Consider the following 232,099-nt stretch of genomic DNA (forward strand, 5'->3'; position numbering starts at 1 on the left):
ACGGCCCTGTAATACCCCAGAGGTATGAACAGGGATGAGGACCGGCCATAGGGACGCTTCTGGCTCACTGGTCCGGATGAGGTTCCTGCTGGAGATGGGGTGAAGGCAGCATTGCAAGGTACCGCGGGAGTCACTGGGCAGAGGGGCCGCATGCCCAGCCCCGGCCGCTGCAGGCACAGCCCCCTCCTCCCTGGCCGAGCACCAGCGCGGTGCCACAGCCCCGGCAACGCGGGCACCGCAGCGCTGGAGAGCCGGGAGCCAGCGCTGCCTGCTGCGGGACGGGGTCCGGCAAGAGGGGACGGGCATTCGGGGCCCGGGGGGCAGCGGGACGGAGGAGCAGGGCTGGGGTGCAGCAGGAAGAGGTTTCGGGCTGGAGCTGCGGGCACAGCCCGGAGCCTCCTGGCGATCGGGGCACCGGCCAGTGCCGGGGGAGGGCAGCAGCCCAGCCCCGACACGGCTCCTGCCCGCAGCGCAGGAAGCACGGAGCCCCCGAAGCCCCTCCTCGCAGCAGAGCTACTCCAAAACCTCTAGGGCCAAGATTTGTCTCCTTGAGGACGCTCCTGCAGTGGCACGGGCTCCATCCTGGGAGATGTGCAGCCCACTCCAACTGCACGGGTGACCTTGCTTTGGGCAAGAACTGGAATTAAGCACCTCCTGAGCTTCAGAGAACCTCATCACCCCATCACCCCATAATCCTGACTCCCTGAGGCCCTCTGAGTGCCACTGAAGCCTGGCACCTGCCCTGGAGGCCCAGCAGCTGCCAAAGTCAGCACCAGTGCTGGTCTGTGATCCGTGTGACAGTGGGAGAAACCAGTGGTGACAATGCCCCTGGCAGTTACTCAGCCCCCTGCCCAGCATTTCTGGGGACAGATGTCCCCAAGCAAGAGGGAGATGTTGGCAGATCCAGCACCAGCTGCCTCCTGGGAAGCCCCACGGTGCATCCAGCAAGTGCCAAGCCCAGTGGGCACAAGGCACTGCAGCCCCTGCTGCCCCTGCCACAGCTCCAGCCCCTGCTCTCACCCACCACTCCCTTTGTTTCCATGCACAGCCTGAAAACTGTCCTGTTGGAACGTCCCATGGGCTTCAGGAACCTCTTTCTGGGCAGAGCTCCCATGAGTTCCATCCTCTGCCTCCTGCAGCCAGCAGAGACCTGCTCTGGCTGCCTGCATTCTGTGGCACTGCCTGGGACAGCCAAAATGGTATCTCTAAGCCCCTGTTCACCATGGACATGTTTAAGAAACCCCTGGCAGCTCCATACCAAGGAAAGCTCCTCATTTTGTAGTGGCAGCATCTGGGCAGGGAGGAGGAGAGTGGCTGGGATGAGCATTGGGCACTTCTCCAGCTCTGTAGAAGCCTGGACAGTGGAGTTCATGCATTGTTATGCCTCAAACACTGATGACTGGCAAGTTAGAACAGGACATGCCTGGAAAGGAGGGCCCTACAGAAGTAGGGAAGAACCTTTCTGGAGCCAATTTTCCTGTTCCACTCTGTGGTGACCAGACAGCACAGCGCAAGTGCAGATGTGGGGTCAAGGAGTGGGCAAGACAAATACAGGGGGATTGATACCACCAAGGATCCCAAAGTAGACCCTGACTCTTTTCTCTCCAGCAGAAAGCAGTGTGCCCCATACTGTTACATCAGACATAAAGAATCCCCTCCCTGGAGAAGGATAGGGGCATTCCCATGCCAACTTGGACGTATATAACCTGACTTTTTGTTTCACAGCTCCCACTCCCAGTGGATCTGTGACCATTATCCTGACCACAGACACTGGAATTGCAATGATCAAGTCTCATCACTGGATTCACAGGTGGAGATATTTGTCCTCTCCACTATCTACTCTTGTCCTTTCCTTCTCATTCTTTCTTTTGCTCACATATTTTCTTCATGTTATTTTTATACTTTTATAGAAAAACCAAAACCACACATCTACCTCCTTTCTGCTACAATGAAATTGTTTTAAAATACATCTGGCTCATATATACAGTGGTCTTTCAGTGTTCTTTTGCTCCGAGGGATTTATTAACAATAACTTACCCTGCCTCAGAGATGGGTCATAACAACCTCCTGGCCTGCCCTAGACCCAGAATTTCCTCACTGGGGCTGAGCGTGTCCAAGCAGGGTCAGCCCAGTCCTACAGCCCCTCACATGTCCCACCAGCTTGCCCAGGTCCCCCTGGTGACTGTGTTGCCCTTATGGAGATGGACCCTGCCTGGTTGCCTGCAAGGGGAACCTCCCTAGGTCAAAGAGCAAAAGGAATAAGCTGGAATAATGACAAGGGAGGTTTAACAAAAAAACCACAGGGGAAAGCTAAGTGCCATGCTGGGAGTGGAAATCAAGGATGTGGAGCTGTTTTCTCATCACAGTTTGAAAGTGGCTGTCAGGAACACAGGGATGCAGGTCCCAGGCTGGACAGGTTGGGTTTCAGCCTTTGGCTTCATGTTTCACAAGGGACAGGAAGGACACAGCCCAGCCCTGCACAGCCCTGTTCAGCCCTACCTACAGACAGTGCTTATGGAAACATGGAATCACAGGCTGGTTTTGGTGGGAAGGGACCTTTAAAGGTTATTTAGTACAGGCCCCCTGCCCTGGGCAGGGACATCTTCCATTAGACTAGGGTACTCCAAGCCCTGTCCAACCTGTCTTGGACACTTCCATGGATGGGGCAGCCACAGTTTCTCTGGGCAACCTGTGCCAGGGGTTCCCCACCCTCATAGGGATGAATTTCTTCTCAGTATCCCATCTAACCCTGCCCTCCTTGTCCTGTTCCTCCGTGCCTTGTGCCCAGTCCCTCTCCAGCTCTTTTGGAGCCCCTTTAGGCCCAGGAAGGGGCTCTGAGCTCTCCCTGGAGCCTTCTCTTCTCCAGGTGAGCACCTCCAGCTCTCCCAGCCTGGCTCCAGAGCAGAGGGGCTCCAGCCCTTGGAAGATCTCTGTGTTCTCATTTGGTTTGTCTTGGTTTGAAGGACAGGTGTCTGCCAAGGAAGGCAGGAGCCTCCCTTGGAATGGAAAATGTGACCCCCTTCCCTCCAAATTATGATCGCTTTGAAATTAAGGGGCTTTCAGGCAGAGCTACGGGAGAAGGAGTAGCAGCTCTTTGCTGGTGTGTGTGTGGGTGCCAAGGCACACAAACAGCAGCGCCGGCAGCACCAACGAGCAGCAGCAGAGCCCAGGGCCGGCCTCTCCCGGCCGCAGGCCCTTTCCCCTCGGTGCAGCTCCGCTCGCGGCCGCCAGGGGCGCTGGTGGCTCCCGGCCGGGCAGGGCGGCTGCGGGGATTCCCCCGCGCCTGCAGGGGGCGCTGTGGCGCCAGCTCGGCCGCCTCTGCACGCGGTGATGGCGGCCGGGCCGGCGGGAGGGATGGAAAAGGGGCTTCCTTGGCAAAGCCCCAGGGGCAGCCGGGCCCCTCGGGTGCCGCTCGGGAGCCGGAATGGAGCGCAGCAGGAACCTCGGAGCGGCGGCTGCCGCAGCGGAGCCGGGCGCACCCGGCTGGCAGACAAAGTGTAGCAGAAAATTCCACAGCCGTAGCAGGAGCCGCGGGGTGTCCCGGCGGGCACGGGGGGTCGGGTTAACGTGCACTGAAAGAGCCGGAGCAGCGGCAGAAAGCAGCGGGGCCCGGCAGCGGCAGCAGCCGGGAGCTGCTCCCTCCGGGAACGGGGACGGGGTCGGGGTCCCGGGTTTTTCCCCTGAGGCACCCGAGTAGATGGTGAGGGTCCTTTCCAGTCAGATTGGGTGTTAATAAGGTCCCAGTTCACCGGCTGCAGCAACTCGACCGTTCCCCTCCAATCCCGAGAGAGAGCCAGGAGCTGAGCCCAGCCCTCACCCCCCAGCCAAAACTCTCGAGGTCTCTCTGCCCTTCCCAAGAGAAAAGCTCCCGGCTAAGAAGCTGCAGCCAGCTGCACCCCTTCGTCCCATCTTGGCCACTTCTTTTGTCTTTTAAGTACTGGTTGTTATCATTTCTTAGGCAACAGATGGGAGAAAATTCCCTGAGAGAAAGAAAAAAAAGGAAAAATCCTAATCTCCAACCGGACTCACTCCAGCAGCTCCATGTCCTCCCTGTGTTGGGGACTCCAAAGCTGGAGGCAGCTTTGCAGGTGGGGTCTCGCCTGAGTGGGGCAGAGAGGAAAATCTCCCCCTCACCTGCTGGGGATGCAGTGCAGAACATGGTTGGTTTTCTGGGAGGTCAGCACACACTACCAGGAGCCATTTTCCCATAAAAATACCAAAGTTCTTCTGCCTTAAATCTCACATCCACCACAAGTAGGGCTGGTGCTGCTGTTCCTGATAATTCCAGAATAATTCCAGGCTGGGTTGCCTTGGGGGTGGGATTTGTTATTTGGTCCAGAGCCATCATGCACATCCATCTTCTGCAGGTTTCTTGCAAGGTTGGGAACACTGGGGACACATGGACCACCCAGAGTGGCTGTTTGCAACCCACAGGCCCACCTTCATGCTGCAAAACTTGTTGCAGCAGAACTCTGCTGAGCTGTGTCCTGGTGCCAGCACAAACCCAGCACAGAGCAGCTCCCTTTTCCAGGGAGAATAATACCCCAGTGATGAGGAATTCACGTCAGACCGGACCTGCTATCACTCTGAAAATAAATTTCTTTGTAATTTTGGGTAATTAAATAGTAATTCCCTCCCTGAGCAGTTGTTGGCCATTGGGATACAAAGCAACATTTATGGTTGATGACTGCCATGAGAGGGGAGCAAGAGCAGAGCCAGTGTGGTGGGGATGGGGAGGGGACAGCAGGGCTGTTGGGGGGTGGCTGGTGCCAGGCTGCCCCGGGACACTGGGGATGGCACTGTGGGCGTCCCAAGGAGCTGCTCCTTGCTGACATCCCACTGCAGGCAGGGAAACCCCACTGACTCTGCAGGCAGATTTGGGGATGCAATGTTGCCAGCCCAGTCCTGAGAGGGTACCAGTGCCAAGGCCAAGGCACAGGCTGTGCCAGCTGGCCTGTGCTGGTCCTGCAGACCAGCAGAGGAATAACTTGCTGGGTTTTTATTCGACTGTGACCTTTCAACTGGAGCCGAATCTCCAGCGCAGGGGCCAGGCACCAGTGGCAGTGGGGTGGGCAGCGGGGTGGGCAGCCCAGGCAGCTTAGCCAGGAGCTGTGCCACACTAGGCACTGCTGGCAGCACCACGGCCCATCCTTTTCCTGCCATGCCACTAGAATGCCTGGGATGGAGGAGGGAAATGGGGAGGCAACACAGGAGGCCACGAGCTGCATCCCTGCTCCAGTCTCCCACACCATAAGGTGGCAAGAAGCACCCTAATTACTGCCTCTAATTAGGAGATCAATTGACTCTACAAGGACTATGCAGCCACCTCTGCCATGGAGCAGGGACTTCCTGGCATGGCCCTGGGCAGAATGAGGTCCCATGGTGGGCGATCACTGCTGCTGTTGGGCAACCCTGGACACAGATTCACTTTTGCTGAAGCATTTTTAGGATGTTCAGCTTCAAGTTTCCATCTGTGACCCCCAAATTATGGTTTTATTAATGTGAGGAGGCAGCACTGACCCAAGTGACGTTTAGTGGCAGTAGGAATGAGGGCACCCTTCCAGTGTTGGAGCAGAGGTCACCTTGGAGAAGTCAATCAGGCTGAACTCTGGGCAGCTGAATGTCTCCCTGGAGAGCCCACAGAGAGGCCAAAAGTCACCCCAGGCTTAGCAGAGATCAACTGACCACCCGATGCAGGCACCTCTGCTCCCAACTCTAGTCTCTCTCTCCAGGAATATCTCCACTCCAGGGACACAGGCAGGGAACATGGGTGGCAAGGGAACCATCCTGCTGCTGTGTTCCAAACCAAGGGCTTCCCAGAGCCCTGGAGAGGGAGAGCAAAGGTGCTGCCAGTCCCCGTGTGCCTCCTCTGGCACAGGGCTCCTCATGGCAGCTCCAATGGCAGTAACATGGCCAGGGAACAAGGTCACCTCGGACCTGGCACACAAGGACAGTGGACACAGGGATGGTGCTGACAGGGGTGGAACCTATGGGGTGGAGCACATGGGGATGGTGCAGTGCTTGCCGATGTGTCCCAGCACACAGACTCCCACGGCCACAAGAATCCCAGCCTGTAGCCAGGCAGTGGCTGTAGAAGCCACCAGTGTTTGGGGGCAGGGGAGCAGCAGCTGACAAGCTGATATTGATTCTCAGGGTGCCACTCCCTCCTGCACAGCCACAGGAGTCTGGGATCAGGGGGACGAGGAACATGGGGCACCTTTGGCAAGTGGTGGGGCAGGGGGACAGCTGGGGACAGTGCTGAGAGGCACTTCCCTCACAGCGTTGCGTGGTGCTCTCCTGCATGTGCTGCAACCCTGGCCTGAGGTTGGGGTCATCCTTCAGAGTCTCTCAGCCTGAAAGGGTACTGGAGGCTCCCCAAAGCATACTCACACCCCCAGACCCTCCCTCCTGCTCCCCTGAAGTTTGTTCTTGCTGAAACTTGCTGGAAATGGCTGCTCCTCATGCCCCTATTCCTTCCCACCTGCCTGACCGGTCCTGTGGGAAACCCGCATTTTTGCCCCAAAAATATGTGCCTGAAGTTTTTCTTGTTTGCTTCTGCCTTGCCCTGTCCCCTTTTTCTTCCTCCCCCACAACTTACCTGCTTTTGGCCTGAATAAATCTTGTCCTCCTCCTGGCACAGAATCACTGTCCCCTGTAAGAAGTCCCCCAAAGGGGACAAATCCCCATGAGTGGGGCCCTTCCTCCACACCAGCACCAGGTTCAGTAATGAACGACACCCTGGTGGCTCTTGGGTTTGGGCTGTTTTATTGTCAGTGTTTCAGGAACAGCAGCACCAGCCCTTGACGTGGTGGATGCGAAATTTAGTGGCACCTGGCTGCTGCCTGACTCAGTTTCCCCATCAGTGACACACAGCTGATGCCCCAGGGCCACACCACACATCTGCCAGGGCTGCACAGTGCCAGGGAATCTCGGGGTGTCAAAGGAGTTTTGGGGTGCTGTTCCAGGGCACTGTCTGTGGTGGGACCCACCCCTCTGCCCACACAGGGAACTGCAAATAGTTGGTACCATTAATTCACACAAAATAATTGTGCTGGCTCAGCAGGGTTTGTAACAAAATGATAAGGAATGGAATTTTTTTAAGGAATAAAATTATTTCATGGAGTTAAGGAAAATGAAACTGAGTTTTGCCTTCAAAAAGGAAACTTCCCTATTGCACAGCATTCAGCTCCAGCACACACCTTAAAAAATACCCTTGTTTCCTTCCCTGTTCATCTGCAGTGGAGATCCTAGCTCGGAGGATGGCAGGATGACTCATGGCATGCAGGAAGCCACCAGCCCTAGCCTGAGCTTTGCTTGTCCCAGTGTCTGCCCCTTGTCCCTTGTCCCCTCACTGCAAAGAACCTTTTTCTGCCTCTGTTCCTGCAGCCCTGGGTGCTCCTGGCCCTCTGTAGCCAGGCCACCCCTCCCCCCAGCTCCCTCCTCCCACCCCCATCAGCTCATGTCCGCTGGGAAAAAACCAGCTCCCCGGAAGGCTGTGGAAACAGCCTGGCTGGGGTGATGCTCGGGTAAACGGTGTTCCTCTCCTGGAGGGCCAGTGTGTCCCAACAGCTTTGTGCTTCTCTGCAAGGTGCTGGTCAAAGAAGGGCATTGGCAGCCGGTGGGAAGGTGCTGCTTGTGCCTGGGTGTCTGGCAGAGCCAGTGGCAAATCTTGTGCCTGGTGCCCAGCCCTGACCTTGCCCTGGGCTGCTCCAGATGAACAGCTCCCAAAAGCTGCCCCACTCAGCCCCGCCAGGCCAGGGAAGTCCAGCGCCCACACGGGAGATGGGAATACTGGGCAGCCCAGCAAGTGCATCTCTTCCTGCTGCTAGCCTGGCAGCTGGGCTTGGCTCTGGGCAGATCCAGGCAACAGCTGTACGGATGCAGCAGGAGGACAGGAGGCTCCTCGCATTGAGCTGATGGCTGTTTAATGAGCTCATTTTCCTTTGCACTATTGATTTCCCTGGGCTCTGCTGTGAGTTGGTTTGCCTCTGGGAAACAAGGACTTGGCACCTCTGAGCAGGGCCCTGCCTTAAATCCACAGGATACACTGGAGTGGTGTGGGCAGGGAGCATCCTGCTGGTTGAGGCTGCTCCAGGCAGTGCTGAGCAGGCTTGTTTTTCCATCCAGTGTTGATGACAAAGCACAAAGCTCCAGGAGAGGGTTCACACCCCTGGGAAGTATGCCCAGAGCTTGGATTTACACCAGATACTGACAATGTCTAAGTGTGGCCTTGCAGCTGGAATAACTCAAACATGGCTTTTCCTGGCTCCGGTGCTCTGCTGCTGGCTGAAAAGAACTCCCATGCACGAGGACACATGGACCCCTTTGCACCATCACGGACTCTGCAGCCAGCACAGAGGGGCCTGGGAGCCCCGTCCCTCCCGCCAGCCCCTTGCCCTGATGCCTGTAGCACAGATCATCCCCAGCCACTGGCACCCCTGCCCACAGCTGCCTCCAGCAGCTCTGGGGCTGCTGCATGGAGACGGATGCTGTTCAGAGCCCAGCTTGGATACTCACTGCTCCCCCTTGCCCTCTTTCCTCCCTGGCCACCCTCACTCACCTCCTGGCACTAGGGTGGAAGTGGGTTCCAGGCTGGAAAGGGGTCCAGCCTGGCCAGCCCCAGCACTGCCAGCTGCCCTAGCACATGGATAGGTGTGAAGCTGCACACCTGCAACCTGCAGAAGCCACAGGAGACCCGGGAGGGATGTGGCATTCCTGGCAGAGCCCTTGGGCACAGAGGAGAACAGGGGTCAGCCCACTGCATGCCCTGTTGGGGCACTCCAGGAGGATAAACAAAAGGAGCTGGAAGTCTAAATGTGCAATCAAGATTATGATTTAATTGGCATAACAAAGGCTTGGTGGGCTCAGGGTCATGACTGGAATATTAATATGGAAGGATGAAGCTTGTCCTGGAAAGACAGGCAGCGGATTAAAGGGAAATGTACTGTTTTGTATAGGAAGGCTGGATACATTTGGCTTGCAATCCAGTGAGAACCTGGATGCCATCCTGCCAAGCTGAGGGACTTTCCATGAGCAATTGCCAGGCTAACCCAAAATCCGGGACATCAGGGTGATGGAGAATGTCTCTACCCAAGCAGCTGGTGTGGTACCAGGACAGCAGGGAGAGTCTGTCCAGAAAATACTCCCAAGGCTTTAAAAGTGATTTTTTTCTTTGGGAAGAGGCAAGTAGAAGAGAAAGGCTATGGCTTTGCTTCTAACCTTAGGGTGTGGATGTGGAGTATGGGGGGAAATCAGTGGGATGAATGCCACCCAGACATGAAAGAGCTCCTTGTCTTGCAGAGGGAAAGAGCTAGAGCTTGAGACTGGGAATAGGAACCTCTGGGGCATGGGAGCAAGATGCTCGGGGCTTTGTTCAGGTGTGGTTCAAATAGCTCCACAAATGGACAGCCCAAAGCTCTGTGAGTCCAGGACCAGGGTCTGGCCACCCTCATGGGGAAAACCTCGTCCTTAGAGCAACTTCCCCAATCCTGCTGGGTGCTGGCCTGCCCCTCTGTACACCTCAGGTGTCTCCAACTCCCCTGATATTGGCCATGGCTGCTGTTCATGGCTCACAGCCCAGCTGGAGAGAGGCTGAAGGACACCACAGCAATGGCCACACCAAAGGCCATGTCAGGATGGGAAATAGCCCATGCTGTCTCCAAACTGCCAGAGCAAACAGGAAGCAGGCAGACAGGTTTGAGTGTAAATGCATCCACTCAGAATGCAAAATCAAGAGGGCCAAAAGGAACAGAAAAAGGATTCAGCAGGCAAAGCAGTGAGAGCACATGGAGAGGAAGGGGAGAGGCAAAGCCAGGGCTGATACTCTGGGGTGGAAAGGGGAATGATGGATGCTGTGGTGCCAAGAACATTCACTGCCTCAGTGCCTCAGCCTGAACCAGCCAGGGTGTGCAGTCAGCACCAGTGAGAGGCAACAACGCTGCCAGGAACAGGACTGGGGAGCCTGGAGACACAGAGCAGCGCAGGCAGGCCAGGTCTGGATGGTCTGGCCCTATGTGGATACAGGCAGAGCAGGCAGCAGGAAAGCCAGGAGCAGAAGGGCAAAATCAGGGAGCTGGGACAGCAGACAGGCAACGCTGTGTGGCTTTTTTAAAAAAAGGAGAAACCTGAGTTCTTAGTGCTACTTTGGACTTCTGGAAAACACAAGGATAAGCAGCAAAGCAGCCCACAAACCTGCAGGGCGGCACAGTGGGGAGCAGTTGCCACCTCTGGCTTCTCAGGGCAAATTGTGGCAAGCCTGTTCTCGTTCTCTCCTCTGACAGAAGAACAGGAAACACAGTGTGTACACTTGATGTTCAAAGGACTTGGACACAGGTCCATAAACACATCTCAGCAGCAAGCTGAAAATCATATCCAGCCTAACCCTGGTGTGAAATGAGTGCTGGTCCCAGCTCAGCATCCAGGCTGTGGCTGTCAGCAGGTGAGATCATGAGATACACAACTGCAGGCACAGTAGGAAGTAGGAAGATAGGAAGTGTGGGGGTTATGTTGGAAGGCAGATTCCTAACCCCAAACTCTCCCTACACAACACCTCACTGAGAAATTAGATAAACAGGCTTGGGGAGCAGGACATCATGGAGCACAGCCCCATACCAGCAGCATCCCAGCACATCCAGCACATTGTATAGACAAGGAACTGTATAAACAAAGAAATTACTCACTTGCAAGAAGCAATTTTGGGGGGAGGGACTGACATGCTAATTAATAACTGCAGAGCAGGGGGCTAACAGCAAAAAAAAAGGGCAAACAATGCTGGGATGTGTGAGAGGGCTGTGGAGTTGCTGGAGGCAGCTCTGCCTTTTCCACAGCAGCTGGGAGCAGTGGCTGGAGAAGGCAGCTATGTGTGGACATTGCCCTTTGTGCTGGTTGGAGAGGATCCAGATAAAGATGTCAGAGACATGGAAAGCATGACGGCAAGAAAACACAGCAAAAGTGGGACTGTTTAATTGGTAGGAGGGAGTGAAGGGGGCTGCAGCAGCAGTCTGCTGGAATGTAAATGATTCCTGCAACAAGGAATCTGCCCATGCCAGATAACACAAATAGAATCAAGCTTAGATTATGACAGGGAAAATCAAGGTAGGCAGTGGGAATAATCTTCCCAGTCATAAGAAGGAGGGGCTGGAGTCTCCATTGCTGAGGTTTCTGAGAGTGCCAGGTCCACAACAGCATGGTATTACATGGTATTAGCATTAGCTGGTCCCAAAGGTTCCCTTGTTTTCAGGATTTAACCATTTCTGGGCAAAAACATATGGAAAACCCTTTTAGCTGGGGCCTGGCTGTCCTTATGGCCTGTGAAGAAGCAAAGGTAGAACTGGACAAGAGACATAAAGGGATAAACGGGTCTGTATGGGCCATGGGAGCACCATTGTCACAATCTCACAGAGATGTTGCAGCTGGGGATATCAAACCAGCTTCCCTCAGGAACAGACAGATGGAGAAGTCATAGGAATAAAATGTTGGGGTAAAACAAAGCAGATGAAGCTCATGTGGGCAGCAGACCCCCATACTGAGTGCTCAGTGAGAGCCTGGGGAAAGTGGAGCCTGGTGGGGAAACCTGTCTGGAAACAAAATCAGCTGGGGACAGGGAGAGGAAAATGTGCCAGGCGAGAAACAGTGTGTATAGAGACAAGGGCAGTGTAATTTGAATTTGTGAAATAATTTCTGTTGTCTCAGTCCGGGGCAGTGATGGTCGATGGCTCTGCTTTAGTTGCATGCACTGGATGAGCAGAGCTCACGCTGAGACGGGTGATGGATAATCAGGGACCTGGCTAATGATAAGCAGCATGTTAAGCACCCTTCACTCTCACTAATTGGAGGAGTGCTCAGAAGCAGCTCTGAGGTGGCAGCTCCAGAGTAATAAGAGCCACAAAACTTGAACAAAAAGTTAAGTCCAGGGGATGTCACTGGGAAACTGCTGGTGGTGGATCTTTCTCCCCCCAGGTAAAACTGCTGTGCACAGTGCCCCTGGGATTAAGTCTGACCAGATGAAGGTGACAGCTTCTGCCACCACAGCTGACCTTGGCAGCACCACATGGGGTCCACAGGGCTCATACAGCACAGGGCAGGAGGACGCAGAATACCACAGCTGCCTGCTCAGTCCTCTTCCTCAGTCCAGGACTGCAGCTGCAGAAAAGCATCAGTAAAAGAAGATTAGGTATAAATTCTTCATAGATTTAAAGTTTTATGTGTAATTTTTGCTCCATACTTGCCTGCAGGATAAGCTGGGCTGTGATACTGTGCCTTGTGGGACAGCCTCCCATGGGGTATGTGGAGTCCTGTGGGGAAGGAGGCTCCCAAATCCTCCCTGTGTGATCCATCACAATCTTATACCCATGCCATGAGCAGGATGCAGTGTTGGACAGACTGCAGGTTTACAGCACTGACAAAGCACAGAGCTCATGCAGGGACAGGGTGAGTGACAGCCCTGTGCACAGCACCCCACCTTCCCTGATATCAATTATCTGCAGCAGCAAGGCCCAGGAAACCATTTAATAATCCCAAATAATCCCACAGGAAAATTTACAACAGTGATCAGGTAATTTATCTGATAGAAGCTCTAGAGGACAAGGGAATTTCCTCAAATAACCACATCCACAGAAACCTCTGTCCTTGAATGAGGAATTTCCACTGCAGCCTACCTTGCCAACTCCCTAGACCAAGGCCAAGGGAACATTGGGGTCTCCTGCTTAGCCTGGAGGTTGACTGCTCCTGACACAGCTGGGCAGAGGGAACACAGGCAGGATAATCCCACAAGCAACAAGCAAAACCAGGGCCAAGAGGCATGTGGGTTGGAGCACCTCCAATCCCATGCGCAGTTCGGGCCACCCCTTCAGCGGCTCATGGAGGAGCCTCCCAGCTCCTCGCTGTTGGCTCCACTGAAGGGCACCTGACACATGGAAGTTTTCACAAGGATCAGGCCATGGTGACCCCTGGAGCTGGAGAGTCCTGTGGTGCCCCAGATGTGTCCAAGCATCTCACCTGGGTTTCAAGTGCTCTTCAGATCTCACACTGCACCCCACTCTGCCCTAATTCACTCTGCCACACCAGTCTGGAAGATGTCGAATTCTGCCTTGATGACATGGTTAATTACTCATGGCTGCTCACAGGCTTCACAGGGCTTTAAAATCTGATCCCTCCCCTCCAGCTGCCTGCAGGCTCTGTGTTTCACAGGGGCAGAGGTGTGCTCCAACAGCAGGGAAGGGAAGGAGGTGTGCTGCAGCATGAGAGCAACTCCCTCTCCTTCCTGCTGTGTTGGATCTGGCTGGAACCATGGCTGAAGATGGTAGAAAAGGGCCGCAAGGGCAGTTCCATTGTCTAGTTTGCCTCACCACAGGCATTTAGCTGTTGAGCTCTGCTTCTTACCTGCTTTGCAGTGTGGCACCCAGCAGGACCTGGTGGCTGGACCTGCATGTCCCCCTTGACCAGGCAGCCTGGGGATCACTGCCCACCATTGAGTGCTCCCAAGCAAATCCTCCCAAAAGCCCCTTGCAAATGTAACTGATGCTTTTGCTGCTGGTGTGATTACAGCCTCCATCTCCAGTTTCCTGGCTTCAGTCTCTGGAATGGCCCTGACTTCTCCACTGCTGAAGGGGACCCATGACAGCAGCCAGGAGGGCCACCAGCACAAGCAGCAGGGATACATCTGCTCTTGGGAAGCAACAGCATGAGCAGCAAGGGCTGGTAAACTTCTGTGCAGCCTGTCTGCAGAACCATGGCCAAACCTTGCTGGGTGCTGGGTCCCAGGTAGTTCTCCCTGTGTCTGGCAGTGGGCCATGGGCCCATGGACACCCAGCTTTAGAAAATATCCCCTTCAAGGGTGTGAGATGGTTGATGCAGACAGGGATGGGTTTAGCCAAAGCATTTCCCAAACGAATTGACCTTCACTTCAAGCAGAGCAAATCTTTCCCAAATCAAATTACTTTTGTGACAGTCCTGAATCAGCTTAAGGGGGTTTGTTCTAGCAGAGAGCCAGATACATTAGGTTTTGGTCTAAAGGACATGATTTTATGTGATCTCATCCTCCCTTTGAACCCCAGGCCAGAGACCATGAGTGTCTCCAGCCCCTCAGATGGTCCTGCACTATGTCTGGTTCCCAGACACAGGACTCCTGTAGTGGGTACGTGCACAAACCCCCTGGCCCAAACTGAGCCTCTGTCAGCATCTGCACCATGGAGGTAGCAGATGAGTTACCCAACACCCCTGTCACACACAAACTCCAGTCTGAAGTGAAAGATTGGCACTTTCTGATTGTGCCTGTGCTGTGTATGGGGAAGAGTATGCTTGAGGATGCTTGAGCTGACCTAACTGCCAGGTGCAGCATACCCAGGCTGACTGTGACCCGGTGCTATGGCCAAGACATAGTCTGTTCATGCTGATGACTCCAGCACAATAACTCCAGTGGTTTTGCCCAGGTTTTTATCAGCATAAGCAATCTGTATTGAAATCTGCATATAGAGAAGAAGCATTCAGTAAAACCAGCACTGTCTGCTGGTGTACATCTTAACATACCTCATTTATGGTCCATTCAGAAACTATCTTGTGTGTCTACTGTCAAGTCTGCAGGACAGTTTCTGGACAAATGTACCCTTCTGCCTCGCTTTACAAATGGATCATCAAAGAGGGATGGGAGAACTGAAGCTCTGTCCTCAGTTCTGACTTTCATCTGGAAAGCCAGGATGGAGGTCAGACAGAGCACCTTGGTAGCAATGAGAGCCAAGCTTCCCCTCCAGCTGGACCTGGCCAGTGTGGCCATTCATTGGCATGGGAAGATGCCCAGCAGAAAGGAGCTGAGGAATCCCTATGCTGGGACAAGCGGGACAGACTGGCAAGACTATTCTTCGTGTAAAAGCTCCAGAGCCCCAACAAAGCCTCCAGCTTGTAAGGAGACCCCAGGTAACCATCGGAGACACACCAGCCTCCCCAGAACTGGGCAAGTGAAGGATGCTCTGAAATGTGCAAACATTCAGAAGGCCACAAGCCAGGGGTTGCTACAACAGCAGCAGCTGAAACTAATTTACTGAGTTGGAAAAAGCCCTGCATCCCTCTACCACAAGATGCCTATGGCTAACAGCAGTTATCTGCTTCTTTAATGGTCTCTTCAGCCAGCTTCCAAAACCTGCCCTGATCCCAGGTGAGGGCTGCCACCACAGAGAAACCTTTATCTCCCTTGTCTTGTGTCATGGGGTGGGAGATCACCCAGAGGGGACACCAGTCATTCTGCCTGCCCCTGCAGAAGCCCAGCCTGCCCTGAAGGCATCTCTGGAGCATCCCTCTCTGTAATGGAATGAGATCAGCCTGGGAACACTTGGCATTTCTTCAGCCTTGAGGGACTCTGTCCTTTCTGCTGCCAAAGCTGTCCCTGCAGCTGCCAGGGCCTGTCCCTGTGGTGGCAGCATACCCAGCACTGTGCCTGTGGATGCCCGAGGGTTGCCCAGACCCGTGTGTGCCAGCTGGGCACGTGCATCCGCCTGGCCAAAGTGCTGCAGCCCCAAGGTTTGCCCGGGCAATCAGTACTGCCGCTGCATCTTAAGCAGGGATTGGAAGTCTCTGGGGCTCCTGGCCAGGACATGCAGCGCCTTTGGCACTGTCTGCAGGCACGGCACAGAGCTGCGGTGCCTCTCAGCCCAGCACTCTTGGGGGGAGGCTGCACCTTCTGCTGCAAAATCTGCTCTTGAAAAAATCAGCAACATTTGTGAGTGGCATGTGACGTTGGAGGTCCTCTGTCCCTGGTGGCAGCTCGGCCTCTTGCTGCTCCTCACAGAGCTGCACACAGGGGCTGCCAGAGCAGAGTCACTGCACACAGGGAACGCGATACAGGTCACAACCACCCACCTGGGGATGGCTGATGCTGTGAGTAACCACCTTTGTTTGCATTTTGCTTTTCCTGATTCCACGTAACATTGGTTTCAAGGGAAGTACATAACGGTAATGAGTTTCTCTTTCAGGGTGGGGGACACCTGTAAATCAGGGCCACAGTGGATGTTTGTGCATGTGGTGGGCAGTAGCGTCCACACAGCACATTGCAGGTAAGGATGCAGGTAAGGATGTGTGCTGGTGCCAGGCTGGCCGAGCTCCCTGGGAGGCAGGCTCCTTCTGGGCAGTGAAGTATGGGAGTATCCTGAGCCCAGAGCAATTTTCCCAGGGAAGACTGCCACAATCCCTATTTGTAAATGCTAGAATGTCAGATTATTATTACTGCTACTATTATTATTATTATTACTTCTTAGATCAGAAGAGAATTATCCCAAAGACTGTCTACAGTGATGGGTGCTGGCAGCAACACTGTGTTCCAGGTGATGCCTGACCCCAGCTCTGCTCAGCTGCACTCACAGGGGTTACAGCCTGAGCCCAGGGGGATTTGGAAACAGTCAAACTCAGGATTTAACCCTGTTTTCCAGAGAGGCTGAGGGAGGTTCTAGTACTGGCAGGACGCTGAGGTCACTCAAAAACAAAGCTCATGCTGGCCTTGTGAGGGGACCAGGTGGGAAAGGTCACAGTTTGGGCACGCTCCTCAGTCCTGTGTGGGGGTTGCAAGCACAATGAATTACTGACTCTGGAACAGTTCTCTAAATCACCTCGTCCAAAACACAGCAATCCCACTCTGTAAATAATAAACAGACGTGGCCTGGATTAAGACTGAACTGGCAGATGAGTTTCTGTTATAAAATCATACATTCTTTTTTTTGTCCAGTATTGGAACCCACAAAATTGAGAAGCCAAGAGAGACATCAGTGCTGGACAACCAAGGTGGGGACACGGCCCTTGAATACAGGTGGAGGAGCGGGGCTGCTTTCTCCTGGTGAAGAGTTAGCAGGGCCTGACCCACCAGCAGTCTGCAAGTACTGATAAAGCAGTTTCAAAGATAATGGACTCAAAACCTTCTTGGCAGTGCCTGGTGATACATTAAGGAGCAGTAACCACAAAGTCCTGAAAGGTTAAGGTGGAATGTTGGGATGGTGCAGCCTTCACAGAGGTCACCAGAAGGGTGGGGGAACATCTGGCCACGGAAGGTGCTATGGCTCAGGTAGGCAGAGCCACGGCTGATCTCATCCTGTGCTGATCATCAGCGTGGTGCTGGGAAGGGACCTCTGGAAACCCCTTACATAACCTCTTGTGGTCCTTTTCCATCAAAACTTCTGCAATTCTGTAACAAAGGTGTTAAAATGTCTTTCCAAATTACACTTGCCAGGTGAATCTGGCAAGGGAATTTGTGCTTTGCTTTATCCATCCCTAACCCCTGGGCAGCCCATTTTACATGTACAGCAATGAGCCACTCCTTTAGAGACCAACTGAGCAAAAAGTGGTTGATCTGCAAATAAGGTGCTTTGGTTTCCTGGTTATAAAATACCAATTAATTCCATGTTAACAGGCATTCTTCGCTCTGAGGCTGAAGTGCTGCTCTAGAGACGGAGCGAAGATACAGCACAGGATGATGTTGGTTTGCCAAAGGTTGCCTGGTGCAGGATGAACACATCAGGTACAGGCAAGGCTGGTGGATAGAGAAGGAGCAGGCAGGACTAGGGAATGGGGAAGGCACTGGAGAGGAATACTGCATGTGTGCTGGCCTTCTGTAAGCAGAAAGAATCTGAACCTGGGGACAGGAAAGACAAAACATACACATGAGATCTCAGCAGTGTCCACCAGTGCCATCCGTAGGCAAGGAGCCAGACTGAGGGAGGAGAAAGGATGGAGGGTGGAGATGTGGGTTGGAGCAAGCAAGAAAGGATAAAGGAGAATGCTGTGGAGAAGGAAGACTTGCTTCACTGGGAAGAGCACAGTATACTGGTCTGTGTGGGGGACTTGGAGGAGCTGTGGAATGGGGTGGATGTAGCTCCGTGATGGATCCATGTCCCTTGGCTGTGTTTAATCTACAAGTGTGCAGTGATACTGCGTGCAGAGGACACCAGCACTGCCCAGTGGTGCTGCCCAGCAGACCTCCATGACCAGTGGAAGAGCTGTATAGCTCTGAGGAGAGCATCTGGGGAAAGCCAGGAGGCATAAAGGGAACATGCCAGCCAGACAGCACAGGACATCAGCGCCAGCTGGTGCTGAACATGCCAAGACTTCAGCACAGGACTGTGCCAGCTTCCCAAGGGGCCTGGCAGGCAGTATGGCTGCATGAGGACTGCCCTGTACTCAGTTCATCAATCCGAGTCGCAGCAGTGCTAATTATCTCCAGCAGTGTGTCTTTTGGTGCCAGAGCATCTCTGCATCAGCAGGGAGGATGGAGTGACTGCACACTGCCAGCTCTGTTCCTCTTCCCCAGCATTCCCACCTTCCCAGGCAGAACAGCAGGCATGGCACTGCGGGCCACCAAAGCGAGGGTGCTGTTGGTCCAGCTGCGGGGTGCTGAGGTGGAGGAGGGACTGAGGGAGCCCTCAACACTGTGTGACCAGGAATAGGCGTCCCAAGGAGGTCTGGTTGTGAGGAATTCCAGTGGAAAACCCACCTCGGCAGGCTTGGCTCACCGTTTTAACTGGTGCTGGACCCGAACCCTGCCGGACCCAAACCTTGCCGGTTGCTCCACGCCAGCTTTCTCCCTGCAGAGGTGGGTCACCCAGCCCGTGCCCTGAGCCTGCTCCCAGCCCGTCTCCTGGAGCACCCCTCTGGGCAGCGGCATTCCCTGGAGCATCCCTCTAGGGGCATTCCCTCCTCCCGGGCCTGTGGCCTCCGAGGCCGCTCCCGCGCTTCGCTTCCACGCGGGGCCGCCCGCGGGCGCCTTCGCACCTCGAGGAGCTCGGCGGGGCTGGGCGGCAGCGCCTGCGGGGAGCGCGGCGCGGGAACGGGGCAGACACAGCCCCTCAGCAGGGCCGAGCGGTGTGGTGCGGTGCGGTGCGGGCAGGTCCCGGGGCGCTGCGGGCGGGCCCCGGGCGGGCGGGTCACGGGGCGGGGCTCGGGCCCGGTTCACATCCGGGCAACGCGCGGCGAGCGCGGACGTGGAGGGCGCGGGCGGGGCGGCGGCGCGCGGGGGCGGCGGCGCGGCCAATCAGCGCCGCGCTCTCATCGGTGCAAACAGGAGCACAATGGAGCGAGCGGCGGGCGCGCTGCAGCCAAGCTTGGCGCGAGCGCCGCGCGGCTGACGGGCCGGCCCGCCAATGGGCGGCGGCGCGCGGCTCTGGGCAGCCAATGGGCGCACCGCGGGGGCGGGCCCGGGCGAGGTTAGGGTGTCCTTGCAGGGTGCTGGGCTAAACTTCACCAAATAAAAGCTGTTTGTGTTGGGGCGGCTGCGGAGCCATTTTGGGTAAGTTCTGCCCCGAACTTTGGGTTCGCCCGCCCGGCGGGGCCGGGGCGGCAGCGGGGCCGCGCCGGGGCGGTGCTATGAATGAAGGCGGCGGCGGCGGCGCGGGCCGCGGCGCGGGCGGGCGGGGGCCAGGGCGGCCGCCGGCCCTGTCATGGCTCCGGCCTCGGGGAGGGGCGGCGGCGCCCCCGGGTCCCTCCGCGCCGCCCTCCCCCGCCCCCCGGGCCGCGGCAGCGCGGGGGGGCCGCGGCCCCTCTCACCGGCCCTGCCGTCCGCCCTCGACCGGGCCTCGCCAGCTCCGGGCCGGCAGCGCGGGGCTGGGCGCCCCAGCAGCGGCGGCGGGTCCCGGGGCGTGCGGGGCCGGGGGCGGAGGCGGGGCGGGCTCCCCACGGCGCTGCGTGGAGGCTCCTCCCGGCCGGGGAGGGGGGAGCGAGCCCCCCCCGGGTGCGGGGTGCCGGAGCCCGCCCGCGGGGCGCAGTTACCCCCTGGCATCTCGGCTGCGGTGCTCAAGAATATCAATATTTAAGTCTTTAAACTTGGCGGTCGGGGGGAAGCGGGTTCCTTTGCTTGCTGGAGGCCCCCGGGGCGCGGGCTGTCCGGCCCCGCCGAGCCGCGGCGCGGAGGGGGATGCGGTGGAAGGGCCGCTCCCGCCGCGCCGGGCCGCGGGCTCGTCCCTCTCACCGCGGTTCCGTCCCGCTGCGCGCGGAGCAGACGCGGATCCGTTGTGACACCGCAGCCATGTCACAACAGAGGCATCGCAGGCACGGCGGAGCCGCGTCTCGCCGCAGTCGTCGCGCCCGCTGCGTGTCTGTGGCAGCGCCGTGGGGCTCCCGTGTGCTCGCCAGTGGCGTTCACTGGCGATGGAGGTGGATATTAGCCTTGATCAATGAGGTTTGTAGGATGAAGGTTGTGAGAGACACGCACGCAAAAAATACGGGAGGAGGAAGCGAAATCGTCAGCTCGGGTTGCTGCTGCAAGGGTGCACCCGCCTGAGAGCGGGTCCCCCTCTGGTTATCAATTTTCCTGCTGACAACTACACTGAACTCGCAGCGAAGTCGGGGACCGCGGGGCCCAGGCAGGCTGCCTCAGCATACACAGAGTTGGTTCTGCCTGGTCTGCTGCTGGCCTTTGATGTGGTAGAGTTTTTTTGGTAGTTTTGCTGTGAAAAATGCTTGTTTTGTTTCTTCAGGGAGTTGGGATGCTTTTAACCAAAAGCCCAGTCTTTTTTCTTGTTTACGTCCTGCTCAGGAAATGCAGCAAATGCTGTTGGGGTTGGAGAATGAGGAGAGACAGATGGAGATGGTTGACTGTGCCTGTGCAGTGTCCGATGGGACTGGGCAGAAGCCTCCAGCTTGAACTGGCCTCCCTGGCAGGGGCTCCTGGGGGGCAGAGAGATGCTGTTGTGTTGCTAGATGTTTGTCCCTGACCCCTTCATTTGCAGAGTATCTTTTTAACTGCTGTAGAGTCAATTGGATTAGGGTGTTGCCGGAGGAGAGGAAACACCGAGCTCTCAGGGAGTGTTTTCTCTGCCGTGAAGTGTTGCTGTTGCTTTTGGGCCCTGTTCAGGTGATGGTATGGGAAGAGGTGCTGTCTTGCCTCTCCTCGCCCTTTGTTTACCTTGTTCATGCAGGAGCTCTGCTGTGCTCCTTTGCAGAGAAATTGTAGTTTTGGTCAAACTGTTGAAGTATGATGCAATAACATCATATTTTGCTCTGGGAGTAAATTCTTCCTGGAGTAAATAAGTTGTTTCTCTTGCAAGGCTTTTGGCCTTGAGCTGGGTTGGTTTTGGTTTAGGGCTGCCCCCGGGTTCCTTTCCTGAAAATTGATTCGTCTTCCACTACAAAGTGTAACGTTGTCTGTCTTTGGGAACTCTAATTCAGCCCATGTCTCTGAATTGGTACAGCTGCCTGTTCTTGCAGGTCCTTCAGGAGTGCTGGACATACTGCTGCACTGCCTTCACCGCACAGATAAGCAGCGTGACAGCAGTGGGGTGAAGCTCATTGAATGTTGCCCCTCAGGTGCTTCAAGCTGAAAAACACGTTAACTAGGAGAGCTGGATCCTGTGAAAATGTACATGTGTGCCTTGTGCAGCAGAACTGAAAGTACATGTTTTTATTCTTCAAACAAAAGCTGAAGTCAAGGAGAGGACTTTGACTGATCGTGGTTCATTTGCCCTTCGATGAAGTTTGAAGCCCACCCTACAGCCAAGGCTGTTTATTCCTGCCTGTTGTCTCATTCTTCCCAGCAGAAATATGGGCTGCCTTGTCCCTGAGGAGGCAGTTGTAGCCCCTTGCTGCATGCCAATATGGGTACCCTGTGTGAATCTGACACTAAGGCAGCTCTTGCAGTGTTTATCCATGCTGCTGCTGTGAATAATTCACAGCTCTCATGGAAGATGCTGTCAGGGGCCTCGTTACTGTGTTCTGAGTGCTGCTGTCTAGTTTGCTAGTATATGCCTTTTTAATGGCTTGAGTTTACCTTTTCTCCATTGTCCTCCATGGTGGCCTTAGGGGACCATGCTGCTTGTCTTCGAGCAGCTGGCCCTAGGTGTTCCAATGTTAGACCCAGGGGTCAGTGCTGTGGGTCTTCTTGGGGTCTGTTGATTTCTAATGGCTTGGTGGAGGAGGCTCTCAGAGGAGTGTCTTGTTTTCCTGACTGCTTTTTACTGTATTTCTTCAGCAGGAAGTAAATCTCTGCTTCCCTGTACCCCCCAAAAGTGTAGTCTCAATAATTTTTAAGATTTAATCTTCCTTGAGTGATTTTTAATATTTTATCAAGAGTTTCTCCAAACACATAAACTTCTACAGGTGGATAACATAAAGAGTTTCACTGTAGTGGTTTGTGTTATTTCAAGAGAGCTTTGTACAAGCACGTGAACTTGTTTTTGTGAGCTGGGCAACTTTGTGAGACTTGTTTTTTGAGAGGCTGCCAGAGCAGGCCTTTGTGTTTTGCTGTGGTGTCCAGGCCTGTCTGGGCTTTGCGCAGATAAGAGCTGATATCGTCCTCATCAGTGCGCAGGAGAAGCTTGCTCTCAGTAAGGGGGAAGAGCTGATGGGCCTTGTGCTGAGAGTGAGCCTTTGGTGCAGGAATGCAGACTTCTGTGTTGGGTCTGGAAAGCAGGCATGCACAGGGAGGCTGCTCTATGATTGTCTTAAAGAGACATTGTCAAGCTCAGTGGTTGGATGTCTCACTGGGCCTTGGAGTACTTGAGAGGGCTTGTTTCATTGCTCCTGCAAGTAGCAGTGAATGCATTTCTCCTCACTCATCCCCAATTTCCTGCTTGGGACAATGGAGTCAGCCTCTGGTGTTGGTGGTCCTGCCCTGGTCTGTGAAAACAGAGGCAGAGTGGTTGTTGGAGGCCAACAAGCGCTGTCAAGGGGAGAGAAGATGGTCAGGGTGAAGGGTCTGTATGCAGTGAAGCAGCAGTGTTTGCTGCGGGCAGAGTGTAAGTGACAGCATGCAGGGTTTGTGTTCTTAGCACCCTAAAAACCTATGAAAACAGAATTACCCTTGACTGTGGCAGAGGTGTCAGTGTCAGTGCCTGTGTTGCCATGCGTAGTGGTAGCGGGACCAAAATCCTCTAAGGAAGTGCTGGGCCCTGCACAGCACCAGTGCTGTGAGTGCCACACTGGGCAATGCCTGTCCCAGGCTCCAGTGATCATCCAGCACCAGTCCCTGGTGGAATAATAGAGCTGGGGAAAGCTGACCAACCTGGCAGCAAAAGGGGACAAACATGGTTCTCTGGGTGTCAGCTTGTGACATGAGACAAATCTGAGTTTGTTCCTAGTATCTCAGGCTGGTGCAATATGTTTTCTGTGTGATAGGACAATGCATTCAACTTTCCCTTATATGGGAAAATCTGGGATGCAGCCTAGCAATCCGCCAATATGTAGCTAATAATTTTTAGCATTGTTATGTTGGACGTGTCCAGTCAGCCTAAGAATTAGGGTATACCTGGGACACTGTAGCTGGGCTTTAATATTTGAGGCCGGTCTCTGGCAGCTGTCTGGGGAAAGGTTATGACTGTGCTCTAGGGAATGCCTGAGTGCAGTTGGCTCTTTTGGAAGTCAGCTAAAAGCTGGGACAGTTTGTGCCTGAGTGTAGAGCTCCTGCTCTGTGCTGCCCGTGGGCTCAGTCCTTAGAGAGATGCTGGGTTGTGTTAGCACCAGGTGGGGGTCAGGGGAGCTTTTGACCCATCCTTTGTGTGAGGACCTTCTCTCTGTGGAGGAAATATGCCTTGAGGTGAAGGGGTGCATGCTGCTTCCGTACCGCAGCCTGTTGTCTCCAAGGCATTCGCAGCCTGTAGTGAGTATAAATCTTGCTCTAACAGGAGCAAAACACTCTTTTTCAGTCCAGAAAAGAAAATAGAAGCGTGGGAACCAAGTCCCAGTCCCTCTTAGTTTTCTGTGTGGGCACTGGAAATGTGCTTGCAGAGGCGCGTTGGGTATGGTTCAAAGAGTGCGGGTGTTACTGTGATGGTGAGGTACTGGCTTGGCCGTGGGGTGCCCATCATATTTTCCAGCCCTGGTTTCCCCTTGAGGGATGCTGCTTCATGTTATTATGAATGTCTGTCCTCTGAGGTACAGCATGCCTTCTGCAGGCTTGCCTTTTCCCAAACTTTATGCTGGTTATTTTGGGGTGGTTTGTTTTACCGTGGTGGTTGGGAATTTTTTGGTTTGTGTTTTTCCTGGTGAGATTAAGTTTAGCTCTCTTCTGGTGAAACTTTCTGACACTTGTCTGGTTCTCTCTGCTATTTGGCGCAGTTGTGATGGGAAGTCTGTATTGAAGTGCAGGTAATTCATTCCTTCCTTTTGGGGTGACTGTGCTGAAAGCAGGAAAAAGTTATGCTTGTCAGGGTCACGTTTCAGAGTATTTCCTAAATCTTTCTATAAAAGTTTGGGAACTGTGGAGCCCTGCTTCACATCAGAGTAGGAGACAGTATCAGGGGTCAGGCTGGTGTTACTCTAGGCCCATGAGCTCGCTGCATGTCCTGCTAATGTGCCTGTTACTGCAAGGGAGGGACAGGTAGGCAGTAGATGGGCAAGGTTGTTTCATTCACTATCTGATGTACAGCCTGGGAGCTCTGGCGCAGGAAAATAGGTGGGAAGGGCATGGGCATGTGTGGGTGACCCCAGCAAAAAGCCTGTGCGAAGGCCTGGTGGGCAAGGCTGGGGGGGGCTGTGCCTCTGTGTCCCTGTGGCTGGCAGCAGACTGGTGTGGAGAAAGAACTTAGTGCCCTTAGTGTTAATACCCCCTGGGATGTAAGTTCCCCACCTCTTCCCCCAGGAGGTATCTCATTTGCATTTCTTTGAAGGCAGAAGCAGGACTTTAGCTAATTGAGGGACTTTAGCTACCAGGCCCTCCCCGTTAGCAACCGCTGCTGGGAGTTGTGCTCCAGAGAGGTTGCACTGAAAATAGATATGTTTTGTGGACATAGTTTCATTTTGCACTTCAACTTCCTTACACTGTATGGCTGCCTTGGAAGGTGAATTCCAACATTAGCAATTAGCTACATGCAGGAACAAGGGTGCTACAAACTTACGGGGGACTTCCACTTCTTTGACATATAGGTAGGTTAAGTATTGGTTCTTTAAGAAACATTAATCCCTTGTTATATATGTGCATCGAGGCAGAATTAAAGTTAGTCCTAGGTACAAGAATAAACATTAGTGCTTTGCTATAGATGTGCTGTGAAAGCTGCTATTTTTGTGTGAGCCACTGCCTTGAGTTCTCTAGGTCTTGTGCACAGAGTACTTTTAACTCTCAATCTTTCATCTGCTTTGGTTGAACTTAGAATATACTTTAGATAAAATGAAGTTTAAGTGTTCAATGTCTGTTAATTGAGGATCTGAAAAGAGCCATTTTTGATGACTTCTTTAAGTGCCTGGTGCATCCTTGCTGTACCCTGTGCTTGCTTAGCTTCGGAAGGAGCGCAGTGGGGTGTACGAATGCACAGCCCTTTGCTCCTATTTGTATGCCTCTCTGCTTGTTGCTTTAGGGCAAGCAAAGCCCTGTTTTTCAGTGATCTTTCTCAGTCCCTGCAGGGTGCCCCTCACCAGAGTATCTGAGCCTTTCCCGGCATGCACTTTGGTGCATACATAAAAGCAGGTTTCTCTCCTCCACCGCAGACAGCAGAGACTGTGCTGTTCGCTGCGCAGTGATGTTGCGGGGAGGCTGGCTGAAGCAAGGCTTGTGCTTTCTGTGAAGGTGCTGAGGTTTGTGGTTGCAGATTTGTGGGCCAGTCACAGTGACTGCTCCACCTCCTTGCTCTGGAGGCTGAGAGTTTCTGTCAGAGAATAAAGTCACTGGTTTGGAGTTAGGCTAGTTCCACATTGTGCTTTGAGTGTGAGGACCAGGGTCCTAAATCCCAAAGGCAAAGGAAGGAGTGTGTCCCTGTAGGCACAGGCTCTTTGAAGCTTTCGTAGTTGTAATTTCAAGGAGAGTGCCTTCTGCAAGGGCCATGTATTGAGGTGTGACTCTGCAGCTTGCAGGACCTCTGTGTTTGAATAGGTACAGCTGTGCCCACATCTGACAGGGGATACTGTGTGTGGAAATGTGTTTATCAGCAGATACTGCTCTCTGGTTTCTGGACAGGCTCTCCATTGGCTGCTCTGCTGAGTGGAGCATGGCATTAGGGCTGAGGACAGTGTTCTTAAACCTTTTCCTGGATCCAGCTCTATTTCCTGCTCTTCCTGTCACCCTTAGTTGGATGAGGGAGACAGACACAGAGCAGAAGTGGATTTCTGGTCCTTGTTGCATGATTGTTCCTTCAGAGATGCCTGCTGAAGGAAGGGTTCAGAATATGAGTGGCTTATCCAAGTACAGAGGGAAGAGGACATGTGGAAATCATGTTGGTTTGGACTTCTGACAGGTACGTGCAGTAAGAGTGGGCTAGGACATGGGTCTGTGGGAACCATGCTCTCCTGCTCTGTCCAGAGCTTGCTTACCTGGCTTCCATGTTGCTACATGTCAGAGGAGACTGATGTCTACAGACCTGCCAGGCAAACAGGGACAAGAGTTTCTTGGTAGCTTGATGCAACTGATACCATGTGCTTGCTCACTGGCTGGCTGACCCCATGGTGATGGCGCTGGTTGGCCAGGAGTGTCCGGGGCATCTTCTGTATCTGTGCCCTGAATGAATGCAGCCTGAGTCCAGGAGAGATCTGCAGCTCTGCCTGTGTGCTGTTGGAAGAGGCTTGGTGTGCTCTGGGGTTCCAGTTCTGTTTGGAAAAAGGGACTCTGCAAAGATGGGGCTCTGCAGCCAGCATTAGTGACAGTGGCTTGGCATCCTCTGGCGGGAACCTCTCCTGCCTGTGCCTTCCCTGCCTGTGCAGCTGTGGCTCTCCAGTCTGGCAAGGCTGATGCTCTTGTAACTGTTCCCTGAGCTGGTCTCTGACTAAAGGGGTTTATGAGCTGAGGCAAGAAGGGGCTACCTCTCCTTATGCGCTTTCAGCAGCATTTTACTTGCAGTGTGTCTGGGCAGGCCTTTGTGTGCTCACCATTTCAAAGGGCTACCCAAGTGTATTAAAGCACTGCCTATAGCTGAGGAGCTGGCATCATTGAACCTCAAGCATCTGCACATGAGGAGTTGATGAATTTCTCTTTGGCACTGTTCTCAGCCTCCCATACTTTAGTCTTTCTTGGGATAGTGTAAAAGACAAATGCAAGGACACATGATTGAGAAGAATGTCTCATTACAGGTGGCATCGGAACTCTGGAGACTGTTCTCTCAAAGTAACTTCTCAGGCCTGGAGAACAGCAGATTTTGTCTGTCGCTATTCTGGAGCGAGGTTTGCTAGATTTTGTTAGGATGTACAGGCAGAGCAGTTGCCATGAGCTGTGGGACCTCCCCACAGTAAACTCTCAGACTGTGGTTATTTGGAATGTTACCTTCCTGGGTGTTGAGGAACAGCTTGGCTCCCCCAGTACCTGGCCCTGCTGCAGGCAGGGGTCTGCCAGCCAGCCTTTCTGCCCTGCCCTGGAGTGGGTGGCCTGGTTTTGCAGCGCTGGCAGGGCAGGTAAAGCCTGTATGGGTGCAGGAGCCCTTCTCCAACAGGGCAGCATCAATCAAGTGGCCTCTGTAAGGTGGTGTTGGAGCTGTCCTGTGCTTGGAGAGTGAGCAGTGTAGCAAAATGTCCTTCTGCTTGTGGAGATTCCTTCTGTGCCCCCCCCCCCCAGCCTTTACTGTGTGTGAGAGCACAGACCCTTCTATGCCCCCCCCAGCCTTCATTGTGTGTGAGAGTACAGACCAAGCTGAGCTTCCTTTATTACCTGTTTTTTGAGATCCCTACGACCAGGATGCAGTGCTTCCTGGCCCAAAGAAGAGCTGCTCACTTATCACGCACTAAGATGTACCTCAGGATCAGCCTTCAATGCCCATGCTCACAAGCTATGGTCTGAGATGTGGCCATGGTAGGCAAAGCAAGGCTGGCCCTGAGCTCCCTTCAGGCACCGTACCCCTCTTGCCACTCTGCCACCCGTGCATGGACGAGGCATTTGGCAAAGCAGTGGTGTCCATCCTGTTGTGAGGCCCTGGAAATGTTTAAAATGCTAACTCTGTTCCTGTGGCCCAGCTGCTGGTGACTTGGCCATGTTTCATTCAGCTCCGTGGATGTGTTTCCTCGGGCACATTCCCATGGGCTACTCATTAGATGAAGCAGGAGGCTGGCAGGAGGGCACCAACTTTTTCTTTCACCCTTTTTCTTTACTGTGGTTATAGCAGGAGAACAATGGGGAATACCTTAGTCAACAGATAACAGGAGCAAACAGGAATGTGGGGACATCAGGTGAATGACTGGCAGGGGTAAGAGTGATCGACTGTGGAGGCGTGTGGCAGGGAGCTTCAGCTGGAGCAGACTGACCGAAATTCTTGAAGGAATGATTTTCAGCATGACTGGACTCCACAGTGGGGTCTCCATCAGTATATGGAGTTGTGGCCAGTGTTGCCGTGCCTTCCCAGCAGGAAATCTGCTCAGGGTGTCAGATGTGTCCTTCATATGTGTCTACAGCCAAGTCTTGAGGTGCATTGCATTTGTTCACCTTCTCAGTAGCCCTGATGTCAGTGTTGATTTTTTTTGTCTCTATTTTACCATTAGAAACGGGAGGCACAAAGGGTTATAATTGCCTCTGAGGAGCTGTTTGCAGTATGGCAAAGCTGTTTTCTGGCAGCTTGAGTTTGCTGTGCAGGATATTAACAACAGCAAGAGGAGAAGATCTGTGCTTTCAGGAGTGCCATCTCATTTTTTGGCCATCTGCCTTGGGATAGTATGAGTTTGGTGTAGTTTGGGGTATAGCTCTCAAACAGTAACCTTGTAAAAAGTTCTTTGAATTGGCCAGCTGTCAAGGCCTACTGGTTGAGCTGGCTTTTGTCGACCTTTCTTACTAATAAAGGTTAAATTGTGTGCCTGGTGGCTTCTTTCTAGGGACAATGACCTTGAGGATGGACTTGGACAGCTAAGCGAAGCTCTGAGCTCTTGTGTGTGAGACATAAAAGGCAGCAAGAAAATGTGCAGAGTGCACAGGGTGCTGGTTTTTGCTGAAACCACTATATCCCTCCTGGTAGCTGGAGAGCAGCTGGATGTTTTGCCCTGATGCAAGAAACCTCTGAAGCAGCTGACAGTAACCCCTGTGCTCCCTTGAGCCCAGTAATTCATCAGAGCGTTTTTTCTTACACTACTGGGAAGTCTGGCTCCTCATGACTGCTGGTCCAGGAAGCCAGCAGGAGCTAAGCCCACAATTCTTTCTCTGCCCAGGGGTAACAGCCAGGCACTTCAGGGAAGAGAGCCTGCTTCCAGCACTGAGACTGTGTCCTCAGAGCTTCCTTGCCCATTTCCATTTAAAACGTAGCTAGGGTTGTGTTCTCACTCTGACCTGAGGCTTTCCACAGCCTCCTTGGCAGCTGAAGCACACCTGCCTTGGCATGCAAGGCTCCCTGCCTTGTGGAGGAGCAGATTGGGTGGACTATCCCAGGCTAAGAGGAGTTGCCCACCAGGCATCTTGTTGGTTGCCAGCTGCATTGTGCTGCCATGAGCAGTGAGCTTCTGGCTCCCACAGGCCAGGAGAGGGGCTGTGAGCTGGCTGCCTGTGGCCTGCAGCAGGGTGCCAGAGGGGTGGGGGAGCTCTGCAAGATGCTGTGGGAGTGACACTTGGCCATAGGCTTTAGTGGCTTCAGCAGCTTGGGACTCTCCTGTAGCAAGTAGATACAGATATTGCATTTTTCTTATTTTAAAGTAGGAAATTAGGTGCTGGGAGTGTGATGGGAGAGGTGGGAAGGCTTTATGGCCACTGTAACTGTTCCCTGGACACTCCATTCATGTCCTTCCTTGTTGGCTTGCTGGTCAGCATGCTGGGGCTGGTGAATAAAATGGAAGGAAAATCTGCCACTGGTGATGGAGAAATGGCTTGTTAAAATTTGGCAGACAGGGCAGTTAATTTGGGCTGTGTGGTGGCCTGGATTGGATGCCACACTGGAGTGTGTTTGTGTTTAATGGGTAGCAGAGGTCTGGAAAGTGCCACATCAGAGATTTGCGATGGGCTTTGCTGATGTTGCAGGAGCTTGAGCTGGTGATACTCTTGACAGGGCATGTGAATTGTGCTTGTGGGACACCCCTCTGTAGGGAGCCACTGGGGACCCCGGCATGTGCAGGAGTGCTGCACATGTTCTTGCACACTAATGCACCCTTACCCATGGAATCATGCCTCTTGGCACTGAGGGTGGTCAAATGCCCGTCCCTGTGGGAGCCCAGACTGCTGGGTGCCAGCTATGAGCCTGGGCAAGCTTGGCTTGTCTCCTTTCTCTCTTGACTGCGTAGGTACTGAATTGTAGAGATCTGATTTGTTTTTCCTCTGGTTTTTGCCTTGCTGATGTTGAGGATTAAAATCCACTGCCTGGGGCTTATGAGTAACTGTTTGGAGTCAGACTCTTGGCCAGCAGATCAGAAGGCAATAGACATAGTAGGTTTGAGAAACCCATCTGGCTCCTGGTAGCTCCTGCATATCAGGGTAGCAGGTGATGGTGTAGGAAAGGGCACACAGCTGCCGCTGGATGCATCCCCATGATGGGAAAGGGGGTACAGCTGACACTGGGTGCATCCCCACTGCAGACAACCACCTTGCAACTCCTGGTGCCACTTGGGAGTAGTGTGTCCCCTCATTTTGGGCTGTTTATGAAGGTGATGAGGGAAATACATTCTATGATGAGCTCAGGTCTGGTTTCCCTCTCTTTAGCAGCAAGCTGGAGTGCATCTCTTTGTGTGCACGTTGAGTGGCCAGGCACAGCTTTGTGTTCATGATGTGCCTCCACTGAACAAACTGAAGGGGTTTTAGCCATTCTCTGCTTTCTCTTCCCTTGTGCTGTTGGTCCCTGCTCACTGCTGTGCTCACTGGATTCTGCGTGAGCCCTTGGCTCTCAGCCCTCTGGCTCTGTTCAGCTGCTGAAGGTCATTATGGTTATGGTCTTGGGTTAGGAGCTGCATTTGAAAACCCTCCAAAAAGGAGCTATTGCTGGTTCTGCCACGTGAGCTTGTCATGAGAGTCATGAAGTGCAGCTGACTGAAGCTGCATTACCGGGGGCTGTATCCAGCCTGCGTGTACTCTCTTGCTTGTTGGGTGCCAACAGAGCATCCTCTGTGCACAGGCAATGGCACAAGCCCAAGTGTCTCCCCAGGGTCTCTGACGTGGCTGTCGCTGTACGGCTGAGAGCTTGGGAGCAGAGTGTTGGCTTTTTGGAGGGGAATGCTGTGCAGCATCACCATATTGCTTTTCCAAGGGAGCAAATGGCAAGGAGGTTGTGGTGATATATTGCCTGCCTGTCAAAGTCTTGTTGCCTGTTCTCTTGTGAGGTGGTGGAGTTGGCTGTGGGAAGGTGCTGCAGGTTTGCCATGTACATTTGGTATCCTTATCAGCAGATCTCTTGGCTCCCCTGGCCCCACAGAGAACACAGTTCATTCCCCCCCCCGCCTTCTTTCTTTAAAGGTATTGTGAGAACAGAAAATTGCTTGCAGCATGGCAGTGTTCCTTGGGGCTTGCTGTTGGTGTGATGCTCTGCCTGTCCTGGACATGTGCACCTGCCTGATGCCTGTTTTCTCCCTTACTTTGGGTTATTTGGACCTCTGTGTATTCTCCTTTTTCCTCTTGCTTCCTTCATCCTGCTGTCCTGCTCAGGAGTGTGGGGCCTGTGCTCTCTTCCCACTGGTGTCAGGGAGCAGTGAGGGAGTGTTAATGGCAGCTGAGAAATGAAGACCACTTGGCTGCTCAGTGAAGACTGTCCTGATGGGATGCTGAGGGAGTCTTGTTTTCTGTAGTTGTGTGAGCAGAGCTGGGAAGCTGCTTCTCCACAGCCTCTGTTTGGGAAGGAGAATATATGCTGTGCTGCCTCGCAGTGAGCTTGCAGACTCCCCAGCCCCCTGCATCACTGCTGCTGCTCCTCTCTTGCTAAACTACTGGGTTATTTTTAACTTGGAAAAATTACAACCCGAGATTGGCATTCTCTACCCCCAGCGGAGAGCTGGAGGCAGGATGTGGGGGAGGCACTGCGGAGGGCTGGGAATGCGGCTCGCCGCTCCAGCAGGCCCGTTTCCAGGGGCTCGTGCCCCCCGCAGCACTGTGCCTGCCGGGCTGCGCGGCAAGGCCGCTTCTTGCTCGGCACGGATGGAGCTTCAGCCTGGATTCCCATGGCGAAGGCACAGAGCAGCTGCAGACACATAAACAAATCCTGCTGCAGCAGGCTGTGGGGAGAGAGCCGTGCTCTGCCTGCCAGGCTGCTTGCGTGACAGCTTGCAGACAGGTAGCTGCTGACGGGGACTGGGTACCTCCTTCAAAGAGTATCCTACAGAGATGCTCTAGGGTGATGGAGTGTGGCTGTGGAGGAGCAGCCAGGTGGCTTGCTGTTTTGCCCTCTGGAGGAGGCTTTGCTGGACCACACAGCCCTCCCTAATTCAACTTGCAGAGAGCTGTCGGGGTGGAGCCAGGGAGAGAAGTGTCACTCTTGCGCCGTGGTTCTCTTTCACCCCTCCCCTAGCCCTGCCTCTACAGTGTTTTGCAGGCAGTTGTGTTGTCAGTGCGTGTCTCCCCTGCCTGGAGCTCCCCGAGTGATGGGAACACCTTTCTAAATCCGCTGGCAGTGAGATGTTTCTGCAGAGCCTCTTCTCCATGCAGCCCTCAGGAATGTAGTTCCCTGAGTCCCTCTGGATTGCAGCAGACACTCAAGTTTCAAGCTCCGGCAGCTCTGCCGGCTGAGACGTGCCTGTGCAGTCCTGCTTAGGAACAGGGATTGATAAGGTAGCAAGGCTCAAACAGCACCAGAGGACTGCAGATGTGTCTCTTTGCTGTTTGGTCACAGAGAACACTGTTGGTCAAGCCAAGCAGAAGAACAGTGCAGGTTCTGCTCTTGGTCTGTCCCAGCCAGACCTGTCAGTCTTTTACTGCTGCTCACCTTCAATGTGGATGCATCAGGTGCAGAGGGTGGCTGATACATGGGCCCTGCTTGGTTGTCCTTGGGCTTGCTGTCTGCCTTGCCAGCTGCAAAGCTATTGAGGAGGTTCCTCTGACGGGGAGGTGCTGCCAGGGACTGGGGCCTTCTGCTCAAGGTTGCCTGGGAAGGCCTGCCAGATCCTATCAGTTCTGATCTGTAGTCTACTACTCCATAGCTCTCTTAGTGATTGGGCAGGAGTAGCAGGGGAGCACAGCAAAGCTCTTGGTAAGCAATGGCCAGTCCTTATTTCCCTCAGCTGACTTCAGGCAGATGCAGGCACCCTTCCTGGCTCCTTTGGGAATGATTCTCATTTACTTGTTGAGGCTGGTCCCGTACACCCAGCACTCTGATCCCATTTGGCCTGACATGCTCTGGGCAGTGAGCTGGTGTGAGGCTCTCCAAGCTGTAGGATGTGGTACACAGGCTGTTCCTGTGCCTCTGACCTCAAGTCAGGACTCTGGGAGTTCCTGCCAGAGCAGCAGTACTGATGTCTCAGCTCTACAAAGACCTGATGTGATGCCTGACTCTGACAGAGAAATGACACAGCTCATGTCTTGTTGACACCCAACAAGCAAGAGAGCACGCGCATGCTGTATGGTAGGGAATGGCTACTGGCTACTTCTTTTCCTCAAGGCTGCAGGGTTTGTTGTCAGGCACGAGACACTGCTCTGTGTTTGAGCCAAGGGCTGCTCCCACAATGGCAGCAGGTGGTGGACAGCAGAGCAGCTCTTGGGCAGCCAGGGCTGTAGTAGCACCCCTTCCCCCAGAGAGCTACTCTGCAGTTTATGTGAGGCAGTGGGGTGTCCCCACCACCCCTGAATGGTGTGTACACACACACAAGGACAGCTGCTGACACTGGCACAGGCATTGGTGTGTGGAGCAAAGACAGAGCAGGACCCTTTACTTGGAAGACAGGCTTCTGAAAGCTCTCAGTTGCACCATTGCCTGGTGCCCTTTGTTGCTGCCTTGCGTCTGGCAGGCCTGAGCAGGGCCCTGGTGCTGTGTCTGTGGGAGCTGCCTGCAGCTCTTATTTCTAAGACTTCTCATCAGTGTGTACTGTGACCTCTGCCGGTGTTAGGGCAGGTTAGCCCTGACATCCTCAGGTACCAGAGTAGCAAGGCAGTGCTGAGCCCCCCAACTTCCCCTGGGCTAGCTGCCATCCATGAGCCTGGCTTGCTGCTGGCCTGCAGGCCTGGGCAGCAGGTTTGGACTTGGCACCCCTGACTAATCTCTTTTCCTTCAGACTGTGCCCAAGCACTGGGGAGATGCAGCACTTCTTGAGGCATATCAGCAGAGCAGACCTGCTTGTCTGAAAATCAGTAATTTCATGTCCTCCAGGGCTGCATACAAAGTGCTGTGCCTGTTTGAGATGTGTATTTTCAAGGGATCCTTCTTGTCATCAAAACTACAGGAGGGAGGAGAGAGAAGGGCTACATCATGTTGAGGAGGTGAGCAAGGCTTGCACCCCTCACCTTGAAGGAAGTGTCACCAGAAGTCCGCTGATAGATGGAGGTTGGACACTTCTTGATGCATTTATCTCAAAGGAGCTGCTTGCAGTGAGACCTTGTCCGTGGCACCTCCCCTCCCTGAGCCTACTGTGTGTGCCAGGTGCTGCTCCTGCACCTGGGAAGGGGAACCCTCTGGCTGCAGGGAGCTGGCAGACGAGGTCATTCTGGAAAGTCTGCATCTCCAGTGGGTCAGTGCCAGGGAGTTTGGGGGATGAGTGAGGATGTGTGGAGCTAGGTGTACTGTATTAAAGCACTCCTCTGGTTTGTAATAAGCAGAGGGGTCTCCAGCCTGAAGTGTGGGGCTCCTGTTCCTCTTGAATGTCACTGATGAGGCACCAAGGGGTGCTTCCATTCTGCCACATAGGAAAAGCAGCTGGGAAAGCTGCTGATGTCTAAATTAAACAATCATAGAATAGAATGGGTTGGAATGAATCTTAGATTATCTAGTTCCAACCCCTCTGCCATGGGCAGGGACACCTTCCACTACATGCACTTTTAGCTCAGGGTGGACAGCTGAGACATGGACCCCAATTTGCGTTTGTGGAGAGTTGTGAGTCTGTAGTGTCATTGTGTGGTCCTGGCTGGCAATGTGCCTTTACTTTCCAGGAAAAGTATCTGGTGGAGGACCTTGTCACCTCAGCAGTAGTGCAAGGCAGACTGTCATCCCACTGGACCCAGCTTGCTGTGCTTAAGGAGTTCAGGGGCTCTCACTTCTGGCCTGGGACCTGAGTATTCAAGACACCTCCTGAGAAGCAAACGTGATCCCTTTGCTGGATTTTTATCACTTCATTGAGATGTGGGGTGTGCGTGTGCAGGGTGCTGAGTGGCTTGGTTGTGTCATTGAATGTCTGCCACAGGTATGGCTGAAAATCAGAGTTGAAGTGTATTGAGTAGAGTCTCCTCTGGAGATACTCAAAACCTGCCTGTGAGACCTGCTCAAGGTGAACCTGCTTTATCAGGGGACTTGGACAAGATGATCTCAAGAGATCCCTTTGAATTCTAACTGCTCTGGGATTTTGTGTAGTGGTGCATGTCAACTTACAAGTTTGCAGTGTCCAAGGCTGTTTCCTGGTTCTGCTCTTTGCTGCAGCAGCTTTGGACGGACTTGAGTGCAAAATTCCTATTTAGCAAGGGAAAAGAATGAGTGCAGGTTTTCCAAATGGATTATCACCAGTGGTTGTGGCACATAGGTGGACATGCCCACAAAGGCCTGTGGGTGCCCCTTGTCCTTCCAGAGGTGGCTTGTGAGCATTGCTTCTTTTTGAATCCCAGGTACTGTTGTGCTTGGAGAAAGTCACGTGCCCCTTTTTTTTGTCCTTCTGAAGGGGATCATTAAGGACCTGGGGTGTTGATTTTTGTTTTAACTGCACTTGTTTCCTAGCTGCAGCTTATTTCCACAGATAAAATCGGTGCTTTTTCCCCTTTGAAGAAGGCTGTCACCTGCCTCTTGCAGGCAACTGAACATGGCACTGTGCTGCAGGAATGTGGTCTAATAAAGTAAAAACATTTGCTGCTGTACTGAATAAGGCATGTTCTCGGGTAAATGCCATTAGTTTCTGCAGATGCTGAGGCCTCTGCTTTGTCTGGGTTTGTGGTCCTTTTGCCTGTTGGTGACAAGCCTATGGACGTTATCCGGAGGGACAGACAGGGCTGTGTTCATGTTGCCCCGGGGCAGCTCTGGGGCTGAGCTGGCCTGGGGAAGCTTCTGAGCTGCAGCCAAGGCATGTGGGCATGTACACCTGTGCCATGGGTTGGGGGACCTGGGGACACCTGAACTGTCGGAGAAGAGAGGGGAGGACAGGGCTTGAAGATAATATGGACCCTTGGAAGTAAAGGCAAAACAAAATTAGGACTGCGTTCAGAGCTGCTGACTCCCACCTTCCTCACCGTGCTGCAGATGAGATTTCCCTTCAGGAAATGAAAGTTGCTCTTTGGATAAAAGCTATGAATAAAACTTCCTTTCTGAAGTGCCTTGATGTGTCCATGACTGAGGGGCTGTGGGAACATCTTGAGATGAAGAATGCTTGAAGGGATATTGGTAGAAGTCTGCAATGGGAGAATGCCAGAGATTGTGCTCAGAGATTGAACTTTGTGTGTCTGAAGTCATCTGTGGGCCCAGTCCTTGGCAGTGGTTGTGTGGGTATCTTGGGAGCACATGCAGGTTTTGGAGAGAGGAAAGGCTGAGACAAGTCTGGATGTGTCCCCAGGGGAAAGATGGGGTTGTGTGCCTTACTGGTTTTGAGGGCTGTGTGAACCATAGAATCAAAGTAGTTTGGAAAAGGCCCTTTAGATCATTGAGTCCAGCTGTGAACATAACACTGCCAAAGCCACCACTCAACCATGTCCCCAGGTGCTAAAGCCACATGTCTTTAAAATCCCTGCAGGGATGATGACTCCATCACTGTTGTAGGCAGCCTGTGCTAGTGCTTAACAACCCTTTTGGTGAAGAAATTTTCCTTAATCTCCAACCTAAACTTCTCCTGGTGCAACTTGGGGCTATTTGTCCATATCCTGTTACTTGGTAGAAGAGTCCACCTGGCTCCACACTCATGTCGGGGAGTTGTAGAGAGCGAGAAGGTTCCCCCCTGAGCCTCCATTTTTCCAGGCTGATCTCCCCCGGCTTCTTAGCCACTCCTCCTCAGACTTGTACTCCACATCCTTCCCCGGCTCTGTTGCCTTTCTCTGGACATGTTTCCTGAAGGTTCTTCTTGTCACAAGGGGTCAAACCACTGAATCGAAGCTCCATGCCCCTACATCATTCCTCTCCCCAAAGTGTTTATCCTGTTGGGACCCTGAGGACTGATCCTGTTTGACTGATCCTCGCCTGTGTGTATGTGTTATATTACAAGGAGGAGCACCTTTTTGTCAGGTATTTTGGTGATCAGTGGATTTATATTGGGGATGTAGCCTTTTTTGGCGATGCACTACAAAAACCAGATGAGTTTGAGATGTGAGAGCCCACCAGCAGAGTCTCCTAAAAGGCAAGTAGGACATAAACTGAGAACAGCTTGGATGGTGCAGATGCATCCCCTTTCCTGCTCTTATACATAACCTGTGGGTACAGTCCTCTTTGCTTGTTAACACATGCCATGTTTTCAGCTTGCTGGCTGTGGAGACTGTTGGATTTGTGGGCCAGTCTAATCACATCTCCTTTCCGCAAGATATGTTTTAATGTAATTCAATCTTAGGTGGTGGTGGTGCTCTTTGTGATGAAGCTCCTCTGTGCAGCTGGAGTAATCCTTGTCTAGCTCTGTTTTGCACTGCAAATCTGTGCAGTGCCTCAGGCTGGCTCTGTTTAAGGTTTCAACAAGAATGGGTGTTGTTTTTGAGAAGGAGGTTACAGAGAAAGGCAAAGTTTGATCTCTTGCCCGTCCTTGTAAAAATTCAGCTAGCCTCAGCACAGCATCAGCCTCTGAAAACAAACATTTGATTTTTAAAAGTTCTGTTTGTTGCTCTACTCTATTCCCTTTGCACCTGAGTGAAGGAGGGCAGGAGCCTGACACCCTATTGGAGGTTAGGATTTTTCCTTTTTTTTTTTTTTTTTTTTCCTCTTAGGGAATTTTCTCCCATTTGCTGCCTAAGAGATGGTAACAGGGATACTTAAGAGAAAACAAAAGGAGTGGCCAAGATGGGGGAGGGATGCAGCTGGCTGAAGGGCTTTCTCTTGGGAAGGGCAGAGATACCGCAAGATTTTGGGTGAGGGGCTGAGCTCGGCTCCTCCCTCTCGCTCTCTCGCCCTTGGGACCAGAGGTGCGATGGCCGGGCTGCTGCTGTGAGGAGAATTTGCTGCCACCGCGGAGTTCTGTCCTGCGCTGCTTTCTCCTTACTGGGGGTGAGCTTCTGCTCTCAAGTGCAGCTGTTGAACTGGGACCTTTCCAACGCCCGACCTCACTGGGAGGAGGACCCCGACCCCGACCCCGTCCCCGTTCCCGGAGGGAGCAGCTCCCGGCTGCTGCCGCTGCCGGGCCCCGCTGCTTTCTGCCGCTGCTCCGGCTCTTTCAGTGCACGTTAACCCGACCCCCCGTGCCCGCCGGGACACCCCGCGGCTCCTGCTACGGCTGTGGAATTTTCTGCTACACTTTGTCTGCCAGCCGGGTGCGCCCGGCTCCGCTGCGGCAGCCGCCGCTCCGAGGTTCCTGCTGCGCTCCATTCCGGCTCCCGAGCGGCACCCGAGGGGCCCGGCTGCCCCTGGGGCTTTGCCAAGGAAGCCCCTTTTCCATCCCTCCCGCCGGCCCGGCCGCCATCACCGCGTGCAGAGGCGGCCGAGCTGGCGCCACAGCGCCCCCTGCAGGCGCGGGGGAATCCCCGCAGCCGCCCTGCCCGGCCGGAGCCACCAGCGCCCCTGGCGGCCGCGAGCGGAGCTGCACCGAGGGGAAAGGGCCTGCGGCCGGGAGAGGCCGGCCCTGGGCTCTGCTGCTGCTCGTTGGTGCTGCCGGCGCTGCTGTTTGTGTGCCTTGGCACCCACACACACACCAGCAAAGAGCTGCTACTCCTTCTCCCGTAGCTCTGCCTGAAAGCCCCTTAATTTCAAAGTGATCGTAATTTGGAGGGAAGGGGGTCACATTTTCCATTTCAATGGAGGCTCCCACCTTCCTTGGTGGACACTTCAAACCAAGACCCACCACCACAGGCTTTGTGTTGCCTTCAATAGGGAAATGTCTTTCTCTGAAACCTCGTCCTCATTCTCTTCCTGAACCTGAGACACGGTCCCCCAGGCACTGCACAGACATTGCATGGATAGAAATTTCTCCCATCCCAAGTGTTTGGCAGCCACCTTCCAGCTCTACTCCAATGGCAGCTCTCAGCCTTCAGTCCTGTCTCTAGCCTTCCTTTTCTTGGGAACAGGTGGGCATGGCCCTGAAGCCAAGTAGGCAGACCTGAGACTTTCCTAGCATGGGTCTCCTACCATTTCCTTCTGGTAGCCCCTTCCCTGCTCTGCCTGCAGCTCCAGGCTTTCTCTCAACCCTAGCTCTCCCTTTCTGGGGAAGCTCTAGAGAAGGCTGCTGAGCCATTTTCCAGACCAAAGGCTTCTCTAAGCCCCAGTCTCTTTGCAGGCCCCCACTTTGCTTTGGCAGCCTATTGCCATCCCTATTTCAGTTGTATGTCAAGGCTCCTTCTGTCCATCAGTGTTACTCTGAACCTAATTTTATAGCTGAACCTTTTGACAAGAGCTGCTGTACAAGAGGTGATTCCCAGACAAGGGCTCTTGACAAACTAAAAACATCTTTGGCATACCATTTCTAACCCTGTTCCAAATGCAACCCTAAGCTTTCACTTTCTGTTAGCCTTAACTGTAGTTCTTGCTTTCCAGTTGAGTCTTAGAGCTGGAAATCCAGACAGAGTTCTTCCAGCCCATGTATCTTGGCAGCCCCCACTTGGCTTTGGCAGCCCTTTTCCTGCCACAGTCCAAGTGTAGCTTAGGCTTTGTCCCTCTTGCAGCCCTAACCCTACTCCTGGCACTGGCTCTTATTTTTCCACCAAACAATTGAAAAGGCCCCATAGCCATTGCCTGGATGAAAACTGACCCAGCGCAGCTGTCCTGCCAGCCCCTGCTTGCCTGGTGAGGCCCCGGCTCAGCTGTAAACTCTGGCTTTCACTCAAGCCTCTTATTTTTTGTGAAGAACTGCAGTGAAGACCCCTAACCCATGGCTCACTCCAAAGCCTTCACTCATCCTGGGACTCCAGGCTGCTCCCACTTATCTTTGGCAGCTCCTTTCCAGCTTCGCTCCAGCAATAACACCAGGCATTCTGCTTCTGAGCCCGACCCCGTGTTTGCCTGTGCACTGTGAGGAAGGGATATAAGGAAGGGCCTGCAGCCATTTCCTGGCACAAGGTGTCCCACATGGGTCTCTTGGCAGCCCCTCTCCCCAGGTGCAGTGTAACCTTTCCTTTCTGTCCAGACCCTGACCTGAGCTGTTTTCCAGCTGAATTGTAGGGAACCTTCTAAACCATTTCCCAGGCCAGCCCCTTTAGCTTTTGCCATCCCTTTCCAGCTCCACATGAGTGCTAGACTCTGGACCCTGATGCTGGTTTTCCAGCAGAGCCTTAGCTAAGCTCCCCAGCCTTTTTCCTAATGAAGGCTTTTTCCCAGGTGAGGCCTCGTGCAGTTCTTGCTTTGCTCGGCTGAGCTCTGCCTCCTCTGCACCTCTGGGTTTTCTTTTTCTTAGCCATAGCCCTGATTTTCGTGAGAAGCCATAGAGAAGTTTTCTACCAATTATCTAGACCAGTGTTTTCTCCCGGCCCAGCATTCTTGGAAGCTGCCGTGTACTTTTGCAGCCCCACTCAGCGTTATCCCAACCCTAATCTTATTAGGGTCAAGGTCATTCTTCAGGAAGGTGTCTGCAAACTCAGGTCTTTGGCATCCCCTACTTTCTTCTAGTGGGCCCTTTCTGGCCCCTCTCAAGCTATGAATTTTGGCTTTTCTTCAGCCCTAATCTTAATTTCATATCTGAAGCCCAGCCAAGAGCTGCCAGGGGAGGCTTCTCCCAGGCCGGGTGTTCTGTGCTCCAGCAGTGCTGTTACAGCCCCAGTCCCACACCTGTCCTGTGCACATGGAGGACCTGTTCCCCAGGCTTGCCAGTGATGCAGAACAGGATTGAGCTCGGCTTCCTTAAAATTTTATATGCATATTTCTGGACTTTTTTTAAGTCAGAAAACTGCTGTTTAAAAGTCAGACAGGATTGGGCAACATTGACTCACTTGCCTTTTCCCCTTCATTCTCGTTTGCTCGAGAGGGGTGCCGGGCAGCCGTGCCTTTGTCAGCAGGGCTGTTGAAGGATGTGGATGCTAGCACAGACTGGCTGCTCCTTCCCAGTTTTGCATCCAAGCTTCAGATTTGGATTCTGGCATTGTTGCTAGCATACAGCATTGGTGGGCAGGATTTTCAGTTCAGTTAGGAGTGCTTGTTCAGACCTTCACTAGGGCATTTTCATTTTGAATGTTGCCATCAGTGTCCTTTAAATACCCTTCTGAGATGTGCAGTGGTGTGGTTGAAATACAGCAAAGGCCGTGGGCACCCCAGACATCAGGCTGGAGAGAGGGACAGGTGCTGCTTTGAGAGGTGGGCAGCAGATGCTTCTGCTGCTGCCCTGGCATGGAGGCAGTACTGTCTGGAGCAGGCATCTCCTGCTGCCATAAGGAACTTTACGGACACAAATAGTTTTTAGCCTGTGAAACAGTTTTAGGGATCTCATGTGGCTTTTTAAAGGTAAGCTGCAAAGATTTGATGGAAAAGGAGCCAAGAGCAGGTTGCTGAGTGCCTGTGATGAGGGGTATGAGCTCCAATCCAGGCTGCCCTGTGGAGCTTGACCAGCAGTTCTGTATGCCCCTCGCACCGGGGCTGCACCCGCTCCCTGCTGCTCTGCAAGTAGGAGTGGGAGATGTCAGGATTGAGCCTCGGGTGGAAAATCTGCGTATTTTATATTTTCCTAGTGTGAAACTGCAGTCTGGAAAACGGTTTCAAAAAAGCAAGTGTGAGGTTTAAACTCACTTGGAAACCTTTTCCTTTTCTTGGGATAAGCAACAATGAAAGCGTGTAACAAGCTGTCAGGCCCTCCTCCCCCCAGGCTGGGTGGCCTGCACCCTGCCTTTCCTGGCCCAACAGCGCTCCCAGAAAACTGAAAATAGTTGGTATTTCCTATCCCCAGGGCAATTATTTGATCCTCTGCAGCTGATCTGAGCTATTCTCAGAGCTAACAGCTGGCCTGGGCAGGGTCCTGGGTTGGGGGACCCAGGCTGGATTCTGGGAGGAGCCCTGTAAGCAGCCCCCAGTGCAGGGCTGGCTGTGGTGGGTCCTCTCCTGCAGTCCACATCCCCACCTGTGCAGGCTCACTTGTGCTGCCATTCCCAAAATGAGCTGGATCTGGGCAACCTTCACACAGAGCTCGCTGTCATTGTCACAGAAGGTGATAAGTATTAGGAATTATTTATTCTTCTATGGTAATTTAAACACTGACAGTTTTGAATGCAGCGTTGTTGGGCTGACACGTTAGTGTTTGTCTGGGAGCTTTGTGCAGCTGGAGCTGATCCATCAGGATTTCCTTCTGATTGCTCTCAGCCTGCGGGCGAGGAGGTGTGTGTTGCAGCATCTTCCCAGCCAGATTGAAGTAGCAAAACAATGAATGCTACTTATGCTTACAGACTGCTATGCTGAATGTAAATTTAATTCATATTAGAGAGTATTGTTTGAGATTTTGTTGTCTTTAAAGTCTCAAAACCTGGCCAAAAATATGCATATCCCGTTAAACCAGGAGATTTCTTTGAGTTGTGGATTTGAGACTGCTGTGTGATGTGTCTGAGGTTCTCTGAGATCTGTTTGGTGGGCCAAGGGGGACCCTGAAGAGCTGTGGTTGTGACAAGTTACAGGCACATTAGCATTGTAACTATTTTTGCAAACCACATTCTAGGAATTCCTTGGTGTCCTGTGGCGGTTTGTCTTAGATTTCCTGCTTGCAGCACTGTGACTTAGAATGCTTCTCACAGGCTCATGGTCACAGTGGCATTGGGGGTTTCTCTGTGGACCTCACATACCATGACAGTGGCCGTGTGGGACACGCTGGGGCCTGCTCGGAGGGCGCTGCCACAGGTGCCTCTCACCCAGCCTACTGTGGCCCAAGGACTTCTCAGATCAGATGGTAACAGTGGTATTTTGGATGTGTTCAGCTCTTGAGACAATTGTGGGCCTGAGAACAAAGTGTGCTGGGTCAGCCTAACACTGTGGTACCTCTGCCGGGTAGTCAGACTCAACAGAGGGACTGCAAAGTGTTCTCCTGGGCTGGTCCTTGCTCTGGGCAGGCAGTGTGGCCAGGGATGTGCTTCCAGAGGCTTGTTAAAAAGCCAGGGTTACTTTCCCATTGGGGGACAGCTCAGCACAATTGGAGAAAAGAGGCTTGAAGCTGTTCTTGGTAGGGCTGGGGACCTCCTCTGGGCAATGTGCTCTGAAGTGAGGTGCAGTGGGTCCCAGTATCCCTCATGCTGGGCAAACTGCTCAGGCAAAGAGCTCTTCCTTAGGGTACAGATTACTCTGAGCCTTCCCCAGCCTCCTGAATTTGCCCCATTTGCTCAGTCATGCCAGCCCTTGCAAGCACTGGATGTGCTGTGTAGTTGCTGATCACTCCAAGCAGAGTTTTGTCTTGGATTTTCCTGGGGATTGAAAGGGTGAATGCTGTGTTTTTTCCACCTTCAGTCCTCTCTGACCTCAGGCTGGCCTTCCCGAAAGCACACCCCCCGGTATGCAGAGCAGCAGGAGAGCTGGGGTCCATCACGTGCAGCATTCTTCCTGCTTTTGCACTGTGGGGCTGCCTGTCTGCTCTTTTTAGCCCCCTACACAGGATAGAAATAAAAATACAATCTAAAATAATATAAAGACAGAAGCAAGGTAGGTGCAGAAAGTCGGGCTTCCTTTTCCAGCACTGTCCCTCACAGGAGCTCAGGACAGAGCTGGGAGAGGAGGCTCTCTGAAGCACAGAGGAGCAGGGCCATGCTGTGTGACACATGGACAGCCCCAGTAGGAGCTTTGGTGTTGAATGGTGCCATGGGCTGTTGGAAGATGTCTGAGTAGAAGGATTATGAACTGACGCTGGGGTGTCAGCTGGACGGTGAATTTCAAGGAAACGTAGTGGTTTAGATCAATGGAGGGAAGGAACAATGGAAGAACAATGCGAGGAGAACTGCAGCCTATGTGAGCTGGCCTCTTTGAGGAGGCTTGATGCTGTCAAGGTATTGTCTGAGCACCGCTTGCTTCATTTCCATGCTTTAGAGCCTTATAGGAGCCAGGAATGTTGCCTTTGTAGCTGTAACATCCTTGCCTGGCAAGGCTGTGTTTGCAGAAGTGTACGCTGCTGTGGGTTGCTGAAGGGACCTGTGGGACACCCAGGACAGTGGTAGCAAGGTGCTGCAGGTAGCAGGGCAGAGCGGGACCCTGTAGAAGCAAATCCTACCAGCCATGAGTCCTGCTTGCCAGGATCCTGCAGTTGGGGTGTGCATTAGTACCTGTTTGTCGTGCTCAGAATTGAATCCAGCTACTCCTTGGGTGCCATATGCTTGATACCTGCTCCCACCATGTGCAGAAGGCTGTACCTGCTGCTCAGAACATCTCCTGGCTTGGCTTCGTCCGAGTGCTCTCATTCTGCTGGGTGGCTGTTGGAGCACAAGTTCCCTGGTGTGATAGTGGTGTAGCTGCTGCATGTACAAATGGAGTCCTTGGTGCTGTGCTTATGTTGCCCAGCACATGCATCAGTCGGGTTGAGGGTAAGTGCACAAGTGTGCATTTTGTTTCCTCAGAGCTAGATCTTCAGCAGGTGGTGTTGAGCAAGCAGGAAATTGGATACTTAGGTGTAGAGACATGTTGTATGGTGGAAAGTCTGGAAAGGCACTTTGGCTTACATGCCAGCATCCACCTCTCCTTCTGGCATGGAACAGGATATAGGCAATGGCAGTCTGTCTTTCCATCAGGTATGATCTTGAAAAGCATCCTCAATGGTGGCCCGTCTGTGATGGCTTTGTCCTGGAAAGTCCTTGGGGCTGCTCACAGCTGTCTGTGACAGTTCCACAGCATCTCCCAAGTGCTGTGGCTTCCAAATGTTGTATTCCTTTGTCTCTGCTCATGTGGATGAGTTAATGTGGTACAGGGGTGCTGGGCAGCACAGCCCAGCCGAGGCTCTGCACTCCCTAGGCTCCAGCTCGGATGCCCTGCAAGCACTGTGGCTAAGCCAGGCTGAGGAGTAGTTCGCACATGCCTTTGGGTATATATCCTTGTTACCACTCTAGGACTTTATTCCTTTTTCTTCATATGTTGACCTCTTCTCCCAGACTTGGCAAGTGTGTTTCTGCAATGCCTGTTAAAAGTTCTCCTCAAGCCCTGGAGATCTTGTCCCTTTACAGGCTGTCTAGTCAGAGCCACTGTGGCTTCTCTGTGCCTTTGCTCTCAGCTGCTTTTCTCTGAAGATCATATTGAGAAGATCTTCTCCCATTTCTGAGGGAAAACCGAGGTGAACCACTCTACAGGACATGCACTGGATGGAGCTGTGTGTACAAATGAGATAGAAGATCGCTCCTCGCAGGGACCTGTGGTTGCTTTCACAGAGTGCTCATGGTACTGGTGTTGGGGCTGCATGGCTGGAGTATTCTGTATGTTCACAGTACATGAACAGCCTCTGAGCTGGGAAAATCAGTCCTCCCGCTGCAGAGGAGACCTTGGCCACTCATGTGGGAAGGCTGGTAGAAGAGGGAGAACACATGCTTGGTCTTGGGTTGGTGCTGGCTCAGTTGTGGAATTTCTGATAATGTTCTTGGAATCTGCATGGATGCTGCAACTCCTGGAGGAGCTCAGGGAAGAGCAAAAGGAAATATTGGCATGATGTGGACTTGGTCTGGTGTAGGGATAGCTTGTGCGTTCAGAACAAAAAAAACAAGGGAGGAGGATAGTAACCTGATGTGCCTGAAACTGTGTGACTGAAAACGTCATTGCTAGCAGCAGATGCTGTGTAGAGGCCATGCTACAGCGAGTTGGGCTGCTCATGAAGAGGGACAAAGCACAGCTTTCGGCACTGCTCTGCTCATCTCTGGAAATGCAACAAGACAGTTCCTAGTGTGTGGTCAGCCTGCCAGCGTGTGCCATGTTGGTGTGCTCACCACATGTGCGTGGTGCTTGGCACTAGGGGCTTGCTGAGGAGGTTGTACCGTGACCTCATGGAAGACCTGTCCTTGGCTGCTGAAAGTGCTTGATGCCTGCCTGATGCAGGGGTGTTGCAGGCTGGCAGCACGGGGTGGGGCATGCATCAGTTAAAAGGTGTAAAAAAGCATAAAAACTTGAACATGGAAAATGAAAACTTCCCACTTGTGGCCGTGGCGATAAACCTGCAGTGCTTGCATGATCTGCTAGTGAGAACATGTTGATCTCCATATGAAAACCATAAGCTTATTTAGAAAATTGGGCTGTCTCATTTGAGATTAGAGTTTCTCTTTAATCTGCAAATTCTTAATTAGTATGGAAATAGCTTGTTAAGTGGGGTTCTCTGTGCATATATATCTGCATACCAGTGCGGTGGTGCTCCCTAGCAGGTGGTGTGCTTCCCTTTAGGATGCTGGACAAATTCCTGGCTCTGAGACCAGGCAGCAGGCAAAAGCAGACCACAGCACCAGGCAGACATGATTGTGTCCTTTTCCTCCTGTCCAGCTTGTCCCCTAGGAGATGATGGCAAGAGATGCTTGCTCCACAGGATGATCACAGAATCACAGACTATTCTGAGTTGGAGGGAACCCACAAGGATCATTGAGTCTAGCCCTTAAATGAATGGCCGTATGGGGATTGGACCCACAACCTTGGCATTATTAACGCCATGTTTCAACCAGCTGAGCATTATGAATAATACAGTGTGTTAAATGCTGCAGGTTCCCTGGTGTCTGGAGTCACAGCTGGCCACAGAGACTCTGGCCCCTGCCAGCACAGTTTAAAGGAGCCTTCCACACACTGGAATGGCCTGTCATCCCAGGAGCTGGAGCAGGGCCCTGTGAGGACCTGGGGTGCTGTCATCCTCTCAGGGTGCCCTCTCTGTGGCCAGCTCTGTGTGCAGACAGGTGTCTCGGTTTGAGGCAAGTTTAGGAGGAAATGTCCTGTAATGAACATCTCCTTGTAAGAAGGCAGGTTTCAGCACTCCCTCTCCCACCAATACAAAAGGAATTTCTTGGATGAAAGTGAAAAAAAAAATTTTATTTAACAAGCGGAGTGCCAACAGGGCAAAGAAAAAATGAGTAATATTGGATAATAAACCTCCTTGATGCGGAGAAAGCTGGTGGTTTTAGAGTTCCCTCTATAGCTGGCTCGGCCCCTCCCGAGGCCCAAGGCCGGGATGTGGCCTCGCCACAGCCTCCCTGCTGGTCCACGGGGTCCGATGATCTGGTTCTCGGATCCCAGCTAAGCTGAACAGTTCCAGAAGAAGAAGAAGTTGTTACTGGAGGATTTTGGTATGCAGTCCTGGGAAAATTTTCTTGCCTCAGCTAAGAGGCTGGCTAAAAGCAGGAAGGTGCTCCCTCGGCTCTGCAGCGGTGAGAATGCGGGGGAGCGTGTGAGCCCTTGAACACAAACCATGCTGAGGAAGTCGTCTGGCTTCTCTCCCCCCTCTCCTGGACCCAGATTAAAGCTATGGGACCCATTTCTGGGCATAAAGCAGATGATAGGGAAATACAGTATTATCATAAAATCACCCCAAGACAACAGGAGACCAAGGGCTCTCTCCTGACACCCGTACGGGCTTCACAGGGCCTCTTCTTGCATTTGGAGGACTTGGCACGTGGTCAGGGTGGGTATCCTGGTTAGAATCATTGAATCATCAAAGTTGGAAGAGATCTTTAAGATCATCAAGTTCAATGGCCTACCCAGCACTACCACTTTAACCCCTAAACCACATCACCCAGTGCCCAATCCAGTTCCTTAAATACTTCTGGGGATGGTGACTCCACCTTTGTGGCAACTTATTCTGGTTCCTGACCACCCTAACAGTGAAAAGTTTCCTTCTAATATCTAATCTGAATCTCCCCAGACTCAACTTAAGGCCATTTACTCTTGTTCTCTCACTGCAGGTACAGCAAAAGAGACCGGCCCCCACCTCACTACAACCTCCTGTCAGGGAGCTGGAGAGAACAATGTGTTCCCCCTATGAGCCTTCTCTTCTCAAGACTAAACAAACCCAGCTCCCTCAGCTGTTCTTGATAAGACATTTTTTGTAGACCCTTCACAAGCCATGTTGCCCTTTCCTGGACATGCTTCAGGACCAAACTGTCCTTTTGTCCCCTTTTTGAAGTGAGGGACCCAAAACTGAACATAGTATCTGAGGTGCCTCACCAGTGCCAAGTACAGGGGATTGGTCACTTCCCTAGTCCTGCTGGCCACACTGTTCTTGATATAGGCCATGTTGCCGTTGATCTCTTTGGCTACCTGGGCACACTGCTGGCACCCCCCAGTCCCTTTCTGCCAAACAGTTCTTGAGCCACTCCTCCCCAAGCCTGGAGCTGCAGGGGGTTGCTGCGACCCAAGTGTAGGACCTGATGCTTCACCTTATTGAACTTCACACAGTTGTCCTCAGCCCACTGATCGAGTCTGTCCAGGTGTCTCTGTAGAGCCTTCCTACCCTTGAGCAGTTTAAGTGGATCTTGAGGTTAAACTGTCTCCTCTGGATCTAACTGATATCCCAGCCTTATTTTATCAAGGCAGATGGCTCCATTTCTATGGAAATACATGGGTGTACGGTGGGTGTGATACTGTTGTGTGCCTGTCACTAGCTGGAACGAGAGGACAGAGCCTACAGAAGACCTGTCCGCTGGTTTGGGCCCACTGCTGAATATGGGAGTACCCTGCTCTGGGGCTGGTCTGGCCCTTTCTGTGCTTGTTGTGCCAAGCAGCTGGACTCTACAGCAATAGGACATGAATGCCTGTAATGCCTATGTAGAGATTGATATGCTCAAGCTGGGCACAGACAGAAGAAGAAAGACCTATAGATTTTTCCTCTTGGCTCTTTAAGAGAGAGGAGGGTCTGCCCATTCTGTTCCTGGCTGTCCAATGCTGGCTGTGGCCTGAGCCGAGTGCTTTCAGGGCACAGTCTGTCCTGAGCTATGGCCAGTGATGAGGACTCCTTGGTGCTTCCCTTCCAAGGGCAAGTGGCTGTGTTTGTGGCTCTGGGTGGGCCTTGCTGCTGAGAGGAAGAGGCACATGGCCTGGTAGCTGCCTCCTGCCGGTATCAGGGTGGGTGCTGTGCAGGGGTCCCCTCTGGGTTTGGCTGTGTCTCCCACAGCTATCCATAGATGTGAGTCTGAGTAGAAACAAAGGTCTGTGCCAAGAAGTGACTGCTCTGCTTTGGTCAGGGAGAAACCCCCTCCCGTGCCCTGCTGTCTCATGTCCTTTCTTGAACCCGTGCCCTTGTCTCCTCTGGTCCAGATCCTCATTCAGAGCATGCCAGTGGGCTGGCCAAGAGCTCCTCCTGCACTGCTGTGTGCCGGTGCTGCCAGCCCTGCTTTGCTCACCCACTGACTGGGCTTCTGTGCTGCCTCTTGTAAACCCCCAAAGCTGGGGCTTGTCTGCAGCCTACCACACTCAGGGAACTGAGAAAGGCCTTCCTTGATACTGACTTTAACCTGGGAAAAGTTATTCCTGAGTCATGCTGCTCATCCTGAAGAAAACAGATATTAGGAATGGGCAGATTACCTTGCCCCACAACCTCGTCCAAAGGTGCTGTGGGAAGAAGAATGACAGGCTACAGGCTTTGGCAGTGAGGGTCCAGCTCTCCTTTCTGCTGGAGAGCTCAGGAACATTCCTGCCCTTCACATCCACTCTTGGGACCACTAGACATGTGGCAGAGTCCAGCTGCCTGCTCCCTATCCTGGTGAAGAAGCTGTGCTTGGCCTCCTGCTGCTGGTGATGAGGCTCATGATGCAAAGCTAAAGCTCGTTCCTCTGGGCGGCTGTCTCCCGGCGCTGGCTGCCCTCCCCTGTCCGCAGCCTTTGCCCTCCCAGCCCAGTGCTGCCTGCTTGGGATCCTGCCCTGCCTGAATGCTGGTGCCTGGGGAGGAACAGGCAGGGTGGTGCTGGAGCAGCAGCCCATGGGGGCAGGGGCCAGGGGTGTGGGACAGCACCAGGGCTGAGGGCAGCAGGGCCCTGCAGCCCTTTGCTGGGCTCTGGAGGCAGCAGAGCTGGGCTGCTCACTGCAGCATCAAGTGTCCAGGCATCCTCCACCCTCATTCAGCTGCTGCAGCTGCCTGAGCTAACACTGTACAAAAGGCAGTGAGCTGGGGCTTAGGCCACTCGATGTGTATGATGCACAGTATATGATTTTTTTATTTGACTTTTTGTTTAAAAAAAAACCAAGCACCCTGAAAACCTAGAGTTGAGTGATAGGCCTCTTGTGGGCCACACAATGAGAGGGGTCCAGCCTGGACTAGCCCCATGACAAGGAACTTGTAGCAAGGTATTTATCTTGACTTTAGCTTGCCAGAAGTTTTGCTGCTGTGCAGACAATGTCTGATCCTTTCTCCTTCCCTGGCATCACTTGGGTCTCAGTGAAACCTCCTGTGTGCTCCATGTGGGACCCTAGCTCTGCTGGATAGGAGCAGAGGGCTACAGATGCCCCCAGTCTCACTGGGCTGGCAGTGGCCTTTCCCCAGGCTTTGGAGGTGGACCAAGCTGCACTGGTGAGATGCAGTGGTTCCCAGAGGGGTGCAGATGGATGCTACCAGTGTCCTGCTTTCCTGCTGTGGGAGAGTCCTGTGCTGCTGGATTCTGTCCTGGTGCTGTCCCCACAGCTATATCAGCTGGAGACATGCACAGGCACCTTAGAGTTGTAATGTCAGGTGCCAGGGCTCAGCCTACAGCCTGAAGGTTGTTTGGGTGGTGTAGGTTCTGCTCTGGCTCTGGGAGCAGCAAGCTGGCTGGCCTGCAAAATCCCTTGGTGTGTGCCAGGTACTTAGTTAAGTGTCAAGTGATTCTTTGTGGCAAGGCAGTAGTGGGAAGAGCTCCTTGAGAACAGAAGGGATCCCATGCCTTGCCAGGGATGGGAGGGACTTCACAGCCTTTTGATGATGGAAAGAAGACAGCAGGAAGAGAGTGCTAGTTCCCTCAAGAGCTGGAGTGCCCCAGATCCATCTTCTGGGTTACTCCAGCAGAAAATTGATTGAGCACTGGAACAGGCTCCCCAGGGAAGTCACAGCACGAAGCCTGTCCAATTTCAAGAAGTGTTTGAACAATGCTTTCAGGCACATGATGGGATTCTTGGGGCATTCTGTGCAGGGCCAGGAGTTGGACTTGATGATCCTGATGGGTCCGATCCAACTCAGCATATTCTATGATGTGGTGTTTCTAAAATCTGTGAGGGCAGGACTGGGAAGTAGAGCCAGGGTAGGAGCAGCTCGGCCGGGTGGATGCTGGCTGGCCCTGCTGGGGGCCAAGCTGAGGCAGGTGGGGCAAGAGCAGTGCACTCGTGCTGCTGGCAAGGAGGGCTAAGCTGAGCACCTTGGAGCCTCCTGCAGCACAGAGACCACTGTGAAAGATGAACCAAACCCAGGTCTCCTACACATCTGGCTCCAAGCACACCTTTGGGATGGGACTGCTCTCTGTTGGAGCCCAGCAGGGTTGTTCTGAGCTGCTGCTCCCACTTGGTCTGAAATCTCTGCATGGTCCTTCCTGGAGAGCACCTCTCCTGCAGCTGCATGTGTCTTCTAGCTTGACTTAGCCCTGTGTTCTCTGGGCCCTCCTGGGACACATTTGCAGCAGTACAGGAGGGTCTGTATGGGACAGGCTTAGTCATGAGAAAGAGTCCTGTGTCATCTTGTCCACAGATGCCGTGAAACTCCTCCCTGCTCAGGTCGTGGCACTGGGTGCCTTTCCTTGCTCTCACCTAGCTTGACTTAGATGTGGGCCATGCTGGCCTGTGTCATGTAGCCAGGATCAGAGTTAGAAGCCTTCGCCTCTTCAGTATGATGGCATGAGCCATGGACCAGCATCAGCATGCAGAATTGGTCACCTCATGCTGGCCTGAGAAGTGCCCACCTGTAGGACCTGTTGGCTTTTGGTGTTCCTGCCAAGGAGGGAGACACGATGGGGGTACGGGGTGTCACTGGGGCTGGCCTGTGGGCTGGCAGCAGTGCAAGCTGCTCCCTTGTGCCAGCAAGTCTGATGGCTCATGGCTCATGGAGTGGGGTTTGCATGGTACTGGAGGGAAAGGAGAGGCAGGTGTTTGTGGGACTTCTGTCTTAAAACACTTGTCAAATACTTCTGCGCTCTTTGGCACCTGTTGCTGGCACTGTGCAGCAGACAACTGCTGAGGGTTGGCTGCCCAAAAAGCATCTACTGCCGATGGCTGTGTTGAGTGTGCCGTGGCTGGAGCTGCTGTGGGGAGGGCGTGGACTGTGACCTCACGCTGTCCGCTTGACTGTCACAGCGTGTTTATCCTGGGGAGCTGCAGCAGCGCCCCATCCACCCAGGACCGGCGCTGCATGTGGCAGGGCTGCTCCTGGCCTTCCTGCCACCACAGCACTGGTGGGAAGGAGGCGTTGAGGCCAGCTTTCTCCTGCATCTGGCAGTGTCCAACCTATGCCCAGTCCCCAGAGAAATCAGGCCTAGGCAGGTTGGCCTGGTCCTGAGGGTGTGTGAAGCCCAGGAGGGGGTTCTGGGTTCCTCTGTGTTTGGGTGTATCTGCTCTGGCAGTGCCTGGGAGCTGTGGCCATTGCAGAGACCAGCTAAAAAGTGCTGCTGGCCGAGCTGGGCCACAGCCACTGTTGCAGGGATCCTGGGGGAACACTCTGTTTGCCCCAGAGAGCTCTCATGGTGCTGCATTGCCACAGACCCCTCATTGGTCCGCCGGAGGGGTACAGTGTGGGGACCTCATTGCCTCTGGCACTAAGGTGCTGCTAAGAGCTGGACTTGCAACTGCAGCCCCTCTGATCAGGCCTGGTGTAGGGGAGTTGCTTGGAAATCATCCCTCCCTCAGCCCATCCTGCCCTGTGGGCTGCAAGGTGGGTGCTACTCATGCAGCATCCTCCCCGGCATGGGGGCACAGGCCTGGGGACACAGCCAGCCTGGCCCCAGCACTGCATCTGGGGCTGCTTCTGGGAAGACATGGCTCTTCTCCTCCTTGCTTGCCCCATCTTCGTCCCCCTAGCAGCTCTTCTGTGGTCACAGTCATGGGGCTTGCAGCCTGCCTCAAGTTCCTGCATCCTCTCCAGTCTCTTTCTGCTGTCATTGCTGCTTGGCAGAGGCTGGTTTGTTTACTTCCCTCTGCTGCTGCAGGGCTGGCAGTGTCCGACACGTCTCTCAGCAGGGCCTGGGCTATACCCGAGGCTCTGAGGAGTTGGAGTGTGTTCTGTGCTTGCCCCAGGAGTGCTGCTTCTTGCTGAGACTGCGGCTGCCATGTTAGTCTTGGCCAGTGGGTTTCAGGCAGCACTGAGCTGTGGGGGATATCTGTGGTTGGGCTCTTTCCATGGCTCAGCAGAGCAGATGTCCCCAAGCTTGTCCCTGAGAGTTTCATTCCAGCAGTTTTATTGCTCTCAGCAGCCCCGGGGTTGGCTTGGCCGCCGGGAGGGGTGAGTTGGAAGGATGAAGTGCCTCAGGTTCAGCAGTCTCATCATTGTGAATTTTTTTTTGTGTTGTGTCTTGCAGAAATAACATTCATCCCAGATTTGATGATAATGAAAATACAGAAAAAAGAAAAGCAGGTTTGTGACCCTCTCTCCTTCTCCCAATTCAGCTGTCAAGGCCTGAAGACCATGTCCCATGTGGAAATGGTTTCAATTGATGTATGGTGGGAAGGAGGCTGGGGGAGTGTTGTCTTGAATTGCCAGACAGGGGTGCAGCTCAGCTCCTTGAAGTTTGACCTGAGCTGCACCCCAGAGTGGGCGAGCCTGATGGGGCCATTGAACAAGGTGGAGTTTATCTTCAGTAGTGGAAATGCTCTTGACTTGGTGCTGTCCCCAGTGGAGGAACAGCCCTTCTTTTTGTCTTGAAGTCCATAGTACTGGTTCTTGCTGTAATCTCATTACAAAACCACATGTTTGCTGTGATTACTGTTACTGACATGATACACCAGGACTAATGCCAGCTGGGAGGTTTGGGAAGATCATGTCTGGGAGCTGTGAGAGCTTGGACAGGGAATTTTCTTCCCTTACTCAGAAAAAATCCCATCTCACAAAGCTGCCATTTCTGCATTGCTGCATTGGATAATAACAGCCTGCTGCTCCCAGAGATTTATGAGCCAGTGGTCTCCATATTAACTGTGTGCAGGGGAAGGGCCTGACCGCTGGCACTCTGCTGAGGGGAAAGGACCTGTTACATGCATGGAGTCTTACTCTGCCTGTGGGGCTGAAATATGGCTGGAGGTATAGAACAAACTGGTCTGCCTGGAGCTAATTTGTGTCCCTGCTGCTTTTAATGGAAAACCATTAAAGTGAGCACTGAGCTAAGGGATAAATCTGTTTGAGAGCACAAGCCAGTGCCATTTCTAACCAGCTCTGAAGCAGCACGTGCTGCTCAGGGTACCCCAGATCACACTGCCATGGCAGGTTGATGGGAGGAGGAAGGGAGGGAAGTGTTTTGAAGAGGTCAGTGTGCTGTTCTGGGCTTGCAGCAAGGCAGATGCTGCAGATATTAGGTGTGTGTTCAGAGCACCAGTACTGTAGGAAGTAGTGAGTTTAGAACTGTGTTCTAAAGATGCTGTGAAGAAGCAGAGCCAGCCTCAAGGTGAGGAGGAGGAAGGAAGCATGGAAGGTCTTGTGTACCAGCATGGCTGGATTGCTCCTGATGGGGCAGGGCAAAGGCCTGGAGGAGAGCAGGGTGCTTTGGGGTGTGGGTCTGTGATCACCCTCCTCTGATAGCAAAGCCCAGGTAAGAAATTCATGCTACTCATTGGGCTAATATAGCAGGTTTGGGTGCTCTTGAGATGGGATGACTGAAATGACATGGGGTTTAAGCACAGCAGAACCATCCTCCCCCACCAACTGGAAATTTTAGAGGGCTCAACTGACAAATCGTTTTCTGTGCTGCTGCTGCAGATAAAATCTGGGAGGAAGATAAAGGCATGTGGTGTGAGCAAGGAGGGGTAGTGTTCCAGCTGCTCATCTCCTGAGCTCTCTAAGCCAGCAGCAGTACACAACAATGCTTGCAGCATGTCATGGGGTAGAGTGCAGCATTCCCAAATTCAGTGTTTGGAAGAAAGCCTGGCCAAGCAGGGCTCCTGCGGGCATTCTGGGTGCCTGGTTGAAGGGGTGGGTGGCTCCCTGTAATGCTCAGATGAGCAGCATTGGGGGCAAAACTCACAAGGGGTCAACATTGCTCTGGACACCTGAGCCCAGGAGTGCCCACACCTTGTAAACAGACTTCTCATGGCACCAAGGGGGGCTGTTGCCTTCCATTGGAAAGTCTCTCTGGAGAAGATGAGATGCTTATGTGGTTCCAAGGCTTTCAAAAGTCTTGTGTTTCCCTGCCAGCCTCTCACCTGCAGAAACTCCCTGTTGGGCATCATGTAGCTGTAGGTTCAGGCCCAAGCGTGAAAAGGCTGGCAAAATGCTGGTACCCTTCATATTGGTGAGGGATGGCAGGAGAGCTGTCAACTGCCTTTGGGAAAAAGTATTGGATGTGCTCCCTCCGTTCCCAAGCCCTTGGCTGTCCTAGGTCAGTGCTTTGTCCTGCCTATATCCACTGCCAGTGGATTAGGAAACCTGGGCTGGAGAGATGGGGTCTCGAAGTGGGCTGTCTGGGGAGGAGCTCCTCTCTGTGCCCCCTTGGTGCCCCCCACAGCAGTACCTCTCTTCCTGTGCAAATTATGATGGCAATGCCAACTGGTGCGCTGTCTGAGGGGCTGTAGTTAGCAAAGGCAGGGGCTGTGTTTCCACAACTCTTCTTCCTTAGTAATGCACAAAAATCTGGTACATTTGTCACCAAGCTGTGACTAACTCGTGAAACCTGTCACTTGTCTCATGACTTACAAGTTTTCATGCCAGGGTGCCTTGTCTGCTGGTGGAGGTGGGACAGGAGTGCCTGGTTACCCCCGAGAGCAATGACAAGTGATGGATTTCCTTTGAGGGCTCAGCACCATCATTCCCTGGACTGCCTGTCCTGTCTGTGTCCTGCTTGTCCCTCGGCACCGAAGGGTCTTCTACTCCTTATTTCTGCCAAACTCTGAATTGTTAAATAACCAGAGAAATAATGAACTAAAATAAATGCAGTTATCCCACAGTGCCTGTAAATCTCCTTATTCTAGAGCCATGGAAATGCTCCCATCCTGCGTGGACTGTGGTAGCAGAGCAGAATTATGTTGGAGACAGAGAGATGGAAAGCCTTGTGATCCCTTAGCCTTCTTCTGGAGGGCTCTTCAGACTTTCCAGCCTTGGCTTGGAAGTGGTGGGAATGGCTGTATCCCCTGCAGTGTGCGGACAGCAGTGGGAGGCAGCCCAGGGCTGCAGGCACCATGTGGCTGCTGGGCAGCCCTTGCAAGAGGGAGGCCCCTGGGAGCATCTGGTGGGAGCTCTGCTTGTTTTTGCTTCAAGCACTCACTGATTAAATGAAGGATTTTCCTGAGTTTTATGGGTCTGTTTATGTGAAAGTGAGCTTTGCTGTCTCACGTACTGGAAATGCTGTTGGGGGTTTTTACCAGAGTTCCCCGTGGCTGGAGTGGGATCCAGAGCAGTGGGAGCCGGCACAGGGGGCAGGGCTGTCCAAGCCGGGGGGCACTTGTGTTTCTGTCCCAGGCTGTGTCTGTGGGCTTTTTTTTGTCATGATGAGACTGTCAGGTGTGATGACCCCGGGCGCTGGGTGCGTGGAGGAGTTTTGGGCACTCACTCTGTCAGGGTGAAGGGTGGGGAGAGCAGTGAGCTGCCAGGGTGCCCTTCTCCTGCACACACAGCCAGGAGTGCTGGGTCTCCCCCAGCGTCCAAGGGCTGCACAGGCTTTCCTCCCTGCCAGAGAGAACTGAGTGGGGAGGACAGCCTGGACAGCACAGGGCAGCAGCATTGCTCTCTGCCCCACCCATTCCCTGTGCCAGGGCGCTGGGACCGGGCTGGCCCAGTCACCCGATGGAGCTTCCTAGCTGTAGTTGTTGAGGGCTGCATTGTGGTGGAGCATCTTGGGAACAGAGCCAGGCCCCACCTCCATCATGCACATCCCATGGTGACTGCAGAGCCTGCTCGGAGACATGATGGAAGGTGGCACTTGTATATTTTTAGCTTCTTGCTGCATTGGATTAAGAGCTGGAAACAAGGGGTGCGGACACCGGGCAAACAGAACCCAACAGCCCATGCTGTGCACGCTGCTGGTGGGAATGGGGCTGGTTTGGCTCACCAGCCTGCCAAAACCCTCTGTGTGAAAGAAGCTGCCTGTTCTGCTCCTGTTGGGCTCTGTGGCCAGCTGTGTGGATAGACTGGGCTGGTGACAGCCAGCCTGAGCCTCTCAGGGAGGCAGAGCTGTGTCATGATGCCCTGCTGGTGGAGCAGCAGGTTGGCTGGTGACTTTGGTGGGGGGAGATGGGTAGTGAGGGTGCTGGGCAGCCCCCAGGCATCAGTCTGTGCCTAAAGAGCATGGAGATGGCCCCTGCAGTCAGGGTCCCTGTGGACACTCCACATACAGAACAGATCTCTGGGGGGTTTGATGCATGCCCTAGACCCAAATGCGGGCTTCTGCAGAACTCTTCTGGCAGGCTGCAGGAAAGCTTGGCCAAGCCTGCAGCAAACAGGGCTTGAATTGTCCTTGCAATTGGGTGCAAGGTGGCATGTGGCACGGCCACTGCTGCTGGCTGTGGTCACACTGCCTGGCAAGACTGTGTTGTGTGGATGTCGTCTGAGCCTGGTTGCCAGGGGAGGTGGATCTGCTCTTGGTGGTGTGACCATTAGAAGGGCTCATCTGTTGCCTCCTTGCTGGACAGAGCTGCCATTCAGATCCTGAGGCATGGCAGAGCTTTGTCCTGCTGGGAACACTGTGCTTTTGGAGAAAAAAGCCTGCAGGATGGATTATGGGGTGGGCATGAAGCTTTTGGTCTTTTCTCCTTCCCACACCCAAACTTGTGGGTCAGTGCAGGGTTTGGATATGGATCAAGCTCCAACACCCAGCAGTGCAGATGCAGCATCTCCTTGATCCCCATCACATCTCCTGGCAGTGCTGGCATGGGACTTTTGCCATGTGGGTCCAGGGGAGCTTCTCTGCTCCTGCCTCTCACAGATATTATTATTACTATTATTATTACTATTATTATTATTATTATTATTACTACTGCTGCTGCTGCAAGTGCATAAGCTGTGTAAATCCGTGCTACCTTTATGGGGCAGCAGATGTTGCTTCTTCCCCTCCCCACTTCTCTTTGCAGTTTCCTCTTCTTCACTGTTGTTCCCTTTGCAGGTACCTGGCGCAGGCAGGTGAGGCTGAGGGTTTTGTCCCTGCTCACCACAGGCCTGGCTCACCCACTGGCCTGAGCTCGTCCTTGCCCTGAGCAGGTGTGGGGAAAACACTGCTGAATTTTACTGCTCCTGAGCTCCCGTGCAGGTACCAAGGGGAGTTTGTAAACTGTCCCTTCACATCCCTGTGAACCCAGCTTTGCTGGAGGGCTCGCAGAGGGTCGGGGGTGCTGTGTGAGCCTCGTGGGTCGGAGCAGCCACTGTATCCCACAGGCTCAGCATTTTGAGAGAGGGAGGGACCCCTTAGAGGAACAGGGGCAGGAGCCGCTTTGCCTCCCACCTCCTGGTGGTGTTTTCCCCCAAATCCTGAATAAAAATTCAGGATTCAAATTGAGACTATAAGTGAAACAAAGCAATTTTAAATTAAGGAAACACACCACACCATTAAGGCCCACCCTGACCTTGGCTTCGCCATAGAATGGGGTCATGCAATTGTAAGTGTGCTCTGTTAGCCTCCACAGCTCTCTGGGGAGGTTTTAAACATTTTTTTCTCCTGACCTTCTATTTGACAGTAGTTAGACACATGGAACAAGACTTCGTGCTCCAGGGATGCTGAGGGACTCTATGAAATGTAATTTATAGAAGATTACTCTGTGAATAAAAAAACCATTACATAAAAGTGTATTCTGGAAGTGTGAAATCATTACAATCATCACCAAAAAAAATGCCAGTTCAGAGACAGTGCAAAGGCATGGTTCTAGGGATAAAAAGTGCTCTGGGGAAGCAGAGGCTGCTTGGATTGGGTTACCAGAGGTTCAGAGATGGGCATCATCTACGAAAACCTGGAAGTCATCATCTTTACTTCTTCCCCACTCCAAAATACCCAGAAGCAACAAGCTTGCTTAGGTGGACATGTAAAAAGACGTGTAGAATGGGCAGTTGAATGGAAAATTATGTTTCTATTTAGTTTTAAAAAGCGATAGTAAGAAAAAGGACATGTACTCTGAATTTCAAAGTAACCCTGTAGCAAGGCAGGGCATCACAGATTTTTAGGAACCACTAAAGACATGGAGTCTAATAAAAAATCTTTTTCCAACTCTCTCAGGATTAAAAAGCCTTTAAGAGGAGTCACGGGGTAAATATGGTGCCAAGTGAGGGCTTGTGGAAACTGAGCATTGGCAGAACAGCTCAATCAAACAGGCTCCCTACCCAGAGTCATCTCTGAGGGTTAGAGGGTTGCCCTTAAAGGGAGTGGTAAAGACATTTCTGAGCAAAGTAACATAAGCCACCTGTTTTTCCCTGTTACTCGGGAATTGTAAAGGAACACAATGAGATTTGGGAAAATAAAATTTAAAAAAATAAATTAAAAAAAAAATAGTATTGGGGCCATCACCCATTAGGGCCATGGAAGGGGAGAGGGGAGTAAATGTGAAACTAAAGGCCAGTAAGTTCATTTAGGTATTGAGTAATAGTAGTAATAAACACTTTGTTTCTGAAAATACTATGCTGGTGAATAGTCAGCATGACTTTTTCAAAGCAGAGTTAGTCCTTACAATCTCTTGGGGATTTTAAAGATAACTGGGTCACAGGGCTGAAGTTGGGCTGGGGTGGTGCAAGGCTTATGGGCTCCCAACCAGCAGCTGAGGAAGTTTCTCACTGAATGCTTGTAAACACGTGAAGCATTGTCCTGATAAAAGGCCTTTCTGTAAATTAGTGACTGGTTAAAGGCAAGGAAGCCAAATACAGGGAAGATATTGCTGCTTTCACAGCATGGGTCGGGAAAGAAAGCTGCTGGCTGATTCCTGCAGTCATCTGAGATGCTGAAGTGGAAATGGAGGCAGAAAAGTTGAGGAAAGTCTCAAGATGTACCCAGTAAAGCATGGGAGAACCAGCCACGTGCATGTTGTCACTGGGGGCTGTCCCTGCTCCTGGAGGAGACTGTAAAGCACTGGCAGAGTTTGGTGTCTGCCTACAGGTTGTCCCAGGGTGCATTCAGTGGTTTGTAAAGGGAAAAGGAACAGAGCAGAAACCCTCCTACTACCCTGTGGTACCTCTGATGCTACGTGCTGCCTACTGCCATAGCCAGTGAGGTTGGAAGAATGAACTGAAGGCTGAACAGGATAAGGCAGGTGGCCTGAGAGCTGGCCTAGCCCACCTGTGAGAAGAGGGTGACTGTAGCTGGGCCAAGAGAGCTCTGCAGGGGGAGGATGGCAAAACTGAATTGTACAGAGCATGTGACAAGGACACCCCCCTCACACCTTGAGAAGTAGAAGCCGCTTAGGAGGGCAGCAGGATTTAACCAAAATTCGTGTTTTTCCCCAACACCTTATGAGTTTGTAGCACTGAATGTCCCCAGGTGCTTTGGCACCCAGGGTGACAGGTGGGTTCATCGTGGTGTGGGTGCAGCCTGTCTCTGGACCAGCCTGGGCAGACGGGGTACAGAGATGCTGCCTGCCCTGCCCCACTTCTGCCCCCTCAGGGTCAGAGCATTGCTTAGAGCAGCCCCCGGCTGGTCCGGACCAGCCCAGAGCAGCCTGCCTTGCCCAGCTGCAGCATGTCCCAGGGCTACAATTTGCCAGCTTTAGGCTCCTGCAGCTACGCATGTTCCTCCCCTGGGAAGCGGGTCTGAGTGTGGTGGTATGTCAGTGCTGGCCATTGCTGCACAGTGGCCAGTAGCCCAGTCACAGCTGTGGGCAGCCTGTTGGCTCATGGATACCTGTGTCTCAGGCCACTCAGGCCGAGGTTGCTGCTGCAGCAGAGCTCCCTGCAGTGAGTGCTGTGTCCCCAGCAGTGTGAGACCGGCCCTTCAGCCTCTCACCCTTTGGAAGCAGAGGCGATTTCTGTTGTGTGCAGGGGCAGTGGCCGATGTTCCGGCAGCAGCTGCACGGGGACAGCGAGCTCCTGCCTGCCACGAGGAACCAGCCGGGCTGCTGCAGGCAAGGCAGCGAGGGTGCTCTGGAGCCATGCAGGAGCACAAGCTGGCACTGCTTTCTTAGGCTTTTCCTGTTGATAAGAAGCCAGGATAAACTGAACCTCATCAAGGGGTAGTAGAAAAAACCCATTCCCTGGCTCATGGCAGTGCGCCAGGCTCTCGCTGCAGACTGTACTTGGCAGCACAGTCCTACATGCATGGTCAGAGCTTGCTGTGGGCTTCAGGAGCATAACATGAAACATTTTCCCCTCAAGACAAACCAAGCAGCTTTGGGAGTATAGTTTCTGGGCTGGCAGCATTTGGTGGGAAGCAGCCTGGTCTCCTTGCCTCTCTGTCCCTGTGCTGCCTGTGCGAGCCCTGGCTGTGTGCCTCGGTCCCACAGGCCGGCATTTGTTGGCCCTTTCATGGCAGGGCCTGCACCAGAGGCTTCTGGTTGCTCCAGTTGGAGGCAATCGCTGCTGACTGGGACCAGCACTGCTCCTGGGACATGCCAGGCTGTGACACCTGATGCTCCCAGGGATCGCAGGCCGCGGTGCTGACACTGAGTGTTCGGAAAGCAGACTTCCAGCCTTTCAGGGAGATAGTCAGTGGGATTCCTTGGGAGACTGCCCTCTGGGACAAGGGAGTGGAACAGAGCTGATCTTTAAGGAAGTGTGGATCAGGTTATCAATCCTTGTATCGATCCCCACTGGGGCAGGAACAGATCGAGAGCAGCCCTGCTGAGAAGGATTTTGGGGGTGCTGGTGGATGAGAGGCTGCACACACCCGGCCGTGTGCGCTGGCACCCAGAAACCAACCATGTCCTGGCTGCATCAAAAGAAGTGTGGGCAGCAGGTCAAGGGAGGGGATTCTGCCCCTCTACTCCCCTCAGGTGAGGCCCCACCTGCAGTGCTGCATCCAGCTCTGGAGTCCTCAGCACCAGACAGACATGGACCTGTTGGAGCCAGTCCAGAGGAGGCCACCAAGTTGATCAGGGGGATGGAGCACCTCTCTTATGAGGAAAGGCTGAGAGAATCGGGTTTGTTCAGCCTGGAAAAGAGGAGGCTTAGGGGTGACATAACTGCAGCCTTCCAGTTCCTAAAGGGGGCTTACCTAAAGAAATGCTACTGAAATCGGCCGGATAGAAACTTTGTAACACAGTTTTGAGTATCAGAAGCAGGCATTCTTTACTGTAGCAGGCTGGTCACTCGGGGGGATCCTTCTTCCATTCAAGTGTGAAGAGTGTTGGGTGAACAGGGATTTTATCACAACCACTGATTACATATTCATTAGCTATCCCCACTTCCTTGGCTTTATTTGACATCGTTGTACCCCTTATCACAAGTCCTATCTATTTCTCCAAGGCTGTGCTGTTCTGTCCTACTGTCCTTGATAAGAGTAAATGTTTTTCTGTTCTACTATCCTTATCAAGTGAGTAAAATGCTGTTCTGTTCTACTGTCCTTATCAGGGGTACTATCTAAAGGGGACTTACAAGAAAGATGGAGAGGGACTTTTTACAAGAGCGTATGGTGACAGGACAAGGAGGAATTGATTCAAACTGAAAGAGAGTAGGTTTAGATTAGGTATTAGGAGCAAATACAGATATATATACATATATATAAGATTAGATATTAAGAGGAAATTCTTTGCTGTGAGGGTGGTGAGGCACTGGAAGGGGTTTTCCAGAGAAACTGTGACTACCCCATCCCTGGGGATGTTCAAGTCAAGGTTGGACAGGGCTCTGAGCAACCTGGTCTAGTGAAAGTTGTCCCTGTACACGGTAGGGGGTTGGAAGTAGATAATCTGTAAGGTCCCTTCCAACCCAGGCCATTCTATAATCCTAAATTGTTACAGCTGATCCCCATCTTGTGACAGCTGAGGAATGCAAAGGCTGGGACTGATGCTGTTGCACAGCCAGTGGTCTCAGAAGCAGCATCAACAGTGCGGATTTTCTCCTTGTCCTGAATAGGTTCCCTTTAATTCCTTAGGTGCCTTGTGATGGCTGGTCCATGTGGCAGGATGGCTGCTCCCCCATCCCAGGCTGCTGGTGCAGATGGCAGCAGGGGCCAGGGCTGGAAGCGGCCGCTGGTGGGCAGGGGTGCTGGTGCAGCCTGCTTGACCGATGCCAGCCAAGCCTGCAGCCCCACTCATGGGTGGCTGCAGGGTCATCAGGGGCCTTTCCCCTTGCAGTCCGTTTCATTTAATGCTTCCATATAATCCAAATCAGAAGTCCGAGTGTTATGGAGCACCCTGTGCCTAGACAACCCTGGATGGGCTCCAGCCCTCAGCCTGTAAGATGCAAAGATTTGCATTCGCTCCCACAGCTCTGAGGTGTCTTGAGGAAGTGGATGGTGCCGAGGCTCTGCAGGGCCAGGGTGTTGCTGCCAGAGGCACTGGCACCTCCGCCTCAGTACCAGGGAAGGGGCTTGTGAAGGAAGCAGCACCCCTGGCCTGGGGCAACTGTGGGTGTGGGGTGGCGAGGCAAACACTGCCCCTGTCCCCACAGGCACAGGAGGTGCTGCCCAGCACTTCTGGGCCACTCACCAGCTGCCCCACAGATTCCCTACGAGAAGGTGACACCTCCAGGCTCGTGGGATGGGCCCATATCTTGTTTCATGGCATAGCCACCAGTGCCCAGTTTCCAGCCCCAGTCATGCTGCTGGGCTTGGTCTGGTGCTGCCCTACCAGCCCCACAGTGATGAGCGAGGCCAGCGATGGCCACTGCTTCCCTCTGGTCATGGCTGAGCCATGCGTGAGGAGGAGCTGGGGTGCTGGGGATGGGCACTGACTGGTAGAGAGCTGAAATGGAACCCGACATGTTCCTTTCCCCATCCTTGCTGCACACAACTGTGCTTCTGCCTGCTCCTTTGTGCATCCCTTGCTCTCTCTCGCTCTGGCAGCTGTTTCAAGGGATGTTTCTGGTTCCCATTGAGAGTTGTCACCCACAGCTCCCTTCCTTGGGCTGTCCCCTGCCAGCCCTGTCAGCCTGGGCTGCTCTTCCAGAGCCAAGGTTGCTGCACATTGAGCCTGGGCCCTCACCACATGCACTCTGGCTGCTGCTTGAGGAGAGCTGGGCCCTTGAGTGCTGCTGTCTGGTCATGCCTGCTGCAGCCAAGCATGCTCAGGAGGCAGCTCAATTCCTTTCAATGTTCAGTGCTGGAAAGTTCACAGGAAACAAAGGAAGTACTGAGCTCTTCTCTCCTGGCCTGGAGGGAGCCCTTGCACCCAGCAGTTCCTGTGGGCAGTGCTGGTCTAACCCTTTTCTTCTGCCTCGAGCTCTGCCCCAGATGGACCTGGGAGCGCACTTTTTGTTTCTGTAGGCTGCAAGGCATCTCTAATTCCCTCTCCTTACCCTACTGGGACAATCGCTGGCTCTGGACAACTGGCAAGAAGGGTCTGGATGCACAGGTTGCTTTTGTCTTAGCCAAGTGGAGTCTGGAGTGTTGGATCAAAGGCAGAACAGTGTTTGGGGCACACTGGGGCCAGCCACCCCTGCTTGGGACCTGCATGGGCTAGGGGGGAGCTGAAAGGCCTCTGTCAGTCAGCCTCTGTTGGGCAGAAGAAGGGGGGGTCCTCCCTGTTGAGCTGCATCTGCTTGTGGTGGCCATTAGCCATAGCCCCTGAATGCTGAGGGATGCTGCCATGCTGCACTGGGTGATTGGAGCCTCGTGGGGCTGTGGTTCCCCCGGGGCACCTGCTGTTTACAACTGTGGCATTTGCTTCACCTGTCACCTTGCATTCTCTCCACAGCTGCCAAGCTTAAAAGCACTGAGCCTCTCCTCAATGTCGTCTGCCTGGGAGTGCAAGACACAGGACACCTTTGCCAGCAGTGAAGAGCAGGACAAGGTGCCCCACCAGGTGACAGTGACAGCCACAAACACAGGTGGCCAGTGCCAGTGCCCAAAGGAAGAGCCCAACGGGGCTCCCCAGAAGCGGACAAGCACCCAGAACGGGATGCAGGACAGTGGGGGCACGGGGGTGAAGAAGAAACGGAAGAAAAAGGATCTGGCAGAGCAGGAAGAGGGAGATAAAGCAGCTGTGGAGGTGAAACCAAAGAGGAGGAGAGAGCCTAAAGAACCAAAAGAGCCTAAAAAGGTGAAGGAGTCCAAGAAGCCGAAGGAGCCCAAGCAGAGGGAGGTGGCTAAGAAGCCCCGGAAACCTCGGGAACCCAAAGCCCCAAAGGAGCCTAAAGACAAGAAGAGTGGCTCTGAGCCAGCCCCCAGATCAAGACCCAAGAAGAGCAGGTGGGTGGTGGTGTGGCCCTGTCTCTGTGCTTGCTGTGGACAGGGCTGTGGGCTTGCAGGAGCTGCAGCTGGAAGAGAGCAGCACTGGGTGTGCAGGACACTTGGTCTGAAGGCTGGATGTGCTGCTTGGGATGCCAGGATGAGCTCTCTGGCCATGCAGAGACGGGACAGGTGGGTGCCCTTTTGGGTATGAGGCTCTGCAAGACTCCAGATCCATAAGAGGACTGGAGAGTCTTGGCCTCTTCTTGGTCTGGCCTTTGTGCCAAGTGTCCTGGGGCAAAAGGGACTTTAGGGGGGTGTCCCACCAGGACAGTGAGGTGCTCTGTGGCAGAGGTGCTCTGTCATATCTGATTTGGGGCCCAGGCAGAGGGTACGTGAGTGAGAAGAACCTGCCCTGGACTGTGTGGACATGAGGGGCTGTGCACACCCAGGGGCCAGCAGCCTGCCTCCCCTTGGCTCGGGTTTGGGAGCATGGCGAAGCGCATCCCATCCCCTCTCCCTCTCCAGGGAGACTTGTCCCTCCTGGCAGCTGTGAGCTGTGCTGGCAGTCAAGGCCAGCAGTGGGGGGAGGCCTGAGGACTCCCTTGCACTGCACAGGCCAGTGCCGCCACCTCTGGTAATTCCTGAGCCTTTTAATTAACAGGCTGTTTGGCCAGAAGCTCTGATTTCTTTTTAATGGAGAATGTGTCCAGAGAGCAGAGCAGGTCTCAAGAGCACCAATGCCATTTGGTCTTCCACAGCCTGACTCCTTCAGAGCTCGCTGCCAGCTGGATCCTGGAGAGGCCACGGCTGTGGAGCCGCTACTGGGGTGGCCTTTAGTGCCATTGGTGTGGGCTGGTTGTGGACAAGAGGAGGTGTGGGTTGCTCAGCAGGAGCCGTGTCCCCAGCAGATCCCTGAGCCATGCAGTGCTGTCACTTGTGCTCTTCCTTGAGCCTGGGGCTCTGCAGATGTCTGTCATGGGCTGGTGAGCCAGAGAGATGGGCATGGGTGGATCAAGCGGACAGTGCTGGGAGGGTGAGGGAAGGGCTCCTCCAGGCCCCAAGGAGGGCTGCAGAGGGATGGAGGTGGAGAGGGAAGGAGAGGGGCTGCAGGCAAGGAAGGGAAGGATGAAGCCCATGTGAATGCAGCATTGGGCCCCCAGGAGGGCCCTGGGATGAGGGATGCAGCTCTCAGATTTTCCTAATGACACTTCTCCACCAGTAAGGACCTGCCATACAGGCAGTTCACAGATCTGCCCCTGCAGGGGAACCCAGGGGAAGGGCAGGCCGTGGAGGCTTGTGCTCCTGGAGCCATTCATGGCTCTTGTAGGTCCTTTGGCTGCCAGCAGTGCCTTCACAGGATGCTGTCTATTCCATACAGGGCAGCCCATGACTGTGCAACCGGTTGTGAGTAGCTGGTGGGCAGGTCACCCTGCCAGAGATGGGGCTTGTGGCAGGGTGACCCCAGCTGCAGATCTGGAAACACTGGCTCTCCTACTTGGGCACAGCAGGATCTGGGCATACCGGCGGGGCTGAAGGGCAACCAGCTTGCTGTGCTGGGTGCCACCAGAGCCCTGGTGAGGAGGCCACTTCATGCAAACCAAACAATGTAATATAACTCTGTAACACATCATGCAACCAGAAGAAACTGTGTGTGGGAGTCCGGGAGTTCCACAAAGCTCTGTGCACTCCTGATGCTCTGTCCCAGTATAGCCTGAGCCTGTGGTGCTTCCTCCCATTCATCTGCACCTTCCAGGAGGACCTAGTTCCAGTTCCACTGCTTGGAAAGTCCAGCCCATGAGTCCTCCTTACAATTTCCCTGCCTCTGCAGCCCCTCTTTGAGCCTTTTCTTAGACTTGATTTGGGCTCTGGGTCAGCCACCAGCAAACCCTGCTGTGTGAGGGACAGCCATGGGTGTCAGGGTGGAAGCTCTGCAGGGAGCAGGGCTGTGTGTCCCCCTGTGCCCTCTGGCCACGTGGAGCTGGGGAGGTGCCTGGGGGCCCCTGGCAGCACAGGGAGGGGAGAAGCAAGCAGCAGGCTTTAGTTAGTTTATACTCTGTGTGGATGGAATGATTGCTGGGAGTCCTCTAAGTGGCAGATAATGGTGGCATAATTTCTTCTAAATTATTTCTAATCATAGTCAACGACTGACTCATGAATGAAGCAGTTAATTGTGACTTACCAATCAATGTCTTGGGAGTTACTGCTCGGTGGAAGCACTGCTTGCAGAGCATTTTCAGGGCCTCTTAATTGAGGCATATATGCATGGCCAGGGCATTTCTGACCTGAACAACAGATTTTTACCTTTATTTTTTGCTAGTCACAGGCAAGCAGAGATTTTTCTCAATAAATGGAGCTAAAACCTTGACGTGGCTTTGAAACTATTGGTTCCTCTGCCACTGTACAGATCTGGGATGTGGAGGGGATGGATGGTGGGGCTGGAAGTGAGGAAGGCGGCATTGCTCAGCGCTGGGACAAGCACCAGCTCTTTGGAGCCATTCCCTTAACAGTGTTCTTTGCAGAGGATAAGGATGGACTGGCATGCTGGGAGCAGTTGTTTTTTTACCGTGGTGCTTCCCGGTCCCGTTTCCTTGTGCAGGCAGGTTGTGGTGGTGCCACAGGGGTGCAGGTAGCCCTTACCCTGAGAATATGCCGTGGGACTGGGCTTGTCTTTCCATGTTTTTCAGGAAGGTGGTGGGATTCAAGGGAGTAGAGCCCAAGTCCCCTCTGTGACCTGAGCATGGAGGACGGTTTCCCGGTGGGACAGAGCTTCCCAGTGGGCCCTTGGAACTGGCAGTGGCTGCTGTGATGGGCCTGGGGAGTTGGATCTCTATCCTCCTGTGTCCATGGCAATCACAGGGCTTAACTCCCTCCAGCTGGAGGCTCGCTCCAGTCTGCTCAGCTGCCTTGGGAGGGGGCTCACTGCTGTGGCTCAGGAACCATGAATCATGAGCTGGAGCAGCTTGTGCTTGGTGTAAAGGTTTACTGGCAGGGCTCTGTGGCACATGCAGGAGGTGGCCAGCATGTGTGGCCAGTGCTCCTCAGACTGGGCTAGAAGGTTTGTTTCCAGGGTGCCAGGACACGGGTTGCCTCTGGAGCTGCTGAACTTTATTTCTGACTTTGATCAGCACAGGATGCATTTGGGAGTGCTGTGATCAGAGCAGGCACCTTGCTGCCCTGGCCTACTGGGTTTGGCGGTGGGGAGATCCTCTTTGTGCCTGTACTAGACCCCGTGAGCTGAACCCCAGCTCCTAATGCCCCTGTGGGGCTGTTCCCCTGGCTGGTGATAGCCCCCAGCCTCCACACCAGGCAGGGCAGGTGGATCCTTTCATCCCAGTGTTCTGGAACTGGATGGAGAAACACTTGGTGTGCTTAATGAGCGTCACTGACTGGGGATCCCCAGTGCTGGGGGAGGTCCCAGGAGCCTTGAGCTGCCTCTGGGTGATCTAGTGGGAGCAGTGCTCTGTGTGGGTGCCTGCTGCCTCTCCCCTGACAGGACATGATCTAACTGTCAGTCTGCCTTGGCAGCAAAGACACCCCCGTGGAGAAGAAGAAGAAAGGGAAGAGGAAAAATGAGATACCAGTGAACAGTTTGGATTTGGATCAGGATCTCCTGAGCCCATCTGTACAGAGCCCAGAGGAGTCTGCAGAGTCAGCTGACAGCCAGGTATGTCCAAAGCCCTCAGCTGCCTGCCGGTGGGTGAAATCCTGGCTGCTTCTCAGTGGGACCACAACAGGGCCCCTGGGCACAGGAATCAGAGAGCATGTTCAGCAGTATGGCCAGCTTCTATCAGCCTGAAGTCAGCTGTTGGCCCAGGGTTGGGTGCACACTGCTGCCCTGGGCCCTGCGTATCTCACAGCCTTGAGTCTCCCTCTCCACCACAGCTTTGGGCAGCTCCTTTTCCTGGCACAGCGCAGGGGGGCACGTTGGCCCCACAGCCTGGGGGGCTTCATTCCCTGCATCTCTACAGGGCTCCTCTGCCTCACATTTTGGGGACTGACAGGTCTCTGTGGGTCAGGATGGAGACCTCAGCACCTCAAGGAGTGCTTGGTCTTCCCACCACTCCCAACCTGCTGGGGCAGGGTGTGGCCTGGAAGGAATCCTGGCAGCTCTGGGGCTTTCTCTCTGCCACTCAAGCAAGGATGAGGTAGTTGGTCTGCCCGTGCCTCCCGGCGCTGCCTTTTCTCATCCTGTATACAGAAACGACGCTCTGGACGGCAGGTGAAGAGGAGGAAGTACAACGAGGACTTGGATTTCAAGGTTGTGGATGATGACGGCGAGACAATTGCCGTGCTGGGAGCTGGGCGAACCTCCGCGCTCTCCGCCTCTACTCTGGCGTGGCAGGCAGAGGTAGTGCTGGGTGTGGGACTGGGGGGTGCGGGGGATCTGCCTCTTGCAGGGTGTCCCAAAATGTCAGTGCTGAGGCTTGAGGAAGTGGTGGGTCCCAGCTCAAGGATGGGGTGAGAGAGTGCCTGTCTGGGAGGGTTCAGGCTGGATTTTCAGGAACTGTGAGATGGACAAGAGGTGTGCTGGTCCAACTGTCCCCCTCCTGCTTGGAGACTAAGGCCTTTGGAATGTGTCACGCAGCTGGACGTGTCTTAACCACTGCCATGCCCACCTTTGGCTTTGGTCTCTGTATCTCCTGTTCATGATTACGCTATCATTTTGTCCCTGCCAGCTGAGGGCTTTGTAGGTGCCAGGTCATCATTTTCTGCCCACATTGCTGCTCTCTGTCAATGCCTCAGAGCGTAGCGATGCCAGCCTGACCCTTGCCAGCTGAGTTGGTCTGCTGGGCAGCATGGCAGGGATCTGGGCAGCATGGCAAGGACCAGCCGATGCCACTGTGGTTTGGGCCTTGCTGTCCTGCTGCCTCTGCCCACTGGTTCAGTGCTGGCTCCTGGTGGGTGCTGGCTGCTCCTTCCTGCCTGCCTATGACTGTGTGTTGGATCCTGCAACTCATTCCATCTCTCTGGTCACTGACAAAGCTGCCACATATTAATAATGGTCACTAGTTGTTTTCATGGTGTTTCTGTAACCCTCTAGTCCCCTCTTCCCAAGGCTTTGGTGGGTATTAGTCAGCTCTGTTGATAAGTCCTGACCTGATGATCCATGCCTGGCCTGGGGCTGCCACACACCCTCAGGACATGCTGCTAGTGCTGCTTCAGCTCTGCCTGAGGCCGTGTCCCAGCTGGGCTCCTGGCAGTCATCTCTCCAAGTGAGATTTTCAAAGCAGCAGGTATGAGCTGCCATTGGCATGTGTCCATGCTGCCAGCCTGTTCTCCTCTCAGTCCTAAACTTCCATCTCAGTTTGTCCTGCTCCAGATGGGTCATTAAGTGTGATGTCCAACAGCAGCCAGGCTGGGTGGCTGCTCTGAGGCCTGGCCAGCCTGCCCAGCTGGGCCTGCCCGTGGCTGCTTCCAGGACCAGAACTGATAGGCAGGGCAGGATGTGAGTGCTGCGACCTCAGGGATGCTCTCCCTACGACCTGGACTTGCCGCTTTCCCCCTGCCTCCTGGCCACGGTTCTAAACAGCTCTTTGGGGCAGTGCAGGGCTCCTCCAGCAACCTTCAGGCAGCCAGCAATGAGCCCCAGGTCAGTGGAAGCCTGTGTAAGGGCTGTGGATCAGCGTGGGAGCTCCCAGCGCCAGGGCACTGGACTGTCGCGATGGCCATGTTCACACAAACCCTCTGTGGGAGGGTCAGGCAGAGCCCAGCAGTGCCAGGGTGGATGCCTGGGCATGGGGGAGCAGGTGCTGTACAGTGGCTGTGGCAGGAGCACTTCTGCATGCTCCCTTCAGCTGTCTTAACCTGGTGTTGGGCAGAGTTCCCCAAATAGGGCAGGAATCCTTGGCTTTCCCAGACACTTTCAGAAGAGTGGTGTGGGATGCCCTGTCTGTCTGTCCTTCCCCCGCCTGCTCCATGCCTTTCTCTGAGAGACTTTCTAGTCTGCAAAGCAACTCCTCAGGGCTGCTTTGCCTTGGTCCAGACTCTGCCTCCATCTCAAGGGAATGAACAGTCCTTCTCCTTTCTGCTCTGCACTTTGCTCCTCCTTCTGCTGTACTATCTCCCAGCTCAAGCAGGCTCCACATTTTCGGTGTCCATCATCTCCCCTGAATCTTCGTGTGTGTGTCTCCTCTGTAGCACAGACAGGCACAAGCCTGTCTCTCTTGTCCCTTGGCATTTGGTGGGGCTGGTCCTGGCACAGCTGCAGCCAGGAGATCCTTCACCTTCCCTGAGCTGGCAGCAGGGCAGCGTTAGGGCCACCTCCAGCAAAGCCTGTGCTCAGCAGGAGGGGCTGTGCTGGGAGCCCCTGGGTGCCAGCAGAGGGTATCTATGGGTGATTCTCTGGGGACCGAGTGGAAGCCTGCAGAGGGAAGGAGGCAGCACTTCGAGCCTGCCAGGAAGAGCTGCATGGAGAATGGTGGGGTGAGGTGCTGTTGCCTGTGGCCATGGGCAGATGACAGTGTGGGGGTGGCATCCTGCCTGCTCTCCTGAGGCCCTTGGGGCCATACAGCACTATGGGGCTGTATAAATGCCAAGGCATGACCAGGATGTGGCATGGAGAGTGCCTGGGAGCAGGAATGTGCACATTTTGGCATATTTCCTTCCTTGAGTCCATGGGCAGAAGTGCCCAAGTTCCCTGCTCTTTACTGGGAGACTTTCTACTCTCTCTGGCTGCCCTGGTGTAGCTGGAAGGACCCACACAACAAACCCCACAGTGCTGTGGCCTGGCTGACATGAAGAGGACAGGCAAAGGGTGAGTGTAGCTGGGCTGGCAACACCTACACCCTCTCACCCAGCAAGAGCTCCCCAAGCACAGCTCTCCCAGCTCCCAGTGCTGACTCTGTCTGCCCAGCTGGGGGACTGGGAGAGGAGCAAGCAGCCATTCTGTGATGGGAGAGTGCCAGGGACACGTGATGAGCCGGAAAAACAAAGCTCTCTTTTCCTGTCCCCAGGAGCCTCCCGAGGATGATGCCAATATCATTGAGAAGATCCTTGCCTCCAGGATGGTGCAGAAGGAGGTGAGTGGCAAAGATGTCAGTGGGGCTGGAAGTCCCTGAGCAGAGAAGAGGTGGGACCTGGCTGCCCTGTACAGCAGGGACATGAGATGTAGCACCATTTGGTGCTCTTGCTCCTGTGGTGGGATGCTGGGGTATGCCCAGACTAGCACCTTGCTGAGCTGTGGATCAGCGTGGTGCCTCTCCTGTCCTGGGCGCCAGAAAGCCTCTGGAGAGGAGTCAGGCCTGGGCTGATGCCCACTAGAAGGTGTTGGAGTTCCCCGTGCTCAAGTGGTCTCACATCATGTTCCCCAGGGCTACTGCATCTCCGGGGCAGCAGCACAACAAGTGCCTGGCTGTCCTCACCATCCCTGGGGCTTAGTCCCTGGAGCCTGTGGTCAGGCAGGGGATGGCTGAGCATGCCCCCCCCAGCTTCTGCACAGCCTCTGACTCTCACTAACTCTCCTTCCTTTGCTTTCAGGCTCATCCTGGAGGCCTGGCATTTGAGACAGAGGAGTTCTACGTCAAGTACAGGAACTTGTACGTGCAGTGTTATGCTTTTTTCTGTGGGCCCTGTGCATGCAGGAGCAAGGACTGTGTGCTCCCACCTCCATCCCATTTCTAGCTGCAGCCCCAGCATCCCTGTTTTCCTGCCCCTGTCCTCCTGAGCCAGCTGTGGTGGTGGGAAGCAGGGCAGCTGCTGCAGCTTCAGTGCTTGGTCTTGGCCTGGTCCTGGGCCATGGCTTTTCCCAGTTTGGGGTGGCGTAGTCATGGGCTGGGTGTTCTCTGGATCGTTGGGAGATCCATGCTGCTCCGTGTGGCAGATGGGTTTGGGACCAAAGTCCTCTTGGTCACATGTTGTTGATTTTTTTTCCTCCTGCAGCTCTTACCTCCACTGTAAATGGGCAACGCTGGAGGAGCTGGAGAAGGACCCCAGGATCTCGCAGAAGATAAAGCGCTTCCGGAACAAGCAGGCTCAGATGAAACATATTTTTACAGAGGTGAGAGTGGAGCAGAGTGAGCAGTGGTGCCTCACCCTGAGCCCAGTGCCATGGCTAAGCAGGCCAGGAGCCGCCCCTGAAACCTTGCTGCCGAGGCCAGTCCATTTCCAGAGCCAAAGACACCAGGGCTGGAGCTGAGGGTCCATGACTGTGCCCTGGACACCTGTAGTGTCACTGGTGGAATTATGAGCAGGGTGACAAATGTGACTTGCTGGGCACTGCCAGCTCTGGAGGAGTTGCTTGGTGGGAGGGAGGGCAGCATACAGGGCTGGAAGTGCTTCTGTGGTGGAGCAGAGATACTATGGGAGAGAGGGAACTATAAATATCTGGGCTTAGGGCAGCTCCTGCCTGCTCTGCTCTATAAGCAGATTAATCTTGCTTAGTATGAAAGGTGTTCTATAATTTGTCTTGCTGCTCCAGAGATAGTTGTTGGATTTCCTCAAACTGCCCCTTACAAGTGCAAATCAGGTCAGTAGGCTATGAAAATTTCTCCATTGTAGCTGGAAAGCTGGGGGTGTGTGTCAAATTTCTCACTCACAAGTCTGTTTGGGGTCTTTCTCAGGATGCAAAAAAAAAGCATGTGTTGGAACACTCTGTACCACTGACAGTTCAGCAAGGAGCACATGCTCTTTTCCTGTAGCTAACTAGGGCTTGGGGAGTTGTGAGCATAGAAGCCTGGTTTTTCTCCTTACCAAGCCCTAGGCCATGTCTCTCCAAGGACTATGCTAGGTGAGGCAAGAAGGAAGCAGAAACAGAGACCAAGGTGTCACCCCTTGCAGCTGTGGGGTTCATTGGGTGCTGTGCACTGTGGTGGTCACAGCTCTGGATGCTGCACATCAGCTGGAGCAGACAACTTAGGACTTGTACTTTGGGGCCGGATAGGCTGGAGAGGTCATTGCTGCCTCCCAGCAAGGGCAGCACGGAGCATGTGACTGCTCTAAAGAAAGAGCTTTGCCTTCTGCGGGGCTCCTGCATCCTCCCTGCCCAGAGACAGATGTCTGTACCTGTGTCCAGGGCACTTGGTGTGTTGCACACAGCTAGCAGCATCCTGGGGACAGATGCCCGGCAGCTGTTTACTTTGGCCATCTGTTTAACCATGGAATCACCTTGAACTTACCTCCTGCTTTACTGTTTGCCATCACAGCCTGATGAAGATTTGTTCAACCCGGACTATGTGGAGGTAGATCGAATTCTGGAGGTGGCTCACACAAAGGACCCTGACACTGGGGAGGTGAGAGGCTGCATCTCTCCCTTGCCCCATGGAGGGAAGGAGGGAGACTTGGCAGGAGGCCTGGCCCCATGGTGTACATTGTGGGTGATCTCTGAGCACCCTGAGCCTTCCCAGCCTTCCCTTGCACAGCTTTCCTTGTCCCCGAGGACCCTTGGCACAGGGTGGGTGAAGGGCTGCTGACCCTCCCTGTCTCTGAGCCTGTCTCTCTCTGTGCTGCAGGAGGTGACTCACTACCTGGTGAAGTGGTGCTCACTGCCCTATGAGGAGAGCACCTGGGAGCTGGAGGAGGATGTTGACCCAGGGAAGATTAAAGAGTTTGAAGCCCTCCAAATCCCTCCAGAAATCAAGCACATGGTAACGTACCCTGAGGTAACGTACCCGGCTGGCAGCTTGCTGCCCTGGGCACAGGGACTGGCTGCGTCTTGCCACAGTCCAGTGGTGCTGACCTTGTCCCTGGTGCTGCAGTGTATCCTCCCCTCTTGGGTGGGTCATTTGTCAAGGTCTGAGGGTGGGTTGCAGAGGCCAAGACCTTGTTATGACTCAGCTGTCAGTGGCTGCTTTGAAGTGTTGTCCTGTTGTGCAGCCCTAGCAGCACTGGGATCTGGCCTCACTGGGCATTAGCATCTCCCATGGACCTTGCTCCTGCTGTCCCCTCCTAGGAGCGCCCAGCATCCGAGTCCTGGCAGAAACTGGAGAAGTCCCGGGAGTACAAGAACAGCAACCAACTGCGGGAGTATCAGCTGGAGGGAATGAACTGGCTGCTCTTTAACTGGTATAACAGGTGAGGAGGGGCTGGAGCAGTCCTTCTGGCAGCAGGCCTTGTGTGTGACGTCATGGGAACAGCAAAGCTGGGGAGCAGAGCAGACATACAGGGGTCTGACAGAGCAGCCACTGAGTCCTTCAAGTGCTAGAGCTGGCAGGCAGCTGCCAGAAACAATGCGTTTGCTTTAGCTTTGCAACTGAGTCTTTAGGAATGTTTCTCTCTGGTAAAGGCTGATGAGTCTTGGAGATAGTAGGGCTTAGCTATGGTTCTAAGATACACCTATCTTTTTGGTATTGGCCAGGCTGTTGGTTACCCATTGTGTGGCAGGCAGGTGGGAATATGCATGTTCTCAGCTGCAGCAGGCCATCACATGCATCTTTTCCTGGCTCACGTGTACCTGAAGAACAGCACCTTTCATGCTGATTTTGAATCCATGGTCTTACAAGAAGTTGGCTGGCTTACCCAGTGTCCTGGTTTCAAAGACGTCTGCTAAGGAAGGCAGGAGCCTCCCTTGGAATGGAAAATGTAACCCCCTTCCCTTCAAATTATGATCACTTTGAAATTAAGGGGCTTTCAGGCAGAGCTACGGGAGAAGGAGTAGCAGCTCTTTGCTGGTGTGTGTGTGGGTGCCAAGGCACACAAACAGCAGCGCCGGCAGCACCAACGAGCAGCAGCAGAGCCCAGGGCCGGCCTCTCCCGGCCGCAGGCCCTTTCCCCTCGGTGCAGCTCCGCTCGCGGCCGCCAGGGGCGCTGGTGGCTCCCGGCCGGGCAGGGCGGCTGCGGGGATTCCCCCGCGCCTGCAGGGGGCGCTGTGGCGCCAGCTCGGCCGCCTCTGCACGCGGTGATGGCGGCCGGGCCGGCGGGAGGGATGGAAAAGGGGCTTCCTTGGCAAAGCCCCAGGGGCAGCCGGGCCCCTCGGGTGCCGCTCGGGAGCCGGACCCGTCGGGAGCAGCAGGCTGGAATGGCAGCAATGAGCAAAAACCCTGGGTGGTCGACAAGATGTATCAAATCCACGGCTGTAACAGGAACCTCAGGATGTCTTGGCAGGCAGGATGTGCAGAGCTACAGTGTAGGGAAGACTCAGAGCAGTGGCAAAGAAGTGGGGGGGTGGCGCAGCAGCGGCCCGGCTCTGAGCGGGGCAGGGAAAGGCAGGCTCGGGATCCCGGGGTTTCTCACCTGAGGCACCCGAGCAGATGCTGAAGAGTCCCTCTTTTAGTGAAGGTAGACTGTTAATAAGGTTCCAATGCAACGGCCGCTCTTACGAACAGAGCTGCACTCACGGTAGAAGAAAGGCAGCAGGAGACGGAATCCTGCAGTGGTGACCAATTCTCCCCACAGCCACTGCAGCCTCTCTCCCCTCCGAATGCCGAGAGCACAAGAGCTGGGGGCTGCATGCCACCTCGTTTTCCCAGTCCAAAGCTCTCGGTATCTCTGCCCTCCATGAGAAACCTCAGGTAAAGAGAGACTAGCCAGCTGCACCCCTCCCCTGAGCGGTGACAACTTCTTTTGTCTCTCTTAAGTAGCCAGTCTTTATTGTCTCCTAGCAACACATATGGGGGAAAGCTCCTTAAGAGAAAGAAAAACAAAAGGAGAACTCCTAAAACCCCAACACCCAGACAGATTTGGGCCACTATAGGAAAGTCCCCCCATGCTCCATGCTTCAGGGTCAGAGAAGTGTGGGCAGAGGTGCTGTGCTTGACATCCCATCAAAGAGTTGGTGACAGTGATTTCTGCCCCAAAGAGCCACATTGACCCGACCCTGTCCATCTCTGCAGGAAGAACTGCATCCTGGCTGACGAGATGGGGTTGGGGAAGACAATCCAGTCAATCACCTTCCTCTCAGAGATATTCCTGATGGGCATCCATGGCCCCTTCCTCATCATCGCACCTCTCTCCACCATCACGAACTGGGAGAGGGAGTTCCGTACCTGGACGGAGATGAACGCCATCGTGTACCACGGCAGCCAGATCAGCCGGCAGATGATCCAGCAGTACGAGATGGTGTACAGGGACACACAGGTGATTGATGCACACAACACTCCCAGGATGTGTCCCCCAGCCCTGGCTTCCTTTACTTGGGAAGCACTGAGCCGCCTGTGGAGCTGGTTCATTTGGAGAGGGAAAGATGATCTTTTCAGCCCCTTTTGCTGGCATGGGCTCAGGTTGCACTGTGTATGAGTGAACAGGCACAACTCATGCAGAATGGGGAGGGTGCAGCATAGCCCTGGTTCTTGTCCAGGCCTACGTGCCTGCCCTGGGGCAGTGTCTGGTTTGGAGGTACACAGCCTGTGGCCATCAAGGAGGCTCGCAGGACCTGCCCAGTGCTTGAGAGAGATTATTCTGGGTAAATTCCAGCTCAGAGTCCGATGCTCACACTGATACTGTCAGATAGGAGATCCGACAGTGTGCTGCCACTCTGCAGGACTCAAACTCTGGTTTCTGTTTCCCTAGGGTAACCCTCTCCCTGGGATCTTCAAGTTCCAGGTGGTTATCACCACCTTTGAGATGATCCTTGCTGACTGCCCGGAGCTGAAGAAGATCCAGTGGCGCTGTGTGGTCATTGACGAGGCACATCGCCTGAAGAACAGGAACTGCAAGCTCTTGGAGGGGCTGAAGCTCATGGCCCTGGTGAGCATGTCCTGCCTGGGTTCACCTGGTAGAGCAGGGCAGGCTGGAGATGGCCATGCTGAGCAGTCAGATGCCACTGTCAGCGGCTCAGGCCCTGTGCCAGGCTGGAGGAAAACCATACAGGGGGCCCCCAGATGGACAGGGCTGGTGCCCTGCAGCCCTCACAAACTTCTTTTTGCCAAAGTGGAGTATTAACTCCCCCTGTGCCTTCCCACCTGGGAGCGCTCCCTTCCAGAGCCCTGCCCAGCCTTGCAGCACAGTGTAAGCTGCTGCAGCACATGGGGACAGTTGCTGGCCAGCCCTGCACAGCACCCCTGGCCATGGTGTGCCTTGTGCCCTACATTGAGCAGGGCTGTGGTGTTCGAGCTGGTTTCTTACTGCTGTGCAAACATGGGACCAGTCCATGCCAGGGATGGGGGTGCAGGACTGTGCATGTTAACAAAGGGATCAGTGAGCTGCTCTGAGAAATTATTTGGATGTCCAGCTCTTTTCCAGCCCTGGGAAAAGCAGTGCTGCTGTTAGCTGGACCAAGGGCCATCAGGCCTTTTGAATATTGCAGCTGTACCCAGCTTCCATCACACTCACCTGTAGCTGGGCGAAGCCTCCAAAAATAGTTAGTCTTCTGACTCCCACAAGTTCCAAAAGACCCTGCTGTTTCCGCTGATTTTGTGTCTGGTACGGGTCCCTGCTGGATTGTGAGCTTGAGTCAAAGCAGGATTGCTACTCGTCCGTCTTCTAGACTGTCACCTTTCTTTGTACAGTCCTGTGGGGCTCTTCCACCTTAAAATTGCCCTTCTTTCCTAGCTGTCCTTTCCTGAGGACATTTCCTGCACTAGGCTGGGCAGGAGGATTACCCTGAGTAGTGAGCCCAAGGCTCTGGCAGTGCTGGGACAGAGCACCTGGTACACTGAGGACCAGCACCTCATGGTGCCTGAAGCTCGAGCCCATGTTGTCAGGCATGGGAGGGAGGGCATTCTCCTTGAGGGATCATCTGGTCCTCACATCCCCTAGTCTTGGGGGTTGTCTGGACCCCATCTCCTTTCACTGCACATGTACCTACATGGTGGACCTCTAAGAAAAGCTCCCCCTTGTTCCCAGTGCACAGCCATACCTGCCCCTGATGATTTTGGAGCACCCTGCTGAGACTGGCCCTAGCAGCAGGTCACTGGTGCCCCTCGGTGTACCATGGCTGTGGGCCATGTTCCCTCTTGTTCTCCCTGAGCCCTGAAGACAGACATCCTGTCCCCAGCTGCACGGAAGCTTGGGCTCTGTCAGTGTCCCCATCCAGCACCAGCACAGCCCTTCCCGAAGGTCTTGTGCCAGGGCAGGACTGAAGCCTGGGGGCATTGTGAAATCTTGGATTTGGCTGTTGTTGCACAGAGCTGGACTGGAGCATGTGCACAGGAGCATCCTGGGAGCCACAAGATGGTGTTGTATGGCAGTGGCTCAGTCTGGGCTGTCACCAGGGAAGTCTCTCAGGGAGTATGTTTGTTCCCAGGCCACCCAGAGTTCTTCTGAGGCTGGAAGATAAGAAACATTGTGCTCTTGGGACCCCTTCAACCCAGCTAATGGGGTTGAGCCCTCAACTTGTTTATTGTGTGTTCCCAGGAACACAAGGTGCTGCTGACAGGGACCCCTCTGCAGAACTCGGTGGAGGAGCTCTTCAGCCTCCTAAATTTTCTGGAGCCACAGCAGTTCCCCTCAGAGACAGCTTTCCTGGAAGAGTTTGGAGACCTGAAGACAGAGGAGCAGGTACCTGGCAGAGTGATGCTGGTGGCTTAGCACAGGCCACTGGGACACCTGGGGACCAAACCAGGCATGCTGTCAGACATGTGCTTCATGGAAGTAGATAGGATTTCTCATGCCAGGAGAAGCAAAGTTGTGACAGAGCCCCCAGTGCTGCTCTGGGGAGAGGAGACCTGCCCCTGCCAAGGCAGTGGTCTGTTCCCAACTGACTCCCTGCTGCCCTTGCATGCCTGGGTAGAACAGCTCGCCTGCCTCTCCCACCTGCTCTGTCCCTGAGAGCAACAAGAGTGCAGGGGGAAAGGGGAGGTCAGTAAGTCCATGTGTCAGTCACCCTTGTCAGGTTCCCCTGGAGAGCCTTCCTCCAAAGCTCTCCTTGAGTGTGGGTCATGGGAAGCTGCTTAGTTGCCTAGGCTATCCCACTGCCTTTTGAATGTGGGAATTGCACAAAGATTGTCATTCTGTGGGAGCAGGCGCAAGCACATGAAGCAACCACCATCTCAGCTACCATCCAAACTCTAAGCTCTCCTCCTGCATCAGACACCTAAGGCTGCTGGCAGCAGAGGCATGTGGAGTTCACAGCCCAGGACTGGTCACTGACATGCCTGCCCCAAGGACCCCAGCCCCTGAAGTTGTCCTGGCTGGCTGCTGAGCAGCTGCTCCAGAGTCACCTGTAGTGGGTTTGCAGTGTGGGGAGGCTCTAGTCTTGCAGACCCATCTGCTGAGCCCATGTGCTTGCCATGCCGGGAGGGCAGTGAACATCTGCGCTTGCTCTGCAGGTGAAGAAGCTGCAGTCCATCCTGAAGCCCATGATGCTGCGACGGCTGAAGGACGATGTAGAGAAGAATCTGGCACCCAAACAGGAGACCATCATTGAGGTGGAGCTGACCAATATCCAAAAGAAATACTACCGGGCCATCCTGGAGAAGAATTTCTCCTTCCTCTCCAAGGGTGCCAACCAGCACAATATGCCCAACCTCATCAATACCATGATGGAGCTGCGCAAGTGCTGCAATCACCCGTACCTCATCAATGGTGAGGGCTGTGCACAGGAGTGGTGTGGGGGGACATACAGGTATCACTGCAATACTTACTCTGTTCACTCTCAACAGAACTTGCCCAGCTGGGGAGCCAGCTCAGGCCTCATGCCATCTGCTGATGGTGTGGCAGTGATCTGCCCTGTTGCCTTCCTAGGCAGCCCAGCCCCCTGCAGAGGCTGCTTGCTGATAGGCACCTCAGGGTCTCCTGGGGCTCACTGTGTTTGGGGGTGTTCTGACACAGGCCCAACGTGCCAACCTGACTTGTTCTGCCAAGAGCTGATGTGAACCCTGAAGAAGTTTAGTGACAGGAGTGGAGGGTCTGCAGGAGGTCTCTAGCCAGCCTCCCTAGCTCTGACTGCTTGGGTTCTGTTGCTCGTGTGATCCCTTGCTGCTGCCCTGGGCAGCTGCACTGCCAGGCTCACCAAGAGCTCACATCCCTTTTCACCTGGCAGGGGCAGAGGAGAAGATCCTGGAAGACTTCCGTAAAACACACTGCCCAGAGGCACCAGACTTCCAGCTGCAGGCGATGATCCAGGCAGCTGGGAAGCTGGTGCTCATTGATAAGCTGCTTCCCAAGCTGATCGCTGGTGGGCACAAGGTGCTCATCTTCTCACAGATGGTGCGCTGCCTTGACATCCTGGAAGACTATCTCATCCAAAGACGGTTAGTACAGCTCCAGCATTCACCATGGCTCCTCCACAGCACCTCCATGCACTGTACATAGAGTGGCAACAACACAGGGTGGGAATTTGGCCATTCCATGCCCGCATACTGATGGATCCAAGTTACCATCTATTGCTGGTGGGTGTGGAGACCCCAGAACTAAGCAGCTCAGACCCTTCATTCTGTGTAGTCCAGGGCTAGTCCTCAGAATGACCAGGTGGAAGTAGGTCCCTCCCTTGGTCCTGGTTCCCATGAGCCCCATATCCATGCACCATGTGTGGGGTTATGATGATCTTGTCATCGTAAGAGGCACAACTTTTGCGAACAATCACAGTGCACACAGGCTGATGGGGCCTGGGCCTCCACCTGGGCACAGGTCCTGCCAGTAAATGCTGGCTGCCAGTGTGCCCACACAGCCTGGGGGAAGGAGCAGAAAGTGATTTGAAAGCCACAGCCTCTTTAGGCCCTGCTGTGATGCTGCTCTGACCTCTTCCCCTCTTGAGCAGGTACACCTATGAGCGCATCGATGGGCGGGTGCGTGGCAACCTGCGCCAGGCTGCCATTGACCGCTTCTGCAAGCCCGACTCGGATCGCTTTGTGTTTCTCTTGTGCACGCGGGCGGGCGGGCTGGGCATCAACCTGACCGCTGCCGACACCTGCATCATCTTCGATTCCGACTGGAACCCACAGAATGACCTGCAGGTAATGGGTTGGGCAGGGCCAGGCTGTCAGGAGGTCCTGAGGCACAGCTCCTATCACCGGTGTCAGGCAGGGAGAACAGGGCAGCAGCACCAGCTGTATTGGGCACGAGGTGCTGTGCCAGGAGAGCTGGTGGGCATGTGGGCAGAGGGAACAAGACATGGGGGAGATGACAGTGTGTCTCTGAAAGCACAGATGGGTCACAGAGCAGGCACCACTGTGTCCATACCTGGTGTTGGAGTGGGTGCAGTGTTGTGTGCCACATCTGCAGAGAGCCAAGGCTCCAGCCTGAGCCCTGTGTCCTTGCCTGAGGGTGCTGGGATCTCCCATTCCTGCTCCACAGCTGTGCAGGCTGTGCCAGAGCCCTGCCAGGTCAGCCACAGGCAGGGAGTGAGGGTGCTGCGGTGGGTAGGAGCTGACTGTGGGTGAGGTGGGTGAGTGTAGATGCTGGTGCAGGGTGCCACAAGCCACACAGTCCCCATCTTGCTGGGCTCCAGTGTTGACACTGTGCCCTCTGCACTCACAGGCTCAGGCTCGTTGCCACCGGATTGGGCAAAGCAAGGCAGTGAAGGTCTATCGCCTCATCACCAGGAACTCCTACGAGCGGGAGATGTTCGACAAGGCCAGCCTGAAGCTGGGCCTGGATAAAGCCGTGCTGCAGGACATTAACCGCAAGGGCAGCACCAATGGGGTAGGTTGGCTGCTGGAGGGGGCCAGGTGGGAGCCACTGCAGGAAAGCTCTCCTCCTCCGCCTGCAAGTCACTGCCAGGTCAGAGCAGGGACTGGGCAGGCTTTGGGGAGGGAGAGCCCAGTTCCACACATTCGCTCTGCTGCTCTTTGGACTGCCAGGCTGTTCCTGCACTGCCATGGGGATAGGGGACACATGATGCTGTGTCTGGGGTGGCATGGACTGAAATTCCTGACAGTCCCTCAGGAGGAGTTTTGAAGTGACCTCTTTGCTTTAGCAGAAGCAAGTCTGGGTTGGCTTGGGGCCCTTTCTCTTGGAGCAGAGGGAGGAGCCTTCTGTTGTGCAGTGGTCATGGTTGCTGGCCAGGTTGGTGATGCCCCCGTGCTTCGGGCAGGTTCAGCAGCTCTCCAAGATGGAGGTGGAGGACCTGCTGCGGAAGGGTGCCTATGGCGCGCTCATGGATGAGGAGGACGAGGGGTCGAAGTTCTGTGAGGAAGACATTGATCAGATCCTCCAGCGCAGGACACAGACCATCACGATCCAGTCTGAAGGGAAGGGCTCCACATTTGCAAAGGTGTGCTGTGCTCCACTGGGAGGGAAGGGAGATTTCTCTTGGCGGGTGGAGGAATGGGAGCATGCAGGGCAGTAGTGGTTGGCCAACCTCCTGCCTGTGTGTGGAGACATGTCCACATGGAGGCCAAGCTCTGCTGTCCCACTGTGCCCAGGAGTGAGACCTTGCTGGGGCACCAGAGCTGGTGTGGTCTCCTGTCTCTCTGGTGGTCAGCAGAGCGTTGAAGAGGGGCCACCAGCCTGGTGGGTGATGGAAGGCTGCCTAGGAGGGTTCAGCTCTCCCTCTGAAGCTGGCTCGGGCTGGTGAGAAGGCAGAGCAGGGCCTGTGCTCCAGGTGCTGGGCAGTGTCCAGACTTGCTCTGTCCCCAGGCTGGAGGTGTGGATGGATGCAGAGCTGCTGTTGTGTCCCCGTCAGGGCGCTGCAGGGTGGAGGCCTTGCTGGAGGCTCCTGGCCATGGCAGCAGACCATGCCCCAGAGCTGTACTCTGCCCAGGACTGTTGTGAGCAGGGTGAGGCATCTCCTCAGGGAGGATGGATGAGTTCAAAGCCTGGGTGAGATACAGTCCTGAGCTGGGCTGATCTTCGTATTCATGGGCTGAGCTTATTTGATCTGGAGTCTGTCACCCTCCCTGCCCTTCCAGTCACTGATGCTGCCTCAGTGTGGTGCTTTGCTGAGCAGAAATGCAGGTGAGCTGCCAGTGATGTGGGAAGGAGCTGTGGTACCTTCAGCACAGCCCTTCTGCAGCACAGCCGGTCTCTGTCTCCAGCCTCACTCTTCTGCAGCCATGAGGTCTGGCTCTGCATAGGGACCCCAGGATGATGGCAGGATCCAGCTGCTGGGCTGCACGATGCACAAAGCCAGGTGCTGCTGTGCCATGGAAGCTGAGTGCTGTGGGGCCTGACAAAACCGCCAGAGAGAGCCTGAGGAGCCAGCTCTGTGCTATGCTCTGGCTGGTGCCTGCTGGGGCCACTAAGGGCCATCTGTCCCTCCTCCTCTTGCACAACCCGGGCTCCATTTACAGTGGGTTGGGCAGGACTGCAGAACAGAGGAGTTCAGCTCCCTTAGACAAACAAAGAGCCCTCTGGCACGTGTCAGCTTGGGGTGTAACATCCCGCAGCAGCAAGAGTGTGCGCTCAGACAGGTGTGGGCGGGATCTCTGTATGGGAGAAAGAACACCTGGACGGTGGTTGCACCCTGTTCACTGCTCTTCTTTCCCTCCTAGGCCAGCTTCGTAGCATCAGGAAACAGAACTGACATTTCCTTAGACGACCCCAACTTCTGGCAGAAGTGGGCCAAGATAGCAGAGCTCGATACAGATGCCAAGAACGAAAAGGTAGGATGAAGTTTGTGGCCCACGTGCCCTACAACTGATCTGATACCATGTGGCCTGGCGTCCAAGTGGGAGCTGCATGCTTCCTCTGGGCTCCTGAAGGGGTTTGTGTTGAGCATCAAGAATTACTGCAATGGAAGACTGAATGCTGGATAAAGCCCTGATTTATTTAGCCACGTGTTGGTCTGTCTCTCTCTGATATTTCAGGGTGCTCAGTCTGTACTCCCAGCTACTCCCAGCAATCCCGCCCTCTGCTTGAGAGTGTTGACCAAATGCTCCTTGAGTTCTGTCAGCCTTGGGGCTGTGCCCATTCTCTGAGGAGCCTGTTCAGTGCCTGACCACCCTCTGGGGGAGGAACGTTTTCCTGACACAGCTCCAGTCGTTCCTGTGGGTCCTGTCCCTGGTCACAGAGAGCAGAGATTGGAGCTGTCTCTCTGCTGCCTCTGCCTCAGGAGGCAGGAGGGGACAGACGGGGTTCCACCTCTCTGCTGGCCCTGCTGAGGTGATGGGCTCAGCTGCAGCTCAGGTCTCTCTCCCCAGCATCTCCATCAGGCACAGGGCGCAGCCACTGGCTCCAGTGCGGCCCCAGGGAATTACACGTTATTACTGACTTGTGTGTCTTGCTCTCATGCTGTAGAGACAGTTTTAGACAGCAGCAGGAGGGAGGCCCTGCAGCTCTGCAGAGCTCACTGCTCAAGCAGGAGCAATGGGAGAGAGCGTGTGCATGTGTGCGTGTGTGTGTGTGTCCTATGTGCCTGAAGTCCAGGCAGATTTACATGGCATTAATTCATTCAACAGGATGGGGTAAGGAGAGGGGACAGGTACATGATATTTAATGTCATATTGCTCCCTCCTGCACCTTGTTGGAAGCTGCCTTTCCTGTTCCAGCCCACCTGTCCCCCTGACACAGAGATTACACTGCCTTCAGCGCAGCACTTGGCACAGACAGTGCAGAGAGGGCTAGGAGTGACTCAGAGCTGAGTCAGCTGCTGGCTGTCAGCAGTTTGGACACAGAGGGACTGTCGTCAATCAGGCTGAATTTTGTGCTGGCCAGGAGTTGTCATTTGTGCAGGCAGAACTGCACACAGGTATCCTAGTGGGAAGGTGATGGTCAGCCACAGGACTGGCAAGCCAGGAGCCAGAGGCTGAGCAGAGCCTGGGTGTGCAGAAGAACACATATAAGTGTTTCTGCCTGTACCTAAGAACGTTCTCTGCTCTGTCTGTCACAGGAGAGCCTGGTCATCGACAGACCCCGGGTGCGGAAGCAAACCAAACACTACAATTCCTTCGAAGAGGATGAGCTGATGGAGTTCTCTGAGCTGGACAGTGACTCGGACGAGCGGCCCACACGCTCGCGGCGATTCAACGAGAAGACGCGGCGGTACCTGCGGGCTGAGTGCTTCCGTGTGGAGAAGAACCTGCTCATATTTGGGTGAGTCTCACCCTTGTGAGAGCACAGCCACAGCCTCCAGCTGCCCCAGTGCCCATGTGGGCCACTGGCTGCACCAGCCATTTCCTGTCTGTCCTGCTTGCAGTGTTCCCTCCTTCCAGCAGTGACCTCTCTGGTGGGACCTGGGCTCTAAGCAAATGTTTGGGATGGAAGGAGAGTTAGGAGGTCAAAGCATGAGCTGGCAGTTGGCACTTCCAGAGTCTGCTCCTGCCTCTGCCCTGTTCAGTCCTGCAAATCTCTCTCCCTCTCTGCTCCTGTAATGTGTGGGCAAAACATCCCTATCCAGGGGAGCTGGCAGGGCTGTGCCCCCACAGGAGCTCCTGGAGAGAGGTGCCAGCAAGGTCTCTAATTGCACAGGAATGTTTACTCTGTGTTCCTGCTGTTTCAGCTGGGGACGCTGGAAAGATATCCTGACCCATGGGCGGTTCAAGTGGCACCTGAATGAAAAGGACATGGAGATGATTTGTCGGGCCTTGCTGGTGTATTGCGTCAAACACTACAAGGGAGATGAGAAGATTAAGAGTTTTATCTGGGATCTCATCACGCCAACGAAGGACGGCCAGAACCAGGCTCTGCAGAATCACTCAGGTATTGCGTGTTCTCTCTGCCATTGCATCTGTACCCATTGCCCTGTGCCAGCCTTTGGGACTGAGGCTGCAGAATTTAAAGCAGAGCTGACAGAAACAGTCTGCAAGTGTTTGTGCTTGAGCACTGCAATTCTCTCTGCACAGAGAAAGGGGCTTCCACGAAGCTGACCTCCACACTGACCCTCAGAGCCAGCTGTAGGGGCTGGCTGAGTCGGGGAGGCTGTTTTCTGGCTTTCAGTGCAGAGGGAGCCTTGTGGTGGGAGCAGAGCAGTGCTGCTAAGTCTTCTCTGGCCTGTGAATACTGTCGCGGTTCCCCTGTGCAGGGAGACGCTGGGCAGTGAGCTCGTGAGCACCAGTGACCATATGAACACGTTGGGTGTGATAGGGATGAGGGTGCTGATTCCACTCAGAGCATGAAAATGCCTCAGGCTGCTCCTCAGGGCCTCACAGGGCACAGCATGGACGTGATGCAGGACCCTGCCTGTGCCTTCGGGCAGCATGGCAGCGCAGGCAGTGGCACCAGGGAAAGCTGGTGGTGCAGCTGAGCATCCATCTCACACCAATGTTGTGAGTTTGATCCCCATATGGGCCATTCACTTTAGAGTTGGACTCAATGATCCTTGTGGGTCCCTTCAAACTCAGAATATTCTGTGATTTTGTGATTTCCAGCTTTTGTTTCCCCTCATGATGGTGCTTGTCCCAGACTTACTGATCTGCAGTGCCTGCCCTGATGGGTGGAGGTGCAGTGTTGGTTTGTGCTGAGACTTGTGCAGTGCAGAGTGCTCCCCAGGTGATGCTGCCTTCTCTCACTTTGTGTAGCAAGACCCTTGTCCTAGGCCTGGTTGTGCTCTCTCTACTCAGAGGCAGTGTGTGTGAGGTTCATGTGTCACACCACATGTCAGATCTGTAATTGCATCTGTTGTCTAGAGGTGTCTGTATTCTGTTGTGTAGAAGTTCCCAGTGTATCCTCCGCTTCAGACAGGTCACCCAGAGGCTCTCCAGCCCTGCTTTCCCTCTGGCTCTGGCTCTGGCTCTGCCTCAGTGGTGGACACTGCAGATTGGCCTCCCCACCTGCGGCACAGTGGCTGCTCTCTGTAGGCTCCCCTGGGGCTGGGGCAGCCATAGAGCCCACCCTGCAAATGAGGCAGCCATGGGGCCTTTGTCTTCGTCTGTGAGCACAGAGTGGCTGCTGGCTCCCTGGCTCTGCTGAGGCTTGTGGCCTGGGACATATGGTCACTGCCTGCTGTGCCAGAGGGCTCTGGCTGACCTTGCAGCACAGTGCCTGTGGCTCTCAGGACAGGTGAGTGGGACTGGGGGAGGCCACAGTGTCCCTCAGGGAGTCAGAGCCCAGCAGCCATATGCTGCTTGTTCTGTACTTGTGATCTGTGGCACAAGGTGAGTAGTGAGGGGGCTGGAACTCTCCAGACTGCTTTTGACATCAGGGAGCCTGGCTGAAATCTGGGGCTTCTGTTCCCAAGTGGTAGAGCACAGGGAAGGCTGATCTGGAGTGGTGATGCTTCTGAGCACCAGGTGCGTCTTAGTTGGTGCTTAAAACCCAACATCATCATTTCATTTTGCCTGGAAGTGTCCAGCTAGCTTTTGCAGGGTGAAGTCCAAGGATGTGGCCTTCGGTGGCTGCCTTAAGTTATTCCAGTCATCTCCTTCAATGGGAGTCACTTTGACAGTGCTCCTTCCTGCTCTTGCCACACAACCCTGCCCTGAGAGCATCTGGGAGTGGGCTCGAGAGTCCTGTGGGGAGCAGAGCAAGAGTCAGAAACAAATTGACTGGTATGAGTGGGCTTCATTTAGATAATGCCAAGTAACAAACAAGCCACGGTTTCAGTGGAGGATCAGGATTGCTTTAGTGCAAGAGCACTGAATATTGACCAGCAAAGCGACCAGGAGCTTCTCCATCAACTCTTTAGAATGGCTTTTCCCACCTGTGAAACCTCTGGGCCAGAGGAGCAACAGCATCTCAGCCTGACGTCAGGAGCTGGAGGAGAGCAGAACAAGCAGAACACTGCAGTGCAGAGCAGTGCTCCTTCCTCAGTCAGGAAGTCCTCCAGCAGTAACTGCTGTGGCTCCCCAGGCAGCCTCAGGTACCACTTGTGTCTGCAGAGAGCTGACCAGGCAGGTTGTGCTCCATCCCTGATGGGCAGAGAGCAGCAGCAACCGTCAGCCCTTGCTAGGGCATCCTGGAGCTCTTCTCAGTCCCACATCCATGTGATCACGAGGGGTGAGCACAGCACCCAGACAGTCTGACTCAGAGCTCTGCTCTGATCCAGCACCATCCTGCCTTTCATCCTGGAACAGGCCAAGCTGCTGAGGAAGCAGCATTTGCCCAGAGTTCATCAGGCCAGTTTGGTGCTGGGGACAGGAGGCCTGGTGCCTACGGCAGGCCTCCAGCAGCCACCTGGGTCACAGCCCTTGTCCTGTCATGGAGCTGCAGACTTTATGCAGGAGTTGATGACATGGTGATGCTTTCTCTTCTTCACTGGTGTCACAAGACCAGACAGATGGGGTGGGACTGCTCAGGCATCCTTTCCCCTTCATGTCTGCAGTTCCTACCTCAAGAGCAGCTGCCCAGGGGGGCAGCTTATCCCTCTCTGGAGATTCCAAACAACACTGACCCCACCAGGAATTGTTTCCACATTCTGCTGTGGACTCACATCCTATTTCAAGGTTGAAACGTGTTTAATTTTCATCTCCAGCCACTGGATCTTGTTTTATCTTTGTCAGGCAGATGGGACCGCATTCCCTTTCCCATTGGTACCTTAGCCCCCTTGCAGCAATCCAGTTCCCCCCAGCCCTGCTCCAGATGCATGGTATAAGAAACAGCCCTTACAGGTCAGATCAGCAGGTCTGCTGCTCTTTGATCATTTGGGAGCTTCTTGTTTGAACTCTTGTCCCAAATAACTGTCCCCATAGAGTGACCTTCAGAGGTGGCTGCAGTGCCTAAGTAAGTCTCCAAGTGCTGTGCCCAGGACCAAGGTCCCTTCCATGCTTCATCCCTTCTGTGTGATAGTTTTATACATCGAGGGGCCATGTTATCATTTGGGCTCTGTTGGAATTGTAAAAAGAAGAGAGGCCTGGGCTCCGGCGGGAGGGAGAAACTCGCAGACCAGCCAATATGGTTGATAAGAGCAAAACTCCGTTTATTAGCAATCCAAAGGCACTTGTATAGTATACCAGCTTGTTAACTCTTAAGTGGCTTAAAACTTATCAAGGCGAATTTCTACTTCTACATAATTGGACTTACATTGGCAAGCTTCTACAGTTATGTTATGATTAAAAGAATTCAGAGTTTACCTCTCCTTCTCCGGGTCTTATCTGAACAGCTGCAAATCTTCAAACTCCCTCTTTGTTCCCAGCCCTGTCACACAGGGATTTTCTCATGGAGAGTTTTTCTCACACACAGGCCTTTTGCTTCCAGGCCTATTGCTTGTATAGTTCTTTTATTGATCCCATAATTCTATCAATGATCCATGCCCCTGATCCCTCAATAATTCTGCAACAGGGCTCAGCATTGCACTGAGAACGCACAGCAGTTCAGTTTCTGTGGTGATTCCCAAGTTTTTCACAGGGATGGACTCTTCCATGCTCTGTGTTTGCCCCGTGCACTTCCCCTCCTTGGTTCTCCAGGCTGCAGCTGGGAGCTCTGCATGGGCTCTTCCAGCTCCCTGCTCTGCTGTCCCGCTCCTCCCAGCACTGGTGGCAGTGCCAGGCCATGCCTGTGGTGCTCACTGGATGCCACTCGCTGTTACAGGCTTGTCAGCACCGGTGCCCAGAGGCAGGAAGGGGAAGAAGACAAAGAACCAGATGCTGCTTCCTGAGATAAAGAATGCCGACTGGCTCGCCACCTGCAACCCCGAGGTGGTGCTCCATGATGACAGCTACAAGAAGCACCTCAAACAGCACTGCAACAAGTGAGTCATAGAATCATGGAGTGGTTTGGGTTGGAAGGAGCCTTAAGGAACATCTTTTTACACTACCTGGCCAAGGGCAGGAATACCTTCCACTTCCCAGGCTGCTCCAAGCCCTGTCCTACCTGTACTTGAACACTTCCAGGGATGGGGCAGCCACAGCTTCTCTGGCAACCTGTGCCAGGGCCTCACCACCCTCTGAGTGAAGAATTTCTTCCTAACGTCTAATCTAAATCTAAATCTTTCCTCTTTTAGTTTAAAACCATTCCCCCTTGTGGGAGCCCACGTGCTCATGGAGACAGTGGGCTAAGGGCCTTTAGTGTTGGGAGGGTGGGAGGGAGCTGTGAAGGGCTCACAGCCCACGCAGGATCACTGTGCTTCCACTGCTGGACCACCCTCAGATTCCCCTCCAGCTCGTGGCAGCCATGTCCTGAGCAGCGACCCTCCAGCCAGTGGGTCACAGGGCTGGGCAGTGTGGCATGGCACTGCATAGTCGCTGCCCATCCTGCTTAGAGGAAGGGGGTCCTTCCACGTGGGATAACATGGTGTCAAGCAGGTTCCGCTGGCCTTGCTGACCTCTCTGCCGCCCGGGACAGGGTTCTGCTGCGGGTGCGAATGCTCTACTACCTGAAGGCTGAAGTGCTGGGGGAGGCTGCGGATAAAGCCTTTGAGGGGACCCCCGCCAGGTAGGGACCTAACGGTGAACCCCCGCCGGCTTCTCGGGCTCGAGCACTGCCACGGGTATCTGACCCAGCCACATCTGGGCTCTCTACAGCTCCAGATGAATCAGACCTCAGGTCTTCCTCAGGCAAAACTTCACCCTCAGGCAGCCACTCTGCCTGTACAGAGACTGCAGCCATGGCAGCCCTGCTGAGGCAGCTCTGAGACTGTAGCACCAGCCTGGGGGCAGTGGGGACTTGTGGGGACACCCTGCAGGAAAATGATTCTGTGTGCTGCTTGACAAATGGGCCCTTATCCAAAGTGGGGGTCCACAGAGACTGCTCCCAGTCTCAGGACCAGGCCTCAGAGCAGAGTGTGCCCCATCACTGCGGCCTGCAGTCCCTCCCAGCACTGGGAACAGTGGAACCCACAGGCTCTGTAATGGCACTGAGCCTGCAGCTTGCCAGCTCCTGACCTTTCTGCAAAGACTCAGCTCTCAGTGCTCTCAGAGGAGTTTGATGTGCTGAGCTTAAAGCTTAATTTCCCCAAGTAGGGCCTGCTGCCTTCCCCAGCACAGCTCTATCAGCACCAGTCTGTGTGGGGAGACACCATTCTTTTGGGGTTGGTAGGTGTGAAATGTTTTACCCCTAGAGATGCTGTTCAGGTCAGATGGGATCTTCAGTCCTCTGGTGTTGCTTGGGTGAGAGGGGAGAGAGGCTGGGGGCACCCACTGCCCTGGAGAAAGAGGAGCAGGAGGGCAGCAGGTAGTGGTGGAACCAAGACTCCAGCTCTGACCCCAGGGAGATGTGTATCCATGTTATGGCGGGGCCCAGGCTAGTGTTCATTAGCTGTCCCCAAGCCAGCGAGCGGTGGCTCCTGCCTCCTCCTGTCCCTTCTGAGCAGTGCCCAGTGCCCCTCCGTATCTGGCGAGGCTGGGAGAGGGGCGTTCATACCATGTCTGCCTCAGGGAGCTGGATGTGCTGCTGCCTGACATTGACTACGTGGAGATCCCAGTGGACTGGTGGAATGCCGAAGCCGATAAATCCCTGCTCATCGGTGTCTTCAAGCACGGTGTGTACCCAGCTGTCTGGTGGGTGCTGGTGTGTGAGGGAATGAGTACCTCTGGTACTGGAGGGGACGTCATGTCAGTGCAAGGGACAGAGCCGTGGCTGTGCTCCACAGCCACACAGGGCCAGGAGAGCTCTCCACAGGTACCAGCAGCATGTTCGGGCAGGGAACAGGCACCCCGCCGTGCCCAGGGTGGCCATGCTGGCTCTCGTGGTAGACTCTGTTTTGCCAGGAGCAGTGTGCAGTTGCTGTGTGAGGGTGAGGAGAGAGGCACAGATCTTTTCTTGGCCTCGTCATGGAGTCCCCATGCTGTTTCCAGGAGACACAAGGCTGTTTGCTGCAGCTGCACCCTTCGTGGAGGCTGTGCTGCTGCTGGGTGGGATGGGAAGGCTGACCTTTCCCTTTGCCTGCTGCCCAGGGGCTGCAGAGCCATTAGCAGCTTCTGAGAAAGTGTTGGGAATTTCTGGGGGTGAGAATTGCTCTCACAGCAGCACAGAGGGAGTGAGAGCCAGGTGGGGAGCTGTGTCCCAGGAGCAGGAGGTTCTCGTGGACCAGGCTCAGGTCTTGCTCTGTGCTGTCTGTCTGTCCTGACCTAACCTGTGTGGCAGGTTACGAGCGGTACAACGCCATGCGGGCGGACCCAGCACTGTGTTTCCTGGAGAAGGTGGGCATGCCCGATGAGAAGCTGCTCTCTGCCGAGCAGGGCGTCAGCGACGGGGCACAGGATGCTGCTGAAAGGTGGGCAGGGGATGGAGCTGAGCTCTGGCAGCCACCTGGCTCTCTCCTGGGGCAGTGCGGTGGGGTGAGCTGTGCACAGGGAGGTGGGAGGGAGCAGGCTGTGCTCCTGAGCACAGAGGGTAGGGCAGGAGGGGGCTGGTGCCTGGTACGAGGTGGACGGATGGCATGAGGACCAATTCTTCACTTCTTGGTGCTGAGAATTGGCACAGCCACAGGGGCTGTGCTGCCACTACTAGGGACTGTTTGTTTTCTCACCCAGGGGCAGCATGGAAAAAGAAGAGAGCAGTGGAGAAAAGCTGGAGGGGCTGTCAAAACAGGAGGTGAGTGGGAGTCACAGTGTTAGATTCACATCTGAGGCTGCCCAGCCTGCCCTGCTGTGCAGGCTTGGTTCCATCAGCTCTGCCGTGGGGCAGTAGGGAGCTAGCATGGCTGGTCTGCCTTGTCCACACATCCTGTGTGCATTCCCTCTGCTCCCTGGAACACAGCTTCTGCTGTGCCTCTCTGTGTTACTTGTGGACCTGGGCAGCATCTTCCTTGTGGGGAGCTGAGGAGAATTGAGGGCTGGGGGTGCCCAGGAGTGCTGGTTCTCACTCTTGGTTGGCTTCAAGAGCCATGTGGGGCCCTGGCAGAGGAGTCAGGGATGTCCCAAAAGAAATGGCCTTGGGGGAGAGGAAGAGCAGGGAATGAGGTAGCACCGGAGACTGCAGGGGTTGTTTGAAGAGTGGAGGCTGTCACACTGCTTCTGTCCTGGGCCGTGGCACTACAGCCTCGTCACTGTGGTGATCCTTCCCTCCAGGCCCGAAATGGCCTCTCTGAGCTGTCACCTCCGATCCCATATGCTGAGCACAGCCAGCAGCTGCAGCCCGAGGGCACTGAACACACAGCCCTGCCCATCCCACCACCCTGCACCCTGCCAAGGACGGGTGGGCTGTGGGTGCAGGGGGTTCTGTGTGGGGTTGAGCCCTCTCTGATTGTTTCCTTTTGCAGGACATCGTGGCTGCTGGGGTGGGTGAAGCCAGTGAGAAGCGGGACGAGCCAGCGGCAGGTGAGGCCGTGTCTCCTGCAGTGTGGCCCGTGGCTTCCCAGGGTTTGGCGTGGCACAGCCGATCCTGAGTGCTACCCCAGGCACTGCTTGGTGGGAGGAACACATTGCTGTGCTGGAGGGACATGCTGCCCTGTGTTAGTGGGTGAGGCAGCTCAACCTGGGCAGGGGCCCTCATGCGCAGAGTCACGGGTGACCCAGGGATGGGCCCTGTGGCAGAGCAGCCAGGGTTCTGAGTGATTCCAGCCAAAGCTATCCAGGGTGACTAGATGCCATTAGCCTGCTCTCATCCATCCAGTTGCCTGCAATGGGCAGCTCTCTGCAGTGGGTAGTGTTGGCACATGCCATGGGCTGGCTGGCCCCACTGCTGAGCAGGGAGCTGCAGTCTTCTCCCATGCATGGCCTGGCCTGGAGCCATCATTCCCACCCTGATCTCAACCTCTGGACTCTCTCTGAAGGAAACTAAGACGTGGTGAGGCTGTGAGCCAACAGGCCCAGGGATGGTCACATGGCCCCCTACTCATGAGTGTGATCCCTGATGTTCCCCATGGGAGGCAGAAGGTGGAAGGAAGCTCTTGGAGCTTGCCAGAGGATGTGGGAACCTGTGGCTTTGCATGTGTGCTAAATACTAATGTCCTTGTTGATGTTTGAAGCCCAGGATGGCTCCGACTCAGACAGATCCTGCTGGCCTGTCTCCTCTGCTCTCACGGCCAGACTGCGGCGACTCGTCACCGTCTACCAGCGCTGCAACCGCAAGGAGCTGCCTCCCCGTGCCGAGATGCTGGTGCCTGGTAACCATGGCTACTGGCTGCAGGATGAGATGTTCCGGAGAGCCTCTGAGATGGACTCGGTGAACAAAGAAATGCAGAAAAGGTAATGCAGCAGAGGAGCCTTTACAAAGCTGATTTAGGCCAATTCCTTGGCCCCTGGAATTGACCCAGGTAAATGTCACCAGAGCTGTGTGTGCAGCCAGCTGCCCAGGGCATGGAGTCACATGGGTCCTTGCTGGACAGGGAACGTGCTCTGAGTCATGGGAGCCTTGCTGCTCCAGCAGCCAGCCCAGCCAGGGAGCAGCCTCCACTGCAAACTGGAGTTCATGGGTGGCAGATGGTGATACTGAAAGGAGGTGAGGGGACAGCACTTCAGGGTCAAATCCAGTGTCTGCTGGGCCAGGGGTCAGCCTCAGCAGAGCAGAGTTGTGTCCTTGGGACACACCGTGGATGAGGGTGACAGATGAGCGCTGTTGCAGCCCACGAGCAGTGCATTTCCAATCCCTGTGGCTCTCACACCACTCACTTTTCCTCCTGCTCAGGAGCCCAGTGGTGACATATCCTGGTTGTGCTGTGCTCCCATTTCATTTGTGTCCCAGTAAGTGGGAGGGTGGTGGGACTGTTTTGGCACCCTGAGTGGCTCTCTGCAGCCATGGGAGGCTGTGCACAGGGTGATGCTGCTGCCATCTCTGCCAGTCTCCCGTGCCACCCTGGGACTGGGACTCTCTGTGGTCACCAGCCCTCAATGGTTTTGCCTCCTGTGAACCTGTCCCAGCAGCAGGACCCCACGTAACCACATGGTATGTGTGCTGCCTTGTGCTCTATTCTTGGCCTCCTTGTGTAGAAGCTGCTCAAGCTCACCTTCCCTTTCCTCTTTCTCTGGACTTCTTCCAGTCGTACCATCCCCTTTTCGAGGTGGGGGCTTGAGTGGTTGTGCTGTGGACATCACAGCAGCCTGGTATCTCCTGCTCCTTAATTCTCTGGACGTTTTGTAGGGGAGATCGCCTTACGGGAGTTTTCTGCCAGCCTTTAATTTGAGGCCTTTTGATAAATTCACCATTGGGCTCTTTGACTTGGATCATTAATATATTCATTAACTTTCTTCTTGTTATTCTCATTTTTGAAATGGAACATGACTGCAGGCCCTGGGAACAGGGGTTGCAGTGCTGTCCCAGGTGTACTTCAGGCAGTTGGAGAGTGCTGTGGGTGCTGTTACCCCGTCTACTTTCCCTTGACATGTCTCAGCTGCTTGCTGATACTGGCTCAGAGCTGCAATTCAGAGGAGCTGAGATTTGACTGGAAGTTTTCTTCAGGCCTCAGTGCTCCCCTTTTTCTGTCCTTGCCCTGCTGCGTGCACCCGGATCTGTTCTCTGGGGCTGTTTCTCTGGGCTCTGCCTGGGCTGTATTTGCCCAGGACACTTCACCATCTCTGTCCTTTGAGAGGTCCCCACAAGGTGGAAGCTCAGAGGGTCCAAGCCAGCATGAAAGTTGTGTTCTAAGAGCGCTGTAACTGAACTCCTCCATCACCACTGCCACTCTCCTTTGGTGGGGAGGGGGTGACACCCAGGAGTCCACAGGAGTCAGTAAGGTGGGTGGTGTTTGTTACTGTGTTTGTTACTGGGACCCTTACAGCAGCAAGCCCCAGTCCCAGTTTCCTTCTGCAAGAGGCTGGATGAGAACTGTATCTGCATATCCTTCCTGTGTAATTCCTGGTACGGAGAACTGACCTTTCCGTGGGGGTGAAACAGCTTGATGTGGCAGGAAGGGAGTAGATGGGGGATAGGTTTGTGCCTCCACAGAAGCTGCTGGAGCCTGCACCCTGTTGGCAGCACAGCCCAGAGCTGCACTCGGGTTTATTAGAACAGCCAAGAAGGTTTGAAAAAATGAGCTGAGAGCCAGAGGGCCCGTGGCCTCTGCTCCTCCTCCCTGTGCACCAGAGGGCAGAGCGTCTTGGGCTGAGGTGGTCTCCCCAGTGTGCTGCTCCTGACACCTCCCTCAAAACTGTTGGTCAGTAACTAGGCAGTGCTCTCTGAGCCTCTCTGCCTGGTGCCTTGCCTGCTCTGAGCCCAGAACATGTCTCAGTGGTGTTCCCGTCTCCTCCCTGCTCCACAGGTGGACCAGGAGGGAGCAGGCAGATTTCTACCGCACTGTCTCCTCCTTTGGGGTTATCTATGACCAAGAGAAAAAGGTCTTTGACTGGGCCCAGTTCCGAGCCATCTCTCGACTGGAGAAGAAGACAGATGAGAGCCTGGAGAAGTACTTCTACAGCTTTGTAGCCATGTGCAAGAATGTTTGTGGTCTCCCTCTGTGGAAAGAGGATGGTGAGTGGAAATTGCATGGCCTATGGAGGGGTAATAGTAGGTCCATGTAGAAGGGATCCCGCTGCTCTCATGGAGCAGGAGAGCAAGGGAGGATCTTCAGAGACAGTTGGAAGCAGCGAGATGCCAGGCAGGCTGTGGGCTTGCAGCAGTCCTGCATTTCTGGCTGCCTTGTCTCCGCCATTTAGTGCCTCCCCAGTACAGTGGGAGGGTAGAGCAGCCCCATGGACTGCAGCCCCTGCTCTCACAGATCTCTTGGAGTTCTCACAGGAAATCACAACCAATTTTATCCAAGACAGCAACCTCTGTATTTGAGAGACAAGTAGAGAAGCAGCGCACGCAAAGCACAGTTCCATGCTGGAGCTGGGGGTTGTTTGGGTGAGCTGGATTGTTGCTCATTGGGCATCTGTCTGCTGCCATTGTACAGAGTCCACTCCATATATGCCTGCGCTGACTGTGGAGCTCTGCTGCAGGGTAAATGGAGCCTGGATCTGCTGCAGGAGGCTCAGGAAGCCTGGCCAACACCAAGGGCATCCGCTTTCTTCGAATACTCTGCAGAGGTCTGCATTGGCACCAGACAGGACATGACAGATGAAAAGCTGCTTGGAGGCTATTTAAGCACAAAGTGATTTGTTTCCAACAGCAGCAGAAAACATTTGCTTCAGATCTGTCATGGAGTCTGGTCTTAGGCACAGTTCCTTGTGTGTGTGTGTTGTGCCTTAGGTAGGTGTTCCTCATCAGAAGAGCTGGACGAGCTGCCCTTCCCTGACAATGGGCTGAAGGGCTGCCGGAGGCTCAGAGCGCCAGGAGCTGCTCCACCTGAAAGTCCAGGCAGCTCCAGCACTGCTGCTGATGATGGAGCAGAGCTCAGACAAGACTCTGAAATCCTCTGCAGCTGGTGCCACTCTTGATCCAGCTGCTCAAGTCAGGGGGTGTTACTCCCCATGACCATTTGGTGGGATATGACTGGAAGGTACTGAGACTGGAAGAAGAGGCCTTAACAGTGGCTACAAGCACTGGCCCCACCTCACCTGCAGTCTGAGCAAGGGTTAAAACTCAGCTTGCTCATCAGTGCCTCTGAGGAACTCCTGCCAACCCAAATAATGTGTCCTTGGCTTTGCTGTCCCTGCTGTAGGTCCTCCAGACCCTGACATCTACGTGGAGCCCATCACAGAGGAGCGTGCTGCCAGGACCCTGTACCGCATCGAGCTGCTGCGGAAGGTGCGCGAGCAGGTGCTCAAGTGCCCCCAGCTCCACGAGCGCCTCAAGCTGTGCCGGCCCAGCCTCTACCTGCCCGTGTGGTGGGAGTGTGGCAAACACGACCGGGACCTGCTGATCGGCACCGCCAAGCACGGCCTGAACCGCACTGACTACTACATCATGAATGACCCCCAGCTGTCTTTTTTAGATGCATACAGAAACTATGCCCAGCATAAAAGAACGGGGCTCCCAGGCCCAGAAACCCTGTGCTGCCTTTACCAGTCTAACTCCAAACTCTACAGTTCCCCCCTGTACAGCCAGATGGACCAGACCTGTGAAACCCTGGAGAATGAAGCTGAGAGTCAGATCAAGCTAGAAACCGTGGACAGCACCATGTCCCAGGCTGGGGGCAGCCCAGCGGACACAAACTGTGAAACATTCATGTCCGAAGTCCGGGACATCATTTCCAGTACCTACGACGAGAGCTCGCTGCCAGACTCATTGGTGTGCATGATGTACGATGAGAAGGCCTGTCCCAGTGAGCAGAGCTCCCTCGCCAGGGACAGCCCAAACTGCACAGATGTTGGAAGCAGCGTTGCCAAACTCTCCGAGGGCAAGCTGGAGGGGGATGAGGATCCATCCAGCTGCGATGCAGATGCCATGAGAGAGGCTCCCTTCCTAGAGGGTTTGCAGGTGTGCTCTGACCGAATGGACAGTCAGAATGAGGAAGCTGAGCCTTCACCTTCTACCCCTGGGAGCAACCCTTCACAGAGTGCCGCAGCCAAGCTCGGCAAAGGCTTGGAACAGAAAGGAGCACTTGCCAGCCCGGCAGCAGGGCTGCCTGAGCATGGCACCATGGAAAGGGTCCTAAGTGTGGGGCTCTACAGTCCCAGTCTCCATAACTATGAACTAAAGGTTCCTCCTGAGCAGAGGTTCATCAGTCTGCTGCAGGAGAAAGGAATGGAGGCAAAGTCAGGGCCAAGTCAGAGCCACAGCGAGGAAGATGAAGAGGAAGAAGAGGATGATGATAACTCTGAGACAGCAGCAGATACGGTGGAAGGCTTGAATGGTCCCAGGACCAGGGCTGATTGTGGCCCCGAGGCTCATGAACTGGGGGGTGAGGAGCAGAGCTCTGGTCTCCCCACACCCGAGGACACTTGCCCAGAAGACGTGAATGGCGAGAGGGAGTCCCTGGGGCTGGGGGAGCCCTGCGCAGAGGGCAGGGAGGACTGTGGCTCGAATGAGGAGAGCACCCGTCAGCACTCACCAGGCCAGGCTCAGAGCCAGCCCTTCAGCTTGCCCACACCTCTGCCTCAGGGGGGGCCTCAGGGGGCAGAACCCCTGTGTGTCAGGGGGGAGCCCTTGGGCCAAGCCGCTGAGGGGCAGACAGGCTGCACAGAGGCCCCACACCCTGAGCCTCAGGGCATAAAGCAAGAAAAGTGTGACAACAGAGATGACGGGGAGAAAGCCAGCAGCAACCAGAGCAAAGGTAGGGTCCTGAGAGCTCCCTCAGGTTACACTCACCTCTGGCTGTGGTGGGAGGGACCTGCTGTCCTCCCTGCAGAGCCAAACCTTGGGGCTGGCCAGCCCGTGGAGTGGCCTCCCATCTGTAGGAGCTGAGGTCCCTTTAGCTGCTGCAACTGGGGGCAAAAAGTGTTGGGGGCTGTATTTGCCAGCAGGGCTGACCAAAACTCTCCACTCTGAGCCCCAGTAGCCCTTCTGCTAAGACCATGCCATGGAATGCAGGATGCCTTTCCCTTTCTGGCACAGGCACTGCCTGTTGATCAGCTCCCTTTGGAAAAGCATATGCCCTCCTTCTTGCCCGCCTGGGAATGGTCGGGGATGGGGGGCTAATGCAATTCAAGCCCCCCAAACACAGCTCAAGGGAGTGATGGTCCTTCCTGAGCAGCTTGGGCTGCCTGCCCTGATCCAAGTCTGCTGCTTCTCTTGGGGACTGTTTGGGACCTTTGTGGAGCCAGCTGGGCTCTGGGGTGGGAACATGTGAGGTGATGCTCCCTGCCTCTAGACAGGGAGAAAGGCAGGGTGGTGGTGGGCTCTATACTCCCTTGCTTTTTTAGATGGTCCAGAGAAGTACTTGGAGGAAGAGAACAAGAATTCTGCTTCTGTCCTGCCTGGGGAGATTGATGATCTTCAGGATGCCCGGGCACCAACCATTGCCCAGCTGCTGCAGGAGAAGACACTTTACTCCTTCTCTGAGTGGCCTAAGGTGAGGTTAAAATGAACACGGTTTGTATCAAAGTGTTCCTGCATAGCCCTGGCCAGCAGTGGCTCACACAGCTCCAGCTCTGCCTCCTGCTCTTCTGCACACCCCATGGAGGCTCAGGCCAAGGTGCTCTTCCCAAGCACCCATGCCATGGAGATGCTTGCCCCCAAAATAGTTTCCTGCCGTGCTGAGATCACCTGGGCTGGGCTCAACTTTAATCCTGAGCTGTCATACGTGAGTCAGTCATTCCAGTTTCAGCTTGCCACTGTCCATTTCTGTTTGCAGGACCGTGTGATCATCAACCGCATTGACAACATCTGCCATGCCATCCTGAAGGGCAAGTGGCCTTCCTCCAGCCAGCAGTTTGAGGCACAGAGCCTGCTGACAGCTCCAGCCATGGCCAGCAGCGCTGGCAGCAGGAGCAGCTTTGCCGAGTCAGAAGCCACCGATCCCAGCTTCAATAACGGGGTGTTAATGTCACGGGTACAAAAGGTGAGGGGGGCCCTGAGGCAGTGACAGGCTCATGGCTCTGGGGTGAGACGTTGCCCAGAAGTCCTCAGGAGTTTCCCAAGTGGGGCCCCTTGGTGCCAGTTGAGGTGCATAACACATGGCTTTAGCCACTTGGTCCCCTGCTGATAGCTCCTGGTGAGCTCCCCGTGCTCTCAGCCCCCTGCTGCCCTCCTTGGAAGGCAGCTGTTGTTGGCAGCTCCACAGCTTCTGCGGCTCTAGAGGTGCTTCCAGAGTCAGTGCTGGAGCACCTGACATGGTCAGAGGGAAAAGGGGACAGCCCCCTGGTAAGCCAAAGGAAGGGTGCAAGGAGCACTGCCCTTTCAAGTCCCCAAGTCCCAGTGCCCCTGTCCCCAACAGTCACGTGGGACAGACAAACTGCTGGCCTGGGGCCCCAGCAGCTGGCGGAGCAGCCATGGTTATAAACACCTTGGGAGATCTGAGTGTGTGCGAGGGTGCTCCTGCACCATCCCCACACAGGGAAAGAGATGTGATATGCCCAAGGAAAGGGCATCCCTCAGGGCTTCTTGGAGGGGCAGGGCAGCCTGACCATTAGCTCAGTGCTGGTGTGAGGAGCTGTGGTCCCTGGGCAGGGCAGGAGCAGCCGTAACCCTCTGTGGCTTTGGTACACACAGGAAGGTTTCCTGAGCCCTGCCTTTGCAAAAGACGAGCGGAAGCACAGGAGACCCTATGAATTCGAGATGGAGAGAGATGCCAAACAGAGGAGTCTGGAGCAGCTGGCAGCAGCCCATGTCCATCCACCCATTGTGCTGAACGGCTGGCGCGAGGCAGCGGTGGATTTGTCCAGAGCCTCTGATGGGTCCCCGGGGAACTCCTCTCCTTTCCCCCTGAACACAAACATGCCCAAATTGGGGACCGTGAATGCCCTCCAGAGCTCCCTGGGCATGGACTTGTCTGGCATCCTACAGGCGGGGTTAATCCATCCTGTCACTGGACAGATTGTAAACGGCAGCCTCCGAAGAGACGATGCTGCCATGAGAAGGAGACGGGGCAGGAGGAAAAATGTCGAAGGGATGGACCTCATCTTCTTGAAGGAGAGGCCTCTTCCAAACAGGCTGCAGGTGGGTTGATGCTCCCTCCTTTCACACGGACCCCATGGAATCAGCACAGTTTGTTTCATGGCCCAGCTCTCCCCTCCAAGCTCTGCTGCCCGTGACGCTGCGCAGCTTCCTCCAAGACAGCTTCGTTTGTGCAGGACCAGGCAGAGCAGATACTAAAGGGAGGAAGGGAAGTTATCCCTCTGGTTTACAGCACTCTGGAGTGTTTGAATCCTGCTAAGCATAATCAAAAGCAGCTGGCCCACCTCAGGGAATATTTATGTTTAGGGAAGATGAGAAAGACAAGATCCTACTGCACCCTTTCTCCTTCTAACGTGGGATCCACTCAAAGAATGGAGCAAGACCAGCGCCCCTAGACCACTTTTAGGAGTGATCTGAGGGGAAGTTGGTCTTCCTGGTGATTAGAGTGTTTCCATGTGAGTTCAGAAGCATCTCCCAGCACTCTGCCCTCCCTACCACCAGTGCTGGGGATGGAGTGGAAATGTAATGTGGTGGTGGGTGGTGGTTTAAGGAAGAGGCAGTGGGAGTGTGTGGATTAATCTGTATGATGTGAGCAGATGACCTGCTTTGGGAGCTGTGCTTCTTGAGGTGCACATGCATCCCTGCACACTGCTGATGGCCTCTCCCTGCTCCTCCCTCCATGGCAGGATGTTCAGGAAGACCAGCCACAGCCCCCTCAGAACAGTCCTCTCCCTGACGGGCCGGTTGCTGCTACCTCAGCTCCACAGCCAGTCCCAGCTGCAGGCAGCCAAGAGAAGGCTGTCCCAAATAAGAGTCTCCTCGACTGGCTCCGGCAGCAGTCTGACTACACACTCGACGTTCCCAGCTTTGGCACAGTAAGGGTGGCCTTCAGTGGCACGTGTGTTTGTGTGTGTGTGTGTGTGTTTGTGTGTGTTTGTGTGTGTGTGTGTGTGTGCACCTGCCTTGTGTGTTGTCCTTTGTGTTAGGTTTTTCCTTGTGACATGGTTTGTGGTGTTCTTTGGGGCTGTTCAGGGATTCATGACATGTTTAAGAGGTGAGCACTATTCCCCTGGACAGCAACAAAAGGCACTTGCTGCTGGAGAACTCCTCTCCTTTCCCCCCAGAACACAAACATGCCCAGGCAGGGGACTGTCACTACCCTCCAGGGCACCCTGGGCATGGACCTGTCTGGCATCCTCCAGGAGCTGAGCCCTGTTGCCCAAGGTCAGTTCTCCAGCTGCAGTGCATCCATCTGCCCAATGCACAAAGTCTCCCAGAAGTGCCAGGGACGGGGACAGAAATGAGAAAAGGGATTTCAGGTGCTCAAGGTCTATGTTGTTCTTTTTCACCTGGGGTCATTTTAGGCAGTGGTGTTGTACTAAATAAGGTTCCCAGGCAAGAGGAAACATCCTCTCTTTAGGAGCCAGCCCAGTGGACTGTGTTGGAGGCTGACAGGCTCTGCACACCCCATGGTGTCTGTGTGGCCGTGGGTGCTCTCAGAAAGCAGTGGCTCAGCGTGGGGTGCACAGTCTTTCTGATGCTTCCTGCTGTCTCATAAACCTCCACCTCTTGGTTTCACAGGTCGGTTTGCTCCTGGTTTCAGCTTATTTAGCCTGTTAGACCATGTAGTAGGCAGAGCACAGGCCATGAAACAGAGCAGGAAGAAATGTGGTGGTAAAACAGAAAAGACTCTGCATTGTGGTCCTGGAGGATCATGCGCCTGAGGCGGGGATTTCCTGGAGCTTGGAGTACAGGCAAGACATTAGTGTTTTGAAGCTTCTTAGAGATGAGAGGTGAGGAGCCCAACATTTGCTCAGCAGGATGGTCTTTGCTGTTCAAAGTCCAGAGAAACATCCAGCTGTGTGCCCAGGACCAGACTCCCAGGAGCAGTCAGATGGTGGAGCAGATGTGGAGGTACCTTCCCACTCCTTCCCAACACCCTTGCCTTCCAGGGAGGTACTGGAACTTGCCCAGTCTGACCATGCCTCTGGTGAAGCTCTTGCCCCCAGCAAGCCCCCAGTGCCCCAGGCCAGCCCTGCAGGATCTCTTCTCTCTGGGTAGGATGGATTGAGAGTGGCTTTGGGGTACTGCAGTAGCTCAGCTCAAAGCATGAACTGCACTCAGGGTCTTTTTCTGACTCTCAGGAATCTGAGCTATCCGAGTTGTTCATTATAATGCTCCATCCTTGCAGGCACATTGACTGTGGGGCTCGGTGCATGCAGTGGGTGTACAATGACTTGGCTGTATCTTGGTAGGTTGCAGTTCCGGAGGGCTCTGATCCCAGAGAAACATGGTGCAGCATCTCTGTGCTGGGAACAGCTGAAAGAGGAAGGAAACACAGCACAGCTGAGCTGGTGAGAAGCAGGTGGCTGTATGAGAGTGACACAAGTGGCACACACAGACCTGTTCTCTCTACTGGCTGTATGCAGTGTCCTGTTTACAGATGCATGTATAAGAACCTGCAGAATCAGGAGTGGAGGGGAGTTAGGACTAGAGCACTCTAAGTGGGGTACACTGGAGACCCCTTTATACCTACAAAAATCAGTTTTGCTCATTTGAGAGCTGGTCCTGTGGCAGGGACCAGTTTGTGCTGCTGGTGCTGCTCCTGCCCCAGCCTTCAGGGATTCCCTGTCCCTCGGGAGCCCATCCATGCTGCTCTTCTGCAGGGCTTGTAGCCAGCCAGGCTCATTAAGCCATCTAGTCTCATTAACATTGTCTTGTTTGCACTCCAGAATTTTTCAGACAAGCCCAAGCAGAGGAGGCAGCGCTGCAAGGACCCCAACAAACTGGACATTAGCTCTCTGACTGGAGAGGAGCGGGTGCCGGTGGTACATAAGGGTACCGGACGGCGGGTAAGCGAAGGCCTCTTCTGTGCTCTGCCCTCAGTGTCCCAAATTGCTTAGCAGAGCTTGAGCTTGCCTGGGGGGAGATTTAATCCAGAGAAGCCTATGGATGAGACAAAAGTCTGGAATAGGTCTCTGATCTACATTAACCTGTGACACGTGTGCCCAAGGACATGCAGACCTGTGAAATAAGTGACTGTCTGTGTGAAGTAAGGGATGTGGGAGTGTCGTCCCTTGCAAGGGACAGACCCCTCAGAGGCAATGGGGTACAGCCTTTGGCTTTAAGGCCACCCTCAGCACAGCCCTGTCAATGTGCTTCCCATCCTGGATTTGATTGTACCCCTTGAATTCATTGCAATATGCCACAAATTGTAACATTGCCATGCAAATATCCTTTGGTTTGTTCCTCCTTATGAGGTGCAGGCCAGAGCACACCAATACCCATCCCACTGCTGGGCTTGTGGAAGGTTGAGGGTTGGAAGGGCTTTTTCCTGCTTTCTGAGCAAGGAGCTTGGATTTACTTGTCTGCAGTTTAATCTCCAGGGCACTGATGTTCACCTCTCTGAACAAGAAGGGATGTTCAGCAGTACTTTCCACTGAAATTTAGTTCTTAAGCACACCCAGGACTGTACTAGGTCAGAAGGTAATGTGACATTAATCACATCTAAAAGCAAAACTAAAGAGTGAGGCAGAAAGAGGTTGTTTCAGCCACATCTGTGTTCCCCTTTGTTGCCCCCATGCTGGCCTTTGGAGACCTGGGTGAGTTGGGGGCTTTGCTGGTTCTAAATATGGCTTTTACAGAAGCTCTGTCCCCATCACTGGTACCTGGGAGGGCAATGGGCCGGGCCACAGAGGCTGAACCTGCCTTTTCTCCCTGAGCTGTGTGTCTGGAGGCAGCAGGCATGCACCAAATCCTGCAGAAAGGCAAGTGTAGCAAGGCCAGAGTCTACATCCCAGCAAATTGCAGCCCAAAGCAAGAAGCTAGGGGAAGTGTAATCATATTTTTTGTATTATTTTACATAACTCTCTCTGCAATAGAGGTCATCCTTCTGCTGTGTTTTATAGTTAGGGGGAGCCACGGCACCAGCATTGAAGGAATTGCCAAGGTGGCTTGATGCAAACTTGGAGTATGCTGTTGCAGCTGACTGGGCTGACATTGTTAAGCTTTCAGTAAGTTAGAGCTTTTGGAGAAATCTGTATCATGTCATCTTTTCTTTCCCCTCCCCATCCCCACAACCTTTCTCCAGTGAGGATCTGGGAGCTGCAAGGCAGGCCCTGGGCTGGGTGTGTGGGAGGGGATGGCTGCAGCACCGGGGTAGAGCGGGAGGTTGGGCCGTGCCACCACCAGCTCTGTGGCCAGGCCCTGGGAACGGGGCTCAGCAGCTCAGCACGCCTGGCTGGAGAGCCTTGGGATGCTTAGGGTAGCAGGGGCAAGAGGAATCCCCTAGGAGCTGGATGGCAGGGTGTGGACAAAATGTTCTCATGGGTCAAATTTTCAAAAACATCTCTAGTTGATGCTTTTCATCAGCTCCTGTGAACTCTGCCTGCACAGCTGCAGGCTCACCAAAGGCCCCACAGGTCACCAGGCCTGAAGGGTCAGGCACAGGCAGGGAAAGGGGCAGGATGGAGCCTCCTGTGCCACTTCATCCACCCTGTCCATCCAGCAGTCCCTGCCCCAGTGTGTGGCAGAGCCTGTGGAGAAGGAGCACTCTCCCCTCTTGCACACATGGCACTGCCAGATCACCCTGCCCTGCCCCACGGGCTGGCCTGATCCAGACTTCTCCCTGTAGTCCCTCTCACCTGCTGCCTGGTTTTGGGCTTCAGTGATTTGCGTGACACCCTTGTAGAGGGCTGGAGGGTGAATCCATTGCCTTAGAGGTTTGTACTGCTCTCAAATTGGTTTTTCCTTAGCACTGGAGATTTGGCATCGTCTGTCCCACTGCCCAGGAAACGGCTCCACATCCAGGCTGGCATCAGGGCCCCATCCGGGCAGCCAGCCCCGGGTGAGCTGACAGCTCTTCTTCTTCTACTTGAGGGGACAGTCTCTTTGCCACAGAAACCGCTGTGTGCCTGGCACTGCCTGGGCACCTCTCCTGTGCCCTGCTCCAGCAGCTGCATCCCATGAGCATTCCCACGCCATGGGCACTGAGCTTTTGGCGAATGCATACCTGTCCTGGTACGGGAGGGATGCAGAAGGATGGCCAGCTGCTCCAGGCGCTCGGGCCAGCAGAGCCTGGGTGCAGTCACGGCCCCATGTAGCTTCTCCCATCTGCCAGTGGGAGATGCACCCAGAAGGTTCTCCCTCCTTGGGCAGGTGCTGTGCTGAGCAGACTGCCAGGTGCATCTAATTAATGTTTCTGCACTACAGGTGTCAATAGGAAATACTTTTCCTACCTAAATTTATTATTGGAAATGATTCAAAGAGTGGTGATATTGAAACCAAGGGAACCATGAAGGGAAATGTTTCAATGTCTGTGTTGAGGATGCTGAAAAGGGGAGTGTTAAGCTGTGCTGTGGATCCCCCCGCATTGCTTTGTGTAACTGGATGGTCTTGCCCGCTTCTGACTGCTGGGTTTTGGTCCCATGTCTCTTCTGTCAGAAGAGCTTTCTGAATGCTCCCTGGCATCCCAGTGAAGCTCTGACCAGGAACTCCTCCGGCAGCATGCCCACTCTCTGTGTCATCCCATGAGCTTTGCTGTCCTGCAGAGCATTGAAAATTTGGCCCTTCCCATCTCAAAGAGGATTTTTTCACCTGTTGCTGAAGGCACAATTAGAGCTGGGCAGGGAGCTGAGTGGGCAGCTGACACCACGCTGCCCTGGTGCTTCTTGTGCTGTGAACAGCTGGTGCTGAGGGCTGGAATACGGGGTGAAAACATGCTTCCTCCTCCCCTCCCTGAGCGTTTTGACAGCGCAGGATCCTGCCAGGGCAGAGCGAGCGTGTTTTGCATTTGGCAGCATCCCTTGGGGAAAAGTTATGTGTACCTCTCAAATTCCATATCATGTAGGCAAATATTTCTGTGCCGACGCCATCTGGGACACAGATGTGGGCACAGACAAGCCAGATTTCCTTTGCTGCAGTAGTAACTGTCGGGTGTTCTCTGTTATGTCTCATTTTCAGGGCTACTTACCCGAAAACAAATTCAATCGCATCCTCACCGAGCCCGTGCTCCGGGACGCTGGGCCGCGCCGGAGAGGGAGGAGGCCCCGGAGCGAACTCCTTAAAGGCCCTGGTGTTGTAGCAGATTCTTCTTCTGGAATGGGACCATTGTTCATGAACGGACTAATTGCTGGGATGGATCTAGTGGGACTTCAGAACATGAGAAATATGCAAGGGATCCCTCTGACCGGGCTGGTCGGGTTTCCTGCTGGCTTTGCAGCAGTGCCCGCTGGTGAGGATGTGAAGAGCACCCTGAGCATGTTGCCCATGATGCTGCCGGGCATGGCAACCGTTCCCCAGATGTTCGGTGTTGGAGGACTCCTCAACTCCCCCATGACGACGACTTGTACTGCAACTGCTCCGACTTCGTTAACAAGCACAACGAAAGGTGGCACAGCCAGCGCCGAGAAAGCAAATGAGGAGAAACAGGGCAGCCAGGATGGGAAAAAAGAACCTCTCGCTGAAGACAAGCCTGGTCCTAGTTCATTTTCTAATCAGACAGAATCCGCAATAACTACCAGTAGTCCTGTAGCTTTTAACCCATTTCTTATCCCAGGGATGTCTCCTGGACTGATCTATCCCTCCATGTTCCTTTCCCCTGGCATCGGCATGGCGCTGCCTGGCATCCAGCAAACCAGGCACTCGGAGGCGGCAAACCTGGAGAGCCAGAAGCGGAAGAGGAAGAAAGCAAAAGGGGAATTGGCAAATCCAGAGCCAGAAACTGTCTCACTGCCGGAAAAAGAAGCTGCAAACAGTCAAAACTGTGTGGAGCAGAGCCCGCCAGCGGCAGCAGAGAAGGAGCAGGACGGACCAGCAGAGGAGGAGCACCAAGCAGCTCATGATACCGATTAGAACTTTTGTTTCATTGAAAGAAAAACACAAAAAGATTGTGGCTTGTGAGTTTCTTATCCCATAAACTCTTTGTTACTTCCCCTCCCACCCCGCTCCACCTTCATAAACCTGTGTTTCCATGAGTAATATTATCTACCTAATTCCCTGTCAGAAAAAACTGGTGACATACTACATGTTAATAGTTGCAGGGTCTTGCCACTTTATTAGATAAACAGTGTTGTCTAGCTAGTATGGGAGGCACCGAATTCTCATTCTGTTTTTCCAGTCGTTCATCCCAGCCAACAATAGCAAATCCAGTACTTGGTCACCCCCCGTAAATTGCTCACTCCTTTGAGAAGAAAAAGCAGCAAAAAAACAAGAGCAGAAGAAAAGTGTTTATCTCTTGGTCTAACACACAGACAAGGGTATTTCTGTCTACAGCGACACTGAGCGAAAAAGCCTGTATTTGGGTTAAAAGCACAGCTATAGTAAGTGCTGATGTGTATTTTTGATTTAAAGTATTTCCCTATTTTATCATGGTTACTAGAATAGTAGTATAGACAGAAGTATATAACTAATGATTGAAAATGCATATATTCATTTCTTTGAAAGGAAAAGCATAACTGGTAGTGATATAATTTCTTGATCATCCCACCTCAAAGGTTTGGAGACAAACTGCAGAGAGTGAAAAAATGATGTAGACATTTTGTATTTTTTAAAACCAACGTTTGGTTTTATGTTACGTGGAGTTTAGTTGCCCTTTCCTTGGTAGTTACAAGAACTTTCCAGCTTGAGCTGGAAAGGTTTTGCACACTTGCATGACTTTTCTGGGGTTACTGTACCTGTAGCAACCAGTTCCTTCATCATTCTGCTAGTCTTCAGTTCTCCTCTCTGGCGTTAGTTCTCAGCTATGGCATTACAGGTGCTCTAAAGGTATTTTTCCCCAGCCTTGAACAGACCACACCGATTTTAATGCTCTTATATGAACACTGAGGCTTTCTGAGTTTTTATATTTCCCACTCCTTACCCCAGAAGCGACGTTCTTTCAGCAAACACGGAGAAGGCTGTAGGCCAGGTTCCCCCATTGGGGAGTCCTCTGAGAAGGACCCTTGAGACTTTCAGAGCCTGAGTTTCTTACTTTCTAGTGGTGGACTGTGAAGAGATGACTTTGGCTTCTTCCCATTCCGTTTGCTGTTGAACAGTATTTCCCAAATGAGTTCAGCATCTGCATTTCAAATGGACGGGTTTTAATGCCGCCAGCCCCCCTCCAGCTCTGGGTACTGAGACTCCTCCACAGGCAACTCTTCCGATTTCTCCTTCCCCTCACTCCTCCTTTAATTCTTCTTTCACTTGGGGTTGTTCTTACTTGCAGCTCATGGTCTGAGACTTGAATAAAGCCGCACTGGTGCAGCGGTGAGCGAAGGGCAGGCTGGGAGGGAGTTGGAGTGTGCTACTCATCAGTTTCACACTTGGTTGTCACAATTTACTGTATTTTTTACTTTTTTTTTTCTGTTGCAGTTTTGCTAATTTATCAGATGGTCCAAATGTTTTGACATAACTATTTCAGTTTGCATTATTTATTTATGATGCTTTTTGTCATTGTCTTTTATACATTTGGGATTATAAATTATGTACATGTTAAAATTAGCATCTCAAAGAAGTCTGTTACCCATGGTCAAAAAAACCAGTTGGTTTATATTTTCACAGAATTTATTCCCAGTTTATTGGATTGGATGATTTTTTTTAAAGTGTGTAACCAATCATAATCCAATCCCCCTCCCCCCAATAATTGTGTTCTATTTAATAACATTCTTGTAGCATAGATACTGTATCACTATCGACAGATTTCTTAGAAATGCTGCTATCTCTATTTAACTAACATTTTGTTCAGTTTTTGCCTCCAGTGGAAGCAGAAAGGGTTTTTTCAGCTGTTAAATCCAAAATCAATATAATTTATTTATGTAAAAAAAAAAGTCACGATTGATATATTTTTGAACCTTTTAAGTACTAACTTTGTTTTTATTCAGTGGAAGAACATGTACTTGCCCTAAATCCTTAAAATACAAATGCTATAAAACTTCATATATCTTCAAGCCTTACTGTGAATGGATACAGAAATCTCTTCCGAGTCCATTTCTTGTTATGGGATGGTTTTTCCAGGGTTACACGCGTTAAGGAACAGGGTTTAAAGTGAAATTTATTTAATTAGCCAGCATGCTCTATACCTTGTTCTTCCTTAGCAGACATGTATGCTACGTCTCTGGGTGTTTAGGCTTCTCTTTGCTACTTTGTGACCCTTTTGCAACCCGATATACTCTGTGGATTATTTAGACTGTAAGGCATTAAGTGGCTGCTTCTTCTTTTCCATCATATCCCAAACAAATGCCAAATTTTCACCGGTTTTCATGGCTATTCACACACATACATCCTTCACCAAATGTGCTAACAAAATAAACTGTCTGTGCTCTTGAACATGGATAAAAAGAAAAAGATTTAAAAGTCAGATTTTTATTTTTTTAATTTAGTGACTAGATGATGCTTATCTTTCAGACTTGGCAGAGCCTTGCTACAGATGTATATAATTTTTTTCAGCAAATATATGTGAATGTTTAATTCACCTGACTCAGTGATAAACGTGACTTGCCTTTTTCTCAGCATGAATCCATTGAGAAGCTGTTGAAACCAGTGGCCTGGTCGCTGCTCTAGGATTGCTCCTGGTGCCCTGCGTGTTACTCTGAGTCGGGCTGCTCGCCGTGAGGGGCCGAACCCACAGCTCTCACAGCACCCTGGGGTGAACTCGCCGGTGTGGGGGAACTCACATCCCACATGGGTTGCAAGATCCCAGGAGCAGCCCAAGCTCCAGGGCCAGTTTAAGCACAGAGGATGCACAAGGGCTCTCTGCTGACCTGCTTTTTCCACAAGGGTGGGTGGAAGCCCAGAGACCTCCACAGTCATCACACGCACACACACACCCCCCAAGCAGTTACACACCTTGGCACCCAGCAGAGAGGGTGCTGGGCTCCTCTCCCTGTGCTTCCTGTACCTCCAAGTTTTGTGAAATGCTTGTCCTAAATCTCTGTGTAAGGATCTCAGGCTTTAGCAAAGCAGACATTCCTCAGTGTTTCATCAGAATGATGCACAGGAGCAGCTCTGTTCTTCCAAGATCCAGGAAAAAAGACACAGAGTAAAACCAGTGCTCCACCTGCCCTGTGTAACCACCTTGTCCTGGTATTTTGTTGCTGCTTTGCAGGGGGGAAAGAGAAAAGTACCCAGCAGAAAAGAATGGCAAAGTGGTAGCATTTGCTGTGAATTTCCAGTTCCTGAGTCTCCCTTTAAATTCTGGCTCCACAAACTGCAGCCTCACACCTCGGCACCCATAATGCAGGATATTTGCTGGCAGGAGCTGCAGGAGCCAGGCAGCCCTGTGGTCCATGGAGGAGCATGTGCTGGCTTTGGGCTGCCACAGCCGTGGTGGCTGCAGTGTCTCTGTCTCTTCAGACAAGGTGTGTTACCTGGTGGTACCAGTGAGTGGATGTGGTGGAGGATGGGCACCAGGGGCACAGCTTGCTCCCCGTTGTGTTTTACAGGGTACAGGTGCCCCTTCCCAGACCGTGAGAGAGTAAAACAGGCACAGCTGCACATCCCCACTGCTGTCCCTGCCTGGTTTTTATCTGACAGGACACAGAGAAGTCTCATAGCACATTTAGACAAGATCTCTAATTCCCTTTATGGTCACAAAAAGGGGGGAAGGATTTTCCTCAGCAGTGAGCCACGGCTGGGAGAGCTTTACCTACCCCAAGTGCAGATATCCCCACTCTGGGCTCTTGACAGTTACAAGATAGGATTTGGGGTTGGCAGTCTTCGCCAGCAGTGAGCACAAGGAAATTTCTCTAATGGTATCTGGTTTGCATTGAATAAAACTTGAGCTTTTCAATGCAGTTTTGCTCCTCACCTCTTCAGGAGCCACTTCAGCCCCAGGGATCCGGAGCCTGGGCTGTCACAAGATCAGGAATCTCTTCACATTTTACAACCTCAAAGCAGTTATCAGGCACTGCACTTCAGGCAAAGTCCCCAAGTGCCTCATACCCCATGTGCCAGTGCACAGCTGGCCATGGCACCCATGCTCGGCCATGGGCACCGGACAGATGGGCAGTGCTGCCAGGAAAGGAGCCAGCCCAGCCACCAGCAGAGCAGCAGCTCTGGAAAAGTGGAGGTAAGAGAAATCCAGCTTCTCTCTCAATCCCCTTCCCATCAATCTGCACAGTGTGCCCTGCACATTTGGACAGCAGGCCTAGAAACACCATCCTCACCCTCCCGTGTGGCTTTTTGGGATGCTGGTTGTTTCATGGTGCTCCCGGGGTGGCTGTGGCTGGAAACCATCGGTGCAGTGCCATAGGTGGCACTAATTCCTGAAGAATCAAGATTTCACCTAAAAAGGTATAAAACAAGGCAAGATCTTCAGCCCAGCAGATCAGTCCCACTCCCCATGTGGCCGTGTTCTCCCTCCAGTGGGTTTTTAATTCATGAACAACTCTGTACAGCACCATTACCTGGCTCCATTTGCCAGTGGTCTGGGTGGGATGTGACATTACTGGTTTAACTTGGAACTCAATCCCAGCCTGCCTGAATGTATCAGTTCAGGCAAGCCCAGCACGAGCCCTCAGAGGGCTTCAAGAAATAGCAGTGTCCTGGAGCTGTTGCAGGAAGAGCTGAGGGGAATGAGCCATGGCAGATGCTCCAGCCTCTCCTCTCTCTGGGCTCCTGCCAAGGTTGTCAAGTTTTTCAGCTGGCTGTGCTATAGCACAGGGAGACCTTGTACAGGAATTGCCTGTACTGTTTGGAAAAACAAAATTCTAAAGGAAAACCTCACAGTGACTTTTTTTCCCTCCAGGAAAGGGTAGAGATTTCTGATAGAGGAAGAGATGCACAAAAACCAAAGCTCGGCTCACACAGAGGAACATCTCTCGTCTGGAAGGAATAAATAAGCCTGTGGGACTCAGCCTCATTACCCCAAATGAAACACATTTCCAGTCTGCTCATGACAGGCAGTTTTCAATGCTCTTATGGCCAATCTTTTTTTCCAAATAGATTTAATTGTTGGATTAAGGCTGGTTTTTATGGAAAGTAACATTTTGGAAAGCACAGAGCTGATCAGATTCTCGATGAGGGACCAGTTCCCCCAGCCTGTGGATCCCTGTGCTTTGCAAAAGGGCATTTTCAAGAAAACCAACCCCGGGATCTGTGAGTGGCGCCGGAGCTCGGGGTAGGGCAGGGTCTGCCGAGCGAGTGGGTGCACCGGGGCTGGGTCCCTACGGCGGCTCCTGAACGCGCCCTGAGCATCCTCGCATCGCCGCGGGTACCGGGGAGGGGGATCCGCCGCGCCCGCTCCGGGCGCGCTCCGTGTGCTCTCCGTCCAACGCCCCCCGAGCAGCAGTGAGGTGGTTCAAGTATCCTCCAGTGATGGGCGGGTTCAGGGCCCTGTTCCCTATCCCCGAACCAGCGCTGCGGACGCTGCGTGACTCGAGCCCCTTCCAGAGGTGCAGGAGCCGCTCCCCTGCCCACGGGGGCGGGCGGTGTCCCCATGGCCACGGCTCTCGACGGACACACAGTGCTCCCGGGGGGCTCCGTCCGTCGGTGCTGGTTCCTGTCAGCGGGCCCGCCCGGGCCCAGTGGAACCGGCACCTGGAAACGCCCTGAGCGCCCGCCACGACCGGATCGAGTGACGGGGAGCGCGGCCGCGGCGCGGAGCGGGGGCGGCTCCCCCGGCCCTGCAGGGGAGCGGTGCGCGGGGCCCGGAGGCCGCCGAGAAGACGCTGCACCCACGCGTGTCCCAGGGCACTCCGGGACGGCGGCCGAGGAAAATCCGCTCCTGCCGTGACCTACCGCAGCCGTGCGCTGGGATGGGCTGCGAGCACCCGCCAGCACCGAGCGCCCGCCGGCAGACGGGGGGCCCCGAGCGCCCCCGGTGCCCCCGCCCGGCCGCGACCGCCGCCCCCCGCGCGCGGCCCCGCCGCTGTGCCCGCCCCCGCGCCGGAAGCGGCCCCGCCCTTCCGGCGGTTTTGGCGGGCGCTCCGCCGCCATGTCCCGCCCGGGGGCCGCCGATCCCGGCGCCGCCGTGGAGCGGCTGTGCCGGGAGCTCAACCTGGACGCGGCGAGCGCGGCCGAGGCGCTGCGGGACTTCACGGCGCTGCGGGGCACCTACAGCCTGGAGGTGAGCGGGGCCGGGCGGGCGGGGGCGGCGGCGGGCGCGGTCCCGCCCGGTCGAGCCCGCGGGGCGCGGCGCTGCCCGGTGACCGCGGCCCCCCCCGGTGACCGGCGCGCCCGTGCCCGCAGGGCGAAGCGCTGCACTGGTTGGCCTGCGCGCTGTACGTCGCCTGCCGCCGGAGCCGCGTGCCCACCGTGGGGAGCAGCCCGATGGAGGGGAACGGCGTCTCCCTGACCCGCATCCTGCGCTCCGCACGCCTCAGGTGAGCGCCCCGCCCGCCGGGCCGGCTCCTGCCGGGGCCGAGCGCTCCGCACCGGGAGTGCTCTGCCAGAGCCGCTAACCCGGGTGCCGCTCCTTTGCTCGCAGCGCTGCCAGCCGCGGCAGGGTAAAAGCAGTAAATCCGCTGTTATTACAGATGGAAATTAGATGCAAATACATAATTTCCAACTTCAAGCCTTTGGGAAACCACCTATGTTGGACCAGCAGCTGTTCCACCCACGCCAGTTGTTTCTTCCTGTAGTTAATTTGACCACAAACACCTCGGCGCGTGCCATCCCGGTACAACGTGTGTCCGACTCAGGATTCAGGCCAAATCCCGACGGTGTGCTGGCAGCTGCTGGTTTTTCTGGGAACACAGCACTGGTGAGCACAGAACTCACCTTCTGCACGGCCCCGGCAGCAGCTCCCGTGTCGCTGTGGCTCTGACCTGGGAACACGGAGCTCGGAATGTTGCTCATTCCATTTAAAGATCCGCTCCCCGCTGAGCTGACGGAGGGGTTGTCAGTTATTCACACCTCCAGCTGGCAGGTTTTTGTGCAGGTAACTTTGACAGGCATTGACTCTTGGATTGTTTTGTTGCCTGTCCTGCCTCCACCTCAACACACTCAGAGCTGCGCCTGCACTTTACTTTCCACCACTGCCCTGCTCTACACAGCCATGCTGGCAGCCTCCACATCAAATTAGTTTTCTCATGCCTTAAAGAGGGTCGAGAAACCCCAGAGTGATAAAAGGCAAGAGGCTGGTAATATATACAGTTTGGGAGTCTTATCAAAATAAATTGTAAACCTACATAGTAATCATGTCAGTCATTAATGGAATAAATATGTTGCATTTTGGCTTTTAAAAATTTTAGAATGTAAGTTAGTTAAAGTTCAAAGCAGGTTTTTCTTTTTTCTTTTAAGTTTAATTCAGTTTTTTAGCAAAATGAAGAAGTGGATGGACATGTCAAACCTACCCCAGGAATTCCGAGAGCGAGTTGAGAGGCTGGAGAGAAATTTTGAAGTGTCAACTGTGATTTTCAAAAAGTTTGAACCAATATTTTTTGATATATTTCAAAACCCCTATGAAGAAACTTCCAAACCGCATCGAAGCAGGAAGCAGAGGTATTTTTTAGATTTGATATGACTTTTCCCTGGAAAGAGTTATACCCCATATAAGTTTATGAAAATTAATTGCCAAAGGGCTGTGGTCTGTTTGATTCTGAAACGCAGCCAATGCAGAGCCACCCCTGCCCCCGGTGGGTGCAGCTCAGGTCAGCTGGGCTTCACATCCAGCTCCTGTAACACAGGAACTGTCCCACAGTGAGAATGTCAGGGTGTGGTGGGGAGAGGTACCATGACGTGGGTTAGCTCCAAGGTACAGTGAGATCAACACTTTAAACGTTTAGCAGAAATAACTCAAGTAGCACAGGAGAGTTTTGTCTTGGCACAGTGCTGGCAGGGGGTCGGTATCATGCCATGATCCCTCTGCTCAGGGGGTGTCACATCCCCGTGACCTCCACGCTGCCAGGTGTTCGCCGTGGTGGCCAGATGAGTGGAAACACCAAATGGGAGGAAGTTACAGATGATGTGCTCATTTTTATGGCAAATTTGGGAGTGGTTGGTGTCATCTTCCACACACACATGGAACGTCTGCCTTTCTGAAAGGAGCTTGTCCATGTTCCCTGCAGAATATGTGGCTGTGGCAGCTTTGTAGTGAGAATGTAACCTTGGGGATGAGGGAGCCGAGCTGTGGCTGTGCAAGGTGTTTTTGTCAGTTCATGTGGGTTCTCTGGATGTGAGGGGGGATAGTTGTTGTGGTACAATGCTCCAGTGTAGCTCCACATCTAGAGGCAGAGTGCAGTGGGAGGTGTTCTGTTGGGTGCTCTGTTCCTTTCTCAGGGCGGTGGTGGTTGGTGCCACGGCCACTTTGGCTGCTCCGTGGGCTGAGTCACGTCTTCCTTGTTCTTCCATGTCCATGGGCTTGGATAGTTCTGCTCCAAACAGGAGTCAGCGGCTGAGCTGTAATACAAGCTATAATTGCCTGTTCTGAAGGGATGGCTGATGCTTTAGTAAAATATTTAGGAGAAACCATCACTGGAATATATATAGCCCTTGTCGCCTCCCCACCTGTGGCTGCAGGAGGGTTCTGTGGGAGGTGACACCAGCAGAATAGTGTGGCAGGGTCAGAGGCAGCCTTTGGCTTGGGAACAGGGCCGAGAAGTTGTGGATGTGTGCAGGACACTCTTGGAGCCAGGTCGGGCACTGTCTGTTGGGCAGTGAAAGCTGAACTCAGGACGTGTAGCTTAGACTGGGCCTTAGTGTGGAATTAAGACAGCAGCTCCAGCTGTTGTTTTGAGCAGGGAAATGGAATGAAATTTGTACTGTAGAACAAGGTTTGGCTTCTTGGAACTGAAGAGTAATTTCTCCCCCCATTTTTCTCGTTGACAGGCGGGTGCCATGCAGCGTCAAAGATCTCTTCAACTTCTGCTGGACTCTCTTTGTGTACACTAAGGGTAGGCTGGTTGCTTTGCCTGCATGGTTTGTATACATTCCCAGCTGTGAACTTCTGTTGTGTTGCTTGACGTGATGTGCTGTCTCTTAAAGGTAATTTCCGTATGATTGGAGATGATTTAGTAAATTCCTATCATTTACTTCTGTGCTGCTTGGACCTGATTTTTGCCAATGCCCTTCTGTGTCCAAACAGAAGAGATTTGCTAAATCCATCATTTAAAGGTATGGTGGGGACAGATTATTTACAATCAACTGTGCTTTGTTCTCTTGGCTCATTTGAAATGAGGTTGAAGGTTGGTTGTCTTGTTCCCAGGCTTACCCGTGGAATTCCACACTCTGGAGATCAAAGCCTCCGAGGACCCTCCCTGCATCATTGCCATGCTCTGCGAGCTGCACGACGGGCTCCTCGTGGAAGCCAAAGGCATAAAGGAGCACTACTTCAAGCCATACATTGCAAAGCTGTTTGATAGGAAGGTACAGCTCACGAGTTTTATGAGCACATGGTGGTGCTCTGTGATGGTCTCGAGACCGTTTAAGTCCTGCAGGTTCCACAGGGGAGAGCAAAGGAAATGAGCAAAGGAACTCAGGCTGGCTCAGGTTTTCTTTGTATTTTAGCAGGAGCAGAATTCCCTCATGCTTTTCATGCTGGGTGCTGTAAGGCCTCCTCTGTTTCGGCTTTTTATGTCGGTGAAGAATCTTTGCTTTCCTGTCTTGGCAGTGTGAAACTGAATCATGAAGGATGGTGTTTTTTTCAGGCAAAATAAGGGATCTCCTTGTGAAATAATTGTATGGGATGTGTGTCATGGGAGTGTGGGTCCTGCTGCTTGTCTTGAAGTTGAGCAAAATGCTTTGGAAGGAGAGACTGAGGTTGCAGACCTGTCTAGTTCTGACCCTGGAAATGTTTTCCATGCTCTGTGGAAGCTTCTTTGTAGTTGCCCATCGAGCCAGTCCCTAACCCAGCAGTGAGCAGATGTTACACTGCAGGGCTCGCTCTGAGCAGTGGATTTGTCTGGAGCTTGGATCCAGTTGGGCTTTGTACTCTGTCTTGGTAATGGCAGTGTAGCCCTTTGGTCTAGGCAAAAAAGAGTCCAGTTATGCACCTAAATCTCATTTCTTTTTGACTAAAACCATCATGCCCTCACACTTGGAACAGTTTTTATTTTATTATCTAAGATATTTCTGCTTTTTATTCTTAGATCTTAAAAGGAGATTGTCTGTTGAATCTTTGCAACTTTATAGAAAATAGGTAAGTTACAACTTTTTTTCTTAATCATAGGGCTTGGTTCATGTCAAAGCACAGGCCTTTGTGTACTAAAGCTCAGTTTTCCTGTTCTTTTGTCTTGCCATACCTAATGGGTTTTGATTATTTGACCATCAAAGTTTCCCTCTGGCTGAAGCACTTTCTGGATCTGAGGTGTGGCTGATGTCAGGGGTTCAGCCTGCAGAGGTTCTTTCTTGATGTCACTTTCTTTGGTGCTTGCTCTGATTTTCTGGAACTGTAACCTTTGAATAATGTAATGCAAATCAAAACCTTGGCTCTGAAGGTCACAGATATGTTTCTGTACACATATTATGCCCAAGTAGGGAAATGTCTCAATTTATTTATCAATCTCTATTTGAGTGTGTAAATCTGGATGCAGCAGATGGGCTCAAAAGAAAAGGAAGCAACAATTGCAAAACCACAAAAAAGAAGTGAACAATTTCTGTGGGAGGCAAGTGTAGTTGTTTCAGAAACTTTTTGAATTCACCTCTGAAAGCTACTTTAAAGGCAACCTATAAAAAAATCCTTGTGGGGTTTTTTTTGCCTTTTGCAAAAATACTTACTAATTTGTTTTTGCCTTTTGTTTGTGAGCTTTTAACTTATTGGTTTGCTTTGGGAATTTTGAGCAAAGACTCAATTGTTTTAACAATGCAGATAGCACCTCAATTTAGTTGTAAACTCATGTTTCTTTGATCACTGAACATTGAATTTCTCTTAGTATTTCTTCTACTTAAAAATTAATAGTACTGCTTCAGTAACGGTGTCATAGGGAATGATGCAGTAGTCCCTGTTCTTTTGCAAGTAGTCTGACATCTAAAAGATGCTTGTAAGCATCTCTGGGGGGTTTTTTTGTCCCAACTTCCCACGGATCTTTACTTTTTCCTAAAAGACATGGGGAAGCTGAACCTGATCCAGTCAGGTTTCCTGTGGGATCACAGAGTTGCTTGCGTCATGAATTCATTGTTATATTCCATTATTATATGTGCTGGAACTGCATTCCTGGCCCAACTGCAGGCAGGATTTATTGACACAAGCCATTTCTGATTTTCATCCAGGAGTTACATTCTACTTCCCAAGTACATGTTTAAAGCTTTACAGCCTTGGTGGGATTAAGCATTCCTTTTTTTCCAGTGGGGTTTGCTGGAATAAAGGAAATGAAGGATTTGTTTGGTCTCATGTGCCAGTGGGGGTTTTAGAAATGGAACCCAGGCCGGTATCTCCTCCATTTCCCCTCCTCTGCACTGTTAGGAAAATTATGGGCTACAGTGGCAAATCTGGAAATCCAGCAGAGCAAGCTGGGTGCAGTTCTCATTGGTTGCTCCATGTGTGCACAGATTTAACCTCTGACCAGCTGAGCACTTCCAGACTGGTTTATTCACAACTGGTGTGAAAACAAAGTTGTTTTTTTCCCTCTTCTTACTGACATCCAAATGCTGGTGGAACAGTGATCCCTGCAGTGATCCTGGAGAGGTTTTGGGTCCAAGGGCAGGCAGGGATGACCAGGGGCAGGTTGCTCAGGGAGGTGGAAACAGCACTGCTGTCCAGAGCATGGAACTCTGACCCTGTGTTGCTTTGGGTTTTACCTGCACTCCTCGGGCACCTTTGGTATCAAACCTGGGTTTCTCTTTCAGCAAAGCACTGAATAAAGAGTATGAAGAGTATGTTCTGACGGTGGGTGACTTTGATGAGAGAGTTTTCCTGGGAGCTGATGCTGAAGAAGAAATTGGCACTCGAAAATTCCCTGCAGATGTACCAGGAGAGAAAACGGCAGCAAGCACTCACGTGGAATGTCATCTGCAGCAGCATTTTGAAAAGGTGATTCATTTAACATGGCAAGCTCACTTGAAGTTCTCCTTCAAGTTTTCCCATCCTTATATACTCTTTGAATCCTCGAGGTGACTTGGAAGATGGTGGATACGGTGCTGTCTTGCTAAGGAGAAAAGGTGGTATCTGCTTTACTGTAGAATTTTTAAAATAACTCTTCCTTAAACAGAATGAGAGCACTTTCATGTGTATAGTCTGGTTTTTTCCGAGAAAAATCAGTATGTAGTTAATACCCAAATATGTAGGTCATAGCTTCATTTATACCCCATAATCATAGCACTGAACCTTGACACTGAATTCATTTGTTCTCCCACTGTTTCCTTTCTTAGGAAAGGAAAAGTCAACTTTCCTACTCTTCTATGGAAAAAAAAGATTCATGCATAAACCTCAACAAAGTCTCTCTTCATTACAAAAAGTAGCCTATAAACAGAGTTAATGTTTCACTGTGTTTAAAAATGAAAAATGTATTTAATGAAGTTGGCATGCAGGAAAACAGTTGCTTGATTACTTTTTAATCTTGGATAAGGGGAAAAATAGTACTGGCTGTGTGAAAGAACCATATGCTGTTTGATTTATATGTCAATTAAAAAATAATTCTTAACTCTAAGATGCTGTTGCTAGTATAAATGAATCATATGTCTTAGCTTTTTCTCCCAAGTATTGGTGTATTTCATATTCAGGCAAATTAAAGACAGGGGTTTGGCATGGGTTTTATTAATTCTGAGCTTCAGTTTCTGTAGTGTAATAATATTACTGTTTATGCATAATGACTGCAGGCTTAACCTTTTCTCATTATTTGCCTTGTATCTTCAGAATGTTGTCAGTTCAGATTATTAAATCCAAAAACTATTATGTCACTTCCAGAGAGCAGGATACAAATAGGTGAGTGCAGTCTGCTCAGTGCCGCATCATCCTTTGGATGAAGGGAGGCCCATTTCCCAAGGAATGTTTTCCTGTGAACCTCTCCTGTGCAGCTCTGCCACCCACTCCTTGTGTCACCCAGCTAATGCAGTCAGGGACTAGAATGGAAGTGTGTACTTCCTCTTCCTCACCCTGTATTTTCAATGTTCAAATGAGCTTAAAAATCTACAGGTTTTAGGATTTTAGCTCTTAATTTACTGTATTTTAGTTGTAAAAAACCTTTGAGTTAGATTTTGGCTGCTTGAAGATCTGTTATATTTTATATTTATGGAGTCCTGGGAGAACTTTGGCTCATTTTCAGTCACTTCTGAGCTCACAGGTTTGATGAAGCCTTCACGTGGTTGTACTAGTGGTCATTTTAATCTTTGAAGGAATTTTGCAGGAGATGCTCATTTGGAAGGTTATTGAATCAGTTTTGTTGGCTGATTTCTATTTATTATTTTTCTCTGTCTGACAGAAAAGGTCATTTGCACCTTCAACTCCACTGACTGGCAGAAGATACCTGCGAGAAAAGGAAGCTGTCATCACTCCCGTGGCTTCGGCCACACAGAGCGTGAGCCGTTTGCAGAGCATGGTGGCTGGGTTGAAAAATGCACCAAGTGAACAACTTACAGCTATTTTTGAGTGAGTATGACCACTTCAGCTGCTCCCATTGACACAGAAACTCATCTTTTGGCTTTTTTTTCCTTTGGAGCAGAATAATTTAGTCTGTGTTTCTGTATTACTGTTGAAGGATCTTCTGTTTTCTCAATGATCCCATCTAGAGAAGGAACCCCCATCTGACTTGTCACCATTGTTGTATTAATGGAGCTTCAGCTTTTGCTGATGTTAATTTGTCTGTCTGCTTGAAAGCCAAATGCCTTTTTTGTTTGTTTACATTTTAAAGGAGTACTTCTCAATTAAAAGATGTGGTAACCACGTTGGCAGAGGTTTTGGAGGAGGGTGGAAATGTTCAGGTGAATAAGCTGCAGTCTTCACTCCCAGCTGGGAAGTTAAAACTAAAAGCAGCCTACAGGCTCCCCATTTCTCCTTCACATTACTTCAGAGTGTGTTGGTGTAACCCTGTGGCACAAGGATGAGCCTCACAGTGACCCTGGTCACTGTCAGTGCTGACCTTGAATAGCAGCAGCTGTGTTTCCCACTGGGGATGTTCTGGTGGCTGTTCCCTGAGCATAGCTCATAAAAAACAGCAGTTGAATAGTAAAGACCTGTAAAGATGCTGGGTGTTTTCCTAATATCTTTCCAAGTTAAGGGCCTGCTGTGTTATGGTATAAGGTCTCCAGGTGTATTTTTATAAATCAGAATGGACGTTTAATATTAGCACTTAGTATTTCAAGTGCAGAAGCAATGTTTTTTTAAAGTAACCATCATAAACAAGTGAAAAATACTACTTACAGTTCTCATCTTTGGAGTGATGTATATTTGAGTTTTCCTAGCACTAATTCTTAAAAGTTTACAACTGCTCAGCAGGATTTGTTTTGAATGTTTCTTTGATTGATTTTGTAAGGACTGATACTATTTATACTATACAGTTAAGACATTAATGTGTCTGTAATCTCTAATAAAACATGTGTTTGTTCCAAATAGTAAACCAGTCTGTCAAGAGAGAGGTAAATATTAAAATGGGAACAAGAATTGAGTAAGCCTTTGGTAAGAGCTGTGATGAGTACTTTGCTCATCTTGGATACAAGCTGAGCAAGCACTGGGGTGTATATACTGTGTCCCTGGAAGAAGTGGAGGAACTGTAGTTTGGTCTGTGTAATATTCTATGCTTTTCAGTATTTTCTTTTTCAAATTAAAATCCCATGGAAAAAGCTTTGAAGTTAATTAGAAGGCTTTGTTCAAAGAGAAACCTTAGCTGATTTTAGTTCTGGCTTTTCAGAGTAGTTTATTGTCTTAATTTGACACCAGCTACAGGCCACTGTCCTCTAAAACAGAGTTGCTAGAAAATTCAGAAGCATTCAGAAAGAGCATCTCCAGCCAGAGATACTCTGGCCCTTTTTTATGACAGGGACAATGTGGAGTTCATCAGTTCTCTCAGTCCTGGTAGGAAATGGGAAGATGCTGCTGCCTCTTGCCTCTGAGCTTTTCTGCACTCCCTCAAACTGAGCCTGGCCTGTGTGGTCTCATGGCTGCCTTTGGCTGCTTGGGTGCCTGTTGTGGCATCCTTACCACTGCCTTGCTCCTGGCAGGTTCATCTTTCTCCTCACTGTACTGCTGTTGTTGTTGCTTTCTCCCATGTTTGTTCCAAGATCTGCATATCCCCCTTGGCCCTGTTAGGAAGAGAGGACACAATACTTGTGTATGTTTTATGTTTTCCTCTGTCTGTGTAATACAGGTTATTGCTGATGAGGAATGCTCAGTATAATTGGCTTGTCATTATATTTTGGTTTTATGGTTGTTTCTTCATATTTATTCTTTTTAACTGGATATTAATTTATACAAACAAGGCTTTCTTTGCCTTTGGCTTCAGGTCTTGTGCCCGCAGCCCCATGGAAAGCATCATGAGCAGAGTGAAGGAAATCGGTGAGACCTTCTGTTGCAGGTACACTCAGTCAACAGATGAGCAGCCAGGATCTCACATAGGTATGGAGTGAAAGGCATGGGGTGTTTCAAAATGCTAAACCAGGGCAAACAGAATGCATACCTCTACTGTTCTCTGTATTTAATGTAGTGGAGCTGGTTTTATCCCAGGATACACCCAAACAGAAAACTGCTGCTGTCAAACAGTACACTGTAAAGAATAAAAATTTATGGAAGAGTAAACCCAAGGCTGCAGTTCAAACTGGGATAACCAAGAAGTCATGGAAAAGCAACTCTTAACAAGTGTAAACTTGCATTCTCATTAGCTTTAAAATTTAAAGGAAAATGAAAGCAAATAGGTAAATTATTATGGCAAAATTACATCACAAGAAATATTACAATAAATAATCCTTTAAAATATTTATGGAATTTCATGCTGTGCTTCAGACTAGTGGATTTCTGAACTTTTTGTTTGTTTGCAAAGTCTGTACATACACACATGCACTATTATTTTGGATGAGGACAGGTGCTGGTCAGTTTAGTCTTAACACCTTTTGTACCAGTGGCATTGGACTTCATCTCCGTTGGTTTTAAATTTCAGATTTTGCTGTAAACAGATTAAAACTGGCAGAGATCTTGTACTATAAAATCTTGGAGACCATAATGGTGCAAGAAACACGGAGACTGCATGGGAAGGATCTGACTGTAAGTAAAGAACCAGTGAAAGAGTAGAACACTTTTTGTGACTGTTTCTTGGAGTTTATCTTCAGGCAGTTCCAGAACAAAGCACTGTAAAGCACTCTGTGTATGTTGTTAATGCTAAAACGGGGAAATACATGGAAGCTGCCAAAATGTCTTTTTTCCTATTATTTAAACTAGTATAACTGTCATAACTAAACATCTGAATTTGTGCTGCCTTCTAGAATCACAACTTTTTGGACAGATAACTTTTATTCTCTTCTTTATCCAATGAACAGTATCAGTACTTCATGTTTGACAGCACTGCGTTTGCTCTGCTTTATGAGGCACAACAAGGAGGCCAGTTCATTTGTCCACACCATGCAAAATTGATAGTTCTGGTGGTGTTACTCTACTTCTGGTCTCCTCAACTTCCCTGTGAAAAAGAGGTGGTAGATGGAGAAGAAGCCAACTTCTTTCCAACAATAAGCTGTGTAATGTTAGTGCCACAAAATTCCAGCTGCTGTTTCCCAAACCTGAGGCCAGTGCCATTTTCTGTGATCTCTCCAGGCTCTGCTGGAACAGGATCTCTTTCACCGCTCCCTCCTGGCATGCTGCTTGGAGATTGTGCTCTTTGCTTACAGCTCCCCTCGCACCTTTCCCTGGATCATTGAAGTTCTTGACCTCAGGCCATTCTATTTCTATAAGGTAAATAAACATTGGCTCAGGACAGGATCTGTATTAAAAATGGCACATTACTGCATGGAGAGTCGTAGAGAATGATGCTCTTCCTCCCTAGGGAAAGAGGTAAAACAAGGACTGATATTAACTATGCATTAGGCCTATTCTAAATTCTGGCTGTCCTGAAATGTATTACTTGGAAGGTGTAATGCCAGAGCTGAAGCTGAAATACAAAGCAAAAAACCCCATTTTGTAAACGGTACTGATCTGTAACATACTGCTGATGAGCTTTTACTAGGCTAAAGCATTCAAGCATATATTTTGTTGATATTTATATTTATTGACTGCAATGTAGTTCTGAAATAGCAGATACAGCTCTGAAATGTTGCCTTTGGCTGCTACTACTTATCACAGGCTTGCTTTTGCTAAGTTTGGGGGTTTTTCTTTATGTAACAGAATGCAGAATATCTTTTCCAGGGTGTTCTCTGGTTTTGTTCTTTATTTAACCATATTTCCCCCACCTCCAGTGTAACTTGTTTTTTGACTACTTCAATCCTTTTATCACCTATCCATATGCCTCCAGTTTTTGCTGGATTCCTAGCAGCTTACTGGGGTTAGTCCTGAATAAATCGAGTAGTTCTGTTTAGATGACAGCGACCAAAAAATGGAAGCCTTTGGAAAAGCTGGTTCATAGTCTGTCCTTCCTTTTTCCTTTACTCCTCAGCTGTAGGGCAGTACTGGAGCTGTAACAAATCTGTCAATATTGCTGTGGCTGTTGGTAGCCTCCATCAAAACTGGTGCACATGCAACTTTGTGCAGCATATTTATGTTTGATTTGAATTTTCTCAGCTGTTCAGTATCCTTGCAGCACGCTTATTTGGACAAAAGTTGCCCTCTCAAAGGCCTCACACAAGAGAGACTTGTGATATTTGTAACTTTGTTCTCTGGGTGTAGTTTCTGTAGCAGGAATAACTAAATGTATCAGTAGATCTTCCAGGGAAGTTTTATGGCATTTCCATCTCTGAAGCTTTAGAAAAACAGGCTGAATGCTCCTCTGGTAGGAATAACCCAGAGTGGCTCTTGTGCTGGAGTGTGATACTGCAGGGGATCGGTCAACTCTGTTCAACCCCCATTTGTCCATGTTTACGGGTTCTGAGTGCTTCTTAAATTAAACTTTAAGCAGTGGTTTTCAGCTCCTCATGTTATGGGCTGCTTGTTTGAGAGGAAGGAGAGCTGGAATGCTGGGGCTGTCACGTTCCCTGCTGAGCAGCTGTACCTGTTCACATCTCCCAGGTCAGTGCTGCGTGTGCCCAGTGCTTTCACTTGTGCACAGTTAGAAGTGGTGAGAGAGGACCCTAAAAACCCCTGGAGTGGATTGTTCTGCACTGATGGCATATCTGCTGTCCTCTTCCAGCTCCTGGGTTGCTTTGGGAAAGGGGGTTAAAAAAATGATGGACCAGAAGAGGGTTGGGGAAGATGAAGATGCGAGGAGGAGGCTGGAGCACTCTGTGTTGATGTTTTGAACAGGAGCCTGAAATAACTAACAGTTTGATGGTGTTAAACATGAGTGATGTGACATTGCTCTGTGTGTGTGTCATTGCCATCAGGTTATTGAAGTGCTGATTCGGTCTGAGGAAGGACTTTCCAGAGACATGGTGAAGCACCTCAACAGCATCGAGGAGCAGATTCTGGAGAGTCTGGCCTGGACTCGGAACTCGGCACTCTGGAATGCACTTGAGGCCTCAGAAAACAAAGTCCCAACCTGTGAAGAAGTATGTGATCTGTCTTCCTGTTACTAGGAAATTCATGTTCTTTTTCTCACTTGTTGTTTTATACAGAAAACTGTTCAAATGAGCCCATTACTGCAGAAAATCTTCTATTAATAGATGTCACAAAGAAGGGAAATTAATTTGTTATCTTACCCTGACATTTCTTATTTCCCAGGTAATATTTCCCAGTAATTTTGAAGCCAGCAATGGAGGAAGTGGGCTTGGGCACTTGCCTATGATGCCATTATCTCCCATAATTCATCCTCGAGTGAAAGAGGTTCGAACAGATCTTGGTGGGAGTTTAAGACGAGGTATGTTCAAGGCTTCTGATATTACTTGAATCTGTGAATTTGGGGTTTTAAACTTCTTTGTAGTTGCAAAAAGCAACCTTGAATCTGAATTGAGCATTTGGAATTGTGAAGTCCCTTATTTGATCAAGGAAATGTCTAGATGCACCCAGTCAAACCAGTGCTGTGACTCACTGGCAGCAGACAGTGGTGATGGTGCTTCCCTTCTGGACTGGAGCAGATTTTGCTGCTGGTTTGATGCCAGGGTGACCTTACTCTGAGGCAGGTTGTCATCTAATCACTTACTGTCCATTGATGTTTGGATTTTTCCAGGCTCTTTTTTTTTTTTTTGCTTTCTGTTTGTTTATTCTCAGTGGGTTTGACTGGATTTTAGGTGACTTTTTTTTAATGGCATGATAAAACTACATTTATTCCTGCTTCCTACAGAACTGTTTTTGTGCAGGGGTGGAGGACAATGCTTTGCCTGCAGTGTTCTGTCCTCTGAAGAACTGCTCTTTGCAGATTCCTGGATCTCACACAGAACTGTCTCCTGACACTGAGGGTGCAGAAGCAGTGCCAGCTCTGCTGTTTCCTTTGCATGCTTCTCCAGTTAGGACTTGCTGCTTTCATTGTATCACAGACACTGGTCCGTATGTTCTTGCAGGTGCACCATGGACTGATGGGTTGTGCAATGTTGTCTCTTTCGGTGTTTTTCTGGCAACAAACAAGACTGTTTGGTGTTTTTTAAAATACTCCTTAGGAAGGAGATGTACAAGCAGTTGCTGTAAGTGTTAGGGTTCCCTGTTTGATGGAAGAGGAACCAGATTGGAGATGGTGTCATATATGGGGAAGGCTGTGTGAGACACAGCCTTGTATATGAGGATCTGGTACTAGAGGCTTCTCCTAAATTCAGTTGCAGAGTGGTGGGGATAGGAAATGTTTATTTGTCTTTGGTACCAAGAGAATCATCTTGGCAGAGTTGGAAGTAAGGTCTCCAATCAGTCTTACCTGGCCAGTTATCCAGACAGTTTCTGATTCATGGGAAATAGGAAACTGTTGTCTCTGGTATTGTCACAGACTGCAGCAGAAATGCAAAAAGCCTGTGAACAGAAGCCTGTACATTAGTGCTGTGTACTTCAGGCTTACTACTGAAGTAAATGTTTGAAAGCAACAGAAAAGCCTGAGAGGAACTGGGGGTGTGTGAGGGTGGGGTCAACTGACTGAGGTCGGTTTAGAGGGAGTTTGAAAGCCAGAGCACAGGGAAGACAGCATGTCCAAGGGATGTGGGCAGGGTTCCTGTAGAGGAATGTGTTCACAGGAGTAACGCTTGCAAATATTACTGATTGCTAAGCTGACTGGAGTGAGTACCTGTGATCCTGCGTGTTCCTCAGTCCCTGTGGATCAGAGTGGCTGCTCAGCTTCCATGTGATACTTGATGGCAGAACTGTGCCGTGTGGGGTGACCCCAAAATAAGAGGAGTCAGTCAGACTGTAGATATTGTTCTTATCACTTCAGAACAGTGAACTCTGAGAGCAGGCCTGAGCTACAAGTGATCTCTGGTGGTGTAGTTGTGTAGTGGTTTTGGTTCAAAATATTAATTACTTACTTCTTTTCCTTCTGTGAGATAAGAATTAGGAGAAAAGTAAAGCAGGCACAAACCTTAAACAGTTGCAGTACAATGGAAGAATTTTATTACTAATAGAATTAAAAGTAAAGAGAAAATAACAAAAAAATTAAAGCAAATCCCTCCCCCCGCCACTTTCCAGCACTTCTCTCCTTTTACCCAGCTTGCACAAAGGATAACAGAACATGGGATTTTAGTCAGTGTTCCAGTTCTTGATAAGTCTCTTTCTTATGCTTAAGGAAAAAGGGTTTTCTTCAGTTGCATGTGGTTCCCAAACTGCTACTAACAGCAGACCCGCGCGGAAGCAAACAATCTGCTGTGTGTAAAACATCTCTCCCATGAAAAATCTCACAGTTCCTTCACACTGCAAAACATGGGCCATCACATGGGGTTATTAATCTTTTTAAGTTATTTTGGCCTGCACACAAAGGCTTTTCTTCACCACAAGTCTCTAACAGCCTCTTACTACTTCTATATAGCCTGGCATAGGCATTCTTCACAATCTTCACAGGCCACACGAGGATGCTCCATCCCCCCATGTTCTTCAAAATGGATTAAAGAGACAAACAGTTTGTGGTATTACAGTTTCTTACCATGGCATGCAAGAAGGTTTTTTAAGCTCCGCGCGAGAATCGCGGCACCGCCCTCTTTTCTCCCGTCACCATTTTCAGCTTCGTCCCACGTCACTCATTTTCTCTTTCTCTCTGACTCTGACGCCGCCGTGTTGAAGAGTGTTCTTGTTCAGGCTTTATGGTGGGGAAAGCCTCGCTCCCTCTGTGCTGCTGGCTGCGTGGTGTCCTCTTCAGTTCAGCACAAAGTGTGCTGGCTGCAGACAGGAGGCTCTGCCGGCTCCCGCTGGCTCCGCCGGCTCCGCATGGAGAGGAGAGGGACCCGCCTGTCCCCAGAAGCCGCGCTGGATGGGTTTAGCTGTGAGCAGTCCATGGTGGTTTTAGATGCCTGCAGCTCTGGGACAGTCCCCCCGCAGTGACCCAGAGTCCGTGCCGCAGTGTTGGGAAGGGGGGAAGGGGCAGTGGCCCCAGCCCAGCCCAGCGGGGCCGGGAGGCTCGGAGCCCCCCCACCTTCCAGCAGGCGAGCTCGGACAAAAAGGGGAAGTCCTGCCTTTCTGTGCCGTTTAAATATGTAAATTGTGAGATGTGTCATTGGTCTAAAAGACTGTCCATCAACTCAGGGTCAACCCAATACAAGCTGGAAAGTGGCCTTTCCCCTTCTCTGCAGAAGTATTCCCATTAAGCTGCTGTTGTTAAGGTTTTGTTGGGTTTATTTCTTCTTCCTTGACATGCCAGATATGCAGCCATTGTCTCCAATCTCCGTTCACGAGCGCTACAGTTCTCCTACAGCTGGAAGTGCTAAGAGAAGGCTCTTTGGAGATGACAGCCCCAAAGAAATGCAGATGGAAAAAATCGTAACGAAAGGAACTAAGCTGACAATTGCTCCAGCGTCAAGCATTGGTACTGAAAACACGTCAGCGTCTCCTGGCCAGACAGTGTTGACCATAACAACTGCTACAGGACCAGGAAAAGCAGGACAGAAGGTCACTATCCCACTGCATGGTAAGAATTACTGGTGTTTTTCTTCCCTACTAGATGTTTTCCTTGCTCTTAAGATAGGCTTAGACCAACCATGCATCTTGAACATGTATTGCTTTTTCTTTTTAAAAAAACAGTTACTTTTTCAACAACTATCTTGGTTTGAAGGACAGGTGTCTGCCAAGGAAGGTGGGAACCTCCGTTGGAATGGAAAATGTGACCCCCTTCCCTCCAAATTATGATCACTTTGAAATTAAGGGGCTTTCAGGCAGAGCTACGGGAGAAGGAGTAGCAGCTCTTTGCTGGTGTGTGTGTGGGTGCCAAGGCACACAAACAGCAGCGCCGGCAGCACCAACGAGCAGCAGCAGAGCCCAGGGCCGGCCTCTCCCGGCCGCAGGCCCTTTCCCCTCGGTGCAGCTCCGCTCGCGGCCGCCAGGGGCGCTGGTGGCTCCCGGCCGGGCAGGGCGGCTGCGGGGATTCCCCCGCGCCTGCAGGGGGCGCTGTGGCGCCAGCTCGGCCGCCTCTGCACGCGGTGATGGCGGCCGGGCCGGCGGGAGGGATGGAAAAGGGGCTTCCTTGGCAAAGCCCCAGGGGCAGCCGGGCCCCTCGGGTGCCGCTCGGGAGCCGGAATGGAGCGCAGCAGGAACCTCGGAGCGGCGGCTGCCGCAGCGGAGCCGGGCGCACCCGGGTGGCAGACAAAGTGTAGCAGAAAATTCCACAGCCGTAGCAGGAGCCGCGGGGTGTCCCGGCGGGCACGGGGGGTCGGGTTAACGTGCGCTGAAAGAGCCGGAGCAGCGGCAGAAAGCAGCGGGGCCCGGCAGCGGCAGGCGGGCTCCCAAAGCAGCTGCCGCACGCAGCCGGGAGATGCGCTCTCCAGGAATGGGGAGGGGGTCGAGGTCGGGGTCTTTTCCCCTGAGGAACCCAAACAGATGGCAAGGGTCCTTTCTGGTGAGGCAGGGTACCAGTAAGGTCCCAGTTCAATGGCTGGTCTCACTAGCAAAGGCTCACCCATGGCAGGAGAAGCAGTACAGGGCTGGGCTCTGGCGGCAGCAGTGAATTCTCCCCCAGTACACAGCAGCTCGACCGTCCTCCTCCGAAGCCAACAGCAAGAGAGGGCAAGGAGCTGAGCCCAGCCCCTCACCACTGAGCCAAAATCTCACGGTACCTTTTCCCTTCCAAAGAGAAAAGCTCCCAGGTAAAGAGAGTAGCCAGCTGCACCTTTCCCCTCAATCTTCGCAACTTCTTTTCTCTCTCGTAAGTACTGGTCGTTATTGTCTCTTGGGAACTTACGGGAGAAAATTCCCTGAGAGAAAGAAAACAAAAGGAGCAATCCTAACCTCCAGCAACAACAAAAAAGCTTAAGTTTATATTGATGTCATCTCCTTGGAGACATCTGATCCCTGGCAAGCACACTGAGGATTTCTCCTCTTGAAGAAAAGTTCACGGAGTTTGTGCTCCTTCCAGTTATACCTCACACATTAAGCAGTATTTTGGTTCTCAGCTCCAATAATGATTTATTGCAATTTGTCTTAATTTGGTCTGTTATAATCTCAAAAGGCTCTGGAACTTCTGGATAAGGGTTACATGTTAACATTAGCAAAATACTTTGTGACTTCTGTTTTGTTGAAGTTGGGTGATGCTTGAATATTTCTGAAAATGATGCATGAGCAATGAGTTTATAGCCATTTCTTAATTTAAAAATCTGGTCTACAGTTAAAGATGAAAAGAAATCTCTGCATGTCTCATGTTTAAGGAGATTTGCAGCCAGAGAATTCGATTACTGAGGAAACTAATGAGGACTGTGTAGGATATGCTGTCAGGTTTGAAGAAGAAGAAGAATCCCCACCTTCCCCCAAAAGAGTGGAAAACCAAGTACAGAAATTGTGGTTTCTTGTAAACTTCGTGCTTTCAGATGACCTTTAGAAAAGATCATTCACATTCAGAGTCACCTTTTAAACCTTACCAGAAATGTAATTTTTACCATTTCTGAAGACTCTGAGGGACAGAGTCTTTTTAGACTGTAATATAGAGGATGAAATGTCTTTAGTATCAAATGTTCATAAATGAGTTTGATTTGCTGTTTGGCTCTGCAGCATGAGGAGAGCAACCAGTTTATTTCTGGGTGTGTGTGTCCTCTCCAGGTATTGCAAATGACATGGGTGGGATCACCTTGATCCCCATTTCCATTAATTTAGGCCAGCCGTGTAAAGTGGATGCCCAGGCTCCCTGCCACCCTCCTGGGAACCAAGCACAAGAAGTGCAGCTGCCAGCAGCCAGCAAACCGAAGAGAACAGGCTCCTTGGCACTGTTCTACAGGAAGGTGAGTGTCCTTACTCAGAAGTGGTGCTGTACTTCTGCCTTCCCTGTCCAGCTCCCATTACCTTTCAGTCTTCATGTGCCTTTCCCTTGGCCCATGTAGTTCTTATATACCTTGAAGAAGAAGGGAAAAGATGTTGAGTGTTGCAGAGAGTCCAGTTTTCCTCTTTCCACCCATGAGATTTTTTTTTTCTTTTTAATTAGGAGCTTCTGTAAATAAATATCAAAGGCATACTGCTAGATTTTACTTCTCTTGGCTGTTTTCATGTCCCTGTATTTGCAAGGGTTAGACATACCTCACATGAGATGATTCTCCTGTGTCTTGCTCATTCAAAGCTGCACTGCTGTGGATCTGGCATCTGGAGATTCTCTTTTGCCACTTCTAAGTCTGCCCAGCAGTGCTGGTCTTGCTGGGCTGGGGGCTCAGAAAGCAGTGATGAATAACACAGTAGCTAAAGGTTTCTAGAAAGAATGAGTTTGAAGTATTGCAGGATTTAAAGGTTAAATTAAGAACTGGGTGTGCTTCAGAGAAGCTTCAGATGGCTCCTAGTTGCTTTTGTTTTCAGTGTGAATTGTGTGAGGGGTCTTTGGAGGAGGCAGGATAACTTGGTCTGGATGGCTGCAAAGAATAGATCCCTAAACTAATCTCTCTCAAAAATATTAGATTTTTTTTGCTGTTATTTTCTTACTAGAGAAGTCATTTCCAGAGGTTTTCCCCTTTGAGGGTATCTGTATTACAATACAACTTAAGAAATTCTACAATGAACAATCTTTAAGGTACATCTAAATACAAAAAATAATTTCTGGAAACACTTGTAAGCCACCTCCTTTGTCTGAGCTACTGGTTCTTTAGTTTTGCCAGTACAGGCTGTTTCTCTGAGAAAGGATTAAGAACTGATTAGCCACCTGCCAGTAGAGAGCGTTGCATTTTGGAAGTTTTACTCTCAGCTGGGGAGTACTTCAGGTCTTTGACTAACCATGTCATAGGTAACATATTCCTCTTAGTTATGAGGTAGAACTAAAACCTTGACTTTACGTTTTTAAATTTCGACCTTCCATTTACAGTGATCATCAGACTCACAATTACAGTTTTTCCCTACTCTCTTTTCTTGCTTCTGTTGAGTAGAGAAAGTGAAAATGATACTACCCCTTCCTGCTTTCCAGCATAAAGAAAGTGCCTAAATAGTGAGGGATATGGTTGATGCCATGAAGATTTTTGCCTTTTTCTTTTATACCCCTGTTATACCTTTTTACAGCTTCTGTATTCCTAGTGCTTTTTGCCTACATTTTTAGACTTGTTTGTTAAGCTAAGAGACTCAACATTTTAGAAGCTTCGTAGCCAGGGATCAGTGTGCCCCAGACCCTGAGGTCCTCTCCAGAACACATTCTGTAAACCAAGACAGAACCATCCAGGGGAAGGTTCCTTGGGGAGGGGGAGCTCACTTGAACCTCTCATTGGGGAATCTTTGATAGATATGCTAATTAGTAAAACCTATAATGTTATACCCAATGTTGGGGGGACACACACACACACGGAAACACATGGGAGGAGAGAGACACAGGGAAAGACTCGGTGGGGTACATCTCGATGCATATGACCTGGACGTGTACACCTAAGGATCCTTAAGAATAAATACCAAGGTAAAATCCCTTTTCCCCTTCTAACCGTGTATGCCTCTTGATTTTAAGACCAGGAAAAAGGCATCATGGTATAGAAGCTATAGGCATAATGTTTTTAGGTGGATTTTCTGTAAGGATTAGAGATTCAACAACTGAAGAGTGGACAACTTAGTCCTTGAATCCCAGAATTCCAGAATGGTTTTGGTTGGAAGGGACCTAAAAGATCAAATCATTCCCCCCCCCGTCATGGGTAGGGACACCTTCCATTAGACCAAGCCCCATCCAGTTTAGCCTTGGACACTTGCAGGGATGAGGCAGCCACAGCTTCTCTAGGCACCCTGTGCCAGGGCCTTACTGCCCTCACAGGGAAGGATTCCCTCCCAGTGTCCCATCTAACCCTGCCCTCTGGCAGTGGGAAGCCATTGGCACTCCAAGTCCTTGTTCCAAGTCCCTCTCCAGCTCTTCTAGAGCCCCTTTAGGTGGTGGAAGAGGCTCTGAGGCCTCTCTGGAGCCTTCTCTTCTCCAGGCTGAACAACCTCCACCCTCCCAGACCTCTCTCGTGGGAGAGGTGTTCCTTCCCTCTAATTATCTTTGTGACCCTTAGAGAACAGCTCTGCTTTGAGGTCTTTTATTTCTGCAGGCCTGGATAAGCTTGTTTGGCTTCGCTCTTTCCTGTGTGTCCTTTCTCCAGGTGTATCATCTGGCAAGTGTGCGCTTGCGCGATCTGTGCTTAAAGCTGGATGTTTCCAATGACTTGCGCAGGAAGATATGGACGTGCTTTGAGTTCACGTTGGTTCATTGTGCTGATCTTATGAAAGACAGACATTTGGACCAGCTCCTCCTCTGTGCTTTTTATATCATGGCGAAGGTAACACACAGTTTTAAGAAATTAATGGAATTTTATGTTCAGTTGAAAGCATCAGGTGTGTTGAGCATTTACAGTTTGACTGATTCATTCATGTTATATTACTGGAGGGAAGGGGAAGCTCCTTCGAAGAAGTGGATGAAGTCCCAGGATGGCTTTTCCCTTGTTTTGCATATCTTAGCTCACTGGCTTGTTGATGGAAATTATTGACAGTTTTTCTTCTCTTCTCAAGTGCATTCACAGTGAGCACTGGTTGACACAGGCAAAGCACTGTGTGGTCTTATTGCCCTGTATTTGTTTTCTGTCCCATTTGTCATCTTGACAATCTGTATAACCTGAACTAAAAACTCCATTACAGTTAAGGAATTAGGCAGGTGCAGAAATTTGCAGGAGCAACTGTATTTAGGAAGGTTTCTATTCCCCAAAAATTCTCTTAGCTTTTGATGATTCAGGCTGAGGAATTGAGGTGGTTGCCTGTTACTTGTACTTCATTTCTTATTCCATTTGCCAGCTTTAATTTAAGGTGGTGTGAAATTGGACTATGAAACTGGACTATTGGTTTGACTCAAATATGAGCTGATGATTACAGTGTCCATCAAGCCTAATTCAGACACAAAAGTTTTGAGGGTGAAATTATTCCATTGAGGCTGGATTACCTTTTCTTGAGGGCAGACAAATGAAGAGGAGCACTATGTGTGGAGGGACACTGATGTTTAAATTGTGACTACCTGTCCTCTTAACTGCAGCATGGGTTAGGCTCACCTGATGTCAATGCTGATAGCAAAGCACTGAATAGTCAGTGCTCTGTATTTTATCGTGTAATTTGTCATTTGTTTTGAGGTTTTTTATAACACAGGCTTTTGAATGCTGTCTCCAGTGCAGTGTGAGACCTGACAGCTTAGCCAGAGACACTGATACATTGTCACCTGGCTCCTACTACAAAATCTGTTGTTTGTCTGCTCTTAAAATTACAAATGTATGGCTGAAAACGAAGCGCTTTAACAAATGAGCTATTTTGAAATAAAAAAGCAAGGTGAAATTGCATGTGTGTACATACCTGCCTAATGTCTGATTCAGGATTTCCCCACTTTCTGTTTAGAAAAGTTAAGGGATCCAGTTTCCAAATTCACAAAAGGCATTTTTGACTTTATAATATTTCCTTTCTTTAATTTTAAGTGTCACTGGAAGAAGGGTCTGGAAAGCATCATAAGCAATAAAAAGCTTTAGTAGCTAAGAAGCAAGGAATTCCTGAACAAGAAAAATCCTTGGTGTTTTCATACTCTTCATCACCAGAGATAAATTTTAAAATCATGTATCCATAGTAATATTAATCAAAAAGCTGCATACTGGACCTGAGCAGCCCGGCCTTCATGCTTGCGCTTGGTCTTCAACAGCCTTTTCTTTCCCAGGTAACCAAAGAGGAAAGAACTTTTCAGGACATAATGAAAAGTTACAGAAATCAGCCACAAGCAAACAGCCATGTAAGTCAAGAGCATTGCATTTACTTTCTGTAAAGCTCATGGGTGGCTTTTGAAGTGTTTGTGCTCATAAGAGGAAAGTCAAATCCTCTGCAGTGTAATCCTCGTTCCTGTTCAGTTTGATTTCATCTAGTCTCCTGACTTCCTTGCTTTCCTTGATAAGAGTGTTTTTCCCTGATGTCTTGTAGGTTTATAGGAGTGTCTTGTTGAGAAATACTTCTGGTGATGTCCCATTGGACAAAAATGGAAACCCAGATATGGAGATGACAGAAGGTGAGTACAGCAAAGGAATCTGCTCTTTTCAATAACATGCTTGGGGGCTTTTAAAGAACTGAACTGTCAAGTATTAAGAAATGGAGCAAGTTTTACAGTTTTAAGTATATTAAACAAAAATAAATGTATTGTTGAAAAAGAAACCATCTTGTCAGTAGCTCTCCTGTGTATTAGATATGGAAAATACACTTCCTAGTTGGAAAGAATGTTTAATTTCATTTACTTAAATTTGGTTGCTCAGGGTTGAAGTATTTTCTTAGTATGTCAGTGATACTGTAGTTCTTCTTGGACAGCAACACTGATAACAAAGAAGAATGAAGATAAACAGTACCTGGAATATTATGGTGGGTTTTTTTTAATATCACCTATTCTGAAGACTTAGGGAGAACTTGTTTCAGAAAATAAAAATGGTAACTCTCCAGGACCACCATTTTCTTACATTCAGGTTTCTTTTAAATAGGTAATGTTTTCTTTGCTCTGGGTTAGAGAAGAAAGGGGATGAGAGTAGTATTTGAGAAAAACATGAGAATTGTGCTATGGCTGTTTTGAATGACATGTCAGGAAAGTGAGAGATCACGAGCCCATGTATGAAACCATGAGCAGAGGAGATCACACATGAGCCCATGAGCAGAGGAGATCACACATGAGCCCATGAGCAGAGGAGATCACACATGAGCCCATGAGCAGATCTGCAGCCAGGACACACGTGGAATTTAGTTTGTTCTTTCTGGTAAATTCCCAGTGGGTGGGATTCATCTGCCTTAATGAGTATTAGAGCCATTTTAAAGGCCTGTTGAGGATTCTACCAGGGTCCAGGAAAGTGCTGATCTCATCTGAATTCTGTCTAACACCTCTACGGTTACTGGATGTCTTGGAATATCTGAAGTGACACTGGGCTCTGGTATTTTGTCAGACAAATGTACTTGGTTACAAAGTTCTTCAGTGGCTTTTCCTACCAGACTTTCTTCAGTTTATGGACTCTTGTCTTCTTAATTAACTCCTGCTCTTTTGACACCAGTTCACAGGAGCTGTGCTTGTGTTGTGAGAGAAGGAAGGCAAACGGACAAAAGAGTCACTTATGGGTGTCAGCTGGAGCTTTTGATGTTTGTCTCAGTGCACTGATGGCCAGAGACTTTATTGTGTGCTGCTCTGTTTTACTTGGCAGACAGCAAGTCTGGAGGAGACATAGAAGGCTGTATTCAGTAGCACTTCAGCTTAATTAGGGGAGAGCAAACATTAACAGAAATACACTTGCTGTGTGGCTGCAGCTTTTCCCACTTAACAGAATATTCCTGAACAAATGGTGTCATGACTTCCTTGGTGCAGATCTGAGTTGAGCACCAAATTGTTCTTTGCTAGCTGATCACTAGAGACTTTCACAGAAGCCAAAAGCTGGGAGCTGTCATACTGCTTAAAACTTAGTATTAAGAGCAAGTAATGGCTTTATACCACTTCCCAAAATAAGCATGGAAAAAGGGGTCAGCTGTGCTACAGTTTCTTGCTACAGCTATTTCTGAATTTGGAATAAAGGTTGATACTGGCCTTTTTAGCCATAACCCACAAGCCTGCTCAGAGCGATTGGTAGCTCCTGCTGATGTTCATAACCACCTGCAGCACACTCTGGTCCTGGCTCAAGCACATTTCTTGAATTCCTCTCATTGACTGGTCAATTTATGGACAAGTTCTTGCCAGCTGGACATCGTAAGTTCAACTCTGAAGTGCCCGGTTTGCCAATGCTGTAGTTTTGAAATCTGAAGCTCTCTTATTGTTAGACTCATCTGTGAAAGCTGGCAGCTCCTCGGGACGATCCGCAGCAGAGAACTCGAGTGGGTCAGAAACAGAGGAGAGAGGAGATCTTATTAAATTCTATAACGCAGTCTACGTAGGAAGAGTAAAGTCATTTGCACTGAAGTATGATATCACAAACCAGGATCATGTGGTAAGTATTTTGGAATTAATAACTTGCAGAGTCATCTTTCATGGCAGTTAAACGTATGTCAATAACTTTGTCTTGTCACCTGGTGTGGGTCATGTCAGATAGCTGCAGGTAAGGGTATGAACACTTGCTTTAACAGCCTTTCAAGAGGACAAATGCAGATGCTGCTCAGTTTGCAAACCCAGTTCCAGCTCCTTTACATTGATGCAACACCTATTTGCTCAAATGCCTGTGGACTATGTGTGTAAGGCATCTGGAAAATCATTTCTGTTGTTTGATCGATACTTGATCTGTTGTTTCACTGTAACAAGACAAAATATTCTAAAGAAGATCTGGAAGTGTATTAATCTTTCCTTCTGTGAAGTTCCTGCTCTCAGGCGTGTTCGATTGAGCTGCTGTTGCAGGTGTGTCCTCTCTTGCAGATGGAAGCGCCGCCGCTGTCGCCGTTTCCCAGCATCCGGCAGCAGCCGGTGTCTCCCCGGCGCATCTCCCAGCAGCACTCCGTGTACGTGTCACCTCACAAGAACGGCGCCTGCCTCACGCCTCGAACTGCTCTGCTCTACAAATTCAATGGCAGCCCTTCCAAGGTAGACAGAAAAACAAGGCTGAAAGCAGTCAGTTTGAGAAAGGGTAATTAGTCTTTTAATTAGGATGTGGTCTACTGCAGTTCTGATGTGTTACAATGAATAGTCTCTCACTTTGGGGTGAAAGGTAGAATTCTGTATGTAGACTCCATCACTCAGAGGTGCAGGATAACCTGTTGTTCTCTGATATTTCAGACACAGAGCAAGTTTGAAATAGAGTAACTCTATTTTTGTATTGATCGCAGAGTTTGAAGGACATCAACAATATGATAAAACAAGGTGAACACAGGAGTAAGAAGCGAGCAATAACAATTGACAGTGACACTGAATCGCCCACGAAGCGACTCTGCCAGGAAAACGAAGATGTTCTACTAAAACGTCTGCAGGATGTTGTCAGTGAAAGAGCAAATCACTAAAAAACGTCTGTTTTCTGTGAGATCTCTAAGTTACGGAGATGGATACAGCTGTTGTGCTATTTATTTCTTGGTTTTGTATATAGACAACTGCCAAGTTCCTTTAACACTGAACTTTCACCTCACTTCCACAGGATACAAAAAGTTAGAGTTATGCAGGAAATGCCAGTGATCTTCATTCCCAAAGGCCACACTGAGCAGTTTTAGCAAAAGAGTGTTCTGTGAAAGCCATATTGGATGTTCTCAAGCCTCACTTGGAGCATCGTGAGTTCTGAGTGTAACTCAGCTTCTAATACTGGTTTTATGGTTGGAGTAAGAGCAATAAAGAAATGAATGAAATGAGTAAAGTTTCCTCAAACTTTTGGTATTTGGAGAAGAAACTTTCAAAGTGCCTTATTTGAAAAGAATATGGAATTTTATGCATTATTTTACTGTGGATTAACTGGAGGGAGAAGAAATTAATTATTTTGCTTCAGGAAGAGCTGAGCAGTTTTGAACTGTCAGAACTTCTGTTAAAGTGTAGATTGTGATATGGATCTGGCAGCTTTTGCAGTAACAAAGGCAATAATCTAAAAATACAAATAGTGGTGACTTAGGTTGGACTCTGGTAAAGCACTGAGATGCAGTTCTATGAGCCTGAATTCCCTTTCTCTTGAGCCAGTGGGTGTTCCATGTTGGAAGCCACAGAGCAGCCTGCCCTAGATGCTGTTCATATGCATGGCAGCTCACTCATGAGGAAATACAGCTGAAATCAGCAGCTGGGGCCTGGCCATCTCAAAGCTGTTCAAATGCACAAATTCATTAAACAAATTGTATCTCTGTTTTATATTTTCGTGAAGACCTTTGGCCTCTTGTGTAGTATCTACACTGAATGTAAGCCCATCACATAAGGAGATGTGTATGTATGAGGGTTTATAGCTGCTGAAGGCTTGGATTCACTGGAAAAGTATAAATTCCAGCATCCAGTTCTTGTGACTGAGTTTTTAACGCTGAGGATTTGGTAGGGTCCATTTTACCAAAATGGAGAAAAGTCAAGGTTTACTCATTACTGTACAGTAGTTTGATCATATTTTGTAATTGTATTTAAGGTTAGAGCAATAGAGAAACTTCTCAGCACTGTAATTTTTGGTTTCTGTGTAACTGAACAGAAAAAAAACCAGCAACAATTACATAGGACTTGTTTGAGGGGCTCTGTTCCCTCCATTGGCTGGGTGGGTTAGTACATGCTGTGAGATCCATGTCTCCAGGGGAGAACACTGTCATGATTTTGGGCAGCCTCAGCTAATGAATCTAGCCAGCAGTGGGAAAGGAGAAATTGATTACTAAGTGTAGGTGTGCAGGGACACTACTCAGCAAGGAGTAGAAAGTTTACAGACTTGTTTTTGTTTCATTAACTACTTGAATATTTGATTTTTTTAAGAACTTTTTTACTTTCAAAAAATGGTGCTTGCCTATGGAGAGCTGCAGTATGAGGAAATGGCCATGCATGGGAGGAGGTTTAATGTAGATTCTTAATTTCCTTTAATTTTATTCAAGTTTTAATATCTGTCTTCAGATTTTGAGATAAAAAGTGAAGGATTGCAGTGTTTCTGGATAGGAAATGTATGGTCAGGCACGATGGCATCAGTCTTTCCATAGAATTGTATGATGAGAGTTGAATTGACATGGTTTTAATTCAATATCACATGCAGATCTCCTGGCATCTCTGCTCCTCACACTGTTACTGCCTCTCTGATGGTAGACAACTGATGGAGCCAAAATCCTGATTAACTGTTGTTAGGTGTAGTGTTTCTTCATTAGCAAAATGAATATACTACAACTGGATGCAGTTCAGAATTTTTCACCTTTTTAGGTGATCTAAAACCTATTTTGGGCTTCTTGAACAGCTACAACAACTTACATGGAAATTTTGTAACGGTTTCAAAGTGCCTTCACATGTAAATCTGTATTTTATAATAAACAACTGAAAAGTATTTTAACCTGTGTTGCTGTATCTCCTGTTGTTTTGCTGTGCTAATTTATTAAACAATGCCTTCTATCTGCATTTTCTGTAATGTCAAAGACCATCATTTTTATGCTCCCTCAGATTTCTTTGGGATTTTTTTTCTGTTTAAATTCATGATATTTCATGTGTTTTGTCTGAAGTTTCCTCCAGAGGTTTCTTTACTGATTGTACTTCAGTATGGTGTGGATTCTGGGAGAAGGTGAGTAATGTATTACATGAAGTCACCAAAAAAACACCGAAAGGGAGAGAACCCTGCAGTGACAGGTGATGTGTCCCCAGAGGCAGGCGTGACTCCAGCAGAGCTGAGCTATGGGCTCCTAGTTAACCTCTGAGCACTGCAGGCATAAACTCCAGGTGCTGGTCCTTCCTCCCAGATGTGTTTCAGAACCAGCCTGGGACAGGTTCAGATCTGTACCAGCTGGTGTCATGCTGGTTTTGTCGCTCCATGTAAGCATAAAACTGGCATGAACTCAGCTTTTTAAATAACTCTTGTTCATCTGCTCTATGAGGAAAAAAGGCCAATTTGTGCAGATTCTGCTGTAATGCCTTTGTTGCCAGAGCTTTTAAAAGACTAATCTGTAGTTTGTAGAATCACAGAATCATGGAATATCCTAAGTTGGGAGGGACCCACAAGAATCATCGAAGTCCAACTCCTTGCCCTGCACAGGACACCCCAACAGTAATAGCATCATAGAACGGCTTGGTTTGGAGAGGACCTTTAAGATCATCCAGTTCCCCACCCTGTGCCTGGGAGTGTTGTCCAAGTGCTCATGGAGCTCTGGCAGCCTTGGGGTCATACCCATTCTCTGAGGACCCTGTTCAGTGCCCAGCCACCCTCTGGGGGGAAGAACCTTTCCCTGATACCCAGCCTGACCCTCCCTTGGCCCAGCTCTGTTCCCTCAGGTCCTGTCCTTGGTCACAGGGAGCAGAGGTCGGAGCTGCCCCTCAAGAGGAAGCTGCAGACCTGGTGAGGTCTGACCTCAGTCTCCTCCAGGCTGAACAAACCAAGGGACCTCCTATGGCCCCTCTGTGCCCTTCACCATCTTTGTAGCCCTCCTCCACATGTGCTCTTTTAATAGCTTTATATCCACACCTGGCAGCACCCCAAACTGTCCCCAGGACTTGCGGTGAGGCCACCCCAGTGCAGAGCAGAGCAGGACAGTCACCCCCTCGCTCTGCCGGCAATGCTGGGCCTGATGTCCCCCAGGACAGGGCTGGCCCTTGGGGCTGCCAGGGCACTGCTGGCTCCTGTTCCACTTGCCCTCAGCCCAAACTCTCAGGTCCCTTTTCATGGTGCTGCTCTCCAGCCTCTTGTTCCCCAGTCTGTCTGGACATCCAGGGTTGTCCAGTCCCAGGTATAGAAGCTGGCACTATTCTTTGTTAAACCTCACGTGGTCAGTGATTGCCCATCTCTCTGTGTTCCTCCCTGATGTACTTAGGCCTGAGCAGCAGGCCTCAGCCAGAGCTGACTTACAAGATGAATTCTGGACCAACACCATCAGTATTATTTAGCTAAAAATAGATGACTGAGATGCTTATGCTAGCTCTGTATAACCTTGTGTAGTTATCTGCAAGAAATGTATCATTTTAAGAAATTTTCCCAACTGACATGAATAGAGGCTTGTTTGTAGAATATTTTAGGATAAACCCTTCCAGCTGAGGCCTGGGCTCTGGCCAAGCCCTGGCCCCTGCTGGTCAGGACGTGTGCCATCAGTTCCAGCTGTTTCTGCGCTAAAAATGTAATCAGGTCACTTGGACTTGCTGATTTGGGCCTATAAAAGCTGGACCCACTTTCAGGGTGAATTTGGAGACCTCACCTGTGGGTGGACACATCGTGTAGGATTTCCCCAATTGCCAGGACGGGTTCTCCAGGTCCTTGCTGCAAACGGGGCTCCCCAGTGACTGTGGATCTGGATGATGGTATTCGGGCAATTGGTGATGTATCTTTCTCAATCATTATCCTGTCTCTCATATAGCAATTATTAGGTGCATTACCTTGCTTACTTTTGCTTGTTGCTAAAGCCAAGCATGTAGTTTTATTGAATGTATTATTTTACTTTTGTGTTACCTTAATATTCATAGTAAAATAAGACCATTCTTTCCACTGGTGTCTGTGTCCTTTAAATCGCCCCTGCCAATTGGCAGAACACTCCCATGCCACAGACCTTGCTCACTCTGACCATACTTTCTTGTTTTGCCTTAGCTCCAGAGGAAGATCCCTGCTTGGCCAAGCTGGCCTCCCACCTCACCTCTTGACTTCTAGTATGTGGGAATTGCCTGTTCCTGTGCCCTTAGCACTTGGTGCTTAAAAAATGACCAGCACTGATGGACCCCAGCACCTTCAAAAGCATTTCCCCAGGGAACCCTACTGACTTAATTCCCTGAGCGGCCTGAACTCTGCTCTCCTCATGGCCAGGGTAGAAGTTTTGCTGACACTTTTCCTCCTGTCATCAGAGATTTTAAACTTGATTGCTTTGTGGTCACTGTGGCCAAGACGGCCACCAATTGCCACTCCCCTTATGAGACCCTCTCTGGTAACAACAAATCACAGGGGGCACCTTTCTTGGTTGGCTCCCTTAGTACCTCTACCATGAAGTTGTTACCCAAGTGTTTTAGGAATTTTCTGGACTAGTTTGTACTGCTGTGTGGTGTTCCCAGTTAAACTTGCCAGATGTTAAGTCAGACAAGGACAAGGCTGATTGATTTACAAATGTTCCTTAGTGTTATGGTCCTGGCTGGGTGGCCCATGGTAGACACCAGCTTTGTCCCTTAATCTTACCCAAGGATTAGCTACCACGTAAGGGGATGTTGAGGGTTGTAGCTGTGAAAGCCTGGCTGGCTTTTGGATTTTATCTTTGTAAACTTCTGAAGGTAAGCCTGCCAGCGAGGGGGCAGCATTGTGGGCAGCCTGAACTCAAATTAGGCTCTTGTATTCCAGACTTGCAAACCATCCTGACTTCTGGCAGGGAGGGTTTTCACCAATTCTTCAAATGAAAATATCACCTTCTTAATGCTCCTTTAAGTGGATTCAGAGCTTCCATGTTTACTACAGTTCAGCTTTCTAGAGAGCCAAAGTTAAAAGGTTATTAACCCCCTTGCAGAGAATACCATAAAGTTGCTAGCTCTTTACATACAAGCACTATGTTAATAATAGGCTGCCACATCCCAAATGTTGTACTAACATGTGGCCTCAAGAAAAATTTGTGGTTAGACTGCAATTAAACAACTCAGGGAATCGAAACTGATTTTCTCTTTGGTTTCCCATTAGGAATCACTCCTCTTGTGTTGCTGGTTTGTGACTCATAGGGGTTTTTTGTTGTTGCAGTGGTAGGAGTTTAAACTGGGGACACCTGGGGAGTGGTAGGAATTTAAACTGGGGACACAATACAAAGCCAAGAAGAAACTGTAAGTGTGTAAGCAGTGCTGGAATCTCAGATGAGAGAAGCTGAATGTGTCTTAAGGCCAAAGACGCTGAGTAAATAGAGATTACTCAGTTTGATCGCTTTGATTACAGTAATCAAAGTTTGCAATAAGCACATAACTCATCTCCCAAGTAGTAGTTCTTGAAAAACTGGTGTCAGATGAACACAATGCCAAACTCCTAAAACTTTTTAACTTCCTTGAGTGACCAGAAGTACACTGGAGGACAGATGCATCAGAGGCAGGTTACGCTTGTAGTTCCCAGCCTGTCTGCAGCCTGGGCTCACGCTGCCCTGCTCCATCTGAGCCACAAGGCTGGGCAGAGCTGATAGGGCACAGGGCTCATGTGGTGCCTCATCCTGAAGGTTTGTACACCCAAGCAATGGGGAACATTTGGTTTAAGGAAGCCCAGTTTCCCCTGCACATGTACACCACTGCAGTGCTCCTGTGACCCAATGCTGCCTCTCACAAGGCACCAGGAACTTGGGCTGCAGCAGCTTTACTGCAAGCACCTTCTCTGCCTTCACTTAGATATCATCCATCATGGTTCCCAGCCACAGAAAAACGGCTCTGAAAGGGTTTAGTCACACAAATTTCAGCTAGTTAATGTGTTAATATGGGGCTCAAGCAGCTGAGGTTGTGGAACAAACTGGTGCTGAGTCACAGCTGGCATTGCTGTGAACTTTCCAGTTCCTTGGTAGCAAGTTTGTAGCACTGCTTCACAGAGTCCACCAACAGGGAGTCAATCCAGTGGTGGGTGCCCCACCCCTGGGTGTTCAAGACCAGGTTGGATGGGCTTTGAGCAACCTGGTCTAGAGGAGGGCTCTCCTACCCATGGCAAGGGCAGTTGGAACGAGATGAGGTTTTAAGTCCCTTCCAATCTTAGCCATAAACACCAGGAAAGTGCTACAAGAAACATGTAAAATGAAAAAAATAGAGCCCCTACAAAGGAATAATTCCTCTTCAGCCTGAATTTGACCATGTGCCTTGAGTTTTGTTTGCCATTGCAAGGGGACTCGCTTGCATAATTTTGGGTTTATGCGCCACATTGCTTCAGCAGAGATAACTGGGTTTCCTGTGTGTGCAGCAGCAGGCAGGGATGGGGGGGCACTCAGGCCACCTCTATTGCACACAAACAAGTGCAAAAATAACTTTTTCCTCCTTTCCCCTTTTTCATGTGCTTTGTTTGATGATGAGGGAATACACACTCAGAACAACACCCTAGTGCAGTATTTTTCTTTCTTTTTCTTCCTGCTACCCAAGAGTGAAACTGGTAATCCCTGTTCTCTTGCTGTGCCATGTGTTCATCTCATGCTACAAAGTCAGCAGTTTTTTGATTGCATCCAAGACAGATGTCCTGTTCCTTCAGGATATTCCTCCCTTGCTGTTTTATTTAGGCCACAAATGCAATGAGCTCCCTCTTAAATTTTTTTTTATAAGCTCTCCAGATGTATTGGGCCTGTGGATGAAGGATATGTGTCCTTCAACTCCTTCCCCTCCCCAAAAAGCTTCTTTAGGTAGAGATATATATAGGGCAGTTTTTGACTCTGCTAGAAGTAAAGAATGGACCAGTGATCAATTATTCATTAAAAGGCCAAGCACCAGTGACATTTGTGTGTCACTTATGTACAACAAAGCAAAAGGAGAAGATGGAAGATTATTTTGTATGGTTGCATTCCTTAATGGATCTGGCCTGGTTTTGCCTCCTCACATTTCTTCCGAGAATAAAGTTTCCTCTAAAAGGGAGGGGCTCAGCCAGTTTCGTTTCAGTGTAATGGATATCTCCAAGACACCCAGAGGGGATGTAGAGAGACTCTCAGCCAAATGAAAATCAGACAGCGAGCATTACGTGTACTTTGTTAACAAAAGCCAAGAAGTGAGAAAGCAGAATGTTTGTTTACAAGAGGAAATTACTGTAGCATGACAGCAGAACATGTGATCTTTGCCCCTCAGAGACATCAAGAAAAAAATAAAGAACTTCTTATTATTAAGATGATGGGAAGTTTTTCGGGTTATTTTTTTCTTCCCTCTACACATCTGAAGGGGAGAAGGAAGTGGGGAGGAGGATGCAGCAATTCCAGACATGCATTGCGTTGTCTTGTGGCTGGCTGCCAGGTCACTCAGCCACACTCCCACCTCCCCTCCTCAGCAGAGTGGGGAGAAAATACCACAAAACAGCTTCGAGATAAAGACAGGGAGATCACTCACCAGCCATGGGAAAAAGACAGGAATTGAGGAAGATAAATTGATGTCCAATTGAAAATGGAGTAGGATAATGAGACACAAAACCAAAACTAAAACCACCTATTCCCCACTCAGCCCTTCTGCCTAGGCTCAACTTCATGCTTGACTATCCTCCTTCCTCTCTCTTCAAGTGTTGCAGGGGGATGGGGAGGGAGGTTGGGGTCAGTTTGTAATGCTCTGTCCCTGCTCCCCCTTCCATCTCACGCTCTACCCCTGCTCCAGCATGGGATCTCCCCATGGGTGAAGTTCCTGCTGAGAGCCTGCTCCAGTGTGGGAGCTCCATGGGCCGCAGCTTCCTCAAGGGCATGTCCAATTGCTCCAGTGTGGGGTCCTCCATGGGCTGCAGGGTGGATCTGCCTCATCGTGGCCTGCACCACAGGCTGCAGGGGAATCTCTGCTCCAGTGCCTGGAGCACCTCCTGCCCCTCCTTCTTCCCTGGCCTTGGTGCCTGCAGGGCTGTGGCTTGCACATCTTCTGGCTCCTGCCTCCCAGCTACAGCTGTGCCACAGTGATTTGGCTTGGAGGCCCCCCTTGAGCCAGCTCTGCCCAACACAGGAAAAGCTTCTGGTGTCGACATACAGAGGCCACCACTGCCCCCCTTGTTCCCCAAACTTGGCTTTGTAAAACCAGCATATGTGTGCATCCTGCTGAGGGATAATGTGTAACCTTCCCCCTGGGAGCCCATGCAGCATCGCAGTGAGCCCAGCATGTGCTGGGCGTAACTGCTGGGTCATGCAGGGAGCTTGGAGGTGTCCAGGGATCTGGATCTCTGGGGTGTCCCTGTTGGTGCTTGTGATGGCAGTGGAGCAACAGGCTTTTCCCAAGGAGGAGTGCCTGGCACAATCTCAGTCCATGGGGTTGCTGGGAGCAGTGAGTGGGCTCCCCCAGGAGCTGGTGAGAGTATCTCATCCATCGGGCACCATGTGCAGCTGCACGTGGGGCAGGCACAGCTCTGAGAAGGCTGTTGGGGTGGATCAAGGCAGGGGGGATTTTGCCAGTCTTGGCCTATGCAGTCTGTAATGGGGAGCCAAAGTTTTGTGCCCCTTCCAGTGCCTTTGTGGCACTCAGAGGCCGTGGGCAGCTGAGCTGTTTTCATGGGTATTGGGATGTTACATGTGAACGAGATATGTAAAAACCAGCCCATGTGTCTCTGCCTGGGATGACTGTGGTGTCCATCACCATGGCTGGGAGCAACGGGGCACCTGGCAGCTGTGGTGTGGCTCTTCCCATGGCCCGTGATGTCTTGGGAAGATCTTGAACGAGTTCCGATTTCGGTGCATTCAGCAGTGTTGTCTGAAGGCAGCAGTGCTGTGGCGTCACTTCTTGTGGAAGCACCATGTGGCAGCTCGTGTTTGTGATGATGGCTGGGATTTGGGATGATGACCGGGCAGTGCCGGTGCAGGGTTCCAGGTATCTCACGTGAATCCCCCAGAGCAGGGCCGCCGCCAGCCCAACCGGGTCGCCGCGGCGAACAGCCACCGGCGGGCCTCAAACGCGACCCTGCCGCCCTGCGGGGTGAGGCGGGCTCTGGGGGCGAGCGGGGGCTCCTCCCCGGGGCCGGGGCTCCTCCCCGGGCCCCTCTGCGGGGCGGCCGCGGCGCCGAGGGGCGCCTGAGGGGCCGCGCGGGGCGGTGACGTCACTGCGCGCCGGACCCCCGGGCCGGTGGCGCCTGCGCGGTGGAGGTGCGGCATGGGGAGCCCGGCGGGCGTTCCCGCCAAGCGCGCGCGGTGCGAGGGGCCCCGCGGCCCCGCCGCCCCCGGCAGCGACCGCAGCGACCCGCGGCTGTGGGACACGGAGCGGCTCTGCCAGCACCTCTCCCGCTGCGGCGTGGGCGATCCCAGCCTGCTGCGCCGCTTCCGAGGTACGGCGGGCCGGGGCCGGGGCTGGGGCCGGGGCCGGGGCCGTGCGGCCTCGCCGCTGGCGCTGACGCTTCTCTTGCTCCCGCAGAGAGCGGGATCACCGGGAGGATGCTGCTGGACCTGCCGGCCTGCGCCCCCGAGGTCACCCGTGTCTGGTGAGCGCCGCCCGCGGGAAAAGGGGGGAGGCCGTGCCAGGGCCGAGGCCGGGGAGCTGCGGCGGGCGGGCCGTGCCCGCAGGGAGCGGCTGCACACACACGTGGCCCAGCTCAGCGCGGCTGCGGCCCGGGGCCGCCCCAAACGCATCGAGCGGAGCTTGTGCGGGGGCGAACGCGAGGGAACGGGCTCGGTGGGGCTGATCCCGGACCCTCGGAGCAGTTCCCGTTCCCTGCTGATCCCAGCACATCCACGGCGGAGACACTCGCTGCCCAAGTAACCATAAGAAGCAAAAAACTCGATCCATTAGAAAAGGTTTAATGAAAATACCCTGGGTGGCCCAGTGAGCTTTTGAGTATTGCTGAGAACACAAGAGTGAACTCCAGGGGTTCTGACGAGAACTTACTTTTCTGCCTGAAGTTGCTGCTGCTCCAGCTCCAGGAACGACAGCGGCCCCGATGTTTTACAGAGCAGGAGGTGCTGCTCAGGAGAGGCCGGGTGTCACCCATCTCCCTGGGAGAAATCCCGGGCATTGACAGGTCAGCCTTGCAGCAGCTGCTGGGACTTGGCTTTCTGTTGTGCCTACAGCAGCGTGGGCTGCTGTGGAAAAAGAAATGTTGTTGTGTGTCTTGGCAGAATAGGGGCCTGTGGGTGAGTAGCCGAGTCCTTGCTGCCGTGAGCTCCCACTGCCCTGGGCAGTCCAGAGCAGGCAGTCCAGCTGTTAGTGGTCACCTGCCGCAAACATAGGGATGCTGGATGCTGTTCTAAAGTGTGTAAAAGATTGTTCCCATCAGTGAGGGAATGACTGATCCCAAAACCCTTGTAATCTTTCTGGTGGTGAATATGCCTTCTTGCTCTTCTGTAACAGCAAAGGGTATGAATCTGTCCTGCTATCCTGTTTGTTTGAAAGGCCCCTATGCCCCTTCTCTGCCCCACTGGGGAGCCTCTCTTGCTCCCCTCTACTGGGATGTGAGCCCGCTTGCTCACCGCATTCTTCCTGGTGGTTTTTAATCTTTTGATGTCTTTTCTTTATTCCTTTGTTAACCTTGTTTATACTGCTTCCTCCAAATTTGTCTCAAAACCCACCTGTTGGCTCCAGCTGATGTTGTGGTTGGAGGCCCTGAGGTAGGCTGGGGTGTGTAATGTGGCAGGTGCACACAAGTGCGGAGCTGTGCTTTCTGCTGGGGGCTAGAGTGCTTTGGTGTTGGCTCCTTGGGTGAAAACTCATCAGCGCTCATGCCGTGCTGGGGGTGAAGGGTGCTTTCCCTGCTTTATTGAGACATCAGCATGCAAAAGGGGAGCGGGAAGGGGCGGGTGTCTGGGTGTGGATATCTGAAGAGGATGAAGAGCTGGTGTGACGCAGCAGGACGAGGCAGAAGTGCTCGGCTTTGGACGAGGTAAGACGTATGCAGGAGTCATTAAGGTATTTTTGGTTTTCTCTTTTTGTAGAAGAGGGGTTTAACTGCAGCTGTTTGAAGTGTGCAGATAGAAAATGCTGTGATGTCGTGGAAGGCAGCTGAAGGCTTTGTTTATTGCTGAAGTACCAGGTAATTGCCTGCTGAAGTACCAGGTAATTGCCTGACTGAAATGACGAGCTGGTGTCTAGTTTTATTTAGGACTTGCCAGGAGGCTGGTTGCTTCTAGCAGGGAAGGAGCATCAGGTGTCCAGGCCACGCTGGACATGTGCAGCCGGTCTGGGGAGTCAGAGACTCTCAGTGCTGAACATGGGCAGCAGGATGGGATGGCCAGGAGTCCCTCAGCATGGGGGAGAGGGCTGTGGAGAGCTCTCAGTGTAGAGGGCAGATGGTGCTGGGTCTACCGGCTTGTGGGTTTTCTTATACAAAGTTTCCTTCTGTGAGATCTGACATCTTGTTTCTATTAAGCTGAAACTGTTGAGAGTTGGATGAGAAATTGCTCAAGCATTCTGCTTTTTGTAAACATCTCAACTTTGCCCTAAGAACAGTTCTTTTGCTATCCACTGCACACTGTGTCCTGCAGTAACTGATAATTTCTCTGTGACAGACCACTAATGAATGCATGTCTTTAGTTCCCTGGGTTCCTGGATGTACAGAGGGGAGACCTTGGGCCAGTGGGGTCTGGAGGCAGTGCTGTGGGTTTCCCAAGTGTTCTCATGTTGCTGGCAGTGGATGTTTCATGTGGTGTGCAGTGTGCTGTATGCTGAACACAGATGATGAGTGGGGCTTTCTGGCTGACCTCTTTGGGCACAGGGAAGGGATTTTCTCATCCTTGTCACTTGTGGCATGAAGGAGGGTGTGGATAAAGCAAGGAGGAGAATGGATGAGGAAGTGCCAGTTATCACATTTCCAAGCAGCCATCAGTAATGCTGCTTTGGCTGTTGGAGCAAATCTGCCTGCAGAGCCCTGGAAAACCAGAGTTTCCTGTGTTAACAGGATTTGTCTTGGTTAGGAGGGTCTGACCTTGTAGACTTCTGGTGAAAAATGCCCTGCTGTTGTTTTCTATCTGAAGGAGGACAAAGAGCAGGGAAGGTGGGACATCCAGGCAATTGGTCACACCAGGATCACACCGACAGCATGCAGGGTCTTACCTTTTCCTGATTCTCCTCCCCATCCCACCAGAGCAGCAAGTGACTGCGTGGGACTGAGTTCCTGGCTGGGGTTAATCCACTACACTCCTTCTTGGGGCTTCCAAGAGGTGCTCCAGCACTGCCTTGTGACAGTCTGAGCAGCAGCTGCAGCCCGAGAGCTCCGTGTTAGGGAAAGGAATACCAAGTGGTTGAGAAAAACACTGCTCACCAAGTGTGGGGTGCAGAGGGTTGAGATTATGACAGATCTGAACAGAGCGTATTAAAATATGAATAGTGTGGCCAGCAGAACTAGGGAAGTGATTCTTTCCCTGTACTGGTTGGGCCACTGGTTGTGCCACACCCTGAGTGTTGTGTCCAGTTCTGGGCCCCCCCAGTTTAGGAAGAATCTTGAGGTGCTGGAACGTGTCCAGAGAAGGGCAACAAGGCTGGTGAGGGGTCTGGAACTCAAGCCTTATGAGGAGTGGCTGAGGGAGCTGGAGTTGTTTAGCCTGGAGAAGAGGAGGCTCAGGGGAGACATTACCACTCTCTACAGCTACCTGAAAGGAGGATGCAGCCAGGTGAGGGTTGGTCTCTTGCCCCAGGCAACAAGTGACAGGACAAGAGGACACAACCTTAAGCTGTACCTGGGTAAGTTTAATCTATACATTAGGAAAAAATCCTTAACAGAAAGAGTGATTGGGCATTGGGATGGCCCAGGGAGGTGGTGGAGTCACCATCCATGGAGGTGTTGAAAAAAAGATTGGATGTGGCACTTAGTGCCATGGTTCAGTTGATAAGGTGATGTTAGGTCATAGGTTGGACTTGATGATCTCAAAGGTCTTTTCCAACCTAGTTAATTCCATGATTCTGTGTGAAAAATAAGTCATTAGAAGCGTTCATTATATTAGTTCAATAGTTGCTGGTCACAATGTTGATTTATTTGCTCTCAGAGTTGTGTCATTGAATACATGCTGGTCTGGGCATCACCAAGGGTGTTTTTCATCTTAGAATCGTGGAGGGCTTGGGTTGGAACCGACCTTAAAGGTCATCTCATTCCACCCCCTCCCATGGGCGAGGACACCGTCCACTGTCCCAGGCTGCTCCAAGCCCTGTCCAACCTGGCCTTGAACAATTGAACAATTCCAGCTTCTCTGGCCAACCTGTGTCAGGGCTCACCAGCCTCACAGGGAAGAATTTTTTCCTAATACCCTCTGTTCTAACACTGCCCTCTGTCAGTTTAAAACCATTGCCCCTTGTCCTGACGGTGTCTGCTCTTATAAAAAGTCTCTCTCCTTCCTTTTTCTAAGTCCCCTTAAGGTACTGGAAGGCTTCAATGAGGTCTCTCCACAGACTTCCCTTCTCCAGGCTGAGCAGCCGCAGCTCTCAGCCTGTCTCCATAGCAGAGGTGCACCAGCACTGCTTGTCTGAGCAGCAGCTGCAGCCCAAGAGCTCTGTGTTAGGGAAAGGAATACCAAGTGGTTGAGAGAAACACTGCTCACCAGCAGCTCAAACATCACATGCCTTTAATATTTTGTGGATTATGAATAATTAAATGATTCAGATGAGAGTATGTAGTGCATCAAGTGGGGCTTTATAGCCTTGTTTTCTGTTCAGTTTTATGTTGAGAGGCTAATAGAAAACTGATCTCAGGGTGATTAACTGCTGCAGAAAAAGTATTTTCTCATGATAATGTTTGCTGTCACTGTTGTACCGGGGATGGTGAGAAAAATGACATAGACCTCAATCCAGGAAGGAAATGGAATTATATAAATGAGTTTGGAAATCAATAAATAACCTGGTTCACTTGAATGGCATAAGGTTATTGGTCCTTTGACCATCAACTTCTTGGAATGATTGGTTAAACCCTACAACACCCATTTCAGAATATTTCTCCAGTCAGTAACACAACAATACTGCATAACAATCTTGCACCTGCAAGAGAAAGGATTGGTTTATAAAAACCTCTCACTGTTTAGCATGTGTGTGAAAGTAAGACTTTCACATGGATACTGGCAGAAAGCTGGAAAATTTCTCTGCATCAAGCTTTCAGCATCCACAGTTTGCTGTCATAGTGAGGCTGAAACCATTTAGCTCAAGGGCAAGGCTTGCAGACAGAGTTAGTAGAAGTAGGTATGATAGAGCATATTATCTCTCTCTGTCTCCAGACTTGTCCTGCCTGTGCTCTTAGACTGCTGTGGCTACTGCAGAGTACCTGCACTGGAAGTTTAGCTGTGTGTTGTGAAGGGGACTTTTAATAATTTATTAAAAATGACAGCAAAATATCTTTGCAAAATAGAAGAATTAGTCTCAACAAAATTAGAACATGTTTTAAACTGCAGTGATTTTGCTGTTGGAGTTGAAATTAATTTGTGTAAAGTTCAAGTTAGTTTGACAAAATTAAACTTCTAATACAGAGTTGACTAACTGCCAGAAATTTTTATAAAAATTGTTTGCTGTGACTCTGACATTTTAGTTTAAGGAAGTTTTTCATCCTTAAAAAATGTCAGTTATTCAGATGCTGCATGTTGTCTTTCCCATAAGTTTGAAGGACTTATCTCCAGGTGTGGCTTATAAAATTTTTTTCATCAGTTTTGTGGTGGTTTTATTTCTAAGTTCTGTGTAAGTGGGAGCAGCACTTACACTGCTCTACAGATGTGTTCTGTAGCTATTTGTTCCCTTCCTTCCATACTTGATTTTAGAAGGATAGATACTTTCAATATTTTTCTGAAAAAATTGCAGTCTTCTTCCGTCAGCGAATATCAAAGTAATGTGAACTTGCACAAGTACTTCCCTATGTACTGCAGATTGGGAAGGGAAGTGCATTGCAGGCTTTGCTCTCAGTGGCTCTTTTTCCTTCCTAGCTGCCCAGCTGAGCGACTGGAAGTGCTGGCGTGCCTGACACAGCTGCGACAGCAGCACTTGGAGGTGATGAAGGTAATCCATGCTATGGGGACATCGTGGCCAGGTCCTGCCTCAAGCCCTGCACAGGGCCCTGCTCCCCTTCTCTTCCTCCCCCCTCTTGGCTGGGTGCTGCCCACCCAAGCAGCACAGCAGCAAACTCTGGGCCCTTGGTAGTGGTGGTCTGTGAAAAAGCACATTAACTAGAAGAAATACTAGAATCATCATGTGGAAGCTTTTGGTGGGCACCTGCAGGTTGTGAGGGATTGAATGAGCAGAAGAGCCATTTGACATGTGTTGGAGAAGCTCTCCTTTCACATCCCTCTGTGTAGAGCCTCCCCTTGGTTTATTTTATTCGTTTTTCCCCAGGCCTGGGTTAACAGACTCCTCCTTGCTTTCACTGTTTGCTGTGTCCAGCTGTTTCTCCCAGTGGTGTGTGTTGGTTTAACTGGGGCCAGGGCTGCACACATTCTGTAGTAGTCTGCATATCTGCTAGAGGCCTCCCAGCTCAGTGACCAAGGGTAGAGAGCACAGGAAAACCTTATTTGCCTCAGTATTTTACCAAGATGTGTGTGTGATGGAATGGTTTTGCCTGCAGTTTGACAGCAAGGATTAAATGTGTTTACGTTCTCTACCGAGTCCCTGTGGTTACTGAGATCTCTCTAAAAATATGTGCTAATCAGGAATAACTTCTTTCATATTTTAGTTATCTTGAGGGTTTGCATTTTTTTTTATGAAAAAAGTAACAATCATAATTTCCACACAGCAAAATTGCATTTAATTTTAAAAGCATGAGCAATATCCGGCCAAACACTTTTATTGGATATCTCAGACATGTATTGCAGTATCCTGCTTTAATTGGAGTAGCAGATTAATAAAGACAGCAGTTTTCACACGTGTTAAGTTTTGGAATTGCACATGTGGAGATAACATTTTTAGGGATTTTGACTTTACTTCCCTTGCTATGAGAAATAGGCAGCTTTATCTTTTTGGTGTCAAGCTTTAGTAGTTCTCCAAGATAAATTTGGTTGTGCAGAGAAGCTGAGGATGCCCCATGCCTGGAAGTTTTCAAGGCCAGATTGGACAGGGCTTGGAGCAACCTGGTCTAGTGGAAGATGTCCCTGCCCATGGCATGGGGTTGGAACAAGGTGATCTTTAAGGTCCCTTCCAACCCCAGACATCCTATGATGTTGTGATAGATCTTGATATTGGGTTGGCAGGATGTGTCTGTTTTACAGAAGGTGAACATTCTCTGCCACCAAATGCCTGACCATTCTAGATGTCCTTTACATTTTTATATGCCTGTTTCTTTTCAAAGTCAAATTTTAAATGTTAATTACACCTTTTTTTTTCTTTTTCTTCTGTAGGTTTTTAACGATCCTATTCATGGGCACATTGAAATGCATCCCCTGCTTGTTCAGATCATTGACACCCCTCAATTCCAGCGCCTCCGGTACATCAAGCAGCTGGGTGGCACGTACTTTGTTTTTCCAGGAGCCTCTCACAACCGCTTTGAACACTCCCTAGGGTAAGCTGGTGGTTCTGGCCCATGCATCTCTGGCATCTGGATATCCCTGAGCTTGGTACCACTGCAGTGGAGTGCCAGTCAAGGGTCATTGCTGTCTGAGCATTGGTGAAAACTGCTGGGGGGCCATTTCTGGTCTCAAATGTTCCTGGATATCCCATGTGATTGTGGGCTGTTCCCTTGAACATCTTTTAATAAAGACAGATAAAGAAACCTACAAGATGGATCAATGTTAGATTTCCTCCCCACCCTTTATTATTCTAAGAATAATGTTAGCTAAAAACTGTAAGTGCTTTATGTTCCCCCAGTCAAAATACAAGTTTTAAAGCATAAACTTAGTAAGGGTACCAGGGCTGCTCTGTATGATCTGCCAGACAGTTGTAATCCCCACACATCATCCAGCACAGCTAAAATCCATTTGATCTGTAATGTTTGCCTTTGTAGATAGATGTGCTTCATGCAACCAATGGCAGGTTGTCAGCCTGATAGCTGTAATTCAGTTAAGCAGAAATATGATGGACACAAGGTTATGTAGAGTGTTGCTAGGTCATTTACACTCCTCAGGGAAGGTAATGAGTGACAAATTTGAGCTTGTTTTAAGGGTATATCCCAAGGTGCAGTGAAATTAAGCTAGTAAGTGGTTTTTATTCAGCTGATCTGGCCAGCCTAAAGTTGCTTTTGTTGGTGCTGAAATGTTGTGGAGTAAGTCTGCCTTACTTATAATGAGATTCAAATGACTGTTCGCAAAAGGGTCAGATAAATGAGGCAGCCTGGACTGACTGCATCTGGTAAACCAAAAAGACAGAAATGTCTTCACAACAGAAGTCTGAAAACTCCAGTTTTATCAGCAACTTTTCTTTTGAACAGTTCTGTTGATCTATAGAGTTAAATTTAGGACAGATGTCACGACGGAGGGAGAGCCCGGACGCTCAATATGAGTGATCAGCAAGCTTCCGTTTATTGATCAGTCGTGGATAACAGATATAGTGTGACTAATGAGGCTTATGCATATTCCAAAAGGCGCAAGCTGAGTGGTTTACGGCACTGCCGCCGACCCCTCCCTCTAGTTCTACCTTTGTGGTCAGCAAGTCCCTCTTTCCCATGCCTAAGTCCCTCTTTTTCCCATGCCCCGACCATAAGATGTCTATTGTTAACTGTACTGCTCACCAAGGCCAGCATGTCCCCGCTGTATCAGCATAAGGCCTTGGTCAGCAGCAGAGGGTCCATGCATCCTTTCTCACATAGCTCAGCTATTATACAAGATGAGTGCGATGTTCTGCTAAATCATGCTCTGTAAGCTGCAAAGGGAGGACGTAGCCAATTCTCTACAGACAGATGTTCTCCACCTGTATACAATTTCAAAGATTTCTACAGTGTTACAAATAGAAGAAGTGAGCTTTGTGTGCTTATTGGTCTAGTGAAAAACCGTCGAACAGTGAAATTTGGACTAATGAAAGGTATTACTTCATCACAGAAAGCCTTGTCTTGCTTTAAGCTGTTCTGCAAGGGGACCTCTTGAGGCAAGTAGAAAAAGAGGTTTGTTTAGAGGTTATGAACAGTTTATGGGAGTATGTGCCATATATTTGCTCCTGCTGGTTTTGTGTCATGAGAACAGAGGATCCCATTCAATTAAATAAAATTTCAAATCTAAAATGAATGAGAAGATGAGAAATAATTGTCATGAGCTATTATTAGAGCAGCAGTTTGAAAAAAGAAGCAAATGCTTTGGTGACTGTTGTGGACCTCTGCACTTTGCCCTGACTGGAATTCAAGGATTCTGTGTAAGCTGAGGTGCTTCAAGATTCTCACTGTCAGTGGTGCATTGCTGTTCCCTTACACAGCTACTGTTTGTGTGTTATGAAATACTGCAGGATGCTGTAGAGCCTCTGTTTTTTGGGCATGGTATTCCATGGTTTTTTGCTTTCAGAGGACTAAAACTCTACTACAAGAAGTAGCTTGTCATTCTTCACAGGTCAGGGTTTGGGTATTTGTTGTATGCTGCCTCTCAGACAAGGGCTGTGACTTAATGGAGCAAACAGAATAGGGGAACTTCTCTTTTTCTCTTTTTCTGTTCATCCTAAACCACTGCTATATTCCTTTCCTCTTGCAACAGGGTTGGCTACCTTGCAGGATATCTGGTTCGTACACTGAAGGAGAGACAACCAGAACTGGATATAACCCAGCGAGACATCCTCTGTGTAGAAATTGCTGGGCTTTGTCATGATTTGGGTAAGGAACACCTGAGATGGGTTGTTGCTCTTGGAAAGCTAACCAGGATGAAAAGCTGGCTGTGAGGTCAGAACATGTGAGCTGTTTTGGGTTGCTCATTGCATGGCCATATTCCAAGACAGGTTTTATCTGTTCTGTTTGTTCTGGAGTACGTCTGTGGAGACAGTTCCACTTCGTGAATCTGCAGCCATTCTTAGCTAGTGTTTTGTCTTGTTTCCAAATGGTGCTTAAAGTTCTGCTCTCAGTGGCTGAAGCGTCCACTTCCTTCTGTGATTTATCCAGGTCTCTTAAAACATTTCAGAATGAAAATTAGTGTTCCTTTCAAAAATTGTAACGTTTATTTCATAACTACTTCTTTTCTTCAGAGCTGACACAGAGTAAATAGTATGTTCAGTGTTGCTGCAGTACTTGCCTGTGGTGTAGGTGCTGGAACTGGCTGTTAAGTGCAGTAGTACTTAAGGTATCTTAGGAAAGTGTACATTTTATATCTGAGTCTTCCTCATAGATGATGTACTAGTTTGAAAACAAACCAGTGGGAGGCACTAAGTCAGAATAACAATTTAATGGAAATTAAAGAAAAGGTGAAAAAAAAAGGTAAAAGAAAACACTGTCAAACTGACAGAGTCAAGGTACAACCTGACACCCTGTTAGGCAGGGTGGTGGTAGCAGTCTGGTAGAATGGTGGCTGCAGTCCTCTGAAGCAGTGATCCTGTAGTAAAACAGTCTGCTCTTCCTCAGGAAGTCCAATGGTGGCTGTGTAGCTCCTGTCCTCTGGAAATCCAGTGGGAAGCCAGTGTCTCTGGTGTTCAGCCTCAGATTATATCCACGATGGGATGCTTGGTTCCTCCCTCTGGGTGGAGCATCTCACAATGGGGTAACGAGTCATGAGGCAAAGTGTTGATTAGGCTCATTAACAGAAGATAGTCCGGAGGGAGTTATCTCTGAGTCAGGCGGCAGGACAATGATGGGCAATTAACAGAAAGATAGTCTGGGGGGAGGAGGCAAGGAAACACTGCCCCACCTGATTTCAACAGCTGATGGGGATGGTAATAGAATACACTGCAACCCAGGACAGATGATGAATAAGGAATTATCTGGATGGTTGCACTCAGAGAGTTGTGGTTACAGGCTCGATGTCCAGGTGGAGCCCAGTGATGAGGGGCCTGTGTGGGGACTGGCACTGTTGGATATCTCTGTCCGTGATGGGGACAGTGGGATCGATGCATCCTTGGGCAGTTTGCCAACAACACTGAGCTGTGTGGTGGGGTCACACGCTGGAGGGAAGGGATGGGGCATCCAGAGGGACCTGGACAGGCTGGAGGGGCAGAGGGTAGATGAGAGCAGCCCTCAGGAGAAGAACTTGGGGGCATTGGTGGGTAAGAGCTGGACAGGCCCAGAGGCAGCCAAGAGCCCTGATGTGCCGGGCTGATCCCCAGCATGGGCAGAGGTGAGGGGAGAAATCTACCCCACTGCCTTGCTCAGGTGAGACCCCACCTGCAGAGCTGCTCCAGCCCTGGGGTCAACATAAGGATGTGGTGCTGCTGGAGCGAGGCTGTCATGGCAGAGACTGACACACGACACACACTTATTGTTATCCAAAGCCATAAGAAGCAAAAGGTTTTTATTATTCTCAGCTATTACTCTTACTTGACAATTACTGTGGCTTATTGTGATTGGCTGCTTAACAAACAATGACAGGGCTGTCTAAAGAACAATGACCATTCAAACAGCAATACAATTAGCTAGACAAGCAATTAGTTACATATTATATGCAAGTTTCTTCTTGTACACTCTTGATGTTCCATAGCAAGAACATCTTCTTTCACTGATTATCTTCTTAGCTATCACTGTGGCTTTCACTGTGACTGCAGTTTCTCACAGGTAGATTTTGACTGTTTTTAAGTCAAACTCTGTGAGGCCTTCAGACCAGCTGTCAGCCTCATCAGGTCCCACACGGGGCCTTGGAGATGCACCAAGGGCTGGAGCTCCTCTGCTCTGGACCCAGGCTGGGAGAGCTGGGGGTGTTCAGCCTGGAGGAGAAAAGGCTCCAGAGAGACCTTAGACCACCTGAGAGGGGTTCCAGGAGAGCTAAGAGGGACTTTGGACAAGGGCTTGGAATGACAGGACACAGGGAATGGCTTCCCAGTGCCAGAGGGCAGGGATGGATGGGATATTGGGAAGAAATTGTTCCCTGTGAGGGTGGGCAGGCCCTGGCACAGAGTGCCCAGAGCAGCTGTGGCTGCCCCTGGATCCCTGGAAGTGTCCAAGGCCAGGCTTGACAGGGCTTGGAGCAACCTGGGATAGTAGAAGGTGTCCTTGCCCATGGCAGGGGGCTGAATGAGATGATCTTTAAGGTCTGTTCCAACCCAAACCAGTCTAATACTCATGATATGTCAAGAAAAGTCAAATACAAGAGAATTCAGATCCTAAGCTTGCTCAAGAAATTTTTGCTGGCAACTATGTCTCAGACTAAACCCGTGTCATCTTTTTATTTAAGGTCATGGGCCATTTTCACACATGTTTGATGGAAGATTTATTCCACTCACTCGTCCAGATTTGAAGTGGAAGGTAGGCTTTTCACTATTAAAGTAAAAATACAAACCTGAAATTTTTAGAGGCAGAGTAATTAAAGAGTTCCAGTGCTTGTGAGGCTATAGTGGTCATTTGGCCTTACCTTATTGCATCATTTTGATGGCTTAATTGACAACCAGAAGATTGTTTTCTAGTCTTGTGATGATATCCTTGTTAGGGCTGCACTGATCATTTCTGGCCAGCATTGTGCCTTAAAATGTGTATTGAGAGCTTTCTGCAGAATATATTTTACAGATGCAAAATACCAACTGGCAGCTTCCTTTCCAGTATAATGTTTTAGTCCAAGTCCAGGATATTCAGTAGTGTTTAGAATTCAAACTTTGCAAAATTTTGAATAGAATTTCAATGGTTGTTTGCTGTGAATGAAATGCAACACAGTCCTTTCAAGCCTCTCTCTGCTTGTAATTTCTAAGCAAAATCATCTGAGTAAACTGGTTAATCTTCTACACAGCAAAACTGATTATTTTGTCTTTTAGCATTGTAACTGCCTTGCTACTGTTTGTCAACACACAGAATTAACAGCTCTCTGCTGAAGAGTGTGTTTCTGTACTCTGTAGACTGGGTGATTTGGTGTTCTGTTTAATGTAAAATTACTAGGAAAGCACCCAGCTGCTGCACTTCACACCAGCCTGCCCATGTGCCTGGCTAGGAAGTGCTGCTGACTTGGAGTAAAGCTGTGGCACTGCACGAAAGATGCTTAAACTATGTAATACAACATTTGGATTGTTTTTTTCACAGCATGAAACTGCTTCTGTTCAAATGTTTGAGCACTTGATCACTTCCAATAAACTAGAAGAAGTCATGAAGTCGTATGGTCTTGTCCTGGAAGAAGATATGCTCTTCATCAAGGAACAAATAGGAGGGCCTATAGATGAAACTTCCTGTGTGACATCAGTGAGTCAGTGTACTGCTCCTGTGATTATGGCAAGAAATGTCTTTATTTTGCTGAAAGAATAGCTAATTTTGGCTTCTGCTGTATGTTACTTCTAGCCCCATGATGTTCTGAGAATCTTGTCACAATTGATGCTGGAGGAGTGTAGTGTTTATTTCTTACAGTGCTGGCAGGTGTGTTAATGTCCTTACAGCTCCCTGAGAATTCTTACTCAAAAGCCTTCAGATCAGAGGAAAGCTGTAGAAAGTTACCTGTATTTAGGGAACCTAACTGGTGACTGGGATCCGCTCAAGGGTACTGAAGGAGTTGGAAGAAGTGCTCACCAAGCTACTTTCCATCATTTACCTGCAGTCCTGGGTGGTCCCACTTGGCTGGAAATCAGCAAATATGACTCCATGTACAAGGGTCAGAAGGATGATCCAGGGAACTACAGGGCTATCTGACCTGGTGCTACTAGGGAAGGTCATGGAGCAGATCATCATGAGTGCCATCCTGCAGCACGTACAGGACAACCAGGGAACCAGGCCCAGCCAGCCTGGGTCTAGGAAATGCAGGTCATGCTCCACTGAAGAGTAGGAAGACTCTACAGAGGGATCTGGACAGGTTGGATCGATGTGCCCAGGCCAGTTGTGTGAGGTTCCACAATACCAAGTGCTGAGTCCTGCTACAGGCTGGGGGCAGGGCAGCTGGAAAGTGGCTAGGCAGAAAACAGATGCTGTTTGGTTGACAATGGCTGAAAATGAGCCAGATGTGTCCAGATGGGCAAGAGGCCAATGGTACATGGCCTGTACCAGCCATAGCATGGCCAGCAGGACCAGGACAGTGACAGTCCCTCTGTGCTGGGCACTACTGAGGCCACAAGTCAAATTCTGGGTTCAGTTTTGGGCCCCTCACTTGAAGAAAGACATTGAGGTGCGATGGAGAAGGGCAGTAGAGCTGGGGAAGGGTCTGGAGCACAAGTGTGATGAGGAGCAGCTGAGGGAGCTAGGGGGGCTTGGCCTGGAGTAAAGGAAGCCTCCCTCAGTCTGGATAGCAAAACTGGGCACTGGTAGAGATGAGGCAGTGAGCAATCCAAGCCTGGCCCAAGCCACATCAGCCTTGATGACAGCAGCAAAATGCTTGGATTTATTGCAGTAGCAAACATAGAGGCAGGAGTAAGACTTGAAGAAATTAGTTGCTTCAAGAGGCAAGTAAGAAGAGATGGTGGTTGTTAATCATTGTAAAAGTTCTCTCTCCTCGTTTTACGCTTTACAGCCTTTGTCATCTCTTCAAGGACACTCATTCAGTGAGCTCCAGAATAAAGAACTGGTAGCAGCTGAAGTCAGTGGAAGGTCTGTCAGGACAATCTGGTCCTAATCAGAATTTATATGTAGTCCCAAACAAGTAACCCACAAATGTTCACACTTGCCCATTATTTTCTGCTGCAGGAGTGGGTAGCAATCCCACAGCAAATACAAGGAACTTGGCATAGTGAAATCCAGTCTGAGATCCTATAGGAAGAGGACATTCATTTACAAAATCTGCAAACTGATTTTTATCCTGTTGGGCTTGTTTGCACATAAATCTTGGTACCTGCCACTAGCATTGATCTTGTGCCAGGTTCTTTCCCCATGTCTGGTTTGCCTTGTTTGGATTCTGTACCTGTTTTCCAGCAGGATACCAGGAAGAGGAGTGCCACACATGATTCATGGCAGCAGCCTCCTGGTGTTAGGCAGCAGATTGCACTGGCAGGCTGTGCACTGTGGTGCAGGCCTCTGTCGTGATACAGACAACGGGTGTCCAGGCACCAGACATAAACAGTGTCCTGAACACGTGCCAGTAGCAGAGCTCTTTGTGATCATGGTATTTTTATCCATGATGTGCTTCCTTCCTGCTGCTTGCACATTTCTGTTGCTATTCACATCAGTGCAGGTAACATGGAAGCCATGTTTGCATACAATGTTTTCCACTTCCAGAATTTCGAGGTCACTTTATGGCATTTTTTTAGCTGAAGGATCTTTAAATTTTCAAGAAAATGTGCAACTTGTGTCTTATTATTTTGGTGTTCATTTCCTGCTTGCCTTATGGCTGAATTGTCCCTTGTGAGGTAGCAGTTTAAGTAGCTGACTGTTCAAACAATTTTTGTTTAAAACATCTAAGTAAGTGTTTTAAAACTCTGTTCTCTAAAGTTGTAGATTGCAGAAGACTGCAAGACAGCGACATGTTTGTGTGTTTAATTCCCTGAGAATTAAATAATTCCAAATTTTCCCCTCTTTGTTGCTGTGCTCTTTTTTTTTTTTTTTTTTTTTTTTTTTTTTTTTTTGCATTTCAAAGCTGCAGGCTTTCTTTTAGTAGAATAATGGGCAATGAATACTTGTGTTCATGGGTTTTATTCTTCCTGAGATTCTGAGAAGACCGCTGCTTAGGCCCTGTTCTGGATTTCCAATGCCTGGTAGCATTTGGGAGTTCTTTCTTTGTCTTTTGTGTTCTTTGCTACCTCAGTGTTGGAAGTTTGTCACAGGCAAAGTCAAAGTGTATTCCCACTGTCTTTAAAAAGCTGTTTTGACATGTTGGCACGGTTTAATTTCTTATTGTTTCTGATGTTTTTCTTCCCACCTCCCCTGTCAGTGGCCCTACCGTGGTCGACCAAAGGAGAAAAGTTTCCTCTATGAGATAGTAGCTAACAAAAAAAATGGCATTGACGTTGACAAGTGGGATTATTTTGCAAGGTACAAATCTTACATTTTATTATGAATTCCTATTCACAAACTGCTACTGTATATACAAATATGATCATACTGTTAAACACTCTGTGGAATATTTTCAGGGACTGCCATCACCTGGGAATCCCAAATAATTTTGACTATAAGCGATTGCTTATCTTCACTCGGGTCTGTGAAGTGAAAAACCAGAAGCACATCTGTACCCGTGACAAGGTGAGCAGCGTGTGGAGCCCGGGGGGTCAGAGCACCGGGGGGCACACGGGGGAGCTGCACCCCATGGCTGGGGTTCCTGGGGGTCCTGCCTCATGCTCCCTTAGCCCAAGAGGGGGAGAAGTAGTTGCTGCTCTGAAAGCTTTTCTCAGAAGCTGCTGTTTGGGGGAGGGACAGAGAAAGCCACTGTTTGAAAGGATTTGTGGCAGGTCCTGCCAGGGGAGACTCTACAGACCTGTCAGATCTGCATGATTCTGCTCCAGGTCTTCTGGGCAGGAAGCGAATGTGGCTGTGGTGAGGGGCTGCTAAAGGGGTGAGGGGTCTTCTTCACTGCCAGGCTGCCTGGGGTCACTCTCAGCACTCTGCTCTCCCATGGTGGCCTGAGCCAGGTTCAAAATTTGGAAATTGTGAATAATCATTCTGCTTTCTGCTGTGAATGGGGGGAGACAACTAATTTGATTAATTGATTTATTGCCTTAATTTTCCTAGTAAGACAGTGGCAAAAGTAAATGCTGATAGGGTTTTTTTGATTCAGGAAGTTGGAAATTTGTACGAGATGTTCCATACCCGGTATTGCCTGCACCGGAGAGCATATCAGCATAAGACTGGCAACATCATTGAAATAATGCAAGTATATTTTCCTTTCCTTCCTTTTCAATTTATTTTTAAATTATTGAAACAATCTATATCCATTTGGAATATTCAGATAATCTATAAGGTGTGACATAGAATAAAAGCCACTTCTAATTCTTGTGGAAAGACTTAGTACTTAGAGTATCATAGAGGCTGTGGTTAAGAAAGCAAGCAAAAACAGAGAGAGGAGGACAAAAACATCCTTCCATGTGAAATTAAATTAGAGGAAAATTACCAAAGGCCTGAAGGAGCACAGTGCCAGGGTGTGCTTAAACCATTTAAACTGCTGACAGCTGAAGTCAAATCCTTATCTGCAAGTTAGAGACCACTTAGCTCAAACTGGCTGGTTACTAGAGGAAGGTTACTAACAGAGTAAAGTCATGAATGGGCTCATGTAGCTCAGCTGAGGCCTGGCTTTGTGTTTATATAATGCAAGATTTGTTCAGGACCAACTCATCTGGCTACCTGCTGTTTTACCTCTCTTGTCTATAGAATTTTCCATATAACGTTATTGTTTTTAGTTTTCTTGAAAACCAGAAATACTCCAAATATTTTTTCCTTAGGGTCTTGTCTGCTGGGTAACTGTCTGTTGAGTTTGGAAAAAAGGAATGTGAAGGATTACACAGGACAAGAGTGATTTGGATTGCTTTCATTTCATAAATTTTAGCTCCTGATTTAAGGATCCTCTAAAATTCAGACTAAAAATGCTCAGGTTTGACAGTACCTACCTACATATGAGGAGTAAAACATATTTTTTAGTTTAGAAAAACTCAGATCTTGGCTTCCCACAATTATAGCAGCCTTTCCAAAAGAATGTCCAAGCTGGAAATGACAGCAAGACATCTTTAGAACATAATATTTTCCCATCTGAACATAGTACATGTTTGTGATGCTTCCCCTTTACAATGCTTTTTACCCTCTCAGCTAACTCGGGAAACAAGGAATCTGTAAAAGGGTGTGGTTATCTGTGAGGCAGCCGCTGTTTGCAGGGTTCTGCAGTTGTCTCAGCAGTTAAACACAGTCTGAAGCAGAACAAAGTGAACTTGCTCATTCATCTGAAGGTTACATTCTCATCTGAACCCGTCTGCAGTAAATCTCTGTTGAAATGTGCAGTGGCAGCATGGAGATAAGATGTTGCAGTGATCAGTGTCTGCTGTGTGCTGGGGATACAGCTTCATCTGGTGTCTTCTGTTTATAACATACTAATTTGTTTCTTTTTTGCCTGTTGACCAGTGAGGTGTTTCAAAATGTTATTTTCATAAAGTCGTAATTTTGTCTCAAACTAGGATTACAGAAGCCTTTCAAAAAGCAGACAAATTTTTTGAAATAAGAGGCTCTGGAGGGAAAGTGTATCACATTTCTACAGCAATGGAGGACATGGAAGCCTACACTAAACTAACTGGTAAGAGGTCTCAGAATTACTTTTTTAAGTAAAAGAGCAGGAGTATCTGTTAAAATGCTGTTTTTACAGCATTTTGTGAACAGAAGGTGGGGCAGGCCTGGGCTGTCTAATCCTTGTGCTCTCAGATCTTGCTGGGAGAGCAAGATCTTCTAGTTTAAATTACTTTTATGTTAAGAGAGAGAAAGAAGCACCAACTTTATGTTCCACATACATTCAGATTCAGCAGTGTTAGAAGATCCTGCCCGTGCCCTGAGTTTGTTGCACTTGTCATGAGTGGGATGTAAGTGAGCTCTAAGTGATACTGCAGGTGGCTCTCTCAGGTGGAGAAGTACTGGATGTGTGTTGTGGTGTGAAGCTATTCCCAAAGCAGGTTCCAAACGGCTCTTGCAGGCTCTCAGGGTTGCTGCCTCCTGGTCTGTGCTGTGGGGCCCCAGGTTGTGTTCAGAGCTGCAGAGTGGGCCAGGCAACCCTGCTGCTCCGAGGCTCTGTGCTTGGCTCTGTGCGTGCAGGGCAGGGGTGCTGCAGGCCCTGCTCAGGGCTGCTCCTGATTACTGGCAGCTCTTGCAGCACCTGTCACCTACAACTCACCAGGACTTCCAAGTCAACTTTCCTGAGTTTCCATCACCAAGCCTTAGCTGACCAACAGAGTCAGCTAAGAACCTCTATCTTTGGTCCATGGATGAGGTGACAGGGCCTGAGGGCACTGTTGCAGAGAATCCTGTGTGCCTTAGCCTTTGTGATGCTAAAGGCCTTCTGCTGGCAGTCCTTCATATGCCACAGCCGTCTGCAGTCTGACCACACACCTGCTGAGGTGAGGAGCTGTGTGTCCCCTCTGTCATTGTGTGCCTCTGCTCAGGGCAGGACAAGGCAGGGCAGTAGCTGTTGGAGAACACAAATTGCAGTGCTGAGCAAAGGAAGGCTGGGCAGAAAGCAAAGAACTGAGGTGAAGTTGTTCCTGGGCTGGGCCTGTTCCTGGGGGCTGGCTGGCCTGGTGGGTCCTGCTGTGACTGCCTGCTTACCTGTGGTACCTGGTGGGGAGCACAACTCAGGGCAAGGACAGCAGGCTGTGCCCAGCCTCTCACAGTCTGCCATGGCAAGGAGCTGCTTGCTGGGACCATCTGTTCAGCAAGGAGAGTGGTGTGAGGAATGTACCAGCATCAGATGTACAGTGGAGCATGAATGACGAGTATGTTCTCCTCTTAAACCTCCTTCCTGCCTCTAGTGCTGTCAGAGGTTAGGATTTTCCCTTCTTCTCTCTTTCTTTCTTTTTCACTCAGGGAATTTTCTCCCATTTGCTGCCTAAGAGATGGGAACAACAGATACGTAAGAGGGACAAAAGATGTAGCCAAGGAGGAGAGGGAAGGGTGCAGTTTGCTATCCTCTCTGAGGTGGGGGCTTTCTCTTGGGAAGGGCAGAGATTTTGGCTGGGGGGTGAGGGGCCGGGCTCAGCTCTTCGCGCTCAGGACCAGAGGTGCGATGGCCGGGCTGCTGCTGTGGGGAGAATTTGCTGCCACCGCGGAGTTCTGTCCTGCGCTGCTTTCTCCTTACTGGGGGTGAGCTTCTGCTCTCAAGTGCAGCTGTTGAACTGGGACCTTTCCAACGCCCGACCTCACTGGGAGGAGGACCCCGTCCCCGTTCCCGGAGGGAGCAGCTCCCGGCTGCTGCCGCTGCCGGGCCCCGCTGCTTTCTGCCGCTGCTCCGGCTCTTTCAGTGCACGTTAACCCGACCCCCCGTGCCCGCCGGGACACCCCGCGGCTCCTGCTACGGCTGTGGAATTTTCTGCTACACTTTGTCTGCCAGCCGGGTGCGCCCGGCTCCGCTGCGGCAGCCGCCGCTCCGAGGTTCCTGCTGCGCTCCATTCCGGCTCCCGAGCGGCACCCGAGGGGCCCGGCTGCCCCTGGGGCTTTGCCAAGGAAGCCCCTTTTCCATCCCTCCCGCCGGCCCGGCCGCCATCACCGCGTGCAGAGGCGGCCGAGCTGGCGCCACAGCGCCCCCTGCAGGCGCGGGGGAATCCCCGCAGCCGCCCTGCCCGGCCGGGAGCCACCAGCGCCCCTGGCGGCCGCGAGCGGAGCTGCACCGAGGGGAAAGGGCCTGCGGCCGGGAGAGGCCGGCCCTGGGCTCTGCTGCTGCTCGTTGGTGCTGCCGGCGCTGCTGTTTGTGTGCCTTGGCACCCACACACACACCAGCAAAGAGCTGCTACTCCTTCTCCCGTAGCTCTGCCTGAAAGCCCCTTAATTTCAAAGCGATCATAATTTGGAGGGAAGGGGGTCACATTTTCCATTCCAACAGAGGCTCCTGCCTTCCTTGGCAGACACCTGTCCTTCAAACCAGGATAAGTGCTTGCAACCTGCATGCTCCTGAGGCTTGTTTCAGCAGTCCCTGGTGAGTGATGCTTCTGTGAAATTGTCCAGTTATGGACCTCTACAAATTATGATCCTCTGTGAGGTCCTGCAGCAGAAGGTTCTCTAGCTTTCTTCCATGGTGGGTGAAGAACCACTGTTGTTTTTCAGTGTGTTCCCTCCTGATTTGGCAACAAGTCCTAGTTCTAGTAGAGGCTGAGACAGCAAAACATTCCTTGTCACTGCTGCTTTTGCACAAGGAAGATGTTCATGGGCTTCTTATTTTCCCTGCATTATCTGTTCTTTGTCTGACGAGACCTGGTCTGTGGTTCCTCGTGGAGAAGTTCCTGGCTTTGGTTGGCCTTGTCCATAAAACCAGTTGAAGGTGTTTTGGTACATGGCTCAGAGGTTGCTTCTGGAGCGTGTTGGGAGCTCCTCAGGCTAGTTGCAGCTCCGAGTGCACTCTTGCAGGGCTCTGCTTGCAGCATGTGTTGAAGGTGCCCAGGTGTTCCTGGCCAGGGATTGCAGCTGTGGGGTGCAGATCAGGCCAGCAGCATCCTGGCAGCAGCAGTCTCTTGAACAGCCAAAAATAACCTTTCTGCTCTGAAGCCACATCAAAAGAAATCTGTCCCACTGATGGTGGGAATCTTGCTGCATGTGTCACAGGAGGGGGTATTTTGATGATGGCATCCGAAGTCTGAGAAAGCCTGAAGGCTTAATGGCCATTCTTTATTTTTTTTTACAAGACAGAGTGCCCATGTCCTGAGCCAGTTAGTGCTGGAGTTCAGGATAGTCTGCTAAACAAAACTGGCTAAATAAGAGGAGAAAGTAACTTCCAGTGAATAGCAAAATATGTTGCCAGGGTGAGAATTGAGTTAGTTTTTCTGCCAACAACCATTGTGAATCTAATGATAATTAAGATTATATTGTGACATCTAGTTGTCAGACTTAGTTCAGTCATTCCCTGAAAGTGTCTTTCCTGAACCAGCAGTTTTTTCTTGTTGCTTTAACCTTTGGTCCTGTTTGTGCATTTTACTGCGACATTGGGTTGTGACATACGTAACAAAAATCAATGCAACTTTGGCAGACTGTATCTACCAGGAAATTCTGCACTCAAGTCATCCAGAACTGGAGGAGGCACGAGAAATTTTGCATAAAGTAGAACGACGTGAATTATACAAGTTTTTAGGAGAGACTCGACCTGAATCGAAGAAGGAAATTGTAAAGGTAATGTCCTTTAGTGGAAGGTTCTGAATTCTGTCCCCATATAAATGTTCTTGAAGTTGCTGACCATCCATTTATCTCTATTTCCATGTGTGCTTTGTTTGGTTTGAGGGGGGTTTTTTTGTTATTTGCTGTTCAAAAAATGGAGTCAAAAGTTGTCCTCCCATCTTTAAGTAGCTGAGCCATGAAACATATAAGAAATTGGGAAAAGTTTTATCTACAAACAGTCAGAAGAATGGCAACAGGTGGAAATTCAGAGGCTGATTATTGTAGAAATATTTTCAGGAAAAACTTTTCTGAAAAATACAAAATTTTATTGAAGACTGTTACAGTCCAGTGATTGAGAAGGTTATTACATCGTTTGATGTTCATGAAAATTTCAAAATAATAAGGAACACATTTGTGTTCTTTGCTTTGAGAATAGACATCAAATTGAGTAATAGCTGCTGAATTTCTTGGTGTTAAATTCTCTCCTAAGCAGGAGCATGCCTGTACTTTTTCCAGTCTTTTTCATGAATGCTTTTCAAAGCAGATCACAGTTTAATTCCTGTTGTCTTATTTCAAAATAATGATATATTAGAGCTCACTTCAGCTGGCTCAGCTCTTTTAATGTGCTATGCTGTGTTGTCAAATCATCAGTTATTTATGCCCAAACTTCACCCATAAGGGTGAAAGTTTTTTATTCCGGATTTCCAGAAGTGGATGTCTGTATCTAGAAAGCCTTCATAAATAAGAATAATTCAGCTCTTTTAAAGAATGAGGTTAGAAAAGGACTACTAGATGTTGGAGTTCATCTTTTTGTTTGAAGGGAAGGTTTGCTTGTGTTCTTTGTCTAAGAAAAAGTAGTGTTAAGAGATTCTGTATTATAAAAGCAGGAGGAAATAGGTGAAAACATGAGATGGTTGTACATCAATTGTCTAATTTCTGCCCTTCTGAGGAGAAGGTTGGGATAGGTGGCCCAGCAAATAAAGGAGACAGGTGTGAGAGCAAATGGTATGAGTTCCACCTTTAAACAGTTCCTTTTAGAAGCTTGGTTGATGAAAGGAAAAACTCTCGTTTTGAAAGTCCAGCCAAAGGCATTGAATCTTGAGGTATCCAGGCTGTTGTTTTGAAGGGAGAGTGGGTCCCTGTTGGTGCTGTAATTATATCCAGCCAGTGCTTTGCAGCTCTGGGTGCACAGCTGAGGGGTTGAGGGAGGATGTTTCCTCCTGTGGTGCCCATGGCAGGAGTGCCAGAGGCTCAACCTCCTCCCAGGCGCTGGAGGGGAGCAGTGGCTGCAGGAGACAGAACTGTGTCTGCTCTGCTCCTTCACACACCACAGTGCTATGTTTGGAATCACAGAATGGTTTGGGTTGGAAAGGACCTTTAAAGGCATCTAGTCCAACCTCCGGCCATGGACAGGGACACCTTCCACTAGACCAGGTTGCTCCAGCCCTGTGCAATTCTGTGATCCTCAAGCTGGCCAGAGCCAGGGGAACATCCCAAACAGCTTCAGAGTTCTTAAATTCAGGCTGAGTTTCCAGTTAATGCAAACTGGAGAGAGAACTTCAAAACAATGCAAGCAAAGAAAGGAAGTGAATTTACATACATTCTGATACAGGGTAGAAATACTTACAGACAGGCTGCCTCCAGCCAGGTCCCTTCTGGCAAGGTTTTCCTCCAAGCTTGCTCTCAGTCTAAATAAACCTTTCCTTGGCTTCTTGAGTCACTACAAACCACACACATGCCTCACCTTGGCAATGTGTGTGATTTTCTGCTTGTCAGTCTCCCCATCTCTGCAGTGAACAAGTCAGCAGCAAAAAAACCCCAAAATTAACCCAACTGCTCCTAGCTGAATTCCTTCCCTCCTGGACAGTCTCCTGACTGCTCTGTGCTGCCTTCCTGTGAGTCTCAGTTGCTCCCAGGAAATCTTGCTGCTTCAAATCTTGCATCTTCCCCAGAACACAGCAGCCCTGAGTAAAGGTCACAGCCTTTGAATGAGGACTCAGGCATTTCAGTGGTCAACTGTTCTCCATCAAACCATGTTCCCCTGCTTTACTTTAGCCTAAGTGTGAGCAGGGAATATTCCCTTGGGGCCAAAAGCAAACAAAACCCCTTTGTGGGTTTCAGCTTTTGTGGAGTACTTCAGTGGAGTACTTTTTGGTTTTGTTATTTTTTTGTGATTGTCTGCCTCTTGTGGTTTTTTATATGTTCTGCTGTATAGATATACAAGCTTTATTAGAGGGTAAGATTCTGCAGCTCTTCATTAAAAAAGTTCAGTGAAAATGCCTAGTATTCAGCTTTGGGAACTTATTGCAAAACATTTGTATTGGTAAAATAGTTGGTTGAATGTACTTATTTTCTGTTTTCATGCTTCAGTATTCTGGATGGTACACTCCTACTCTCCCCCTGCCCCATCATCAGGTGTAAAACTTCTCCTCCACAGACTGGCAGATTTTGGGTCTTCTCAATTGCATAAGATTGGTTTGTTTCTAAAAACTGCGTTTTGTGCTAATGGCTATGGTGTACAGTAATTCAAACAACCAGATTGCTGCAAGAGTCTTGTCAAGCTGTGAAGAATTGAAAGCTTTAGTTTAATCACATATTGTGTCACGTGTTGTGTTGCCTTGACCTAGACCTGAGAGGGTGTAAAAGTAATCTGAGTTACTGAGTTAATCTTTTGGTTTGGTTTCTTTCAGAGTAATAGCCTGGCAGAAAGCATTGCTAATTCCAAGCCAGAGAAGGACCCTCCAGATGTGGAGCTAAAGGCTGAGAATTTCATAGTTGATGTAAACACCTCTCAGAGCGGGTTCCAGTAAAAACTTCTCGATTGCAGAGGGCCTTGTGTACCCTGGTGAAAGAGCAAACCCACAGGGTGTCTGTAGCTGCAGTCCTGGTCCAGCCTGAGGGTCTGAGGGCTACGAGCTTCCCATGGGAGGTTTGCTGTGGTGGGAGGGTGTGGGGCAGGCAGTGGGCAGCCTCACTGGGCTGTCACCTGTGACACTGCTCCTGGTGACAAATGGGCTTTCCTGTCACTGTCCTCACTCCAACAAGGAGCAGTGGAGAAACCCGTGGGGTTTGGGATGTGGGTGTCAATGGCAGCAGCCTGGGGACCACTGGATGGGTCAGGAAGGCAGAAAACCTGCAGGCCCAGTGGGAGGAAAAGAGGCACAGTGACCTCCAGGCTCCTGGTGTTGCACACCTGATGCCCAGCAGGCACTGCTGGGGTTTGTCTGCTGCACAAAGCACCTGCTGGCACAGCTCAGTCTGCAGCCAGCACTGGTGGGAGCCTCAGACAGAGGAGGGAGCTGGTGCAGTCTGCAGGTATCACACAGCCTGATCCCTGTTCTCAGTTCATTCTGGGAAGAGCGAGTGGCTTTCCATAGAGTGCATCACGAACCACTCCTAAAGCACCCTTGCACTGAAGGTTTACTTCACTGGGCAAGACTGTAGCAGTTCACTGAGCTTTAAAAAATTTGCCTGGGCTTTTCCCATCCCACAGACTGAAATTGTAGGGAAGTGGGTCCCTGCTGAGCACAGAAATGTTGGGGTTCCAGGCCGATGTAAATAATGTTGTTTAAACCTCATGTTATAATTGTAGCTCTGCTGCAGCCTCTGCGGGTTGTGTGTTTTGGGGAGGCCCAGGCTGGCAAGGGACCAGTACACTTCCAGTGCTGGAAACTGGAATGTTTCAGAGTACAACTGGGAGCTGGTCACTGTAAATGTGAATATCCACATGGCAGCATCAGAGCAAGAGGGCGTGGAAGAAAAGATGCAAAATACAAAAATCAGATTGTTTTTTAAGTAATAATTTGTTAATTACTGTTCATTTGATTACTGTAATTTTCAGGAGTAGAGTGTGTGTGGCCTTTTGTATTTATTGTGAGAAAACTAAAGACAAACATTAACAAATGCCATTTTCTTTGTTTTACTTGTCAGATTATCAACATGGATTATGGAATGAAAGAACAGAATCCAATTGATAACGTTCATTTCTATTGCAAGGCTGATCCTTCCAAGGCAGTCAGTATCAGTAAAGAACAGGTAGGTTTCTACTTTCCTTCTGAAAAGCATTTTCACCACCTGTGATGGAGGTGATCACAGTCCTGCGTGGTTATTCTTGCAGCAGTTGTGGAGACGTGGTGGGATCCATGGCCTTGCAGGTCTTCAGGGTGTGTTGTACTGTGACACTCTGGAACCCTGACAGCCTTTGCATATGAACAGTATTTAATTGGAATACACTGGGAGTTGGAATATCACAGTTGCTTTGGATAAAACTCATGGATTGTAGTGGGGCTTCTTACTGCTTTCCTTTTGTATTCCAAGAAATACTAAAGCTTTTTTCTGTTTTATTCCAAAGGTTTCAAAGTTTTTACCGATAATATTTATGGAGCAGGTTGTCCGGGTTTATTACAAAAGTCAGGATCCAGATGTTATTTCAGCTGCAAAACAGTACTTTATTCAGTGGTGTATGGAGAATGATTTCACCAAACCACAGGTAACAAATTCACTTATTATATTTCTTGTTTAGAGCTCTTCATCTTTGTCCATAAGTTTGCTTTTTCATTAAAAAGTTTGACATTCAGGCCTTGCCTTTGTGGCAGAGGCACTCACTCACCTGACCCCGGGTTTTATCAGGGCTCTCACCTGGGAGTGCTTTGGTTTCAATGAAGTAGTGCTGGAGACCTGAAAGTACACATAGGATTTTATAGGATCATAGAATCATGGAATGGTTTGGGTTGGAAGGGGACCTTGAAGATCACCTTGTTCAAAACCCCTGCCATGGGCAGGGACACCTTGCACTAGACCAGGCTGGGGAAAGAGCTGCATCCCCAAACACGAGAGGCCACCCAGGAGATGAGTGTTCTTAGGTGGGGATACAGGCATGGAAAACTGTGTAAGGCCCATTCTTAGGTCATTCTTCTGGCACCTGTCTTTTAGAGCAGTTAATTTTAGAAGGGCCTTTATACCAATGGATCAAGCAACAGCTCTCCCTCGTTGTAGAGTGTGGTTGTGTCCTGTAAGCACATTGTTCTGGCTCAGGCACATCCACCCTGCAGGGCCTGGCGTGCTGCAGAGCACAGCAATGTGCATCTCACCAGCTGATTTCTGAGCTTAGGCAGCTGATGGTCTGTGTTGGCAATGCCTGAGCACAGATTAACACCTGTATCTGACTGGGATGAGCCCCACTGCCTCAGACCAGCTGCTGTACCAACCTTGCTTGTTTTAGACAGTGCAAGGCACATCCCAGCACCAAGGGTAGCTCAACTGCAGCAGTGTTGATGAGGTATTGTGGTGAAGTCAGAGGAAGCATTCTAGTGTTTCTGTTTGTAGGCCAGTGGCCAGGATAGAGCCAGTTGACTTTCCAGGTTTTCTGGTAATAATTTAGGAAGAACTGGACTGCCAATGGTGATGCCTCCTCAGGTAGGCAGGGCACTTTTGTCTCCCCACCACTGACTGCAATCAGTTTCCACCCCTGGGATATACAGTCATGAGTGTTTATTAATTTACAAAGATTCTGGGACCTTGGATTGACTTTTTGCTGTTAAACCTGAGAGTGAGCTGCTTTTCCTCTGCTTTAGAATGGAAAACAAAAGTGAAAGTTACCATCATTAGTGTTTCCTGACTTTTAATACTAGGATAGTGATGTTGTTGCCCCTCATCTAACTCCAATGAAGAAAACCTGGAATAACCTGACAGATGATGAACACACAAGAGCCTCAGAACCCAGCTGCAGACAAAGGCTTCCTTTTGATGAGTAACACGTTTCTTTTTGGCACTATTCAGTCTGCTTCCTCAGAAGATGAGTAAATTTGAGCATCAACTCTTCTAAAAGCTGGTTGGACGGACTGGAAGAATTCACAGAACAATGCAGAATGCATTTTACAGTACAGAATGTTTTAATGTAGATACCTAAAGTGCATAGTCCAGATGGACTTCTAAGAAACAACTTATTACAAGAGAATAAACTCAGTTCTCATTTGTTTTTGAATGTATTGGCACTGTGTAGCAGGAGTAACTTTAAAAATTGCAATTCATTATTACAAGATTTTATTGCTCCATCTTGTCCTGATCCCTTCCTTAACTGTGCTGTTGCATGATTTAGCAGAAAAAATCCCAGCCCAGGTTTGATGCAGTTTTTGGGGGGGGGGTTGGGGTTTTCTTAGTGTCTGAGGAAGAGGGGGATAAGTACACTTCTGAAAATACAGTGGGGTGAAGAAGAAATTACCAAAGGTGGCATCTTCAAAATTAGCAAAATTAATTTCAGGCAAAAAAAAAAGGAAGGGAGAGGGGAATCTCTTGATAATCAAAGATTATTTTTCTGGTATTCAAAAAGCTGATGCACGCCTCTTGCTGCAAGTGACCACAATTTTTATTGAAGTAACAATGCATTGCAGTGCCATGCAGCCTTTTATTGTTTTATTGTGTATTTTTGATACATAGAATGTTATATTTTTTACTGTCTGTCCTGCAAAGACTGCTCAGGAGGCCTGTGGTGTGAGTGGTTGCAGGACAGCCTAGCTGCCCAGGTGTTTGCCAGGGCACAGGTGTGCAGAGGGGGCAGTGCCAACAGGGTTCTGCCTTGGCTCTGCTGTACACTGTTCTGGGCAGACAGGCTCATCAGAAATCCCTCCATTCTTGTATCCCTGCCCTGTTCTTCCTGGGTCTCATGGCCGTCCCTGTGTCATTTTTCTGTCTCTTGTAGATCTGTGAGGGTTCTTATGGTTTTCCTGTACTGGCAGTACTGGTGTGAGTGTTCTGAATGTCCGTCCTGTTGAACACATGACCGAGGAAGACAATTTTCCTCTCATCTTTTACTCAGGTCTAAGAGGAAGGCTGCTTTCTGTACATGAAACCTCAAAGCTTGAAAGAGTCTGACCACAAAACTAAAAACGCAAAGTAAAAGGTTCAGTAATGCTCAGGAATTGGAGCGATCTGTGGCCTTTATATGTGGAATGGAGAGAGAGGTGTTGAGCATCTGGCTCAGGCAGTCAGGTGTGGGTGGCCAGGGTAGGTTCTGAAAAATAACCCAGTGGGAAGGTGCTGTGAGAGAACTCCAGAACTCCTGTCATGTCTCTTTCGCCCTTTTTATCCTGGGAACTGATGCTGTTAGACAGAGGGAGGGAGAATGGGTATCCATGTACTTCTGCTGCTGCTTATGTATCTGTGCTCACATGTCTGAATGTGTAACCTCTGGTGTTCCTGTCTAACAGTATTTCAGACCTGCAGGTGAACCAGGTAACTGTTACAAGGATTTGTGACCTCTTTAAAAGCTTTTAAAAAAATTCAAGAAACAATATCTTATACTGAAGACATTTATATCCCTTGTTTGCTTAATATAATTTTGATATAATTTTGTTATTGTTGATTTGGTTTGTTTTGAATTTGTTACTAACTGTGCACTTTATACTTGGGAAAGATCTTTTGCTTATGTTAAATCAAAAGTTTATACTTAACATTAAGTTCTGAGAGCATTTCTTTTCTCAACATGTTCATCTGAGCCTCTCTGAAGAATAAATTTATAAACTATGATTTTACTATTCTTTTAAAGAATTGCAGTGTGTGGCCTTTACTAAAAATGGTCAAGGTGTTCCTACCTGCTGCTGGTGGAAGAGCTTCCCTCTGGGAAGAGGTTCTGGGTTCACGTCTCCTCGTGGGCAGTGGGGTTGGCACAGCGGGGCCGGGGCTCAGGGAGGATCCCACCATGGAGCCACCTGGCCCTGCCATGCCCTGGAGAGCAGCCACCTCCAGGGGCCAGGGAAGCTTGAGATGCTGCTGCAGCTGCTGGGGAGGGGAAGGGAAGGGGAGGTCATGCCTGACCAGCCTGGTCACCTCTGCTGAGATGCCTGTGCCGGGGGCTGAGGGGAGAGCAGTGGTGTTGGCAGCCTCAGTGAGCTGCCCAGCAGGGTTTGGGTGAGCAGGCAGGGCTGGACTAAAGCCTGGCTGCAGGGCTGGGTTCCGAGTGTGGTTATCAGCAGCACAAGTCTTGTGCCAGGGGTGGTGCTGGGGCCAGTTCCAGAGGTCCTTTACTGGTGGACAGGGTCCACCCTCAGCACGTTTGCAGATGGGGGGGTGTGGCTGGTACTCCAGAGGGATGTGCTGCATCCAGAGGGATCTTACCAGGCTGCAGAGAGGGTCTGACAGGAACCTCCTGACGATCACCAAGAGGAAGTGCAATGTCCTGCATCTGAGAAGGGTCATTTCCTGCACCAGGATGTGTTGAGACCACCCATCGTGAGCCAACAAATGGACAACTGCTCTTTCAGCCAAGTGTTCCAGTGGTGTCCTGGGCTGCCTTAGACTGAGTATTGTCAGCAGGTACAGAACCCTTCTGCTCTGCTCCACACCAGTGAGGGCAGCCCTGGAGTGCTGGGCCCAGAGCTGGGCTGCCCAGTACAGGAGACAGGGACAGACTGGAGACAGTCCAGCACAGGGCCATCAAGGTGATGGAGGGACTGCAGCATCTCTGCCATGAGGAGAGGCTGAGAGAGCTGCGACTGCCCAGCCTGGAGCAGAGCAGGCTCAGGGCATCTCCTCCCTGTGGACAAATACCCGGGGGAGGCTGCAGAGGGGATGGGGCCAGGGACAGCCCCAGGAGCCACGGCACAGACTGACACATAGGAGGGGCCCTCCGAGCTCAGGACACGCTTCTGCACTGGGAGGGTGGCCGAGCACTGGTGCAGGTGCCCGGGGAGGTGGTGGAGTCTCCATCCCTGGAGAGACTCAAAAGCCACCTGGACACATCCTGGGCAGCCGGCTCTGGGTGGCCCTGATGGAGCAGGGGGCTGGGCAAGGTGACCTCCAGAGGTGCCTCCAACCTCACCCAGCTGGAGATCCTCCCCAGTGCTGCTGGCAGAAATATGAAATGGGCCTGAAGTCAGGGGTGAGGGGTGAGGCAGTGCTGGGAATAGGAAAGGGTCCTGACAGACACGAGGGTGAGATCCCCAGGGGGATGGTGCTGTGCAGCCACTTTGGGCAGGGAGCATTGGGTGGCACCAGGGCACAGAGGCCAGGTGCCCTGAGTTGGGTGCCCTGAAGGGCTGCAGTGGGCTCCAGGCACGTGCTACTGGGAGTGTCCAGGGCCGTGTGTGGGCACTGGGCTGGGGAGGGCTCTGTGCTCCTAAAGGCACCTGGTCAGAGGATCTGTGAACAGTGAGCCAGCAAGCCAAGCCCCCGGTCATGGGATAAGGGAGGTGAAGACGTTGGACCTCATCAGTGGCACCTTGCCTTGAGGAGAGTGTGGGGAGCAGGAGAAAGGTCTTTTTTTTTGTCTGAGAGGACTCAGAAAAGGAGGAAGACAAACCTCCTTGGCCCAGCTAACTGGTGGGCTGTCAAGAGGCTACAGGCAACCAGAACTTTGCTGTTGGTCAGACTGTAACCCTGGGGGTCTGGGATAGTGGAAGGGGTCAGTGGCACTCTGCAGGTGGAGGAGGAGGGAGATCTGAAGGGGTAGAGAGAAAAGGGATATGAGAGGGCTGTGTTGAAAATAGGGCTGGTCAGTGTAGTGTCTGCCTAAGCCCTGCACAGTCCTCTCTGTCTTCTTAAATCCATTCTTACCTATTTCTCCGTGCATGTCCCAGCCTGTGTGGATGTGCTGCAAGGAGTAAGTGCCAGCTGCTGGAGAGATGGCACAGGTGGGCCACGGGAGATGGCATCAGCAGGGAAATGACGGGTGAGGTTTAGCACAGGAACTCATGGGCTGGGAGGCTGGGTGGGTGTGTACAGCGCTGCAGGCTGGGGCTCCATGGGCTCCAGGCCTCACAGAATTGCAGGTTTAGGCACAGGAGCTGACATCAGGTGAGGTCATGGGGTGATACTTCAGCTGGATGTCCAGCTGTGCTCCCACAATAAATACATCAAACGTGGTCAAACCAGACAGGCCCTTGCTGTCCTGTGGAACCCCATGAACTAGCCCTGCCTGGAATCCCCCTGTGGGGCTGGTTCTGCTGCTTGGACAAGGGGTGGTGGATGAGGAGGAGGAGACCTGGCTCGGCCACCAGGAATGAGAGGCTAAACCCTGTCAGCTGGGCAAGAGGCAACAGGTTGTGGAGCTCTGGTGGGAAGGGCTCTTGTCATCCCCTCCTGAGGAGGAAGCCCTGGTTCCTCACAGGGTGATGGACAGAGGGTGTGGACCCTGCCAGAGCGAGGATGGGTCCCTGAAGCAGAGCCCCGAGCTGACCCCCCACTCTTGCTGTGGCCACACAGTCCAGGCTGTGACAGGACATGGCCGGCACTGTCACAGCTCCCGGCCTGCTCCCCACCATGGGTCCTGCACACCTTCACAGAGCCATCCAATGCTTCCAGGGCAAGGATGAGGCCAGGAGCCCGTTTATTGAGGAGTGGTGACTGTGCTGTCTCCAGCGCTGCCAGAGCTGGCTCCGGGGGCAGAGGCTGCCTGGGCTTGCTCAGTCCCACCAGCGTCACTGCTCTTGGAGCTTCCTTCTCCATGTGGGACCCTGCTGTGTCCGGCTCTGCCGCCTGCCTTCCTCCTGGGGCAGCTCTGCCTCATCCCAGCAAGGTGGGTTGGGGCTAGGCTTGGGTTAGGGTTAGAGTTAGTTTTAGGGTTAGTTGTGCTTTGCCACTGTGGGCCCATGCAAACACTCCCGTGGCTGGAACTGTGGGGCAGCAGCACTGCAGGCCTGAGACCCCACTGCTCTTTTCCCCAATCACGCTGTTCTTTCCCCATGAAATGGGGATATTATTGGGAACGGGTGAAATGAGGAGAGGGTGAGGCTGGTACCATCCTGCAGGCTCTGCGGGTGCTGTCAGGGAACAGCTGGGCACAAGACATCAGTCCAAAGCATCCCCTCTCTACCACCTTTTTCCTTGGATGTCTTTGGGTCAGGCCAGACCCCACAGTTCCAGATCCTGGATACAGAACTCCTCCCGATGTGAGAGGGTCTCGTTGTCGAATGTCTCGCAGGGTTGACTGCCCCCGTGGTGCAGGTCCCCGTCCAGCCACAGCCCAAACCTACCGCTGGGAACGTGCCAACAGCACTGTCAGCTGGGACCTGCCTCCTTCATGGCTGGAGACCTCCCCTGCCACCTCCTGGGCGACCAGCCACCTCCCGTCTTCACTCTCTGTCCCCCAAAATGGGCATGAGACAGGACAAGCAGCTGGCCCAGGTCTGCCCACCGTGCCTACGGGCAGGGAGCGGGCAGGGAGCGGGCAGGGAGCGGCAGAGAGCGGGCAGGGAGCGGGGCAGAGAGCGGGCAGGGAGCGGACAGAGAGCGGGGCAGGGAACGGGACAGAGAGTGGGGCAGGGAGCGGGCAGGGAGCGGGGCAGGGAGCGGGAAGAGAGCGGGAAGAGAGCGGGGCAGGGAGGGCAGGGAGCGGGGCAGGGAGCGGGGCAGGGAGCGGGCAGGGAGCGGGCAGGGAGCGGGGCAGGGAGTGGGGCAGGGAGCGGAAGAGAGCGGGAAGAGAGCGGGAAGAGAGCGGGAAGAGAGCGGGGCAGGGAGCGGGCAGGGAGCGGGGCAGGGAGCAGGGCAGGGAGCGGGCAGGGAGCGGGGCAGGGAGCAGGGCAGGGAGAGGAAGAGAGAGGGAAGAGAGCGGGGCAGGGAGCGGGCAGGGAGCGGGGCAGGGAGTGGGGCAGGGAGCGGGAAGAGAGCGGGAAGAGAGCGGGGCAGGGAGCGGGCAGGGAGCGGGAAGAGAGCGGGGCAGGGAGCGGGCAGGGAGCGGGGCAGGGAGCGGGGCAGGGAGCGGGCAGGGAGCGGGGCAGAGAGAGGGAAGAGAGCGGGAAGAGAGCGGGGCAGGGAGCGCAGGGAGCAGGGCAGAGAGAGGGAAGAGAGCGGGAAGAGAGCGGGGCAGGGAGCGGGGCAGGGAGCGGGAAGAGAGCGGGCAGGGAACGGGCAGAGAGCGGGAAGAGAGCGGGGCAGGGAGCGGGGCAGAGAGCGGGAAGAGAGCGGGGCAGGGAACGGGCAGAGAGCGGGGCAGGGAGCGGGCAGGGAGCGGCAGCCCTGCCAGCAGGCAGTAGGGTTAGGGAATGAAAGGGCCAGTGCCGCTGGACAACCGGTGCCGGTGTTTTGGGGTTCAGACCATCACCACGTGCCTGAACCCAGCTCCACGGGGCATCCTGGGTTCCCGTGATGGCTCTGATGGCCATCGGGGCTGGTGGCCCTCTGAGCGGCTGAAGTTGCCGGCGCAGTTCCTACCTGCCCCCACCGACCATCAGCAGATTCACATCTCCATTCACGAAGAGGTCGTTCTTGCCCGTCCACCTGAACACCTGCGTGGGGACAGCACTCAGTCGAGACCGTGAGCTGGGGCACAGCGTCCCCATCCCCATTCCTGTCCCTGTCCTGCGAGGACCAGCTGGGGGCTGCTGAGCCAAGCTGGCTCTGCTCGGGCACCTCCGTGTTCCACGTCTCCAGAAGACCTGGCCGAGTCCGTGGTTCTGATCCAACCCTGCCAAAGCCCTGTGGGCCCTGCCAGGGGAGAGCTGCCACCACGCGCTGCCCAGAGAAGTGGCTGCCTCCACGTTCGCCAGCCCAGCGCTGGGCTGCGACCGCCCCTGCCATGTGAAGGGAACCCGGGGAGACCCAGACGGCAGGGTCCCCTTCCGGAAGCCTCCCTCCCCGCACGCTTGCCTGGGATTTGCCTTTCCCCCGGCCCTGGACAAACCTGGGGGGCTGCTGTCAACAGGTCCCGGCTGCTGTCCCCACGTCCGGCCCAAGGAGCAGCCCGTCACCCCAGACCCCCCAGATCACGGGGACCCCCAGGCGGGGGGGGTACTCGGGACATGGCCAGTCCCCCATCCCGGGGTGCCCCACAGCTGGCAGTCTGCAGCCCCACTTCAGCTCGGGGCAGAAGGAGAAGAGGAAGGTCTCCCCCGTGCGTAGAAGCCGCTGCTGCTGCGAATGGCGCTGGCGGAGAGCCCGAAAGGCCCTGGGGAGGCAGAAGGGGGAGACTCACGGCGCGGTGTTCGGGGGGGCTCCCAGCGCCGGGACGTGTCCCCTCCTGCCGGCGGAGCGAGGAGGTGCCAGGCCCCCGTGCGACACCGGCAGCCGGGCCGGGGAGGCACGGCCCGTACCTGTGCCTACCGTGTCCTAAAGACGAGCAAAGCAGCGGCCGAGAGAAAACGGCCGGGCCCCGACTCGGTAGCAGCGTCCCGCAGGCTGAAGCCCGTTCCCGCCCGTGGAGTAGAGCAAGTGCAGGGCTGCTGCGTTCAGCCGGGTGGGGCAAGCTGAGGGGCCCGCTGGGGCCACAGTGGCTTCAGTCTGTGGCTGACACGGCTGAGAGCACCTACCTCCCTCAAGCACAAACACGAGAGATCTCATAACAGAGATACCTAAAAAAAACCGAAGGTGGTTCCCACACATCATTCCTCCAAGCATCCTCCCAAGAGACCCACCTGAGCATCCTTCCGAGAGGTGGTCCCAAGCACCCTCCCCCTCAACATGCTCCCGAAGGGGTCTCCTCCAGCCCCCGCCCCTCCCAGCAGTGTCCTCGGATACTTCCCTCAAGCGTCCTCACCCTGCAAACCCTTCTGAGATGGCTCCCCAAGCATCCTTCCCCCCAAGGGGTGCTGCTGAGGTGACCGTCCCCAGGCACAGGGGGATGTCACCCATCTGGCCTCACACTGGGCCAGTTCCTGGTAGGACGGTGGTCATGGCTGTGGGTGGGGCAGATGAGCAGGACGGTGGGGTCCCTGTGCAGGCCGGAGGGTGCCTCACCTCGTCGATCTCCCTGTCCCGCAGGATGCTGCTGGGTGTGCTCAGCACCAGCCTGCAGGGCTCCTCCTCGGCTGCTGCTGGGGCTCCCTCCCAGCCCCGCTGCCCCTCTCCAGCTGGGTCCTCGCATCCCACGGGCAGGTCTTCGTCCTGGTCGGGCTGCGGGCAGCGGCAGGTGAGCATCCCTGCGGGCCACAGGGAGCAGCAGCTCCCGAACCCCAGCGAGGGGCGTCTCCCATCCTCCGTCCAGGGGTTGGGAGAAGGGGCCCGAAGTCCGCGGGAACGGGCGCGAGGCTGAGCCTACAGCCCAGCTCCTGAGCACAGCCCAAGCGCCGTGCCATGCCGTGCCATGCCGTGCCATGCCGTGCCATGCCGTGCCATGCCTGCCATGCCTGCCATGCCTGGCACCCCGCCAGGCCGTGCCATGCCGTGCCATGCCTGCCATGCCCTGGCACCCCGCCAGGCCGTGCCACCGCTGCACACGGAACTTCAAGGATGTATGGCCACCCGACGGGGAGGAAGGGGTGGAGGAGGAGGAGGAAGAGAAGGCAGGGAAGGCTTCTACAACTGCAGCCCCGGAAGAAGGGGTGAAGCCTTGCGTTCTCCCTCTTTGCCCACGGCCAGGCTGACGCCGCAGCGTGGAAGGGGTCAGGGAGGTGCCGCGGTCCTGGTGGCCGCTGGTGACAAGTGTCTCAGCCAGCCACGTGCTCAGGACGGCTGTGGGTGCAGCCCCTGCCCAAGGGCGGGTGGGCAGCAATTCCCGGCCCACCACCCTGAGGGGGCAAGAGGGATGAGCGAGTGCAGCCCCGGATGGCAGGAGATCTGCCCCGGGGTCCCTGGATCCTCGAGAGGCAGCGGGCTGCAGGGGCAGGTCCCACGCGTGCCCGTCACCCTCCGCACCTCCCCAGCACCTCACTCTCCCCAGGGCATCCCCCCTCTGTCTGTCCAGCCCCGTGTCCAGCCAGGCTGGTGCCTCCCAGCGCTGCCCCAGAGCTCATTCCCCGCTGCCATGTGGGACCCTGCCACCCCCGGACCTACCAGGAGCTGGTAGCGGGCTCGGAGCCCCCTCATTGCAGGTGCTGGGACCGCGCCGCCGGCGAGCCCTGGCCACCGCCCCGGGGTTAATGTTCAGCCGCGCCGGCCCCTCCCTGGCCATCGGTGCGTGACAGGGTGGGTGTGGATACCAGCAGCCTGTCCCGGCTCGTGGGGGTCCAGGACGTGCCCCCCCGTGCTGGGATGCGTGGGCAGGCATCCCCCTCCAGCCAAGTGCTTGGTGGCCGGGGGCTGCCACCTCTTTTGCACCCCGGCTATTGCCTGGAACCAAGCGGCGAGCCCTGAGGCCACGAGGTGCCCTTGTTTTGGCATCACCAGGGCAGGTCGTGCCGAGTTGCTCTTTGCAACACAACTGTTGCAATGGTTGTAGCAACTGCCAACACCTCTGTGGTAGGGTGACCCTGGCTGGACACCAGGCACCCACCAAAGCCTCTCTCACTGCCCTCCACAGCTGGGCAGGGCAGAGAAAATACAGCAAAATGTTCATGAGCTGAGATAAGGACCAGGTGAGATCCCTCATCAAATACTGTCAGGGCAAAACAGACTCGAATTAGAGATATTAACTGAATTTATTGCTAACAAAATCAGAGCAGGATAATGACAAGTAAAATAACACCTTAAAACCACCTTCCCCACACCTCCGTCTTTCCCAGCCCTGCCACCTCCCCTCCAGCAGTGCAGGGAGATGTGGAATGGGGGTTATCACCTGTCGCTTCTGCTGCTGCTCAGGGAGAAGAATTGGAGTCCTCCCCCTGCTCTGGTGTGGGCTCCTCCAGGGGCTGCAGGTGGATCTCTGCACCCCTGTGCCCTCCATGGGCTGCAGGGCCACAGCTGCCTCCCCATGGGCTTCCCCACAGAATCCCAAGGGAATCTCAGCTCCAGCTCCTGGAGCAGCTCCAGCCCCTCCTCCTGCCCTGCCCTGGGTGTGTGCAGGACTGTTCCTCTCACCTATTCTCACTCCGCTCTTCTCTGAATGCAATTACATCTGCACAGTAACTTTTCTCTTTCCTTCTGCTTAAATCCCCGATCCCCGAGGCATCACCACCATCTGTGCTGGGCTGGGCCTTGGCCAGCAGTGGGTCCATCCTGGAGCTGTCTGGAGTTGGCTTTGCTGGACACAGGGGAAGTTTCCAGCAGCTTCTCACAGAAGCCACCCCTGTAGCCACCCCACTACCAAAACCTGGCCACACAAACCCAGTACAGGAGGCCCTGGTGGCACCTCCCTCACTCCCAGAGAGCCAATTTGGGACTGGCAGCTGAGGCAGGGCCCCGCCAGCCTCAACTGCCTCTGGAGAAGCCCCTGCAAATCAGGGAAGAGGGGCAGTGCCCAGTGTGGCCCCTTCTCACTGATGTCACCCCCAAACCACCCAGCCTGTGGGTCCAAGTGCAACAATGCTCCATTTATGCCAACCCAGGACTTCTGTGTGCCTTGTGTGGCGGCACGATGGCCTTGATGTCTAGCCCAGGCCCTGGGCCCACTGCAGGCATTTTGGGTTGTTCCTCATCTCCATAGCAAGGCCCATTGCAGCCCTGTCAGTCCTGGTGGGTATCAGCTCTGTTGCGCCCACCAGCCCTTGATGGCAGTCAGAGTTTGGGGGTTCCTGGTGCCTGGCACAGGTGGCATTTGGTCACTGGCAACACTTGGTAGGGACCAGATGGTTCTGGTGGCCCCAAAGACTTTCTCTGGGACCCAGGTCAGTCCCAGCCTGAGCTGCCTTAGCATGGCAAGCCCTGCCCCGGCCCTGTCCATACCCCGACCCTCATTCTGTCCGCGTCCTTGACACTGCACCTGCCCCTGTCCCTGCTCATGCCTCTGCCCTTGCTCCTCCCCTGCCCCAGTGCTCACCCCACTACCTTCCTGGGGACTGCTTGAGTCCAAATTTGGGACTCGCTCCTTCAGGAGACCCAGGCAGACCCAGCCCAGGGGGCTGGAAGTGGGCACAGCCCCAGGAACAAACCCAGCGGCCGCAGAGGACAGGGACAGCAGCCCTCAGCTCAGTCCCGCCGCCCCCCGTCACCATCCCTCTCCTCATGGTGAATTATTGTTGGCTTTGTGGAAAGAGGGGCTGTAAAATGAGCAGCCCCCATAGCCCCTCTCAGTTAGTCACCCTCTCACCTTCTCTTACACCGCTGCCTGGTTACCTGCACAGACCCGGCCTCCCCTAAAGCCGGGCTGGTTCAGCCTGCCCCAAACCCCGGTTTCCTTTTTGGTCCTTGCTTCTGCCCCCAACCCGTGTTTGCTTTCAAATCCCCTCCTACCCCCGCCCTGTGACTCTCAGTGCCTCCCACACCTCCCTCCCCCTCCAGCCCCCACAGCCACAGAGCACACGGTGTCCAAAACTTGCACAGTTTATTATGCTCCTGGCCTGCCCCGCCGGCCCCTGGGCCCCGCGGGGCTGCCCCGGGCCGGGGCTGGCCTGGGCTGGGCGCGCCTCCACCCGCAAAGCGCTGACAGCGGTGCAGTAAGGCAAACGTTTGAATTGTCCGCAAAGAAAGATCCGCTTACACACCTGCCTGGGCACATCCAGCTCTCGGCTGCTCGGTACCAGGCGCAGTTTGGTTTCCATGTCACGCTCCCAACCCTTCGGCTGTCCCTTGGGAGCAGTGGTGATGCTGGAGGTGGCTGTCACGCTGTGGTCACCGTGTCTCAGTGCCACCACGCAGCCAGCAGAGCGGGTGGCTTCACCCCAGAGTGTCACATTCAGGGGGGAGCAGCAGCAGCTCCAAGGTGAGCAGGCCTGAGCACACAGAGGAGTGGGGGGGAGCAGGCGAGCTGATTTAAGGGAGCGCCTGTGCACAGCCACGAGCCCAGCACTGAGCGGCTCAGGGGTGACAGACAAGTGCACATCCAGTAGTGATAAGCAGCTGTGGAACAACTCCGTAACAGCAGTGGCTGAGGCTCCTCCTGGATTTGGTCTGAGGCCTTACAGGGAGATTGTGACACCTCCTGGTCCCAGCTGCTGCCCCAAGTGATCACAGCAGCACAGCGTGAGCCCAGCACTGCCAGGCTTTGTCACCCAACAGAAACTGGGAGCAGTGGGAGTCCATCTCCTCAGCAGTATTCCTTCTGAGACCTGCAATGCCTCTGTGCAGCTCCTGGCATAGCTGTGTTGCTCCAATGGGACAGAGCAGTTACGTGGTACCCACCCTGCTCCTGATCCCATCCCAGTTCTGGTTCTTACTTGTGTTTGAGTGCTGAGGTCACCACATGTGGCAGCAGCTCCAGCAGTCCTCTAAGGTCATCATCCTTGGTCACCCAACTCTTTCACAGCACCCACTGGAGTGGGAGTGGGAGCCAGGTCACTCCCAGCCGAGCACATGGGATTCTTCCAAATCCCTTAACAGCAGAACCACCAAGAAATGGAATCTGCAGCCAGGGCTGGGGCACCAGGTACCCAGAGATTGCCTCGTGCCAAGCAGTGTTACTGGTCAAAGCAGTGAAGGGGAAGATCCCAGGAGAAGCAAACATCCCCAAGATGCAGCGGTGGAAAACAGTTCATGGTCTGAGCTCCAGCCCTGGGTTTAGCTCAGACACTCTTGTTCCTGCTGGACTGCCAAGAGCTGATGGCTGAGGTCAAAGTGAAAAGCACAGCTGAGGGGGGAGGCACTGCAGCTCTGACAGTCTCTGTGCTGAGCCTGCAGCTCAGGGGGGTATTCCCAGAACCTCAGCCCTTTCTTTCAGTAGGTATCATTCCCAAAGTCAGACCTCATTCAGGGAACCTTCCCCACCCACCCCATGTACCCCAAGCTTTGCACGTTCCTCAGAGTGGCCCATGTCCCAGGAAATGGTGGTACAGTCCTTATTTCAAAACCAGCATGGCCTCTGTCCCATCCTGCCTTGTCAAGTGGAGTCCGTGAGTGAGGTAGTATTCCCGCCGAAGGAAGGCATAGAAATAATCCGAGATGAGCAGGATCTGTGGAGTGAGATGTTCAGACACATCAGTGGTGCTTCAGAGCCAGGAATAAAGAGAGACACGTGTTGGTGACAGACCCCGTCGGGGGTTAAGCAGTTCCTGGCCTGTTCAGCACATGCTGCTGGAGGAGCCACTGTGACCTTGGGAACACCTCCACCCCCTCGCTGTGTTAAGCCAAGGGAGGCTCACATACAGCAGCTCCATGAACTGGCCAAAATGTGTGATAGTGGCAGCTCCAGCTGTGCCACAGCTGCACACACCATCTCAGCTGCACCCATAGGACTCCTGTCCAAGGGCTGTCCCAGAATCACAGGGTCATTTCAGTTGGAAAAGACCTCTGAGACCACTGAGTCCAACCTTTGACTGATCCGCACCTTGTCACCCACGTGAGTGCCATGTCCAGGCATTCCCTGGACACCTCTAGGAATGGGACTCTGCCACCTCCCTGGGCAGCCCCTTCCAAGGCCTGACCACCCTTTCCAGAAGGAAATTCCTCCTGGTGTCCAACCTGAACCTCCCCTGGCCCACCTTGAGGCCGTTTCCCTTGTCCTGTCCCTGTTCCCTGGGAGCAGAGCCCGACACCCCCGGCTGCCCCCTCCTGTCAGGGAGTTGTGCAGAGCCACAAGGTCCCCCCTGAGCCTCCTTTGCTCCAGGCTGAGCCCCTTTCCCAGCTCCCTCAGCTGCTCCTGCTGCTCTGTTCCCTTCTCTGGACATGCTCCAGCCCCTCAGTGGCCTTCCTGAATGGAGGCGCCCGGAACTGGACACAGCACTTGAGGTGCTTCACCCGTGCCCAGCACAGGGGACAGTCACTGCCCTGGTCCTGCTGCCACACCACGGCTGGTACAGGCCAGGTGCCCTTGGCCTCTTGCCCACCTGGCCACACCAGGCTCTTGTTCAGCTGCTGTAGATCAGCACCCCCAGGGCCTTTCCTACTGGGCACTTTCCAGCCACTCAGCTCCCAGCCAGGACAACTTTGGTTGTACTGAGGCACACAGTGGGACTGTTCCCACACCTGGGGGCCTTGAAACTGCAGGAATGGGTGACAGTGGATTCTCTAAAGCTGCCACCTTGGGAAACTGCCTCGGCTGGGGCAGGCTGGGCTGTGGCAGGGACCTGCTGGCTCAGTAGTGCCATCCGTCCCTTAGCCTCTTGCAGAGTGACCTTCCCCCAGGACTGCTGCTCTCCTCCATTTGGAAACAGAAGCACATAACTGGAGTAGAAAACTGTTTCAGTGCCAGCCTGAGCTGGTAGGCATTGTCCTCGTGTCCTAGTGTGCAGATGCCACTTAAAGCATTGCTTTGGCACTATGGCACCTGAAGTACGTGGCAGTGCTAAGTGCACAGAGGGAGGACAGTCAAAGCCTGCCTGGGTTACTGTGCAATACAGCACAGAAAAACACAGCAGCTGCTGCAGAGGCTCAGTGGCAGGACAGGAGGGGATGAGGGCCAGGTGGAGACCGGGGCCAAGAGAAACAGGGCTGCAGACTGCTGAGGTTAGGGGAGAAAGCGTGAAGGAGAACAGACCCAGGGAGAGGGAAACAGCCAGGATCTGCTTGCTTTGCTGAACTGCTGACAGGCTCTGTCAGTGCAGGTGACATTACCTTGAACTAACTTCTCTGCAGATAGAAAAGAGCTGAGGTGCATGGGGATGAGGGCTAGGTCTTTCTCACAAGGAAATCAGACAAGAAATTTTTGCTGTCTGCATTTACACAGAGCACAAGACCTGGCAGGATCTGCTATGACTTTCTCAGGTAGGAGATAAAATCCTCTTGAAATATCAACACCTGCCATGTCTAATTAAAGTTTTACTATTCCTTTCATTCCATAGCAGGACATGTAATGAACCACTCCCAGTTTCCTATCAGCTTCTCTTAGCAGAATCTCTATTCTCCCTCTCATCCTGTGCAGTCTCTTTTGGTTTTACCAAATGAGTATTTTCCCCATTAATCAAGGGTAAGAGTAGGTGATTTTATGTCCCTGGTCAAAGTGTTCCCCTGGCTTTAGGAGAAGCAGAAAAGCATAAATGGCTCAGGCACATTCAAAATAAAGTCAACTTTAACATAAACATTCTGCTCACCCCCATGTTAAACTGCCCCAGGGCTCAGGTATATGACAAGCAGCACAGAGAAGAGGAAGGACTTACAAAAGGTTGTAGCACCTGTGTACACTGAGTTCCACCCTTCAAGGGTGCTAAGCTCTGCTTTCCCTAAGGCCACTGGAAGTCATGTATCCAGAATGGCCTCAGGCAAGGCAGGGAGAGCAAGTCCTGGCATCACTGGCACCCTGCACGTGCCGCCACATCTCAGAAAAAGAGTGATGGTGCCATGTCCCTGTGCATGGGCAGGTCTCATTTGTCTGTTTTCTGGCCCCACTGCTACTGCCCTGAGGTTTTTCCATTCCCTCTCTTAGCTCCCCTTCTCCATTCACTTGTGCTTGGTCCTGCCACACTGAGATGCTTTTCCTCAGCCATCAGCAACAGAGCACAGAACCTGCGGTCAGCCGGCTTGGATTGTTAAGCCACAGCTCAAACACCACAAGAACTCTTTCCATTAGTGTGCCAGGGGCTGAGGAACAGGCAGAATCCAGGAGAGCCAGGAAGCTGCAATGCAGGACCACACAGGATGCAGAGAGCCAGCCCCATCCTGCAGAATTCACTGCTGCTGACAGGCCACCCCATCCAGCAGCCAGCCCACAGGGCAGCTTCATTTGCCTCACTCTACTGACCTGCCCTACGTTGAAAGTCAATGTGATGGCATAATAAAAATTGGAGTTGGCACTTCCTGCATAAATCCACAGATGCCACAGAACAGGGAACAGGAAGGAGCAGAAAATGAGCACACATGACAGGATGAAGATGTTCCGGAGGACTGCAAAAGAAAACCAGCTGTTAAAATAATGTATTACTGAGGAGTCATGGTCAGACAACCAGCAACAGTACTTAGGGTGTGTGCAGGGGGTCAGAGGCACTTTGCCAAGACATACTTCCCTCCAACAACCTTTCACAGGTTGCTTTAGTAACTTCCTGGATAGTGGTTATAAGAAATCCACTATATTTCCCCTTCAAAATAAATACTTCTGCCTTTGCTGCAGTGTGAAATCTCCATTTGTAGCTCTTTCCTTCTCGGCCCTGCTTCCAAACATTCTTTCTTGGATGACTTTGGTTCTTTGGTACCTACACTACAGCAACCAGCAGCCTGCAAAGGGGCCTTTCCAGCAGCATCCCAGTTTGGGGAGCAGAGCACTTTAATCCCTTGCCTCATCAAGCTAATGACAAAGGAAAAAATGAATCTGTGGGTTGTAGGAAAAGATACTTGGGAGGTGGCAAGGAAATGAAAGCACCACAAAAGGAAGAAACTCATACAGGCCAAATGCACTGACAGACACATGACCTCGGGAAGTGCAAGAATCCAGCAGTCTGCCTGAGTATGTGCCAGGTGGACAAAAACCAAGCACAACTTTGTCTAAAAGAGCTGGGAACTACCAGGGCAGGAGAGGTTTCCTTTTCTGTGAAGTGCTTTTGCCTGTCCTTCGGTAGCAGTGCCGTAATCCATCCTGGCACTTGTGCTGCTGTGCTTGGCTGCAGCCCAGCCTATGTCCATCACTCTGCAGCTGAGGACAGCTGATGTTTTAAGAGCATTGTCACATCCAAACCTCTTCCCACCTATTCTAAACCTCTTGTTCAGTAGGTCTGTTCACACACTTTGGGGTGGGAGCATGTGACAGATGACTGCCCTCTGACTGCATGCTTGGAATGTGCCACTGATCTACACTGAGCAAGGACTTCTCAGAAGTTCATCACCTGCTACAGCTGTGATGTGCTCAGGGCCAGCCTGGGGATTCCTGCCCTGTTTGATCACAGCTGCTTTGGCCTCAGCTCTCCTGAGTCTGAAACCCACAGAGCAGTTGGTCTCCAGGTCTCCTGACTCCTGACTAAGTCTCCTACAACAGGCAGGTGAGCTGTCCATGAACACACTTGGCCTGGCCTGGAGAAGGCTGCAGTGAAAGGCCTGGACAACGTGGCAGCGTTGGTCAAAGCAGTTGGTTTAAGCAAGAAATGCCAAGAAAAACACACCACTTCCAAACCTCCCTATGGAAGCAGGTTCTATAGACTGAGCCTAAGAATCCACAGGAAGCTCTATGTGATTTCAAGAACTAAGGAGGGTCTCTTCGAAGCATTTAAGAAAGATTGGACAATTGCTTGGAGTAATTCAGTTACTTTCACTCTAAGCAAAAAAGCAGATTCAAAACAAAGCACAACTGCAAGGTCCAGCATTTTAAGGCTGGGGGACTGACAACTGCAGGAGCACTGTTCAAATTACACAGCCTTAAATGGGAGTGAAGCATCTGGAGGATGCAGGACTGTAAAAAGTTCTTATTAAAAAGTTAATCTTCAGACCAAGATGGAGAGAGGGGGAAGATAAGGTACCAGTGAAAATTCCCTCCTTGACCAATTTCAACCCTAGTCCTAAAGAAATGTTAGGGACTGTATCAGCAGAGGAAAAAAACCTCCAAAATCCAGCCTCCTCCTAGGCATCCCATGGAGGTCATGAGAGCCTATGAACTTGGGTCTGGTTTGGTTTAGTGGTGACCATTTAATTTAATCATTTGACAGGCCTTTCCCCATTGCAGATAAAGAATTATCAAGCACAAAGAACTTACATCTGTAAAGGTGGCTCCAGACAGGCAGGAAGGCCATGTACAGTGCAACGTCTCCCACGGTGGGATAGGACTTGAAGATAGAAATGATGGCGAGCTGGACAAACATGAAGAACACAGGGTGCTCCCTGGAAGGCAAAACAAACAAAGGCTAAGAGCATGCAGTAGGGCCTCTGGAAACTGCAAATAAATATCAGCAAGGGCACAGATGTGCTGCAGGACAGGCTCAAAGAGGCTCCTCCAGCCCTGTTCTCTCCAGACTAGGCTCCGAAGGCTGGGGGGGTGGACAGAGCTGTCCTGCAGAGCAGCAGCGTCAGGGGAGGCACATCTGCCACAGCCCTCGGGCCTCCCTCAGCACACATTTACACACTGCACAATGGTCATCTGCACTGTGCCTCCCCAGCTCTGCCTTATTCCCCAGAAGCACCTGCCCTCTGATGGCAATTTGGAGAAGCCCAAAGCCCATAGTTATCCCTCTGGGACACCTGATCTATTCAGTGCAAGCCAAAAGACAAGCTCACTGAGAATGCAGGTGTGTTAATGGGTGTTTTTATCAGAAAGAAGTCAGTGAACTCAGCTAGCAAAGTCCCCAAGTTCCCACTTTTTTTCTGACAATGAAGTGCTTGAAGTTCCAGCTTTCTGACTACACTGGCTTATGCTGGCAGGGAGCAGGCACTTCTACAGCCTCCATTTCTGCTGCCTCTCCTGATGCTTGCAACACAGAGTTCCACTGCAGAGCCCAAGTCACTCTACTTAAGAGGAATAGAGCTGAAACGATGGGAAATGAGGACACCAGGCCCTGTTAAAAATCTTTTTCAAGCTCGTAGATCAAGACATCTGACTTCAGCTGTAGAAGCTTCCACTAGAAAACTTAAGAGTAAAAGAAGTAGCAAAGAAACACACTCATACTTACTTTAACTTTATTGCCAAGGGAATGGTGTAGAAGAACACATTGATTTGAAACACACATACAAAGAAAAGACTGAAGTGTTCAAACATCTCTGCAAAGAAGTACCAGAAAAGTCCAATATTGGGTGTCAGGTCTGGAACAGAAAGGCTGAAATTTGAAAAGAAAGTCATGGTAAATTTTTTAATGGACGTTTTTCACTGCCCTGCTTCTGCTGCATTAATTACCATTGTGTGCTACTGCATGGAGGACCTAAATTGTAAATCCATGAAAGAGAAACCAAATGGATGAAAAGGTGGAGAGCAGGTTTAAATCCTGCTGAGGAATCCTTCCTGATGTCCCAGCAGGATTTAAACCATTCTCAAGCAGACATTTCTCCAGAGAGGAATATTTCACAGCCACAGTAGCTCAACAATCAAACCCATTTCCAGTCACTCAGTCAGTGGCAAACTGCTCCTGTCTTTAATTTTTGCTGTTATTTAACAGAAGTTGGAGTTGGCTAATGGCTGCTTTCCGCCACATATTCTTTCTTTTCTTGCATTGCCAGTAAATCACAGACCCCACACTTCCTGGGTCAAGCACACACCTGTGTGTGATGGGCAAGAAACAACCTGGGTGGGGCCAGACAGAAAACCATCAGTAAGAATCCTTATACTTACATAAACCCATAAACAGATGGGATAAAATCCCAGGAGTTGAGCAGGAAGAAGGAGAGGCAGATGATCACCACGAGGCTGCACAGGTACAGGGATGCATACTGCATGGTGTAGAGCCAGAAACTTTTGCTTTTCAGTTTGATAGGTATGAACTGACGCTGAAAGAGAAACAGAAGCACCTCGTCAGGTAGAGAGCCACAAGAAAGCCTGAGTGTTCAGAACATCATTTTAAATTGATGAAAGAAAGCATCAAACATTGGCACTATGGCACTTGAAGGAGCAGCTTCCAAGCACAATTTGCTTGCTGTTCTTCACTCTGGCCAATTAAGTCATACACATTGCACGTATTCCCAGAACTGTGTTTGAAGCTGGTCATTTCTGCTTGCAGTGAGTCACTCCTGTGAGCACATGCACAGGTGTAAGATTTACACACCCCTCTGCACAGCTGCACTGGTACCTCAGACGTTTGCAGCACTGCACTCGTGCCTGTCTTCTCCTGCACGAACCCACTGCCCAGGGGGACCGAAAGCCCTGCTCCAGAACCCCCACCCTGTGGTACCACCACTCGGCCTGGCACTCCTGATCTGCTGCTGTCAGGGAGAGAGGACATCCACTGAGCTCCTAAGCACAAAGGAGTCCCTCTGAAAGCTGGCTTCCTCAAAGTCCTGCCACTGCCACATGTCCTTGTCACAAGTCAGCCTCAAGCCCTTGTCATGTAACATAACAGGTATCTCACTCCACCAGGTCCCCTGTGCCTGTGTACAGACAAATATACACAGGGGCCAACACCTCTGGGAATCGCTCAGCATTCTGCAGCTCCAGGTCAGTGATGTGGTTTTTCCATTTGGCCCTGGGGTTTGCAGTGGCAGGAGATGTGCAGAGAACCTGCCCTGACTGCTGTGTAAAGCTCACTGGGTTTTCTCAGTCAGAGCGGGTTTAATGTCACTTGCTGGGACAATGTAAGCAACATCACCAAAAAATTTTTGGCAGGACAGATTGAAAAGAGCAGGAGAAAAGTGATTTAGTTCTGTACAAAGAATGCAGGAAAGTTCATTTACAAATTTAGATAAAAGGACACATACTGACATGACTGCCTCTAAAGGCTGCAAATTAGTCAATCACATATCAAAGCACTTATTGTTTGTGAATGTGAAGTACAATGCTTGCACTTTACTCCCAGCTTACTTTGACTAAAGTTAAAAGAGAACAACCGAGACCAAAGATTTAAAGATATAAATGTTCCTAAAAATCACCAAATGAAAAAGCAACACCAACTCTGCAGTTCTTCTCTTTAGTCTTTACTACTAATAATAAAATTCCTGAAAAAAAAGTAAGAGACATTCATGTCAGACAGTCAGAGAAAGAAAATGAATTACAACTGACTCCCATTCTGTCTGGAAGCTCAGAGATTTGAGAACAGGCTAGTTAAGTAGTGAAGATAAGCTATGAAAATCACCACCAGAAGCAACCAAAAAAGACTGGTGAAATGCACAACAGCAGCATTTCAGAATCATAATCATTTCAAATACCAAAAATTATCACAAAGTGATCTGTGAAGTGAGCTGAGCCTCTGCTGGCGTCACAGCCTCACCTTGCTGCCATAGCAGGATAAAATTAGCAAGGTCAGCCCTGGTGGGATTCAGGGTCTTGTTAATGGAGAGGGAGAAAGGACAACCAGCCTCTTTCCAGAACATGCCTTTTGCCATTAAACCCCAAACCAGCATTTTCAAACTCCTCTGGGTCTAAGCCCCTTATTGCTGTTCACACCACACAAAGAACAGCACTTACTTTGGGCAAGCTAAACACCACTCAGTTCTGTAGGTGACTTCCTGCTCCCTTCTCTCCTCACACAGGCATTCCCATTCAGGGTTCAAATTTGCCCCGGCTTGAGGAGAGTCACTTTTTCTGAAACTCTGCACTTGTCTGACTCCCCTCGCCAGGACTGTCCCTGCACAGCTACAAGAAGACAACAGGTACCAAGAGTTAGAAATCACCTACCTGTAGAAGGTAAAGCAGTGCTGGAGCAAACAGTGTGAGAGGGTAGAGAGACTGGTATGTTGCTAAGGCCAGAAACACAGCACTGAGGAAGGCACTACCTGCAAAGAAAAAAAAGGTTCATTTATAAGGAACTTTTGCTATGAACAGCCATACAGACAGGAAGTCCAAATGGGAAGAAACTCATAACCCTCTGCAGGGGATTCCCAAATATCAGGACACCACTTAAAGGAGTTTTTAGCAGAACATATCCTGGAGGCTGTCCTCTTGTTAATGACATTTTGAATGGAGAATGACTCATTCCATAAGAAAGAGCCTCTGGCTGGTTTATATTTCCTATCATTCACACACAGAAGGAGATTCATATAATTCAGTCTATATAGAGCCCATGCTGGCTGCTGTTAATGCACGGGAATGCATTCACTTAAGTCATACCTGTATGTAAGAACTGCCATACTGGGCATGCTGGATAACCTCATCACCAGAATGTGCTGCGGCCTCAGCAAAGCTCTGTGCAAGAGAGCATGCAAAGGCTGCAGCTGAAGGAATGGAGTAGCATTAGCTCTGCTTTACTGATACCAAAACTGAGGCACAGAAAGGACTGGCACAGCTTTTCCAAGTGATCTTATAAATATGAATGCCTTTATTGAGGCAGCTTTATTTGAGGTGTCTCAGTGTTGGGTACTCACATTTCTCAACTACCAGTAACACAAATAACATCCAAAAGATGTCAGGTTAAACAGTAAAAATACAAGCACCCAGTGCAGTAGCCTGGTTATAGCTATAGACTTGATGGAAGTCTTCTGTAAAAATAGAGCTCAGACAAGACAAGCTCTCAGCAAGAGCCCTGACTCAGTGCATTGAACCAGCTAACACTCAGCAAACACTCAGAGAGCTCCTCTCTGCTTCCTCCTCTGAAAGGGAAAATACAGGGTTACCTGGTGATGAGCCTCTCCTCAGCTGCACTCTCCTGACAGAAACCTCCCTATCCTGTATTTTATCCAGTGTTCAATTCAGCACAGATCTAAAGAAGTGATTCCCAGAAATCACAGATATAACCTGATATCCTCTTTGCCCACTTAAACCCCAGACTGCCAGACTCCCAGTCAGGGAGAAACCACGAGACAGCCTTTGCCTATGACCAAACTATTGGTCTTAGGGTATCAGTGAACAGTTAAAAATCAGTTTAACTGAACAGATCCCACTTGTTTGCTATTGCAAATGCTTTTAAATGAAAACACCTCCTGACACAATTAGCCAATAATTATAGGAAAACTTTCTTTTGGAAATACTAATAAAAACTATCTATATCAGCATTTTTTTGCAGTGCCTGGGTCTGGGCCCTGCTGGACACAAGAGATCAGACTGACCTTTCCTCTGATCCAGCAGAGAACTCATTAAAACGTCAGTGACTAGTACAAATCATATAGGCTAAAAGCTTTTAGCACTGGGGAGTCATAAAAGAAACAGAAAGCTGGCATTATGCACAAAATGATCGAAACAGTGACAGATTCTGACATAATCTACTCCACTGGGCTGGTCTGGGTCTCTGGTTACTGCTTCTGCTTCCCCAAAGCTCAATTAGTTCATTTCAAACCATGTTTACAACTGTGAGTGAAAGCCAAATAATAGCTGCAGGCAAATGCTTGCTTTTGAATAAAAGTTCAAGGATAAGCTTTGAAAATAAATTGTTTATGACGCTTAAGTGCATATTCACATACAAAAGAAGAGCAACAGAACTCTTACGTCCTGCAATACACAGACCCATTTCTTCCTGAACAGAAGGCTACTTGAAGCCAACCAGGAAAAGGAGTCAGTTTTTAGATGAAACTCCCAGGTACACTGAGGTGAAAGTAAGTTTTTACTTGACGATAAAGTCTCTTGATCTCACAAATTCATTCAGGACTTGTTCCAGTCCTGTTTCTGCTATGTTGCACTGAGATCTCCATAGCAATCGTATCTGTAAATCTTGCCCTGGATTTAATTTTTGCTACATTTCTAATCTTCCTGGAAAGTCATAAAGAACCCTTTTTTCTTCACTGTGTTACCTTTTATTGTAGCTAAAATGAAGAATGCAATGACAGAGTTGTTGATGGCACAGGTGGACTTTGCCACACAAGACATCACAGTGTAGGGGTTTAACAGGTAGCTGAAAAAGAGCAAAGCTCAGGTTACATTCCAAGGAGCATCTAATTAAAGAGAAGTTCAAAGGAAAAAAAGATGCACTTTGCCTTTTCTTTTTGTTTATTTACATTTGATGGGATCCTCTCATCAGCAAATTAATTCAGCTGCACAGGTTTTTCAATCTGAAGCAAAAACCAGACCTTTGGATTGCAGACTTGGACACAGGGGCCACTACAGAAATGAGACATTGGGAAGATGTCCAAAATGCAAGTTCTGGCCTAGAAAATGACTACCAAAACGGTTTCTTGCTTTGCAGAAGCATTGTACATTTATTCAGTCAGATCTAGGATTCCTGGGTCCAAAGGAAACTTTTTCTGCTACTCACACCTACTACTTCTGAAGAAGAATAAACAGAAAATGTGATGGAAACAAATCTGAGACATGGGCAGAGTTTCCCACAACCCAACCAGTCTCCTGCTGTGGCAGAGCAAGCCTTTATGTTCACCACAGCACGATCTGAGCACAAAACCTGCCAGCTATGCAAGACCGGCACACTTTAATTGGAATTACAGAAAAACTCTGAATGACTTTACATTCCAGGATGCAGCCACACTTTAGTTAGCAAGGATGCCAGCTCCTCTTGGAAATAAGAATTACAATAATCTCATTTAAATAGGTTCAGAGCAAAGAAAAAGGTTTGGAGGACTACCAATACAATAAGTATGATAATGTACTGATCAGCCTTGCCAATAACTAATTCACTCATCAAAGTCAGTAGACAGGGCTGATGATTTCCTAACTCTCTCTTTATATTTTCCAATGTCTCAGAGTCCCAGTCTGTCTTTTTCAGTGTTTCCAGAAGGCAGCCTACAGCAGGACAGGTACAATTTAATGCCAACTTTGCTGTGGCAATGTGCAAAACAGTCTGCAATTTACCCACTTTACCCTTCTGGCCACAGGAAATGTGCCATTTAAAAAATTCATATGAAAACAAGAAAAAATGGCAACTTATCTAATGGAGAACTCTCTCTGATACAGAACAATTTGGATCATTTCTTTGTGTCAAAATATCAGTTAAAAAAATTCTGTAACAGCAGGTACCTTGCTTGTATATTAGTTATGTTAGTTGAAGCCTTCTGAAATTAAACAATGTTTAGTATACAGAGGAACACCAAGACATGAAATTAATAAAATGACAACATGAAAACATCTTTTAACTGTTAGAAGCAATTGTGGATATTCAAGTTGTGATATTCAGCAAGCATTTTGTCCAGCTGCTCAAAAATTCTTCTAACTTTTCTGAAAAGACACCATTTGGAAGGCACAGAATCAATTTTGATAACATTATCATAAAAATAAATAGGAATGTGATCTGTGCTGACACAACACTCTTGTTACCCAATTAATGACCTTACACTGCTGAGCCCATCTCAAAGGGCCTGAGTGAATTCACTCATTGGCAACAAACACATGGAAATGCATCTGCTTTTCACTTTCAAACTGAGTACTCAGGGCCAATAGGAAATTCAGAATTTCTGTGGGAAAGAAACCAAACTTTTGACAGTTTTTGAAGGCCCAAATGAGACAAATAAACCCCAAAGGGAGCTGAGGAACCAAAGCAGCCCACTGCAGCCTATAAGTGCAATACTTACAATAGTGCTACCTTGAGGGGGATGTAGTGCATCTCCATGGGTGTCTGGATGAGTTCAGCCACATCTGGGGCATATTTATCCAGTTCTATTAGGAGCTTCTGCTTTTTGAACTGAACAAGGGAGAATGATCAAAGACTGTCAGAAGAGGAAAGTCATTATTCTGTACTACTTGTGTAATTCTATTTCATATTACTCAGCCAGTTACCTGGGGTTTCTATTTCTGTGGAGCATATTCAAGCCCCTGGCATGAGCTAAAACTTATGTTATGTGAGGAGTTGTAGAGAACAAAAAAATCCCTATCTTCTCCCAAATACTTAACAACTGAAGTGAGAGTCAGGAGGAAGCAGATAATCTCTACTTGTTTAAACTTCCTTAATTACCTGTGTCTATGCCTTGACACAGCTACCAGTGAATTCACCACACTAGTGTTCAATACTCAATCTTCCTAACACCTCTCTGGATCCCTAATGAAAAGCTAACTTTATAAATTCACTGTTCAATACACAAGTCCCTGAAAACCCAAACTCCATTAGTATGCAGTCTTTGTTGTTTTAAAGATGGATACTTCTATGACAAATCCCTCTTTAATCTCTTTTGTTCTACGAGGCTCTCTATGGAGACAAAAGAGAAATCTGAAATATGAACTGACTGAATAATGCTATGGTGAGACAGGACAGAGATGCTAGCAGTAAATTCTCAACAACCAAAGTAATTCACATGTGGAATTCTTACATGCTTGCAGTTCTATCCTGAGTTATTTCCTTAATCTGAAAGTCAGAGGACAGGGAACAAGCACACAGCTGGGTGGGAGACCACCGAGATGCTGTAGAAAATGTAGTCTCCCTGCTGATGTTGATACCTAATCCCCATCCCCCTGGAACTACAGAGAGCACAGCACTGCTTACACAAAATGTTCTTTGAGAGCTGGGAGGAGTCACTCACCTCCAAATACACATCCTTATAATTTGAAGGGGTATTGGAAGTAGTATCTGATGTCAGACTTTCATCACACTCACTAGAATGATTTATGTCACCTTAGAACTGTTGGAAGGTTTCGCTCCTTCTTTTACACATTTCTAGTCTGTGTATTACCTCATGCTGTGTGCAAAGAAACCCTCTCCAAGGTATAACACCCAGGCTGTAGAAGATTGTACCCTGCTGTGATCACCACTCAGTGTGTAGCAAGACACTGGAATAGTGCCACAACAAAATTTAAAACGCCTCAGTTGTTTACCACATTCGGTCCTGTTTATCATTAAAATATGACCAGATTTACTGCAACAAGGACTTGGCACCACCTCCTCTAGCACATCTTTCCTTTGGCCCAAGGTAATTATATTTGCTGGGAGAAGAGGACCAGCAACACTGGGAAGTCAGCTTACCACAACTTTGTTGAAGTCCTGGATTGCCAAGTAAAGGGCAACAGCAGTTAGCACATCAGTTATCTAAAAAAATCAAGGGATAGACTGATTGTAACCAAAATGAACAAATGGAGAAAAATATATTGGTCAGCATTTAACAGCAGCTCTGATCGGACTCAGCTCAGGGGAACAAAACACAAGTTTTAAAAATCCTGAAAGGCTGATTTGTACAGTGCCCTCACACACCACCACCTCACCTTGAAGGCATGAGCTGTATCAAAAATATGTATATTCACAAAACAAGAAAATGGGGAATTAAGAGGAAGTAAATTGTTCATGGAGAGCAGCACGTGAGGGTAATAGAGAGAATCACTGGTGTAGTGAGAGCACAGCAACACTGGGGCAGTGCCCAGCTGGTTAAACCCACCTGGCCACCAGTGCAGCACGAGAGTGCCTTGAGCTGCCCCAGACTGCCCAGGCAGCAGTACAGGGCAGATGCCTGCCTGGCAGGGACCTGGGGACAGAGGCTCCACTGGGTGCTGTGTGCAGCCAGCTACAGGACTTCTGTTCTTCTGAATTATTTAGAAGAACTCGCAGGACAATTTACAAGAGACATTTGGGGCATTTGTGCTCCTTGCAGGTCTGGTGTTTGGCAGACAGAAACAGCAGAGTAGGAATTGGTGAGAAACAGCAGAGTAGGGATTAGGCTGGGGAGACAAAGTATTTTGTTACCTCTAAGAGATAACATTTGAAATTTGAAATAAAACGACACCTTCTATCCCTCTGTGGGGATACTTATCTAAGCAAGAACTCACAAAAAAGAAGGAATATGTACAAGAGGGGAAAAGCCTGAATGTGGGTTTGTGCAGGCAAAGCTGCCTTTCTAATTAACTGTGAGCTCAGCAGGAATTTGAGCTACAGGGAAGCTGAAGGACTGAAAAGAAAGTCATACTCAGCATTTCCCTGAATGGGACCTTTCAGGAGAAGCTTTCCAGGAGCACTTACCATGAACACCAGTTCAGCATATTCAATCAGGAAGTGAAAGAGATAGATTATCAGTGGGGTCTGAAAGAGAGCAGAAAGGAAATCCACATCACTACTGTCCAGATAAAATACCAGTGATTTGATGAGACAAACTACAAGAGTTGAGCAGTTCTACAAGATACTGCCAAAGGTAATTTTCCTTGGCCTCTTCTCCAACACTGGCATTTCAGAGCAAAGTGATTAATCAAAGCACACCTCCTGGTCTTTTTCCTTGCAAAGTCCTCAATGCACTTTATAAAAGACACCATCAACTCTGAAAATTGTATTCTATTCCAACTTTTCAATTCTATACAATAGTGGTAGACTTACAATAGAAAGCATACAAAGACCAGCTTTAGAAAGTAATTTTTTTTCTAGAAAATCTGTTTTTTCAGGCTGTCTGCAGGTACTTCTGAATAATTTCCTACATAGCTGGTTCCCCTGTTGTTTAGATGAGTCTTTTATAATGTAAAAAGAAGAAAGCATGTTAAAACCATAAAGCAGTAGGGTTACAATCCTATCACCCTCTTACTCCTAGAGCTTTTCCCTTCTAAGGTACGAGGAAAAGCACATTTTTGAATAATTCCCATCACACAGAAGCTTAGTCTGGAAGGACTATATTTACATGCTGCAAATTCAGCCTTCACTGTGAGAAAATAAATTTCTTTTTAAATGCTTTAAAAATAATGTGAAGGTCTATATAAGCATGGAGAAATATTTCACAGTCTGGGAGAAATTCTGTCTAAAGAAGTAGAATTTAATGAAAAGTAACCAGTTTTCAGAGGATACCAAGTACCTGCTTCACCCCAGGTGACACTATGTATGAGTGTACCTTCGTATCAGTAAGACCACCCCAGGGCACAAAACCCCACAGGTGCTGAAGTGCTTTTGTTGGAATGAGGTGTTTTCAAGATGAGGAATAAATAAACTGTGTGCTTGTGCCAGTATTAGAATTTCCAGGTGCTGATACCCAGTAAATCCTATCAGACTCACAGTGACACTGTCCCTGCTCCAGCTTGTGCTGACAGAAACAGCTGGATGTGAACAGAGTATTTCACTTATTACAGAGTTGCCCTGTCTCAGAGTTCCTTCATGCAGTAACAAATATGACACTGTCTGCCCCTGCACAGGGAATGCACTGGGATTACCTGGATTTCCTCGTGCTGGTCACTGCACAACCATTGCTCAGACAAACCACACAAATTTGGATTCTCTGCAGTCTTTGGGACAAGACAGGCGCCCAGCCTTCTCCAGGCCCTGAGCAGTCAAACGAAGACCCCTGCCACTGGAATATCACATTTAAAACCAAGCATGCAAACCAACCTCATGAAAAATAGCTCCAGAGTATGGCGAGACCCCTAAATCCAGCAGAGCTAATCCTTCGACCACTGAAACAGACAAAACACCTGCATTAGAACCCTGTAAGGTGGGAGGTGAGAGATCTCATGGTGGCAAAACTGCAGTTTTTAAAACACTGACACTCTAAGAATCTCACACTGAATGAGTGACACCAAACCTCCCAGAGCCAACAGCCAGCCAGAACTGATTTGCCCCCAGCTCTGCCATGCACGTTCCTGCATGGGCACTCACCACCTATTTATTTGTTTCAGGTACAAATGTTCTAGATGAATTCTTTTGCACTTAACACCATTTAAATCACATGCATGGTACCTCCTCCTTTTGAGTCACCTGTTAGGTGATATACGGCATGTGTGCTGGAGAAATACTCAAGTCCAAGAGGAAAACCACAACATAATATAGAATTTGAACTGTTTTGCCTCATTAGATGTAGGGAGGCCTCAAACGTCCAAAATAACAAAGGGAAGAACAGAAAAGAACAACATGTTGCCAGGCAAAGCTAAAAGCTTTATCTCTTGTTGAAACTTGCTGACATTTTATAGCCTTAATTCAGCTCCTTTGTGCTCATGGAGTTACAGCTTGCCCTGCAATGCATGTGTGTGCCTTTCCACAGAATCCCCACCCTCCTGAGCACAGAGATTCCCTGGGACTGAGCAGAACGCAGGGAAAGGAGCTAAGGGAAACGGTCCCATTTGTTCAGAGAGAAACAGGCAGGACACTGCAGGAAAACACAAGAGCTGCTCAGTTCAGTGACATGCTGGAGAAATAGATTCTGGCTGCCACCAACTTCCTGTATGGCGACAACCCAAGCTTTTCAAGATGATCCTACTTTTTCTCCTTACTATCTAGATACCTACCTTGATGCTCTAAGGTGGTATTTAGAAAGATTCAATTGCACAGGGAAGTGTGAAGTGCTACATACTGCGGAGCAAAGACCTCAGGTCATCACATGTACTTGTACTTTTGACCTTTATTACTTCTGGGCCACTCTTTTCCACCCCAAAACTGCAAATAATTTTACCTGCATAATGACTGGATACCAAAGGGACGTCTTTAAAATAAATTAAGGTTCCTAACAGACTCAGATGATACACAGATTAACGTCACTGAAAAGCCGCGATTACACTGTACCTCACTCAGCCTTCAAAAGAGAATTTGAATCACTGGTAACGTGTGGGGACACCAACTGAACAAGGGCAATGAGCTGGGGGCCGTGCAGTGCCATTCTCACCACGACGCGGTGCGTGTGCAGGGACAGCGGAACGGGACGGGCGCGGTCCAGGCTGATGGAGCCACACGCTCCGTGCCGGCTCGGTCACACGCCCGTTTGTGAACATGTGTGACACCACCAGTGTCCCCGGCCAGCTGTGAACCGCGACGTCCTGGCTCCAGCCCTGTCCTCTGCCTCCAGCCCCGCGGCCCTCCCGCTCCCCGAAGCCGCCGAGCACCGGCTCCCACCGGCTCCTTGCGGGCACAGCTGCTCAGGGCCCTTGCGTGCAGCTCTGGTTCGGGCCCGGGCGAGCATGGCCCGGCCCTGCCCGGGGCGCAGCCGGGTGCCCTCCCCGCGGGGCCGCTCCCAGCCCGGCCGGGATCAGGTCCTGCCTGCCCGGCTCGGGGGGTCCCGCCGCCCTGGCCCCTTCTCGCCGCCCCCGCGGGGCTCGGCCGGGCCAGCGGCGCCCCGGCCCCGGCTCGCCAGGCCTCACCTCGCTTCCAGGCGTTCAGCGGGGACGCCACCTCGACCCGCTCGGCGATGAAGACGGCGAGGCTGGAGCGGTAGAGCGCGGCGCGCACGGTCACGGCCGCCAGCACCACCAACACCAACGGGGCCGCCATCCCGGCGCGCGCTCCGCCGCTGCCGCCGGCTGTAGTTCCCGGGCGGCGGCGGGGAGCACGCCGCTAATGAACCGGCCCACCCAGGCAGACTACATGTCCCAGCAACCCTCGCGCCACAGCCTCCCGGCCCAGCTCGGAACTACGGCGGCCGCGAGTGGGGCTAACTAGCAGGATCGCGGAGGCTGCGGGCGCTTGGAGCGGCCAGGCGGAGGTCCCACGCCCCGTCCCCCGAGCTGCCCTGTCCCGGCCGCGCTTGCCCAAGGCGACCACACGGACCAGCCCCTCCTCAGCCGGAGGACGGGGAGGGTCTGTCCTCGAGCGGCATCGCGCTCCCCGCCTATGGATCCGAGGTTCCTCTGGATGACAGCTCTGCCCAGCTGGAGCAGGGCCTGGCGGGCTGGGCCCAGCTCGGGCGAGGAGCGTCGGTGGCTTCTGAACTGTTTGGAAATTCCCTCAGATAGTTCTTTATTTTTCAGATATTTCACAGACCCCCATGGTGTCTGCCCGCATGTTTGCTGTGGCTGTGGTGAGAGTCACGGCTGTTGTGAGGGCACGGAGTGCTCGTGGCCGTGTTTGGTTTCAGAAGGCTCTTGGCAGACTCAGGTTCTCAGTCTATGTGGTTGCAACAGCTCCAGAGCTTTAGAGTTCTGGGGAGACTTTCACCCACCTACCTTCCCAGCTTGGACTTTCCTGCTGTTCTCCAACAGCTGTTCCTCCATCCCCATCCCTGGGCATGTGCACAGCCTGTTCACTCAATCTTGCACAAAAACAACCTTTACAGCACGTCATCTGAATGGAGACAAGTGGAAGGAAGACATGATAATCTCCTAAAAAATTGAGTGACAGTGAAAACACATTTCTTGTGGTATGTGAAGACAGCAATTTTTCATGTGATTAAAACTAGGATTTGCTGAGTGTACTGGGGTTGCCATTGAAACGAGCTGGATAATGTCCAAGTCAACATTTACATTGGATTTACGCAGCTTCAGAGCTGTAGAGTTGCACCCACCTGCAGAAATGGAGAAAGGCTGAATTCCTCTGGGACGTGGTCCCTAAAGGCCCACGTGACCACATACTATCCCAGCGCTGGAGAGACTGGTTGGGTTGGGTGGTCAGTCACATGCACTTTCTGGACCATGGCTGCTTAGAACATGAATCCCTTCATGCTACAAAACCAACTTCAGATGGTCCCGGGACTCTTTCCTGCTGTGCTCACTCCCTCGCCGGGGTTCAGCTGTTGCCTTTGCAGGGCTTCCCTCAAGTGTGGTCTCATCCACTGCCACGGGACAACAGATCTGGTCCTGAGGCCATAGGGGGAGCTTCAGTGCTCAGCCTGTTGTGTGGCAGCTCCTCTGCTCTCAGGCTCTCTGGCACGAAGGTGTGGGTTGTGCTGGTAAAGCTGCTCTGTGAGTGTGGCTCTGGCTGGCCTTGGGACTTGACGGCTCCAGGACTGACTGAGCCTGGCATATCCTGTCATAAATCAGGGTGAATTCATTCAAGTTAATTTATTTGTGCAAGCATCTGTAAATATGAAGTCAGAAATGCTGATTCTTGTTTGCAGCTGTTCACAATGATCTCTTGAGTTTTCTGATCAGAAATGCTCTTTTTCATTTGCTGGTTCTCTCCAAATGGCAGTTCTGATCCAAAGTACTTGACAGCCGTTGCCTGTGACTGCTGCTTTGCTGCGTGACTGGAACACAGCTGTGTGGTTAAAACTGCACTGCTCTGGGATACTGATTTCTCCAGTCTGAGCTGTGCCGTGTGCTGTCCAGCACTGTCTGACGCAGCCCTGGGAAGATTCGGATGATCTCCAAGGGCAGCAGGAATCGATGTGGAATCATGCCACTACATTTGTTCTGTGTTTAATTGGTGTGCAAAGCCAGCTAAAAAGAAAGGTCAAAGAATAATTCATGACAAATACAGCAGTTCTTTCTGGAGCATGAGTTTGCTCCAGCCTTTCTCCAGGAGGAGATCCTGGGGCTAGCAATGGAGGGAAGTTCCTAAACTAATTGACATATTCAGCCCCCTCAAAGCATCAAATATGTAAGGCAAATACAAGAGGGTTGCGTATCAGTTGCTATCTGATGGCCACTAATTTGGGGGGTTAGAGCTGCCATTAAGGAGTTGCAGTAAACACACACACGCTGTGGTGCTGTGTCGCTGTTGTCCCAAGAAAGACACAGATCCAGGATCAGGTTCAAAGGCCAGAAAAGGCTGTATTTAATTATATAAATCAGCTTATATAGCTTTGTTCGAAGGAGTGGCATCACACCACTGGGTGCTTGACCATCCGCCTCCCAGAGGGATTGGCTGAACGGCATAACACCTATTTCCAAAGTATTTTTCCCAGTGTGGAAAACAAAGACACAAACAGTTTTCACCTGTGAGATAGTTTACAAAACCTCAAACCATTTTCCCAGCTGGTTAGAGTGAGAAAGGAGGCTTTCACAGGCGGCTGTAAAAATAGGAAGATTTCTCTGTCACCTCTCTTAGCATCTATGGTGCTGCCTTTTGAACTTCTGAAGCCACTTTCAGCCAAATGAGACAGAGGAGTAGACCTTTAAAGCCCTTGGGGTTCCTACAGGCTTTGTGAAAATCAAGGGGAGTTTCAGGAGGGCCAGGCTGGGGTGAGTTTTGCATAGGCAGTAGTTTGGTATCTGGCAGTGTTGCTGTGCTGCTCCAAGCCAGCCAGCACAGCTGGCTGCTTCCCTAGCAGCAGTGAAAGGGCAGAGAGGGATGACAGCAGAACAGAGAAGAGATCTTGGAGCTGTCAGAGACTCATACTGAGCTGAATGGACACAAACCAGAGAACTCTGAGAAAACTCTGGTTTGCTTGGTTAGTGCCGCAATTTGGGTTTTTTTTTCCAGAGGCATAAACCTGATCTCCTGTGTCCTGGTGTTTACCCCAAACTGATGGTAGCTTTTGCAGCATTGGGGCATTTACTGGCTGTCCTTTCCTCCCGAAATTCCTTGGCTCTGCAAGTGATTTGGTAGGAACATGCACAGAGGGCTTGGTGTGCTGAGGCCTGGGAGCAGTTTAAGGAGCTGAAGTTTGGGGATCTCCTTCCGTGGTGCCACCAGCAGTGCAACAGTGGGGCTGTGGAGTGGTTGTTGGTCCACACAGGGAGCAGCAAATGCAGCTCTCAGGGACCTTCACACTGCCTGCCCTACAGCCTCCAGCTTTTGTTGCCTTACACAGAGGAGCAGAGCTAAAGGAGCCAAACACACAAGTGAGAGCTGCTGCTGCTGGAAGATCTGGGCTCCCTTGATCGCGCTGCCTGCGTGAGGCACCCACGCGGAGCGCTCAGGGGATGGATTCAACCTGGGGATGTTGCATCACAGAACTTTCATAAAACACTGTTTAGGAATGAGCCAATTCAGGGATGATTCATCTTTGTTCCTGCAAACAGATGCTGGTTTGGGCACTTCTTGTGTGCCCTGCTGGAATTATGCAATGGTGACATTTTTCGGGGTAAACAAGCCACTCCTTTTCTAGTCTCATTGTACAAATTAGGTGTTCTGACTCCTGAGGCACCCTCCAGTCCTCCCTGGCAGCTCTTCCAGTCGAATGCAAGTTTTTTTGCATTTGGGAGACCACAGCTTTGTTGTTATTCTGAGATTTTATCAGGGCCCTGTGCAATGACTTTTACATATCTCAGGGATGCTTCCTGTTCCCACCCTATCCCATGTCCCAGAAGGGTAATTTTCACCCACCATTTATTTTGGCCAAGCTGTCATGTTTTATTTCCACAGTCAGCCATTTCAGTGTTACACTATGTTTTCTTCTGCCTTTCCCACCACAGACCTTGCACAGCAGTAGTTGCATTGCAGTCATTAGTGGCCCTCAGTGGCTTTGGTTTTCCCGAGAAATTCACATTTACATACTTTATCTCACTACACTGGGGTCCTTTACGGATAAACATTTGAGTTGCTTTTGCCTCTCATTTTTAAGTTGTCATCTGTTGGAGTTTATTGGCTAGAACCCCTGCCAGCTTTTGGGTTTGTCAGTGAAAAAATACCCATAAATTCATATGCCTTTAATTTTTGTGGGCTACATGACTTCTCATTACCGCTTTTTTTTCGGTATTCATGGCTTAAAGTGCTGTTAAATTGAAAGGTATTGCTGTTTTTAGAAATTGTTGGGAGAAAGGTGCTTGCCTTTTGTTTATTAGCTTGGAAAACAACAGATTTTCCTAGCAGTCTGGAATAGCACTGCTGTAGGTGTCTTCCAGTCTTTCTGCTACTGACTGACAGAAGACAGCATGAGGTTTGTGGTCTTTTATAGAGGTCAGTAGTGGTCTGGATCAAAAATGGAGCCTGAGTGACTGGCTTTTCTTCTTTGGGTTCAGAGACAGGAGAAAATAAACTGCACTTCAGATTTCTCTGAGTGGCTTAATGTGCCAGGAACTTCCTTTCCATGAAAGATAGATCTCTTTGTAAGAAAGCAAGTCAGCTTTTCTCAGCCCTCAAAAAGATTGTATTTCTTTTTTGAATATTTTCCAGAGTGAGTTTTAAAATAAGTTTTAAAAAAAATTCCTGAAGAAGAAAGCTCTAATTCCTGCCAGCTAACTTAAGCCAATTAATCATCTAGTGGAAGCCTGTCATCTACACGAGGGAGAGATGGGCTTGTCCAGAGAGCTACAAACTCACCTCAGACAGCTCTCCTGGGTGGGGAAGGGATGAGCTGATGACGTGAGCTGAACACCGAAACTCTGGACACCTGAAGTTAGGCAAGAGGAATCAAAGGGGTCTGATAAACAGCACTGTTCAGCTTTTGGGCTGAACTACTCACCTTGACAGCAGCTTCTTTAGAAATGGGCTGTCCCTTCAGCTGGCATTGCTTTGCCACCGTTCCGCTCGGCTGCACTACCTGGGTGTGTGATCAGCTCCCACAAATAGCATCATGATGCACCTGGCACCCTTCTGCTGGTCAAAATTCCTTGCTGGGTTGCACTGATGGTTGTTTGTATCAGATTTGTGAAGGTTTATGGGTTTGATTGTTGGTTTCACCTCTCACCCTGGTGTCTGCCTTGACAGAGTGATCTGCTTTGCACCTTTCTTGGCAATGCAGAGGAAAGAGCAGAGGGTCTTGCAGACCAGTGGTCTTTTTTTAATATGATGAGAAGCACTTCAGGTGAGTTGAGTTCATAGGTCCCTGGTTTAACAGGTCAGTATTTAGAAGGGCTTTATTTTTCTAAAGAGTTGCTCAATTGGAGGGTTTGAGAACAATCTTTGATGCCCACTGGCTGAGCAGCCAAGGGCCACGTACAGTCTGTAACCTGTGTTGTGATCTGTTGCATGGACTGCGTTTTTCAGGGCCACGTATCCATGTGCAGACACCCCTCTGCTGTGGCAGCGTGTCCAACTGGGCTGGAGGGAAGGACAAGCAGAAGGGAGGGACAGAGGGAACGTATGGGATGTGTGTGCTGCCAAGCTGACAATACAGATTTCCAAATCAACAGGATTTTCTTCATTTGTGAGGGACTTGGTGAAAGAATTGAAGCCAGCAGGGTATGATGGATGGAAAAGCAATTGTTAAAACTAGATGTGCTTTTTCCTTTGCCTCTTTCACTTGACATGAGGAATGGGAACAGGCAGAGTAGAGAACTCAGAGAACACACTGTGCACCTGGAAGCTTGTCAGCTTTTCCCAGTCAGAGTGTTTACCTCCATCAAGGATCTGCCATGCAATCGGGTGGGAAAGAAGTGAAATGGGATCTATCTGTGCATTACCAAGACTTTGCAAACTAGCCCTTTCCCAGGTTGCTCCCCTCCACCTTCCTCTCTATTTCTGTTTTCTTCTCACATGATCATTTTCAGGTGCACTGCAAGCTGCAGGAGCAGGGTCTTTTCCCTGCCAGACCAGTGCCATGGTATTTTGTTCTTTTCCAACTGCAGTAATGTGGAGCACAAACATCCCCACTGCAGTGGGGAATCACAGGTAGTGTGGTTGCTGCTGGCAGCAAGGTTTGGATGAACTATTTGTAGTTGTTCTGTCTCCTTTCAGCTCTGGGAACAGTCCAGCCAGAAGGAAATCATTAAGCGTTGGGAAAGAGAAGGCAAGTGTCTGAGTTTGGCTATTGCAGGGGCTCACTCACCAGTGAGCTCATGCCAGTGACACTGGAGCTCTGCCTTCCTAGAGCAGTGTTTCCATGGGAATCTGCCTGAGAAGCAGGCACTCCAGCAGCGCCCTGTCCCAGCGCAGGGACAGTGTGTGAGCCCTTGCAGCCTGTGCTGGAGGCAGTGCAGAGCCGCTGCTTCCCTGCTCCCGGACCGCGCGTCTGGAGCAGCGCCACATGCGCTGCTCTGTGCAGAGCCACCCGAGGCTGTGAGCAGTAGGGGTCTGCTCGGGATGCAGTCTGTGTGACTGCTGCTCCAGAGGCTGTGTGATGGTGAAGAGCAGGCATTCACACAGTTACATTTGCACAGAAATTCCAGAAATCAAGGTTTGCTTTTAAACAACCAGTGTAAAAATTCTCACCCCACCAACCTCACCTTTTTGGTCTCCCTCAGCTAGGAAAGGTCTCACCATGCAGGGGCCCATTTTACATAGAACCTCTCAAATCCGTCACTTAGTCTTCCTCCTGAAGCCTGGAGGCAGGGAACAGGCAAATCAGAGCTCCTAAACCAGCACTGCTCCTAAAGCACCACTGAACCTGGTGCTTCAGGAAAAAAGATGCATACTTCTCTAGTGGGGAATTTCAGTGGGCAAAGGTATCACATTACCATGACATTTACACTGTCCAGGCTGGGGAGGAGGGCCAGCAGGGAGAAACCCAGCTGTGTGACAGAAAAGTTAATAAAGGTGGTGTGAAGCTTTTCCACCTCCAGCTGCCCACTGCTTACTGATGTCACTCCAGGTCATACAGATCAGAGCCACACAACCACCTTCACTGACAGTCCCTCAAAGACTGAAGAGGCTCAGGTTCTGCAAATTTGCAGACTGCAGACAAAAGTAAAAGCAACTTAAATGTTGTGATCCAGTCTTGACAAAGCTGTAATTGGAACAAGGCTTTGTTAGTGTCGTTGCCATAATAACCACCTGGAGCTAGACCAACTGGAGCACTTGATACAGAGGGATTAGTGCAAACACAACTGCAAGGACCTTGGATTTCAGAGTGAATCTGGCCAAGGACAGCTCAAACCTATTCTTTCAAGATTTAAGACAGATTCTGGCTAGAATGGTGCATTCAGAGAGGAGCAAGGAGCTGAGCTGCAGCAAGATACACATCGTGTTGTCATTAAAAAGTATATATATTTAAAAAGGTGTGAAAGGAGTGTGATGGCCGTGGATGCAGGTGACTGTGGGAGCCAGCACTGAGGCTGCTGGAAAAGTGAAGGAGAGGGGCAGTGCAATCCCTGCCCCTTTCCAGCACCAGAGTCCCTCACTCCTGGAGCCGGAAGCACTGCAGCGACTGAGCTTGATTAGAAAGTGACGCCTCGAGAGCTCTCTAGGGATCACAAATTTCACTATGAACTGCCACTTCAGCCTTTTTTTAGGTTGCTGCTGCATTTGTTGTATCTAGATAAGCCCTGAAGCCGTTAATGCTTTCCCAGACAATGGGATGGTGTATTTGGGCACGACATTGGTTACATCCTGGTGGCAGATTAACGTGGCTAATGAAACAGTAATCAAGCATGTTGCTATCGATTCCCTTCCCTCCCCTGTTGAGGGCAAATGCTTTGTCTTTGCTCTGCTGAGAACATTCAGCACTTTGATTCCTGCATATCTGTGATTTTAATACATCAAGGAGCCTAATAGCCATTCTGATGTGGCAACAAAACTACAGCCAGATCTGCAGTATTCTGGATGATGGTTTTGCAACTGAATAGCCTTGCACATCTTCTAGATTCAGTAATTTATAATAAACACATGGGTTTTGTTCTGATCAAGTAGAATATTGGCTTTCAAGACTTTTACACCAAAAGGTTGGGTCAGATCCAGTATCCTGAGGACACTGGCTGAGCATTCACAGTCAGCAGCCCCATTTCCTTCCTCCTTTTCAAGTGAAAGAAAACCAGGCAGGTGTGTAACAGCTGGAGCAAGAGAGACTGGAAAGGCAAAGTGGGTTATGAACAGCAGCTCTGTGTATCACGCTCTGTTTCCTTGCTGTGTTTTCCTCTGTGGGAAGCCAGTAGGAACCAGATCTGTGAATCCTGCTTGGGTCTGCCCCTGAGCTCTGCACTGTCCCAGCCGAGGAGGAGCTGCTGGTGACAGTCAGCCAGGGAAAGTGGGGAAGGACAAAGCACATGCTTCCTCGGGCAGGTTTCTTCCAGCTGCCCAGGCACTGCTGGTCACTCAGTGCCTCTGGGAGCAGGAGCTGCTGCTGGGTTCACCCTCCTGGGGACCTCCCACATCCCAGTCCTGGCGCCACTCTCACTCTGTTGTTCTGACACACGTGGCTCGTTCCTTCTGCCTCAGCCTTTGCTGACAGCAGTTTGAGGCCACAGCTCGTATGATGGATGTCCCTCTCCCTGTGTGGTTACACAGGAGTGTCAGTGTGTCTTAAGAACAAGAAGCTGGGTTTTGGCTGGCAGCTGCTGAACTGCACTGTGCCTTTGTATGCTGCAGGGACTGTGAGTGCAGAGTGTTTTCTCTAACGCTTCATTAGATTTCTTTGTCTTCAAGGCAAGTGTGTGTTTTCAGGCAAGAGCCAGATGCAGAGAAGCCCTATGGGCATTTCTGAGCAATGAATCCCCTCCCTGCGCCCCTTCCCTGCTTCCCTTCCCTGCTCATTGTTTTGCCATTTGATGGGGGCAATAGAATGGACACAGACACCAATAGGAAGAATGATCTTGTTTTACTATTAATATTGAGGCAAAACAGAGGTAAAAGGATACATTTGGTAAAACAAGCTTGTTACTCACGTGGCTTTAGCAATGAGTAAAAAGAAGCAAGGGAATGCATCTAATCATTACTATAGGAGAGAGAGAGAGAATAGTGATTGAGAAAGATACACCACCAATCACCTAAACACTCCACCATCATCCAGATCCACAGTCACTGGGGAGCCCCGTTTGCAGCGAGGACCTGGAGAACCCTTCCTGGCAATTGGGGAAATCCTACACAGTGCATCCACCCATAGCCAAGGCCTCCTGCTCACCCACAAAAGGGCTCCAGCTTTATAGGCCCAAATTGACAAGTCCAAATGACTTGTTTACCTTTTTGTGCAGAAAACACCTGGATCTGACGGCCCACTCCCTGACCAGCTGGGGACAGGGCTTGGCCAGAGCCCAGGCCACGACTGGGAGGGTTTTGCCTGAAATATTCTACTAACAAGTCTCTAGGGGTATCTGTTGGGAGGATACCCTACACAAGGTTATACAAACATCTCTACAACAGCCAGTTTGGCATTAAGAACAACTAACATAAATGTTTTAATCATTTATTTTTAACTGAAGAACCTTGATGGTATTAATAGCATCATGTTCAAGATTCATCTTGTAAGTCGACTCAGGCTGTTCAGGCCTTGGCATATCACTCAGGCACTGTTGCTGGGCTGAACTCCGCCCTGCTTGCACACCCAAGTGTCCAGTGGAGGGGTGAAAAAACAACCTGTGCCCTCCCAGCCAGCTGGGCCTTCAGCTGCAGGAGGGGTTTGTGCAGGGGGGTGTGTATTGGTCCTGTAGGGCACCGGAGCAGCCCTTCCCAGCTGCTGAGCATTCCTGGAGCACCAGGTCTTCCCCCAGACCTGTCCTCTCATGCCTGATCCAGCCCCAGAGCACTGCAGTGGAGGTGCCTGAGGGTTTGTCCTGTCTTTTGCCTTGTTTTCCATTAGGAATGTGGAAAAAAGGCACGTGGTGTTCTACAGTGCTGTACTCTGTGGATGGCACAGAGGTTTCCTGTTGTGTGGGCTCTGGCAGCCGCTGGAGGTGGCTGCAGAGCCATGGGAAATGAGTGCCAGAGCCTGTGGGCACTTGTGAGTCAAATATTTTTGCCCTGTGAAAGCTCGGTGTTGTTTTAAACCATTGAAGTACAAATTTTGATTGTCTGCTTGGAAATAAAGGCATCAGGAATACAGAGCCCGCTTCCTTGTGTGCAGCTTTAGTAACAGTGAACATATTTCTTGGTTTAAAGTAATGGAATTTCAGATTCATCCTGTGACAAGTTTTCTGTCCATGCCTGCTTAGTTCCATAAGGCAACAGTGCTGTCCTTAGAGTGGGAAGCAGCCCTGCCTTGGAAAGCCACTGCTAAGCTGAAACCACTATCTCGATCAATATTTTTCCAGTTAATCCTCAGAAGGGATGGGAGAGAATGGGCTAAATGATAAAAGAAAAGTCAAGTGAGTGGCAGGCTCTTCCCCAAAACATCAATCAAACTTGTGGAAAGTTTGATCCTGGTCCAAACCAATGCAGCAAAGTCAACATCAGCCCCAGGAAGTGCAGACTTGTGACTTTCACCATTTGGTGACCCTGGGTGACATCTAGAAGTACTCCTCCTCCTAATCTTTATATTCTGTGGGCATTGATTTGTATTACAGAGATACTGGTTAGTTCCTGGGAATTCCCCACAGAAAGCCCATTTAAGGACCAGTTGCTGGAAGGGTTCGCGTTGCCACCTCGGATTTCAGCTGCAGTAGCTGGGATTAAGTCCAGTCTGAGGGGCAAAGAGGGGATGTGCAAGACCAGATGAAAGGAAGATGGAGGCATGGGTTGCCCTGAAGTTGTCTTTCCACATTCTCATGGGTTGAACTGTTGAGGGCTGCCAGACTGTGACAGAGGGGACAAGGGCAGGGACTGCTCCTCTGTGAGATGGAGCTGGGATAGACACGGGAATCCCACCTGTGGATGGGAAGGGCCCATGTGCCCCTGTGCCTCACCTGCGCTGCACAGGGAGCAAGGGCTGTACTGTCCCCCTGCCCTGGCTCCTCTGGCAGCTCTGCAGGGCAGAGGATACCTCCTGCATGCAGAGAGATGCCTGCAGGGAAGAGACTTCTGTTGCAAAGAGGATTTTGTTATCTTGAGCATAGTGAAGTCCTAGCACAGGCTGCCCAGAGCTGCTGTGGCTGCCCCAGCCCTGGAAGTGTTCAAGGCCAGGTTGGACAGGGCTTGGAGCAGCTTGGTGTGGTACAAGGTGTCCCTGCCCATGGCAGGAGGTGGAATGGGATGGGATTGAAAGTCCAACCCAAACCATGCTGAGAGTTCATGATTTTCTCTGGAATGAACCAGTGGGGAATGCCCTTATTAGTCAAATCTTACAACTGAAGTTAACCCAAATGTCCTGCTAATGGCATTTAGTGGGCACTATGGGGTCTGAGCGAGCATTTTGTACAGTTTTTGTGACATTACAAGTATAGTAATTTTTAGCACTAATGGAGATTGCACTGACAGAGGCAAGAGGAAGGATCTGTTTTCTTTTCCAAAAGCAAAACAAAAGTAGGGAGAGTAGAAGGTGCTTGCTTTAAGTCAAATGTGAATGAATCTTCAGATCCTGAGCCCAGCTCCAGTCCTAATCCCCTGGTTCCCTCTGCTTGGGACCTGGTAATTAAAATCAAGGATCATTTTCCAGGAGAGATGAGTAGAGGACGGTCATAGAAAAGGAAAGGCCACCAAGTCAAGCAGGGTGACTGAGTCATGCCTGTTACTGGAAAATGAGGGTCCTGAGGCCTGGCAACAGCTCTTGGTGCACCCAGCATGGAGGAACCCACAGCTTGCAGTGGTCTGGCCTGGAGAAAGAGGAAAAATGTGTGGACTGCAGGGACAGCAAATGTTCTCCCTGCACGGTACTATCCCCTCCTCAGCACCAGGGTTCTGGCCACAGCAGCTCCGCACAGCACAACTTTCCCCCACAGCGTGAAGGGGAGGACATGTCCAGAGCACAGGGTGTCTTGAACCCTGCACGAAAGCACCAGGGTGCTCAGGGTGTCCAACACAGAGTCATGGAATCATTAAGGTTGGAAAAGACCTCTTAAGATTATCCAGTTGAGCTGTTAACCCAGGTCCACCACTAAGCTGTGTCCCCAAGTGCCACATCTACATGTTTTTTTTAACACTTCCAGGGATGGTGACTCCACCACTGCCCTGGGAAGCCTGGTCTAATTCCTGACCATCCTTTCCATGAAGAAATTTTTCCTAATATCCAACCTAAACATCTTACTCTGCCATTGGCTGGAGCACTACATGGACACATGAGCCCCATAGCTCTTTGAAAGTCCCCTGGCATGGCCATCCTGCTGTGAACCTGCACAAAAGCACTGCTGCTCACCCCGCAGCCAGCCCCACTCTCTGCCCTGTTTCTGTCCCCCTGGGGATGAGGAGCAAGGGAGGCTCTCCAAAACCACATTCCCCCATAAATGGTCCTTCACTCGAGACTTCTCCCTTGTCCCCTCTGCCTCTTCCCACCTGGAGGACAGGCTGCTTCCAGATTGAAAATATGCTGCATTTCTTAATTAGAAAACTTTGCAGCTCAGGGTCTGGCTGGTCCCTCCCTCCACCCACACCACCCTGACCTGTCAGAGCCCTGGTGGGTGGCTGATCCTGGGGGTATTGGGACCATGGTCTGTGTGGTGCTCCTGGGCTGCGAGGAGCTCCCTTCCCTCTGCTGTGGGGTGCACAAGCCAGGCTTCCCCAGCCGGGCTTCCCCAGCCGACAGCAAAACCTCCAAGGTAGCAAACATCTGTCTCATGTAACAAATCCCCCAGGACCCCGTGGGCAGGGACAGAGCCACGTGTTTTCTTCCCTGGCAGCAAATGTAGCTCAGGACATTCCTGCCTCACCCCAAGGCCTCATCCAGATGCTCCCAGGCTTTTAAGGTTATTAAAAAAATCTCTGCCCTCCTCAAGCCCTGGTGCAAGGTGCTGGCCATGAGCAAACCAGCTGGGAGTGTCCAGCTCAGCACAGCCTGGACTGCTGGCTGAGCTGGGCAGGAGGTGCTGGCACCACTGTGTCTGTGCCAGGTTGCCTGGGACAGAGGTGTGTCATCAGAGCAGATGACTCCCAGCTCTGTCTCCTGGTGCTGGGCGAGCTCTGAGGGCTGGCTCCTGTCAGAGCTGAGGATGACCCTGCCTGGACACAGGTCTCCCCAACCCTGAGTGCTCCTGGAGGTCTCCTCCTGGCACCAGTTTGGTGGGGATGAGCCTCCTGGCACAGGTGGGGGTGTCAGGAGAAAAAGAACGGGGAGAGGCATTCTCAGCGAGAGGGCAGAAGTTCAGTCAAGGTGTGACAGTGGGAAGGAGGTGCCGGGCAGTGCTTTGGGCAGTGGGGCTGGAGGGGAGCCCGTGGCTGGAGCTGGGGACTGTGGTGCTCAGACCTGCCAGTGACTCAGCCGGTGACCTCAGGTCCTTCCTCCCTCCCGTGCCTGAACCTGGGGCCATTTGTGGTCATGCCCAAAGCCTCCATGAGGCATGACCTGCCTGGCTGTGACTGACACTGCTCCGGATGCTCAGCATGGCTGCTGGGTGCTCAGCCCTCAGACCGGCTCTGCCAGAGGAGTCACTCCCCACCTGTTTTGTCCCGTGGGACCGGGCTCTTTGAAGTCCCCACCCCGCCTGTCCTATGGTGCATGACTCGGCTGTCAGCTGCCCCAGGGACCCTTCCCTTGTGCTTGTCACACGTTGCCTGAGCTGCCAACCACATCCCCATGCTCTCCCCATCCCGTGGCCAGGAGTGTTGGGGGTCTCTGAGCTATGAGCTCTGGGAAAGCAATGGGATGTTTATAGCCAACATCTGGAAAACCATGTCCTCCCAGGTGCCACCACAGCAGAGCATCCCTGCAGCCAGAGCTCCTGTGCTGCAGCCCTTCCCTGGCCAAACCCTCTCCCTGTGTCCTGCCTCGGGAAGGACGAGAGCACTGGGGTTCACCCTGTGCTGTTGGGGTGCACCCTGGCTCTCTGGGATGGACCCTGTCCCATTGGGGTGCACCCACTGCCTGCCTCTACCCATGATGGCCATTCCTTTTCTCACAAGGAGGGACTCTGGGGCACAGGGAGGGGAATGGAGCCCCACAGCCCTCCTCAGGGGGAAGGTAGCTCCAGACTGTTGTAGGTGCCACCCCAGCACCTCTGCTACCGCAGTGCCATGCTCCAGAGACCATCCACACCTGCCACGGTAACCACGGTGGTCTGCAGGGCCCACGGGAGGGGGAGCGCAAGGTGGGCACTGCCCCCTCCATCCCGGCACCCGGACCCACCCGCCTGCTCCGACAGCGGGTCAGGGCTGTGCTGGCGGGTGGCAGGAGGCAGGACAGACAGACAGACAGACCCTGGGGGGTGCCCTGCTCTGCCTCTCACCCACCGCACCTGTGGCTTTGCTGCTTTCCCCGGGCAGCCACGGGGGGTTCGATGGCCACTACACGGACTCACGTCCAGGCGATCTGGCTGCGGAAGGACCGGTCCAGGCTGCCCAGGCTGTTTGGAGGAAGCTCTGAGGAGGTGCTGTCCTTCTCCCAAACCTGCCTCTCCTGCTCTTTGCCACCCTGACTCTACTCGCCCGGCCAGATTGCTCAGGCCAGCCTTCCCCAGCTTTTGTCCCCAGGGTGTTTTTGCCAGTGCCCGCCCCGGCTCCGCTGCCTGCACGGCACTGGGAAGGTCTGCTGGACACGGTCCTCACTGCCACATGAACCCAGCACAGCCCCAGCCGTGCCGGTGCCACCCACTGGTCCTGCTGGGGGTGGGCATGGAGGGAACCCTGGGCCGGGCGCTGACCTGGTCACTCTCCTCCTGGTCACTGCTGCCTGACCCCAGGGCAGCAGGGCGGGGGATGCACTGCCCTCCGTGGGATGGTCAAATTGATTCACCTTTGTATTTCTTCAGATTTCTGTCAGATAGAGCTGGCGATGGAAACACCACCTTTAGGTTCCTGGTTATAGGGTGGCGCAGGAGCAGCTGGAGTCCTGCTGCCCTCAGAAGGATCTTCCTAAAGAGAAGCACGTCTGTGAGCGTTCCTCTATAATGGCCACCCCTTGAACCAGCCCCAGTGATGCCAGCTCCAGCGGGGGGGGACAACATTCTGGCTCCATCCCATTTGCAGGGTTTGGGATGCTGAATTAGGCACATCTAAAAGACTTTTTGGTAACCAAAAGAATGGTTTCTATCCTCTCTGTTGCTTTTCCACATCTCCCCCACCTCCCAACCTCTCTCTCCAGCTGTACTTTCACACCAGCTCAGTAAATCCCCCCTTGCACAACACCCTGTGTACCGGGGCAGGAGAGCAGGGACAGTGCTGGTGCCACCCAGCTGCAATCACAGCTGTCTCTTGCATCACCTTGACAGCGGCCTCCGGGTGCAGAAGAGCAGGAAGTAAAAAGGGGTATTTTAATGACCCAAGTTATACACACACACCCCCCAATTATCCAACTGGGGCAAAATGGGGTTCACAGGAGAAGCAGTTCTGCAGGAGCCTTTCATCCAGGTGTGTGACGGTTCCCAGGTGAGAGGTTTGTAGCCAGAAAAGCAGCAGCGCTCCTGGACATACTCCTTCTGCTGCTGCTCTGCTCTCATTGCTTTAATTTGGACAAGACCAGGAAAGAGGTTTATTGAAAAAAAATTCACAGGAATTTTATTTCCTGGGAGTAATGCCTGCCCGGGAAGGCATGCAGCAGAGCTGGCAACAGTGCTGCAGGGACGTGGGGTTTTTAATGCAGGGACAGGAGCTGGGTGAAGTATATGGGGTGATTTTGCCCATTGGATCCATGCTTTGATTCCCCTCATTTTGGGCCAGGCCATAACAACCTCCCTGGTGTCCTTGCTCAGGGAAGTTTCCCTGAGGTCAAACCCTACTCCACAGGCACAATCCCACGCTACTGCTGGAGCTGCTGCCCAGGTGGTGGTGCAGGAGAGGAGTGGTGTGTGGGGAGTTATTCCCAGTGCTGCCTGGCTTCATCCCAGCTGGCTCTGACCACCAGCCATGCACATGCTTTGCTGGATGAGGGTCATGGTGCCCTCATCCAGGCAGAGTCCAGCCCTGTAACTTTGAGAAGTGGATGGCGCACAGAGGAGGCTCTGCCCCTGTCCCTCTGCCTACCCAGGTCATGGGCGGGTGGGCACAGCGACCCACGCCTGCTGGAGCACTCTCAGCTCTGAGTGCCACAAAGTGCTGTTTGTCCTCCATCTCCAATGCCCCTCCCACAGGTGACCCTGCTCCCGGGAGGAGAAGGGAGAGGCCTCGCAGGAGCCTCGAGCCCCCAGGGTTACCAACAGCAGCACTTCCCCTTCCCGTTCCTCCTCCATGTTATGGGTTCTCCTCATCCACCAGCGAGCACCCTGCCCTGCACACCCATGGGCAATTCCTGTGCTGGCCTCACCTACCAGCCCCTTCCTGGTCTCAACTCTAATGATGGGGTGTCACAGTCCCATGAAGGACAGGTGAGGACAGGAACACCTGGCGCTGTTTGTCAGAGCTTATCTGCACCCTGCCATGACACTGTTTTTATGAAAGAAGCTATTCAGAAAGTCTGGGGCATCAGGGGAGATCTGGGCACAGGTCCTGGAGGCTGTTTGTGTTTCTGGTGTTGCAAAACCAGCTCCCTCGGTGGCTGAAACTGGGTGGCTGCAGCTGGAGGTCAGGAAGGGCTGATGCGAGCTGGGAGCAGAAATGCTGGGGAAGCACCTTGGCTCCTGAGGGCAGTGCCCTGCAGAGCAGCAGCAATTTCCGTGCTCCTTGCTGAGCTGCCTGCATCAGACCTGCCTGGAAAAGTGTGCATTTACCTAAAAATCCACAAATAAAGTGCATCTGGGAGCACTGGGGGAGGAAGGCAGCCTTGTGCTCCAGGTGTGGCTTTGTTCCCAAAAGAGACCCCACTGCTGAAGGTGAGGCTGTTCCTTGGATCTGCTGCCAGCACCAGCAGAGGAGGATGCCAGGCTGCCAGGGCTCACTCGGGCTGCAGGCAACGAGCCATGAGAACTTCAAAGGATCTTGGACCTTTTTCAAGGAAACTTTCCAATCTCATTTCAAAAATATAGCAAGACTTGGCCCTATAAGACACATTTTATGTGCTTTTTTCCACCTTTGTCAGTCCTTGCAGTCAGTTTTTTTAATCCCAGGAGCTGGTGACCAAAAGCCACCAAACCCTAGAAACATGCAGAGCTGATAGATCCATTTTGGTGCTCACCCAGAGCTCTGGAGATCTCCTGGGAGAGAAGTCCTCCAGTGCCTGGGGATCGCATGGGCAAAATTCCCTTCCTTCCCTCCTGCTGCCCTCTCCTCCCCCAGACCATGCTTGTCCTTGGAACATGTGTGTCAGGATGGTACGGTCACTCCCACACCTTGATGGGCAGGAGATGGAGAGGAGGTGGATCTATCAGGTCAAGGGGTCTGGCAGGCTGCAGGCAGAAAAATTCTCCCCTGGACCTGGTTTTAGTGCCCCAGCCTGGGCAAGGAGAGACTCACTGGGGACATCCCCTCTGCATGGTGCCAGAGGCAGCAATGTTGCATGGGCTGATGGATGCTGGTGGACTCAGGGCTGCCTGGACCCCCCTTCCTGAAAGCTTCTGCAGCAGGTTGCCATTCCACTTTGGGCAGGGCAGAAGGAAGGGCCAGGCTTTCACAGGGCTGTGAAGCGCCAGAAAACTGGAAGTTTTCCCACTGTGCTGTAAATGGAGCTGAATGACCTGACTCGGATGAAGGGAGCCCTTGCCTGCGCCTTCCCCTCTGCTTTAAACCAACAGCAAAGTCAGTTGTGAAGTTCTGAGTGATTTGAGAGGTTTGGTGGCTGTGGGATTCTGGTTGGTGGCTGTGGGATTCACTCCCAGCAGGATCACCTGTGCCTGTGCCCTCCAAAAGCCAGTGCAGACCTGCAGTGGAGGTTCCATGTGTCTGGGGTTGTACAGAGCTGGGCTGCTGCCTCCTCCTCATCCTGGGAGCACCCCCGGGGATGGGAATCCTGGGCACTCACTTTGGGTGCCCTGAGAGCCGAGGCAGAGCAAGGTGGGGCTGTAACCGACCGAGGTATGACATGAAGCTGCTCTGAGCGTGTCAGCTGGGACTGCAGGCCTTTAAAATCCTGTCTGTCTGCAAGTGACACTGAGCCCTATGCTGGGCTGGCCCCGCTGCAGCTGGGGCTGAAACACTTTTGTCTATATTTAGTGCATTTTTCAGATAACCCTCGTTCTATTTTTGGGCTATGTGCTGACTTAGGGCCCCTTCTTGCTCTTGTGCTCAACTGTATCACAGGTCAAAGCCTCTCCATTTTTGGGATCCTCAGGTACTCAAATATTTGGAAGGGGGTTAAGGAGAAGTCAGGCAAATAAGCTTTTTGGCTTCTTCCTTAATATTCCAAAAAAGGCGAGAAAATTGTTTTTTAAGGCATTTTGGTGGAGCAGCTAATCCTGGAAACCATGAAAGGTCTTTGCTAGCTCTCCTTCAGAGAGAAGAAGGAGACTTTCAGAGAAGCAGAAGCCTGGGCTTCATGTAGGAGATAATGGGAGAAGGTGCAGGGGCATCTTCTGCCTGGAGTGGTTTGTTGGTTCTTGAGGGTTTCATCTCCACGTGCAACATGGAGAGAGCAGAGGGATCCAAGGGCAATTTCAGTGAAGGGTCCTTATAAGGCAGCAGTGGCTGGGCTCGGTGACAGCCACCCTCCTGGTGGGAGAGCTTGGCTGGCAGGGCCAGGGTGCCTGCCAAGACCCGATGGAAATGCCTGAGAGCAGGAACCTTCAAAGCAGCCTGTGTTTTGCTCTTTTTAAGGTCAGCTCCTTGGAAAGAGCCATGCTTGGGCAGGCCACTATCCAAGGAGCAAAGTGACAGGCACACGTGTCCCCAGCATCCCTGTGCCAGGGGACAGGTCTTGCTGCTGTGATGGAACAGAGCCAGGATGGTGACACAGGGCCAGGGGCGCTTCACCCGCCTAGGGAGGTCCTGGGCAGTGGAGCCACGATGCCCTGGAGTGGAGCTGGGCACAGCCAGTGCAGTGCTCCTCTGGACCAGTGCCACCACCAAGCTTGATCCAGGCAGGGTGAGCGCTGCAGAGCTGCATCTGGCTGTGGCTGCCACCACACTCACACTCGGCCTGCACCCAGGACCCAGATGACGTAACCCAGAGGCACGGGGTTACCAGGGATTGTGTGTATTTTAATACTTCTCTGTGTATCAAAGGTCTTGGGATGGTGCCCGAAGAGCAAAGGAAAAACTTTCCCCCTGTCCTCTCCTCAAATTTGGAGTCCCATCTCCAATGTAACTGTGATCCTAATTCCTCTCCTGGCTCCAGGGGAGAGTGACATGGTCCTTCAGCAAGGTGCCAAGGTATACACAGCGGGACTCTGCCTCTCATAGTATCTGGGGGAGGATGTTTGAAATGCCACAGAGTCCTTGAGGGCTCTCAGTCCTGTCACCGAGCTCTGCAGTGTTTACCTCCACCCCAGCCTGGCGTGGTGAGACCGGATACACCCAGCTGAGGTCAGCTTAGGGCTCATGGAAGGACAGAGCTGCTGTCTCCCATCTGCCTTGGGGGTGACCTCGGCCCCAGTCTGCAGTTCCCGACCAGCACCGGCAGAGCCTGGCTCACCTAGCACCCTGCCACGGCAGGACCCCTCTCCCTGCCTCTGTGCTGGGCTGCTGGAGGATGCCCTGCCAGCACAAGCAGGTGCTTGGCAGCACCCAGAGCAAACACGACCATTGACGCTGCCCATCCATGACTGCCAGCACGTGGAGGTGGCTCGTGCTCAGGTTTTTAGGAGCCGGCTGCACACGAGGCACGGCTCTGTACAGAGGGGCTCGCTCCTGGGCATGCCCAAGGCAGCACAGCTGCAAGGTGGTCTGCTTTTGTGCCTGTGGGAGAGGGGCAGCAGGAGGAGGACCAGAGCCAGGATGAGACCAGGACTCTGCTGGCCTGATTCATCTGAGACCTGCAGGCACTGAAGTCCGATGTCCATCAGCTCATCTCCTGTCAGGCACCAGATGTGCAGTGGTGGGCTGGGAATTTTCTCCACCATGGCCCTAATGTGGCTGTGCACTGCAGTGCTGCCTCCCCAGGCCTGTGCATGTGGCTGTGGCTCAGCCTGAGGGAATAACTACAAACCCCAAACATCTCCAGGGGGGCAGAAAATGGAGCCTGGCCATTTGCAGCCAAGTTGCAGCCCCTCTCTCCAGATCCCCACCCCATGCCTGGCTGGCTGTAGCCATGGTCCCACATCTTACACTGTTCTGGTGTGGCAGCTGCGCTCCTTCTCCAGCCAGGGCCATGACATATCCAGCCGTGCCACTGGTATTGCCCCCAAGCAGAGTTGCTGGCCTGACTGGAAATAGCGCCAGGCTAATTTTACTCTGGGTGGTGGTGTATTTTTCAGGTCATTGGGGTGGGTGGTGGGCAGGGCTTGGAGGGGTGTCCTGGGGACATGCCGCGTGCAGGGATGGGCACACACCGGCTCTGCACAGACACTGGGACTTGGGGGAGGCACCCTGGGTGCAGTCACAGGGGATCTGTTCCCTTCGTCTCAGCACAAAACCAGACTGCGGATTAAGAGGAGACTTTAGTGTTCCCTTCCTCCCCTTGATATAGCGAAACCTACACAGGACAGGACATTTATAGCTGCCCTCCCTTATCGGGAGCTCTCTTGGGTTTCACTCTGGGGTGACACCTGGGAGCAAACTTTGGTGCTCCTGGAGGCAGCTGAGAGGAGGTTGCAGAGTCCTCCTGCCCTGCACAGCCCCAGGTTCCTGCAGGCTGGGGCCAGCGTTGGGCAAGGTGGGGGCACAGCGGTGGTGCCAGGCACCTGTAGGACCCGCCTTGTGCCCCTCAGAGCCATCCCACTTCTCTGTGAGCATCAGGCACAGGAGGTCTCTCGGTCTGGCATCACACCACTCCTGTGCCACCTGTGCCATGAGACTCCAAAGACTCTGCCTGGTGCTGCCATAGTCCTTACCACAGTCATGGGAGCTCAACAAGGAAGAAGATCCCTCCTTTGGAAACTGGTGAACTTGCTCCAGGCTCTCCATCAGCTCCTCAGTTCCCTCATCTCCTTATTTCACACCTGGCTTTACAATCTTGTTCCACGAAGGATATCAAGTGATTCTCAAGAGGGTACTGAGAGCAAGGGTCTCTCCAGGGAGAGACTGAGCCAAAGAACCAAATGGGCAGGAAGATCCCAGTGGGGCAGGAATCCTCCCAGCATCATGGACCAGGGAAGCACGTAGGGAAAGCTGCAGGCAGCTAGTCCCTGTCCCCAGGGAGACCCAGGCAAGGCTGAGGCTCGAGGCTGCAGGAGCAGTGAGGTCCCTGTTCAGCCAGGGCAGCTGCAGAGTGCAGGTTCCCTCCTGGCTGCCTCTCACTGCCGGGACAGGGAGCTCAGACACCGTGGTGGGAGCTGGCCTCTCTCCTGGGCGGCATGTCATGGTCTGAGGACAAAAGAAGAGTCAAGGTGACTCAGCACAAGACAACCATCAGCCCAGCTGGAACAGATCCTCCAAGGCTGAGGATACCACTGAGTGCTGGATAAGCCTGTCCTTGTCCTGGGGACTCTACTCCATCATGAACAACTTAGGTTGTCGAAAATTCACCCATTAGAAAAGGGAAAGCAGAGCAGAGCTGGTGCTGGTGACCTGGCCAGGGCAGCTGAGCACAGCGTGGCCATCCCAAGGCTGCTCCGCCAGCTCCTGACAGCACAAGGTTCCCAGCCCCTTCCTGGGATGCTCTGGGGAGCTCTGCCCCTCCACATCGGGACAAAACCAAACTGCAGGACAGAGAACTCCTCAGCAGAGGGTGACGGGTTCGCTGTTCCCCGCTTTACTCAAACGTTCTTGGATGAGGATGCTAATGGTGAGGCCATGCAGTTTGGGTGGGAGCACAGGTGTCCAGAGGAAAGCCTGATGGAGCAGCCTTGTCTCCACACCAGAACTGGGCTGTGCCACCATATCACCAGGTCAGCGTGGTGGTGTCCAGCAGCAGTGTCCCCTGCGGACACCAGCTGCTGGGGAAGGAGTGGTGTGACCCTGTATCACGAGGTACAAGGACCAAAGGGAAGGAGCATATCTGGATGGCATCAGCAAAGTGCAGGAAAACTGGTCCACCTGGGGCACACCACCTTGACCAATCTGCAGCAAGCCTTAGCTGAACAATCAAGGCTGGGCAGCTACAGAAGAGTGATTTTCTACCCTGTAATTTTCCCATCCCCTGAAATGGAAGACCCAGGTTTCATTTTATTTTATAGTGATTGTCCTGGCTTGAATTTGAGCGTAGGAAATTCCTGCCTCTGTCCGAGGGAGGGATTTAAAATAAAATTGGAACAAATACATGGGACTATGAGCAGATGAAGATGAGGATGAAGTCCTCCATGTTCAGCACTGCCTTGTGCCTCATCCCAGATGGGGTCACAGTTCAGGGTGTGCTCTCCTGGGGCTCAAACAAATCCGCACTGAACTGTGGGAGGCCTGGCTGGGTGATTGTGTTGTTGCTCTTTTATTCAGCTTCAACCCAGCCTCTTTTTCCACTCTTGCCATAGAGGGCTGAGCCACCCCGGCCTGGGTGGATCCCAGGGCTCAGCACTGCTCTGCAACAGGATCGACACCAAGACCTCATCTTGCATGAGACAAATATGTGGCAGGAGTCAAAAGAGCCAGAAATGCTCCCGTGTGGGAGGTGGCAGCTTCCAGGTTGAATCACCCAACCCAGACACACACAGGGCCCCAGCAGCATCACGGCATGACCTGCCCTGACCCAGTGGGCTGCAGCACCTTCAGTGACAAAGGCATGTCCAGGCTTGCACTTCTACTGGCCTGGGGTTGGCTTAGGCAGGATTTAACCCTGACCTTAAAGAGGCCCTGAATGCTGATTCAAATACTCATCTTACTTTTGGGACACACAGACTTGAGGGCAACTTGGGAACGCACTAGAATAAAGCACCACTGAGTGGGCAGAACACGAGGCACCTCATGGCACCTGTCTGGAGGGAGTCACTTCAACCCAGGAGCAGACAGAAGAGCCAGAGACATGTGATCCAAACCCTGGGAAATCCAACTGTCCCGATTTATAGAAGCCACAAAGACATGCCATCACTGAAGCTCCTCAGGAGTGTCAGAGTCTTGGAGGACTCTGGAGTGCCAAGGCTCCCAAGGGTTCCAGGATCCTTGTCTAGCCTGCTTGGAGTCAGAAGGACTACAGGAAGAGCAAGCCTTGAGCCAGGGTCCATTCCTTGCCTCCACAGCATGATGTGCCCTCTGGGCCAATGCACACTCAATGGAGCTCACACTTCCCTCTGTGGAGAACAACTCCCCCATGGAGAACACCCTCCCCTCGGAGAGCACACTACCCTATGGAGCACATCCCACCCCTGTGGAGCACATCCCACCCCTGTGGAGCACACGCCACCCCTGTGGAGAGCACCCCAGCACTGTGGAGCACACCCTACTCCCACGGAGCACAGCCCACTCCTGTGGAGCACATCCCCCCACTACGGCTTATGGCATGAGCTCTTTTGGGGTGAGGCTGGGGGACTCTGGAGGCAACAGCTGCCTCTGGGATCCAGGGAGGCGGGGAATGACGAGCCCCGGGGGATGCGAAGGCTGCCCAGACCGGGGAGCAGGAAGGAGCGGCCGTTCCCTGGAGCAGGGTGGGCAGGCTCCTTCTCCTGGCAAGGTGCGGAAGCTGGAAGCTGGGTATCAGTCACTTTCGAGGAGACCCATCAGGAGCTAAGGGTGAGATGCTCCGTGGCCGGTGGCTATTAATGGGGCAGCAGCTGCGTTCCCCACTCCCTCCCGCAGCGCAGGCAAGGGAGAGTGCAAACCTTTCCCTGCTCTCCTTGTCTGTGCCAGCTGCCTGCTCCCACCGCCGGGCTCCGGCGGAGGTGCCGGGGCGGGTGGCAGTGGCAGGGGGTGACAGGGAGCTGCCGTGTCCAGTCCCACGCCTCACAGGCAGTGACCCCGGCTGCGGCACCCCGGCCGGCAAGGCTGCTCCATGCTGAGACACACACCCCAAAATCGCCTCAGGTCAAATTACCGGGCTCATCTCAGCAGCTGCTATTTCCTTCTGTCCCCGAGCCAAGCGAGGAGCTTGTGGAAAACAAGGAGGTGTCAGTCCGGGGTGCCCTGAGTCAGAGCGCCGCCGGGCCGGGATCCCGGGGCTGCTGGCGAGGGGCTCAGCAGCGTCCGCAGCCAGAGGGACACCCCGCCCCGCCGGCCGCTGCTGCGAGAGGCGGCCAACCTCTCCTCTGGTCACTCCCCCCGATATCTGCCTCCCTGGGCAGCCTTCCCGACCGGACACTGCTGCCTGGCCCAAAGCCAGTTTGCAGCCCTGTTTTTCAAAGTTGTTTTGGTGTCTCCTGGCAGAAAGCTGCTGGTGACCCAAATTCTAAATATAGAAGCAAGCCCATTTTTTATACGACAAAGGCAAAACCTCCGTTCATTGTTGGGAAATAGGTCTTTTTGTCAGAGAAGTGCAAATAGAACACCCGGATTTCTTTCCAGTGAGGTCACCTCCTGGCTGTGGTCATTCCCAGAGGGCACTCACGGTATTTGTTCTAGGTAAACTCCTCCGTGCTCCTCCACTGCTGGAAAGCCACACTCAGAGCCTCAGGCAAAGCCCAGGCTCTTCATGGACCGTCCCCATCCCAGGTGCTGGGCAGTTTCTCTGGGATGAAAGTGTGTCATGAGGCCATCCTGCTGC

At 51.5% G+C, this 232,099-nt stretch overlaps 5 protein-coding genes and 1 long non-coding RNA gene across 26 annotated transcripts; 3 read left to right on the forward strand and 3 right to left on the reverse strand.

Moving 5' to 3' along the window:
• Positions 1-8,817: 8,817 nt before the first annotated feature.
• LOC120411088 lies at positions 8,818-18,882 on the reverse strand. The gene is made up of 2 exons (XR_005603508.1): positions 18,745-18,882; positions 8,818-17,608 (listed from the first exon to the last, which is right to left on the reverse strand). It is a non-coding gene; the product is annotated as an uncharacterized LOC120411088 (long non-coding RNA).
• A 247-nt stretch (positions 18,883-19,129) lies between these two features.
• Positions 19,130-111,557, forward strand: CHD6 (chromodomain helicase DNA binding protein 6). Of its 14 annotated transcripts, XM_039563663.1 has the most exons (40): positions 19,130-19,258; positions 53,375-53,430; positions 58,097-58,240; positions 64,755-65,248; positions 68,756-68,894; positions 69,429-69,578; positions 72,184-72,249; positions 72,707-72,765; positions 73,109-73,226; positions 74,371-74,457; positions 74,677-74,826; positions 75,117-75,238; positions 76,996-77,239; positions 77,672-77,848; positions 79,457-79,600; positions 80,371-80,626; positions 81,084-81,294; positions 81,801-81,996; positions 82,520-82,684; positions 83,076-83,255; positions 84,475-84,585; positions 85,812-86,014; positions 86,421-86,623; positions 90,386-90,545; positions 91,139-91,228; positions 92,170-92,273; positions 92,879-93,008; positions 93,268-93,328; positions 93,996-94,053; positions 94,704-94,923; positions 96,933-97,141; positions 98,274-99,827; positions 100,417-100,565; positions 100,848-101,054; positions 101,705-102,151; positions 102,796-102,984; positions 104,365-104,463; positions 104,842-104,961; positions 106,018-106,122; positions 108,071-111,557. In XM_039563663.1, exons 4-40 carry the CDS (start codon positions 64,788-64,790, stop codon positions 108,959-108,961), a joined length of 8,235 nt encoding a protein of 2,744 aa, XP_039419597.1. In that variant the 5' UTR covers positions 19,130-19,258; positions 53,375-53,430; positions 58,097-58,240; positions 64,755-64,787; the 3' UTR covers positions 108,962-111,557. The 14 variants fall into 14 exon arrangements, with proteins under 14 accessions (XP_039419597.1, XP_039419595.1, XP_039419596.1 ...); XM_039563661.1 differs by lacking the exon at positions 58,097-58,240; XM_039563665.1 differs by lacking the exons at positions 19,130-19,258; positions 53,375-53,430; positions 58,097-58,240 and adding exons at positions 19,868-20,146; positions 106,864-106,955 and having other exon boundaries at positions 108,071-108,289.
• A 3,440-nt stretch (positions 111,558-114,997) lies between these two features.
• RBL1 (RB transcriptional corepressor like 1) lies at positions 114,998-142,509 on the forward strand. 4 transcript variants are annotated; one of them, XM_039563413.1, is made up of 22 exons: positions 114,998-115,151; positions 115,274-115,407; positions 116,327-116,527; positions 117,854-117,918; positions 118,010-118,138; positions 118,230-118,390; positions 119,113-119,162; positions 120,809-120,992; positions 122,380-122,546; positions 124,396-124,508; positions 125,047-125,150; positions 125,694-125,831; positions 127,412-127,576; positions 127,749-127,884; positions 130,789-131,055; positions 133,173-133,351; positions 135,659-135,835; positions 137,242-137,313; positions 137,499-137,583; positions 139,356-139,522; positions 139,942-140,106; positions 140,349-142,509. In XM_039563413.1, the coding sequence occupies exons 1-22, from the start codon at positions 115,020-115,022 to the stop codon at positions 140,517-140,519; spliced, it is 3,162 nt and encodes a 1,053-aa protein (XP_039419347.1). In that variant the 5' UTR covers positions 114,998-115,019; the 3' UTR covers positions 140,520-142,509. The 4 variants fall into 4 exon arrangements, with proteins under 4 accessions (XP_039419347.1, XP_039419348.1, XP_039419349.1 ...); XM_039563414.1 differs by having other exon boundaries at positions 133,227-133,351; XM_039563415.1 differs by lacking the exon at positions 118,010-118,138.
• Positions 142,510-149,854: 7,345 nt separating this feature from the next.
• On the forward strand, positions 149,855-178,918 carry SAMHD1 (SAM and HD domain containing deoxynucleoside triphosphate triphosphohydrolase 1). 5 transcript variants are annotated; one of them, XM_039563423.1, is made up of 17 exons: positions 149,855-150,046; positions 150,133-150,199; positions 150,618-150,736; positions 155,604-155,676; positions 157,008-157,168; positions 159,279-159,394; positions 161,892-161,962; positions 162,725-162,880; positions 165,486-165,586; positions 165,685-165,793; positions 166,326-166,417; positions 167,710-167,825; positions 171,252-171,391; positions 174,067-174,156; positions 175,307-175,411; positions 175,728-175,865; positions 177,007-178,918. In XM_039563423.1, exons 4-17 carry the CDS (start codon positions 155,671-155,673, stop codon positions 177,127-177,129), a joined length of 1,524 nt encoding a protein of 507 aa, XP_039419357.1. In that variant the 5' UTR covers positions 149,855-150,046; positions 150,133-150,199; positions 150,618-150,736; positions 155,604-155,670; the 3' UTR covers positions 177,130-178,918. The 5 variants fall into 5 exon arrangements, 4 of the variants coding, with proteins under 4 accessions (XP_039419357.1, XP_039419354.1, XP_039419355.1 ...); XM_039563420.1 differs by lacking the exon at positions 150,618-150,736; XM_039563421.1 differs by lacking the exons at positions 149,855-150,046; positions 150,618-150,736 and adding an exon at positions 151,647-151,744.
• A 2,748-nt stretch (positions 178,919-181,666) lies between these two features.
• TLDC2 (TBC/LysM-associated domain containing 2) lies at positions 181,667-186,150 on the reverse strand. Its single transcript, XM_039563633.1, has 6 exons — positions 186,077-186,150; positions 185,042-185,197; positions 184,409-184,527; positions 184,031-184,253; positions 183,521-183,594; positions 181,667-182,345 (listed from the first exon to the last, which is right to left on the reverse strand). Exons 1-6 carry the CDS (start codon positions 186,107-186,109, stop codon positions 182,210-182,212), a joined length of 741 nt encoding a protein of 246 aa, XP_039419567.1. The 5' UTR covers positions 186,110-186,150; the 3' UTR covers positions 181,667-182,209.
• Positions 186,151-188,424: 2,274 nt separating this feature from the next.
• On the reverse strand, positions 188,425-207,657 carry PIGU (phosphatidylinositol glycan anchor biosynthesis class U). Its single transcript, XM_039563562.1, has 12 exons — positions 207,441-207,657; positions 205,702-205,766; positions 204,361-204,420; positions 203,377-203,439; positions 201,995-202,104; positions 200,267-200,367; positions 198,222-198,319; positions 196,227-196,381; positions 195,574-195,717; positions 194,664-194,788; positions 192,729-192,871; positions 188,425-190,005 (listed from the first exon to the last, which is right to left on the reverse strand). The coding sequence occupies exons 1-12, from the start codon at positions 207,568-207,570 to the stop codon at positions 189,892-189,894; spliced, it is 1,308 nt and encodes a 435-aa protein (XP_039419496.1). The 5' UTR covers positions 207,571-207,657; the 3' UTR covers positions 188,425-189,891.
• Between the last annotated feature and the right edge of the window lie 24,442 nt (positions 207,658-232,099).

This window comes from Corvus cornix, chromosome 20, assembly GCF_000738735.6.
Source record: "Corvus cornix cornix isolate S_Up_H32 chromosome 20, ASM73873v5, whole genome shotgun sequence".
In the NCBI taxonomy this organism is placed as follows: Eukaryota; Metazoa; Chordata; class Aves; order Passeriformes; family Corvidae; genus Corvus; species Corvus cornix.

Bases quoted from the DNA above. Each gene is read 5' to 3' on its own strand.
- CHD6 (XM_039563653.1), top strand. From the start codon at position 19,883: ATGCGGTGGAAGGGCCGCTCCCGCCGCGCCGGGCCGCGGGCTCGTCCC. The intron at 75,239-76,995 runs GTGAGGAGGGGC...CCATCTCTGCAG, and splicing joins CTCTTTAACTGGTATAACAG to GAAGAACTGCATCCTGGCTG. The intron at 83,256-84,474 runs GTGTGCTGTGCT...TTTCCCTCCTAG, and splicing joins AGGGCTCCACATTTGCAAAG to GCCAGCTTCGTAGCATCAGG.
- RBL1 (XM_039563413.1), top strand. From the start codon at position 115,020: ATGTCCCGCCCGGGGGCCGCCGATCCCGGCGCCGCCGTGGAGCGGCTG. The intron at 122,547-124,395 runs GTGAGTATGACC...CTTTGGCTTCAG, and splicing joins CAACTTACAGCTATTTTTGA to GTCTTGTGCCCGCAGCCCCA. The intron at 133,352-135,658 runs GTGAGTGTCCTT...TCCTTTCTCCAG, and splicing joins TGGCACTGTTCTACAGGAAG to GTGTATCATCTGGCAAGTGT.
- SAMHD1 (XM_039563420.1), top strand. From the start codon at position 149,875: ATGGGGAGCCCGGCGGGCGTTCCCGCCAAGCGCGCGCGGTGCGAGGGG. The intron at 157,169-159,278 runs GTAAGCTGGTGG...CTCTTGCAACAG, and splicing joins CGCTTTGAACACTCCCTAGG to GGTTGGCTACCTTGCAGGAT. The intron at 165,587-165,684 runs GTACAAATCTTA...GAATATTTTCAG, and splicing joins AAGTGGGATTATTTTGCAAG to GGACTGCCATCACCTGGGAA.
- TLDC2 (XM_039563633.1), bottom strand. From the start codon at position 186,109: ATGAGGGGGCTCCGAGCCCGCTACCAGCTCCTG. The intron at 185,198-186,076 runs GTAGGTCCGGGG...CGCTGCCCGCAG, and splicing joins GAGCCCGCTACCAGCTCCTG to CCCGACCAGGACGAAGACCT. The intron at 184,254-184,408 runs GTAGGCACAGGT...CTGCCTCCCCAG, and splicing joins TTGCTCGTCTTTAGGACACG to GGCCTTTCGGGCTCTCCGCC.
- PIGU (XM_039563562.1), bottom strand. From the start codon at position 207,570: ATGGCGGCCCCGTTGGTGTTGGTGGTGCTGGCGGCCGTGACCGTGCGC. The intron at 200,368-201,994 runs GTAAGTATTGCA...GCTCTTTTTCAG, and splicing joins CCCCTCAAGGTAGCACTATT to CTACCTGTTAAACCCCTACA. The intron at 192,872-194,663 runs GTAAGTTCTTTG...TTTCTTTTGCAG, and splicing joins CTGGAGCCACCTTTACAGAT to TCCTCCGGAACATCTTCATC.